Genomic DNA, 288,358 nt, shown 5'->3' with positions numbered 1-288,358 from the left:
CGGTTCTGGTGGCGAGGAGCTGGCACAGCAGTTTGTGACCGGGGTGGTTGTTAAGTTCAACCAGCAGGACGGATATGGATTCATCCGAGAAGTCGAGACCGGGGATGATTACTTTTATAATAGAGTTCATCTCGACGTGGAAGGACTGCCCAAGCGACTCCATACTTTGTGGCCGGGCGAGAAAGTCCAGTTCCTGCCGGACGCAGGTAGCCGCGGCCTGTTTGCTGTTTGTGTCTCTCGCATGCCAACCACCCGGGAAGCGGAGCAGTGGCAGGAGGAGATTGAGTGGGAGGAGCAGCAAGAGCGGCGCCGGAGCCATGCCAGACCGCTCCCGCCCGCGCCCTCTCAACCCCGGCGTGTCATGGCTGCTGTCCCGGAAACAGCGACTGCATCGGCCCCTGACCCGGAGAAGGTTCCAACCGTGGTAGCGGTAACGCAAAATGTTACAAACAAGCCGGTCATCATGCTGGACGCACCACCGCCATCTCGGGCAGAGACACCATCACCCCCAAGAGGAGCTGCAGCAGCTGCACCGGCGGAGCCGCCTTTCGCCCCTGTGTCTTTCAGGCGAATCCGCCGCCAGCCGGGACAATCTCTGGGGGCCTATATCCAGGCTCAAGCGGAGGAATGGAAGAGAGCCTGGCCCCCAGAGTAAGTTGTTGACTTCAGCACCTTCAAAGACCGGTGTTGTTCCAGACCGGCAGAAAGTTCCCTTGTTGTTGAAAAGTTTTACGGGCCTGTTGCCCTCCAGCAAAGACCGGGAGCGCTCTTGAAGCCTCCGGGCACCTTCAGCAAAGACCGGGAGCGCTATTGAAGCCTCCGGGCGCCCATCTAAGACCGGGAGCGCTGTTGAGCCTCCGGGCGCTATCCAGAGACCGGGAGCGCTGCTGCGCCATTAAGCGCCCCTAAAGACCGGGAGCGCCGCTGAACTGGTGCCGCTGTTGAGGACTGACCCAAAAGGTTTTTATGTGTTAAAATGTTTAAAGTTTAGAGCCTTGCCGGGAGGCTCGGATTTTAAGAGGGGAGGCATGTAGTGGGTGGCCATAACCCCTACTGATAGTCCCGGAAAAGTTATTATTAAAAGTGTTTTATATTTTTATGTGATGTGTTAGGGCACCCCCTAGTGGCCGGGTGGGACGGCTGTTGCCACCGGGGAGGAGGAGTCGGCCGGATATCTAGGCTAAGTCTGTTTGTGTGTGGGAGAGAGGATCCGGGACAGCAGACAGTGAACATCTGCAGCGGCAAGTGTGTGTGTGAGCGGACCATCAAGGGACACCGGAGAACAGGAGGTGGACGCAACCTCAGGGTCTATTCCGCTGGTGTGGGTCCAGTGCGTGCTTGACCGGAGAGTGGGAGCCCGGAGAAGAAGAGTATCTAGGGCATATCCCCACCAGAGGGTGCGTTTGGGCAGGTTGTCCCCAGCTCCACTAATATTGCCGGAATCTGCTGACCGGAGTGTTTTATCCTTGTGAATAAATGTCATTTTTATTGCATCTGGACTTTTGTCTGCCGACTCTTTGTACATCGGCCGATGAAGAAACTGACACACACTTCCTCAACATTAAAGAAGTACCAAAGCCAGGGATGTGCCTTGAATACAGTGCTGCCACGACTACACAGCCAGAGGCCTCCCTGGCTGGTCACTTCACCAGCACTGTGCAACAGAGAATGAAGCAGAGCCAATATACCAGCACTGTGCAGCAGAGCAAAAATCAGAGCCAATATACCAGCACTGTGCAACAGAGAATAAAGCAAAGCCAATATCCCAGCACTGTGCGACAGAGCATGAAGCAAAGCCAATATACCAGGGCTGTGCAACAGAGAATGAAGCAGAGCCAATATACTAGCATTGTGCAACAGAGCATGAAGCAGAACCAATATACCAGCACTGTGCAACAGAGCATGAAGCAGAGCCAATATTCCAGCGCTGTGCAACAGAGAATGAAGCAGAGCCAATATACCAGCACTGTGCAACAGAGCATGAAGCAGAGCTAATATACCAGCACTGTGCAACAGAGCATGAAGCAGAGCTAATATACCAGATGTGGCACTGCAGAGGGGTGTCAGAGTAGGAGGGAAGGAAGCCGCACACAGCTATGGCAGCTATATATGGGGCTTCCCTCCTACTCTGATACCCCTCTGCAGTGCCACATCTGGTATATTGGCTCTGCTTCATGCTCTGTTACACAGCGCTGCACCTTGCATTTACTTATGGCTTACTGATGGTTTACCTTTTAGTACAGAGATATTACACAGAGGGATGACACAGCACAGGGCAGTCTCTGTAGTGTTACAGGCAGACATCTGCACATTATACTCACCTGCTCCTGTGCAGTGAGAGATGTTAGTGGCTTCTGCCTCCACTTCCTGTGGCTCCTCCTGGCTGTGTTCCTTTTCTTTCCTCTGCTTTTTCTGCCTGGTGCTTCTGCTCTGCTTCTTCTTGTTTGCTTAACTCTCTTCTTGCTCTGCTGCTTCTGCACTGTTTAGCTTTCCATATCTTCAATCTCCCGCACTATACTGAACAAGTTCCGCCCTCTCTCCTGATTGAATATCTATATATGAATACATACCTCCCAACTTTTAAAGAAGGAAAAGAGGGACAAAGTTTGCGGCGCGCGTAGCGCGCCGCGGCAAATTTTTAGTCCACGCCCCCTAACCACACCCATTTCACAGTCACGCCCATATCCACTCCCCATCCACACTCATTCAGCACAAACACGCAGGCAGCCGGCGGGCCTCCAGCACGGACACGCAGGCAGCCAGCGGGCCTCCAGCACGGACACGCAGGCAGCCGGCGGGCCTCCAGCACGGACACGCAGGCAGTCGGCGGGCCTCCAGCACGGACACGCAGGCAGCCGGCGGGCCTCCAGCACGGACACGCAGGCAGCCGGCGGGCCTCCAGCACGGACACGCAGGCAGCCGGCGGGCCTCCAGCACGGACACGCAGGCAGCCGGCGGGCCTCCAGCACGGACACGCAGGCAGCCGGCGGGCCTCCAGCACGGACACGCAGGCAGCCGGCGGGCCTCCAGCACGGACACGCAGGCAGCCGGCGGGCCTCCAGCACGGACACGCAGGCAGCCGGCGGGCCTCCAGCACGGACACGCAGGCAGCCGGCGGGCCTCCAGCACGGACATGCAGGCAGCCGGCGGGCCTCCAGCACGGACACGCAGGCAGCCGGCGGGCCTCCAGCACGGACACGCAGGCAGCCACAGTGAGGCGGCCGGTCGCCTTCACAGACAGGCGGCCGGCCGCCTTCACAGACAGGCGGCGGGCCGCCCGCACAGAGAGGCGGCCAGCCGCCCGCAGAGAGAGGCGGCCGGCCGCCCGCACAATGAGGCGGCGGGCCGCCCGCACAGACAGGCGGCGGGGGGGCGCCCGCACAGACAGGCGGCAGGGGGGCGCCCGCACAGACAGGCGGCAGGGGGGCGCCCGCACAGACAGGCGGCAGGGGGGCGCCCGCACAGACAGGCGGCAGGGGGGCGCCCGCACAGACAGGCGGCGGGGGGCGCCCGCACAGACAGGCGGCGGGGGGCGCCCGCACAGACAGGTGGCGGGCCGACCGCACAGACAGGCTCCAGCCGGGGGTGAGGGGGGAGGGAGGGAAATCAGCGCTGGGGAGATTAGTTTACTGTACCAGCAGCAGCACAGGCAGCGCTCCTCTCTATGCCACGTCTACTAGGATGGTAGGAGGGAAAAGCAGGGAGGCGGAGAGTGGGTGGGCGGAGCCCGGGAGCCGGCCGTCCCGCCCGTGGCAACGGGACAAACAACGTAAAGCGTGAAAGTCCCGCTGTATCCGGGACGGTTGGGAGGTATGCAGCATGTTAGAATGTGTACATAAGATCCCGCTGGTGGTGGCCGCAGCTTATAGGCCCCAAATCTGGTGACAGGTTCCCTTTAAAGTGAACCTGTCAGGTGCAATATGCACTCAGAGCCAGGAGCAGTTCTGGGTGTATATTGCTAATCCCTGCCTAACCGTCCCTGTATACACTAGCATAGATAAAGAGATCAGGAACAAATATTTTTAAAGATCTTATATCTTATGCTAATGAGCGCGGGGACTAGTCACAAGGGCGTTACTTCACTTGGCTAGTCGGCTCGCATAGCATGTTAGCATGTTATTACGCCCCTGTGTGAGTACTAACACGCTATATGAGCCGACTAGCCAAGTGAAGTAACGCCCTTGGGACTAGTCCCCGCGCTAATTAGCATAAGATATAAGCTCTTTAAAAATACTTTTTCTATAGATGCCTTTATCTATGCTAGTGTATACAGGGACAGTTAGGGAGGGATTAGCAATATACACCCAGAACTGCTCCTGGCTCTGAGTGCAGATTGCACCTGACAGGTTCCCTTTAAAGGGAACCTGTCACCAGAAATTTAGCAAAAAAAATAAAAGATTCCCCTCTGCAGCTCCTGGGATGAATTCTGGAAAGGTTCCTGTTGCTATTGTGCCCCCTTTGAGACCTAAAATAATACTTTATGAAGTCTTACCTTTTTGTATGCAAATCTGTTTTTATGGTCACGGGGGCGGGCTGCCTGGCGTCCGTTATTCCCCCTCCTGCCGTTGTACGCCGTCCCCCATTGCTCATTTCCATACATGAGGACGCCTTCCTCATGTAACTGTCCTCCTGAAGTTTTGTGAATGCCCAGTGCCACTCTCGCGGGAGTAAGCACTGTGCAAAGTGTGAACGCTTTTGAGGTGATTGCGCAGACGCGAGATTATGGGCGGCGCTGTGATTGTCATCAGCAGCGTCATCCAAGTACCTTCCCATAATCTCGTGCCCGCGCTTCTCACTCTGCCTCCACCGTTATGCGCAAGCACTGGCCATATGAACCACGTTACCTATTACCATGGGCGCAAGACTATGGGCGGCGCTGTGATTGTCATCAGCAGCGTCATCCAAGTACCTGCCCATAATCTCGTGCCCGCGCTTCTCACTCTGCCTCCACCGTTATGCGCAAGCACTGTCCATATGAACCACGTTACCTATTACCGCAGGCGCAAGATTATGGGCGGCGCTGTGATTATCATCAGCAAAGTCATCCAAGTACCCACCCATAATCTCGTGCCCGCGCTTCTCACTCTGCCTCCACTGTTATGCGCAAGCACTGTCCATATGAACCACGTTACCTATTACCATGGGCGCGAGATTATGGGCGGCGCTGTGATTGTCATCAGCAAAGTCATCCAAGTACCCGCCCATAATCTCGTGCAAGCAGTAATAGGTAACATGGTTCATATGGCCAGCACTTGCGCATAACGGTGGAGTCAGAGGGAAAAGTGCGGGCACGAGATTATGGGCGGGTACTTGGTTAACGCTGCTGATGACAATCACAGCGCCGCCCATAATCTCGTGCCTGCGCAATCACCTGAAAAAGCGTTCACATGCGCAAAACTTCGGGAGGACAGTTACATGAGGAAGGCGTCCTTGTGTATGTAAATGAGCAATGGGGGACTGCGTAAAGCGGCAGGAGGGGGAATAACGGACGCCAGACAGCCCGCCCCCGTGACCATAAAAACACATTTGCATACAAAAAGGTAAGACTTCATAAAGTATTTTTGTAGGTCTCAAAGGGGGCACAATAGCAACAGGAACCTTTCTAGAAGCAGCCCAGGAGCTGCAGAGGGGAATCTTTTATTTTTATTGTGAAATTTCTGCTGACATGTTCCCTTTAACTGGTAGAGGAGCCAGGATAAAGCAGAGCTGAAGCTGTTGGGAAGCTAGGACCCAGCAGCTCTGCTCCACAGGCAGGAGACCACTGATCGGTAATAGAAGCCTGCAGATGTCACTCTGCATAGGTTATTGTCACTGCTATCTGCAGGAGAGAGAAGTGCTGATTGCACGGTCTCCTCAGCTTCCTGACTCCCCGCGTGTCTGCAGCAGTGAGAAGCCACACACGGGGAGTCAGAGAACAGCTGCAGAGAAACGCAGGCTCCGGGACTGGGGGGGGGTCGGCTCTGGTGCAGGGAGGGGGGGGCTCTGCTGCAGGGGGGGGGTCGCTCTGGTGCAGGGGGGGGGGCTCTGCTGCAGGGGGGGGGTCGCTCTGCTGCAGGGGGGTCGCTCTGCTGCAGGGGGTGATTCATACCTCAGCAGCAGTCACAGGAGTAGGTGCACGCTCGGCTCTGTAATGAATAGTAGAAGGGAGAAACAGCGAGGCGGGGCTACAGTGGGTGGGTGGAGCCGGGACAAACAGCCTCACGGGCGGGACCCGGGATCAAAGGCTCAGAAGAGGGACTGTCCCGCTGTATCCGGGACGGTTGGGAGGTATGTGAATATATAGAACAGTCAAACAGTGCGGGCTCCCAGCTGCTTGGTGACCATCCTGGGGAAGCCCGTCCGTGCTGCGATGAGGAAAGTGAAAGTTTACACACACAGCGTAGCAGCCGCGTGGCCTGCCTCTATGGATGGTACGCCACTTGTTGGAGCCCTCACACCTTGGCTAGGTGGCAGACGGTAGCCAGAGTCTGCAGGAGACGGGAAGACTTTGCGTCGAGGTAGTTGCAGTTCAAAAAGCATCCTCTCGCAGAAAAGACAATGCTTTTGGCTTTAAAAATGCATGTAAAATGCAAAGAAAGTAACCTATGCGCACCTTGCGGTTTTCATGAGTTTTTAGTGCTTTTTCGGTGCTTTTAGCAAACGCTACAGTTTTGTATTAAATTGAATGGATGGGAAGCGCAGCCAAAATGGCAAAAACAATTGACATGTTGCTTCTTTAAACGCTGTGTTTATGCCCAAATTTATGCAAATTAAACAGAGGGTTTTGAACAACAAAGTGGGCAGAAGAAAGCTCAATGTCCCATTGACTTTGCTTGAAAAGCATAACGCAAGCATTTTGATATGAAAATGCTACAGTTGAAAAAGCAGTGGAAAAGCATGTAAAAAAGCAAAGTGCGCACATAGCCTTAAGGTTCCTGGCGTTCCCGCTGTTGGGACATCTGGATGTTGTGAACTCTTACCTTAAATGCTCCCTTAAAGGCTCCCTTATGGTTTCTGAGCTTCACAGCTGCCGAAGACCTTTCGGTTACCATAGTTGACAGCCACTGGGTCTCGGCAGTTGTCAACTCAGTAACTTTTAAAAAGCTCATGAGATATTCCATACCTACCACTTTCCAGGAGTGACATATGCAGCCTCGTCCTGATAAATTTCTCAGAACGAGGCTCCATAAGATTCAATGGGCATCGGGGGGCATTACTCCATTAGATTACGATGGAACATCTAGTATTTCTTTTTAATTAATAATTTGGTGAATAAGGAAGTGTGGGGAAGAGTTATTTCACCAATTGGTTTACGTCGGACCGTTGAGTATTTTTTTATTTAATAAATTGGTGAACAAGGACGTGTGGGGGAGTGTTTATTCAAAGAAACCTTTTTCCTGTGTATGTGTTTTTTAACTCTATACTTACTGAGTTAGTAATTGGAGTGTATGATAGACGCCTATACATTATTAATCCCTGGCCTTCATCCCAGCTGTCAATTCACAGCTGACATCAACCTCAAAAGTATTTCGGCGATTGACACTACACCAGGGAAATTGGGAATAGTCGGGCAAAGCACCAGAATTAGGGCACCTAATTCATGTGCACCTTTTGGGGCAGTTGTGGACTGCTATATTTAAGCTCTGAGGGGCCAAAAAACCATGGGCCCTGCCAGCCTGATAATATCAACCTCCTGCTGTCTGTTTATCTTGTCTGGTTATAACATATAGGGCAGAACTCACGCCATTTAATTTATTTATTTAAATAATAAAAAAAAGGGGATTTAACACTCTATTTTTGATAACCAGCCAATGTAAAGCTGACAGCTGAGGGTTGCAGCCCACAGGTGTCTACTTTACCTGCGCTAGTTATTAAAAATTGGTGGGACCCAACATAGGTTTTTATTTTATTTATTTCCTATACACATTTGTTTTCAAGGCAATTGCCATATTTTGCTTCCTTTTGCAGCCTACTAGCCCTTACTATGACCATTTTACAGCGAATTTACAGGACAGAAATTTGAGTTTCCATTAACTTATGTGGGGTTTGGGGTCTGGGGTCCAGTTTGAGCCAAATCTGGGTCCTGAACCAAACTTTTAACTAAAATCCGTCCAAACTCTGCAAATCCAAACTTCCTCGGGTCCGCTGATGCCTTGTTATAATACTTTGCTCATTGCCTAGGGAGCTATGGTCCAATTGACTTCATGCAAATGTATAATACTACCCCCTTAGTTGCCATGTGGACTAAATACCAAATGGTGTCATACCAGCCTTTGATATAATACCACTGCTTATTGACAAGGAAATATAAGCTAATTGGCTTTATGCCAGATTATACTATAATGCTCACTACTCGTTGCCAAGTTAAGCCATAGTCTAAGTGGCCTTATGCCACTTGATTATATTAAATCCACTGTTTGTTGTCAAGGAGACTATGAACCCACCAGCCTATAATACCAGATATTTCCTTGAGGGCTATGAGCCATGTGGCAATATGACAGTGATGGTGATATATGGGGGGTTGTGTATAATTTTGTGTAGGTTCATGTTTTAAGCGTGGTGCTCTGTCCATTCTGTGTATTACTTTTGTGTAGATTTTCTGTTTGAAGGTTAATCACCCCCTGCTGGGCTTTTGTCCCTAAAGCTGGTGTCACACATAACGACGACGACAACGACGTCGCTGCTACGTCACCATTTTCTGTGACGTTGCAGCGACGTCCCGTCGCTGTCGCTGTGTGTGACATCCAGCAACGACCTGGCCCCTGCTGTGAGGTCGCCGGTCGTTGCTGAATGTCCAGCTTCATTTTTTGGTCGTCACTCTCCCGCTGTGACACACACATCGCTGTGTGTGACAGCGAGAGAGCGACGAAATGAAGCGATCAGGAGCCGGCACTGGCAGCTGCGGTAAGCTGTAACCAGCGTAAACATCGGGTAACCAAGGGAAGACCTTTCCCTAGTTACCCGATGTTTACGCTGGTTACCAGCCTCCGCTCTTGCTGCCAGTGCCGGCTCCTGCACTGTGACATGTGGCTGCAGTATGCATCGGGTAATTAACCCGATGTATACTGTAGCAAGGAGAGCAAGGAGCCAGCGCTAAGCGCGGCTCCCTGCTCTCTGAACTGTGACATGTAGCTGCAGCACACATCGGGTTAATTAACCCGATGTGTGCTGCTGGAGAGCAAGGAGCCAGCGCTAAGCGCGGCTCCCTGCTCTCTGCACATGTAGCACAGCGACGTTATGATCGCTGCTTCTGCTGTGTTTGACAGCTAAGCAGCGATCATAACAGCGACTTACAAGGTCGCTGTTACGTCACCGAAAATGGTGACGTAACAGCGACGTCGTTGTCGCTGTCGTTTAGTGTGACACCAGCTTAAGTCTGGGGGAGGGTGGCCTGGGAAACACCTAAACTCTCTGTTTACCTGGGGGATTATTCATTCTGGCTGAGAAAGACAAGAGAGAAGGAGTAAGATTGATCCTCTGGGGGAGAATCTGACACCCCAGAGAGACTGTGAGAAACCCCAATTTCCCTGGAAAAGGACTGCTGGAGGATTATGACTAACCTCCTAGGACATTTATCTCATTACTGAGCTATATCCGTGTTCCTATTTTACCCTCTGTGTGGTGGATTGTTTGATGGGCCTTCTGACTTGCTTGGAATAAATGTTCTTTGGATTGTTCAATCATCTCCGCTCTGTTGATTGTGTGATATGGGAAAAGGACCCCGTGACAACTGGTGGCAGTAGTGGGATCAACAGAGCAAAGCCCAATAGAGATCCACCCACAGAGTGAGTACATAAACTGGACCATATCAAGGCTAAAGGAGAGAGCCAGAGATCTGGGCCAGAGCTACCAGGGACTGAGTAAAGAGGCCTTAATTGATCTACTGGTGGGTGCGAGCAAGACTCCCTCCTCCCAGATGTCTGACGGACAAGCACTGGAGATGGGGATCCCTCCCTTAAAAAGCCAGTGGTTGGTGTGGTTCAAAGAAGAGATGGCGGCTCTGGGCCTAGGTGTATCTCAGGAGTATAAGGAGGAGGCTGCTCGCCGAGCACAGAGGAGCTAAAAAGCAATGGAGTCTGGCAGAGGGAGTAATATGAGTTAGATTGTAAACTCAGTGATCCGGGAGCCTGTACAGATTACCCAGGCGGACTTCAAGCCATTTGATGAGGCTTCCGGAGATTTGGAGGGGTTCTTCAAGGATTTTGAGCAGCAGTGTGCCGTGATGGAGGTGCCTTTCTCTGGCTGGATACGTTTGTTAGATGGACACCTGAACGGAAGCCTAGCAGAGGCTTATCGCACCACTGACTCACAGCACAACTGGGACTACAACATTGTAAAGCGGACTATCCTGGATTATCATGCTATCACCCCAGACTCACAAAGAGCACAGTTCTGAGATCTCCCATGCACCACAGGGGGATCATTTAGGATGTATACCCATAAGATGTCCCAGACATGTTGGAGATAGCTGTAAGCAGAAAATGCCTTCACTGTGGAAGACGTTATACAGGTATTTCTTATAGAACAATTTCTTTACAAGTGTCCCTCAGAAATACGGGAATGGGTCTGAGAACACACGCCACACACCTTGGATAGAGCTGCAGCCCTGGCTGATAAGGCCCTTACTGTCCGACCGCAATGAAGGAAGTCTTCTGGACAATAAGCCACAGCCTGCTCCTGCACCCCGGCCCTTTCCAGTTATATCTGCCCCTCCATGCAGCTGCAGGCCGATAACAACCATGTCTCAATCCGGGGCCCAACAGTTCCGACCACGCCCTCCGGGAATCACAGAGAGGAGATGTTACAACCTGGACACCAGCAATCCAGTTGTCCCGCAAGGACTCAGAGGGACCCCCACGAACCTCCACCTCGATCAGTGCATTTTGTGCATTCCATCCCGCCTGAGGAAGAGGTACAGCCACCTTCACTGCAGTATATCGTTGACCCCTGCACCACAGATGCCACCATTGGAGTGTATGAACTCCAGCCTTTGTCACCATGTTCTAGAAGGAGTATGATGCAGAGGAGATGTTATCGATGTGGGCAGCCTGAGCATTTGCAAGACACTTGCCCTGCAGGTCGATTGAGGAATGACCTTGCACTAAATGAACTTGTTCATTCTCTACAGCCAAATACAATGGGGGAAGAGTTCTCACCCCTTCAAGTTGACTTGCCTAATGACTTAGACACTCATGGTTGAGCACTAGGGGTTTATGGGGTGTGAGCCACAGCCCCGAGTTCCTCTTACCATCAAAGTAAGCACCTACAGGAGGTTGTGCTGGATGGACAGAGAGTCATTGTATTTTGTGACTCCGGGGCATTTCTCCCAATAGCTAATCCCCAAGTGGTTTGGCCAGAGGCGATACATCACGGACCAGAGATGGTTATTGAATTGGCTGGAGGACAAAGGAAGAATATCCCAAAGGTGACTGTAGATCTAGACTTTGCCTTTGGGGGTCAAGCAATGCATGGTTGGCATGATGAGTGGCCTTCCTGCACATATTCTCCTAGGAAATGATGTAGGAAATCTACAATACTGATTGGGCGCAGGAAACAGTTTGAGTGAAGGAGGACACAAAGGGAAGCTTGTCCTTACAACGTTACCACTGTACAAGGCACTATCCACAGCTGAGCAACATGGACTTAAGTGAGGTGGCCAGAGGTCTGTGTAGACCTCATGACACACTGACTTATTAAGAAGGAGGGAGAGGTTGTGATTGTGGTATATGGGGGGTTGTGTATAGTATAATTTTGTGTAGGTTCATATTTTAGGCGTGGTGCTCTGTCCATTCTGTGTATTCCTTATGTGTACATTATACTGTTTGCAGGTTAATCACCCCCTGCCAAACTTTTGTCCCTAAGTCTGGGGGAGAGGGACCTGGGATCCCCCTAAACTCTTTTATTACCTGGGAGATTATTAATTCTGGCTGAGAAAAACAAGAGAGAAGTAAAATTGATCCTCTGGGGGAGAACCTGACACCGAAGAGATACTGTGAGGAACCCTGATTTCCCTGGAAAAGGACTGCTGAAGGATTATGACTAACCTCCTGGAACATTTATTCCATTACTGAGCTATATCCATTTTCCTTTTTTACCCTCTGTGTGGTGGATTATTTGATGGACCTTCTGACTTGCTTGGAATAAATGTTCTTTGGATTGTTCAATCATCTCTCACTCTGTTGATTTTGTGACATGGGAGAAGGACCGCATGACCATGACAGTCTATAATAATAAACCATCTGCTTGTTTCCTAAGAGGCTATGGGGCAACTGGTTTTATGCTAGCCTATAACATAATACCAACTGCTCAGAGCCAAGAGTGTATGAGTATACTGACAAAAGCTCCAATATTAAGCTGTAACTCCAAATTTTAACAGGCACTGGAATGCATTTTTGAATCTGTTTTTATCTTAGGGCGGCGTCACACGGGACAATATATTGGGCGATCGCATGAGTGATCGCACCCGCCCCCGTCGTTTGTGCGTCACGGGCAATTTGCTCGTGTCGCACAAAGTCGTTTAGCCCCGTCACACGTACTTACCTCCCAAACGACCTCGCTGTGAGCGGCGAACATCCTCTCCTTGAAGGGGGAGGGACGTTCGGCGTCACAGCGACGTCACACAGCGGCCAGCCAATAGAAGCGGAGGGGCGGAGATGAGCAGGACGCAACATCCCGCCCACCTCCTTCCTACCGGATTGCCAGCGGGATGCAAGTAAGCTGTGTTCATCGTTCCTGGGGTGTCACACAGAGCAATGTGTGCTGCCTCGGGAACGACGAACAACCGGCGCACAGAAGGAGGAACGACTTTATGAAAATGAACGACGTGTCAACGAGCAACGATAAGGTGAGTATTTTTGCTCGTTCACAGTCGTTCGTAGCCGTCACACGCTATGATATCTCTAACGATGCCGGATGTGCGTCACGGAATCTGTGACCCCGACGACATATCGCCCGATATATCGTAGCGTGTGACACCGCCCTTAAGGTCCAGTCACACATAACGAGATCGTGAATGAGATCGCTACTACATCACAGTTCCCGGATCGTTGCTGAGTCGTTAGTGAAATTGTATGTGAGGTGTCACACACACCGACTTTAGGAACGAGCATGCGACCCATATAACGATCTTGTAAATCGTCGGGACCCTGTCACACAACGGGGACGCAACTACACGCCTTCGTTTCACTCATCTAGGTCGTTAACAAAATCATTAGCTAGGTGTCAAACATACAGATCCATCCTGCCCAGCAGGACTCCAACGAGCCAAAAATGGCCCAGGCTGTTCAGCATCGACCAACGATTTCACAGCAGGGGGCAGATCGTTGGTACATGTCAAACACGACGAGATCGCTAGTAAAGTCGTTGTTGCGTCACAGAAACTCTGACGTAGCAACGATCTCGTTCACGATCTCATTATGTGTGAAGTGGCCTTAAGAGTGGGACGCTCCCGTTATCTGATAACTGCTCTGAGACATTTGTCTGTGCTTAATAGATACTCTTTTAATTTGCCACTCCAATGTGACATGTCTGCATGGTATGAAGCAGAGTGTGTCCTTGGGAGAGATCTGTTCTCACGCTGCACCAGGCTGCCCTGATGCTACCTTGTGAATATTGGGTGGCATCGTAAAGGAGCACAAGACACCAACCATGGAGAAGAGTTATGGTTACCACACCCTTACCTAACAACACTTGAATAGCATAAAGGGTTCAAAATTGAACAAAAAAGATAGTCAAAAATAACTACAGACTCAGGAAACAGGCATTATTTAGCCAAGGCATTCTGGTGACAGTCCTCTTTAAGATACTCTATCTGTTAAACAATTTAAAAAATCTAATTAAATCCACAAGAATTCAATGTTGCTCCTGAGGTCATTATTTTTACAAGCACTGTGCATGTGTGTGTAACTATACGGATAATTAGATCAATCACTAAGATTCTATTTAAATCCGTTTTACTTTATTTTTTTTAATCATTCTACACTTTAACCTTTATATTTCTCAATAAAAAAGAAAATGCACAGGCTTTATGAAAAGAAATTTTTCGCTGATACAAGAAAAAAGGTATTTGCAGAAAACTCATGCTACCTGTCCTGACCAGGGGGATCAATTAATTGAATTTCTGTGAACATTAAAGAATGTGTTCCACTATATGAATGAACAACACCAAGGTCGAGTTTAAATATGGTACAGCAATCAGTAATTGCTGGCTGTCACAAAGTACTGACCTTCAAATTACTGACGCTTGGAAGTTATAAAAGTAAGCATCAGCAAAGTTGATGTATATTTACAGTGCAACATCTTTTGATTGATATTGTGCCTTGTTTCTTTGCAGGGAAAAGTAAAATATTCTTTTCCTTGGTTGGGATGTTTGTATCAATAAAATATATCCTTTTACTACGCTGCCCAAAAAAAATTAAGGGAACACTTGCACATTACAGAATAACTCCAATAATACCTACGCTCCAAGCAGGTTGTACTGGTAGTCCAGGTCCTTCAGGATGGTACAAGTCTCTGTAGGGTGGCGCAGGGCAGTAGAGGAGAGGCCTGACTCTGGATGCCCCGGCATGCTACAGGAAAACTGAGTGCATGGACTTGTCTGGTGCAGGTCATACTTCTCAGCAGGCTGCATATCGCTGTTTATTTTAGCAGGCCAGGGACAAACCACAATGTAAAACAGTCAGGAACAGCTGACCCAGAGTCATCATTTCGCATATTTGTGCCTTACATAATTGTCATTCCCAACACAGACACTGATGAATCCTCACAGAGCACAAAGTGTACAATAGAGTGACTGCAGTCTTGTCGTTTTAGATCCGAAAAACCCTTTAAGGAAATTGGGTAAGGAGGCAGCCAGTGTTTTATATACAGCCCTCTCACCTGTCTCCCCTGTCTGTCTCCTGTCTCTTGTGTCTGACTGTCTCTTTTCTCTCTCTTCTTTCCTGCCTGTATCCTGGCTGTGTTTCTCTTCTGTTTCCTGCCTGTATATTGTGTCCTACCTCACTGTGTTTTGTAACTTCTTCCATTTTGTCTCTCTCGTGCTCTTTTCTATCTCATACCTCTCTCTGTCTGGTTTGCTCTGGGCCACCTCCAGTTAACCCCACCCCCTCCATGTTGCTTCACAGTCTTCCTGCTGTGATGGTGCTGGAGGGGAGGGCTCCGCTGCTTATTTCCTTGCTCCGCCCCTTCGGTTATCCTTGTCCCGTCCATGTCACTCCACAGTCTTCCTGCTGTGATGCTATTGGAGGGGAGGGCACCACTGCTCAGCTGCTTGCTCCACCCCTTTGGTTAGTCCAATCCCCTCCATGTTGCTTCACACTCTTCCTGCTGTGACACTGCTGGAGGGGAGTGCTTGCCTCCCATCACCACTGACTGCAGGCTGATTAAATATTTCTCCACTATGTCAGGAAGGATGGCACCTGATAGCCTGCAGTCAACACTCAGTGCCATCTCTCACAGGGTTGGCACAGTCAGTGCTTTTGTTGCAGGAGGACTGTGCCGCCCCTGGAAAGATAGCAATGGATAGAGGTATTTTCTCTTGCCAGTTCTCCAAAGTAGCTATGACTTTAACAACCGGTACAGGAGAAACTGTAATAATGGCTGAATCCCACCCCTGATTACACTGAAGCTGTGGAGATTGCTTGGGGTGCAAATAAAGTGGTGAATGAGGTACTGTCTTTTTTTTTTATTTCTTTAATGCTCTCATTTTGCCTTTCAGGTTTCCATTTTTGGACTTTGTCGGATTAAGTGGTCTACTTCAGAATCATAATGGCTTTTTTATTTTTGATTTTTAAATAAATTAGTGAATATAAAAGTTGGGGACTGGTTTTTTTTGTTTTTTTTTAAAATTGTTTGTGTATATGTTTTTTTTTACTTTATACTTATCTGCTTAGTAATAGGGTTGTCTGATAGACGCCTCCCAATTACTAACCTCTGGTCTTGATTCCAGCTGTCAATTCACAGCTGTCATCAACCCCAAAAAAGATTACCCCAATTGCCACTACACCAGGGCATTTGGGAAGACCAGGCAAAGCTCCAGAATTGGCACATTTAATGTGATTCACTAATTTTGGGGTAACTGCGGACTGGTATTTTTAGGCTGGGAAGGGCCAAATATCCCATGGTTCTTCCCAGCCTGAAAATACCAGCTCCCAGCTGTCTGCCTTTACTTGGCTTGTTAACAAATATAGGGAGGATCACATGCTATTATTTTTTTTAAATGATTTATTTTTTAGCTTAAAGCAGGCTATATACCCTTTGTGCCACATGAAAGACAAGTTTATAATATGTAGGCGGTGAAAAATTAAACAAAATGCAGGATCTCTAACTTTTCTATCTATTCTCTTTATTTTCCTTTATTTGGGGACTTTAAAGTACTGTGTAAGTCAAAAATGAATCAAAAACTTTTTTTTTTGCTCTGTGGGGGACCTCTGAAAATTTTGACTTTGTGGGGAATCTCTAAAAATGTTTGCTCTGTGGGGAAACTTTAAAAACATGCATATATTGACTAAATTCCTTATGAACATTTGTTTGCCAAAGTTCAGCTCCGCATTGACTTGTACGGGGTCCAGGGTCAACTTTGGGTACCGAACCAAACTTTTAACTACAATACACTGGAGTAAAAACTGAAACACATAATGTAAAGCAATAATTTTTATTATTGTAGAAAAAGGTTTTTAAAAGAAGAACATGAAAATAGAGAGAGTTGAGAGAATGCATAGTGAATAAATAACCCTGAATTGGTCACCTGTCAGTATAGAGGCAAGTAAACCAGAGATATACCAGTAGTCAATACATAAGACACAATCGAAGATGTAAATAATGGAGAGATCACATGGAGTAGGTTAGGTTCATATAATATAGACTATCCATTCCTAACATATCAGTCTTAAAGACATGCATAAAGTGCCAAGTGCTTAAAAGGAATAAATAAATAATAATTATGTACAAAATAGAACCTGGACTAGTCCACATAATCCTCTCCATGCACAAAAGGGTACACTATATGGTAAACCAGCATTAAAACGGACATAATAGTCAATGAATGAATGTAATAACGCGCTCAGTATAGCAAATTCATCAAAAGAGGCATATATGGCATAAATTAATATGAATTTTTCAGATGAGATAAAGTTTTAAATAGTAATAGATAAATATAAAGTGCACAGTGCACTGTATACTAGATAGAACTAAGTTTGATTATAGGCCATTTTGCATTATACAGCATATTATATAGCATATATGCTGAGCGCATTACTTCTAAAAGAACCATATAAAGGAGGCACCACTAAGAGGTATTAAGCAACACCTCTAGTATTATATTAGGCATTAGTACATCACCAATTGGTATCATATTATGCATTGGTATATCACAAAAACATTCAATGTAAACATTACATACCAGGGACCACAGGGAAGCTCAGGAGGAGAGAGAGAGAGAGAGAGAGAGAGGAGAGAAAGAAAGGAGAGAGAGAGAAAGGAGAGAGAGAAAGGAGAGAAAGAGAGAGAGAGAAAGGAGAGAAAAAGAGAGAGAAAGAGAGAGAGACAAAGAAAGGAAAGAGAGAGAGAGAAAGGAGAGAGAGAAAAGGGGAGAGAGAGAGAGAAAGGAGAGAAAGAAAGGAGAGAGAGAAAGGAGAGAAAGAAAGGAGAGAGAGAAAGGAGAGAGCGAAAGGAGAGAGAGAGAAAGGAGAGAGAGAAAGGAGAGAGAGAAAGGAGAGAGAGAAAGGAGAGAGAAAGGAGAGAATAAGAGAGAGAGAAAGAGAGAGAGACAAAGAAAGGAAAGAGAGAGAGAGAAAGAGAGAGAAAGAAAGGAGAGAGAGAAAGAGAGAGAAAAAGGAGAGAAAGAAAGGAGAGAGAGAAAGGAGAGAAAGAAAAGGAGAGAGAAAGGAGAGGGAGAGATAAAGAGAGAGAGAAAGAAGGGAGAGAGAGAGAAAGCTAAATGCTTCAAAGGGGAGCTCTTTCTCCACTGAGCTATTGCCTCTATTGATAAAGAAGGGCAGATTTTGTAATCTTGAAGCCTGCAGTGCTGACTGAAGTCTCTGCTGACAGCGCGATTCACTTCATTGCTACGTGGACCTAATACAGCGCGATGGTGTTCTACGGTGCTGCTACATCTTCAGGGAGCAGACCTTACAGTTTTGTGTGGATTACGTCGGACCTGGAGGGGTATTTGGTGATTAATAAAGGGGTGAAACAGGGTGTTTTTTTGTCTTTTATTCCAAATAAAAGATTTTTCGCAGTGTCTTTATTTACTTTCACTTTCAGGTTGATCATAGAAGGTGTCTTGGAGAGACGCCTGGCATGATCAACCCTGTTATTACCCCGATTGCCACCGCACCAGGGCAATTCGGGATGAGCTGGGTAGAGTCTGGGACTGTTGCATCTAATGGATGTGGCTATTCCAGCTGGCTGCTGGGTGATATTGTTAGGCTGGAGGGCTCCCCATACCGTGGCGCTCCCCATCCTGACAATACCAGCCTCCAGCCGTACGGCTTTATCCTGGCTGGTATCAAATATGGGGGAACTGTATTTTTTTTTTTTAATTATTTATTTATTTATTTTACTGCACGATATAGACCCGCCCGCCGGCGGCTGTGATTGGTTGCAGTGAGTTACCTGTCACTCAGCTTGGGGACGTGTCTGACTGCAACCAATCATAGGCGCCGGTGGTCGGGGAAAGCACAGAATAACTAATTGACTAATGAAGCGGCAGCCATTTTCTAAAGAGGAAAAGACACTGCAGATTTGTGACAGACGTGGAGCGAGGCACCCATGATCGGTGAGTAGGAAAGGGAGAGGGATTGTGCTGGGGACGCAGGACACATGCAGATAGCAACATGTGCACATAGCCTTACTGTGAAAAGCCACGTTTATGTTGATCGAACCGTTCTCGAACCTAGCTCAAACTGTTGAGCTTTTAGCAAAAAGCTCGAGTTCGAGTTCGATCTCAAGCACCCCCCAAAATCACTCGAACATGTAATTGGCGAACCTCGAACATCTCTCAACTCTAAAGGTTATGAACAAATACTGCAGCTTTTCTGCAGCAAAATCGGCAGCAAAAAACGCAGTGTGCGCACAGGACCTAATATGGGATTTCCCAGATAGATGGCAGCATCAGTGGATTAATTTTAGTCAATTTTTCCATGTGAAGATGCTGGATAACATTTTGCTTCACTTTGAAAATTATTTGGCTGATGGACTCGGTGGTTTATACTGAGGACAAGGAATGTCCGTGTGTAAGAAAAACTGCGACTAATTGTAAATAATAGATTCCATTATTAACTACAATAAATAAGAGGCTATAAGAAATCCTGTGATATATGCAGGGCACAATACAGGTCTCTTTTGCGCACTGTATAGTTTGCTAAAAGGCGCATGTTATACTGAGAGAAGCCGAAAATGATCAAGTAATAAAAACTTTTACGGTAGTTATAGTGTGGGCCCCTAGTGTCAATGATCCTGGTAGGCCCCTGGTACCCCAGTCCGACCCTGGCGTTCTATATACCGTGGTGCCTGATTATCCTTAGATGGGTAATACAATAAAATGATATAACTGTTGGACAAAAGATATATATTATATTATTATCATATTCACCCACGTCAGTTAGTTTTAATATTCTAAAATGAGTAAATGGAAGGAATAAAGGGGGATTAAAAAAGGGGGAAATACTTCTATATGCATACCGATACATACCCTAGTTTGTTAATAATTAGGGATGATCGAATACCCTGATATTCGCTTCGCCAAATATCCGGCGAATACGTCACCGCTATGCGAATATTTGAGAATATTCGACGCCCAACGTAAGTCTATGGGAATCCAGAAACATTTCACGTTGGACCCAACGGTGACCTGTGGTGACTGAGGAAAAGGCTGAAATTGATGGAAAAAGGCTGAAACAGTATGGGCACAGCCTGTAGAAGGTTCCTGACTGCATTTCCGGTGTTTTGGAATAACGTGCTCAGAGCAGCACATGGCGTTTACGTAGTCGCCAGAACAGCTCTCAAACCAAAGTAAAAGAGGGAAAATTGCTAAGCAACAGTTTGTAGTGCCTAATCACTGTAATAAAATGTCAAATCAAGCCCTGACCTCCAAAAATCAACTTTAGCATATGTTCACACGTTTCATTTTTTACATTTTTCCTTCTTTTTCGATTAGAAAGGGTTGTAACTTATACATTACATTAGTGTCTGTCTTACACCTCCTTTTTGGGACATATTTGACAGCACTTTAAAAGGTCAGCTACAATTGGGATGTTGGCCTTGCCCTCCTCCTCCTCCACCAGCACCACCGGTCCAGTGGCCCTCTATTCAAATGTAGAAAGGTCCACTGGCTGTCCTCAAATCTCGGACTTCTTAGGGCCCTCAGGTGGGCTCTGTAACATACATTGAGGATGGACGGCAGTCATTTGTAATTTTCTGCATCCCTTATATCATTAGTGTGAAAGTTGGAATACGTACTCCATAACACTTTACAGTGCTTTTGCCAATGTGGCCATTTGGGTGTTGGCCTTGCCCTCCTCCTCCTCCTCCTGCACCAACACCACCAGCTTCAGTGGCCCTCTATTCAAATTCGATTTGCGACCATTTCTACTGGGTTGGCATAAGAAAGGCGATCGAGAGGTGGTGCCGAGAGTGTGGTTCATGCAACCTGAGGCAAAAAGACTGTGAAAGCCAGAAGGCTCCCTTGCAGCCAATTATCATGAAGCAGCCGCTTGAACTGGTAGCCTTAGACCACGTGAAGCTTCCTCCAAGTCGGTCGGGCTATGACTACGCTCTCACCATTGTAGACCATTACTCCTGTTTCTTGGTAGGGGTCCCAGTGAAGGATCAAACGGCCTAGACTGCAGCCAAGGCCTTCCAAGAATACTTTTGTCGGCCCCATGGTTACCCGGAAAGGGTTCTCACCGACGAAGGCCCAGCCTTTGAAGCAGAAGTGTTCCAGGAATTTTGTCACTTGTACGGCTGCAAAAAAATAAGGCCAACGCCGTACCATCCCCAAACCAATGGGTTATGAGAGAAGATGAACCAGGTGGTCATAGACCTGTTAAAGACTTTGCACATTGAAGAGAGAAATCTTTGGTCGGAGAAATTGGTAGATCTGATAGACCTGTACAACCATATCCAGGTAAACTCCACCTACTGTACCCCGACCTTCTTCATGCGGCAGACCTGGCAAGTTACCCGTGGACTTCGACATGGGAGTCTTAGAGCCTGAGGCAGACCAACTAGATGCAGATTGGGATACTGAATGTCAGCAACAGTACCGCAAAGTTCAGGAGTGTGTGGAGGAGAGTCTGTCCCAGGCAAGGTCAAGACAGGAGAAAAATTATAACCTAACAGTTCCAGCGACTCCCTTAACACCTGGATAGCAGGTCCTCAAAAGGAAGCGGAGGGTGCACAGACTAGACAACCAGAGGGAGGCTGAGCCATACACAATCATGCCCTCAAACTTCAACTGCCCCAAAGTGAGCCTCATCTGTAAAGATGGAGGAAAAACTTCAACAGCGGTTTCAAGGGATCACCTGAAGGTATGCCCTAATTAACTAAAGTCCAGAGAAGAAGATCAAGAAGTTCCCCAGCCTACAGTAAAAGTGGTAGAGACCATTCAAGCCATCCTTGGAGAGTTCTTGAAGAACTGGACACAGGTGAACCAAGCCATTGTAGTACCAGTCTTAACCTTCCCTAAAGTTGTCCTCCTGAAGTGGCAGAGACTCAAGACCCACCAGAAGACCAGCCAGCTACAAAAACAGAAGCCACACACGCAGTGGAACCAGAGAATCTTCCCCCTGTCAGCAGCGAATCTGTCATGCCCGTTGTGAGTCTAAGGAGTCATAGGATAAATACTTCTTTTGCCACAAAGAGAAATTGGCAGCACTCTGCGGTTGTCAAACAAATCTTGCTTTATTTTTTCTTGCAGACAGGTTAAACAGACATGAGGGAGCAGGGGGAGCGGAGCACAAGTTGCAAGCTTACATATTTTGGGCCAAAATATAAACTAATATCTCACTATTTGAGGTATGGCACATTTTATCCATTTTTGCAGGATGTGTGTGGACCTTGTGCTCCGCTCCCCCTGCTCCCTCATGTCTGTTTCACCTGTCTGCAAAAAAAAATAAAGCAAGATTTGTTTGACAACCGCAGAGTGCTGACAATTTCTCTTTGTGGCAAAAGAAGTATTTATCCTGGCACTTTGGCAACACCACCACGGTCAGTCACTTCATCCTATGCACTAAGCTGTTTTTTCTGCAGCAAGTCCATGTGAGTATTAGCAGCTGAGGCTGCCTCTCAGAACACCCACGTGGCTGGCTCTAAACAGAACAGAGCCGAAAAGGACTTTACTACAACAGCCTTACAGAGCGGTAAGCGGTGCAGTGCACCTTTTTCCTTTCTATTTCACTAAAGGAGTCATAGGAGACTGCCCTCCATACCGGTAAGAGCTAGGCCTACTCACAATGTTAACATAGGAAACCAGAGCAGGTCAGTAAACACACCAGACAGGGAAGGGTTGCCACCAGTTCTACGTAGGTCACAACGTAGTACCCGCATTCGGATCCCTGTCTGGTATCGAGAGTAGGGCAAGTTGAATATATAGAAAAAGTTAAGAAATGTAAAATTAATAATGTAAATGTTCTGGTTTCTTAAAATGTCAAAGATGTATAAATTGTTAATGCTTTGTTATTGTTTGAAAAATGTTTTCCTCAGTCCGAGAGTACTGACTTTCACTAGGGGGGAATGTGGCACCCCAGTAGTCTGGTTGCCACCGTAACATTGTCCTCCTCGCCCCCTGGGTGATGCTATGCCTGGAAGCAAAGCGGGGTGTCTCCCATGCTAGGTACACTAGCACTCAACACTTCCTACTCCGGACCAGAAGAGGGAGCTCAAGAACCCAGTTTGAGGGGAGCTTCCCTATGCATTCTGGCCTGGAGGAGGAGGTAGAAATACATACAGACAGAAAGTGAAACTGATCAGAACAAGTCAGGAGTGGAGAGAAGACGGTCGCTGAGAAGAGAGTTGCGCTATAGCTCTCTCAGGGCCAAGCACATAGAACCAGACATCGGAGTCCAAGGCTACTCAGGTACTGAAGTCCCCACAGCAGAATCCGAAGGGCAGGAGACTGCAGGTCTTCTGGCCCACAAAGTGCCCGGAGCACAGCAGCATACTAGAGCCAGGAGCTGTGATAGAAGAAGCGGCACCAGTAAAAGATTTGCCTGCCATACAAGTGAGAACCAGAACCAACATAAGGAAGAGGGTCTCAGCGTAGCTTCAAGTCACAGGGACCAACACATTACAGCGCAAGCAGGAAGGCCTACAACCCACCTGGCTAGGTGGATCCCTTCAATTGCTTCCAGGCTGATCTATCCTCCGTTACCTGCTGGACCAGTCTCCCGAGGCTGTACCATCAACTACCAAGTAAAAGGTAAAGGAAACTATGGCCCTTGTGTTGTCCAGTTATTACCGGCGTCCTCAGTCCTGCACCCCAACGTTAAGTCCCACCATCAATCACCTACTACTACTCCCATCCACTCTGGGGCCCAGCTCTACTTGTGGAGAGCTATACCAACCACGCTGCGTCACCATCTGCCACAGAGGCACCATCCCGCAGCGGCGGTACCTAACTTGCTGCATATCACAGGTGGTGTCACGAACTACCATTCCCATCATTTCTACTTTAACTGACACCACTGGAGTCACGGAATCGGGCCTTGCTACTGCAGCGTCCCACAAACAGAACGGCCCGGTAACGAGTAACCCCACGGCCCCGGTGCGGGCGTGTCATTCTTACCCGGCGTTGTCTATGCAGCAGCTCACCAGTCTCCTGTTTTTCCAGCCATTTGGATGTGTGAGCTCAATCTGAGGCTTTTCCATGGATTGACATGATGGGAGACTGATACATGTCATAAGTTCTCCTCACTCTGTCTAGAATTCACACACAGCTGACTCTATGTAGATTCTCCTCTCTGGCAGTTATTCCCTTATATAAACTGTTTTACAGTTACAGCTATGTCTTCCATTTTTGTCTAAATACTCCACATTTTGACAGCCTATTATGTTGTTTCTCTTATTTTCTTTATTGACAGTATTGAAAATATAGCAGTATGAGGTACGGTCTGAAAAGGCTGCTCCACAGGGGTCACAAATCACAATCAATACGGTCTCCATGTGCATCGCTGACATGTTTACATGCTTTTATTAAAGTGTTTGCAGACAAAAAAGACAGAAACCTAAACAGAAGTAAGATAAAGTAAGATAAAGCTATAACAAGGTAGTTTATTAGTTAGATAACATTTAGGATTTGCACCATAGGAAATTGATTTGATCAATCAGCTTTGTTGTGCTTATTAAATGCGTCATAGCATTATAATTGAAAAACAAATAAAATGAATCATAATGTACCATGAAATGACCTACACTTTCCTTTACTTCCCACATTAGTAAGGTATGAAGGAGCTGAAGTGGTTTCCTGGGATTTTATTTTTCACTGATTTATTGCTTCCATTGATCTTATAAAGGACCAGGGAACCTGTGGAGGGGGAACTTGTGCACATTTTATCAAAGTGCCAGATTTTCATAAGTGTCTGACAGTTAAATATGGCGTCAATCTAACACTCTTCTCTTCAAACAGGTATATATGTCATTTGTCTGCTGTAATTAACTCTTTTTAGCCTGCATTGTCAAACCCATCACTTGTCAGCCTCTATCAATGATATATATTTCATTCATCTGCTGTGATTAACCCTTTTAGGACCTACATCTTCAAACACTTATTTGCAAACTTTTAACAATTATATATTTAATTCATCTGCTGTGATTAACCCTTTTTAGCCTGCATCTTCAAACCCATTTTGCCAGACTCTGTCAGTTGGTATATATTTCATATATCTTATTGAGTTTGTTCCCTGGTGCTGTAAGGTCATCTCCCTTTTTCGTAGACTGTATGATCCATATTGGCCTTCCACCTTGTTTATTTGTCTTTGCATCTTTTTGCCTTCTGCTGTCTTGTTAATTGATTGATCATTAACGAGTTAAATTAGACTTGGATCTCGAAACAAAATCTGTCAAAAACTTAATGTCTCATGTTTCCTCCCTATACTAATCTTCATAAACCCAATATTGCCATTTCCACGTGTGGTTCTTCCATTACTATTAGTGATGAGCGAGCGCTAAAATGCTTGAGTGCGCAGTACTCGAATCAAGCAAATTGGACTGCTAGTGTGCTTAGCTCAACTAATGCGTATAATGGAAGTTAATGGAAATTTTTTCCATAAAACCCTCCCAGGGGGCATACAAAATTCAGTACTAGGGGGCAGTAAAATCGCTGAATTGGATGGAAACAGCACTCAAATGGAATGGGAACAGCATGAGGAAGATGCCTGGACACATCTCTGACTCTTCTTTACTATGCCTTTCAACAATTTACTTTATACACCAATAGTTGCATGAGTGTTCTGGCAATGGGGCACAACCACACTGTAGCATATAGTTCTAGGAGAGTTTAATTGGAGCTATGCAAATTGATATGTAATTTGTGCCTAACAGTAACCAGAGAATGTTAGCCTTTATCTAACCTGAAGGAAAACAGCTAATCTGTTATGGAACTAAAATGATACATTCCCACAATGAGCTTTTGATGCGTTTTTGATGCTGTGTGTTTTTCATGAATCAAAAATAAAGCATCTTGTAGTTCCAGCAAAGTGGATGGGATTAATAGCAATCTCCTGCCCACTGCACTTCTTTTTTATGCTGCGTAAATTTACCTGGGGTGCGTTTTTAAAATCCACAGCATGTCAATTTCTCTCGCTGAGTTTTCTGTGCAGATTTTTCCCATAGACTTGCATTAGATGTGTAAAATATATAAAAAAGCACATGCATTTTTAGCACATTTCCATGGCAAAAACACATAAAAAATGTAATCCTTTCCTAACAATGTCGGTAAAGTTTTTTCAAAGCCAAATGCCAGGAAGTTTAATAAATAAAGCAGCTTTATTTAAAGCATGACAGGCCAACAAGAGACAAAAACTGTAGCATCAAAAACGCAATAAAAAACGCAAGTAACCTAATCTACATAAATAAGTGCAGAAAAACTTACAAAAGCTGATCGTGTGAACGTAGCTGTAACAGTGTCCCCCCTAGCCTGTACCATAAACTAATCAGGCCTCCAGCAGTATTGTAACAGCGTGTCCCTCCTTGGCCTATGTGTCTGGACTTTAATGTAATCAGGCCTAGGTCAACATCTAGTGGGCGACTGTGTCTTTGTTCTTCTCCGCATGGGACTCATCCAATACAAGCCTGTAGTTTCTGGAAACTTCTCCATATATAGCCACATACTAAAAAGTGGGTGTAAACCCTTATCCTCCAGGGGTGGATCCTAGGCACTAGAGAAGACACTCTTGGTTGATCTGGCAGTATGTGTGTGTGTGTGTGTGTGTGTGTGTGTGTCTGTCTGTGTGTGTGCGTGTGGGGTGGCTATCAAAGCTGAATGGGTCTGCAGCTGCGGCCAGACCCTCATAACCTGTGTGAGTTGATAGAAGCTGCCACATGGGACTGTGTCGTGTCCCTCTTCTGCTGGATCCATTGAACTCTTCCAAGGGCTATTTCTATATTTTCTCTGTCGTCGGATTGGCGCCCTCAGTTCTGTTTCCTTTGTGTGGACTCTAAAGAACCATTTTAATATTGGATGTTCTGTGCTCCCTGACTCAATAAATCTTGTTGGATTGTTCCTCGGCCTGGTGTCCCCTTCTGCTTTGTCGCATACCCCATCACAGTAGCCTAAAGGGGGCTTTACACGCTGCGACATCAGTTACGATATATATCGTCAGGGTCGTGACGCACATCCGGCGCCGTTACCAACATCGCAGCGTGTAACACAAATGAGCGACGATCAACGAGCACAAAAACGTCAAAAATCGTTGCTCGTTGTCACGTTGCTCATTTCCTTAATATCGCTGCAGCGACAGGTATGATGTTGTTTGTCGTTCCTGCGGCAGCACACATCGCTGTGTGTGATGCCGCTGGAACGACAAACATCCCCTTACCTGCGTCCACCGGAAAAGGAGGAAGAAAGGAGGTGGGCGGCATGTTCCGGCCGCTTATCTCCTCCCCTCCTTTTCTATTGGGCGGTGGTTCAGTGATGCTGCTGTGCATCGCTGTGACGCTGAACGAACCGCCCCCTTAGAAAGGAGGCGGATCGCTGGTCACAGCGACATCACAGAGCAGGTATGTGCATGTAATGTTCGCTGTGGCAGTGATCACCACATATCGGCCGTACGATGGCCGTACGGGGCGGGTGCTATCGTGCTCGGCATCGCTAGCATTGGCTAGCGATGTCGCAGCATGTAAAGCACCCTTAACTCCTAGCAGCTTTTTAGGCTAATCCTGATCCTAAACTACAAAAATGGGATTGAAAACCTGGCTGTAAATGTGTCCACATTTAAAGATTCACTGGGCAAGTGGCGCTATATAGCTATATTTTTCTGCATAGCTTGCGTTTACTTTTTCTTCCTGCTTTTAGTAGCAGGAGCACATTTATTTTGTACATAATAGAAATGATTTTTACTTTCTACCTATGAAACAAGAGGAAAACAAACATACATGTTTAATGATTATAAACAAAGATGCTTTTTCTCGGTTTAATTTATAAATCAATCCATCCATCAGATTTTTTTGACAACCTAATGGATGTATTACTCTTTTTACAGTCATTGTTATTGATTTATTACACTTGCAAAAAGTTACTTGTGAGGCAATTTTCGTAAGAGAATAGAATATTTGTAGCACTCAAGGGCTCAATATACTGTATAAAAGCATCCTTCAAAAAATGGTAGATATCGAATCCTCTTATATGAAACTTTTGTTTTCTTAAAAGCGAAGCCCTTGTGCATCGAAGAAGCTATAAACTTATAGCAAAACAACACAATGACATTCCATTACTGAAGTGTGAAGGAATAGAGCAATATTTTGAAATCTTTTGTCTTATATAGCCTCCATAGAGGCTTTGTAAGATTTCTCTTAGGATCTGCTAAATGCTAAATCAACAACTGTGTGAACATGAATCTATGAAAAACATAGTGTTTAAGTATTTTTAACTGTCTACATGGATTTATGGGTTTTTTTTTTCCCTAAAAACCCATTGAAAGTAATACTTAAGGTAACGAAATGTAAACGTATTAAAATGTAACCCCCTAACTGGTTCATTAAAATAGCATAACTGTAGCAAAATTGTAAAAACTACAAAAAAAGAAACTGTTGCGCTCTGAAAAGCTAAAGCATGAAAACCATGAATGTAGGAATATAAATATACATTACTACTAAAGGAAATCTAAGAAAAAATTAGATATCTAGCATACAAAAACGGCCATTTTTATATCTGCCTAGTACCCACGTCACGGCATATCTCGTATACTGTGAACTTTCACTGAACTGAAGCCTCTCTCTGGGTTTAAAAACCTCCTGTCTATGGGCAAGTAGGTACCTTCTACTAGAGAATAAAATCACCTGTGCCTAGTGGGGGATGGGTACACGGTCAGAAAGTATGACCCTCTTGAATATAGACAAAAAGACTGACTGCACTCCCAAAACATAAAAATGGATGTTTTTGTATGCTAAATATCTCATTTTATCTTAGATTTACTTTATCAGTAATGCAAGTCTATATTCATACATTCATGGTTTTCATGCTTTAGCATTTTATAGTGTAAGCTGTCTTTTTTTTTGTCATTTTGTCATGTTCAGTTATGCACCTGTTCATATTGCAGTTTTGGGAGTGCCGTTAGTCTTTATCTATAGCATAATTGTGTTTTTCTTTAAGCTATCAAAATTCCATTGTACATTTTATGTTTTGTAATATCGTTGGTTTGAAAGCTATAATATTGTGATATTGGATGAGTAGTTGTGAACCCCATGTTTATCTTTTTATAATTCTAAAAAAATATACTTTTTATAAACAGAGTCAAATGTAAGGTTAGCTGTACTGCTCCCTACCATAACTGTATGTGCACTGGATCTAGGTGTGATTTCTGTGGAGGCTATGGATGGCACTACTGTGAGGGGGATGGGGAGCTGGATGTGGCTCCTGACCCTCTCTAGGAGCTGAATGTGGCTCTCAAGGTCAGAAAGGTTGGGGACCTCTGCCCTAAGTGATCCACCAATTACACATTGGTGTCTATGCTAAGCAAAGATTTTAAACCTTTTCACCCCCTTGTGATTTCCCATTTTTTTCCTTTTCCTCCCCTTCTTCCAAGAGCCATAACTTTTTTACTTTTCTGTCAGCATAGCCATATGAGGTCTTGTTTTTTGCAGGACAAGTTGTACTTTTGAATGAAGCCATTAGTTTTACCATGTAGTGTACTAAAATTGGGGGGAAAAATGCAAGTGCAGTGAAAAGTGCATTTCCACAATAATTTTGGGTTTTTTTATTTACCATGTCCACTATATGGTAAAACTAACCAGGCAATGTAATTTTCCAGGACAGTATGAGTAGGTGGATACCAAACATGTGTAGTTTTTCTTTTATTTAACTGGAGAAAAAAAAACTCAGAAATTTGCACATGCACCATCTCCGTGGCCATTTTCTTGAAGTCCATCGCGTCAACCACGAGCAATTCAATGGAGCCTGCAGTCAGATCAGGCGCCCACCGCTGCCATGACACCCCATCCTGTGACCCACCTGAGTCAATCCCCTGCAGTGACCCCCCCCACAGCCCACCGGCAGATCAATGACGCCTACCGCCGCGACACCCCCAAGCTCGCAGTGTTGCCGGCCCTCCATCCATTGACTGTCCTGAGTCGCAACACCCCTGCCCCTGACCCCGCAGCATTGCAGACTCTGCCTCCTGTGATCTTCCTGAGCCGCTCCACCACCACCGCTGCTCCCCCCTGTTAAGTATTAGGATTAAGAGACACACTAGGATTATAAGACAGACCCTCATTTTCCTCCTCTAAATTTGGGGTGTGTCATATATATATATATATATATATATATATACATATATATATATATATACACATACATATAAATATATATACATATACAGTATATATATATATATATATATATATATATATATATATATATATATATATATATATATATATAACATCCATTACAAATCCAAGACAAAATCTGTAGAAAATTCTCATGTAACACACTAATATTTCCACAAATATGCTTTGCTTTGTGACAAAATCAGTGGTGGAAGATTGCTGCATTTTTTTACAGGATGTTTTCTGAAAAAGGTTGACTCTTGCTTATTTTATAATTTCATGTTATATGGTCTCTGCTTTTAGAGTAATTCATTACCAAAGCTAATATATATTACGACAAATATTTATTTGCATTGACATTGCCAATATCATCAACCAGTGATGCATAAATGGCACTTCCCCATGTTTTTACCAAAAACTTATTTTTATGTGCACAAAGGAACTTTTATACAACATTTACAGAAGTTCTCAAGTTGGCTCAAAGTCACATTGGTAAGGAAAACACTGTGATACAAAAGACAATTCTCATTTGCATTAAAAAAATTCTAAAATCTTTTAGCTCTACTTTGTATGCCAAATATCTGTCTTTATTAATGGTTAAATATAGAACACATAATAATGTTTTATTCACTCACCAAAGGGAATTAATTAAAGTATACTGCTAATGACTTCTTTAGATTGATAATGAATAGATGGAAATTAAACATTGATGATGTTTACTAATTATCCAAATATTTTTTCCTGGCCTAAAACAGGCACCCACCTACTGGGATATCGAGATACAACGATGAATTGTTTTGAACAGTCATACATTATACAATGTTTTGATTAGAATTTAGCATGCTTTGAATTCTGATGATCTAATCAAGAGAAGTAATATTCCGTCATGACTTTCATTTAGATCCCCTCCCTCAATTTAATTTCAGAAATGGTTCTTGATTTCTAGGAAACGTGACATAAATTTTTGCTGCTTTAATAGTTTCATATACATTTATAGAAAAAATGTAAAAAGTACATCCTCTTTGAATTTTATGGTCATAATACAAAAAAAATCTGGTCCTACAATCTTAAAGGGAACCAATCACCAGGATTTTTGTATATAACCTAAAGCCAGTGCTACACTGGCACTATAAAGCTGATTCTATACATACTTGTAGTGGTCAGCTCGGATGTTTAGGTTCTGAAATACAAAGAAAGTAAAGTTTATAAAATTAGCTGCTTGTTGAGTGGCAGTTGCAATGGAACAGATAATATATTCATACTTATCCCTTCCCCCTGTTAGAATTAGTATAAGTATTATACAAATGATTCCCTTTGTCTGTTGCAGGACCTGTGTGAGGATATACCCATGGGACCAGAAGGGGCTGGGCCTCAGCCAACAAAACTGGATACCAGGTAACATGGGTATGACCTCATAAGGGTCCTTCAACAAAGTAAATCGTTTGTATAATACTTTTGCTAATTCTAACAGAGGGAGGGAATAAGTATGAATATATTAACTGCTCCATTGCAACTGCCACTCAAGCAGCTGCCGATTTTTTTAACTTTACTTTCTTGGATTTGAAAGCCTAAACATCTGGGCTGACCACTAATGGTATGTAGATAATCAGCATGATAGTGCCAGTATAGAACTGGCTTTAGCTTATATACGAAAATCCTGGTGATTGGTTCCCTTTAAATGAATAAAAAGCATGACAAATTACCCATGTAATTTATTTAACAAAAATGAAGCAAAATTTCAGAAACTGTATGTTAAAAATTAAGTACATCCTTAATGATTCCATAGGAATTAAGAAAGTAATTAAATATCCTTTATCAATTAGTCATCAGAAGGTGTAACCACCTCTAAAAATGCAGAAATGTTATCAGTTTGTTGATCTAAAGCATTTAAATGTATGTTAATATAAATCCAAAGAGTAAACACATATACAATAATCTTAAGCGGGCTTTACACACAGTGACATTGCTAGCAATGTCACTGGTGAAAGCACCCGCCCCCGTCGGTTGTGCGTCACGGGCAAATCGCTGCCCGTGGCGCACAACATCGCTAACTACCGTCACACATGCTTACCTGCCTAGCGACGTTGCTGTGGCCAGCGAACCGCCTCCTTTCTAAGTGGGCGGTTCGTGCGGCGTCACAGCGGTGTCCCTAAGCGGCCGCCCAATAGAAGCAGAGGTGCGGAGATGAGTGGGTGGAACATCCCGCCCACCTCCTTCCTTCCTCATTGCGGACGGCCGCAGGTACAGTGATGTTCCTCGTTCCTGCAGTGTCACACATAGCGATGTGTGCTGCCACAGGAATGACGAACAATCTGCGCCCTGTAACAGTAACGATAATCGGGATTAGAACGACCTGTCAACGATCAACGATATGGTGAGTAATTTTGATCGTTAACGGTCGTTTGTGCATTTCACACGCAACAACGTCGCTAACGAGGCCGGATGTGCGTCACAAATTCCGTGAACCCAACGACATCTCATTAGCAATGTTGTTGCGTGTAAAGCCCGCTTAAGAGAGGAAATTGTTGCTGCTCCTCAATTTGAGAAGGTTTATAATTAGTGATAAGCGAAAAGTAACTATTCATGTTCAAATTATTCATAACGAATCTGAAAGTACTATTCTGGTATGCAAGTCAATGGGGAACTGTGAAGATGTAATTTACCCTCTCACTGTATATGCTGTGATACTATGTCATGATATGTATATTTCCCTGGTTGTATTAGTTGCAATTCATGTATTTCCTTGGGGGAGCTACTGGTCTCAATGTGTCTCCCTCATACAATTGTAGTCTTGGCATCTAATGTGATTATGTAAATAGCCTGTCCTCTTCTTTCCAGAGTTGTGTATCTAATCTGTAATTGCATTGGCCAGTGAAGGAATAGTCATTGTTCTGCACAGCAGGGGATCCCTTCATCTACTGTGGCTGGCAGACATATCTGAGCCCTGTGATGGACCAAACCATTGATGATAGGATGTGTGACCCCCACCCCCTGAACAAACATGGTGGGCTGGTCAAGGAGCACAGACAATGCATTTCCCTTTTTGTAACTTCAGAGTGAGCTGAAACTAAAGAGAGGAAGGAGCTCCAGCCTGGGAGGCTGTGGACACGGACGGAGCTAGGCCTGTGTGGCGGCCCGTGGGATTGTGTGGAACTCTTTGGACTACTGTAAGGACGATTGCTTTGTTATCCGGTCCGAGGATTGTCGGGAAGGGCCCCCGAATCTGTTTTACGTGGACTTATCGTGTGCTGTTCCAGTGTTCTTGTGAATAAACCTGTTGGATCGTCCCTCGGCCTCGTCCATCCTTTGCTCTGTTGAACACCCCCGTCACAAACTGGTTGGCAGCGCTGGGATCAGAGCAGAAGGAATGGAGGACAATGGCTCAACATCAGGAACCAGCACTGCAGAGTACAAGACCTGGACTTTGGGGAGCCTGCAATCAAAGGCCCGTGAAGTAGGAGTTCGTTTCAAAGGACTCTCCAAGGAGCAGCTGATTGAGGCGCTAGAAGGAGTCTGTTCGCAAAATGACGTGGAGGAAGGATCCTCACAGCAAACGGAAGAAAGACGGCAGCCGGAGGTGAATACCCAAAAAAGACAATGGGTTGTGTGGTACAAGGAGGAGATGGCACTGCTTGGAGATGAGGCCACCATAGAAGATAAGAGGGAGGCCATGCGTGGAGCTAAAGAGAAGGAGCGCAGGATGGAGGAGATGGCACTGCTGGATAAGGAGCTCGCTGTGGAAGCCGCGAGAGGTTCCAGATAGACTGTAACCCCAGCACCCATCATGAGGGAACTTCCCAGGGTGTCCCGCAAAGACTTTAAGCCGTTTAATGAGGCTGCAGGCGACATTGAGGGCTTCTTCCAGGACTTTGAGCATCAGTGTCGATTAATGGAAGTCCCGGACAGGGAGCGTGTCCGGCATCTGGTTGGGCTCCTAGAGGGGGGAGCTGCTGAAGCCTATAGAGCTATGGACCCTCGGTGGAACTGTGAGTATGCGGATATTAAACAGACTATTCTAGAACATTATGCTGTGACCCCAGACACTTACAGGACTCAGTTCCGTGCTTTAGCCTGTGATGGGGAAGTGTCTTTTAAGATATATGCTCATAGACTCAAACAAATATGTAATCGCTGGCTGGAGGCAGAGGAGGCCTTATCTTGGGAGACCTTCCTGCAGGTCATCCTAAAAGAACAATTCTTTGCCCAGTGCCCCGCTGAGATCCGGGAATGGGTGCGTGAGAGAAAACCAGCGACAGTGGAGGAAGCTGCTGCTCTCGCTGATGAGGCTCTCACCATCAAGCCTCAGTGGAGGGTTCTGTTGGAGGATGGAGAGACGCCTAACAGCTCCACAACACCGGATGCCCCCAGTTATTCTGTCCCCATTGTTCCCCGTTCCTCTAAGCCACCACATGTTGATACCCGTGTTAATGTGCCTCCAGTTGCTTCTACTGCACTTTCTGGAATACGCCGGGGAGAGGAAGTAACAGAGCGCAGGTGTTATGTTTGTAGGCATCCCGGGCATTTGCAGGCCTCATGCCCAGCCAGGCCATGGAGGAATCATCCTCAAACCCCTACAGCACCTTCAGGTGGGAGCCGGCCTCCAAGTTCCCCTACCCCTTACCCAAGAGGACGCCTTGGATGGAGGGAGACCCAGCTCAGATGCTATCAATGTGGACAGCCAGGGCATCGGCAAGTCTCCTGCCCAGCTGTTCAAATGAGGACTGATCCTGCACCCAATCGGATTGTTAATTATTTACAGCCCAGTGCCATGGAGGAAGATGTGGCACCGCTATGTGAGGACTGGCCTAGTGACTCAGCCCCCCATGTTGCACCACCAGGAGTTTACGGGGTGCGACCCGCAGTTATGACGACTTCTGCTCATCGAGGTAAGCACTTGCAGGAGGTTGTGCTGGATGGACAGAGACTTGTTGGATTTTGTGACTCGGGTGCTTTCCTCACACTGGCTGATCCCCGAGTGGTTCGGCCTGAGGCAATCCATAGAGGACCTAGGATTGTCATTGAACTGGCTGGTGGACAATGGAGGACTATTCCCACAGCCACTGTGGATCTGAACTTTGGTTTTGGGGTCAGGCGATGTGTGGTTGGGGTGATGTGTGGTCTGCCTGCAGCTGTTCTCCTGGGCAATGATGTGGGAGAGCTACGATGCCAATTCGTGGCTGCATGAAGCCACATGTAAGTAACGCTCTGCCTGTGTGTACTTAACTAGTGACCTGTAGAGGTCCCTAGTACGTACACAAGTTGGGAGGGGGAGGGATTGTGAAGATGTAATTTACCCTCTCACTGTATATGCTGTGATACTATGTCATGATATGTATATTTCCCTGGTTGTATTAGTTGTAATTCATGTATTTCCTTGGGGGAGCTACTGGTCTCAATGTGTCTCCCTCATACAATTGTAGTCTTGGCATCTAATGTGATTATGTAAATAGCCTGTCCTCTTCTTTCCAGAGTTGTGTATCTAATCTGTAATTGCATTGGCCAGTGAAGGAATAGTCATTGTTCTGCACAGCAGGGTATCCCTTCATCTACTGTGGCTGGCAGACATATCTGAGCCCTGTGATGGACCAAACCATTGATGATAGGATGTGTGACCCCCACCCCCTGAACAAACATGGTGGGCTGGTCAAGGAGCACAGACAATGCATTTCCCTTTTTGTAACTTCAGAGTGAGCTGAAACTAAAGAGAGGAAGGAGCTCCAGCCTGGGTGGCTGTGGACACGGACGGAGCTAGGCCTGTGTGGCGGCCCGTGGGATTGTGTGGAACTCTTTGGACTACTGTAAGGACGATTGCTTTGTTATCCGGTCCGAGGATTGTCGGGAAGGGCCCCCGAATCTGTTTTACGTGGACTTATCGTGTGCTGTTCCAGTGTTCTTGTGAATAAACCTGTTGGATCGTCCCTCGGCCTCGTGCATCCTTTGCTCTGTTGAACACCCCTGTCACAGGAACCCGTTCATTTTTCATGCAGATTTCCCAGAAAAATGCTCAAGTTCCCCATTGACTTGCATTAGGTTCGATATTCATGATGAATACCAGAATAGTACTTTGGAAATTGTTAGGAATAATCTGAACACAAATAGTTACTATTTACCCAGCACTATTTATTATGCCATTTTCAAATAACTTGTAGTCGATCATTCTACAGTGAGAGAGATATAGTGAAAAATAGTTATGAAAGTTAACAATCTTGCCAGGAGTGGACATCTCAGCAAATTCACATAAGGTCAAACCAACTGAGAGAAATTGCCTAAAAAAAACAAGAGCTACTAAAGCAATCAGTTAGCATGTTAAATATTCAAGTCCATGATAGTACAATTAAAATATACTGGTTGGGTTGTTTAAAAGTGTTGCCAGGAGAATGTCTCTTCTTACTTAAAATAACATGTCCGCATGGCTAACGTGTGTAAAGTTGCATCTGAACAGACCAGAAGACATTTGGAACAATATCGATTAGAAAGATGAGACCAAAGTAGATGGGGACACAGTTCCCTGCATCATGTTTGGAGAACACCAAACACATATCAACAAAACACCTCATACCTTTCAGCCACTGAGTTGACCATGAATATGAGGTCATCAATCCAAAAACAAAAGCTTGGAAAAAACTCACTTATGCAACAATGGTCCCAAATATTCCCAGCATACCAGCAAATCTACTGTATATTAGAATGGCTGAAAAATAAATGGTGTTAAAATGGTCCGGTCAAAGGCAAGACCTCAACCCAATTGAAATGCTGCGGCAGAACCTTAAGGAAAGTGTGCATAAAATATTGCCGAAAACTTTAATAAACTTAAGCGACTTTAAAAAGAAGAGTGGGACAAAATGCTTTCAGACCGATGTGAAAGTAATAACGTTATACAGAAAATGATTACTTCAATATGCCGCTGAAGGTGGTTCTACAGGTTATTGATTCATGTCATAAAACTTTCATACATTGCTCTGCATTTTTGCCTAGTTCTTGGTAAATAAATAATGACAAGGCGCAACTGGTCATGTGTTGTAGTTCATCTGAGGTATTTACCTATTTTTAAAACCTTATATTTTTTTAATTACATCTTGATTTGTAAAACTATAAAATTCAAAGAGCATATATGAGTGAAAGGCAGCACATCCAGTGAAATGAAGCATGAGAAAAGCTTACTGGACCTGACACATCACATGAGTTAATGAGTGGTTCATTTCACTGGATGTGGTGCCTCAATCTTCATATTTGTTGATTGTTAATGACTAGAGATGGGTGAATAGTAACTATTCGTGATCATATTATGCTTACCGAATGCTGAGTACTATTCCAGTATTCCTCACAGCAAGAAAAATTTCTCCAGTTCCCAATTTATTTGTATTAGGTTCATTATTTGTGACAAATACCGGAATAGTACTTTGGGATTTGCTCCAAACATGAATAGTTACTATTCTTTGCCCATCACTATTATTGCATAGGAAGTACTAAAGTTTTTGGCTAGTTTTTAGTAGTAAAAGCTTATTAGAGCAAACCATTTCTGTATAACCTTTGTTACAACAGTTACCATAATACTTTCAGGTCTTGATCAATCTTTCTACACCTTTTTGTTTTTAGGAAAAGTTTGTTTTTTATGCTTTTTTTACTTTGCGTCAAATTCATTATGGCGTTTGCACAATTTTTGTGCTATATTTTCAGTCTTTATAATTATCTAAGTTTTCTCTACATTATGGTTTTCGTTATCTACCTTGTCTAGCCTACATGTTGCATCAGCCCCAACTCTGCCAGTGCTGTCTAAGTATCTCCAGAAACACACATCTATAATACTAGATGCTATTAGTTCTCTTGACCCACGGGCTGCATCACCTTCCTCCATCTCTCAGAGCATAGCTCCAGTCTGTACCACTTTAGGGATCTCCTGGCCTCTAGCCATCTCAAGTACATTGTTCATCAACTAAGCTTCCTGGCCCTCCTCAGCTTATACATTTGACATTCTTAGTAACTCGCCTCCTGAGCTGACACATTTGACCTCTCTTGTAACTCGGCCTCCTGGCCTTGCCCATTTGACTTCTACTAAGGACTGCATCATGTTCCTCTTGTGCTTCTATATACAGCTATAAGCCAGTTCAGTTTGCTCAGTATGTTCGACTTGGTACAAGTCTGGCTGATATTTCCCACTCTGCCATGGCCTCAGGGAATTTTATATTTTTCTCCCTGTATCTAAGTTTTCACTGGTGCCTTTGCTATTGCCTTTCTTTCTCTTTTCCCTCCAGTAACCAATTCTCTTTATCTCAGTTCCTGCACAAAATTATGAGATTCTACTCTTTTAACTCACGCAAGCAGATTGCAAATGTTCATTTACACAAGTGTCACTTGGGAATTTTCTGATTGTCATCTAGCATACGTTATCTATTTACAGGGTACCTATTTGCATGGTGTGTTACCTTGTGTTTTCTTCCTTTAAACCTATCTTGATTCCCTACAATTTATCTTGTATTTTTTGACTATATCGTATGCTAGTGCCATGATTCATCTGTATATACAGTACATCACATGGGCAGCTAAAACCAGAATTATCTCTGCGGGGGGAGCAGACTGATTCCTTCCCTCTATATTCTCCTAAACATCTAATGTATATAAGCATACAGTCAGCTGAACTGTGATCTCCTTTATTATAATTGTGTGCATTATTTGTGATAGCAGCTTCTGACCCCCAACCTGTGAAGGACTTTACTGAAACCTTCCAATTTCATCATAGAGAAACCTAGCTGATATAATGACCTTCTTCAGAGAATATAAAAACCATGTAATTCCCAGGAGGAAGGTGGTCACCTTGTGATCACATGACCCAACTAAAAAGAAGGACATCTTGAATTTACAGGAGACAACTAAATAATACTTAAACTAGCTGAATAATATACACCGTAGTAGAAGAAAAATAAATAACCCTAAAGGCCCCGTCACACACATGATAAATCTTTGGCAGATCTGTGGTTGCAGTGAAATCATGGATATATTGTTCCATTTGTACACAGCCACAAACCTGGCACTGATTGTCCACAATTTCACTACAACCACAGATCTGCTGCAGATTTATCTCTGTGTGTGACAGGGCCTTAAGTGTTACTTTAAGCTGCTTCATAAACTTGGCATAAACACCAAAGAACAAGAGTAGAGATGAGCGATGTTCGAGGCTCGAGGTTCACCAATTTCATGTTGGAGTGATTTTGGGGGGTGTTCGAGAGGCTCGACGAACTCAAGCCTTTTGCTAAAAGCTCAACAGTTCGAGTAGCATTCGAGAACGATTCGATCAACAAAAAGCCTAGCTAGTTAGTAGCTGGCTTTTCACTGTAATAGTGTGAATCACTGTGAATTACGCTATTATCAAAATTCAGCATATAGTGTGCGGGGGGACGGGGTTTAGATCAGTGCTGCTGCTGAGTGCTGAGATAATGCCGATCGCCATTTTTTTTTTTTCCCTAACCGCTCGTACAGTGGGGTGTGCCAGGCTGAGACACACACTACAAAGTGCATTTTTGCCAGACAAGCAAGGGCATGTGTCATAGGCTGTGCATGTCACATGTCCTTGCCTTATAAGACACGGCCCTTTTCCACGTCACCGCCATTATCTGTCTGCTGCATGTGGGTGACAGTCACTGCTCCCGCTGCTGCTGTGTGCGCTATAGAGATACAGTGCAATCTAAACAGCGTTTTGGGGAATAGAAACTACTGGTTATTTCAGCCCTATTCAGGGCTGATTTACAGGAGTTCATAGCCATAGCTGCTAGGCAGGTCCGTGCAAACGCCGTGTAGGGCTTTCAATAATAGCGTCTGGCTACCTCAGCTTAGGCAATTCCTTGCTGCATTTTTCTTTAGCAGGGATAGAAAGTGAGGCTTCCTTTGCTGTTTACGGACCCATAACACCCGTGCATTCTACCCACGTGCCCAGTTTTGCCACGCTATTTTATTTCCTCAAAGAGCTGACACTTTTTCTGCCATCCTAAAAGTGTCTGGAATACTAACTTAGTGTTCCTTTGCTGTCCACTGACTCACAGCACCCGTGTATTCTACCCACTTGCCCAGTTTTGCCACACTATTTTATTTCCCCAAAGAGCTGACCCTTTTTCTGCCATCCTAAAAGTGTCTGGAATACTAACTTAGTGTTCCTTTGCTGTCCACTGACCCACAGCACCCGTGAATTCTACCCACCTGCCCAGTTTTGCCATGCTATTTTATTTCCCCAAAGAGCTGACACTTTTTCTGCCATCCTAAAATGTCTGGAATACTAACTTAGGGTTCCTTTGCACGGGTGCTGTGGGTCAGTGGACAGCAAAGGAACACTAACTTAGTATTCCAGACACTTTCAAGATGGCAGAAAAAGTGTCAGCTCTTTGGGGAAATAAAATAGCGTGGCAAAACTGGGCAGGTGGGTAGAATGCATGGGTGCTGTGGGTCAGTGGACAGAAAAGGAACACTAACTTAGTATTCCAGACACTTTTAGGATGGCAGAAAAAGGGTCAGCTCTTTGGGGAAATAAAATAGCGTGGCAAAACTGGGCAGGTGGGTAGAATGCACGGGTGCTGTAGGTCAGTGGACAGCATTCTACCCACCTGCCTAGTTTTGCCACGCTATTTTATTTTCCCATAGAGCTGACACTTTTTCTGCCATCCTACAAGTGTCTGGAATGCTAAGTTAGTGTTCCTTTGCTGTCCACTGACCCAAGTGGTGTTTAGTGGAAAAGCCGAGCTAAGATTTCGTACCTACTTCTGCTGATACTCCTGCATACGTGCGTCCCTTTGTATGTCAGGATTTATTTTGCCAAATTTTGTCTTGTACCGGGGATCTAACAGTGTGGCAACCCACTAATCAGCATTTCTTCGAATTCCGAGGGTCATGTTGTAGGTAGTGCAGCAAGAAGTCGCTCATGTGTGTTGCGCATCAAGGAGGACCAAGTCCTTGCTGTGTTGGTGGCGGAGAGGTGAGAATCATGCCTCCTTCCTCTGCCCTTTCCCCCCAACCTCACACAACCAAAATGTGAGCAAGCTCTCCCTCATCTGCTCAGTCTTCCATGCCCATCGACAGTTCGTCATCCATTTCTTACTGGGCTCTTTCACCTTCCTCAACAGTTAGGCTGATAGTATGCGCCCTTGTTAATCCATCTCCCCCACCGTCCCATGCCTGCCGCCTTGGTGCTGCTGACCATCTGGACCTTGTAGATGTTGTTATCCCTTGTGCATATGACTCCTCCTGTACTTCCTCCCATTCCTCTTGTCCCACCACCTGACTATGAATGCTGTTTAGAGTCTTCTTTAGCATGTAGATGACCGGAATTGTCATGCCGATGATGGCAACGTCAGCGCTAAACATCTTCGTCGCCATTTTTAACCTTCGTAGAAGGGTGCATAGGTCCTTGACCTGAGACCACTCCAGCAGCGTGATCTGCCCCACCTCTGGATCTCTTTAGCCCAGGCTATATGTCATAACGTATTGCAGCAGACATTGCAACATGTGGAGATTCAAATTCCAGCGTGTTGGCACATCGCATTTCAGGCAGTGAACCGCCAGACCGAAAGACTTCTGGAGCGATGCAAGTTGTTGAGCTGCTGGGTGTGAACAGTGGAAGTGAGCACATAGCGAGCGTGGCCGCTGCAGAGGGCCATGTAGGCCGGGGTGGTGGTTTAAAAATTGCTGGGCAAACAGGTTCAACACGTGAGCCATACAAGGCACGTGTGTCACATTGCCCTGACGAAGGGCCGCACCCAGGTTTGCATCATTGTCGCACACGGTTGTTAAGTGACCACCGGAGTCCGCTCCATCAATTTGTACTCCGATCGCCAGGTGACACTGTGCTCCTTTCGTAGATAGTGCTGATGATGGGAGAGGAGTCGATGCCAGCGGCGCCAGTGGCCGCAGGTTCCACTCACCCACTGGACTGCGTTACCTTGAGATATGCAGAACCACTGGCTGACTGTAGGAGGTGGGTGTCTCACAGCTGAAGTACCATCATTCAGCTACAACCAATGGGAAGACACCACACCATTTTTAGGCCCATTCTGTCTGCTGACCACTGCCAGACATAGCTCTGAACCTCTGGTTCCTGTTCCGCTCAGTTCTGTTTTTTGATTTTCTGTGCTGACTATGGCTTGTTTCATGACTACATCTACTGCCTGCTGTTTATGTAACTCATTGCCCAATCCGCATTTGACCTCTGCTTGTTTTATGATTAAGTCCTGGCCTTCCGATTCTGTTCATATTCCTCAATTCATGGTTTGACCCTGCCTGACTACTACTCTCTCGGACTGCAGCCTTCCACAGGTATTGATCACCTTGGGCCCTGTGTAATTCCAAATCCCTGTATAGGGGTTAAAGGGTTTCAGGTTTCTGGGGGTCCTGCTTGGTGTGTGGCTTCACTCTAGCCTATCATTTACAGCCCATCTGAGTGTGTGGACACAGGCAGGTGTTACACCGTGCCCTCTGCAGAAGGCCATGTAGGCCGGGATAGTGGTTTAAAAATTGCTGGATAACCAGGTTCAACACGTGAGCCATACAAGGCACGTTTGTCACATTATCACGGCGAAGGGCGACACCCAGGTTTGCATCATTGTCGCACCCGGCCTTCCTTGGCTGCTGGTTGAGTGGAGACAACCATTGCTGAAACTCTGTCTCACTCTCCAGAGCTTACCGTTAGAGATGAGCGAACCGGTCCCGGTTCGGCTCGAGGTCGGTTCGCCGAACGGAGGTCCCGTTCGAGTTCGGCTCGTCGAACGTTCGACGAACCGAACTCGAACTGCATAGGAAACAATGGCAGGCAATCACAAACACATAAAAACACCTAGAAAACACCCTCAAAGGTGTCCAAAAGGTGACAAACAACTCACAACACAACACAAACACATGGGAAAGTGACAAGGACATATACTCATGCGAAAACAAAACAGCTGGACAAGGAAAAAGAGGAGGACACACAGATATAGGCATGGCACGCCCTTCTAAAATCATGTAAAACACCGCAAGGTGACTCCAAGCGTAGTCTCCCTTTTTTTCCAAAAATTGGGCCCCACACACACCCACCCATTCAGTGGCAGCAGTTGTGCCCCAGTTGTACAATTCACAGCTAGATTTGCATCAAGCACATTCAAAAATACGCCATTCTTATCCGTCCCCAAGATGACACCGGGGTAGATAGCAAAGTCTTTCCTGACCCCAGCTCTGTTCATCTTGGCTTTTTTAAAAACACAGCAAGCAAGGGTTACTCCAAGCGGAGTCTCCCTTTTTATCCAAAAATTGTGCCCCACACACACCCACCCATTCAGTGGCAGCACTTGTGCCCTAGTTGTACACTTCACAGCTAGATTTGCATCAAGCACATTCAAAAATACGCCATAATTAACCGTCCCCAGGATGACACCAGGGTAGGTAGCAAAGTCTTTCCTGATCCCAGCTCTGTTCATCTTGGCTTCTTTTAAAAACAATGTAAGCAAGGGTTACTCCAAGCGGAGTCTCCCTTTTTTCCAAAAATTGGGCCACACAGACACCCACCCATTCAGTGGCAGCACTTGTGCCCTAGTTGTACACTTCACAGCTAGATTTGCATCAAGCACATTCAAAAATACGCCATAATTAACCGTCCCCAGGATGACACAAGGTAAGGTAGCAAAGTCTTTCCTGATTCCAGCTCTGTTCATCTTGGCTTCTTTTAAAAACAATGTAAGCAAGGGTTACTCCAAGCGGAGTCTCCCTTTTTTCCAAAAATTGGGCCACACAGACACCCACCCCATCAGTGGCAGCACTTGGGCCCTAGTTGCAAACAGGATGTTTTGATTTGCATCAAGCACATTCAAAAATACGCCATAATTAACCGTCCCCAGCATGACACCGGGGTAGGTAGATAAAGTCTTTGCTGAACCATGACTTGTTCATCTTGGCTTCTTTTAAAAACAATGTAAGCAAGGGTTACTCCAAGCGGAGTCTCCCTTTTTTTCCAAAAATTGTGCCCCACACACACCCACCCATTCAGTGGCAGCACTTGTGCCCTAGTCGTACACTTCACAGCTAGATTTGCATCAAGCACATTCAAAAATACGCCATAATTAACCGTCCCCAGGATGACACAACGGTAGGTAGCAAAGTCTTTCCTGATCCCAGCTCTGTTCATCTTGGCTTCTTTTAAAAACAATGTAAGCAAGGGTTACTCCAAGCGGAGTCTCCCTTTTTTCCAAAAATTGGGCCACACAGACACCCACCCCATCAGTGGCAGCACTTGGGCCCTAGTTGCAAACAGGATGTTTTGATTTGCATCAAGCAAATTCAAAAATACGCCATAATTAACCGTCCCCAGCATGACACCGGGGTAGGTAGCAAAGTCTTTCCTGATCCCAGCTCTGTTCATCTTGGCTTCTTTTAAAAACAATGTAAGCAAGGGTTACTCCAAGCGGAGTCTCCCTTTTTTTCCAAAAATTGTGCCCCACACACACCCACCCATTCAGTGGCAGCACTTGTGCCCTAGTTGTACACTTCACAGCTAGATTTGCATCAAGCACATTCAAAAATACGCCATAATTAACCGTCCCCAGGATGACACCAGGGTAGGTAGCAAAGTCTTTCCTGATCCCAGCTCTGTTCATCTTGGCTTCTTTTAAAAACAATGTAAGCAAGGGTTACTCCAAGCGGAGTCTCCCTTTTTTTCCAAAAATTGGGCCCCACACACACCCACCCATTCAGTGGCAGCACTTGTGCCCTAGTTGTACACTTCACAGCTAGATTTGCATCAAGCACATTCAAAAATACGCCATAATTAACCGTCCCCAGGATGACACAAGGGTAGGTAGCAAAGTCTTTCCTGATCCCAGCTCTGTTCATCTTGGCTTCTTTTAAAAACAATGCAAGCAAGGGTTACTCCAAGCGGAGTCTCCCTTTTTTCCAAAAATTGGGCCACACAGACACCCACCCCATCAGTGGCAGCACTTGGGCCCTAGTTGCAAACAGGATGTTTTGATTTGCATCAAGCACATTCAAAAATACGCCATAATTAACCGTCCCCAGCATGACACCGGGGTAGGTAGGTAAAGTCTTTGCTGAACCATGACTTGTTCATCTTGGCTTCTTTTAAAAACAATGTAAGCAAGGGTTACTCCAAGCGGAGTCTCCCTTTTTTCCAAAAATTGTGCCCCACACACACCCACCCATTCAGTGGCAGCAGTTGTGCCCCAGTTGTACAATTCACAGCTAGATTTGCATCAAGCACATTCAAAAATACGCCATAATTAACCGTCCCCAGGATGACACCAGAGTAGGAAGCAAAGACTTTCCTGATCCCAGCTCTGTTCATCTTGGCTTCTTTTAAAAACAATGTAAGCAAGGGTTACTCCAAGCGGAGTCTCCCTTTTTATCCAAAAATTGTGCCCCACACACACCCACCCATTCAGTGGCAGCACTTGTGCCCTAGTTGTACACTTCACAGCTAGATTTGCATCAAGCACATTCAAAAATACGCCATAATTAACCGTCCCCAGGATGACACCAGGGTAGGTAGCAAAGTCTTTCCTGATCCCAGCTCTGTTCATCTTGGCTTCTTTTAAAAACAATGTAAGCAAGGGTTACTCCAAGCGGAGTCTCCCTTTTTTTCCAAAAATTGTGCCCCACACACACCCACCCATTCAGTGGCAGCACTTGTGCCCTAGTCGTACACTTCACAGCTAGATTTGCATCAAGCACATTCAAAAATACGCCATAATTAACCGTCCCCAGGATGACACAACGGTAGGTAGCAAAGTCTTTCCTGATCCCAGCTCTGTTCATCTTGGCTTCTTTTAAAAACAATGTAAGCAAGGGTTACTCCAAGCGGAGTCTCCCTTTTTTCCAAAAATTGGGCCACACAGACACCCACCCCATCAGTGGCAGCACTTGGGCCCTAGTTGCAAACAGGATGTTTTGATTTGCATCAAGCAAATTCAAAAATACGCCATAATTAACCGTCCCCAGCATGACACCGGGGTAGGTAGCAAAGTCTTTCCTGATCCCAGCTCTGTTCATCTTGGCTTCTTTTAAAAACAATGTAAGCAAGGGTTACTCCAAGCGGAGTCTCCCTTTTTTTCCAAAAATTGTGCCCCACACACACCCACCCATTCAGTGGCAGCACTTGTGCCCTAGTTGTACACTTCACAGCTAGATTTGCATCAAGCACATTCAAAAATACGCCATAATTAACCGTCCCCAGGATGACACCAGGGTAGGTAGCAAAGTCTTTCCTGATCCCAGCTCTGTTCATCTTGGCTTCTTTTAAAAACAATGTAAGCAAGGGTTACTCCAAGCGGAGTCTCCCTTTTTTTCCAAAAATTGGGCCCCACACACACCCACCCATTCAGTGGCAGCACTTGTGCCCTAGTTGTACACTTCACAGCTAGATTTGCATCAAGCACATTCAAAAATACGCCATAATTAACCGTCCCCAGGATGACACAAGGGTAGGTAGCAAAGTCTTTCCTGATCCCAGCTCTGTTCATCTTGGCTTCTTTTAAAAACAATGCAAGCAAGGGTTACTCCAAGCGGAGTCTCCCTTTTTTCCAAAAATTGGGCCACACAGACACCCACCCCATCAGTGGCAGCACTTGGGCCCTAGTTGCAAACAGGATGTTTTGATTTGCATCAAGCACATTCAAAAATACGCCATAATTAACCGTCCCCAGCATGACACCGGGGTAGGTAGGTAAAGTCTTTGCTGAACCATGACTTGTTCATCTTGGCTTCTTTTAAAAACAATGTAAGCAAGGGTTACTCCAAGCGGAGTCTCCCTTTTTTCCAAAAATTGTGCCCCACACACACCCACCCATTCAGTGGCAGCAGTTGTGCCCCAGTTGTACAATTCACAGCTAGATTTGCATCAAGCACATTCAAAAATACGCCATAATTAACCGTCCCCACGATGACACCAGAGTAGGAAGCAAAGACTTTCCTGATCCCAGCTCTGTTCATCTTGGCTTCTTTTAAAAACAATGTAAGCAAGGGTTACTCCAAGCGGAGTCTCCCTTTTTATCCAAAAATTGTGCCCCACACACACCCACCCATTCAGTGGCAGCACTTGTGCCCTAGTTGTACACTTCACAGCTAGATTTGCATCAAGCACATTCAAAAATACGCCATAATTAACCGTCCCCAGGATGACACCAGGGTAGGTAGCAAAGTCTTTCCTGATCCCAGCTCTGTTCATCTTGGCTTCTTTTAAAAACAATGTAAGCAAGGGTTACTCCAAGCGGAGTCTCCCTTTTTTCCAAAACATTGGGCCACACAGACACCCACCCATTCAGTGGCAGCACTTGTGCCCTAGTTGTACACTTCACAGCTAGATTTGCATCAAGCACATTCAAAAATACGCCATAATTAACCGTCCCCAGGATGACACCAGGGTAGGTAGCAAAGTCTTTCCTGATCCCAGCTCTGTTCATCTTGGCTTCTTTTAAAAACAATGTAAGCAAGGGTTACTCCAAGCGGAGTCTCCCTTTTTTCCAAAAATTGGGCCACACAGACACCCACCCCATCAGTGGCAGCACTTGGGCCCTAGTTGCAAACAGGATGTTTTGATTTGCATCAAGCACATTCAAAAATACGCCATAATTAACCGTCCCCAGCATGACACCGGGGTAGGTAGATAAAGTCTTTGCTGAACCATGACTTGTTCATCTTGGCTTCTTTTAAAAACAATGTAAGCAAGGGTTACTCCAAGTGGAGTCTCCCTTTTTTTCCAAAAATTGTGCCCCACACACACCCACCCATTCAGTGGCAGCACTTGTGCCCTAGTTGTACACTTCACAGCTAGATTTGCATCAAGCACATTCAAAAATACGCCATAATTAACCGTCCCCAGGATGACACAAGGGTAGGTAGCAAAGTCTTTCCTGATCCCAGCTCTGTTCATCTTGGCTTCTTTTAAAAACAATGCAAGCAAGGGTTACTCCAAGCGGAGTCTCCCTTTTTTCCAAAAATTGGGCCACACAGACACCCACCCCATCAGTGGCAGCACTTGGGCCCTAGTTGCAAACAGGATGTTTTGATTTGCATCAAGCACATTCAAAAATACGCCATAATTAACCGTCCCCAGCATGACACCGGGGTAGGTAGGTAAAGTCTTTACTGAACCATGACTTGTTCATCTTGGCTTCTTTTAAAAACAATGTAAGCAAGGGTTACTCCAAGCGGAGTCTCCCTTTTTTTCCAAAAATTGTGCCCCACACACACCCACCCATTCAGTGGCAGCACTTGTGCCCTAGTTGTACACTTCACAGCTAGATTTGCATCAAGCACATTCAAAAATACGCCATAATTAACCGTCCCCAGGATGACACAAGGGTAGGTAGCAAAGTCTTTCCTGATCCCAGCTCTGTTCATCTTGGCTTCTTTTAAAAACAATGCAAGCAAGGGTTACTCCAAGCGGAGTCTCCCTTTTTTCCAAAAATTGGGCCACACAGACACCCACCCCATCAGTGGCAGCACTTGGGCCCTAGTTGCAAACAGGATGTTTTGATTTGCATCAAGCACATTCAAAAATACGCCATAATTAACCGTCCCCAGCATGACACCGGGGTAGGTAGATAAAGTCTTTGCTGAACCATGACTTGTTCATCTTGGCTTCTTTTAAAAACAATGTAAGCAAGGGTTACTCCAAGCGGAGTCTCCCTTTTTTTCCAAAAATTGTGCCCCACACACACCCACCCATTCAGTGGCAGCACTTGTGCCCTAGTTGTACACTTCACAGCTAGATTTGCATCAAGCACATTCAAAAATACGCCATAATTAACCGTCCCCAGGATGACACCGGAGTAGGTAGCAAAGTCTTTCCTGATCCCAGCTCTGTTCATCTTGGCTTCTTTTAAAAACAATGTAAGCAAGGGTTACTCCAAGCGGAGTCTCCCTTTTTTTCCAAAAATTGTGCCCCACACACACCCACCCATTCAGTGGCAGCACTTGTGCCCTAGTTGTACACTTCACAGCTAGATTTGCATCAAGCACATTCAAAAATACGCCATAATTAACCGTCCCCAGGATGACACCAGGGTAGGTAGCAAAGTCTTTCCTGATCCCAGCTCTGTTCATCTTGGCTTCTTTTAAAAACAATGCAAGCAAGGGTTACTCCAAGCGGAGTCTCCCTTTTTTCCAAAAATTGGGCCACACAGACACCCACCCCATCAGTGGCAGCACTTGGGCCCTAGTTGCAAACAGGATGTTTTGATTTGCATCAAGCACATTCAAAAATACGCCATAATTAACCGTCCCCAGCATGACACCGGGGTAGGTAGGTAAAGTCTTTGCTGAACCATGACTTGTTCATCTTGGCTTCTTTTAAAAACAATGTAAGCAAGGGTTACTCCAAGCGGAGTCTCCCTTTTTTCAAAAAATTGTGCCCCACACACACCCACCCATTCAGTGGCAGCAGTTGTGCCCCAGTTGTACAATTCACAGCTAGATTTGCATCAAGCACATTCAAAAATACGCCATAATTAACCGTCCCCAGGATGACACCAGAGTAGGTAGCAAAGACTTTCCTGATCCCAGCTCTGTTCATCTTGGCTTCTTTTAAAAACAATGTAAGCAAGGGTTACTCCAAGCGGAGTCTCCCTTTTTATCCAAAAATTGTGCCCCACACACACCCACCCATTCAGTGGCAGCACTTGTGCCCTAGTTGTACACTTCACAGCTAGATTTGCATCAAGCACATTCAAAAATACGCCATAATTAACCGTCCCCAGGATGACACCAGGGTAGGTAGCAAAGTCTTTCCTGATCCCAGCTCTGTTCATCTTGGCTTCTTTTAAAAACAATGTAAGCAAGGGTTACTCCAAGCGGAGTCTCCCTTTTTTCCAAAACATTGGGCCACACAGACACCCACCCATTCAGTGGCAGCACTTGTGCCCTAGTTGTACACTTCACAGCTAGATTTGCATCAAGCACATTCAAAAATACGCCATAATTAACCGTCCCCAGGATGACACCAGGGTAGGTAGCAAAGTCTTTCCTGATCCCAGCTCTGTTCATCTTGGCTTCTTTTAAAAACAATGTAAGCAAGGGTTACTCCAAGCGGAGTCTCCCTTTTTTCCAAAAATTGGGCCACACAGACACCCACCCCATCAGTGGCAGCACTTGGGCCCTAGTTGCAAACAGGATGTTTTGATTTGCATCAAGCACATTCAAAAATACGCCATAATTAACCGTCCCCAGCATGACACCGGGGTAGGTAGATAAAGTCTTTGCTGAACCATAACTTGTTCATCTTGGCTTCTTTTAAAAACAATGTAAGCAAGGGTTACTCCAAGTGGAGTCTCCCTTTTTTTCCAAAAATTGTGCCCCACACACACCCACCCATTCAGTGGCAGCACTTGTGCCCTAGTTGTACACTTCACAGCTAGATTTGCATCAAGCACATTCAAAAATACGCCATAATTAACCGTCCCCAGGATGACACAAGGGTAGGTAGCAAAGTCTTTCCTGATCCCAGCTCTGTTCATCTTGGCTTCTTTTAAAAACAATGCAAGCAAGGGTTACTCCAAGCGGAGTCTCCCTTTTTTCCAAAAATTGGGCCACACAGACACCCACCCCATCAGTGGCAGCACTTGGGCCCTAGTTGCAAACAGGATGTTTTGATTTGCATCAAGCACATTCAAAAATACGCCATAATTAACCGTCCCCAGCATGACACCGGGGTAGGTAGGTAAAGTCTTTACTGAACCATGACTTGTTCATCTTGGCTTCTTTTAAAAACAATGTAAGCAAGGGTTACTCCAAGCGGAGTCTCCCTTTTTTCAAAAAATTGTGCCCCACACACACCCACCCATTCAGTGGCAGCAGTTGTGCCCCAGTTGTACAATTCACAGCTAGATTTGCATCAAGCACATTCAAAAATACGCCATAATTAACCGTCCCCAGGATGACACCAGAGTAGGTAGCAAAGACTTTCCTGATCCCAGCTCTGTTCATCTTGGCTTCTTTTAAAAACAATGTAAGCAAGGGTTACTCCAAGCGGAGTCTCCCTTTTTATCCAAAAATTGTGCCCCACACACACCCACCCATTCAGTGGCAGCACTTGTGCCCTAGTTGTACACTTCACAGCTAGATTTGCATCAAGCACATTCAAAAATACGCCATAATTAACCGTCCCCAGGATGACACCAGGGTAGGTAGCAAAGTCTTTCCTGATCCCAGCTCTGTTCATCTTGGCTTCTTTTAAAAACAATGTAAGCAAGGGTTACTCCAAGCGGAGTCTCCCTTTTTTCCAAAAATTGGGCCACACAGACACCCACCCATTCAGTGGCAGCACTTGTGCCCTAGTTGTACACTTCACAGCTAGATTTGCATCAAGCACATTCAAAAATACGCCATAATTAACCGTCCCCAGGATGACACCAGGGTAGGTAGCAAAGTCTTTCCTGATCCCAGCTCTGTTCATCTTGGCTTCTTTTAAAAACAATGTAAGCAAGGGTTACTCCAAGCGGAGTCTCCCTTTTTTCCAAAAATTGGGCCACACAGACACCCACCCCATCAGTGGCAGCACTTGGGCCCTAGTTGCAAACAGGATGTTTTGATTTGCATCCAGCACATTCAAAAATACGCCATAATTAACCGTCCCCAGCATGACACCGCGGTAGGTAGATAAAGTCTTTGCTGAACCATGACTTGTTCATCTTGGCTTCTTTTAAAAACAATGTAAGCAAGGGTTACTCCAAGCGGAGGCTCCCTTTTTTTCCAAAAATTGTGCCCCACACACACCCACCCATTCAGTGGCAGCACTTGTGCCCTAGTTGTACACTTCACAGCTAGATTTGCATCAAGCACATTCAAAAATACGCCATAATTAACCGTCCCCAGGATGACACCAGGGTAGGTAGCAAAGTCTTTCCTGATCCCAGCTCTGTTCATCTTGGCTTCTTTTAAAAACAATGTAAGCAAGGGTTACTCCAAGCGGAGTCTCCCTTTTTTCCAAAAATTGGGCCACACAGACACCCACCCCATCAGTGGCAGCACTTGGGCCCTAGTTGCAAACAGGATGTTTTGATTTGCATCAAGCACATTCAAAAATACGCCATAATTAACCGTCCCCAGCATGACACCGGGGTAGGTAGAAAAAGTCTTTGCTGAACCATGACTTGTTCATCTTGGCTTCTTTTAAAAACAATGTAAGCAAGGGTTACTCCAAGCGGAGTCTTCCTTTTTTTCCAAAAATTGTGCCCCACACACACCCACCCATTCAGTGGCAGCACTTGTGCCCTAGTTGTACACTTCACAGCTAGATTTGCATCAAGCACATTCCAAATCCACAAGCATTTACTCTCCCCAGGATGACACAGGGGTTGTAAATTCCTTCTGGATCCATGACTTGTTCATTTTGATGAACGTCAGTCTGTCCACATTGTCACTGGAGAGACGCGTGCGCTTATCTGTCAGCACACACCCAGCAGCACTGAAGACACGTTCAGAGACAACGCTGGCAGCTGGACACGACAAAATCTCCAAGGCGTAAGTTGAGAGCTCTGGCCATTTTTCTAGGTTTGAAGCCCAAAAGGAGCAAGGCTCCATTTGCAAAGTCATGGCATCGATGTTCATTTGGAGATACTCCTGTATCATCCTCTCCAGCCGTTGACTATGTGTCAGACTTGTTGTCTCTGGTGGCCTTGCAAAGGAGGGTCTAAAAAAATTATGAAAAGATTCCATAAAATTGCTGTTACCAGCACCAGATACGGTCCTACTGGTACGTGTAGACTGTTGAAGATGACGAGACCGTCCCATGTTTGTCAAGTTACAACTGGGAGATTCACTCCCTGCACCTGCACGGTTGTTTGGTGGAAAAGCGGATCTAAGATCGAGTAACAGCTTCTGCTGATACTCCTGCATACGTGCGTCCCTTTCTATGGCTGGAATTATGTCACAAAATTTGGACTTGTACCGGGGATCTAATAGTGTGGCAAGCCAGTAGTCATCATCACTTCTAATTTTGACAATACGAGGGTCATGTTGGAGGTAGTGCAACAAAAAGGCACTCATGTGTCTTGCGCAGCCATGCGGACCAAGTCCACGCTGTGTTTGTGGCATAGAGGTGCTAACCGTTCTTTCTTCCTCTGACATCTCCCCCCAATCTCTTTCAACTGAAATTTGACCAAGGTCTCCCTCATCTGCTGAGTCTTCCATGTCCATGGACAGTTCGTCCTCCATTTCTTCATGTCCTCCTGCACCTTCCTCAACATCTCGCCTGCTACCATGCGCCCTTGTTGATCCCTGTCCCCCATGCTCCCATGCCTGGCGCCTTGGTGATGAGGAACGTCTGGACCTTGGTGATGTTGTTGTGTCTTGCGCATATGAATCCTCCTGTAGTTCATCCCCTTCCTGTTGTCCCACTGACTCCGAGTAGTGTTTAGCGTGTGTTCCAGCATGTAAATGACTGGAATCGTCATGCTGATAATGGCATTGTCAGCGCTAAACATATTCGTCGCCATGTCGAAACTGTGCAGAAGGGTGCATAGGTCCTTGATCTGAGACCACTCCATCAGGGTGATCTGCCCCACCTCTGCATCTCGTTGGCCCAGGCTATACGTCATGACGTATTGCACCAGGGCACGGCGGTGCTGCCACAGTCGCTGTAACATGTGGAGAGTTGAATTCCAGCGTGTCGCCACATCGCATTTCAGGCGATGAACCGGCAGGCCGAAAGATTTCTGGAGCCATGCAAGTCGCTCAACTGCGGCGCTTGAACGGCGGAAGTGAGCAGACAGTTTTCGTGCCCTGTTCAGAAGGCCATCTAGGCCGGGATACTGTGTTAAAAATTGCTGCACGACAAGGTTCAACACGTGAGCCATACAAGGTACGTGTGTCACCTTGCCCAGGCGAAGGGCCGCACCCAGGTTTGCAGCATTGTCGCACACGGCCTTACCAGGCTGCAGGTTGAGTGGAGACAACCATTTATTAAACTCGGACCGCAGAGCTGACCACAACTCCTCAGCTGTGTGACTCTTATTCCCAAGACATGTCAAGCTAAAGACCGCCTGATGCCGTTGCGCTCTGCTGCCAGCATAGTAATGAGGGGTGCGTGATTCCTTCTGCGCAGTGAGAACGCTGGTGGCCTGACCAGGCAGGCTTGGGGCGGAGGTGGAGGACCCAGATGAGGTGGAGGATGCAGAAGCAGTGGCGGAACTTGGACAGACAGAGGATTGACACACAAGTCGTGGGGACGGCAAGACTTGTGCAGCAGACCCTTCACTATCTATCACCATAGTTACCCAGTGCCCAGTCAGCGACATGTAACGTCCCTGTCCATGCTTACTGGTCCAAGTATCGGTGGTGAAATGCACCCGTTCACACACAGAGTTTCTCAAGGAAGCGGTGATGTTGTGTGCGACATGCTGGTGTAGCGCGGGCACACCTTTCTTAGAGAAGTAGTGGCGACTAGGCATCTGGTACTGGGGCACAGCGACAGACATAAGGTCTCTAAAATCCTGTGTGTCCACTAGGCGGAAAGGCAGCATTTCTGTAGCCAACAGCTTACAGAGGGATGGAGTCAACCTCTTAGCTTTTTCATGGGTCGCAGGAAATGGCCTTTTATTTGTCCACATCTGAGGGACAGAGATCTGGCTGCTGTGTGTAGACGGTGTTTAGTAGGGTGTCCCTGGAAAAATGCAGGTTTGTGAGGAAAGTGCAGGCGGAGACATGATGTTGCCTTCATCCAAAGTTGGTGCTATCGATGTCTGAGACAGCTGTACACACTCACTTGTTTCCCCTTCCAAAACAACTGACGACCTACCAAGCAAACTGCCTGTTGCGGTTACAGTGGTGGAAGTTGTGGGTGGAAAAACAGGTGTGACAGCTGTCCCCACAGTCCTAGAAGATGACGAGCGCGCGGATGCACTGGAAGGGGCAGGCGGTGGATGGTTCGCTCCGCTAGGCCGCATTGCAGCACGGTGAGCTTCCCACCGGGCCATATGATATTTATTCATGTGACGATTCATGGAAGAAGTTGTCAAACTGCTGAGGTTTTGACCTCTACTAAGAGAACCATGACAAATTTTACAGATCACATAATTTGGGCGATCTTTTTCTATGTCAAAAAAGGACCAGGCTAGGCAAGGCTTAGAGGCCATGCGACCTGTTGATCCACCCCGAATAATGCTCAGAGGCAGAGTGGTGGCTGAGGATGCAGTTGTAGACGTGCTACCAGTACTCCGACTCTGTCCAGGAAGGCGCAAGGTAACTTCGTCATCAGTTGCATCCTCCTCCACCACCTCTGTTGACCTCCTCGAGTGCCTGACTGTGGGTTGACAGTAGGTGGGATCTAGAACTTCATCATCAATTGTTGTGTTTGCACTCCCCTCCCCCTCTGACCGAGCCTCTTCTTACCCTGACCGAATATTTAAGTTGTCATCCCAATCGGGTATCTGAGTCTCATCTTCATCAGTATGTTCCTCATTGTCTATAACCACAGGTGTTACAGTTTGTGACAAAGGGTCAACATTATGCTCCGAAACTTGGTCCTCACGGCCTGAATCAGAGTCACAAAGGTTCTGGGCATCACTGCAGACCATTTCCTGTTCTGTACTCACTGTAGCTTGGGAGCAGACCTCTGATTCCCAGGCTATAGTGTGACTGAACAGCTCTGCAGACTCAGCCATCTCAGTTCCACCATGCTGTGCAGGGCTGATGGAGACTTCAGAGCTGGGAGAAATCAAGTTTGATTGGGATGACAACTCAGAGGACTGGTGTTTTTTGGATGCGGTACTTGAAGTGGCTGAGAGGGCACTTGTTGGACCACTTGAGATCCATTCAAGCATTTTCCTTTTTTGGCCATCATCTACCTTTGTTCCTGTTGTTCATGTCCGTAAAAAAGGGAGCACATCGGATTGTCCACGGTAAGTAGTAGACATCTTACTTTTGCTGGTAGATGGTCTATCTTCAGCAGATGATAATGGAGCTTTGCCACCTTCCCCACGGCCAAAACCTTTTTTGCCTTTTCCACCACGCCTCTTCCCCTTTCCACCAGCATCTGTAATTTTGCCACTCATGTTGATTGCGACAAGATTGTGGACTGAAAATGTGGTAGTAAAAATTGAGAGGTGGTGTAGATTGCAGTGGTGGTCTAGCTTTATTAACAGCAGAATAATAAAGAATAAATATCCCTTACAATTGAACTACGGCTCTTTAACTGGCAGCAAAAATTGCTAGTATAATGGCTTAGTTATAATGAGTTGGAGTGTGCAATGCAGGCAGACGTGCTGCAAATGTCTTTGCACTACTGTGACTAGACAAATGTCCAATAGCCACGTTTAGGATGCCACTAGGTACACTGAGTGTTTGCTAGTATAATGGCTTAGTTATAATGAGTTGGAGTGTGCAATGCAGGCAGAGGTGCTCTGCAAATGTCTTTGCACTAGTGTGACTATAGCAAAGTCCAATAGCCACGTTTAGGATGCCACTAGGTATACTGAGTGTTTGCTAGTATAATGGCTTAGTTATAATGAGTTGGAGTGTGCAATGCAGGCAGACGTGCTGCAAATGTCTTTGCACTACTGTGACTAGACAAATGTCCAATAGCCACGTTTAGGATGCCACTAGGTACACTGAGTGTTTGCTAGTATAATGGCTTAGTTATAATGAGTTGGAGTGTGCAATGCAGGCAGACGTGCTCTGCAAATGTCTTTGCACTAGTGGGACTATAGCAAAGTCCAATAGCCACGTTTAGGATGCCACTAGGTACACTGAGTGTTTGCTAGTATAATGGCTTAGTTATAATGAGTTGGAGTGTGCAATGCAGGCAGAGGTGCTCTGCAAATGTCTTTGCACTAGTGTGACTATAGCAAAGTCCAATAGCCACGTTTAGGATGCCACTAGGTACACTGAGTGTTTGCTAGTATAATGGCTTAGTTATAATGAGTTGGATTGTGCAATGCAGGCAGAGGTGCTCTGCAAATGTCTTTGCACTAGTGTGACTATAGCAAAGTCCAATAGCCACGTTTAGGATGCCACTAGGTACACTGAGTGTTTGCTAGTATAATGGCTTAGTTATAATGAGTTGGAGTGTGCAATGCAAGCAGACGTGCTGCAAATGTCTTTGCACTACTGTGACTAGACAAATGTCCAATAGCCACGTTTAGGATGCCACTAGGTACACTGAGTGTTTGCTAGTATAATGGCTTAGTTATAATGAGTTGGAGTGTGCAATGCAGGCAGAGGTGCTCTGCAAATGTCTTTGCACTAGTGTGACTATAGCAAAGTCCAATAGCCACGTTTAGGATGCCACTAGGTACACTGAGTGTTTGCTAGTATAATGGCTTAGTTATAATGAGTTGGAGTGTGCAATGCAGGCAGAGGTGCTCTGCAAATGTCTTTGCACTAGTGTGACTATAGCAAAGTCCAATAGCCACGTTTAGGATGCCACTAGGTACACTGAGTGTTTGCTAGTATAATGGCTTAGTTATAATGAGTTGGAGTGTGCAATGCAGGCAGACGTGCTGCAAATGTCTTTGCACTACTGTGACTAGACAAATGTCCAATAGCCACGTTTAGGATGCCACTAGGTACATTGAGTGTTTGCTAGTATAATGGCTTAGTTATAATGAGTTGGAGTGTGCAATGCAGGCAGACGTGCTCTGGAAATGTCTTTGTACTAGTGGGACTATAGCAAAGTCCAATAGCCACGTTTAGGATGCCACTAGGTACATTGAGCGTTTGCTAGTATAATGGCTTAGTTATAATGAGTTGGAGTGTGCAATGCAGGCAGAGGTGCTCTGCAAATGTCTTTGCACTAGTGTGACTATAGCAAAGTCCAATAGCCACGTTTAGGATGCCACTAGGTACACTGAGTGTTTGCTAGTATAATGGCTTAGTTATAATGAGTTGGAGTGTGCAATGCAGGCAGACGTGCTGCAAATGTCTTTGCACTACTGTGACTAGACAAATGTCCAATAGCCACGTTTAGGATGCCACTAGGTACACTGAGTGTTTGCTAGTATAATGGCTTAGTTATAATGAGTTGGAGTGTGCAATGCAGGCAGACGTGCTCTGCAAATGTCTTTGCACTAGTGGGACTATAGCAAAGTCCAATAGCCACGTTTAGGATGCCACTAGGTACACTGAGTGTTTGCTAGTATAATGGCTTAGTTATAATGAGTTGGAGTGTGCAATGCAGGCAGACGTGCTCTGCAAATGTCTTTGCACTAGTGGGACTATAGCAAAGTCCAATAGCCACGTTTAGGATGCCACTAGGTACACTGAGTGTTTGCTAGTATAATGGCTTAGTTATAATGAGTTGGAGTGTGCAGAGGACAGGAGGGTACAGTGCCAGGATTGTGGGTCTGGGTAGAGGAATGGAAGCCTGCCTTTCTATTCCCTCCTAATAGGGAAATGCAGGGAGGAAATCCCTGACCTTGGCTACACAGACGCTGTCGCTGTTTTCAGGACCTGTCACCTATGGCTCTGACCCTAACGGTTTGAGCCCTTAAAAGGACTGCTAGAAAGTGCTATCCCTAAGCTGTCCAGCGCTGTGTATGGAGCGCATACAGCTGTATCGGCGATAGGACTCAGGAGGACGGAGCTGCGACAGTGATGTCTGACACCAAAGACGCAGAAGAGATAATGGTGTCCTGGAGGAAAATGTCCGGTTTTATAATGCAGGGACATGTGACATGGACATCCTATCACACATGCCGTTGCTTCTCTGGCTAAAAGTCCACTTAGCTGTGTGTGTGTCTGGGATTGGCTGACATGCTGGCCCGCCCCACTACACGCGCGTGCTTAGGGAAGGAAGACAAGGAAAAAAAAAAAAAATGGCGATCGCCATTATAGAAACAGCAGTGATCTGAAGGCGCTGTTCACGCACACTATACACTGAAATGTCATAATAGTGTGATTCACAGAGTGACTTACACTATTACAGCGGAAACCAAGCTAGGAATTAGCTGTTTTTTTGCTGCTAGAACCGTTCTCGAACGTTTCTAGAACTATCGAGCTTTTGCAAAAAGCTCGAGTTCTAGTTCGATCTAGAACAGGCCCCAAAATCACTCGAGCCTAGAACTGGAGAACCTCGAACCACGAACCGCGCTCAACTCTACTTACCATCCGCAACTCCTCAGCGGTGTGAGTCACATTTCCCAGACATTTCAAAGTAAAAAGTCGACCACCTGATGCCATTGAGCTCTGCTGACAGCATAGTAAGGAGGTGTGCGTGATTCCTTGTGCACAGTTACAACGCCGGTGGCCTTACAATACAGGTTTTAGGCGGAGGTTGAGGACCTAGACGAGGTTGAAGAGGCAGAAGCAGTGTAGGAACCTCTACATACAGAGGAAGGATTGACACACAACTCGTGGTGACGGAAAGACTTGTACAGCAGACCCTTCTCAATCTCTCACCATAGTTACCCAGTGCCCAGCCAGCGACATGTACCGCCCCTGTCGATGCTTACTGGTCCAAGTATCTGTGGTGAAATGCACCCTGTCACACACAGACTTTCTCAAGGAAGCGGTGATGTTGTGTGCGACATGCTGGCGTAGCGCGGGCACGCCTTTCTTGGAAAAGGAGTGGTGACTGAGCATCGGCTCTTGGGGCACTACGATGGGCATAAGGTCTCGAAAATCCTCGGTTCAAAAGGTTGGAAAGGCAGCATTTCTGTAGCCAACAGTTTGCAGATGCTGAAAGTCAACCTCAAAGCCATGTCATGCTCTTCTAAAAGCATGTAAAACACAGGAAGGGGACTCCAACCACAGTCTCCCTCATTTCCAAAATTTGGGCCACACACACACACCAGTTCACTGGCATCAGTTGTCCCCCAGTTTCAATCTTAAAAAGATGCTTTGCATGAAGCACTGTAAAAAATACACCAGCCTTTCGCCTCCCCTGGATGACACAGGGGTAGAAAAGTCCTCTGTGATCCATGACTTGTTCATCTTGGTTCTGTTTGAAAAAAGCAAGGGGACTCCAACCACAGTCTCCCTCGTTTTCAAAAATTGGACCATGCACACACACACCACTTCACTGGCATCAGTTTTCCCCCAGTTTCAATCTTAAAAAGATGCTTTGCATGAAGCACTCTCAAAAATACACCAGCTTTTCTCCTCCCCTGGATGACACAGGGGTAGAAAAGTCCTCTGTGATTCATGACTTGCTCATCTTGATGAACGTTAGTCTGTCCACATTGGCAGTGGACAGACGCGTGCGCTTATCGGTCAGCACACCCCCAGCAGCACTGAAGACACGTTCTGAGAGAACACTTACTGCGGGACACGACAAGATCACCAAGGCGTACGTGGCGAGCTCAGGCAATTTATCCTGATTGGAAGCCTAAAATGAGCAAGGCTCAAGTTGCACAGTAATGGCATCGATGTTCACTTGCATATACTCTGTTACCTAAAGACTATTTAGGTTCACCTTTCCCGGCAGCAGGCGCCCGAGCAACGCTTCTACTAGAGCCCTGCTAGTGTTCAGGCCCCTTTGTACTACTGTTATCTGTGTGTTACCTGCCCGTTACTAATACTCTATCTCACCGTAGTACCATCTGTACCTTCCGACTGTGGACTGGCCATCACCGGCCATACCCGCAGTGGACGACACCGGCCATACCCACAGTGGACGTCACCGGCCATACCCGCAGTGGACGTCCCCCGCCATACCTGCAGTGAAAGTCTCCGTGCCACCTACTGTGACCATCTCCGGTGCCACACCCCTGTTTTACCTGCTGCGGACATCGTACCCAAGCTACGCCTGGCCGTACAGAGACTCCTACCACCGGTTCCTGGCTGCCGTGCTTCTAGGCCTTCTGGGGAGGCACCGCACAGTCCCTGTATAGGGGTTCGCTGCTGGTCGCCTTCTCAGGGGAGTCCGGGGCACGGTCCAGTGAGTCCACCTGCGGACGCTCGCCGCTCCTCGGTGAGCGAAACATACTCATATCTGTGTCTCCTCTTCTTTTTCCACGTCCAGCTGTTTTGTTTTCGCATGATTATATGTCCTTGTCACTTTCCCATGTGTTTGTGTTGTCTTGGGAGTTGTTTGTCACCTTTTGGACACCTTTGAAGGTTTCTATGTGTTTTTATGTGTTTGTGTTTGCCTCCCATTGTTTTCAATGGGGTTTGAGAGGTTCGTTGAACGGTTCATCGAGCCGAACTCAAACGCGGCCTCTGTTCGACGAACCGAACCAAACTCGAGCCTTTAGAGGCTCGCTCATCTTTAGACAAGAGTTATATGTGTTAGCAAAATATTTTATTAAGTACAAAAAATAGTTGCACACATAAAAACAGACAAATAGTGACATAAAAAACCACAGGACACATAAGTCTGGTGAAATGAGTGGCACAGAAAAAAATCATCTTTAAATAAATATATGTAACAGGCATCAGATAAATATAGCAGGTAACATGCCAATACAGCATAGGCAGGGAAAGTTAAGAATATGAAACATATACCCTATATTATCTCTGTGGTTCCCCAATAAAATGGTGCAAACGAGCCAAAAGCGGTTGCTTTGTAATAGAAAGCTGAAGTTTCAATCCCCATCACACGTCCCTAAATAGCCTGCAAGGTAAACATGTGCCCGTATGATCTATAACAATTGTATGCAGTATTGCACATACCTAATAAAGTGCCAAATGCTCCTAAAGTTACCAGTGCCAATGTCCCATAGCAGAAGAAAGGAGGGTACCCAACACCCACCAACTTACGTTTCGCCGGGGAAGTGAGTGTTCCCACGTATGGTTTCTCCCTCCCTGAAGAAGCCATTTGTGGGAACACTCACTTCCCCGGCAAAATATACATTGATGTGTGTTTGGGGAGCCTCCTCCTTTCTTCTGGTATGGGACATTGGCAGGTTTGTATATTTATTCATATACTTGGCAGTAGACTGTACCTTGGTTGCACAGTTAAGTACATATGCAGGTCATTTGTAAATCATTTTGGGATATAATATGCTAGAACACTCCAAATTGATACCACAGTTTACCTTATTCCAAATTAAGCAACTTGAAGAATTATCTTTCAATGTTATGGCTTATCAAAGACCTAAACTTTTAAACATACAAGTGCATCTCAATAAATTAGAATATCATCAAAAATGTAATTTATTTCAGTAATTCAATACAAAAAGGGAAACACAGATATTATATAGCGTCATTACAAACAGAGTGATCTATTTCAAGTGTGTATTTCTGTTAATGTTGATGATTATGGCTTACAGCCAATGAAAACCCAAAAGTCATTATCTCAGAAAATTAAAATAATTACCACAAAGCACCTGCAAAGGCTTCCTAAGCACTTAAAATGGTTCCTAAAGGCCGCTTTACACGCTGCGATATCGCTAGCGTGGGTACCCGCCCCCATCTGTTGTGCGACACAGGCAAATCGCTGCCCGTGCCGCACAACATCGCCGAGACCCGTCACACTACTTACCTGCCCGGTGACGTCGCTGTGACCGGTGAACCGCCTCCTTTCTAAGGGGGCGGTTCGTTTAGCATCACAGCGACGTCACAGTAGCGTCACTGAACCGCCGCCCAGTAGAAGTGGAGGGGCAGAGATAAGCGGGATGTAACATCCCGCCCACCTCCTTCCTTCCGCATTGTGGCCGGGAGGCAGGTAAGGAGAGGTTCCTCGTTCCTGCGGCGTCACACGGAGCGATGTGTGCTGCCGCACGAACGAGGAACAACTTTGTTACTGCTGCAGTAACGATAATTGAGAATGGACCCCCATGTCACCGATGAGCGATTTTGCACGTTTTTTTTTTGTGACGATGCACAATCGCTCATAGGTGTCACGCGCAACGGCATCGCTAATGCGGCCGGATGTGCATCACAAATTCCGTGACCCCAACGACTTTGCATTGGCGATATCGTAGCGTGTAAAGCCCCCTTTAGTCTGTTTAAGTAGGATACACAATCATGGGGAAAAGTGCTGACATAGGTAGTCATTGACACACTCCATAAGGAGGGTAAGCCACAAAAGGGCATTGCTAAAGAAGCTGGCTGATTACAGAGTGCTGTATCCAAGAAAAGGCCATTCAAAAGTTTGGGGGAGATTCACAAGCAGTCGACTGCTGCTGGAGTGCTTCAAGAGCCACCACACACAGACATATCCAGGACATGGGCTACAACTGTTGTATTCCTTGCGTCAAGCTGCTCATGACCAATAGACAACACCAGAAGCGTCGTACTCAGATGAAAGTAAATTTTGCATTTCATTTGAAAATCAAGGTCCCAGAGTCTGTTGGAAGAGTGGAGAGGCACACAATCCAAGCTGCTTGCGGTCTAGTGTGAAGTTTCCACAATCAGTGATGGTTTGGGGAGCCATGTCATCTACTGGTGTAGGTCCACTGTGTTTTATCAAGACCAAATTCAGCGCAGCCGTCTACCAGGAAATTTTAGAGCACTTTATGATTCCCGCTGCCAACAAGCTTTTTGTAGATGGAAATTTCATTTTCCAGCAGGACATGGCACCTCTCCACATTGCCAAAAGTACCAATACCTGGTTTAATAACCACAGAATCACTGTAGTTGATTGACCAGCAAACGCGCATAACCTAAACACCATAGAAAAGCTATGGGGTATTGTCATGAGGAAGATGATAGACACCATACCAAACAATGCAGACGAGCTGAAGGCCGCTATCAAAGCAACCTGGGCTTCCATAATACCTCAGCAGTGCCACAGGATGATCACCTCCATGCCGCACCGCATTGATGCAGTAATTCATGCAAAAGAAGCCCCCCGACCAAGTATTGAGTGCATTTACCGTACATACTTTTCAGTAGGCCAATATTTCTGAGTTTAAAATAATTTTTTTAGTTGGTCTTATAATATTCTAATTTTCTGAGATGATTCTTGAGTTTTCAGTGGCTGTAATGCGGGCGTCACACGAGACGATCTATCGTGCGATGCATCGTTGGGGTCATGGTTTTCGTGACGCACATCCGGCATCGTTCACGACGTCGTCTCGTGTGACACCTCCGAGCGACGCAGAATCGGTCACAAATCGTGAGTCGTGTACACGCCGCTTATTTTTAAAAAAATTGTTTATTTTTCATGGCGCCGGTTGTTCATTGTACCTGGGCTAGCACACATCGCTCCGTATGCCACCCCAGGAACGATGAACACAGCTTACCTGCGTCCCGCGGCACCAGCCGGCTATGCGGAAGTAAGGAGGTGGGCGGGATGTTTACGTCCCGCTCATCTTTGCCCCTCCGCTTCTATTGGCCAGTGGCTGTGTGACGTCGCTGTGACGCCAAACGTCCACACCCTTCAGGAAGAGGATGTTTGCAGCCCACAGCGAAGTCGCTCTGCAGGTAAGTACATGTGACGGCGGTTTAACGACTTTGTTCGACAGGGACAGCGATTTGCCCATGACGCACAAACGACCGGGGCGGGTACGCCATAATCATCAACATTATCAGAAATAAACACTTGAAATAGAGTACTCTGTGTGTAATGACTCTATATAATATGTGTTTCCCTTTTTGTATTGAATTATGGAAATAAATTGACTTTTTAATGATATTCTAATTTATTGAGATTCACTTGTATATTACCTCAAATGATAATAAAATCCTATATTTTCACACAATGCCTTTTATTCTCTTTTTATTATTGGAGAATTGTTTCACAAAAGAAACACTAGATAAGCTACTATTTAGAGGCAATCAACTGGAGTCATCAGATTGGGTGCAATTGCTCAAAGCTCTAACTAAATGATAATTATTGTGTGATGCTAAATCGATATAATGACGGCTAACATAATTACAGCGCAAAGTGAGACATCAAATCACACAAAGTTTATATTGACTTGTTTGCAAAGATTACCACATTAATAATATTGGTGATAAGATTTTATAGTTGTAAAGTAATATTTTACATTGAATGGTACTCGCTGTTTCATAAGTTGACAACTCTTGTAGTTTTAAGAAGCATAATTATTAGTGGTGGAGCATTATTTTTTATAAGAAAAAAAATAAAAGAGAAGAAAAAAAACACCTTCTCCACACAAAACGTTTTTGATGAGTTTTTGTACTTTCTCATTGCTTTCAATGTTGAAAAAAAAACTGCAAACACATTGAAAGAATTAACATGCTGCTTCTTTCAAAAATGTAACATTTTACCATTTGAGTAATGAAAAAAAACAATTCTGTGCACTAGATTTATGAAATCTCATAGTTTTTACGGAAATCAGCTTTTAAATTTACATAAAACTCTTTAAAAACACTGCAAAAAAAAACTGCTATAAAAATGCAAAGTGTGAACATAGCCTTAATAGCCAGTCCATTTCTTATCGTATTTTCCCATCGCCTATGATTACATTAGATGATATAGTATAGGTGTAAATAAAACTACACCAAAGGGTAGTCGCCAGTAAATGTAATTTTTAGATTTTACTACCTTAACTGGGCATGTGGTGTGGTGTGACATGGTCAGACAAATCCTGTTTCATTTATGCAGAGACTCTGAAACTCACAATGTCTATGCAGATAATGCAAAAACTGCCAAAAATTGGAAGGAAGAGGGACTCCGATACACCTTGTACAGTCATGGCCAAAAGTTTTGAGAATGACACCAAAATTATAGTTTCACATGATCTGTTGCCCTCTGGTTTTTAATTGTGTTTGTCTGATGTTTACATCACATACAGAAATATAATTGCAATCATATTATGAGTACCAAAAGGTTATATTGACAGTTAGAATGAGTTAATGCAGCAAGTCAATATTTGCAGTGTTGACCCTTCTTCTTCAGGACCTCTGCAATTCTCCCTGGCATGCTCTCAATCAACTTCTGGACCAAATCCTGACTGATAGCTGTCCATTCTTGCATAAGCAATGCTTTCATTTTGCCAGAATTTGTTGGTTTTTGTTTGTCCACCCGTCTCTTAATGATTACCCACAAGTTCTCAATGGGATTAAGATCTGGGGAGTTTCCAGGCCATGGACCTAAAATCTCTATGTTTTGTTCCATGAGCCATTTAGTGATCACCTTTGCTTTATGGCAAGGTGCTGCATCATGCTGGAAAAGGCATTGTTGGGCGCCAAACTGCTCTTGGACAGTTTAGAGAAGTTGCTCTTGGAGGACATTCTGGTACCATTCTTTATTCATGGCTGTGTTTTTAGGCAAGACTGTGAGTGAGCCGATTCCCTTGGCTGAGAAGCAACCCCACACATGAATTGTTTCAGGATGCTTAACAGTTGGCATGAGACAAGACTGGTGGTAGCGCTCACCTCTTCTTCTCCTAATAAGCTGTTTTCCAGATGTCCCAAACGAAAAGGGGATTCATCTGAGAAAATGACTTTACCCCAGTCCTCAGCAGTCCACTCCCTGTACCTTTTGCAGAATATCAGTCGGTCCCTGATATTTTTTTCTGGAGAGAAGTGGCTTCTTTGCTGCCCTCCTTGAAACCAGGCCTTGCTCAAGCAGTCTCCGCCTCACAATGCGTGCAGAAGCACTCACACCAGCCTGCTGCCATTGTTGAGCTAGCTCGGCACTGCTGGTAGTCTGATCCCGCAGCTGAAACAGTTTTAAGATACGGTCCTGGCGTTTGCTGGTCCTTCTTGGGCGCCCTGGAGCTTTTTTGGCAACAATGGAAGCTCTCTCCTTGAAGTTCTTGATGATGCGATAGATTGTTGACTGAGGTGCAATCTTTATAGCTGCGATACTCTTCCCTGTTAGGCCATTTTTGTGCAGAGCAATGATGGCTGCACGTGTTTCTTTAGAGATAACCATGGTTAACTGAAGAGAAACAATGATACCAAGCACCAGCCTCCTTTTAAAGTGTCCAGTGGTGTCATTCTTACTTAATCATGACTGATTGATCGCCAGCCCTGTCCTCATCAACACCCACACCTGTGTTAATGGAACAATCACTAAAACAATGTTAGCTGCTCCTTTTAAAGGCAGGAATGCAATGATGTTGAAATGTGTTTTGGGGGTTGAAGTTCATTTTCTTAGCCAATATTGACTTTGCAAGTAATTGCTGTTAAGCTGATCACTCTTTATGACATTCTGGAGTATATGCAAATTGCCATTAGAAAAACTTAAGCATTCTCAAAACTTTTGGCCATGACTGTATTACACATAAAGGAGGGCCTCATACACATTTTGTTAAAATTGTTAGGTAGTGGGACTCCTTCACTCATAAAGCTTGTGCATTAAGTCCAAGAGCTGCGAAAATTAGAAGGTGGTACTGCAATACCTCCTGTAAGACACAAAGAGGCAGGCGTCAGACATTTTTTGACCATTTTTAAGGAGTGGGACTCATAGACTGATAAAACCTATCTACTAAGTACAAGGGCTGATAAATATTATAAGGATGGACTGCAATATCGACAGCAAGAGACATAAGGGAGAGACTCTGATTCAATTGGTACACTATGACAAAGAATCTAACTCCGAAATTGGAGAAGGCTACGCACTCAGTGCGAGATCTGACTTAAATTACAAGGTGTCATTGCAATACAGAAAGCAAGAGACGTAGAGTCAGTACTTTGATTCAATTTTGTACTCAGTGAGAGGCCTTTACAAGGCAAGGAGCACCCAAAAGTGGCGCACGTACACCTATATGAAGTGTGTGTTGAGTCACTGTCCGTGGCCATTTTCTCAGAGCCTCATGTTCAGAGAGAGAGCTTTAAAACCAGAAAGACTTCCCCACTGCTAACGCCTTTGCACTTAGTGCAAAAGGTAGGACAAATTTAAAGGAGGGATTGCAGTACACCCTTGAAGAGACCTAAAGGAAGGCCTTTCAACACCTTTTTCTCCCATTTAGAAGGATTAGCACTCCTAGACTTGTCAAGCGTATGGACTATGTGCAAGGTTGCCAAAAATTAGAAGGAGGCACTCTGATTCACCCTGGAAGAGATGTAGAAGGCCTCTGAAAACAATCCTTTCCCATTCGTAAGGAGTGTGACTCCTAGACTGGTAAACTTTACTCACAATATGCAATGTCTGTCAAAAATTAGAAGGATATACTCCAATACACCCTGAAAAAGATGTAAAGGAGGGCCACAAAATATTTTTTTACCTTTGGTAAGGAATGTAACTCCTAGACTGGCAATATGTACTCCTCTGTTCTGCCTCAGCAACTTGCTTCATGAAGCAGGAAGCTCAGTATGAGCAGTGCCAGTGAGGTTTCCTTCTCTGCTCAGCCTGGGACTCCCATGCATGAATCGTGCACTGGGAGACCCAGGATGACCCACGCCGGAGATGTTTCCTCCTCTGCTCGTTTGACCCGCAGACAGCGTCTGTGTGTGGAAGCAGGCAGACGCTGTCATAAAGGCTAGGGGCACATCTGACTGCAACCAATAACAGATGCCATGCTGGCCGGTGGATGGGGAAAGCCATGCAAATGCAATGAGTGGCCCAGGGAGGCCGCAGGTGCAGCGAACGTACTGTAAGACTTGTGGAACTACAAGAGTGAACATTCCAGATTTTTCATTGCAAAAGACCTCCGCCACTGTGATACGGAGCAGCTATTTGCAATGTAGGCGGTTGCTACCGCACAACAGGAAAAAAAATTCAACCACCAGAAGCAAAACAGTAACAATACAGTAACATTATTAGAATCTGCATAACTAATTATATGCTAAATGATTGCAAGGCAATGTTATGTATGAGATAGCCAAGATGATTGTCTATAAAATTAAGGTAGTCTCATTCTCAAAGATGTAGTGGATGGTGAGATATGGAGCCTGAAAGTCAAAAGCTCAAAACATTGTTACCCTTTTGTTCGTCATTGCATATATAAGATTATTAGAGGTAAGTCTGTAAAACGTGTGTAGTATAAAATTACATCCTAAAAAAAATGAAGAGCAAGGGTCGTATTATGACCCTCTTGATATGAAGGAGGAGTAGGAGGACACAAAAGAGGAAGAAAACAGGAATTGTATACCCTTATTTGGGTCTTAAGGGGTGCATTGGAATGCAATACAAAAAACAGACAAACATTTTTTCTATAAAATTAAGGCAGTCTCATGCTCAAAGATGTAGTGCATGGTGAGATATGAAAGTCAAATGTTCAAAACATTGTTACCCTTTTGTTCGCCACTGTATATATGAGATTATTAATGGTAGAGCTCTAAAAATTGTGTAGTAGAACATCACATACTGAAAAAATTAAGAGCAAGGGTCTTATCACAACTCTCTTGATATGGAGGAGGAGGACAAAGGAAGAAAACAGGAAGTGTATACCCTTATTTGGGTGGAAAGGGGTGCATTAGAATGCAATATAATAAACAAACATTTTAGTTGACTTTATGTTTGGCTTCTGTCATCCATTGGGATTGAGACGTCTGGGTCTATCAAAGCCTTGTTCATTTTAAGAAAAGTCAGCCTGTCAGCATTGTCAGGTGACCTCACTGAACTGAGTGACCTCAGGTGAGGTTACCTGAGATCACAGGTGGAGGATCATGGAAACCTCCAGCTGTGACCACAAATAACTTGAGTCATGTCACCACTCATCGCACGGCTCATTCTCTGCCTGTAGCTCAAAGAAGGTGTTCATGTTCTATGGCCACACGCTGTCACTTCGATGTAGCAGAGGTGGATTCATTGTGGGACCTCATGTGGATTATGTTAGACCTGAGTGTTTTGGGAGTTAATAAAGGGTGAAAGAGGTTTTTTTGTATTTTATTTCAAATAAAGGATTTTTGAGTGTTTGTGTTTATTTCTTTTCCCTTACAGATTAGTAATGGGGGGTCTCATAGATGCCTGTCATTACTAATCTAGGGCTTAATGGCAGCTGTGAGCTGTTATTAGTCCCTTATAACTCCAATCGTCACCACACCAGGGCATCCAGGATGAGCCGGGTACAGTTCTGGGATTGTCACATATAATGGATGCAACAATCTTGGGTGGCTGCAGGCTTCTATTTTTAGGCTAGTGGAACATGGCCCTCCTCAGCATGAGAATACCAGCTCCTAGCTGTCAGCTTTATCGTGGCCGGGTATCAAAATTTGGGGGGACCGCACGTCTTTGTTTGAATTATTTATTTAAATAATTTAAAAAAAAGGCAATGTGGGTCCTCTTATTTTGATACACAGCCAAGAAAAGCACACAGCTGGGTACTGCAGCCTGTAGCTGCATGCTTTATCTGTGCTGAATATCTATGACAATTTTTTTATTTATTTATTTTTGCAGCAATAGAGCTGTACACACAGAGCCTCTGATTTGTTGCAATCAGACATGCTGTCACACAGGGTGGGGGCGTGTCTTACTGCAACCAATCAGAGACACAGGGACTGCCGGTGGGCGGAGGAAGCCTTGAATGTGTGTGAAGGATAATGAGCGGCCCTGAAAGTACCGTCAGAGCCGCACCGAGACTCGGTGAGTATAATGCTCCTGCTCCAATCCCCCTATCCCTTCTACCACCATTTTAAAGCATCGGATTATGGTCCCCATAGACTTATATGGGGACCGGTATTTGGCCAGATATCTGGGATCAATTCCGGGTCTGAACCAGGATTTTTCGCTAACCCAGTTGGACCTGCTGATCCCGGGTATCTGCGAGTATGACCATCTCTAATCACTAATAATTATAAACACCACAACATAATATTAGATTTAATATTAAAGGGGTTGTTCAGGCTAAAAAACGTTTTAGTTACAGTTGCAGGAAATGGAAAGAGAAAAGAAACAAATAACACGAAGAAGTGGACATTTGTCCCGCGAAACAGCTATCGGAGGTCACACCATCAGGTTCTGCTGTTACCTTGTACTAACAGATTGCAGGGGTAAGTGCCCATATGCTTCTCTTGGATGAACCTTGTCTTTCTATTCCAAATATTTTGATTTGACAATTGTCATCTCATTTCTTTAGATTTGATTATGACATATGCACGTGGCACTTTATTCCCTGTTCGAATAGTTGTTTACCCACTCTTAGCACCCCTTCGCTATAAGATGACTGTTGTGGGGTGAGCTTCTTGGGAACAGTGTGTTAAGCCCGCTACACACGCTTCAATATATCTCACAATCCGTCGTTGGGGTCAAGTTGTAAGTGACGCACATCCGGCATCGTTTGTGAGGTATCTGCGTGTGACAGCTACATGCGATCAGGATTGAACGCAAAACCGTTGATCGCAAACACATCGTATCATTCTCTAGAATTGAGCGTTTTGTTGCACGAACCTAGTCAATTGTAACGTGTGACATCCCTTATACGATTTTGATGTCTGATGCTATGTGCGCAGGTGTGCGCTCTGCACCGCAGCTTAAAAAAGGTCTGCTTCAGAGCGCAGCTGAAAAGCTGCGTTCTGAAGCGCCTCACAATGTCTGTCATGCACTAATTTCTGTCAGTCCGTCACTATCTCTGTCCCTCTCTCTCTGTCCATGTCAGTCTATCCCCCTCTCTCATATACTCACCGATCCCCGATCCCCGGCGCTGCACAGCAATCACACTGCTCCGGCGGCTTTTACTGTTTTGAAAAAGCCGGCCGCCCATTAAACAATTTCGTATTCCCTGCTTTCCCCGCCCACCAGCGCCTATGATTGGTTACAGTGAGACACGCCCCCACTCTGAGTGACAGGTGTCACACTGCACCCAATCACAGCAGCCGGTGGGCGTGTCTATACTGTGTAGTGAAATAAATAATTAAATAATTAAAAAAACGGCGTGCGGTTCCCCCCATTTTTAAAACCAGCCAGATAAAGCCATACGGCTGAAGGCTGGTATTCTCAGGATGGGGAGCTCCACGTTATGGGGAGCCCCCCACCCTAACAATATCAGGCAACAGCGGCCCAGAATTGCCGCATACATTATATGCGACAGTTCTGGGACTGTACCCGGCTCTTCCCGATTTGCCCTGGCGATCAGCTGCTGTCACTGAGGTTACCCGCGGCCACCGGTGGATGCAGCGGTGGCCGCGGGTAACCTCAGTGACAGCAGCTGATCGTGCGGCTGTGTTCATTTGCTGTGTGGAGGTGACCGGAGCGGCTGTGTCTGCTGCGGCTCCGGTCACCTCCATGCAGCAGCGCTGGATGCGACGCTGGATCATCCTGGATTACGCCGGACAAGGAGGGCTTTTTGGGGCTGATTAAAGTGGTGAACCAGGGTATATGTGTGTGTTTTTATCTCTAATAAAGGATTTTTTCTGGTGTGTGTGTTTATTTACTGTAACTTACAGATTAATCATGGAGGGTGTCTCATAGACGCCTGACATGATTAATCTAGGACTTATTGGCAGCTATGGGCTGCCAATAACTCCTTATTACCCCGATTTGCCAACGCACCAGGGCAAATCGGGAAGAGCCGGGTACAGTCCCAGAACTGTCGCATATAATGTATGCGGCAATTCTGGGCGGCTGTTGGCTGATATTGTTAGGGTGGGGGGCTCCCCATAACGTGGAGCTCCCCATCCTGAGAATACCAGCCTTCAGCCGTATGGCTTTATCTGGCTGGTTTTAAAAATGGGGGGAACCGCACGCCGTTTTTTTTAATTATTTAATTATTTATTTCACTACACAGTATAGACACGCCCACCGGCTGCTGTGATTGGGTGCAGTGTGACACCTGTCACTCAGAGTGGGGGCGTGTCTCACTGTAACCAATCATAGGCGCTGGTGGGCGGGGAAAGCAGGGAATACGAAATTGTTTAATGGGCGGCCGGCTTTTTCAAAACAGTAAAAGCCGCCGGAGCAGTGAGAAAGCCGTGCAGCGCCGGGGATCGGGGATTGGTGAGTATGAGAGAGGGCTGCTAACTTCAGTTACTCAGGAGATTAGCGGTCACCGGTGAGTCTTCACTGGTGACCGCTAATCAGGACGCGGCACAGACAGAGCCGCAGCATGACCATGAAGTCGGGTGAAGTTCACCCGAGTTCATTCTGACAGTGCGGCTCTGTCTGTGTCTGCTGTCATCTGCCATTCAGCTCTGCTACATGGCTGTCTGTGTCTGCTGTTAGCGGCCATGTAGCAGAGCTGAATGGCAGATGACATAGTAAAAACGCATCCCTACACATTACACATGCTTGTCAAGTCAATAAATAAAAAAAAAAAAAAGGTGCCCAATGCATACGTCACAGAGCACATGATCTAAAGGATCGCACATAACATTGATCAATTTAACATAGACTACTAACGCTCGTGTGACAGCAAATGAACGACCAACGTGAAATCTCATAGATCCCGTATGCAACCTGGGCGTGTCACATCGCAAATGCGATTGTACAACTAATTGCAACGTGTAAAGTGGGCTTTAGTCTTTCAGCCCAAGCTTGTTTTTCATCCTTATCAAATATATTTATATTGCTGTATTAAATTAAAATAAAAAAAAAGTTTTATATGCACTTTAAACTCCTGTTTCCCCCTCTTTTCTTGTGTATATTAATATTAAAAGGGGTTATTTAGGATAAAAAGTTTTTAGTTACAGTTTTGCAGTTGCAGGAAATGTAAAGAGACAAAGTCCAGCTTACCAGTGATGCCTGATTCCAGTCCTGTCCAGAGCAAAGTTACCAAAACATTTGAAAATTAAAGCAAGGAGAAGAAATCCAGTTCCATGGACATACAAGTCTCCTTTATTGATGCGTATTAAAAATTCCACATAAAATCCATATTGTCTTGAAGTAATGCAAAACTTCCCAATGTGTTTTGTACATATGTATATTTTTTTTTACATGTATATGTGCAATGTGTACATGTGCAGGGGTGGACATATCATTGGTGCAACCTGTGCAGCCGCACAGGCGCCCAAGAGGTTAGAGGGCCATTTCTACTTCCAAAGCAGGTGGAATTGTGAATTTTGATGAGTTATTAGTGTGACGCCCTGGCCTATCAGGTTGTCACAGGGTATTGTGCAATCTGCCCTTCCTCACGGTATCTGTGTAGCCCCGCATTACCTTCAGGTCGCCTCAGCGTCTTCAGGGACTTCACGTGCTGGGATTCTTCTGACAACAGGCAGGTCAGGTTAACTTCAATGGGAATTGTGACGCCACTCTCGGTAATTACGGTCAGGGGGTGACCGCCACTGCAGTTTAGGGAACGCCTGGGGCTGATGGTAGATGCAGTCAGTTGTTGTGGCCTCCCGAGAGTGAGGCTGGCCCCAGGGCCCAGTGTAAGTGTGGAGTACCACAGGTCACAGAAGAACTCACACACAAGCAGCAATGTCTTTCAGGGTTTTTACTCACCTTCAGATGGTAGCTGTGTGTCAACCCAGGCGATGCTATGATGAACCAGGCAGAACCAGGTATCCCTCCGGCTGATGTAGGGGTGACTGCTGACTCGCCTTCCTAGCCCTTCTTGTTTGGAGTGACTCCTACTTGTAGTATTACTGGAATCACCCAGGGAAGTCGCAACTGCCGTTCTCCCCTTTCTGGCCCATTTGCTGACAGCGTGGACCAAGGATAAGATGGCTCCAGGTTCGATCCTCCTTATGGGCCCCCTCATTGCTGTTGATACTGCGGACTCTGTGTAGGTTGATGAGGCACATACAGTGCCCTCACCATCAGGTTTGGCAGGCCAAGTAAATGGGTTCCTGCTCTGGGGACCTGTTTTCCCGTGCGGGCTTGGTCTACCGGTAGTCCCCTTACTGCGCCACCTTTTGCTACTGCCCTAGGTGGTGTTCAGGCGGCACCACTGGGTAGCCTCTCTCCCACGCCAGCAGCCACTACAGGTGTAGGGTCTGGCAGGGTCCTGCTCCTCTGCTCTACCCTCCAGACGCGGCTCCTCACTCCTTCTCTTACACCTTTTCAACCAGTTCCGGTGCAATGTACGACGGGGCCCGACACATCCTTCAGGAATCACAGTGTACACACTTCCCCCTGTAAATGGTCTGTCCACCACAATGTAATGTGTAGCCTCCCACTGTTTCCACCTGGGCGAGTAACTTCTACCAGCACCCTATTGCCCACTAGGAACTCATCTCCATGCACCAGTCCACGATCTCGATGGGGATGGTCCCGCACTCGTTCCCTTGTGTCAACCACCTGCATGTTACTCCATTTCGGGGCAGGCTTCACCTCCTGGGTCCGCACCACTGCCTCTTCTTGTATTTCAGCGTAGGTAACACCAGGGGTACTCCTTGCCTTCAGTAGTAGTTCACTTCTTAACATCTCATTTTGGAGCCCCTCAATGAACTGATCCCGTAAATTGCGATCAACCTCGGCCTCAGTGCCCACCGTTACATTCGACTTCTTCTTAATTTCCTGACGCAATTCTTCCAATGCGATGCCATACTGAATCAGACGTTCTCCGCTCCTCTGGGTACGAATGAAAAACTGTACTCGCAGTTGTCCGGCCGCTGCCACATGGTCGAAAGTCTTTTCCAAGACCTGAATTATTTCATCCACTGTCTTCCGCTGGCCTTCTGGTTTCAGCAGAACAACCTTGCGGGCATCCCCTTCCAGAGCATTCAGAGCGACCTCGGGTTGCAGTTTGGGGTGTACGCTGTGTAATGACTGAATGCCGGTCGTTATGACTATTAAGATACGATGGCACTATGGAAAACCCAGGGACACAAAGATGGGGGATAACAATTTTCTTTATAAAAAAAACAGTTCTCTTACAATGTATGGGCCACAACAGCCCGGAATAAACAATAACAGTTTATGCAACTTGGAGGACTTCAAGTGTCGGTCTGTAGGGATGAACTGGACTATATTTCCCCCCACTATACCGCTCCCTCCCTTATCTATTAATGGGGCTTACCCGGGTGCACTATTACAGATAATGGGACGTGATCCCTACAAGGATATAATCTTACAACAACCTCCCCTTTTGTTTACAATTCAATCAGGGTACCCGGCCACATTCCCATATACAATCAGCAACATGTAAATGTATGTACATGTACCTCTATGCAATATTCTGTACCTCACTGCCCCCAGACAGTGTGATGAAGCAAAGGTAGAATAGTCTGTTATTATCAGCACAACACAGCTTAACCTCTAATAACTTCAGAGCAAACGCCTCAGGATAAACAAGAAACACAGCTCCTCCTTCTCAGTGAATAATCTGTCGAAGAATAACCTTCCTTCTCCTTTATCTTATCTATCTATCTATCTGTCCCTGACTGACTATTATACACCGATCGGTCTCTAGTCAATTGCTACTCACTAAAGTCTTCACCCAAGATGGTGTCCGTCCCCTCAGACTGCTTCTGATTCACTCTTAGATGATTTTATCCAAACAGTTTCTGGAGAAAAATTCACTCGGATGAATTCCGCTCATCAGGGGCAGTAGGAGCTCCAAAGAAAAAAACGAGTACGCAGTCCACAAAAGGAAAAAAAAAAGGCAATCCTATAAATCCAAACACGAGAAACCGACAGCCGTCTTTCTCTTGCACAGTCCCTCAGATCCTGACTGAAATTTTCAACCGTCTCTCTGTGTCTACATTACCAGGGAAACTTAATGTAACCCCTTACTGTCTAGCAGTGTGCCTGCCCTCTAGTGATACCTAGTGGCCATTTAAGTTATAGCATAAATATATATATAATACATTAACAAACATGCAAATTTATCTTACGTACATTTTCACCCTGTTACATGTGCACTCAAAAAAATTTGGAAAAACTGTCCACCCACTCCCCGGAGTGTTCTGTTTATGGCTGGCTGAATGTGGGCAGAGAGCGAAACTGCCCAATCACTGACTTCTAATGAGGTTCAGGTCAAGTTTGGGTCTCAATCCGAACTTTACCTAAAGTCCCGCCAAACCTTCAGAGCCCGAACTTATACGAGACCCCTAATATCTCTACCTAGTATTAAAAATAAAAAGAAGCAAAAAAAAGCATTGTGGATATGATTGTCTGTAAGATAATCACTGTATTAAGTAAAACTTAACTGTGTCATTTGATCACTTGGGTTTTCATAATTTCATATTTTGTTTAAAAATTGCTACATAATTTAATATTACTAATGTGGAATGAAAGGGGGAAACTTTTCACTGCAATCTGTTATAATCCTTCTCGGATTTGAAGCTGCTTACTCAATCTTACATGCAGCTTATGATGAAAAAACAAAAAGCCAGCACCAAATGTGCACTTCAGCACTAAACATTCCAAACTGTACTTATTATAAAAAATTTTTGAGATTTTTGGCAAAAAATTGCAATTTCTTGAGCTGCCTCGCCACGTCACGGCAAATCTCATTAGAGGCAGTCCTACACTAAAATATTTTTATAAAATGTGCCATACGGCCTCACATATGAATAGTAGAACTGCTCTCAGCAGCACTCACCTGGTCTATTTCAATCCCGTACCCATGACTGAGTCATGGCTGTGGGCGGGACAGGTCAAAGCAAATGCTGCATGAAGTAAATAGCCTGTGGACAAAGCCTGATGACTCAATGTGAACAGTCACCAACCGCCAAAATCTAGACAGATGGAATACATCCCAAATTGGGGTGCATAGCAAGGTGGAGGTCAACCACCGACCAATTCAATGAAGAAAAAACAAAAAAAAAAAAAAAAGCCAGCACCAAATGTGCACTTCAGCACTAAACATTCCAAACTGTACTTATTATAAAAATTTTTTGAGATTTTTGGCAAAAAATTGCAATTTCTTGAGCTGCCTCGCCACGTCACGGCAAATCTCATTAGAGGCAGTCCTACACTAAAATATTTTTATAAAATGTGCCATACGGCCTCACATATGAATAGTAGAACTGCTCTCAGCAGCACTCACCTGGTCTATTTCAATCCCGTACCCATGACTGAGTCATGGCTGTGGGCGGGACAGGTCAAAGCAAATGCTGCATGAAGTAAATAGCCTGTGGACAAAGCCTGATGACTCAATGTGAACAGTCACCAACCGCCAAAATCTAGACAGATGGAATACATCCCAAATTGGGGTGCATAGCAAGGTGGAGGTCAACCACCGACCAATTCAATGAAGAAAAAACAAAAAGCCAGCACCAAATGTGCACTTCAGCACTAAACATTCCAAACTGTACTTATTATAAAAAAATTTTGAGATTTTTGGCAAAAAATTGCAATTTCTTGAGCTGCCTCGCCACGTCACGGCAAATCTCATTAGAGGCAGTCCTACACTAAAATATTTTTATAAAATGTGCCATAAGGCCTCACATATGAATAGTAGAACTGCTCTCAGCAGCACTCACCTGGTCTATTTCAATCCCGTACCCATGACTGAGTCATGGCTGTGGGCGGGACAGGTCAAAGCAAATGCTGCATGAAGTAAATAGCCTGTGGACAAAGCCTGATGACTCAATGTGAACAGTCACCAACCGCCAAAATCTAGACAGATGGAATACATCCCAAATTGGGGTGCATAGCAAGGTGGAGGTCAACCACCGACCAATTCAATGAAGAAAAAACAAAAAGCCAGCACCAAATGTGCACTTCAGCACTAAACATTCCAAACTGTACTTATTATAAAAAATTTTTGAGATTTTTGGCAAAAAATTGCAATTTCTTGAGCTGCCTCGCCACGTCACGGCAAATCTCATTAGAGGCAGTCCTACACTAAAATATTTTTATAAAATGTGCCATACGGCCTCACATATGAATAGTAGAACTGCTCTCAGCAGCACTCACCTGGTCTATTTCAATCCCGTACCCATGACTGAGTCATGGCTGTGGGCGGGACAGGTCAAAGCAAATGCTGCATGAAGTAAATAGCCTGTGGACAAAGCCTGATGACTCAATGTGAACAGTCACCAACCGCCAAAATCTAGACAGATGGAATACATCCCAAATTGGGGTGCATAGCAAGGTGGAGGTCAACCACCGACCAATTCAATGAAGAAAAAACAAAAAGCAGCACCAAATGTGCACTTCAGCACTAAACATTCCAAACTGTACTTATTATAAAAAAATTTTGAGATTTTTGGCAAAAAATTGCAATTTCTTGAGCTGCCTCGCCACGTCACGGCAAATCTCATTAGAGGCAGTCCTACACTAAAATATTTTTATAAAATGTGCCATACGGCCTCACATATGAATAGTAGAACTGCTCTCAGCAGCACTCACCTGGTCTATTTCAATCCCGTACCCATGACTTCATGCAGCATTTGCTTGGACCTGTCCCGCCCACAGCCATGACTCAGTCATGGGTACGGGATTGAAATAGACCAGGTGAGTGCTGCTAAGAGCAGTTCTACTATTCATATGTGAGGCCGTATGGCACATTTTATAAAAATATTTTAGTGTAGGACTGCTTCAAATGAGATTTGCCGTGACGTGGCGAAGCAGCTCAAGAAATTGCAATTTTTTGCCAAAAATCTCAAAATTTTTAAAATAAGTACAGTTTGGAATGTTTAGTGCTGTAGTGCACATTTGGTGCTGCTTTTTGTTTTTTCTTCATTGAATTGGTCGGTGGTTGACCTCCACCTTGCTTTGCACCCCAATTTGGGATGTATTCCATCTGTCTAGATTTTGGCGGTTGGTGACTGTTCACATTGAGTCATCAGGCTTTGTCCACAGGCTATTTACTTCATGCAGCATTTGCTTGGACCTGTCCCGCCCACAGCCATGACTCAGTCATGGGTACGGGATTGAAATAGACCAGGTGAGTGCTGCTAAGAGCAGTTCTACTATTCATATGTGAGGCCGTATGGCACATTTTATAAAAATATTTTAGTGTAGGACTGCTTCAAATGAGATTTGCCGTGACGTGGCGAAGCAGCTCAAGAAATTGCAATTTTTTGCCAAAAATCTCAAAATTTTTAAAATAAGTACAGTTTGGAATGTTTAGTGCTGTAGTGCACATTTGGTGCTGCTTTTTGTTTTTTCTTCATTGAATTGGTCGGTGGTTGACCTCCACCTTGCTTTGCACCCCAATTTGGGATGTATTCCATCTGTCTAGATTTTGGCGGTTGGTGACTGTTCACATTGAGTCATCAGGCTTTGTCCACAGGCTATTTACTTCATGCAGCATTTGCTTGGACCTGTCCCGCCCACAGCCATGACTCAGTCATGGGTACGGGATTGAAATAGACCAGGTGAGTGCTGCTAAGAGCAGTTCTACTATTCATATGTGAGGCCGTATGGCACATTTTATAAAAATATTTTAGTGTAGGACTGCTTCAAATGAGATTTGCCGTGACGTGGCGAAGCAGCTCAAGAAATTGCAATTTTTTGCCAAAAATCTCAAAATTTTTAAAATAAGTACAGTTTGGAATGTTTAGCGCTGTAGTGCACATTTGGTGCTGCTTTTTGTTTTTTCTTCATTGAATTGGTCGGTGGTTGACCTCCACCTTGCTTTGCACCCCAATTTGGGATGTATTCCATCTGTCTAGATTTTGGCGGTTGGTGACTGTTCACATTGAGTCATCAGGCTTTGTCCACAGGCTATTTACTTCATGCAGCATTTGCTTGGACCTGTCCCGCCCACAGCCATGACTCAGTCATGGGTACGGGATTGAAATAGACCAGGTGAGTGCTGCTAAGAGCAGTTCTACTATTCATATGTGAGGCCGTATGGCACATTTTATAAAAATATTTTAGTGTAGGACTGCTTCAAATGAGATTTGCCGTGACGTGGCGAAGCAGCTCAAGAAAATGCAATTTTTTGCCAAAAATCTCAAAATTTTTAAAATAAGTACAGTTTGGAATGTTTAGTGCTGTAGTGCACATTTGGTGCTGCTTTTTGTTTTTTCTTCATTGAATTGGTCGGTGGTTGACCTCCACCTTGCTTTGCACCCCAATTTGGGATGTATTCCATCTGTCTAGATTTTGGCGGTTGGTGACTGTTCACATTGAGTCATCAGGCTTTGTCCACAGGCTATTTACTTCATGCAGCATTTGCTTGGACCTGTCCCGCCCACAGCCATGACTCAGTCATGGGTACGGGATTGAAATAGACCAGGTGAGTGCTGCTAAGAGCAGTTCTACTATTCATATGTGAGGCCGTATGGCACATTTTATAAAAATATTTTAGTGTAGGACTGCTTCAAATGAGATTTGCCGTGACGTGGCGAAGCAGCTCAAGAAATTGCAATTTTTTGCCAAAAATCTCAAAATTTTTAAAATAAGTACAGTTTGGAATGTTTAGTGCTGTAGTGCACATTTGGTGCTGCTTTTTGTTTTTTCTTCATTGAATTGGTCGGTGGTTGACCTCCACCTTGCTTTGCACCCCAATTTGGGATGTATTCCATCTGTCTAGATTTTGGCGGTTGGTGACTGTTCACATTGAGTCATCAGGCTTTGTCCACAGGCTATTTACTTCATGCAGCATTTGCTTGGACCTGTCCCGCCCACAGCCATGACTCAGTCATGGGTACGGGATTGAAATAGACCAGGTGAGTGCTGCTAAGAGCAGTTCTACTATTCATATTTGAGGCCGTATGGCACATTTTATAAAAATATTTTAGTGTAGGACTGCTTCAAATGAGATTTGCCGTGACGTGGCGAAGCAGCTCAAGAAATTGCAATTTTTTGCCAAAAATCTCAAAATTTTTAAAATAAGTACAGTTTGGAATGTTTAGTGCTGTAGTGCACATTTGGTGCTGCTTTTTGTTTTTTCTTCATTGAATTGGTCGGTGGTTGACCTCCACCTTGCTTTGCACCCCAATTTGGGATGTATTCCATCTGTCTAGATTTTGGCGGTTGGTGACTGTTCACATTGAGTCATCAGGCTTTGTCCACAGGCTATTTACTTCATGCAGCATTTGCTTGGACCTGTCCCGCCCACAGCCATGACTCAGTCATGGGTACGGGATTGAAATAGACCAGGTGAGTGCTGCTAAGAGCAGTTCTACTATTCATATGTGAGGCCGTATGGCACATTTTATAAAAATATTTTAGTGTAGGACTGCTTCAAATGAGATTTGCCGTGACGTGGCGAAGCAGCTCAAGAAATTGCAATTTTTTGCCAAAAATCTCAAAATTTTTAAAATAAGTACAGTTTGGAATGTTTAGTGCTGTAGTGCACATTTGGTGCTGCTTTTTGTTTTTTCTTCATTGAATTGGTCGGTGGTTGACCTCCATCTTGCTTTGCACCCCAATTTGGGATGTATTCCATCTGTCTAGATTTTGGCGGTTGGTGACTGTTCACATTGAGTCATCAGGCTTTGTCCACAGGCTATTTACTTCATGCAGCATTTGCTTGGACCTGTCCCGCCCACAGCCATGACTCAGTCATGGGTACGGGATTGAAATAGACCAGGTGAGTGCTGCTAAGAGCAGTTCTACTATTCATATGTGAGGCCGTATGGCACATTTTATAAAAATATTTTAGTGTAGGACTGCTTCAAATGAGATTTGCCGTGACGTGGCGAAGCAGCTCAAGAAATTGCAATTTTTTGCCAAAAATCTCAAAATTTTTAAAATAAGTACAGTTTGGAATGTTTAGTGCTGTAGTGCACATTTGGTGCTGCTTTTTGTTTTTTCTTCATTGAATTGGTCGGTGGTTGACCTCCACCTTGCTTTGCACCCCAATTTGGGATGTATTTCAGCTGTCTAGATTTTGGCGGTTGGTGACTGTTCACATTGAGTCATCAGGCTTTGTCCACAGGCTATTTACTTCATGCAGCATTTGCTTGGACCTGTCCCGCCCACAGCCATGACTCAGTCATGGGTACGGGATTGAAATAGACCAGGTGAGTGCTGCTAAGAGCAGTTCTACTATTCATATGTGAGGCCGTATGGCACATTTTATAAAAATATTTTAGTGTAGGACTGCTTCAAATGAGATTTGCCGTGACGTGGCGAAGCAGCTCAAGAAATTGCAATTTTTTGCCAAAAATCTCAAAATTTTTAAAATAAGTACAGTTTGGAATGTTTAGTGCTGTAGTGCACATTTGGTGCTGCTTTTTGTTTTTTCTTCATTGAATTGGTCGGTGGTTGACCTCCATCTTGCTTTGCACCCCAATTTGGGATGTATTCCATCTGTCTAGATTTTGGCGGTTGGTGACTGTTCACATTGAGTCATCAGGCTTTGTCCACAGGCTATTTACTTCATGCAGCATTTGCTTGGACCTGTCCCGCCCACAGCCATGACTCAGTCATGGGTACGGGATTGAAATAGACCAGGTGAGTGCTGCTAACAGCAGTTCTACTATTCATATGTGAGGCCGTATGGCACATTTTATAAAAATATTTTAGTGTAGGACTGCTTCAAATGAGATTTGCCGTGACGTGGCGAAGCAGCTCAAGAAATTGCAATTTTTTGCCAAAAATCTCAAAATTTTTAAAATAAGTACAGTTTGGAATGTTTAGTGCTGTAGTGCACATTTGGTGCTGCTTTTTGTTTTTTCTTCATTGAATTGGTCGGTGGTTGACCTCCACCTTGCTTTGCACCCCAATTTGGGATGTATTCCAGCTGTCTAGATTTTGGCGGTTGGTGACTGTTCACATTGAGTCATCAGGCTTTGTCCACAGGCTATTTACTTCATGCAGCATTTGCTTGGACCTGTCCCGCCCACAGCCATGACTCAGTCATGGGTACGGGATTGAAATAGACCAGGTGAGTGCTGCTAAGAGCAGTTCTACTATTCATATGTGAGGCCGTATGGCACATTTTATAAAAATATTTTAGTGTAGGACTGCTTCAAATGAGATTTGCCGTGACGTGGCGAAGCAGCTCAAGAAATTGCAATTTTTTGCCAAAAATCTCAAAATTTTTAAAATAAGTACAGTTTGGAATGTTTAGTGCTGTAGTGCACATTTGGTGCTGCTTTTTGTTTTTTCTTCATTGAATTGGTCGGTGGTTGACCTCCACCTTGCTTTGCACCCCAATTTGGGATGTATTCCATCTGTCTAGATTTTGGCGGTTGGTGACTGTTCACATTGAGTCATCAGGCTTTGTCCACAGGCTATTTACTTCATGCAGCATTTGCTTGGACCTGTCCCGCCCACAGCCATGACTCAGTCATGGGTACGGGATTGAAATAGACCAGGTGAGTGCTGCTAAGAGCAGTTCTACTATTCATATGTGAGGCCGTATGGCACATTTTATAAAAATATTTTAGTGTAGGACTGCTTCAAATGAGATTTGCCGTGACGTGGCGAAGCAGCTCAAGAAATTGCAATTTTTTGCCAAAAATCTCAAAATTTTTAAAATAAGTACAGTTTGGAATGTTTAGTGCTGTAGTGCACATTTGGTGCTGCTTTTTGTTTTTTCTTCATTGAATTGGTCGGTGGTTGACCTCCACCTTGCTTTGCACCCCAATTTGGGATGTATTCCATCTGTCTAGATTTTGGCGGTTGGTGACTGTTCACATTGAGTCATCAGGCTTTGTCCACAGGCTATTTACTTCATGCAGCATTTGCTTGGACCTGTCCCGCCCACAGCCATGACTCAGTCATGGGTACGGGATTGAAATAGACCAGGTGAGTGCTGCTAAGAGCAGTTCTACTATTCATATGTGAGGCCGTATGGCACATTTTATAAAAATATTTTAGTGTAGGACTGCTTCAAATGAGATTTGCCGTGACGTGGCGAAGCAGCTCAAGAAATTGCAATTTTTTGCCAAAAATCTCAAAATTTTTAAAATAAGTACAGTTTGGAATGTTTAGTGCTGTAGTGCACATTTGGTGCTGCTTTTTGTTTTTTCTTCATTGAATTGGTCGGTGGTTGACCTCCACCTTGCTTTGCACCCCAATTTGGGATGTATTCCAGCTGTCTAGATTTTGGCGGTTGGTGACTGTTCACATTGAGTCATCAGGCTTTGTCCACAGGCTATTTACTTCATGCAGCATTTGCTTGGACCTGTCCCGCCCACAGCCATGACTCAGTCATGGGTACGGGATTGAAATAGACCAGGTGAGTGCTGCTAAGAGCAGTTCTACTATTCATATGTGAGGCCGTATGGCACATTTTATAAAAATATTTTAGTGTAGGACTGCTTCAAATGAGATTTGCCGTGACGTGGCGAAGCAGCTCAAGAAATTGCAATTTTTTGCCAAAAATCTCAAAATTTTTAAAATAAGTACAGTTTGGAATGTTTAGTGCTGTAGTGCACATTTGGTGCTGCTTTTCGTTTTTTCTTCATTGAATTGGTCGGTGGTTGACCTCCACCTTGCTTTGCACCCCAATTTGGGATGTATTCCATCTGTCTAGATTTTGGCGGTTGGTGACTGTTCACATTGAGTCATCAGGCTTTGTCCACAGGCTATTTACTTCATGCAGAATTTGCTTGGACCTGTCCCGCCCACAGCCATGACTCAGTCATGGGTACGGGATTGAAATAGACCAGGTGAGTGCTGCTAAGAGCAGTTCTACTATTCATATGTGAGGCCGTATGGCACATTTTATAAAAATATTTTAGTGTAGGACTGCTTCAAATGAGATTTGCCGTGACGTGGCGAAGCAGCTCAAGAAATTGCAATTTTTTGCCAAAAATCTCAAAATTTTTAAAATAAGTACAGTTTGGAATGTTTAGTGCTGTAGTGCACATTTGGTGCTGCTTTTTGTTTTTTCTTCATTGAATTGGTCGGTGGTTGACCTCCATCTTGCTTTGCACCCCAATTTGGGATGTATTCCATCTGTCTAGATTTTGGCGGTTGGTGACTGTTCACATTGAGTCATCAGGCTTTGTCCACAGGCTATTTACTTCATGCAGCATTTGCTTGGACCTGTCCCGCCCACAGCCATGACTCAGTCATGGGTACGGGATTGAAATAGACCAGGTGAGTGCTGCTAAGAGCAGTTCTACTATTCATATGTGAGGCCGTATGGCACATTTTATAAAAATATTTTAGTGTAGGACTGCTTCAAATGAGATTTGCCGTGACGTGGCGAAGCAGCTCAAGAAATTGCAATTTTTTGCCAAAAATCTCAAAATTTTTAAAATAAGTACAGTTTGGAATGTTTAGTGCTGTAGTGCACATTTGGTGCTGCTTTTTGTTTTTTCTTCATTGAATTGGTCGGTGGTTGACCTCCACCTTGCTTTGCACCCCAATTTGGGATGTATTCCAGCTGTCTAGATTTTGGCGGTTGGTGACTGTTCACATTGAGTCATCAGGCTTTGTCCACAGGCTATTTACTTCATGCAGCATTTGCTTGGACCTGTCCCGCCCACAGCCATGACTCAGTCATGGGTACGGGATTGAAATAGACCAGGTGAGTGCTGCTAAGAGCAGTTCTACTATTCATATGTGAGGCCGTATGGCACATTTTATAAAAATATTTTAGTGTAGGACTGCTTCAAATGAGATTTGCCGTGACGTGGCGAAGCAGCTCAAGAAATTGCAATTTTTTGCCAAAAATCTCAAAATTTTTAAAATAAGTACAGTTTGGAATGTTTAGTGCTGTAGTGCACATTTGGTGCTGCTTTTTGTTTTTTCTTCATTGAATTGGTCGGTGGTTGACCTCCACCTTGCTTTGCACCCCAATTTGGGATGTATTCCATCTGTCTAGATTTTGGCGGTTGGTGACTGTTCACATTGAGTCATCAGGCTTTGTCCACAGGCTATTTACTTCATGCAGCATTTGCTTGGACCTGTCCCGCCCACAGCCATGACTCAGTCATGGGTACGGGATTGAAATAGACCAGGTGAGTGCTGCTAAGAGCAGTTCTACTATTCATATGTGAGGCCGTATGGCACATTTTATAAAAATATTTTAGTGTAGGACTGCTTCAAATGAGATTTGCCGTGACGTGGCGAAGCAGCTCAAGAAATTGCAATTTTTTGCCAAAAATCTCAAAATTTTTAAAATAAGTACAGTTTGGAATGTTTAGTGCTGTAGTGCACATTTGGTGCTGCTTTTTGTTTTTTCTTCATTGAATTGGTCGGTGGTTGACCTCCACCTTGCTTTGCACCCCAATTTGGGATGTATTCCATCTGTCTAGATTTTGGCGGTTGGTGACTGTTCACATTGAGTCATCAGGCTTTGTCCACAGGCTATTTACTTCATGCAGCATTTGCTTGGACCTGTCCCGCCCACAGCCATGACTCAGTCATGGGTACGGGATTGAAATAGACCAGGTGAGTGCTGCTAAGAGCAGTTCTACTATTCATATGTGAGGCCGTATGGCACATTTTATAAAAATATTTTAGTGTAGGACTGCTTCAAATGAGATTTGCCGTGACGTGGCGAAGCAGCTCAAGAAATTGCAATTTTTTGCCAAAAATCTCAAAATTTTTAAAATAAGTACAGTTTGGAATGTTTAGTGCTGTAGTGCACATTTGGTGCTGCTTTTTGTTTTTTCTTCATTGAATTGGTCGGTGGTTGACCTCCACCTTGCTTTGCACCCCAATTTGGGATGTATTCCATCTGTCTAGATTTTGGCGGTTGGTGACTGTTCACATTGAGTCATCAGGCTTTGTCCACAGGCTATTTACTTCATGCAGCATTTGCTTGGACCTGTCCCGCCCACAGCCATGACTCAGTCATGGGTACGGGATTGAAATAGACCAGGTGAGTGCTGCTAAGAGCAGTTCTACTATTCATATGTGAGGCCGTATGGCACATTTTATAAAAATATTTTAGTGTAGGACTACTTCAAATGAGATTTGCCGTGACGTGGCGAAGCAGCTCAAGAAATTGCAATTTTTTGCCAAAAATCTCAAAATTTTTAAAATAAGTACAGTTTGGAATGTTTAGTGCTGTAGTGCACATTTGGTGCTGCTTTTTGTTTTTTCTTCATTGAATTGGTCGGTGGTTGACCTCCACCTTGCTTTGCACCCCAATTTGGGATGTATTCCATCTGTCTAGATTTTGGCGGTTGGTGACTGTTCACATTGAGTCATCAGGCTTTGTCCACAGGCTATTTACTTCATGCAGCATTTGCTTGGACCTGTCCCGCCCACAGCCATGACTCAGTCATGGGTACGGGATTGAAATAGACCAGGTGAGTGCTGCTAAGAGCAGTTCTACTATTCATATGTGAGGCCGTATGGCACATTTTATAAAAATATTTTAGTGTAGGACTGCTTCAAATGAGATTTGCCGTGACGTGGCGAAGCAGCTCAAGAAATTGCAATTTTTTGCCAAAAATCTCAAAATTTTTAAAATAAGTACAGTTTGGAATGTTTAGTGCTGTAGTGCACATTTGGTGCTGCTTTTTGTTTTTTCTTCATTGAATTGGTCGGTGGTTGACCTCCACCTTGCTTTGCACCCCAATTTGGGATGTATTCCATCTGTCTAGATTTTGGCGGTTGGTGACTGTTCACATTGAGTCATCAGGCTTTGTCCACAGGCTATTTACTTCATGCAGCATTTGCTTGGACCTGTCCCGCCCACAGCCATGACTCAGTCATGGGTACGGGATTGAAATAGACCAGGTGAGTGCTGCTAAGAGCAGTTCTACTATTCATATGTGAGGCCGTATGGCACATTTTATAAAAATATTTTAGTGTAGGACTGCTTCAAATGAGATTTGCCGTGACGTGGCGAAGCAGCTCAAGAAATTGCAATTTTTTGCCAAAAATCTCAAAATTTTTAAAATAAGTACAGTTTGGAATGTTTAGTGCTGTAGTGCACATTTGGTGCTGCTTTTTGTTTTTTCTTCATTGAATTGGTCGGTGGTTGACCTCCACCTTGCTTTGCACCCCAATTTGGGATGTATTCCATCTGTCTAGATTTTGGCGGTTGGTGACTGTTCACATTGAGTCATCAGGCTTTGTCCACAGGCTATTTACTTCATGCAGCATTTGCTTGGACCTGTCCCGCCCACAGCCATGACTCAGTCATGGGTACGGGATTGAAATAGACCAGGTGAGTGCTGCTGAGAGCAGTTCTACTATTCATATGTGAGGCCGTATGGCACATTTTATAAAAATATTTTAGTGTAGGACTGCTTCAAATGAGATTTGCCGTGACGTGGCGAGGCAGCTCAAGAAATTGCAATTTTTTGCCAAAAATCTCAAAAAATTTTTATAATAAGTACAGTTTGGAATGTTTAGTGCTGAAGTGCACATTTGGTGCTGGCTTTTTGTTTTTTCTTCATTGAATTGGTCGGTGGTTGACCTCCACCTTGCTATGCACCCCAATTTGGGATGTATTCCATCTGTCTAGATTTTGGCGGTTGGTGACTGTTCACATTGAGTCATCAGGCTTTGTCCACAGGCTATTTACTTCATGCAGCATTTGCTTTGACCTGTCCCGCCCACAGCCATGACTCAGTCATGGGTACGGGATTGAAATAGACCAGGTGAGTGCTGCTGAGAGCAGTTCTACTATTCATATGTGAGGCCGTATGGCACGTTTTATAAAAATATTTTAGTGTAGGACTGCCTCTAATGAGATTTGCCGTGACGTGGCGAGGCAGCTCAAGAAATTGCAATTGTTTGCCAAAAATCTCAAAAAAATTTTTTATAATAAGTACAGTTTGGAATGTTTAGTGCTGAAGTGCACATTTGGTGCTGGCTTTTTGTTTTTTCTTCATTGAATTGGTCGGTGGTTGACCTCCACCTTGCTATGCACCCCAATTTGGGATGTATTCCATCTGTCTAGATTTTGGCGGTTGGTGACTGTTCACATTGAGTCATCAGGCTTTGTCCACAGGCTATTTACTTCATGCAGCATTTGCTTGGACCTGTCCCGCCCACAGCCATGACTCAGTCATGGGTACGGGATTGAAATAGACCAGGTGAGTGCTGCTAAGAGCAGTTCTACTATTCATATGTGAGGCCGTATGGCACATTTTATAAAAATATTTTAGTGTAGGACTGCCTCTAATGAGATTTGCCGTGACGTGGCGAGGCAGCTCAAGAAATTGCAATTTTTTGCCAAAAATCTCAAAATTTTTAAAATAAGTACAGTTTGGAATGTTTAGTGCTGTAGTGCACATTTGGTGCTGCTTTTTGTTTTTTCTTCATTGAATTGGTCGGTGGTTGACCTCCACCTTGCTATGCACCCCAATTTGGGATGTATTCCATCTGTCTAGATTTTGGCGGTTGGTGACTGTTCACATTGAGTCATCAGGCTTTGTCCACAGGCTATTTACTTCATGCAGCATTTGCTTGGACCTGTCCCGCCCACAGCCATGACTCAGTCATGGGTACGGGATTGAAATAGACCAGGTGAGTGCTGCTAAGAGCAGTTCTACTATTCATATGTGAGGCCGTATGGCACATTTTATAAAAATATTTTAGTGTAGGACTGCTTCAAATGAGATTTGCCGTGACGTGGCGAAGCAGCTCAAGAAATTGCAATTTTTTGCCAAAAATCTCAAAATTTTTAAAATAAGTACAGTTTGGAATGTTTAGTGCTGTAGTGCACATTTGGTGCTGCTTTTTGTTTTTTCTTCATTGAATTGGTCGGTGGTTGACCTCCACCTTGCTTTGCACCCCAATTTGGGATGTATTCCATCTGTCTAGATTTTGGCGGTTGGTGACTGTTCACATTGAGTCATCAGGCTTTGTCCACAGGCTATTTACTTCATGCAGCATTTGCTTGGACCTGTCCCGCCCACAGCCATGACTCAGTCATGGGTACGGGATTGAAATAGACCAGGTGAGTGCTGCTAAGAGCAGTTCTACTATTCATATGTGAGGCCGTATGGCACATTTTATAAAAATATTTTAGTGTAGGACTGCTTCAAATGAGATTTGCCGTGACGTGGCGAAGCAGCTCAAGAAATTGCAATTTTTTGCCAAAAATCTCAAAATTTTTAAAATAAGTACAGTTTGGAATGTTTAGTGCTGTAGTGCACATTTGGTGCTGCTTTTTGTTTTTTATGCAGCTTATGATATAGCTTTCAAGTCATGAACTCAGTTTTTTTTTCTGTTTTCAGAAAATGACATGCATACAAAATGATGCAAATTTCTACTATCAATGGCACTTCCAAATGCTCTATTAAATTTATAATATTGCTGTCATGCACATGATAAATGTAAACATAAAACCAGTAAATCATACACATATAAACTAGATTAGTCTGTTTAGTTTGCACTGTTGGCTATTTTTATTTCATTTACATCTGCCAATGGACATCATAGCTATTAATGGGCGAGTATGCTTGATCGAGCATCAGGGTGCTTGAGATACTCAATACTTGATCAAGTGTCCTGGTACTCGGGTAGCATGCTCGAGTCCCTGCCCCACATGTTTTGCTGCTTTTTTTCAGCCACTAAACATGCGGGGATTGTCTGCCAATCATGGTAATGCCATAGCCATGTTGGCTACAGGCATTACTGCGATTTGACTGGCCACATCTTTCCATGGGGTATATATATATATATATATATATATATATATATATAGGACCCAGTGACGCCATGCTCGGTGTACTGTACACAAAAATACTGTAGGCAGAGCTTCTGCTTGAAAAGGGGCAGAATGCTTTAGCATCACAGTAGCTGCTGGTGCAATATTAAACCAACAGACCTTTTCAGGGTTAATTCTATAATAATACCACTTTCAGCTGCTTTTAGTGTCGGTCAAGCTGCTGGAGAATGGGTAGTGTGTAAGAGACATGTAGAAAGGGATTCTAGCCTTACAAACCTTGCTGTTGCTAAGTAAAAAATGTATTCTATTCTCTAATAATACCGCTCTTAGCTGCAATTAGTGTAGGGAAAGCTGCTGGATAAGGAATAGTGTATTAGAAGCATGTAGGCAGAGACTCTAGTCTTACAGACCTTGCTGTTGCAACCTAAAACCTAAACTTCTATTCAAGCCTATCTCTATTCTTTTCCCTATTAATACTGCTACTAGCTGCATTCATTGTAGGGATAGCTTCTGGAGGAGGGATAATTTTTAATTAAAGGCATATGTATATTGCTTTACAGTTGTTCTATAGGTATACTGTGTCTGCAACCTCACTACTTTAGTCAGATCATAGGTGATGTTACGGACACAAGCAGGTACAAGGCAGGGACGATGGTATACCAAGAAATACAGTGGCATGTAAAAGTTTTGGCACACTTGGTCAAAATTATTATTATTTTATTAACAATATTATTAACAATTAAGTAAGTTGAAGATGAAATGATCTAAATAAAAAGGCATAAAGTTAAAATGACACATTTCCTTTGTATTTTAGGCAAAATATTTTTTTTTTTTCATTTTCACATTTTGAAACATTACCAAAAGAAAAATAGCAACAATGTATATTCAGCTTACTAGCTCTGTCGTGTAATTAGAAGGGATCCTCAGTTTACCAACGCCCGGAGAAGCAGGAGCTGCCAACATCAATATAGTAGAACAAAAATTTCAGCAAGGGAACACATCCAAGTGTGGGATAAAAATTAACTTTTATTTAAAGTCTCATATAAAAAAAATATTTTAAAAATCCTGGCAATATGTTAAATGCAGTCCCAAAAGATAATGAAAGATCTGAGAGTTCTGAGAGATCATGATGAAGGCGTGTTAACCGAAAACGCAATCAGTGGATATACTTCCCCCTCATCCAGTTTGCTGGACATAACAGTTTGAACAGGCCATGGATCCTGCTTGCTCCAATGCATCCCAACTTGCTTGAATACAACAAGAGCTGGTCCGCCGATGTGAGGCACACACCCGAATGTTGACCTTTATGACATCTGTGAACAACCACCTAAACAGCCTACAAGCTGCCATTTCTTCTGTCCCCATTCAGGTTGCAGCTCCAGATTCGGTTGTCCATCACTCTTCTGCCCCCAGGTCCTCCTCAGTTTAATGATGATCCAAAATTATGCAGAGGATTTCTGAACCAGTGCTTGCTGCATTTCAAGCTTCTTCCTCACCATTTATGATCATGCCAAAGTGGCCTTCTTTATGTCCCACCTGGAAGGAGAGGCTTTAGCCTGGATTAATTCGTTATGGGAGAGAGACAATCCTGTTACCTCCAACTTACAGGTTTTTCTGGAGACAAGGTGTTTGATGAGCCGGGATGAGTCAGCTCTGCAGCATCTCCACTCATTATATTGCATTAAGATTCTCTCACTTTTGGCCAGTATGCTGCACACTTCCGCATGTTTTCCTCTGAATTGGGCTGGAATCATGAGAACCTGGTAGTCACTTTCTAGGAGGGACTGTCGGGCAAGAAAAAGGATCAACTGGCTGATCGTGATGTTCCCACCCAGTTGGACGGTTTGGTTTCTGTTGCCACCCGAATTGATCTTCGGTTCCGGAAGCGGTCTAGAGAGGTGTACTGTGAAGGAGACCCTTGCGCATAACACCTGCTTTCCAGAGACTGTTCTCGCATCAGCCTTCCATATTCATCCTTTCTTCTGAACCAATAAAAGTTAATCATGTAAAGATGGCTTCACAACGCCACGAGGATCATCTGGCCAAGAGGTTGTGCTTTTACTGCAGAAGCGCTGTTCACCATATCTGCTTCTGTCCAGAGAAGCCAGGAAACTCCAATGCTTAGGACTGGTAGGAGAGGCAACTGTAGATGAGCATAACACCTCTTAATCCCTGACTTTAACTGTGCAAGTGTCAGGTGGAAAGGTTCGCTTCACAGAGGTGGCATATTTGGATTCTGGCTCGGTTGGGAACTTCATGTAGCAGGCTGTAGTGAATCAACATCACATTCTGATTTCTCCTCTTCTATATCCCTTGTTGATTTCTTCAGTGCATGAGAGAGCATAATCCAAGTCCATGCACTTTATTACTGAGCCTATGGAATACTGAATTGGCTCTTTGCATATGTAGAAGATTGCCTTCTATGTACTTCCAGATCTGGCTCATCCGCTTCTCGTGAGTCTACTGTGGCTATGGATTCATGAGCCAGTTCTTGACTTGCCCTCTGGAGAAGTTATCTGTTGGGGTCACTGAATCACTGAAAAAGACAAACCACATGAAGTCATATAAGTTGAACCATAAAAACAAATTTATGAGATAAAACAAAACCAGGGGAGGAATAAATGCACTAACACAATGTAAGGCCCCCTTCACACGTACATGAAAAACCATGCATGTTTTCACGCACGTGTCAGAGGTCTGTTTTGCCCTCCGTGACCAGTGTTTATGGGCTACGTGTGTTCTCCGTGTGTTATCCATGATAACACACGTAGAACGGGTACTTTCTACTCACCTGTCCCTGACGTCGCTGTCCATGGTGCTGATCTTCTGTCCTGCAGACTCCCCGCTGCTGTCGCTTCCGGCCGCAATGAAGTGAATATTCAATGAGCATAATGAGCGGCGGTCGGAAGCAAGTGACAGCAGCGGCAGAGACTGCAGGGCTTTTTTTTTCACGAAGACACATCTTTTCTCCAGTGCGTGTCACACGGAACACATCTGTGTGGTCCGTTTGTGTTACGTGTGACACGTTTGCGTTCCGTGTGACACCCGTGATGCCGGAGAGAAAATGGACATGTCGGAGTGGGGAACACACGGACAAACGTAAGTACGGGACGGACACACGTTCTGTGCCAAAATACTTACATGTGTCCGAAACCATAGGAATACCTTGGTCTACGTGTGTACGTGTCTCCGGTATGTGAGAAAACTGTCAAACACGTACCGAAGGCATGTGCGTGTGAAGGGGGCCTAATACAAAAAAAAAGAGGTGATGCATTATAATTAATGGTGGTTGGTGGTCTCACACCAGGAAGAATAATGGACAAGGTTGCACAAAAAACATACAGTCATATGAAAAAGTTTGGGCACCCCTATTAATGTTAACCTTTTTTCTTTATAACAATTTGGGTTTTTGCAACAGCCATTTCAGTTTCATATATCTAATAACTGATAGACACAGTAATATTTCTGGATTGAAATGAGGTTTATTGTACTAACAGAAAATGTGCAATCCGCATTTAAACAAAATTTGACTGGTGCAAAAGTATGGGCACCTCAACATAAAAGTGACATTAATATTTTGTAGGTCCTCCTTTTGCAAAAATACAGCCTCTAGTCTCTTCCTGTAGCTTTTAAATGAGTTCCTGGATGAAGGTATATTTGGCCATTCCTGTTTACAAAACAATTCCAGTGCAGTTAAGTTTGATGGTCGCCGAGCATGGACAGCACGCTTCAAATCATTCCACAGTTGTTCAATGATATTCAGGTGTGGGGACTGGGATGGCCATTCCAGAACAATGTAATTGTTCCTCTGCATGAATGCCTGAGTAGATTTGGAGCGGTGTTTTGGATCATTGTCTTGCTGAAATATCCATCCCCTGTGTAACTTCAACTTCGTCACTGATTCTTGCACATTATTGTCAAGAATCTGCTGATACTAAGTTGAATCCATGCGACTCAACTTTAACAAGATTCCCGGTGTCGGCATTGGCCACACTGCCCCAAAGCATGATGGAACCTCCACGAAATTTTACTGTGGGTAGCAAGTGCTTTTCTTGAAATGCCGTGTTTTTTGCCTCCATGCATAACACCTTTTTGTATGACCAAACAACTCAATCTTTGTTTCATCAGTCCACAGGACCTTCTTCCAAAATGTAACTGGCTTGTCCAAATGTGCTTTTGCATACCTCAGGTGAGACTATTTGTGGCATGCTTGCAGAAACGGCTTCTTTCGCATCACTCTCCCATACAGCTTCTCCTTGTGCAAAGTGTGCTGTATTGTTGACCGATGCACATTGACACCATCTGCAGCAAGATGATGCTGCAGGTCTTTGGAGGTGGTCTGTGGATTGTCCTTGACTGTTCTCACCATTATTCTTCTCTGCCTTTCTGATATTTTTCTTGGCCTGCCACTTCTGGGCTTAACAAGAACTGTACCTGTGTTCTTCCATTTCCTTACTATGTTCCTCACAGTGGAAACTGACCGTTTCAATCTCTGAGACAACTTTTTGTATCCTCCCCTGAACAACTATGTTGAATAATCTTTGTATTCAGATCATTTGAGAGTTGTTTTGAGGAGCCCATGATGCCACTCTTCATAGGAGATTCAAATAGGAGAACAACTTGCAAGTGGCCACCTTAAATACCTTTTCTCATGATTGGATACACCTGCCTATGAAGTTCAAAGCTCAATGAGGTTACAAAACCAATTTAGTGCTTTAGTAAGACAGTAAAAAGTAGTTAGGAGTATTCAAATCAAGAAATTGATAAGGGTGCCCATACTTTTGCACCGGTCAAATTTTGTTTAAATGCGGATTGCACATTTTCTGTTAGTACAATAAACCTCATTTCAATCCAGAAATATTACTGAGTCCATCAGTTATTAGATATATGAAACAGAAATAGCTGTTGCAAAAACCAAAATTGTTATAAAGAAAAAAGGTTAACATTAATAGGGGTGCCCAAACATTTTCATATGACTGTAATAGTCTGGTATATGTATACAATAATATGTACTAGAAATGATGGCCACTGAGGAAAGAAATAAATGTAATAATCAAGGGTAGTAAGTTTACACACAAAAATATATAATTGAGATAAATAGCAAATTCATACATATAAATCAGAGCATGCTACTGAAAAATTCACATTGGTTAAACCATATAAAAACAGCCTACAGGAGTGAAAACGATGCACAAATAATAATGGTACCACATCAAAGTGACAAGTGCATAGAAGCAGATTAAGAAAAAGTAAATTACATCTAAAGTGACAATTGCTGAAGTGCCTGTGATGAAAAATGCAAGATATAGCAGCAGTGTAATGATGGCAGCAATCAAGGAGGGCAATTGATGCACAAATAATGTGACAATGGTACCACAATAAAGTGACCAGTGCCTAGCAGCAGTTAAGAGAGTAAATTTTATATAAAGTGACTATTGCAGCAGTGCCTGTGGTGCAAAATACAAGTGAGGTAATTATCACATTGAAAAGTAATAGCTAATGTAATAAATAATTGAAAGTGACAACTGCAAAACTATAGCAGGCCCTTAGTATGTAGCAGAAGTGGTAATGATAGCAGCAGCAATCATAATAAGAATAGAGGAAAAAAGAAATATGAAATGAATATTACGAGAGACATGGCGGCACAAGAGCAAACGTGGCAAAATAATAAATAACAGAAAGCCACCATTGTAAACTAGATAAATAAGGAGATGGAACTACCTGTTGAGCGGCCACCAAATGCGTGCCCCACGCGCATATCGTTGTACCTTCATAAGGGAGTGTGTGAGCAGGTCTATCCTCTGCCTTTTGGTCCTTTGTGGATGTCTTAGACAAGAAGGAGGCAGAGCTCTTGCCCTGCACAGATCATATGACTGTCCTATTGATCTTCTGCCTGGAGCCTCTCTGCCTAGGGGCCGTATCTACCCTTTGTCATCTACTGAGATGTATTTCAGTATTTTAAACAAAAAAAGAAAACAAAATATTGTGTCATGCTATTCGGGCTCAGCAATGCCCCAGCTGTCTTCTAGGAACTGGTGAATGATATCTTCCGTGTTCTCCTGTATACTAGGAGGTAGTATATCTGGACGATGATATAGTGGTTTACTTTTCTGACCTCCCTACTCATAGAAGAAATGTCCTTCTGGTCTTACAGAGACTGAGGAAGAACCGCCTGTATGCTAAGTTCGAGAAGTATATCCTCGAACGGACCTCCCTTCCCTTCCTTGCCTACATTATCTCATCATCTCCATTACTGTATTTAAGGTGGATCCCAGGAAAGTGTCTGCTCAAATGGCCTCTTCCTATGGGTGTTAAAGCTGTCCAGCAGTTTCTTGGTTATGTATATTGCTACTTTTCCACTCTGACTGCCCCCATCTTTGCTATGACCAAAAAGGGTGCGAATATTAAGGTCTTGTCACCCAAGGCCAAAGAGGCATTTCTTTCCCTGAAGCAATCATCCTCTGCTTCGGATCTGCATAGACCGGAAGTGAATAAGCAGTTCTTTCTGGAAATGGATGCTTCTTTCTCTGGGGCTGGAGCGGTGCTCATACAGAAATCTTCCTTAGGAAGTATAGTTATCTGCGTCTTCTTGTCGAAGGATTTCTCGGCTCCTGAGTGCAATTACTCCATTTGGGATTGTGAACTGATGGACTATCAAGTCCGGCCTTGGAGGGGTGGTTCATCCACTGGTTATCTACACCAACCACAAGAATCTGGCATATCTGCACTAGGCACGAAGATCACATTTTTGGCAAGCTAGATGGTCCCTGGACCCTGGGACAGCACATGTGCTACTGACACAGACGATTGCGGGCCCTGGTTCCATCAGGGTTTCTTACACCTCCTACACCAGTTTCCGAATCTTCTCCTTTTCCATCTCTGAGTTAACGTCTTGGAGCATATCATCCATATCAGTAGCCAGCTGGAAGCACTACAGTTACTGCCTCGGTGAAGCAGTAACTGGCTCTGCTGAAACTAATTTTTAAGGTGACAAAAAGCACACTGCCGCAGAGTTGTTGAAAGGTATAACATACCAGACAGATCTGTGGCTCTCTGTCTGAATTTACAGCCAGGCATGGTCATGTGTGATAATTGTCGTTAACTGGTGGTGTCCCTGAAACTTGCCAAGCTTGCACATGTACTATGCATGGCCCATGTGCTGATGTTAGTGGTTCAGCAGTCTCTGAAAACCTACCCAAACGTGCCTGAGCTACTTATGAAGTTATTCCATATGTGTGCCCATTTCAGCTACAGCTAATGCCAGTCTGGAAGTGTTGCAGCAAATGTTGCAAGTGCCATCTCACCGAATGGTGTGCAACATGCTTAAACTCAACATTACATATGTTGGCATGGCTTTGTGAGCAGCAGAGGGTAGTAGTTGAATACCAACTACAACATGCCCATCAATATTACAGTCAGTCTCCTCACCTTAGAACTGATGAGTGGGCATGAATGTCTGACATCTGTGAGGTTCTACAAAACTTTGAGGAATTAACTAAGATGTTGAGAACCGATGACGCCATATTCAGCATAACAGCCCACTTCTGTTTCTACTGCTCACTGCTGACAATTAAAGAGGAAGCTTGCATGTGACATGGTGGAAATAGAGAAATAAAGCACACATATATGCTTGCATATCCTGACTGCTTGCCCTAAAATGTTGATGTTTTGGTGTGTGGACACTGATGCTTTCTACAACCTCATGGTGGTGGCGATCCCATGGTACTTGGTCTCCAGCCAAGATGTGCTAATTCTGGCACTTGGCCAGACTCTTCCCGACTGCCCTGGCGCGGTGACAAACAGGATGGTTGGGAGACCAGTCTTTATACTATTTAACACTAGAACTACTGAGGTGGTCATTTTGACTACTTTGCACCATGTATTTCTATATAGGTGTCACGAGTCCAGTAGTTCTAGTGTTAAAGATCTCTGCATGGTGTCCTGATTGCACCATGCTGGAGCACGGCCCTGCTTGTATTTCTTGTATCACATAAGGTATGATTTATAGGTCCTTAGATCTTATGTTTCTATTTGTGACACGTGGTGCTAACTCACTTATTCTTTGTATAGGTGTTTTGCCTCTATTTATATGCCGATTCCCAGTTTTACCAGGTATTTGTTCATATGGTTTTACCTGTTAGATTACACCAGTGTTTTATCTGGCTCCTGCACACCTGCTTTTTCCTGTGTCTTTATGTCTCTCTCTCTTGTTCTCAATGATTTACTTTTGTGTCAATTCTATTCAATCTTAGCCCTTTTTTAACATTTATTGTTGTCTTTTTGTTTCTTTTTTTATCATTTTATCTTCTTATTTTTCTCTCCCCCTTTTTTTTTTTCCCCTTTTTTTCTCTTTCCTGGTTTTTACTTTTTTTTTTTTTTTCCTTCTTTACATTCCTAATTGGCCTGTCACATGGTGTTTTCTTTTGTTTTACAGCCTTGCCGGTTATACAGACCTCTATGGGTGCCCACACTCTGTGACCCAGTAAACTTAGGTACATGGGCGCTTACAGTCCTTTTTCATGATACACCTATACTTGTTTGTTCTATTATATTATTATGATCCAGTGGCGATTGTTATTGTAATTAAAATGATGTTATATATGGATCTTAAAAAATACATATATACTGATTGTTAATTCTGTTATTTTGTTTATGCAGATCTAATTTTTTGATAAAGGCTATTTAATGCCGAATGGATGTGCCAGAGTTACGCTTTTCAGTATCGTTTCTTTTTCTCTGAGCACCCCTCTACTTGACAGTGAGCAAGATTATCCATTTATAATAATGCAGCAATGTCGTCACTTCTAGTAATGGGAGAACCCAAACCTTTTCTTGAAGTCCATGTTACTGTTAGGTTTCGGCAACCCAGATAAAAATTAAAAAAAGGAAAAGGAAGCAAAATGGGGATTAAAGCAGGACCATTAATCTTACTAAGTTTCCACGTGGCTGTCACACTGCTTCCAGGTCCACTCATTAAATCTCATGAATATTCACTGCTTCTCTCGCCCACCCTCTGTGACAGTGTCTACATTTGGTTGCCGGGCAGAGACCCAAACTGCCAAATTAGTGACTTACATTGAGGTTCAGGTCAAGTCCAGGTTACAAACCAAACTTTATTTAAAGTACGGATGAACCCGCCGATCCAAACTTCCACAGGTTCGCTCATCTCTAGTTACAACTGGGGTACCGTGGGAACTCATTGAAATCAATGCTGATTGTATTAGGCTATTTGTCCATGTTGAGTACTTGGTTGAAGATATTTCTGCACCAAATCTACATCTCCTGACAGAAAAACGCATCAAACACGCAATGCATTTTTTTACGCATTTTTAGTTCTTTTTTTCTGCCAGCAGGGGCAAAAATGTCTGCAACCAAATACTCAACATATGCACATACTGTAGCCTAATCAGTTAATACAGCATTTAATTGAATCAGTTCACCTGAAATCCCAACTGGGGTACCATGGGAACGCCAGGTGTGATCTTAGGTGAACTTGTTGAACTCAATCGCGCACTAATCGAATGCGTGCGCATTACAGTAATCTGGCATTGAATTGAACGCTGCTGGATTACTGGATTATTGATTTCAATGGTGCCAGTTAATCAGGGGATCTGGGATTGTCGTAGGATGTTGTGTCTGTGGATTACGAAGGACCTGCAAGGGTGTTTTGGGGGTTTATAAATTGTAGAAAGAGGGTGTTTTTTGTTTTATTTTAAATAAAGGATTTTTTTTCTGTGTTTTGTATTTATTTCTTTTATTTACAAAATTAGTAATGGTCGGGGTATCATAGACCATTCCACATTACTAACCTCGGGCTAGATGACAGCTGTCAAATCACAGCTGTCATTAACCCCTTATATTATCCCGATTGATACCACTCCACTGCAATCGGACTGAGCCGGATAAGCACCAGGACTGGTTCATCTAATGGATCTGCCAATTCTGGGATGGCTGCAGGCTGCTATTTTTAGGCTGTGGAGGGCCAAATAATGATGAGCCTCCTCAGCCTGAGAATACCAGTCCCCAGCTGTTTGCTTTATCTTGGTTGGGTATCAAAATTAGTGGGGGCCACATGCCGATTTTTTAAATTATTTATTTAAATAATTTTTACAAAGCCACATGGGGTCCCTCGTATTTTGATACACAGCCAAGACAACGAACCCAGCTGAGGGCTGCAGCCTCCAGCTGTCTGCTTTATCAGTGCTAGGTATCAAAATACAGGGGACCCTACTCCATTTTTTCCAATTATTTATTTATTTTTACACTCCACTTAGGGACCCAGACAGCTAGTGATAGAGCAACCAATCACAGACGTTGGCATGCCGGCAGTCTGACTGCAACCAATCACAGATGCTGTCACAGATGGTGGGCAGGACACATTGGAATATTCATGAGATTTAATGAGCAGACCTGGAAACAGTGTGACAGCTGTGTGGAAACTCTGTAAGTATAATTGTCCTGCTTTAATCCTCATTTTGCATTTAGAACACTTAAGTATGAGTTCCTTGGACTTATATGGGGTTCAGCGTTTGGGTCACGTCGAGTCCCAAGCAAACTTTTTCTTAAGTCCAGCTGGACTCGCCGAACTCAAATATCTGCAAGTTTGCCCATATCTAGTCACTACCCAGAGTCTGTAAATAGCTGAACTTTACTGCTATTCACAGATGCTGGAGCTTAATTCAGGAATCACGGACCATGATGGAGTATCTTTGTGGGAACATTTTTAATAATAAATTGGTGAACAAGGGATAATTGGTAGGGAAGTCTTTATTAAAATAGACTATTTTTTCCACTGTGTTTTTTTTATTTTTTTTATAACTGGGTCAGAATTAGGGGTGTCTGACTTCTCTCCATTATTAGCACCAGAACTTGATGCCAGCTGACATTACACAGCTAACATAAACCTCAAAAAATGTTACTCCATTGCATCAGGGCAGTAGGGAAGAGCAGGGCCAAGCACCAGAATTGGCACGTTTAATGGGATGGCATCTGGCTGTTATTTTTAGGCTGGGAAGGGCCAAATAACCATGGGCCTTCTCAGCCTGATGATACCAACCAGCAGCTGTCTACTTTACCTTGGCTGATTAACAAATATGAGGGGGACCCCATTCCATTTTTTTTAAATTATTTATTTATTAGATTAAATAAGGATAAAAACACCCTTTAGTGCCACATGAAAGGCACTAAATGGTGCAAATGTACAAACAAAGCTCTAATCTAAGCTTTCCTTCCTAGATCAACTCTCCCTGAACTGCTTCCAAAAGAGAGTGCGACGAGCATAGTGCTCCCTGATCTCATATATGACACGATGACGCTATGTGGCCTGCCAATCACAGTAATGCCAGTAGCCAACATGGTTATTGCATTACCATGTATGGCAGGCAATCGTCACATGTTTACTGGCTGTCTAACAGCTGCAAAACATGGGCATAAGGGACTCAAGCATTGCGTTTGAGCACCCACGATACTCAGCCAAGTATCGAGTGTAACCGAGCACCCCGATACGCCATCATTTATTGAGCAGTGGCGAACATGCTCCTCTCTCATCATCACTAATAACTGGAGGTTGGGTTTTTTAATCTCATGATCTTCAGTGCTTTTTGTTATTTTTCTCTACTTAAATGTGGGATAATTCCTAAACTAAAACTTATTTTTATTTATGGTTCTTTTGGTTTCATTCATGGTCTTATGTCTATAATTTGCCTACAAAGCATATGGAACTATCCACTAAGAATGCCATTATGTTTTCCCCTTTGTATCTGTTACATGTGTGAATTATACAATCTATAGATGTGGTAGCTGCATTAAAAGGGATAGTTTTAATGATATTTTCACTTTACTACTATTTAGTTGTTTTTGTCACTTAATTTTCATTCAGCTTAAGTAAGAGTAATTAGTAGCCTAATGTGTCTGTTAATTGCTCCATTGTATCAGGTTTCCATTTGTTACTGTGACTGATCCACTTAATTATTTTGATGTACTTTTATGCATGTTACCATCATTACTAAGAGGCACACAATACCATCAATCTTGCTACATTATTGTTTTACTGACTCTTCATTGAGTATCTCATTTATATGGATAGTTCCTTTTTTTTTTTTTTTTTTTTTTTTGTACATTACACTTCACATTATCTGCAGTTTAAAAGTAATAAGATTTATGACTTCCTTCGCCGCAATTATTTAGTTAATGTAGGCTAAGTTCCCACGATGAGTATTTAATCCACTTTAATGCACTTTTGATAGATTTACGACACATTCTTCAAATTCTTCATGGCAACAATTTATTTGCCAAACTGGAGAAATGCCAATTTGAGGTTCAACAGGTACATTTTTTTATTCCTTCACCATGGTTTCAGATGGACCCTGCTAAGGTATAAGCCATCCTGGGCTGGGTACAACCTACTACTAACCTTAAAGCATTGCCAAGATTCTTAGGTTTTGATAATTACAATTGAATGGTTATTAACAATTTGCTCTCAAGGCAGCCTTCTCTAAGGCTCTGGTCCTCAGTCATAAGGGTGCTTTACACGCTGCGACATCACCAGCGATAGCTAGCAATGTCGTGCGCGATAGCGCCCGCCCCCGTCGCTTGTGCGACATTTGGTGATCGCTGCCGTAGCGAACATTATCGCTACGGCAGGGTCACACACATATACCTTTTCAGCGACGTCGCTGTGATCGCCGAACAATCCCTCCTTCAAGGGGGAGGTGATCGCCGAACAATCCCTCCTTCAAGGGGGAGGTGCGTTCGGCGTCATAGCGATGTCACTGCGGCGTCACTAAGCGGCCGCCCAATAGCAGAGGAGGGGCGGAGATGAGCGGGCGGAACACCTTCTTTCTTCCTCATTGCCAGTGGACGCAGGTAAGGAGATGTTCGTCGTTCCTGCGGTGTCACACTTAGCGATGTGTGCTGCCACAGGAACGACGAACAACCAGCAGCATGCACCACCAACCATATTATGAAAAGGAGCGACGTGTCAACGATCAACGATTTTTGACGTTTTTGCGATCGTTGATTGTCGCTCCTTGGTGTCACACGTTGCGATGTCGCTAACGACGCCGAATGTGCGTAACTAACAATGTGACCCCAATGATATATCGTTAGCGATGTCGCAGCGTGTAAAGCACCCTTAAGGCAGATTTGTTTTTTTTGTAGACAAGGTGGACACCTTTTCTGTGGGAATGCTTGAGGTTCTCTCACAAAGAGACTGTTACCTTCATTCTCGTGCTTTTTTTATCAGAAGTTCTCACAAGCTGAGTTTAACTATGATATTTAGGACCAAGAGCTTCTGGCAGTTAAGAGAGCATTTGAGGAGTAGTGACACTGGTTATAGGCAGCTAAACCTAAGGTAACAGTCTATACTGACCATAAAAACCTGCTGTATGGTGATGCCACCAAATGTCTAAACACAATATAGGCCCAGTGGGCTCTTCTTTTGCTTGGTTTGACTTTTCTGTGACTAATCTCCCTGGATCTAAAAATGTTAAAGCTGATGCTTTGTTACGTAGCTTTATTCCATAGTTGAGGAATGAAAATTCTTAGTGAAGGGGTGGTGGTGGATACTCTGGGGATTGATCTCAGACAAGCGCATTCAGGAAGCTCAGGACAGTGCACCAGAGGGATTGCTTTGGAACAAACTTTTTGTACAATCCTCTTTATGCACCCACTTTCTTAATGAAGTGTATGATTCTATGTTGGTCAGTCACCCGGGTTCTTTAGCCACTTGGAGAGCTATTTTAACGTCCTTCTGGTGACAGAAAACCCGTAAGGATGTTGCTGAATATAGGCTGCTTTACACGCAGCGACATCGTTTGTGCGTCACGGGCAACTCGCTGCCCGTGGCGAACAATATCGCCACTACGCGTCACACCAACTTACCTTCCTAACGACGTCGCTGTGGCCGCCGAACAAACTCTTTTTTTTTTAACGGGGCGGTTCGTTCGGCGTCACAGCGTCGTCACACAGCGGGCCACCAATAGAGGCAGAGGGGCGGAGAGCAGCCGCATGAACGTCACTCCCACCTCGTTGCCGGAGGATGCAGGAACGCTGTTGTTCGTCGTTCCCGGGGTGTCATACGTAGCGATGCGTGCTGCCTCAGGAACGACGAACAACCTACGTCCTAAACGAGCAACGATATTTTGAAAACGAACAACGTGTCAACAACCAACGATTTGGGAAGTATTTCGGATCATTAGCGGTCGCTGGTAAGTGTCACACGCAACAACGTCGCTAGCGAGGCCCGTTGTGCGTCATGAATTCCGTGACCCCAGCAATATCTCGTTAGTGATGTTGCTGCGTGTAACGGGGCCTTAAGTCTGCAAATGCATGGTTTGTGCTGGGCTAAAGCTTCACGCAATTCACCGGCGGGTTTTCTCTTTTCTAATGAGATCCTATCTCAGGCCTACACACACATGTCCATTGACTTCATCACTGATATACCTATTTCTGGTGGTAATACTGTAGTGTGGTTGAAGGTAGACTACTTCAGCAAGATGGTTCATGTGGTTCCTTTTCAAAGTTTGCTAAGAGTTCAGCTGCATTATTCATCTTGCATATTGAGAAATTATATGGAGTGCCTAAGAACAAAATTTCTGATAGAGGGGTCCAGTTTTTAATTATCTTTTGGCATAGCATAACTCCAGATTGGGTAATAAACTTTCATTTTTCTCAGGTTATCATCCAGAGGCCAATGAACAGACAAAGGATGAACCAAAAGGTAAAACAGTATTTAAGATGTTTTGTTTCATCTAATCAGGAGGACTGGGTGGATTTTCTGCCTTTTCCTGTGGAAGTTATCAATAATTGCATCTCTACAACTACCATTACCTCCTGTTTTTTCTGCTTTGACGATGTTTCACCCTGTTTTTGGAACTTTTTCCCGTTTGCAGTCCTTTTGTACCGAAGGAAGGGAGCTTTTCTTCACTTTTGATTAAGGTATGGAGAGAGGTTAAAAGAAGTCTTATGTAGAGATGAGCGAACCGGTCCCACCGAACGGAGGTCTCGTTCGAGTTCGGTTCGTCGAACGTTCGACGAACCGAACTCGAACTGCATAGGAAACAATGGCAGGCAATCACAAACACATAAAAACACCTAGAAAACACCCTCAAAGGTGTCCAAAAGGTGACAAACAACTCACAACACAACACAAACACATGGGAAAGTGACAAGGACATATACTCATGCGAAAACAAAAGAGCTGGACAAGGAAAAAGAGGAGGACACACAGATATATAAGTATATGCAAGGAAACGTCGATGCCATTACTGTGCAAGTTGAGCCCTGCTCATTTTAGGCTTCCAATCTGGATACATTGCCTGAGCTTGCCACGTACGTCTTGGGGATCTTGTCGTGTCCTGCAGCCAGCGTTCTCTTGGAACCTGTCTTCAGTGCTGCTGGGGGTCTGCTGGCAGATAAGCACACGTGTCTGTCCACTGACAATGTGGACATGGCTCTCAGAGGACTTTTCTTCCCCTGGGTCAGCCAGGTGAGGCGAAAGGCACGCGTATTTTTGAGAGTGCTTCATGCAAAGCATCTTTTTCTTTTTCAAAAGGGGGGTCAACTGATGCCAGTCAAGTGGGGTGTGTGTGGCCCAATTAGTGGAAACGAGGGAGACTGTGGTTGGAGTCCCCTCGCTGTGTTTGTAAAAGAACCAAGATGAACAAGTCATGGCTCTCAGAGGACTTTTCTTCCCCTGGGTCATCCAGGGGAGGTGAAAGGCACGCGTATTTTTGAGAGTGCTTCATGCACAGCATCTTTTTCTTTTTCAAAAGGGGGGTCAACTGATGCCAGTCAAGTGGGGTGTGTGTGGCCCAATTAGTGGCAACGAGGGAGACTGTGGTTGGAGTCCCCTCACTGTGTTTCTAAAAGAACCAAGATGAACAAGTCATGGCTCTCAGAGGACTTTTCTTCCCCTGGGTCAGCCAGGGGAGGCGAAAGGCACGCGTATTTTTGAGAGTGCTTCATGCAAAGCATCTTTTTCTTTTTCAAAAGGGGGGTCAACTGATGCCAGTCAAGTGGGGTGTGTGTGGCCCAATTAGTGGCAACAAGGGAGACTGTGGTTGGAGTCCCCTCGCTGTGTTTGTAAAAGAACCAAGATGAACAAGTCATGGCTCTCAGAGGACTTTTCTTCCCCTGGGTCATCCAGGGGAGGTGAAAGGCACGCGTATTTTTGAGAGTGCTTCATGCAAAGCATCTTTTTCTTTTTCAAAAGGGGGGTCAACTGATGCCAGTCAAGTGGGGTGTGTGTGGCCCAATTAGTGGAAACGAGGGAGACTGTGGTTGGAGTCCCCTCGCTGTGTTTGTAAAAGAACCAAGATGAACAAGTCATGGCTCTCAGAGGACTTTTCTTCCCCTGGGTCATCCAGGGGAGGTAAAAGGCACGCATATTTTTGAGAGTGCTTCATGCAAAGCATCTTTTTCTTTTTCAAAAGGGGGGTCAACTGATGCCAGTCAAGTGGGGTGTGTGTGGCCCAATTAGTGGCAACAAGGGAGACTGTGGTTGGAGTCCCCTCGCTGTGTTTGTAAAAGAACCAAGATGAACAAGTCATGGCTCTCAGAGGACTTTTCTTCCCCTGGGTCAGCCAGGGGAGGTGAAAGGCACGCGTATTTTTGAGAGTGCTTCATGCAAAGCATCTTTTTCTTTTTCAAAAGGGGGTCAACTGATGCCAGTCAAGTGGGGTGTGTGTGGCCCAATTAGTGGAAACGAGGGAGACTGTGGTTGGAGTCCCCTCGCTGTGTTTGTAAAAGAACCAAGATGAACAAGTCATGGCTCTCAGAGGACTTTTCTTCCCCTGGGTCAGCCAGGGGAGGTGAAAGGCACGCGTATTTTTGAGAGTGCTTCATGCAAAGCATCTTTTTCTTTTTCAAAAGGGGGGTCAACTGATGCCAGTCAAGTGGGGTGTGTGTGGCCCAATTAGTGGAAACGAGGGAGACTGTGGTTGGAGTCCCCTCGCTGTGTTTTACATGATTTTCGAAGGGCATGACATGCCTAAGAGGTTGAGTTTCATCATCTGCAACTTGTTGGCAACAGAAAGGCTGCCTTTACACCCTTTTGAGACCGAGGATTTTCGAGACCTTATGCCCATTGCAGTGCCCCAAGAGCCGATGGCCAGTCGTCACTCCTTCTCCAAGAAAGGCGTGCCCGCGCTACCACAGCAGGTCGCACACAACATCACCGATTCCTTGAGAAACTGTGTGTGACAGGGTGCATTTCACCACAGATACTTGGACCAGTAATCATGGACAGGGGAGTTACATGTTGCTGACTGGGCACTGGGTAACTATGGTGAGAGATGGAGAAGGGTTTGCTGTACAAGTCTTGCCGTCCCCACGACTTGTGTGTCAATCCTTCCTCTCTATGTACAAGTTCCTCCACTGCTTCTGCCTCCTCAACCTCGTGTGGGTCCTCCACCTCGGCCCAAACCCTGTGTGGTCAGGCCACCCTTCCTTGTAACTGCGCCCAAGGAATCCCACACACCTCCTTACTATGCTGGCAGCACAGCTCAGCAGCATGATGCGGTCGACTCTTTACTTAGAAATGTCTGGGAAATGTGAGTCACACCGCTGAGGAGTTGTGGACAGTAAGCTCTGGAGAGTGAGACCGGGTTACATCAATGGTTGTCTCCACTCAACCAGCAGCCAGGGAAGGTCGGGTGCGACAATGATGCAAACCAGTCTGCGACCCTTCTTCAGGGCAATGTGACACACGTGCCTTGTATGGCTCACGTGTTGAACCTGGTTGTCCAGCAATTTTTAAAACACTATCCCGGCCTACATGGCCTTCTGCAGAGGGCACGGTGTAACGCCTGCCTGGATCGACACACTCAGATGGGCTGCAAAGGATAGGCTAGAGGCAAGCCACTCACCAAGCTGGACACCCAGAACCCTGAAACCCTTTAACCCCTATACAGTGATTTGGAATTACACAGGGCCCAAGTTGATCAATATCTGTGGAAGGCTGCAGTTCCAGAGAATAGTAGTCATGCAGGGTCAAAAACATTAATTGAGGAAGAAGAACAGAATGGGATGGCCAGGACTTAATCAGAAAACAAGCAGAGGTGAAATGTGGATCGGCCAACGAGGTACATAAACAGCAAGCAGGAAAAGTAGTCAGGTAACAAGCACACAAAATCATAAAACTGAACTGGGGGTAACAGTAACAAGAGGTTCATAGCTTTGTCTGGCAGTGGTCTGCAGACAGGAGGGGCCTAAAAAAGGGTGTGGTGTCTTCCCATTGGTTGTAGCTGAATGATGGTACTTCATCTGTGAGATACCCACCACCTACATTCAGCCTGTGGTTCTGTATCTGTCAAGGTAACGCAACCCAGTGGGTGACCATAACCTGCGTCTACCTGCGCCGCTGGCATCGACTCCTTTCCCATCATCAGCACTATGCACGAAAGGAACACGTTGTCACCTGGCGACCGGAGTACAAATTGATTGAGTGGACTATGTTGGTGACTTAACAGCCGTGTGCGGCAAAGATGCAAACCTGTCTGCGGCCCTTCGGCAGGGCAAAATGACACACATGCCTTGTATGGCTCACGTGTTGAATCTGATTCTCCAGCAATTTTTAAAATACCATCCCGGCCTACATGGCCTTGTGCAGCGGGCACGCTGCTATGTGCTCACTTTCATCCTTCGCACCCAGCAGCTCAACAACTTTTATCGCTCCTGAAGTCTTAGGGTCTGGCGGTTAAACGCCGGAAATGCGATGTTCCGACACGCAGGAATTGGAATCTGCACATGTTGCAGCGTCTGTGGCAGCACCACAGAGCCCTGCTGAAATACGGTCTGACGTATACCCTGGGCTAACTTGATCCAGAGGTGGTGCAGATCACGCTGCTGGAGTGGTTTCAGATCAAGGACCTATGCACCATTCTACACAGTTTACAAATGTCGACGAAGATGTTTAGCACTGGCGATGCCATTCTCAGTGTGACGCCCTGGGCAAGCCAGGGGTCACAGGCAATGACACCACCACACCCTACACCCCGGATAGGTACACCAAAGCTAAACCAGAAACCCTTGTTGCCTTCCTCCAGGGGCTGATGTCCACACCAGGGGGTGGGCCAGGCGGTTGGCTCCGCCCACCGAAGAGGTCACAGTCCTGGAGGCGGGAAAACCGGGCAGATTAGAGTTGAAGTTAGAGTGAAGTGGTAGAGGAGCAGATGAGAGGAGTTGAAGTGAAGGAGAAAGTGACAGTTTGAAAGCCTGAAGTTGGTCCGGGTGTGTGCCCCAGACTGAGACAGCAAGGTTAGCAGACGGCGGTGACCGTCTGCAGTGGAGGCTGATCGGAGGTTGCCGAAAGGACCGTGGACGGGTGGTGGCCCGGCGGTACCGGACTGGTATACGAAAAGAAGCCAGCCCCATTGGCAGGGGCCTTTCGGATCCCGGCAAGGCTGGGAGTCGCCGTGAATTTGTCAAATCCGTCAGTAAAGGGGACCTCCGGGTCTCCCAACAGCTAAGTCCCGATTGAAGGCAACAGTCCAACCGTAGGAGAGAGACACCGCCACCGCCAAGGCACCAGTTTCTCAGGGCCAGCGCCTGCGGGCAAAGAGGGGCTCCTCCGGCCCATATCCAAGTCGGGGAGCGGGTTACCGGTGGGGACCCATCGCTACCAACATTACACAAGGTGCAGGGAAAGAGACAGTCACTGTTAACTACCGGGGAAAAGCAACAGCAGCCATCCGTGGGAACCGTCTTTCCAGCAGTGTGTTTTACCGAGAACTGTGTCAACGTCTCAGGCTGAGTGAGTACCACCGTGCCATACGGCACAGCGCTGCCCCCGCGACCCTGCACCTCACCAGGCCCTGCACCTGGCCTGCCATCCACCCCTACCCCATCACTGGGCCCTGGGACAACCAACCCCCTACCCACGGAGGGGAGAAATAACAACAAAACTGCTACCTGTCACCGCTTCCGGGATCCCCATACAGAGCAGCGGTGGTGTCCACACAATCACCACAACCGTGGGTGGCGTCACGGACAATAAATCCCCAAAACCAATCCCCTTTTCACTCACGGGCGAGGAGCGCCGCTCGAGTCCCCGGGATCCGGCCCATCGCTCGAGCCACCGAGCAGCAGAGGCCGCAACAGCAGCGGCAGCCGGACCCGAGCAGTGGGAGAGCGCAGCGTCCCCTCCTCCACCCCCAACACTTGGCGTGACGAACAGGATCTTACCGCTCTGCCGTTGGGTAGAGGTGCGCCTTGTTACCGCCGGAGGTGTCCGGCCGGAAATTTTCAGAAGCCGCCATCTTTGGCGCGAAAAGTTCCAGCTCGAGCGTCTTCTCGAGTAGCGGAGGCGCGAAGGCCAAAACCCCGCCCCGATAGAGGAGGGGCCGGAAAGAGGCTAAGGGGGACGAAATGGCGGCTGGCCGCATGTGAGGTGGCTGTAAAAGCAGGGATGCCAGGACCCTGTGGCCGTCTTGTTGCCAGTTCCTGGAAAGCACGACCACTGAGATGTCCGCTCCAGCTAACAACAGCGAGACCCCTGTGCCCGGCATAGCGGCGTGGATAGAGAACCGGACTACCCCGCTGAGTCATCGTCTGCAGGCCCGGATGCAGCTCCTCCTGGAGGAGTGGGAGGCCGACATGGCGGACGTGGTGGCTGCTATGCGGAGATGCGAGGTGGAGGAAGATTTGGAGGAACGAGTAAGAGACCCACGTCCCTGTATTCCCGAGGGATCGGCCATCGCGGCTGAGGGGCCCGGCCTACACCCGCTCACCCTGCTGCCTCCCCCGCTACCCGCGTTAGTTGCTGCCGCCCCGCCACTAGGCCCGCTACCTGCCCAACCGGTAGTGGTACCCTTCTCGTCCACCCAAGCGGACCGACTGGCTGCAGATACCCGGGGTGGCCCTGAACTGTTTCCCCAGGAGCCACCGGAGCCAAGGCCCCTTGATGAAAATGTGTTGGAGGCCCCGGCAGTGATTGCACCGGGTTCCATGCCCGAGCCAGGGACTGTGGTGTGGATGAGGGCCCGAGTAGTTGAGTTTAACCAACGTCAACAGAGCCAGATCTTCCAGATGATGGAGCAGTGGACCAGCGAGGTGGAAGCGCTGGTTGCGGCTGTCCTGATGTGTGCGATGGGAGCCGGCGTGATGGAGACCGAGGTGCCAAGGGCCAAGGAACCAGAGGCTGCGGCAGCTGGCGGCAACCCGCCTGACGCAGGACCAATTGATGATAACTCCGGCTCCGGTACCGAGCCCACTGCTGAGTTTGAGGGGTTTTGAGGGGCTCCTCCCACCGAGGGGTTCACAGTCCTGGAGGCGGGAAAACCGGGCAGATTAGAGTTGAAGTTAGAGTGAAGTGGTAGAGGAGCAGAAGAGAGGAGTTGAAGTGAAGGAGAAAGTGACAGTTTGAAAGCCTGAAGTTGGTCCGGGTGTGTGCCCCGGACTGAGACAGCAAGGTTAGCAGACGGCGGTGATCGTCTGCAGTGGAGGCTGATCGGAGGTTGCCGAAAGGACCGTGGACGGGTGGTGGCCCGGCGGTACCGGACCGGTTTACGAAGAGAAGCCAGCCCCATTGGCAGGGGCCTTTCGGATCCCGGCAAGGCTAGGAGTCGCCGTGAATTTGCCAAATCCGTCAGTAAAGGGGACCTCCGGGTCTCCCAACAGCTAAGTCCCGATTGAAGGCAACAGTCCAACCGTAGGAGAGAGACACCACTACCGCCAAGGCACCAGTTTCTCAGGGCCAGCGCCTGCGGGCAAAGAGGGGCTCCTCCAGCCCATATCCAAGTCGGGGAGCGGGTTACCGGTGGGAACCCATCGCTACCAACATTACACAAGGTGCAGGGAAAGAGACAGTCACCGTTAACTACCAAGGAAAAGCAACAGCAGCCATCTGTGGGAACCGTCTTTCCAGCCGTGTGTTTTACCGAGAACTAAGTCAACGTCTGCGACCCTGCACCTCATCAGGCCCCGCACCTGGCCTGCCATCCACCCCTACCCTATCACTGGGCCCGGGACAACCAACCCCCTACCCACGGGGGGGAGGAATAACAACAAAGCTGCTCCCTGTGACCGCTCCCGGGATCCCCATACAGAGCAGCGGTGGTGTCCACACAATCACCACAACCGTGGGTGGCGTCACGGACAATAAATCCCCAAAACCAATCCCCTTTTCACTCACGGGCGAGGAGCGCCGCTCGAGTCCCCGGGATCCGGCCCATCGCTTGAGCCACCGAGCAGCAGAGGCCGCAGCTGCAGCGGCAGCCGGACCCGAGCAGTGGGAGAGCGCAGCGTCCCCTCCTCCACCCGCGACATTAGCGTGACAATTCTGGTCATCTACAAGATGGAGCACACTGTAAGCATTATTCGGAGTCAGGTGTTGGTCCAAGAGGAAGGGGAGGAAGTACAGGAGGAGTCATATGCAGAAGGGATAATAAGATCTGCAAGGTCCAGATGGTGAGCGGCATCTAGGCGGGAGTCATGGTGGGGGAGAGGGAACGAACTGGCGATGGGCATGGAAGACTCAGCAGATGAGTGAGAGCTTGCTCACATTTCGGTTGTGCGAGGTTGGGGGGAGAGGGCAGAGGAAGGAGGCACGATTCTCACCTCTCTGCCACCAACACACCAAGGACTTGGTCCTCCTGGATGCACAAGACACATGAGCGCCTTCTTGCTGCACTACCTACAACATGACCCTCGGATTGTACGAATTCAAAGTAATGCTAACTACTGGGTTGCCACACTGTTAGATCCCTGGTACAGTACAAGACAAAATTTGGCGAAATAATTCCTGCCATAGAAAGGGACGCACGTATACAGGAGTATCTGCAGCAGGTGGTACGGATTCTTAGATCTGCTTTTCCAGTAAACACCAGTGCTGCACAGAGTGAATCTCAACGCTTTGTCATGGATAGGAGGAAATGGTCTTTTACTTGTCCACATCTGAGGGACCGAGGGCTGGCTGCTGTGCTGAGATGGAATTGAGTACGGTGTCCCTGCAGAGTTGCACTTTTGGTCATATACCAAATGAGTTGAAAAAGGACAGATGCTGGTGGAAAGGGGAACAGTTGTGTTGGAAAGGGGAAAAAAGTTTTTGTCCGTGGGTTTGGTGGTTAAGCAAAAGTAACATTTGATGAAGAAACACCATCTGTTACGGTGGGACTGGCAGATTTGGATAAGGTGGTATATACTATGTTACCGCTATATAACGAAAATTAATAAGAAAAGAAAGAGAAAGGTATATATCCCCATCAGCAGTCAATGTCCACCGTGCTCCCAGATAGAAAAGGAGTGGTTGGCAACTGGAAGGTTAGGTGGAGGATACAGATCTGTGTGGCTATGAAACTAATAGTTGCCTGAACCGAGTTAGACGCCACTCGTATCTGGAGACTGGGAGCCCTGTTAGCGTCACAGGGTCCACACGCCCACCCAGCCCAGGAACTCCCTGTTAACATCACAGGGGCCATTCAGTACGCTGACCGTGTGCATTGGGGCCACACCTGTGGACAGCAGGCGCATCAGCAGCAGCAGGCCTGTTAATGCCACTGGGCTGCACAAGCAGGACTTGTAGTACAGGAGCTGGTCTTAACCGTTCTGCGTTACCAACTGTTGTGGCGGCCTGCATCGACGCCCTATCCCTGCCTACCTCTGGCCTAAAGCCGCAATGGGTTCAACACATGGAGGTGTGATCTTTCGGAGCATAATAGAAGACTGGGCACCTCCTTGTTGGCTCCAGCCCGTTTTATAACCTGGGTCTGCCCCAAACCAGGGTGGACCACAATGCACCTCCTGGAGACAAAAGCAGAGTGACACGTCATGGGTGGTATAACTAGCGTCCTATTTGGAACCGCAACTTCAATAATGACCTCATGGCTGCCACGACACAAACACCTCACCAATTATCGTCTGACCATCAATAATGAGGTGACAAGTCATAGGGGCGGGCCTCTGCAAGCCATTTGGGAGTGGCCTGGCCACATCGTCAGGACACCTGATGCCCTGTGGTCTATATGGGCCCCCCACATCAGGGGCAGGGCCAAAGAGTTCATTACCGGACCTAGTCTCTGATGCAGTAAGTGCCTGAGCATGCTCAGTAGCATGAAATACAGTCTCTGAAAAAAGACTATCAGCTTTAGCATGGTGTCTAGGCACAAAACAGGACTTAGACCCAGCACGGAATGCAAGTACCTGTGCAAAGAGGCTTTTCGCACTAAGTGTGGGAGTATGCGCTGTATCCCAAAATGAAGACTTAGCCTCAGGAATGGCACAGTCAGGCTGAGCATACTCACTAGGCGAAACACTGTAGTTAGGCTGCGGCTGGGGTAAATCGGCACACGCATGCGCACTAGCTGCCTCTCCACACTTAGACGTGGAAGAGAAATTGCTCTTCGGGTGTGGACTTGGAGATGCTGTCTATGAACAGAAGGAAAAGCTAAAGGAAGCCTCACTTTCTATCCCTCCGAATTATCAAATGCAGCAAGGAATTCCCTGAGTTTGCTATAAAATTAGCGTAGCAAAATGTGCATGAGGGTGTCATGCAGAGGTGCTGCAAATAGATTTGCACCAGTGGGACACTAATGGAAGTCCAACAGTCACTTCTTGTATGCCACTAAATGGCAGCATTTTTTGCTATCATTATAGCTTATTAAAAACAGAGCAGGAGGGTTTCCTGCACAGGTGCTAGAAATAGCTTGGCACCAGTGGGACACTAATGGAAGTCCAACAGCCACGTTTAGGATGCCACTAAGTTCACTCAGTGTTTGCTAGTATAATGGCTTAGTAACAATGAGTTTGAGTGTGCAATGCAGGCAGACGTGCTGCAAATATCTTTGCACTAGTGGGACAATACAGAAGTCCAACAGCCACGTTTAGGATGCCACTAAGTTTACTCAGTGTTTGCTAGTATAATGGCTTAGTAACAATGAGTTTGAGTGTGCAATGCAGGCAGACATGCTGCAAATATCTTTGCACTAGTGGGACAATACAGAAGTCCAACAGCCACGTTTAGGATGCCACTAAGTTCACTCAGTGTTTGCTAGTATAATGGCTTAGTAACAATGAGTTTGAGTGTGCAATGCAGGCAGACGTGCTGCAAATATCTTTGCACTAGTGGGACAATACAGAAGTCCAACAGCCTATAGTTTAGGATGCCACTAAGTTCACTCAGTGTTTGCTAGTATAATGGCTTAGTAACAATGAGTTTGAGTGTGCAATGCAGGCAGACGTGCTGCAAATATCTTTGCACTAGTGGGACAATACAGAAGTCCAACAGCCACGTTTAGGATGCCACTAAGTTCACTCAGTGTTTGCTAGTATAATGGCTTAGTAACAATGAGTTTGAGTGTGCAATGCAGGCAGACGTGCTGCAAATATCTTTGCACTAGTGGGACAATACAGAAGTCCAACAGCCACATTTAGGATGCCACTAAATTCACTCAGTGTTTGCTAGTATAATGGCTTAGTAACAATGAGTTTGAGTGTGCAATGCAGGCAGACGTGCTGCAAATATCTTTGCACTAGTGGGACAATACAGAAGTCCAACAGCCACGTTTAGGATGCCACTAAGTTCACTCAGTGTTTGCTAGTATAATGGCTTAGTAACAATGAGTTTGAGTGTGCAATGCAGGCAGACATGCTGCAAATATCTTTTCACTAGTGGGACAATACAGAAGTCCAACAGCCACGTTTAGGATGCCACTAAGTTCACTCAGTGTTTGCTAGTATAATGGCTTAGTAACAATGAGTTTGAGTGTGCAATGCAGGCAGACGTGCTGCAAATATCTTTGCACTAGTGGGACAATACAGAAGTCCAACAGCCACGTTTAGGATGCCACTAAGTTCACTCAGTGTTTGCTAGTATAATGGCTTAGTAACAATGAGTTTGAGTGTGCAATGCAGGCAGACGTGCTGCAAATATCTTTGCACTAGTGGGACAATACAGAAGTCCAACAGCCACATTTAGGATGCCACTAAGTTCACTCAGTGTTTGCTAGTATAATGGCTTAGTAACAATGAGTTTGAGTGTGCAAAGGGCAGGAGGGTACAGTGGCAGGGTTGTGGGTCTCTGGGTAGAGGAAAGGAAGCCTGCCTTTCTATCCCTCCTAATGGGGAAATGCAGCGAGGAAATCCCTGACCTTAGCTACACAGACACTGTCATCTTGTGTAGCTGTTAAACTCTGTTTTCACGGACCTGTCACCTATGGCTCTGACCCTGCCGGTATTAGCCCTTAAAAGGACTGATAGAAAGTTCTATCCCTATTCTGTACAGCGCTGTGTATAGCGCGTACACAGCAGTATCGGAGATAGGCGCTGTGCCAGCGGTGACTGACACCAAGGACGCAGAAGGCAGATAATGGCATGCTGGAGGAAAATGTCCGTTTTTATAATGCAGGGACATGTGACATGGACATCCTATCACACATGCCGTTGCTTCTCTGGCTAAAAGTCCACTTAGCTGTGTGTGTCTGGGATTGGCTGACATGCTGACCCGCCCCACTACACGCGCGCGCTTAGGGAAGGAAGACAAGGAAAAAAAAAAAAAAAATGGCGATCGCCATTATCCATACAGCAGTGATATGAATGCGCTGTTCCCGCACACTATACACTGAAATTTCATAATAGTGTGAGTCACAGAGTGACTTACACTATTACAGCGGAAAGCCAGCTAGTAATTAGCTGGTCTTTTTGCTGCTAGAACCATTCTCGAACGTATCTAGAACTATCGAGCTTTAGCAAAAAGCTCGAGTTCTAGTTCGATCTAGAACAGCCCCCAAAATCACTCGAGCCACGAACTGGAGAACCTCGAACCGCGAACCACGCTCAACTCTAGTCTTATGGTAACTTGTGAGTAATCCAAGAGAACAGCAGACGTAGGAGGGCTCCTGTTTTTAGAGTGCAATAATTTGTTTCATTATCCTCAAAAAATCTACGCCATAAAGTACCATCTAGGAAATTTGCTCCCAAATGTATTGGTTTATGTAAGGTAATTAAAATCCTTATTCCAATGACAGCCAAACTCCTGGTGGCATGGAGGATCAATAATTCCTTCCATTCCTCTCTGCTGAAAAGGTTTGAGGGGACGCTGGGACCTCAAGACCTAATTGAGGTGGATTTGGAGGAGCATTGGGAGTATGAGGCGAAGTGAGTACTGGGTACCAGACGTGTGCTGCCCCCGTGCCAGCAGCCGGTGCTGCTTGGATTCGGATCCACTGCGTGGCTCGAGGGATCCTCCGGACCCGGGGATCACGCGGACACGCCGAATGAAAAGGGGGACATAGTTGTACGGCCTTGACCGTATTTGGTTCGTGACGCCACCCACGGTGTGCTGAAGTAGGACACCACCGCTGCTGTAGTGGGATACCCGGGGAAGATGTAATGGCAGCCGGATGTTAACCCCTTCGTGGGTAAGGATGGTTGCCCCTGGGCCCAGTGTCTCTGTGCAGGATATGGCAATGGCAGGGGCCCGCGTCCGGACATAGCAGGGGATGTTTGGTTACTCACAAGCAAATTAATCACACAAGACTTTTGGTAAACCAAGGTGCTGGTGGCTGGCCGCTGTGGCCGGTTGTACTCCGGTCCCCCACCTGGGCTGGTGGTCGCTGTCTCTTCCTCTGCACTGATTGTGGTTGTGTGTTTGGACATCCCGGTGTGGAACACCGCTCCCGGCTTTCTATGTGCCTGAGGAGCCATGCCCGCTGACCCGTGGGATCTATGGGCCCTGGCGGTTGCCCTATCCCTATCTGTGGGTGGTTGTCTGCTTTTGGGACTTTGGTGGGAAAAGGCCCTGGAATCCTGCCCTCAATCAGTTGATTAACTATGCCGTTGGTGCCGGTCCTGGCTTCAGGGTCCGAGTACCCCCTCTGTGCATGGTTTCCGGTCGGGTTTCCGGTGTTGGTACCGGCGGGTTCCAACCCTGCTCCGGTCCTCCTCGGATCTGCTGAGCCATCTTCCCATCTCCTGCTGATGGAGACCACCATCTGCCACCTAGCCAAGGCACCAGGGCTTCAACCCTGGCACCGTTGAACTTGGACTTCTCCTCGGCTGGAGCTACACCTAGCTCCAGCCCAAACTCCTCTCCACTTGAACTACAGACTAGACTGTTTGTTTTAGACTCACTGTTTTCTCGCCCCGGGCTGTCTAGACCCCTAGGTGGGCATTTCCTAACCGCCTGGTCCTGCCCACTGGTGTGCCTCTCTTGCCCTGAGGGGGGGTGACTAGGGTTTCAGGTCGGCTGTGTGAGACCTAGGTGAGGGAAGGTGTTATGCGGGGGCCTATGTGTGACTACCTGGCTTTGCCAGGGCGTCACAGACGTAGCAGACACCGGTTGCAATATCTTGTTAAATGGAAGGGATGCAGTCCCGAGGATAACTCCTGGGCTAATGCGGCAGATCTGTTTTCTGATCATCCTGTAAAACTGTTTTATCAGTGTTGTCGGAGGATAGGTATTTCAGATGGTCCAGTGACCCTTCGTGGAAGGGGAGGTACTGCCATGCCTCAGATGTGATCCGTCACCCTTCTGTGCTGTGGTCCATTTCCCTCTCCACTGAGCCACAGGCAGGTTTGGTTGCTGTCCTGGTATTGACCACTGCGTCTCTGTTTGGACACTTTGTGTGCTCATTGCTTGTCTGCCAACCAGTGTTTACAATGCTATAATTTAGTCTGCCCTACAATCCGTTGGGTGAAACTATTTAAAGTTTCCCCAGGCTTCCATTTCCCACTGGTGATTTTTCTGAAGTGGACCCTGCTTGGAACTACAGCCTAGTTTGCCTAGTGTTTCTCCTAGCAGAATATTACTTTTGGTTTATCTTATTTTTACTCTGCTCCTTCTCTCGAATATGTTAGAAGGGACAGTACATGGAACACCTGGATGGCCGCTTAGGAAGCAAAAGTCTGAGTGGTCATCTGAGTCATGCATTTAGAGTTATTTCAGTCTGGATACGGGCCTCTAGGGACTGCACACCTGGTACCTCTAGTTTGTATAAGAACCAGGCAGGTCAGGTGTATTAGTTTTAAGTTAGACCTTATTTTTCGTTATTTACCATGTGTGCATTTTAGTGTACATAACAGATGGCAGCAGATTTTTATCAAGCACTTTTATCAAGGCGTTTTTTTGCCAGGAGGTATGCGCCTTTGGACCTCATAACATGCTTGGCTCCAATGAATGGAATATGAAATTAAATTAAATGAGTAGTTACCTAACATCATATCTATTATTGATCGACGATGGTTAATACAAATGACTAGGTATATCCACCAAACTGAGTGTGAGGTATTTGGCATCTGTATTTATGGTATGACAACTGATCTACTTGTATATACAGACCCTTAAGCTTGTTTGCATGGGTCGCTACTACTCACTTTACCAGGACTCGTCTTTTCCTCTTTGTGAGATGACTGACCTTTGAGGGGTTTTGAGGGGGTCCTCCCCCCTCTTCCCCAGTAAATAACAGGTCATGCATATTTCTACAAATGGCCTGTTACTGTGGACTTCCCTTGGTGCTCCTTCCTTCTATAATTCCTAATGTTTAGGAATGTGCTCGAATCAAAAAATCCCCTTGTCTATCTCTAATCTTTGAGAACAGTTTATAACCTGGAAAGGGGTAATATGCCGCGCTATCGGCCCTCCTTCTAACCGCTAGTAGCACTATGTCTGTTAACGCATGCGCACTGCACTATACGGGCAGCTGAATGTAAGCGTGCCTGCATTGTATAAGCCTATATGGCTAAATAAGCTTATCTAATACTGATTTGGAACGCCGCTTCAGTATGTGTCAGCACGCCGTTTAAACAGTACTATGGGCCGTGTCTTAATACACTTTGATAAGTGCTTATTGTATTTACATCTAGCGCATGCGTATTAATGGATGGAGGGTGGTGCTCTATATGTCATGTGACCAAATCAAGATGGCGGCCGCCATCGGAGCTGTGCAAAAGTGGACGGCTCTCCAGCTGCAGCACTGGTGAGTGATAATTTATTTCCTTTATATAGGACACACAGGGCACTTGTGCACTGCCTTTTTCTTCCCCTGAGGAAGCCACTATCACAGGTGGCGATACGCGTGGGGTCGCCACGCCAGGAACCTCTTACTCTCCTTTTCACTTTTACCCACATGGTTGTTACCCATCTTTGTTGTTAGTAAGTATAGGTCTGGAACCATCCGTTTCTGAGCCAGGATATTGCCTCAGTCTGCCCCATATGGTCTAAGCAGACCCATTATTTAGTGACAGGGCTGATAGGCATTTTTGCAGGTGCTCAGGACCCTACTTATGGGCTTTATATCCAAAATAGGTTCATTTGTCTGCCATTCCATCAACTATGGGCTTGTATTATACAGCCCTGTGGGTTATGTTTGTCTAAACTTGTCATACATGCATTAATATACCATTTTGTACTTCAACAGTGCTTTTCTAATATAAAGTGCCAGTTTGACTCCCTTCATTGGTCCACAAACTGGGTGGTTTACAGCATTATTCTAAGCACTGTACACTGGCATATCAGCGGTATGGCTGGATGTTCATTCTGTCTGTAGGAGAGTTTTCTTGTACTGCATATTTTGTGTATTAATTATATTGGCTCCTGGCGGGCCTGGTTCACTATGCCCTTGGCTTTTTAAGTGTTTTTAATCATTTTTTCCTGTGTGCCTCACTTCTAGTGTAGAGATATGTGGTTTTTCTATTTTTTGCAATAAAGTCTCTTTTGTACATATTGTTGGTGTTGTGATCCCTTGTTGGTATACCTTTTTCTTATTATTACATTGTGTTTGTATACCAGGAGATCCCACCGGGTGGTGCCCTTCCCCTGTTTACGTTGTCATGTGTGCATTTTAGTGTACATAACAGATGGCAGCAGATTTTTATCAAGAACTCTTATCAAGGCATTTTTTTACCAGGAGGTATAGATTGGGTGCAGGAATATGGTGTAAATTGTCAGCACCAAATCTACATCTCTTGGGAAAAAAAAAATGCCGTTTTCTGCCAGGAGATGCATGTCTTATCTGAGGTGAGATAACTGACTTTACTAAGATTACCTGAGGTCAGGTTACCTGCTGTTACAGGTGGAGGACCATGGGAACCTCCAGCTGTGACCGCAAATCACCTTAGTGACATCACGGCTGATCGTGCAGCTCAGTCTCTGCACTCACAGCGAAACAGGAAAAAACTGTGGAAAGAAAAGCTCAGATAGAGTATTACCCCAATATATACGGGGTGGGGAGAGGGGAGTAATCTTACTCACCAGATGTAGTTGTGAAAGTCACAACTACTTTGCTCGCGTATACAATTTGATCACGGCTGCAGCCACCCAAACGGCAGATAACAGAAAAGTAGAGAGGGGTGATTCAATACCGCGCCAATGATCACTGTTCAGATGTCAGATTAACGTATCTTTATTATTGGCATAGGTCTACGCGTTTCAGGAGCTCAGCTCCCTTCCTCAGGACCATCAAGCATAAAGAGAAACATCAAAGTGGTGGGCAGGGAAAGCAGTGCATATTCAATTATTGGCTCCGGAAGTGAACGGGTGACTTGGAAGTATACACCTTCGGTGAGTATAGCGCGCGCTTCCACCCCCCATCCCTTCCACCACCATTTTTAATCGCTGGACCAGATTCCGGACTAGAACCGGATTTTAAAAAAAAGGTAATAGGGACCCACTGGTCCTGGTTATCTGCAAGTCCGCTCATCTCTAAAAAAGACTTATTACAGATACAACCATATTATCCTGCGATCTATAGTACAATTTCCTCTATTGACAAAATCATGTAGATCATTCTGTAAATTCAAGTGAACAAAAAAAGAATTGGCCAGAACCAAATTGATAAACAGAGGGTATAGATTAAGTAGCAGGATGACAAAATGAATGTGCAAATTCAAAGCTATAAGTCCAAAGTCAAACAGAATCTCTAGTAATCCACAGGCAAAAACCCAGATAGGACGGAACAGCACAGAAGGAAAATTCATCACCATAAACAAAATGCCAAAGCATTAATGAAGCAACCCCAATAGGCCCATCTATTTAGCCATAGGAAAATCTTAACAGAGGAACACTCCTAATCAAATGTCAGACAAGTGTCAAAAAAGATATATATCCTCTGGCTAGGAGTGCTTGGGTCTTTCACCATTATATTCACTTCCCTCTCTGCTCTCCCTTCCCCCCTTCCCCATCTCTTCTAGGGGGGGTTCTTTTTATTCTTTTTTGTTCTCTGTGTCCCTTTTCTGGTTTGTTAATCCCCCTTCCATTCTTGGCATCTCGTCTGCTTTATAATACAGTTATTGGGGCACTCTATGCAAGTTATGTATGTTTTTGTTATGCTCTTGAGAATCAGACCAGTTGCGGTCTTGCCGAAGCATCACTTTTCTGGTATTGCCACATTTGAATATATTCCCCTTTTAATGTCTTTATCTATCTGTTCTTGTCTTAAATTTTTGTTTGTTGAGAAAATTTCAATAAAAACAGTTTAAACATAAAAAGATATACATACCACTGCTGCTGCCACAGACCCCGACGCGCGTTTTGCGTTTAGCATCTTGAGACAAGAGGGTGTGGTTTTTCTTTTTATTGGTTTTAACCATATTGTTCATTAATAAAGATCATATATTTTTATTTTTTTTATTGTGGCATGTACTCCTTGAATGGTGTAGGTTATATTTGTATTTGGAGTGCTCCATTGCCAAATTGTAGCTTTTCAGCAGTATTTCTGGACATCATATGACTTGTATGCTGCATATTTCACAAGTTTTCCTATTGTAGGATCTATTTTTAGTTTTCAATTCTCTATGAACTTTATGGGTGGAGATGAGCTGCAACAATATATCCCATACACTACAATAAGTTAGAGGGATTCCTGCTTTTCTTTTTATTTTGAACATGAAATAACAGCAGCATCAAAAAGAACATCATGTAGCAGTACTGAGTATTGTGGCTATGAATCCAGTGTTGGGATTCAATAAATTGCTCACAACTGTAGCATGAGCTGCTCCTCACACTTAGGGCTCACACGCACGTTGCGTACTTACATGCATTTACGCTGCGTATTGCACTGCAGCGTAAATGCATGTGTGCTGTGTCCCCTGCACAATCTATGTAGATTGTGCGCATGTTGCTTTTTTGAACGCAGCGATTTGGGTGCTAAAATTTTGACTTAAATCCGTGCATTCAGAAAAGCAGCATGTCAATTATTCTGTGTGCTTTGAATACAGCTCCCACTCTGTCTATCGTGGGGGCAGCAGCCATAGCGCATGAAATCGGATTTTTTGTACAAAAACACTCCATCCATTATGCAGTGTTTCTGCAGCGTTTTGAAGCGCACATGTGCTGTCAAATCGCTGCAGAATATTCAGCAGTTACGTGCGCATGAGCCCTTACTCTCCTAACCCCTCTCTGTAGAGTATAATTAAAAGTGTACAATCACACCTCACTGTGCTGGCATCCCATTTCTTTTTGACCGAGACATATTTATTTGACTGTTTTTCAGAGTGGATCACAAACTCAGGAGGCAGTGAAGAAGTGGCTCATATGAGGAGAAAGCAAAATATTTATCGTATACAAAATCTGCTGAAAGAACAGTGACTAATTAAAGATGCAGTCCCAGTAAGTTTGTTTTTATTCATTTTGTATATGTGCAAGTAATGTAGTGTGAGTGTGTTAATATGTCCGACGTGGCACACCCTCATCCTCCCTCACTACCTGTACCCTTGATGTTGTCAGGGCCAGGCGGTCGGGCAGACCCAGGAGGTGGATCCACTGGGCCGAACTCTAAGATGGTGGTAAGGAGTCCGGTAGCTGAAGCACTATGGGCAGTAGAACAGTCCGTGCCAGTGAGTGTAACGAAGGAGTCCCTGGGACCGCGGAGTCACAGATGGTAGTCCGGGTGACGTAGCTCAGGTTCGGAAGCCGAGGTGATGTCAGGCGGGGTCCGGAACCTTTGGAGCGAGATGACGGGTCACCGCAGGGATCCGAGATGGTACGGACTGTCAGATGGCAGACGGACAGCGTGCGGGGTTCGGGATTCAGCAGGACCGGATGGCGAGGCAGGATCAGCTCTAGAAGAGAGATACGTGAGTATGGCACGAAGACACAAGGAGACCTGACTCCTAGCTTGGAAAACACGAAGATCAGGCCCCGCCCTCTTGGACAATACACCCCTTTATACCCTGTACCTGTTTAGCCTCATTTCCTGTTAATGGACGCTGGCCCTTTAAGAAAGGGTCAGTGACCGCGCGCGCGCCCTAATGCGCATGCGCGCAGCCCGGGTGCCAGAAGCCAGGGAAGGAGGCTGAGAAGAGGACGCAGGGGAGCCGGCCAGGGCCTGGGAAGCCGTCGGGCGCCGCGATCGGAGACCAGGGGGCCTGGGAAGGACGGGCACCGGAGCCAAGGACCCGGGGAGCGTGGCAGGTGAGCCGGGGAGCGGGGCTGAGGACCCGGGGAGCGGAGCGGAGGACCCGGGGAGGGGAGCCAAGGACCCGGGGAGCGTGACAGTACCCCCCCCCACGCCCCCCTCCCCGCAACCGGGACATGAAGGCACGGATCAGAGGAGTGCCCACGTTCTCCCTGGGCTCCCAGGACCTATCCTCAGGACCATACCCCTCCCAGTCCACCAGGAAGAACTGTCGGCCTCGAACAGTCTTCATGGCCACGATATCCCTTACCGCATAGATGTCGTCACCGGCAATAGGTGGAGGAGCCGGACTGGCAGCAGCGGAGAAGGGACCAAGGACAACCGGCTTGAGCAGGGAGACGTGGAATGAGTTGGGTATCCTCATCGTGGCCGGGAGCTGTAGCTTGTAGGAGACCTCATTGATCTTGCAGAGGACCTTAAACGGCCCAATGTAGCGAGGGCCCAGCTTGTAGGAAGGTATCTTCAATCGGATGTACTGGGAAGCAAGCCAGACCAGGTCACCAGGAGAGAAACACGGAGGGTCCAGACGCCTCTTGTCAGCGTGTTTCTTCATCCGCTGGGAAGCGCGTCCAAGGGACGCCTTGACAGAGTCCCAAATGGTAGCGAAGTCATGGGCTACAGTATCAGCCGCAGGGACATCCGAAGAAGGGGATATAGGCAATGGAACGGAGGGCTGAAGTCCGTAAACGACATGGAAGGGAGATTTGGAGGACGACTCACTGATGTGGTGGTTATGTGAGAATTCAGCCCAAGGCAGAAGCGTGGACCAGTCGTCGTGATGGGTGTTGACATAGTGACGTAAGAAGGATGTCAAGATTTGATTGACCCTCTCCACTTGGCCATTAGACTGTGGATGGTATGCGGAAGAAAAGTCCAGAGTTACTCCCAGATGTTTGCAGAGCGCCCTCCAGAAGCAGGAGGTGAACTGAGTTCCTCTGTCGGACACGATGTGGGATGGAAAGCCATGCAAGCGGAAGATGTGATGGATATAGGCTTCCGCGAGTTCCTGAGCAGAGGGCAGTCCAGCCATGGGGATGAAGTGAGCCATTTTGGAGAACCGGTCCACCACGACCCATATGACTGTGTGTCCAGAGGATAATGGCAAGTCCGTAATAAAATCCATCGCTATGTGTTGCCACGGAACTGAGGGTATAGGCAGAGGCAGAAGACGGCCATAGGGCAGGTGTTTGGGCGTCTTGTTTCTGGCACAAGAGGAGCAGGCAGAGACAAAAGCAGCGACGTCCGTGCGAAGGGATGGCCACCAGTAATGGCGTACAATCGCACCCCATGTTCGCTTCTGGCCTGCATGACCGGCTGTTTTTGAGGCATGACCCCAGTGTAACACTTTTTGCCTGTCAGTCTCAGAGACATAGGTCTTTCCGGGCGGTATCTGGGCCAGGGTGACAGGGGCCACCGAAATGATCTTGCTAGGAGAGATGATGGGTTGGGTAGTCTCTTCCTCCTGCTCCATGGGCATGAAAGACCTAGACAAAGCATCAGCGCGTACGTTCTTGTCCGCGGGTCGGAAATGGAGCTGGAAGTCAAACCTGGCAAAGAATAGGGACCACCTGGCTTGCCGTGGGTTCAGTCGCTGAGCGGACCGCAGGTATTCCAGGTTCTTGTGGTCCGTGTAGATAATCACGGGGTACACTGCTCCTTCCAGGAGGTAGCGCCACTCCTCCAGAGCCAGTTTGACCGCCAATAGTTCTCGGTCACCGATGGTGTAATTACGTTCAGGCGCTGAGAAGCTCTTGGAGAAGAAACCGCACGTCACCATCTTGCCGGAGGAGGACTTCTGCATGAGCACTGCTCCGGCTCCCGAGGAGGAGGCATCCACCTCCAAGGTGAACTGGCGGTTTAACTCCGGACGGTGGAGTACAGGAGCGGAGGCAAATGCTCGCTTCAGTGAGCAAAACGCGGCGTCGGCCGCAGGTGACCAGTCCTTTGGATTAGCCTCCTTTTTGGTCAAAGCGGAGAGAGGAGCAGTCAGGGCAGAGAAGTGAGGGATAAACTGGCGGTAGTAGTTGGCGAATCCCAGGAACCGTTGGATTGCCTTCAGTCCAGAAGGGGGAGGCCAGTTGAGTATGGAGGAGACCTTCTTTGGATCCATCTGCAGTCCAGTGCCCGAGATGATGTATCCCAGGAAAGGGAGAGAAGACTGCTCAAAGACACACTTCTCATATTTGGCGTAGAGACGATTCTCTCTCAGTCTTTGTAAAACCAGCTGTACGTTCTCTCTGTGGGTCTGGAGGTCCGGAGAGAAGATAAGGATGTCATCCAGATAAACTACTACACAGATGTAGAGGAGGTCCCGGAATATGTCGTTCACCAATTCTTGGAAGACTGCTGGTGCGTTACACAGGCCGAAGGGCATCACGCAGTATTCATAATGCCCATCGCGAGTATTAAACGCGGTCTTCCATTCGTCCCCAGAGCGGATACGAACTAGGTTGTAGGCACCCCGAAGATCCAGCTTGGTGAACACACGGGCTCCTCTGAGCCGGTCGAACAATTCGGGGATGAGCGGCAGAGGGTACTTGTTTTTTACGGTGATCTGATTCAGACCCCGGTAGTCGATGCATGGGCGTAGGTCACCCTCTTTCTTCTTAACGAAGAAGAAGCCTGCTCCCGCAGGAGAGGAGGATCTCCGGATGAATCCCTTTGCCAGGCTTTCTGTGATGTAGGTGGACATGGCCCTGGTTTCGGCTGGAGACAACGGATATATCCGTCCTCGAGGCGGTGTTGTTCCTGGGAGCAGGTCGATGGCACAATCGTAGGGACGGTGTGGCGGAAGTACCTCAGACTCCTTCTTGTCAAAAACGTCTGCGAAGGACCAATAGGCCGAAGGCAGTTCCGGCAGGTTCTCTGGAACCGGAGGTCGTCGGATGGGTTGTATGGACTTCAGACACTTCTCATGACAAGCAGGACCCCATCGGGTGATTTCGCCAGTACCCCAGCTGACTGATGGTTCGTGTGTCCGCAACCAGGGAAGTCCCAGCAGGATTTGATGGGACATGTGTGGGAGGACGTAGAGAGCGATGTTCTCGGTGTGCAGGGCACCGATACGCAGTTCGACCGGGCTGGTGACCCAGGAGATGGTATCAGAGAGGGGTCTCCCATCCACAGAGGCAATCACTAGGGGTTTCTCGAGTGGAGTAACAGGCAGCTGGTACTTGTCCACCGTGGCCTGCTGGATGAAATTGCCTGCTGCTCCAGAGTCGAGGTATGCCTCAGCCGTGAAGCGCGTCTCTCCCGTTGACACTTGCACAGTCCACATAACCGGGTCTGAGAGAGTCCCAGCACCTAGGGTGGCCTCTCCTACCAACCATAGGCTTTGGAGTTTCCCGGCCTTTCCGGACAGGAGCGTAGGAGGTGTGTGTCCTCTCCGCAGTAAAAGCAGAGACCCTTGGCGAGCCGCTCTGCTCGACGTTGTTCAGACTGTCGTACTCGGTCGATCTGCATGGGCTCGTGGACGGGAATCCCAGCTGTTGATGACTGAGATACGGAGGGCTTCTGTGGAGGAGAGGAATGCCGTACCGGACGTCTCTCACGAGACAGCTCTTTGGAGCGCTCCTGAAAACGTATGTCCACTCGAGTTGCTAGGGCAATCAGGGCATCTAGGGTGGAGGGCACGTCACGACCCGCCAACTCATCTTTGATGCGACTCGAGAGTCCTTCCCAGAAGGCGGCTGTTAGGGCCTCATTATTCCACCCGAGTTCTGAAGCCAAAGTGCGGAAACGGATGGCGTATTGGCCCACCGTCAGTGTTCCTTGACGTAAGCGGAGGAGGGATGAAGCAGACGCAGAGGCGCGTCCCGGCTCGTCAAAGGTGCTGCGAAAGGCCTGCAGGAACTCTTGAAGATCCTTGGTCATAGGGTCCTCCTTCTCCCACAACGGGTTCATCCACGCCAGTGCCTCGCCCTCCAGGTGAGACATGATGAAGGCGACCTTGGCTTGGTCGGAGGCAAACAGATGTGGCAGCTGCGTGAAATGGAGGGAGCATTGGTTTATAAACCCCCTGCAGGACTTGGGATCTCCGGCGTACCGGGGTGGTGAGGCCAAACGCAGTCTGGAAGCATCCGAAGAAGCAGCCACGGGAGCGGGGGACGTGGCTTGACTAGTGGCGGCTTGGGATGTCGAAGACGTGACTGCCGCTTGTAGCGTGGTCAGGCGGGTGTCCACGGAAGTCATAAAGTTCAGCATGCGGGTCTGGACTTCACGCTGGCGTTGGAGTTCCTCTTGCAAGGCTGCTAGTGCTGCAGCGGGATCCATGGCCTGATCTTACTGTCAGGGCCAGGCGGTCGGGCAGACCCAGGAGGTGGATCCACTGGGCCGAACTCTAAGATGGTGGTAAGGAGTCCGGTAGCTGAAGCACTATGGGCAGTAGAACAGTCCGTGCCAGTGAGTGTAACGAAGGAGTCCCTGGGACCGCGGAGTCACAGATGGTAGTCCGGGTGACGTAGCTCAGGTTCGGAAGCCGAGGTGATGTCAGGCGGGGTCCGGAACCTTTGGAGCGAGATGACGGGTCACCGCAGGGATCCGAGATGGTACGGACTGTCAGATGGCAGACGGACAGCGTGCGGGGTTCGGGATTCAGCAGGACCGGATGGCGAGGCAGGATCAGCTCTAGAAGAGAGATACGTGAGTATGGCACGAAGACACAAGGAGACCTGACTCCTAGCTTGGAAAACACGAAGATCAGGCCCCGCCCTCTTGGACAATACACCCCTTTATACCCTGTACCTGTTTAGCCTCATTTCCTGTTAATGGACGCTGGCCCTTTAAGAAAGGGTCAGTGACCGCGCGCGCGCCCTAATGCGCATGCGCGCAGCCCGGGTGCCAGAAGCCAGGGAAGGAGGCTGAGAAGAGGACGCAGGGGAGCCGGCCAGGGCCTGGGAAGCCGTCGGGCGCCGCGATCGGAGACCAGGGGGCCTGGGAAGGACGGGCACCGGAGCCAAGGACCCGGGGAGCGTGGCAGGTGAGCCGGGGAGCGGGGCTGAGGACCCGGGGAGCGGAGCGGAGGACCCGGGGAGGGGAGCCAAGGACCCGGGGAGCGTGACAGATGTGATCGTGGAATAAACAGTTTCCTTTATTTGACCTTTGGAGTGCGACCTGTTCATCTCTATATTGTGGATTTGATATCGTCTTCGCTTTGGGACACGCACCCAGGTCTCCACCAGCATGAAAGCACAGCTCTACTAGCCATACAGGGATCAGCAGTGCCCGGTATCCTCCACTCAGCTTTATGAGTGTGTTAATATACTCACCAATCGCCGCTCTCTATGGTATCCTGTACCATTCTTCTCATCTTGTGAGTGATGGCCACTGCTTTGCAGAGACTCTCTGGGTTATGCTGCGCTCTGCGTGACCTGGAAGTGACTTTTACAGTGTAAGCCTATGGAGTCATAGTGTAAGCCTATGGTGTCAGAATGAGGCTCTATAGTTTTATTTTGTAAAACAAACTTCCGGCCCAAGGTTGGGAAACCTTTCTCCTTATGGGCCGTTTACAGCCTATAATGTCTTATATCTGTCCTACGTTGAATTCCCGCTACTGCAGTGCATGGGCCTGTGCCCGATGATGCCTCCCCTTTAATTGCTCCTTCTCCTGCAACCATGCTCATGTAGTATTCATCACTAAATGTTGCGGCACATGCAATGAAGGATTACGTACTGACACTGGGCAGAGTCAGCGCCCTCCGAAGGCAGTTCCACTGACGACAACAGCAGTGGAAGCCCCCTTGTTTCCTGTGATGTATATATGCCCCAGCATCTCGTGTGATGTATAGATGCCTAGTCTTCTACTGTATGGGGGATGATCAAAAGAAATCGGGTTAAATGCTGCGCTAAAAACCACAATCCAAAGATATATCGTAAATTCCTTTACTTATTTTCACAGGTCAACGTGTTTCAAAGGCATCTCCACCTTCTTCATCAGGACAAAAGTCAGAAAGGAATAGCAACAGTTGCTATTCCTTTCTGACTTTTGTCCTGATGAAGAAGGTGGAGATGCCTTTGAAACGCGTTGACCTGGGAAAAAAAAGAAAAGGAATTCACGATATATCTTTGGATTGTGGTTTTTAGCGCAGCATTTAACCCGATTTCTTTTGATCATCCCCCATCTTGTTGCAACATCGGGGCTGCAGCTGACCAATTTTGTATTCATTTATTCCATGCTGACAAGGAGTTGTGCCTGTCACAACTGAAGCAGGTGAGTACCTGTCCTATTCCCTGCACCTATATCTATCGGTTAAAACCCTATGTGCGCTTTCTTTCCACAGTTTTTGCTAGTCTTCTACTGTGACATATATATGCCCCAGCATCTACTTTGATGTATTTGCTCCAGCCTCTCCTGTGATATACAAGTGCATCTCAATAAATAAGAATATCATCAAAAAGTTAAGTTATTTCAGTAATTCAATACAAAAAGGGAAACACATATGTTATACAGAGTCATAAGCACAGTGATCTATTTAAAGTGTTTATTTCTGTTAATGTTGATGATTATGGCTTACAGCCAATGAAAACCCAAAAGTCATATCAGAAAATTAGAATATTATATAACACCAACTGAAAAAAGGATTTTAAACTCACAAATGTTCGCCTACTGAAAAGTACATACAGTAAATGCAGTCAATACTTGGTCGGGGCTCCTTTTGCATGAATTACTGCATCAATGAGGCATGTGACCAGTCACGTGGCTATTATCTCATTGGCTACAGACTGGTCACATGACTATGACGCGTCATGTAGGACCTGTCATTGCACTCTCCGGTACATGGTGCACATTTGTGTATCGCCGTGTACCGGCGACATGCTCTAGCACACGGTCGACTCCCCGTTCCGTTAACGGAGATCACCTTTGCCATAGCAACGCAGTTAGCGGTGACGTCACCGCTAACCGCGGCTCCGGGAGCACCGTTGCTATGGTAACGCGTCTGTCAGCGTTACCGCTGTTACCGCTAGCAGCACTGATCTCTCACGGAGTGAAGGCTGCACGCTGCTTCCCGTGCAGCCTTCACAGAGTGAAGGCTGCACGGGAAGCAGCGTCTTCCCCCATGCAGCAGTGATGTAGCAGAGCTGCATTTGTTGAACAAGAAAGACAGAAGACCATGGATCGTGGAGGGCTGACAGGGGGTAATAAAGATGGAGTCTCTAATGTGTCTGTGTATTTATTTCTATTAAAGTATTTTTTCTCTGTGTGGTGTCTTTTTTTAACCCTTTATTGGAGATTCTTAATGGCCGGGTCAAACGTGCCTGACATTAAGAATCTCTGGCTTAATACTGGCTAGTAAAACAAAGCCAGTATTAACTCATGATTACCCAACAAGCCACCCGGCTCCAGGGCTGTTGGAAGAGTTGGATACAGCGCCAGATGATGGCGCTTCTATGAGAGCGCCATTTTCTGGGGCGGCTGCGGACTGAAATTCGCAGCAGAGGCGCCCAGAAACCTCGGGCTAACCTGTGCTGCGGATTCCAATCCCCAGCTGCCTAGTTGTACCTGGCTGGACACAAAAATGGGGCGAAGCCCACATCATTTGTTTTTTAATAATTTCATGACATAAGTGAAATAATTAAAAAAAACGGGCTTCCCTATATTTTTGGTTCCCAGCCGGGTACAAATAGGCAACTGGGGGTTGGAGGCAGCCCGTGGCTGCCTACTGTACCTGGCTAGCATACAAAAATATGGCGAAGCCCACGTCATTTTTTTGGTGGGCAAAAAACTTCTGCATACAGTCCTGGATGGAGTATGCTGAGCCTTGTAATTCTGCAGCTGCTGTCTGCTCTTCTCCATACAGACAGACAGCAGCTGCAGAACTACAAGGTTCAGCATACTCCATCCAGGACTGTATGCAGAAGTTTTTTGCCCCCTGAAAAAATTATGTGAGCTTCGCCATATTTTTGTATGCTAGCCAGGTACAGAAGGCAGGTACGGCTGCCCCCAACCCCCAGTTACCTATTTGTACCTGGCTGGGAACCAAAAATAAAGGGAAGCCCTTTTTTTATTATTTCATGAATTTCATGAAATAATTAGAAAACAAATGACGTAGGCTTCTCCCCATTTTTGTGTCCAGCCAGGTACAACTAGGCAGCTGGGGATTGGAATCCGCAGCACAGGTTGGCCTGAGCTTTCTGGGCCCCACTGCTGCGAATTGCAGTCTGCAGCCGCCTCAGAAAATGGCACTTTCATAGAAGCGCCATCTTCTGGCGCTGTATCCAACTCTTCCAGCACCTGCCTGCTATACCTGGCTAGCATACAAAAATATGGCGAAGCTCACGTCCTTTTTTTGTAGTTTTTTGGCAAAAAAAATAAAAAATGCTTCCCTGGATTTTCCATTGCCAGTGAAGGTAACACCAAGCAGTGGGGGTTAGCAGCCAGTAGCTGCTTGGATTACCCTTAGCTAGCAATACAAAAAATGCAGCGGGAGCCCATATATATTTTTTTTAATTATTTATTTAAATAACTAAAAACAAAATGGGCTTCCCTGTATTTTGATTGCTGGACATCACAGTGCTGTAAAAATAAATCTTTAAAAAAAATGAGGTAGCGCTCCGCGGTATTTTTGATTCTCAGCGCAGATAAAGCAGACAGCTATGGGTTGCCACCCCCATCTGCCTGCCGTTACCTTGGTTGGCAATCAAAATATAGGGAAGCCCATTAATTTTTTCTATTTAAAAAATAGTTAAAAAAAAAATGACGTTGGGTCCCCCCATTTTTGATAGCCAGCTAGGGTAAAGCAGACGGCTGTAGCCTGAAAACCACAGCTGGCAGCTTTACCGTGGTTGGGGATCCAATGTGGAGGTCCCCCCAGGCTCTTTTTTTATAATTATTTTATAAATATTAATAATTACACAAAAAGAGTAGGGTCCCCCCCAAATTGGATCACCAGCCAAGGTAAAGCGGACAGCTGTGGTCTGGTATTCTCAGGGTGGGAAGGTCCATAGTTATTGGGCCTTCACAGTCTAAAAATAGCAGGCCGCAGGCACGCCAGACGTGGCACATCCACTAGATGTGCCAATCCTGGCGCTTCACCCCAGCTCATCCCATGCCCTGGTGCAGTGGCAAACGGGGTAATAAATCGGGTTGATACTAGCTGTAAAGTCACCTGAGATCAAGCCCGGCAGTTTGTGATGTCATGGCGTCTATTAGATACCCAACATCATAAACTGTCAGTACTAACAAAAAAAATCGACAAAAGAAATTTATTTGAAAAAACAGTCCCCAAAACATTTCCTCTTTCACCAATTTATTGTAAGAAAAAAAATAAAGGGGTCCCACGACGACTCTGGAACGTCTAGAATATGGGGGGGAGACACTCAGGGAACGTATCCCCCATTTTCTAGGAGTGCGGACCCTTCATGTGAGGAGTGTGGGTGCAATGAATCTGCACTCACTCTCCCCGGGTCCACAGCAGCAGAGTCCATGTCGTAATGGTTGCTACCATAGCTGCAATGCCCTGCTCATGAGGTAAGGGCATGCCTAATCAGGAGAACTATTCTACATTTCCAAATATTGGTATTTGCTGATATTATTGCTATTCCACCTACTATATATTGGGGATAGGATCTTGGAGATGGAATACCCCTTTAAGTCCAGTTATCCAGCTGAATGAATACTTAAAAACAGAGCTCGCTATTTAGATGTGTTTCCTTGTGGCGTATAATGGACTCTCATGTTTGGTAGTCGTTCAGCAGGGAAACTATAAAAGCAAATCCCTCCATTTGGAAATGTAGTATATAGCTCTCCTGATCAATTATGTTCCTTACCTCATGAGCAGGGCATTGCAGTAATAATAATAATTTATTCATTTATATAGCGTTATTAATTCCATAGCGCTGTATGTCTTTGGAGTGTGGGAGGAAACTAGAGTACCCGGAGGAAACCCACACAAACACGGGGAGAACATACAAACTCCTTGCAGATTCTGCCTCCGATTGTATCTTGTATAGGGGTGGCTACCCTGGTGTATATTTATACTACCCTTGTTAAATTCTAGATAGTTGAATCACTTGGGAATTTTTAAGACATATTTAATAAAATTAAATTTTAAAGGGATTGTTTTTTCACTATATATGTACCTTTTGACTATCCTGAAATTATTTTGATTGTTAGCCTTTGGTTTCATGGCGGGCTTCCTCTCAGGGACTTTGGACGCTGCTAATTGGCTGGAGGATGCGGAGGAGGTCTTTTCAGTTGATGGTGTTTCAACAATAGACCAAGGGGCGGTATCCCTTAAAACCATTTTTAGGGAATTACAGGAGGAATATTTTGAGAATCTACGATCTTGGTGGGAGGTAAAGACAATTGAGAGTTATATTAAGAACAACATAGTGCCTAGAGGTCTGCGCATTAATATTTCTCCTGCCCCTAGACTGAGGGACCCTGATTTCTTGGCTTTGTGGGAGCAAGAATCTATCGCGTCGTCAATTAGATTCATGACTATAGTATTGGATAAAGAAAGAAAAAATTTGACGGATTCAAGTTTGAGATTGGATAATCTTAGGAAAAAAGCTCTGGAACATAAATCTGAAACAGAGTTTAGTAGGAAAGAAGCCACCCTTCAGAACAACGTTGAAAAACACCAGATTACTCTTAAAAAACGTAAACAAAAACAGTTCGTAAGAGATCTGGGTGATTTCAAAGAGAAAAGGGCGTACAACTTTAATTTGAGTCATACAGCACCGATATACACAGACATATCTTCCTCAGACCAGGAAGCCTCAGACTCTGAAAGACCTGAGTCAAGGGGTGGAAATAGAGGAGGAGGGAGGGGCAATAGAGGTAGACGGAATAACAGGGGAAGATGGACGAATTGGTGGGGAAACCGCCAATATCCTCAAAATATGGGAGGACAGATGGCATCTGGAACCTCAGTTTCCAATACCTCAGTTCCTGGAAGCTCTGGTTCATCTGCTCTTGCTTCTCCCTCTTCATCTTTGGCTCCTCCATCTGCCTCTTTTTTAGAAAGGGAGGCCTCCAACCGTTATGGTCTGAGAAATCGCAATACATAAGCGGTGATCAAACGGCAGGTCAGATTATTAATCTTTCCTCGGTATCCCTTACCCCGGATATGAGGTCCTTACTGCACAAAGGTCTTTCCTTTGTTCCTCGGACTGGTTTTGATAAGTTTGAGTGGACAAAGGACATCCATCTTTTTGGCCGAAAACTTAAATGGCATAAATTTTTTAAAAATAATGATCGGGAAAAATGTGCAGAATTGGGCATTGATCCGGAAGATTTGGGGGCTTTCAATACATTGACAGACCTATTGGAGGAGGGAGAGTCAACTAGAGGCCTTGGACCATTTACCACATTAAAGAAAAAAAGTCATAGGCAGCCATCGGTGAGTGAACTAAATAGCATTGACATTTTTGTGAAAGTTGTTGAGGAAGAATTGAGTAAGATCCATTATATTGAGGGGGCGGATAATTTGTCCGAAGGTGAGAGGGTGGCGTTACGAACTCTAAGGGAGGAACAAAATATTATCGTGAAGTCCTCAGACAAAGGTGGGAATCTGGTACTCATGGACCATGGACCGTACAGAGAGATGTGTCTAAATATATTGAAAGATAAGGACACATATAATATACTTAATAATGATCCAACAAAGATATTTTGTGCTAGATTAGAAGAAAAGCTAGACGAGGCGTTGGATAGACGGTTAATTTCCAAGAACGAGTATGAATTCATGGTTCCTGTGAGTCCCATGATTCCCACCTTCTATACGATACCAAAAATTCACAAGGGTATAGACCCCCTCAGAGGTAGACCAATTGTGTCAGGAATAGGGTCTGTGACGCAGAATGTCAGTATCTATCTTGACAATATCCTGAGACCTTTCGTTTCGACCCTCCCCTCATATATAAGGGATACACCGGACTTACTTATGAAGATTCAAGACATCTCTGTGGAAGGGGATTTTTATCTAGCCTCCATCGATGTGGAATCTTTATATAGCTCTATCCCACATGAAAGGGGTTTGGAGGCAGCTAACCATTTCCTCCGATCCAGAGCAAATTTCCTGTGGGATCATAATAATCTGGTAATGGACTTACTCAATTTTGTACTCACGCACAACTACTTCATGTTCGACAGTAAGTACTTCCATCAGCTCAGGGGCACCGCGATGGGGAGCTCATGTGCTCCCTCTTACGCAAATTTGTTCCTGGGCTGGTGGGAGGAAACTGTCGTTTTTGGAGATGATACTTCATGGTGGGTCCCGCTCATCCTATATTGGGGTAGATATATTGATGACGTTTTAGTCATATGGGTGGGTACCCAACAAGAATTCCATGAATTTATGCGACATATAAATGTCAACGATATTAATCTAAGATTCACTCACCATATTCATAGATCACATTTGGCGTTCTTGGATGTGGAAATTGGTATTGAAGACAATGGCACTCTATCAACCAGGACCTATAGGAAGCCAACCTCCACAAATAGCCTCCTACGCTGGGACAGTTTTCATCCTACTTCTCTTAAAAAAGGCATACCTAAAGGCCAATACCTGAGAGTGAGGAGAAACTGTTCCAGCGATCGAGATTTCTATGAACAAGCTAGGGATCTTAGGACACGCTTTAGGGAAAGGGGTTACCCACATGATGTTCTCAGTAAGGCCTTTCGACATGCTCAGACAAAGGAACGTGGTCCACTTTTGCAGACAAATCAAAGGCAGAACACAGAGGGGGACCTAATAAGAATTATCGGTACATATGATGATCAATCCGATAGAGTGTTCCAGATTTTGCGGAGGCATTGGGGGATTCTTAGAGCTGATCCTGATCTGGTAGATGTCCTTTCCCCACGACCTATGGTCACCTTCAGAAAAGGAGGCTCTATAAGAGATCAACTGGTGCACAGCCACTACAGTCGACCAGTGCCAGTGGGCACGTGGCTTGATCGGCGGCCTATAGGTACTTTTCGTTGTGGTGGCTGTAAGTACTGTGACTGGATTAAACAGTGCAAATCGGTCATCAGTGCTAGCACTGGTCGTGAGTATTACCTGAGGGATTTCGCTAACTGTAAAAGTGAAGGTCTAGTCTATCTTGCAACATGTGATTGCCCACTTGATTATGTGGGCAAGACTAGGAGGGAGTTGAGGAGACGCATAGGGGAACATGTCGGTGACATCAGACATAAAAGAGAGACCCCGATAGCGAGACATGTGTGGGACTTTCACCAGGGCAATATTAAATCAATCTGTTTCAGAGTCCTGGAAGTGATTAGACGGAATCCCAGAGGAGGTGACTGGGACAATAGGATCTTGAGAAAGGAATGTCAGTGGATATTTCGATTAAAAACTCAATCCCCAAACGGTTTAAATGAACAATTAAACTATACACCATTTATCTGAGGTGGACCCCTCTTTAGCGTTTTTTCAGAGTAGGTAGAGTCCAATTTCTGGTTAGGATAGCCATTCAATAAACCACGGAAATGGTGGTTTTTGTACCCCCTGCAAATGAATGGGGAGTTGATTATCTTAGTGGACATGGGTGATTCATTATAGGATGTAGTCCATATCACCAGGTGAGAAAGATTATTATTATTTTTCGGTATCTTCTTGTCCTCTTTATCATTAGAGGCATTAACATGTCCAAGTGGTGTATTTTGGTAGTATATGGTATTGGGCATAGTAGGGTTATAGTGTGATGGAAACAGAAGGTTTCTACTTAGATGTTCAGGAGCCTCATATGACTTTTTTGATGCTGGGGACATTTATTCCCTAAACCACAACCCCCCCCCCTCCCCCTTTCCCTACCTCCCCCCCCTTCTTCTTTCTTTTTTCCTCCCCAAGCCATTTCCTCTGGGTTTGAGAATTTTGTGGTGCAGGGTATTCTGCCATAATATTAACTATGACGTATCTACCTGATTGCTAGTACAACGCAACCCGTGTTGATCTCTGAGGTGGGGGCGTATCTATTTAGATTAAGAGTAAGGACCTATGAATTAATGAGGTATGACATCGGGGCATGCGCAATGCCTGCGATGTGATAATATGAAGTTTGTCATTTCTATATCCCGGTATTCATGCGTCTTTAGTGCACAACATAGGGCAGTATTGTCCTGGTAGCTTTTGGGCGCGTGTGCAGTGTGGAATAGCACGTCAGATTATGACGTACCTGCTGGGTTGTTATGACAGCGCGCCCGTGTTCGGGGCGTGTGGGCGTGACTGTCCGCATCAATAGCAAGAAGTCATGAATTAATGAGGTATGGCCTCGGAGCATGCGCAATGCTTACCTCGCATGCTCTAGTGGTAGAATGGAAATAGACATGCGCACTATACCCATCAGAGACAGAAGCCCACTATCGTACACCTGGGACATTGTTGCTCTCATTGGTTTGATATGGTCTATTTAAGCTGCCGGCATAATGGCGGCAGCTGCTGCCATATGAAGACATGTATCATTACTGAATAGTTCCCTGTCTCCCTGGGCCTCCTGATGAACCGGATTAGAGGGCGGAGAAACGCGTCGAGGCAGTGCGGATGCACTTGATAAAGGGAAGTTAATTTATCAGCTTTAAAATGATATTTATTCATTTATAATGAGTGTATATACTGGCATTGTTCCAGAGGTTAGGATTTGCTGAAAGCAAGTTAATTGTGTTTTCTTAATTATTAGGATAACTTGGTATTTGGACCTTTTTTCCCCTGCATTTGAATTTATTCTGGTCGAACTGGGGCATATCAACCTGATCTAGATAGTGGGGTGCTATGGTACCTGTTGTCCCTGTATATTAACAGATGACCGGTTGAATTGGAACATTTCAACTGGATATATGGTATTATGTCTGTTACTGAATTGATGATCGGTTGATTTTGAGCATAATGACTGATCAGAAATAACAGGGTACTATGGCGTTTGTCATCTCAATATATAAATTAATGATCAGTTGAATTTGAGTATATGAACTGGACAGGTTGTTATGGTATCGATTTTCCCTATATATGAATTATTGACCAGCTGAATTTGAGCATATTATTTGGACAGGTCGATATGGTATCTATTATCCCTGTATATGATTTAATGACCAGCTGAATTTGAGCATATTAACTGGACAGGGTATAATGGTATCTATTTTCCCTGTATATGAATAATTGATCAGCTGAATTTGAGCATATTAAACAGGTGGAGCTATAATTGCCTGTATATGAATTAATGACCAGCTGAATTTGAGCATATTAACTGGACAAGGGTGTAATGGTATCTATTTTCCCTGTATATGAATAATTGATCAGCTGATTTTGAGCATATTAAACAGGTGGAGCTATAATTGCCCTCTCTTTAAAGTGCATAGTGGGGTAAAAAAAGTCCAACCAATAATTAGAGGTAACTTGCTCAGGCATTTCTCCTCATATGGTAGGGAATATATTAGGGTAAGTGAGGGATAGCCACCGAGGAACGGGGGCGCCCGGCTAAGTTAAGGTGATTTACCTCCGTCGGTAGGAAGGTGTGAGGTGCTAGGTCCTGATAGGGCCAGTTTAATCCCATTTGGGATCCCATAACCCCCTTTTTTCTGCCTCTGATTGTATCTTGTATAGGGGTGGCTACCCTGGTGTATATTTATACTACCCTTGTTAAATTCTAGATAGTTGAATCACTTGGGAATTTTTAAGACATATTTAATAAAATTAAATTTTAAAGGGATTGTTTTTTCACTATATATGTACCCGGAGGAAACCCACACAAACACGGGGAGAACATACAAACTCCTTGCAGATGGTGCCCATGGTGAGAATTGAACCCAGGACCTCAGCGCTGCAAGACTGCAGTGCTAACCACTGAGCCACCGTGCCGCCCATTTAGATTACACATGCATAACCACCACTCACTGTGTCTGAACACAGGAAGCTGAGCTGACAGCCGCTCTGTGCATGCGGCAGCGTCTATTGTGAAGGAGAGGGCCGTGGGGGGATCAACGCTGCACAAATACCGTTGGACACCGGGGAACACCGGTGGGGTTATAGGGGGTGACCTGGCAGGGCCTGGGGAGGAGTTTGGTACATGGCACATGCGACAGAAATCAGAGGAGTAGGGTGAATGCGGCCGGCGCGCTGCTGTGCACGTGGCCATCTTGGATTTCTGGGAGGGCATCAGGGGGGGCACTTTGGCGATACCGGGGGACCGGAAGGGACCGGGGAGGAGATTTACCATGTTTGTTCATGCCAGATGGGAGATAAATAATTTTTTACCGGCGCTGTGATTTACTGTAACGTGATCATCGGTGTACAGTGTATACCTGTGATCACGTGAGCGGGGACCGGAAAAAACGTCCTGAATCATGATCTCCAGGGTCTCAGCTACCCCCTGAAACCCCGGAGATTTTCTGACGCTGGGGGGCGTTATTCACTTATTTCTGCCTGCTGTTTATAAACGGCAGATCAGAATAAGGCTACATTAACACGACCGATCCATTTTTGCGGTCTGCAAAAAACAGTCCGTTTTTTTTCACGGGTGCATCCGTGTGGCATCCGTTTCCATTCCGTAGACGGTCCGTATGTCATCTGTTTGTTATCCGTGTGCCTTCCGTTTTTTTTGTGTACTGCAAAAAAACTGAAGGAGGGTAAATGCATAAATTTACCCAGGATCCATAGCTTCATCCTACATGAAGCGGTCACATGTTCACTCCAGTGCCATTTTCTACTGCTTTTCACAGCGTAGAGCACGCTGGTGATTTTCCTGTGCTTGTGCACTTCATATCAGTCTTTTCTGTCATTATAATGGCAGAAAGACACATAATGTCCCACTCTCCTGCATTTTGTAATTTTGCACCCTTTGGTGCCTTTCATGTGGCACTAAGGGGTGCTTAGCTTTGTATTTAGCCAAAAAAATGAAAAAAAAAATGACGTAGGGTTCCCCCTATTTTTGTAGCCAGCTAGGGTAAAGCAGACGGCTGCAGCCTGCAGACCACAGCTGGCAACCTCACCTTGGCTGGTAATCCAAAACTGAGGGCACCCCACGCTGTTATTTTAAATTAAATAAATAATTAAAAAAAAAAAAAAAACACGTAGGGGTCCCCCCAAAATTGGATCACCAGCCAAGGTAAAGCAGACAGCTGGGGTCTGATATTCTCAGACTAGGGAGGTCCATGATTATTGGACTCTCCCCAGCCTAAAAATAGCAGGCCGCAGCTGCCCCAGAAGTGGCGCATCCATTAGATGTGCCAATCCTGGTGCTTCGCCCCAGCTCATCCCGCGCCCTGGTGCGGTAGCAAACGGGGTAATATATGGGGTTAATACCAGATGTGTAATGTCACCTGGCATCAAGCCCTGGGGTTGGTGAGGTCAGGCGTCTATCAGATACCCGACATCACCAACCCAGTCAGTAATAAAAAAAAATAGACGACAAACACATTTTTATTTGAAAAAACACTCCCCAATACATTTCCTCTTTAACCAATTTATTAGAAAGAAAAACAAATCCAGGTCTGGTGTAATCCAAGGGGTTGCCATGACGATCCACACTGTCCCAGTCAATGAAGAGCAGGATGTTCCCCATTGACTGGGAGAGCAATGCAGTGACCTGAGCTAACATCAATGGGTCAGCCCAGGTCACTGCAGGGCATGACAAGTGCTTCTGTCAGCGAGGTACATTACCTGCGCTGATCTCCTGCACTGCTGGCAGCACCTGTCACTGAGTTCAATGACCGCCGCCTTCACAGCCAAGTATCGCGAGCGGCCCGTGACGTCACCGCTAGTCAGTCTCGGGTCGGAAGCGAGAGAAGGTGATGTGACAAGTGGCGGCCATGGAGGACAGTGACAGCGCTGAGGTCGGGACTTCATCACCGCAGGTAAGCCAAGCGGGACCATGTGTGCAGAGTGCCAGGTGGGCGGAGCCTAGCGGGGCAATGTGTGCAGAGTGCCAGGTGGGCGGAGCCTAGCGGGACCATGTGTGCACAGTGTCAGGTGGGTGGAGCCTAGCGGGGCCATGTGTGCAGAGTGCCAGGTGGGCGGAGCCTAGTGGGACCATCTGTGCAGAGTGCCAGGTGAAGGAGCATACCAGGACCATGTGTGCAGAGTGACAGGTGGGCGGAGCCTAGTGGGGTAATGTGTGCAGAGTGTCAGGTGGGTGGAGCCTAGCGGGACCATGTGTGCAGAGTGACAGGTGGGCGGAGCCTAGCGGGACCATGTGTGCAGAGTGCCAGGTGGGCGGAGCCTAGCAGGACCATGTGTGCAGAGTGCCAGGTCGGCGGAGCCTAGCGGGACCATGTGTGCAGAGTGCCAGGTGGGCGGAGCATACCGGGACCATGTGTGCAAAGTGACAGGTGGGCGGAGCCTAGTGGGGTAATGTGTGCAGAGTGTCAGGTGGGTGGAGCCTAGCGGGACCATGTGTGCAGAGTGCCAGGTGGGCGGAGCCTAGCGGGACAATGTGTGCAGAGTGCCAGGTGGGCGGAGCCTAGCGGGGTAATGTGTGCAGAGTGACAGGTGGGCGGAGCCTAGCGGGACCATGTGTGCAGAGTGCCAGGTGGGCGGAGCCTAGCGGGGTAATGTGTGCAGAGTGACAGGTGGGCGGAGCCTAGCGGGACCATGTGTGCAGAGTGCCAGGTGGGCGGAGCCTAGCAGGACCATGTGTGCAGAGTGACAGGTGGGTGGAGCCTAGCGGGACCATGTGTGCAGAGTGCCAGGTGGGCGGAGCCATGTGTGCTGGCGGCGGAGTGCGAAGTGGGTGGAGCCTAGCGGGGTCATGTGGTGCTGAGGACGTCAGTGTCGTGGACTGCTTGGCTGGGGACAGGTGAGTGCGTGTGTGTGTGTGTGTGTGTGAGTGTGTGTGTACATGCCGCGTGCATGAGGGGGCGGAGTGAGCTGAGCGGGGAAGTGTGGGTTTCCTGCATGTAACTAGGATAAACATCGGTTTACTAACCAAAGCGCTTTGCTTGGATACCCGATGTTTATCTTGCTTACCAGCTTCTGGCAGGCTGCCAGCGATGGCTCCTGCACACTGTAGCTGTAAAAAGCCCTGCTTTTTGCTGCTAGAACTGTTCTCGAACGTAACTAGAACTATCGAGCTTTAGCAAAAAGCTCGAGTTCTAGTTCGATCTAGAACACCCCCCAAAATCACTCGAACCGCGAACTGGAGAACTGCGAACCGCGCTCAACTCTAGTCAATGACTGCCTTCTGGACATCTATTAATTCAGCAGTCTTCTTGGGTAGCCTACTGAACCAGACTAAGGGACCATTTTAAATGCTCAGGGAGCCTTTGCAGGTGTTTTGTGATAATTGTTCTAATTTCTGATATGAATTTTGGGTTTTCATTGGCTGTAAGCCCTAATCATCAACATTAACAGAAATAAACATTTAAAATAGATCATTCTGTTTGTAATGACTCTATTTAATATGTGTTTCCCATTTTTGTATTAAATTACTGAATAAATTAACTTTTTGTTAGTATTCTAATTTACTGAGATCTAATTATATATGCCCCAGTTTTTCTTGTGATGTATATACATCAGCCTGTCCTGTGATGTATATGTTCCAGCATCTTCTGTGTGATGTATATATACACCACAGCATCTCGTGTGATATATGGATGTGCCAGTGTCTCTTGTGATGTATAGAATCCTTAGTGTCTCCTCTGATGTATAGATATCCCCAGCGTCTCCATTCATGCCCCAGCATCTCCTGTGTTTTACATGACCCATCCTCTCCTATCGTGTATATACGCCCTAGAGTCTCCTGTGATGTCTATGTTCCAGCGAAGAATATGCCCCAACCTCTCATATGATGTATATATGCAACAGCCTCTCCTGTGATGTATATGCTCTAGCATTTCCTGTGTTATGTGTATATTCCCCAGGGTCTCATGTGATTATAGATTCTCCAGAGTTTTCTGAGATGTATTAGATTGTCCAGCCTCTCCTGTCATATAAAGATGCCCCAGCCTCTCTTGTGATGTATAGATGCCCCAATTTCTCCTATGATGTATAGATTCCCCAGTCTCCTGTGATGTATAGATTCCCCAGCATCTCCTGTGATGTATAGATGCACCAGCCTGTCCTGTGATGTACATGTCCCTTCTTCTCCTATGATTTATATGCCCTGGCATCTCCTATGATGTATATGCCTCAGCCTCACCTGTGATGTATATATGCGCCTTCATATCCTGTAATGTATATTCCCCTGCATCTCCTGTGATGTACAGTATATACCCAGCCGCTTCTGTGATGTATATATGCCCCAGCATCTCCTTTAATGTATAGCTGCCCCAGCATCTCCTGTGATATATATACCCCAGCATCTTCTGTGATGTATATAACCAGCCTCTCGTGTAATTTATATGCCACAACTTGAGTGTCTCTTGTGATGTATAAGCACCAGCTTCTTCTGTGTGACATATATGCTGTAGCCCCAGCATTTCCTATGTGATGTATAAATTGTAGCTTATGTGTCTCCTATATGATGTATGTGCAGCAACCTCAGTTTCTCCTATGAAATTTATTTAGAGCAATCTCAGTGTCTCCTATGTGATGTACATAATAGTTTCAATGTTTCCTTTGTGATATATAAACAGCAGTCTCTGTGTCCCCTAGAGAACGTTTATACAGCATTCTTGGTATCTCCTATGTGATTTATACCGCAGTCTCACTTTCTCCTATGTGCTGTATATACAACAGTCTCGGTGTCTTCTTTGTTATGTATACAACAGTCTCAGTGTCTCCTTTGTGATGTATTTGCAGAATTATCTGGGTATGCTATGCAATGTAAATACAAACACTTCTGTATGTCCTATGTGATGTATATATAAAGCATTTGTGGTGTCTTCTATGTTATGTATATACAGCAGTGTCGATGTATCCTATCTGATCTACACTTCAGACCTCCCACTGCTTAAGTTTTATAAATGTTATGTGGGCAGTGATGATTTTCTCACTCTGAGGAGACATGTAGGGTAATATACATCTGTGTTCAGAACTTACTGCTGTGATTTCTTTTTAAAATTAATTGCAAAGTGTCAAACTGATGTAAATCTGAAAAAGCAGTTACAAGTAGCAACATCATCAATACCACCTAACATCACACATCGTACCAATTAGAAGCAAAGCCAGGCATCACATTAGGGGTGAATTAAATCATTCTTGGACCAAATATCACAGAATAAACTTCAGGGTCCCCGAAAGATGGTATAAATTTCAAAATGGCTCCTCTAAGAAAAAAGGTTCCACACCCTTGACTTCTCACAACACAGTATATTCCCTAATATTCTCACAACTTAATGTTATTTGTGATATTGCAACACTTTAATCTGCTCACTTTCATGGAAGCTATTATCAAATCTTGTGATTCCTTAGAATTACTTGCATGAGGTCCTCCTGGAATCTGATATGGTAGGTTGCCCAAATCAGAAAGATTTTTTTTCTTAATGCTTTGTGCTCAACTGTTTGTTTAGCAATCCTTTTAGTGGCCCAAATTCCACCAATACAGTTTCAGACTGCCAATTTAGGTAATTTGTTTCCCATTAGTATTTTGTTTTACAACCCCAATTCCAAAAAAATTGGGACACAAAGTAAAATATAGAGGAAAATCTCTTATAGCCATATTTTATTCAGAATATAGAGCAGATATAAAAAAAATGAACGTTAGATATTTTTCCCTTTCATTTAAAAAAATCAAGTCCTTTAGCAGAAACTGTTCAGTCTTAACTGATCAGCATAGTGCGATATTAGGATACACTTTTTTATACTCTATTGAGAGGGATTATTGCAGAAGGAGTGAGGAACAGAGTGAGAAAGCAAGCAAAGGTAGAAACACTGAGGTCATGCTACAGTTGTAAATAATTTATCTTATCCCAGAGCTGGATTAACAGCCACAGTGCTCAGTACTGCTGTATGCTGTAGGAATTGGGATGGTAATAGAAGTTTCCACCCACAATTGTTAGTGGCAGGTACTTACTGTAACACACAGCCATTACCTGCTGAGCACAGCACCCTGTGAGCCCACTCCAAGCCCACTCCAAACACCCACTTCCATCTTGCACAAGACATGGACAACGGATGTCATGAAGGGGCTAAGATTAACCCAACTGGCTGCGTGACACAACATACTACGTCTCGCTCTACTTGACTTTCAGCCAGGTGTGTGTGGATCCACTCCATGGCTTCATAATCTTGTTTTTCTCCATTTTAGTATTGGCCTACTGCAGACCGCTACAGTTCTGCTATCATTATTATCCCTCTCCTGCTGGGACTCTCTGACCTCCATTCTATCCTGAGGCTGGCACCCTCCATGCTATGAGGATCTGAATATCTTTGTCCTCGTCCTCTGTTTTTCTGCTCCTTTCCTAATATCAGGACTTTTACCATCTGCCCTGTTAGTGCGCCAAATGAATTTGAAATGCTCTCTGAAAATCTTCACTGCTTTGTTTAATCTAATACACCATTAATTGAATAAGATCCATAATATCATAAATTTCAATATCTTTAAACCATGATCCCAAAGTTTACATTGAAGCCTACAAATGATCACTGGTTATCAATCAACCCAAAAATGACAATCCACATGGACACGTCTTTTTTTTTAAAAAAGTTGTAAACAAATCTTTATTAATAATATTAATATTTTATGAGGGCACACAACATAGACAGACAGTGTTATTAAAAACATGTGCAAACCACCATATTAAAAACTAACAGGGCAGTGTGGTCAGTCAAATAATATCATCCACATGAAATATAATACAGCGGTCACGATTGTATATCACAGGCTCAATTATCTCAGAAAGGATAATAATCATAAAGTTACAACACCAGTATATCAGCTTGAAGTAGTCATACCCACAACAGGTACAATAGATATGAAGACCTCATTCCAATAAATTAGTCCTGACAGCCAGCAAAATAGTGCAATTTATTGGCATGAAGTTTTGTAGATACACATAAAGGGGGTCAATATTTAGCCTCCCTGTAATAATTAATTTGGACAAAATAATCAGCCAAAATTGCAAGCAGAGTTGCAGGTAGTCATGAACTAAACATGATTGTAGGTGTTACATCTAAACACATCTTTACAGCCAGCAAAGGTACAGCAGAACAGATATAAATAATTCAGCCAAATACATGCATCTATATAAGTAACCAAGGCTGTAATAAATTTAACAGACAGTCAGGTATAAACGATTGCATGTCAGAGTTGTGGATAAAAGCATAAACCATGAAATTTGCATAGACATTGAGCCAGAGAATAATATAGGGACATGCCCTGAATTAGATAAGGGTTAAGGTGACTGTCTGGTAATACAGACCCACTGTAGCCATAATACTGATCCCGACCACACTGCCCTGCACCTCGACGCGTTTCGCAAGAAAGCTTCGTCCAGGAGGTGCAGAGGCAGTGGGGAAGGCACTCTTTAAAGGACACCAAATGTAACGCACCTGTGTGCATCGGCGCGCGCCATCCGGTCACGCCACCATCATCGCGGCTCCCGGCGTCCCGGAAACCAAACTGCGCATGCGCGCGCAGAGAGGATCCGATAGGACGCCAGGAGTCACGGGGAGGGAAGGAGAGACCCGTACAGCGCGCGCACCACAGTGCTGCTGGTACGGCCATATCATGTAAGGGCAACATAAGGGCAAAACCTGCTCCAATAGGTAAACATTATCAGTATAATGCACTAGTCCACATAGGAAAGCCAGGGGCGCACGACTCTGCAACAATAGTCACCATATAATTCATATAAATGTATATGGTGTTAGACATGATCATTATGTCAATTTCCTAGAAAGCTACATTTAGCAATTTTTATATATCATATGTAGAGTTTTCACACCCCGACTACCCCTGCGCAGACCAATGCAAATGCATATACAGCATAATAGCAAGTAACATATTTATAAATCATCTTTGCTTGATCTCAGATGTCCTTCATATATTATTTTGTAAATTGATATTTGTGCCAATCCACACAGCCCTGTAAGATAACAAACATGAAACACATATTAAAAACAGTAATGGAGACAAATCAATGCAGTCATTGTTGTATACAGTGGAGAGCTACAGGAAAGGTCTAAAACTGATTGCATCATTTAGCCCTTTAGGTTTAATTGTATCCAAAAGGGTGATCCACTTGGCCTCTTTTTGAGCAAGTAAGTTTTTAAGGTTGCCTCCTCTCACTCCTGGATATACCCTATCAATTCCCCTAAATTTCAGGAGTCTCCAATTATTTGCATGGAATTCCCTGAAGTGCTTGGGGATATTTTTAAGGGCTTCCACATCTTCCCTATTAATGGCTTTGCTGGCATTTTTGATGTCCCTAATGTGTTCCATAATCCTTACCCTGAGTTCTCTCGATGTCAGCCCCACGTATACGAGCCCACATGGGCATATGGCCCAGTAGATGACCCCTGTCGTGCGACAGTTTATATGATGTAGGATCCTATACGTGGTACCGCCATCGTTATTAGAGAAATCACTAACCCTCATAAGCTGTGAACAAGCGCCACAGTCACCACACGGGTAAGATCCCCATCTTGGGACCTTTGTACTGCACAGAAAGTTATTGGGAGGGGGGACATAATGACTGCGGACAACTAGATCCTTGATAGTTTTGGATTTTTTAGGGGTTATAGCTGGTCTAGGTGTTAGAACACATGCTAAGTCATTATCTGACAACAAAATAGGCCAGTATTTGTTGATAATAGTCGTCATTTCACGCCATTGGGCGTGATAGGGGGTAATATATCTTACCTTATGATCTTGTTCTCTTGTAGCCGTTTTTAGGAGCTGGGATCGTGGAGTTTCTTTCGCCCGTATATAGCTCTTATATATGGAGTCATCCCTGTAATGACGGGAACGAAAACGCCTTTTTAGGTCATTTGCTTGATTTTCAAACAACGTATTAGTTGAACAAATACGTTTAGCACGTAGAAACTGACCTATTGGAACAGCTTTAATAGTTTGTGCTGGATGTGAAGACCTCGCACTTAACAGGGAATTGACAGCAGTTCCCTTTCGATAGACATCTGTTGTTAGCATGCCATCACTTCCTTTTGATACTTTAACGTCCAGATATTCAATACTTTCTCTGCTGAAATTGAAAGTAAGTCCAATGTTTAACTTGTTATTATTAAGTCCATCCATGAACTGTTTTAGCTGTTGGATCTCCCCCTCCCAAATCATAAATACATCGTCTATAAAGCGCAGCCACATATGGACTGCGCCAGTTGGACCAGACGGAAATTCAATAGACCGCTCCCACCATCCAAGAAAGAGGTTAGCATACGAGGGCGCACAAGACGCCCCCATTGCGGTCCCCCTCTCCTGGAGGTAGTAGCGGTCCCTGAATAAAAAATTAATTATGAGTTAACACAAATTTTAAAAGTATGAGGAGGAGATCCACCAGCTGTTGGTCCATGTCTGTCATTCTCAAATAGAATTCAACTGCACGAAGCCCATCTTGATGCGCTATAGATGTATATAGCGATTGTACATCCGCGGTGACCATGACCATGTCAGCTTCCATGGTCAGATCTTCCAGCCTATTTAAGAATTCCGTAGAATCCCTTATGTAGGAAGGCAGGGTGAACACACTATTCTTGAGGTAATGATCTAAAAATCTACATATTGGCTCACATAAGCTATTATTTCCCGATACTATGGGTCTTCCGGGGGGTTATTCTATGTTTTTGTGTATTTTAGGCAAGAAGTATATTGTAGGAGTTACCGGGTGTTCCTGTATAAGACCCTCGAAGACCGATTTGGGGATAATCCCCTCATCATAAGCCTTCTGGAGTATGGCCATAAGCTCAATACTGAATTTAGTTGTTGGATTCCCCTCAAGTTTAGTATAGCAGGCTTTATCATGCAGTTGTTTATATGCCTCCTGCTCATAAGCTTTAGTGGACCAAATAACCACGTTGCCACCCTTATCGGCCTGCTTGATCACTATATCCTTCATCGATTGCAGTTCTTTTAATGCTCGTCTCTGATGACTGCTTAAATTGTCATGAGTTCTTTTTGATGGTAAAGATCTAAATTCTTGAACTACCATTTTTACAAATAATTCTATAGTGGGGCAGGCCGATAAGGGTGGGAAGGTGGTTGATTTCTTTTTTGTATAAGAGGGAAATTTTGTAAGATCAGTTGAGCTTTGTTCTGCCAGTAGGGATTCTAGTATCTTAATTGCCTCCTGTTCTTCCCTGGAGAATCCAGTATAATTTCCCATATCCTTTCTAGCAAAATATTTTTTAAGCAAAAGCTTACGACCAAACAGCTGGATGTCCTTTATTCCCGTGAACAAATCAAAATTGGCCACAGGAGAAAAGGATAAACCCAGCTGTAGTACCTCAAGTTGAGCCCCGGTCAGAATTTTATCTGTCAAATTTATTACCTTTAAGGTATCCTTGGCATGGGGACCATCTTTTCTCCAGTTATCCTGATTATGTCTAGTTTTATAGGAGTTTCTAGTTTCCACACCTCCTCGATAGAGTGTCTGTCCATGGGTCTCACGATTTGAAGTTTTTGAACTGCCAGCACTCTCTGCTGATGAGAATGATTCTGCCAAGGACTGGTTAGAAGACTTATGATTAAACGGACGTCGACCATTCCTTTCATGGTACCATTTGAAGACCATGTTATTTCTATAGTCAGTTAGGTCTCGTTGAAATTTACGTGTTCACCCTGCCTTCCTACATAAGGGATTCTACGGAATTCTTAAATAGGCTGGAAGATCTGACCATGGAAGCTGACATGGTCATGGTCACCGCGGATGTACAATCGCTATATACATCTATAGCGCATCAAGATGGGCTTCGTGCAGTTGAATTCTATTTGAGAATGACAGACATGGACCAACAGCTGGTGGATCTCCTCCTCATACTTTTAAAATTTGTTAACTCATAATTATTTTTTATTCAGGGACCGCTACTACCTCCAGGAGAGGGGGACCGCAATGGGGGCGTCTTGTGCGCCCTCGTATGCTAACCTCTTTCTTGGATGGTGGGAGCGGTCTATTGAATTTCCGTCTGGTCCAACTGGCGCAGTCCATATGTGGCTGCGCTTTATAGACGATGTATTTATGATTTGGGAGGGGGAGATCCAACAGCTAAAACAGTTCATGGATGGACTTAATAATAACAAGTTAAACATTGGACTTACTTTCAATTTCAGCAGAGAAAGTATTGAATATCTGGACGTTAAAGTATCAAAAGGAAGTGATGGCATGCTAACAACAGATGTCTATCGAAAGGGAACTGCTGTCAATTCCCTGTTAAGTGCGAGGTCTTCACATCCAGCACAAACTATTAAAGCTGTTCCAATAGGTCAGTTTCTACGTGCTAAACGTATTTGTTCAACTAATACGTTGTTTGAAAATCAAGCAAATGACCTAAAAAGGCGTTTTCGTTCCCGTCATTACAGGGATGACTCCATATATAAGGGCTATATACGGGCGAAAGAAACTCCACGATCCCAGCTCCTAAAAACGGCTACAAGAGAACAAGATCATAAGGTAAGATATATTACCCCCTATCACGCCCAATGGCGTGAAATGACGACTATTATCAACAAATACTGGCCTATTTTGTTGTCAGATAATGACTTAGCATGTGTTCTAACACCTAGACCAGCTATAACCCCTAAAAAATCCAAAACTATCAAGGATCTAGTTGTCCGGAGTCATTATGTCCCCCCTCCCAATAACTTTCTGGGCAGTACAAAGGGCCCAAGATGGGGATCTTACCCGTGTGGTGACTGTGGCGCTTGTTCACAGCTTATGAGGGTTAGTGATTTCTCTAATAACGATGGCGGTACCACGTATAGGATCCTACATCATATAAACTGTCGCACGACAGGGGTCATCTACTGGGCCATATGTCCATGTGGGCTCGTATACGTGGGGCTGACATCGAGAGAACTCAGGGTAAGGATTATGGAACACATTAGGGACATCAAAAATGCCAGCAAAGCCATTAATAGGGAAGATGTGGAAGCCCTTAAAAATATCCCCAAGCACTTCAGGGAATTCCATGCAAATAATTGGAGACTCCTGAAATTTAGGGGAATTGATAGGGTATATCCAGGAGTGAGAGGAGGCAACCTTAAAAACTTACTTGCTCAAAAAGAGGCCAAGTGGATCACCCTTTTGGATACAATTAAACCTAAAGGGCTAAATGATGCAATCAGTTTTAGACCTTTCCTGTAGCTCTCCACTGTATACAACAATGACTGCATTGATTTGTCTCCATTACTGTTTTTAATATGTGTTTCATGTTTGTTATCTTACAGGGCTGTGTGGACTGGCACAAATATCAATTTACAAAATAATATATGAAGGACATCTGAGATCAAGCAAAGATGATTTATAAATATGTTACTTGCTATTATGCTGTATATGCATTTGCATTGGTCTGCACAGGGGTAGTCGGGGTGTGAAAACTCTACATATGATATATAAAAATTGCTAAATGTAGCTTTCTAGGAAATTGACATAATGATCATGTCTAACACCATATACATTTATATGAATTATATGGTGACTATTGTTGCAGAGTCGTGCGCCCCTGGCTTTCCTATGTGGACTAGTGCATTATACTGATAATGTTTACCTATTGGAGCAGGTTTTGCCCTTATGTTGCCCTTACATGATATGGCCGTACCAGCAGCACTGTGGTGCGCGCGCTGTACGGGTCTCTCCTTCCCTCCCCGTGACTCCTGGCGTCCTATCGGATCCTCTCTGCGCGCGCATGCGCAGTTTGGTTTCCGGGACGCCGTGAGCCGCGATGATGGTGGCGTGACCGGATGGCGCGCGCCGATGCACACAGGTGCGTTACATTTGGTGTCCTTTAAAGAGTGCCTTCCCCACTGCCTCTGCACCTCCTGGACGAAGCTTTCTTGCGAAACGCGTCGAGGTGCAGGGCAGTGTGGTCGGGATCAGTATTATGGCTACAGCGGGTCTGTATTACCAGACAGTCACCTTAACCCTTATCTAATTCAGGGCATGTCCCTATACTATTCTCTGGCTCAATGTCTATGCAAATTTCATGGTTTATGCTTTTATCCACAACTCTGACATGCAATCGTTTATACCTGACTGTCTGTTAAATTTATTACAGCCTTGGTTACTTATATAGATGCATGTATTTGGCTGAATTATTTATATCTGTTCTGCTGTACCTTTGCTGGCTGTAAAGATGTGTTTAGATGTAACACCTACAATCATGTTTAGTTCATGACTACCTGCAACTCTGCTTGCAATTTTGGCTGATTATTTTGTCTAAATTAATTATAACAGGGAGGCTAAATATTGACCCCCTTTATGTGTATCTACAAAACTTCATGCCAATAAATTGCACTATTTTGCTGGCTGTCAGGACTAATTTATTGGAATGAGGTCTTCATATCTATTGTACCTGTTGTGGGTATGACTACTTCAAGCTGATATACTGGTGTTGTAACTTTATGATTATTATCCTTTCTGAGATAATTGAGCCTGTGATATACAATCGTGACCGCTGTATTATATTTCATGTGGATGATATTATTTGACTGACCACACTGCCCTGTTAGTTTTTAATATGGTGGTTTGCACATGTTTTTAATAACACTGTCTGTCTATGTTGTGTGCCCTCATAAAATATTAATATTATTAATAAAGATTTGTTTACAACTTTTTAAAAAAAAAGACGTGTCCATGTGGATTGTCATTTTTGGGTTGATTCTTTGTTTAATCTAAGTATCCTCTTTTTTTCCCCATTGTTACTCTTTTTGCATGAGATGCATTTTTTTTATCATCATTTCTCTACTCTGTAAAAAAATATGCAAAACATAAACACAAAAAGACAGGAGAAAAGGATGTTGATTTCAAACAAACAGAGATGCTCAGACAATAATTCATCCATATCTGTTATCAACACACCAAAATTAGAAATGGATAAAGAGGATAAAGGCAAGTTGGGGAAATGAAAGTAAAAAACAGTATGAATACTGGTAAGGTTGGTTGATGAGGCAAGGTCCCAGTGGCTCCTCTCCTGCTCTGCACCAATCAAGAACTGCAAGATGAGGTACTGTATAGTGTGTAGGTAAATGTGTCTGTTGTAGAGCTGTGTGTGTATATGTGCATGAACTCTGCATGTAGCAAAGCCATATATTTCTATGGGCCTGAAGCAGAGCCATGTATGTCTATGGGCATGTAGTTGAGCCGTGTATGTCTAGCAGAGCTGTGCATGTCTATGGGCATGTAGCAGAGCCGTGTATGTCTATGGGCATGTAGCAGAGCTGTATATGTCTATGGGCATGTAGCAGAGCCATGTATGTCTATGGGCATGTAGCAGAGCCGTATATGTCTATGGGCATGTAGCAGAGCCGTATATATGTCTATGGGCATGTAGCAGAGCCGTATATGTCTATGGGCATGTAGCAGAGCCATGTATGTCTATGGGCATGTAGCAGACCCTTGCATGTCTGTGGGCATGTAGCTGAGCCATGTATGTCTATGGAAATTTAGCAGAGCCGTATATGTCTATAGGCATATAGCAATTTCGCCCGGGAGGTTTTAATAGAAAAAATGTTTTATCTATTTTTGATGTGTAAGCCTGGGGTTTCTTATGGTAAAGAGCGTCTTATAGTCCAAAAAAGTATGGTACTTGGCTTTCTTTCTTAGCTCTATGTTGCCGGACGCCATCTGTTCCTCTGTTCATTATTGTGAAGTTTCTACTGTGCATGCACTAAAGAGGCTGCTATGGACAGTACAAACAGGACTGTCCCGGAAGACAAAGAATGTCACAACGAGCAGAGAGAATCCTTCAGTCACTACCAAGCGCCAGGACTCCATTTGAACCTAGTGTCTTCAGAGTCGGAGCCACTCGTGGCTTGTGAGTATAATCTGTGTATGTCTGTCTTTAAACTCCTGTTTCTGGCTCATACAGAGCACCATACTGTATATATAGGTGCACACTATAGTCTGCATTATGTCTGTGTATACTACAGGGTGGGACATAAGTATGGATAAACCCTGATAAAATGGAAGTTGTTGCTGATATCACCTGACCATTTGTGGCATATTAGTACATGGGAAGGGCCAAACATTTGAGGCCGGGTGACATCCATGCCGGCTATCTGCAAAGCTGCCATTTTTGAATACAACTTTACTTTTGTCAATGGGAAGGGGGTCATGTGACACATCAAACACATGGAGAATTGCTCAAGAAAAACAATGGTGTGTTCACTTTTACATGTATACAGTGTTTATATGCAGCTACCAGCCTCTAATATATATAATACACATATGGCCGATGGTTCAGTCTGGTGCTCATCATTTTGATAATCCAAAAAATGGTGCATGCAGCTTTTTTTGGGCTGTCAAGATGACGATTAGCGGTTAATGGTTGATTTGTGAGGACAGCTTAAAGAGTTGGAGATTTTCTAAGAGTGATGGGACTGTGGAAGGTTCGAGCGGTAAAGGCAGAACTGGGATGGAGGCGGTGTCTCAAGGGGGCCCAAAAATTTTGGCAGTATGGGGACCTTAAATTCCTGGTGGAAGCCCTGGATGTTGTAAGTGCTCTAGAACATGGTGTCTACAGATTCAACTGCTGTATTTTCATAATGACAGGTTCCTTTTAAACCCTTAGCCATTGATCAAGATGTTGCAAAAAGTATGGGATAATATAAAACAAATATCTGAGAGGGAATGGACTGGATTTTCAACAGTTGCCCCTACTAGGAATAACAGGTATTTTTTGGAAGTGGTACATTTTTCATATATTAATTTTTGGAGCTGCTACAGGGTTAGATTGGCATCTCATATGTTTCAAGATGGAGTTTTAAAACTCCTTGATGTTTCGTAAGAGCAATTCCATATCCAGCCTCAGGGCTTAATTAAATTTTACTATGCTCAGATTTCTCATCTTGTTAATTCCCTTAAGAATAATTATCTCTTTACTCTTTATGACTCCCATTTCGTTAGTATGTTTTTTTCACAGCCTATTGGCAGTAAAGGAGTAATATAAAAAATTTATAAATCATTACATAATTTAATCAATTACATAATTTATAAATCAATAATAATGCATTGCATGGTAAGCTGAGGTGACAATCTGATTTTGTTGTATGGGAATCAGATCAATGGGAGGAGAGCCTAAGTGTCTCCTTGGCTGATATTTTAAAGCATTCTTTTGTCACAATGGTTTATTATAAATAGGCTTTATTATTATCCCACCCAACTCTACAAGATGAGACTAAACACCTCACCCGCTTGTCTAAAATGTCATCTTGAGTATGCAGATTTATTTAACCAATTATGAAGATGTCCATAGCTGTTCAGATAATGACAGCAAGTTGCTGAAGAGTATAAATATTTTTTTTTTTTTTAGATCGTTGTTCCCCTTAATTACTTTGTCTGTGCCATTCATAGTACATCGAGAATTCACGGTAATATTTTTGTACAAATGGATATTTTCCGATATTTCCTCAACTATCAATTGGTTGGGCAATTTCTCACAATATTTCTCATGAAAACACTCTTCCTCAAAGTGATTCCATGTTTATATAATTGTCCAAAATTTGGCAAAAATGTAAGGTTTAGTGAGGTTTCATTTAAGCTTCTCTTAGAGAATGTAAGGTATGTTTTTGTTTTTTTTTTTTATTTTTTATTTATTTTTTCTCCCACTGTCTCTTCCCATTTATCTGTTGTTAGGGTGGGTTTGGATTGGATGTGGGATTTTAGATGTTTTGAAATTATATTGTTGTATTTCTGTTTTCATAATAAAAGAAAACACTTCCGCTCCAGCACTAGCTCCCACCGTAACCCCTGGTGTTTGCTGACAGGCAAGTGACTGCTACAATTATTAGCACCGCCAAGGTAATTGGCACAAGATCGCCGAGTCCAGTGATTGGCTGTAGTACTTACATCAGTACAGAAACCTGTAAACAAAGACCTAAGGCAGTGGTAGGAACCTAAAGGGAATGTGTCGTCCAAAAAAATAAATTTCAATAACTGAAAAAATGTAAAGTGTTAATGTTTTAATGTTTTGTTTAAATATTATATTTTGCTCAATTAAAAACATATAATAACAAAAACTAAAAAGTTTGATATTTTCCACTCTTAAACACTAAGGGGAGCAGCTGCTGAAATCCTACTGTAGAACTAGCTCACATTACAACTACAGTAAAAGTGGGTGGAATCTGCTCTCCTGTGTGTGATGTCCCTGCTCCACCTCCCAATCTGGGTGTTTCCAACAGGATATGAGAGAATGAAGTTTAGGGACACAGTGTTGATCCATTTTGTTGGTGACTGCAAAGTGATCATAATATGTCTAAAGTGTCACCAAGGACAGCAGCTTAGTGCTCTCCACATAGCGCTCTGCACGCCCCATACCAGCAATGCTCTGCTGCACGCACACCCACCTGCCTGCCTGCAATGCTCTGCCGCATGCCCGCATGCAATGCTCTGCCGCACTCACCCCTGCTCGCAATGCTATGCTGCATGCATGCCTCCAATGCTCTTCCACACGCATGCCCGCAATGCCCTGCTGCATGCTCGCCCACAATGCTCTGCCACACACCTGTCCGCAATGCTCTGCTGCATGCCCACCTGCCTACAATGCTCTGCTGCATGCAGGCCCACCCACAATGCTCTACTGCACACCCGCATGAAATGCTCTGCCGCACACCTGCATGCAATGCTCTGCTGCATGCTTGCCTGCAGTGTTCTGCCACACACACAACTGCAATGCTCTGCTGCACACACACCTGCAATGCTCTTCCGCCCGCAATGCTCTGTGGCACACACGCCCGTGTATACCCCCCACTGTATACTGCGCTCCTTAGCTGTATACTGCGCTCCTCAGTATATTGTGCTCTGCTGAGCTGAGGAGCGGAGGCCCAATGTGAGCACACAAGATCAGGGGGAGTGGCAGGAGTGACGGCGGTGGCGAGAGCAGAGGGGAGAGTGGTGGGGAAGTGACGTCGGCAGAGACAGCGGTGGGGGGAGAAGGGTAGCAGCGGGGAGAATAGGGGGAGGGTAGTAGTGGCAGCCTGGCGCTGGTACTCACCCATCCTGAGCGCGTGACAGGGGGAAAGTGCAGCACACAGTATACGCTGTGAGCTACACAAAGATGGTGGTGATCTCCTCCCTCTGCTGTGATCTGGACATCCCAGGGGGCAGGGCCGGACTGGGACTAAAATTTAGCCCTGGCATTTGGGGGTACACAGGTCCACTTTTCGCGTGGTGAATGTGTAATATATTTCTGCACTTGTATATGTGAGTACTGTATGGCACTATGTGAGTACTGTATGGCACTATGTGAGTACTGTATGGCACTATGTGAGTACTGTATGGCACTGTGAGTACTGTATGGCACTATGTGAGTACTGTATGGCACTATGTGACACTGTATCACTCTGTCACACTGTATGGCGCTATGCAGGGCCGCCGTCAGCACCCGGCAAACCCGGGCAAATGCCGGGGCCCTGGAGAGCTGGGGGGCCAACTCTGCCTCGTCACTTCAGCTGCCCCCAGGCCGGGCCCATTCTCCTTCAGTTCTGCTGCCCCCAGGCCGAGTTCCGGGGACCGCAGTCTTCGGCAGTAAACTGTGGCTGCCGTCCCTTAGCTAGTTTCACACTTATGTTGCAAAAAGTGTGATAATAAAGGCCACGGATTCCAGTGAAAAAAGTTTTCTTTAGCCGAGAGAGAGAGCCCTCATCATCACCGCACACACCCCGACATTACCGCACACACCCCGACATTACCGCACACACCCCGACATTACCGCACACACCCCGACATTACCGCACACACCCCGACATTACCGCACACACCCCGACATTACCGCACACACCCCGACATTACCGCACACACCCCGACATTACCGCACACACCCCGACATTACCGCACACACCCCGACATTACCGCACACACCCCGACATTCTCGCCCACATCTTCACCGCACACACCCCGACATCATCGCACACATCCCGACACTACAGCCCTCATCATCACCGCACACACACCGGCACTACCGCACCCATCATCACCGCACACACACACACACCGGCATTACCTCAGTGACGTCCCCGCTGACACCGCGATTCACTTCAGTTGCTGCGTGGAGCTCACAGGAGCGGCGGTGTTCTACTGCCGCTCCTGTCAGCTTCATGTAGCAGAGCTGGATGCGGGACCTCGTGTGGAGTACGCCGGACCTGGAGGGGTATTTGAGGATTTTAATAAAGTGGTGAAAGAGGGTGGGGTTTTTTGTCTTTTATTCCAAATAAAGGATTTTTTTGGGTGTATGTGTTTATTTACTTTCACTTACAGGTTAATCATGGAAGGTATCTCGGGGAGACGCCTGCCATGGTTAACCTAGGACTTAGTGGCAGCTATGGGCTGCTGCCATTAACTCCTTATTACCTCGATTGCCACCACACCAGGGCAATTCTGGATGAGCCGGGTTGAGTCCCGGGACTGTCGCATCTAATAGACGCGGCAATTCTGGGCGGCTGCTGGCTGATATTTTTAGGCTGGGGGACTCCCCATAACATGGGGCTCCCCATCCTGAGAATACCAGCCTTCAGCCGTGTAGCTTTACCTTGGCTGGTATCAAAATTGGGGGGACCGCACGCCGTTTTTTTTTAATTATTTATTTATTGTACTGCACGATATAGACCCGCCCACCGGCGGCTGTGATTGGTTGCAGTGAGACAGCTGTAACTCAGCGTGGGGGTGGTTTTGACTGCAACCAATCATAGGCGCTAGTGGGCGGGGGAAGCAGTGAATACGAGAGTGAATAATGGTCGGCCGGCTTTTTCAAAAGAGGAAAAGCCGCCGGAGCAGTGTGAGTGTGTCTGCATGTATGCAGCAGAGCAGTGTGTGTCTGTATGTATGCAGCAGAGCTGTGTGTGTGTCTATGTATGCAGAAGAGCTGTGTGTGTGTCTATGTATGCAGCAGAGCTGTGTATGTATGTATGCAGAAGCAGTGTGTTTGTCTGTATGTATGCAGCAGAGCAGTGTGTGTGTCTCTGTATGTATGCAGCAGAGCAGTGTGTGTGTCTGTATGCAGCAGAGTTGTGTGTGTCTGTCTGTAGGCATGTATGATGTGTATCTATGTATGTCAGTGTATATGAGTGTATAGATTTGTCTGTTTATATGTATTTTGTGAGTTTGTCTTTAAATATGTATATGTACGTATCTGTGTATGTGGGTGTGTCTGCGTGTTTATGGGGCCACTGGGACTCTTCCGCCCGGGGCCCACAAAAACCTGGAGCCGGCCCTGGCGCTATGTGGGCACTGTATGACTCTATGTGAGCACTGTATGGCATTATGTGACACTATATGGCATTATGTGAGTTCTGTATGGCATTATGCGAGTACTGTATGGCACTATGAGTACTGTATGGCATTATGTGAGTACTGTATGGCACTATGTTAGTACTATATGGCACTATGTGACACATTTTTGCAGTGTGTAGCAGACCTTGATGTATTTTCTGCTCTCTGCTTCCCTGATTTGTGGATTGTTCTGCCACATACCTGTGTCCTAATCACTCTACAAGCGCTGCACTCACTACAGGGGATTGTACCTGTGCGGACAAGTCCAGGACTAATATCACTGATATCACACTAATTAGTCCTCGATTATTGACTCCGCGACCCTACCCACACACACACAATACAATGCACCCCCATTACCCCTCCCACAAACACACACACACACACACATACAATACAATGCACCCCCATTACCCACACACACACACACACACACACACACACAATACAATGCACCCCCATTACCCCTCCCCTCACACAATACAATGCACTCCCATTACCCTCACACACACACAAAATACAATGCACCCCCATTATCCCTCCCCACACACAAACACACAATACAATCCACCCCCAGTACCCTCACACACACAATACAATGCACGCTCCATTACCCCTCCCCCACAAACAATACAATACACCCCCCATCAAGCTCTACACACACACACATAATACAATGCACCCCCCATTACCCCTCCCCACACACACAATACAATGCACCCTCCATTACCCCCCTCCCCAGACATCATACAATTCACCCCCCATCACACCCTACACACACAAATTACTACCCCATCACTACACACTCCTGCCCCCCCCCCTCGGAATACAGTACTCCCTCTCTGCCTGTCACAAAGCTGTGTTCCTTCACAAATGTTCCCCGTTATGTGTCCTCAGCGCCTCCCCACTCATCCCCATTAATTAAACCTGTCTCTTTGGCTCCTCCATGGAGCGCTTACAGCTGCCTTATGTCTCCTGTATGGTGCCCGCAGCACTGTGATGACGTCAGCAAGGTGCTGATCTCATCACGTTGCTGCACGTCGGGGGCAGAGCCCAGTCCCGGCGCACTGTTCAAATGTATTTACGTCTGAAAGACGCAAATACATTTGCATAGGAAGGAGGAATCTGCGGTGCCCGTCACCGCCACCGCCGCGCTCCTCAGCAGTGTGTGCATACTGGGCACAAAGCACACAGCAGGGCCGGCACAGTGCAGCACTGCCTCCTGGTCCTGCTGCAGCTAGTGTGCCCAGCATGCACACACTGCTGATGAGCGCGGAGGTGACTGCAGATACAGTGGCCCACTACAGGCACCGGCCCACTACATGGACCAGCTCATCTGGTATTTGCCAGAATTACCCTATGGTCTGCCAGGGGGGCATGTCCAGCTCACAGCAGGGAGATCTCCGTGTTAAGTCTAGGGGTCGGAGCACGACTATCAGACCCAATGTCCTGGGCGCTGCCATAAAGTGGGTGAGTAACTATCGTTACACACAGTAAATCCAAGATGGCAGCCCCCTGTTTTTCAGTAAAAATAGAATTTAATAAAAACTAAATAAACAGTGAATTTTATTTTGAATCAAAAGATTTGATTTCATAATCACTATTATTAATACAAAAATACGAAAACACAACACCTTCCCTTTAATATAGCAGCACTAGATGAGTAAGAAGAACACTTTTATTTTATGACAAATTGATTATTTTATTATATTTATTTGAATTTGTGCAATTATATATATATATATATATATATATATATATATATATATATAGGATTAATGGCTTGAGAATTGGTAATTTTTGTATAATGGATATATTAATTTGACATGTATTTTTTCTGTCAATTTTTATTGTACTTGCTTTTAATCACGTGTTGTTCTGAGGCGCTAGTTATACCATGCTGCATATCTCCTGATTATTAAAATAATTTGAATAAAAGAGTGAGATTTTACCATTATACCTCGAGGACCGTGCTGGAATATTTTTTTGGATTCTAGTTAGAAGAACACTTTTATTATGAGAATCAGTCAGAATCAGTCTGCTAAAGCATGACTTACTTTTTATTTTTTCTGTGTACCCAAAAACGTCCAGGGTGGGCCCATATTGGCTTTGGGAAATGCATTATCCCCCTTCTCCACACATTCATAGAAGAAACACTGTACTGCTATAATTCTGTTCTAAAGTACTCTAAGGCCTCTTTATTATAATAATAATTAATTATTATTATTTACTTATATAGCGCCATTAATTCCCCAGTGCTTTACATACATTGTCAACATTGTCCCCATTGGGCTCACAATCTAAAGTCCCTACCGGTATGTCTTTGGAGTGTGGGAGGAAACCAGAGAACCTGAAGGAAACCCACAGAGAACATACAAACTCCTTGTAGATGCAGACCCCAGCGCTGCAAGACTGGAATGCTAACCACTGAGCCACCATGCTGCCTCCTTCACATGTCTGCGGCCCTGGTACATGTGTGACGCCCTGGCAAAACCAGGTAGTCATAGATGACTGTACCCCCCACCAAGGGTACAGGAATCGCCTCCTCCTTGGGAATTAACACCACACATCCCACACATAGGAACACCAGCCACAAATTCTAGTTGCCCCCCCCATGACAGCCAAGACACACCAGTAGGTGGGACCAGGCTGATGGGAACGCCCACCTAGGGGTCTTGAGGTGACAAGGGGTGGGAACCAGTCAGTTCAGTTTTGGAGTTCAGTTTGGGAGTGGAGAGTGAGCAGTCGGTGACAGGAGCTGAAGTGCAGTTTGGTCAGGGTTGGAGCCCTTGGACCACGGACAGACCGACTAGGTGGCAGACAGCAATGTAGGGCCACAGGCGACGGAGATCCGGTCGTGGGAGACCTGAAGTGGACCGGGGCAGGGTTGTAGCCCGTCGGTACCGACAACGGGAATCTTCAGGCCCCTTGTTAATTAACCAGTGGGACAAGGTACCAGGCCTTGTTTCTGAAGAGAGAAGCCCAGATAGAGCAAACCGGCAGCCCAACGCGGGGGATAGGGTGTCCGCCAAGAACCCACTAAATCCCACGGGTCAGAGTTTGTTGGCAACGGCTTCCTCTGCGTACAAAGCTTCAGGGGAGCGGATTTCTCCCATTCCAAGCTGGTTTAATCAACACACAGCAAGACACAAGTGCAGGAGGAAGTGTCCCTACCTTGCTAACCCGTGTGCGGGACCAGCACACCCCTCCAGAGGCAACCGGCATCCTGCCTTGGTTTACAATACAGACTCTGTGCGAATTCTTCCTAATTGTGAGTACACCGGTGTCATCTGGTCCGAACTACTGACGGCGCCCCAGAACTGCTCCCTACCTGCACCAGGGCCCCAGGACTACACCTCGTCCTACCCCTTGAGGGGATACCATCTTACTGCCCCCACACCATCGGTCCCGGACGCCGGCCCCGAGAGGCAGCGGCAGTGCCACCATCCCATCACCGCAACCCACGGGTGGCGTCACAGACAATCTCCCCTGTAAATACCCCCCTTTTTCACTGTTGCGAGGACGGGCGGTTGCACGAGCCCCGGGTCCGGTCACCACTTGAGCCCCAGACACGATCCCGGATCCGAGCGTCACTCAAGCAGCCCCGGTTGCCGCAGCGGAGGCGGCACCCGTCCGTGACAACACACATGCAGCATCCATTTTTTTCACCGATACCACATGTACACATTATAACCTATGGAGCTGCTCCCATGTCCGTGTTTTTACATCTACCATGGTGTACCACACGGAGACACAGGGACGGACATATCATTGGTGCAACATGTGCAGCCGCATAGAGGCCCAAGAGGTATGGGGGCCCATTTCTACCTCCAAAGCAGGTAAAATTATTCATCTTCATGAGCTATTAAGCTGCAAAGGGGCCACGTATACTGTTCTTGAAGAGGATCCCTTTTCTGTCTATGTCCGCCAGTGCGGAAACATGTCCATTTTTTTTTCCAGCAGCAAGGATGACAATGGCTAATACAAGTCATAGATCTAAGAAAATCATGTACAGCACATGAATTGATATCCATGTGCCATTTGTGTGCTGGACGAAAGGATTGAAAGCATACGAAAAGCTTTGTAATGTGTTTTTCTTTACCTATACTGTACAAACACAGATGACACATTGATGGCGCACTGATGGAAAACACCGATGACACCGATACTGGTTTAATGTGTACGTTTTTTATACGCACATGTAAAGAGGTCTAAGGATCCTTTACAGGACCTTCTGTTACATTTCTTTTGGGTGATTAAAAATTAGCATGCAATCAGAACAGGAATGCAAGATCTAAAGAAAGAAACTCAAGGTACAATTAGATAACCTGACATTTGGTGAACAATAGCTTAAATGAATGTTCATTCCCAATTGTATGCACTTTTATATAAGCAAGCAGTCCCCCGATGGACTAGGAAAATGCTTATTCATCAGTTAATCAAATTATTCCGGCATGAAAATTAGGGTTAAATAGGGAGTGAACTGCTGACAACATAATGCAGTCATTATCAGGTTAATGTAATCAATTTAGTATGAAATGCTTGCTTGTATTGTATTGTACTGTTTAAGAAACGTGCAACATCTACATAAATATGCTCAATGTCATGCAGCTTTCATACATGACCTTCATTGAATAATTGACTGGTAATTGGTGAAGCAAGTCCTGGTAAAAAGTCAATTGTCAATCAGAGTATTACAAAAACAAATAAAACACTCACTGTTTTCCTGGTGAAGGGGTAACAAGAATAAAAAAAAGAATGGGAAGGGAACGTTTCTGCTTGTTTCTATACCAGGAATTATGGAATCAAAAGACCAACTAAAGGCTTGGGTTATTGCTTCTTAAATGGTTACTGTCACTTTACTAATCCTTGCATAAATCTTAATCTATAGTAAAAGGCGAATGTAAGAAAATTGTAAATATGTCTTATTAAAGTTAATGTGCTTCACTTATGAGCCACCTCACTATACAGTATATAAATTATGTAATCTGATACCTTAGTTTGCTGATATTCCATCTTGCTGGATTTATTTTTTCAGAGTGGAATATGTCCTGCACACTGATCTCACTGTCGGCTCTGAACAAAATAGCTCTGGCCAGACAGACTGTCAGCACAGTGAGATGTCAGATTAAAACTCCCATTAGCCTCAATGGTGATGGAATTGTGTCGCCCCAGGGCTATGGGGTACTCAGTCCCGGGCGATGTATTGCTGGGGAGATGTCACTGGGTGGCCGTTGCACGGTTCCATGACCCTGGGGTCGCTTTTAAAAGGGGAATATTTACAGAGGATTTGAAATAAAAGTTTTTGTTGTGACGCCACTTGTGGGTTGCGGCTATTTAGTGGAGCCGCCGCTGTACAGTTCTCACTACTGGGGCTGGTGTTAGTGGCAGCCTGGATGTTGGGCCCTCCGCAAGAAGGACCAGGCCCCAGGAGATAGATGATGTTGTTGGGCACGGAAAGAAAGTAGGCCACACAAGGGTAGCAGTGTAACTGGTTCCTTTACTCACAGTATGGTGGTAGCTGGTAACCCGAGGAAGGCTGGTCTTGACCGCTGGTCCCCTTAGTCCCGGTGACGGTTTGGTGACCTACTGACTTCTTTCCCCTGCATCTGTCTCTGGTTGGTGGGTCCCCGTGGCTTGGAGCCTCTGGGGGTCCCCTCCTGGTAGTCTCTCAGTCTCAGTCCTTATAACAGGTAGCTTGAACCATGTGGGGTCGGTTTCTCTGATCCTGTTCTCCGGTTCTCCTGTTGCTACTGTGTCCCGAACTTTATGGTCAGTGAGGTCCTGGATGGTCCCCTCACTGTGCAGATTTTATCCACGGCACTGCAGGCACACTGACACTGGCACCTGGCAGGCAGCAGCAGGATGAGCAACGTCAGCGCTGCTGTGACCTCTGCAGCGTCAGTGCATTGCTGCACACCAGGTCAGGGAGCAGACTGGTTCCACTGAACCCGGAAGTGCGGCGCGTATGGAGGTACGGAGATTCATTTGTGTTAAGTGTCTTAAAGACACTAACACAAGTGAATATAGAGAACCAGATCGCCAGAGCCATTTCTTGCCGGTTTAGGGAACCGGCTGCTATTTTAACAACCGGTTCGCCTGAACCGGACAGAACCGGCGGAATCCCACCCCTGGGCACAACTCAAGTACCTGAGTATAATGGAAGTCAGTACGGAACTCAAGCATTTTTCCCTGAAAAATGCTCAAGTTCACCATTAACTTCCATTATACTTGAGTATTCAAGTAGTGCCCATCCGAGCATCCGAATGTTTTTGTTCCAAGTATGAAGCACCTCAGCATGGTAGTGCTCGCTCAACAATAATGTTTATATAAATGCTTTTATAGGTTTATCACGGATCCAGTAAAAAGCCATATTTTGTTAGAAAATATAAAACTGAAATTCACAGCAACCATATCGAAGATGTGATAGATGTCTCCACGTACTGTACTTATATTATAGAGTATGTTTAATTTTAGGCTCTCTTGATCGTTTTGTAAACCTTAGCTTCATGCACTTTTGGAGTTCTAAAAGGTAATATTGCTTACTATTAAAGCAGAATAGCTAGTGCATTGCAGGATTTCATAAATAGCACACTCTCTGAATTACAAAGGATATATGTATACAGAGCGTGAAATGACTTGTGGTTGACATATGGCCGAAACAATGGGATCACAATCCCAAGAGCTCAGAAATTCATAAATTATCATATAGAGCAATACCACCAGTCAGAAAATATAGTCAGTTCAAGAATGAATTACATATCCCAAGTAACCAGCAGAACTGTAATCAGTCTATACCTGTCATCTCCATTATGTAGCATCATGAATGATGACAGGAATCTGGTAAATCCCAAAAATTCAGGTAAACAGCACCACCTGCTGACTAATTAATATATAGCTATAATATAGTCTAGGTACATAGGTATAGAAGTGCACCATTTATGCAGATTGAATATTTTATATGGATAACAGGAAGTATTTGAACTAATTTAGGAAGCATCAAAATCAATAGATTGGCAAAAGGTGCTTACATTTGTCATTTTAAAATTCTCTTTATATTTTCGAATTGTTATTATTTTGTATGTTATTATAGATGCTTTTATATTGAATCAAGTATAGAAAAATCTTATAGTTTAAAGGGATTTTGTACCAATATTAATATACTAGATGGTGGTCCGATTCTAGCTCATCGGGTATTCTAGAATATGTACAGTGCCTACAAGTAGTATTCAACCCCCTGCAGATTTAGCAGGTTTACACATTCGGAATTAACTTGGCATTATGACATTTGGACTGTAGATCAGCCTGGAAGTGTGAAATGCATTGCAGCAAAAAAGAATGTTATTTCTTTTTTTATTTTTTTTTTTAAATTGTGAAAAGTTTATTCAGAGGGTCATTTATTATTCAACCCCTCAAACCACAAGAATTCTGTTTGGTTCCCCTAAAGTATTAAGAAGTATTTCAGGCACAAAGAACAATGAGCTTCACATGTTTGGATTAATTAGCTCTTTTCCCAGCCTTTTCTGACTAATTAAGACCCTCCCCAAACTTGTGAACAGCACTCATACTTGGTCAACATGGGAAAGACAAAGGAGCATTCCAAGGCCATCAGAGACAAGATCGTGGAAGGTCACAAGGCTGGCAAGGGGTACAAAACCCTTTCCAAGGAGTTGGGCCTACCTGTCTCCACTGTTGGGAGCATTATTCGGAAGTGGAAGGCTTATGGAACTACTGTTAGCCTTCCACGGTCTGGACAGCCTTTGAAAGTTTCCACCCGTGCCGAGGCCTGGCTTGTCCGAAGAGTCAAGGCTAACCCAAGGACAACAAGGAAGGAGCTCCGGGAAGATCTCATGGCAGTGGGGACATTGGTTTCAGTCAATACCATAAGTAACGTACTCCACCGCAATGGTCTCCATTCCAGACGAGCCCGTAAGGTACCTTTACTTTCAAAGCATCATGTCAAGGCTCGTCTACAGTTTGCTCATGATCACTTGGAGGACTCTGAGACAGACTGGTTCAAGGTTCTCTGGTCTGATGAAACCAAGATCGAGATCTTTGGTGCCAACCACACACGTGACGTTTGGAGACTGGATGGCACTGCATACGACCCCAAGAATACCATCCCTACAGTCAAGCATGGTGGTGGCAGCATCATGCTGTGGGGCTGTTTCTCAGCCAAGGGGCCTGGCCATCTGGTCCGCATCCATGGGAAGATGGATAGCACGTCCTACCGGGAGATTTTGGCCAAGAACCTCCGCTCCTCCATCAAGGATCTTAAGATGGGTCGTCATTTCATCTTCCAACAAGACAACGACCCAAAGCACACAGCCAAGAAAACCAAGGTCTGGTTCAAGAGGGAAAAAATCAAGGTGTTGCAGTGGCCTAGTCAGTCTCCTGACCTTAACCCAATTGAAAACTTGTGGAAGGAGGTCAAGATTAAAGTCCACATGAGACACCCAAAGAACCTAGATAACTTGGAGAAGATCTGCATGGAGGAGTGGGCCAAGCTAACTCCAGAGACCTGTGCCGGCCTGATCAGGTCTTATAAAAGACGATTATTAGCTATAATTGCAAACAAGGGTTATTCCACAAAATATTAAACCTAGGGGTTGAATAATAATTGACCCACACTTTTATGTTGAAAATTTATTAAAATTTAACTGAGCAACATAACTTGTTGGTTTGTAAGATTTATGCATCTGTTAATAAATCCTGCTCTTGTTTGAAGTTTGCAGGCTCTAACTTATTTGCATCTTATCAAACCTGCTAAATCTGCAGGGGGTTGAATACTACTTGTAGGCACTGTATGTAGTTTATTTATGAATCATATGTTGTCTGTGGGATTCCGTATCATGTTCCTGCCTAGCGGCAGTTTGTTGTGGTGTCTCCTGTTCCCGACGTTGTCTGTGAAATTCCGCATCCCGGGCTTGTCTGGCGGCAGTTTGTTAAAGTGTCTCTTGTTCTCGACGTTGTCGTTGCCTTGCTGCTGCTGCTTTTCTGTCATCCTCAGTGGTGTATTTTTGCTTACGACCCATTGGAAAACAGGAAGCGTTAATCGTGGTAGCGTACAGTAAAGAGGTATCTGTTCAGCACAGTGAACGTGACTGAACTATGTTGCACTGTGACTGACAGAACGTATTCAATAAACGTGAAAGAAGTACGTCGCACTGTGACTGACAAAACGTGTTGAGTAAACGTGACTGAATTACATCACACTTGTTTAGTAAACTTGAGTGAACTACGCAGGGCCGGCGTCAGCACCCACACACATCGTGCCATCACGCTGCACTCATTATTTTTCCCTGCATTTGCTAAATTTCCCCTCTCCCCTCTATTTGCCCTCTAACACAGGTTCTGTGACAGTCTGTGTCACGTTGCTAAGGCCGCAGTCGGGTATCTGAGGGGCCTGCCTGCACCACTCCCTCAGCAACACCCACATCCAATCCAGAGGCAGCTGAGCAGAGAGGTGGGTGGGACATGCCGAGGAGGAAATAGGAAGCAGCCACATCTCCCAGCCTGCAGGGCCAGTGAGGGGAGGGAGAAGTACTACAGAGTATGAAAAGAGAAGAAAGTGCAAGGTGAGTATAATCGTCTTTTTTTTACTGTGTGCTGGAGGCTGCTGCTGGGGTGTATATAGAGGCTTTGGTTTGTGGGGTGTATATAAAGGCTGCTGGAGTGTATATGCTGGGTTGTATATAAAGAATGCTGGGGTTTATATAGAGGCTACAGGGGTGTATATAGAGGCTTCTGTGTGCGGCGGTGTCTGTGTGCGGCGGTGTCTGTGTGCGGCGGTGTCTGTGTGCGGCGGTGTCTGTGTGCGGCGGTGTCTGTGTGCGGAGGTGTCTGTGTGCGGAGGTGTCTGTGTGCGGAGGTGTCTGTGAGCGGCGGTGTCTGTGTGTGACGAATCAGCGAAGCGTGGTTCAAATCCTGCCCCAATTTGCGACCGGACTGCGCTTGTCGCTGATTGGTCGCACCAGCCACCAGCAACCAATCAGCGACACGGGATTTCCGTTACAGACAGACAGAATCAGACAATTATATAGATAGATGCCAGTCCAGGAACTAGAAGAGAGCCCTATTCACCACCCTGCATGTTTAGGGTCTGTTTTTCAGGCACTAATCATATGGGAATTGCCTTCCAACTACAGTAATGCCTTAGCCACGATAGCTGCTAACATTGCTGTGATTGCCCAGCTGCATTGCATCATCGGGTCTTATATGAGATGCTGTGGTTTGATGCGTGTTCAGTGGGAGTTGAAATAGGAGGGACAGCTTAGATTAGAGCAGGCATATATGCAGGGTTTTACACTTGCACCCTTTAGTGCCTTTTATGTGGCACTAAAGAGTGTTTTTAGGCTGGTTTAAATTAGTAAATAAATAATTAAAAAACTTCATGGGGGTCCCCCCTATTTTTTGATAACCAGCAAAAGTAAAGCAGACAGCTGTGGGCTGGTATTATCAGGCTGGGAATGTCCATGGTTATGCATGGTTGTCCCTTCCTAGCTTAAAAATGGCAGCGCGCAGCCACCCCAGAATTGGCACATACATCATTTACACCAATTCTGACATTTTACCCCAACTCTTCCTGATTTCCCTGGTGCGGTGGCAATCTATGTAATTTTAAAAACAAAAAACAAAAAAAACCACACACATGTAAAAATAGTTTATTTGAATAAAGACTCCCCCACACTATCCCTAATTCATCGATTTATTAAAAACAAACGTGAAGATCTGACATAATCCATTGTGTAGTGGTCACACGACATCCCCCTAATATGTACTCTAAACTCTAAACTATGGAGCCTCGTTCCGGAACTTCTCATGCATGGTAACATCAGGATCACCGTGCATGAGAAATTCTGGTCTGGTGTTGACCGGAAGTGACCTCTGGAGTCACTCCCAGTCAATGACAAACCCATAATTTCTCATGCACGGTGATGCTACTGAGTTACTGACATCATCGTGCGTGAGAAACTCCAGGTCTGGCACTGACCGGGAGTGACCATTGGCGTTTTTTTTTCTCTTTTTTTAAAATCCATTTTAGCTTTGGTTTTGTACAGTATATGTTATTGTCAGTCTGTAAAAGTGGAGCAATACTCTGACAACATTTATCTCAGCAGCGACCTGGGAGTCAAAGATGCATCCAAACATCTTCTCCATGCTGTTCCCATTCCTTTTGAGCATCGTTTCCATCCATTTCAGCTATTTTCAGGCCCCTCCAGGCCTACTAAGGGGATCTGCTGGAAAAATTCCTGAGTTCCCCATAGACTTCAATTATACTTGTTATTCAATTTGATCAAGTACGAGCATCTGGCCCATTTGATTCATGTAACAAGCACTTGAGCACTTTAATGCTCGCTTATCACATGTGAAATGCAAAAGACTCTTTGACCCTTGGTTCTCAGGATTGACCTACATCCTTTGGTTAGATCTACACCAATGTTAAGGCATTTCCTAGTAATATGATATAATAATATTCATTGAGAATGCCCGTTATAGCGTCCTGCTGCTTATACCCATAGCAAAAAGCTATAATCTGTAAGAAAATATGCAACAAGATTCCTCATGATGGGTCCTCTAGAGTGAAAAGTATTCAAACTTGACTACAATTGAATTACTATGGTTAATAGTCTCTCTATGTACCTTTTATCAAAAAATATTCACTATGTTCACTGAGTCTGTTTTCATTTGAGTTATTGGTTGCTTTCAAACCTAGCTCGGTTATTACTCCTACCTGGAGCTAAGTCAAAGAAAGAGGTTCTCATTCCTTTAAAATGGTTGTTCAGTACTATAAAAGTTATAGTAAAACTTGTTTTAATTTTTATTTAATAAATTATTAACAACAATTAATACCATTAATAATACCTTAAATGGTGCCTGTTGTCTCCAACAAATGATTTAAGATAAGTATACAGTCACCTAGGGGTCTGAGCCCCTATATAAATCATAGTTTTCTGTATAAATCTGACCTTACTTTAAGCAAAAACACTCTTTATTTCCATACGTTAATTAGGCTACTTGGTGCACACGCGACTTCAGCACACTGTACTGCCCATAAATTTGATTCCACTGACACACTCTCTGGTGATTGAGAGTACTGGCTTGCCGGAGCAAGTGTGGTTTGTGTCACACAACCCTGATTTACACCTGTCCAGTCTGAATCTGAAATTCACCATCCAATACCATTGTTTGTTACAGTCATTTGTTTTTAATTTATTTAGCATTTTTTTGCATTCATCTAGCATTTATCTTTGTGTCACGATTACTATGGGATAACGGAGAACCAGTCCTTAAAGCTGTCCCTCAACTAGGGGGCCTTATACTATCCCTAATCTGAGGTATACTCCTGGTGGTGGAGATGCCTGAGTCTCCTTCCTGGCCTTGCACCTGACTAGTTCTGATCTGATTCCTCTCCCCTTTGCTGACATTTCATTGAATCCAATCCTCCCGCTACCCTTGAAGAGTTCCCAGTGCCATTGGCTACAACACAACCCCAAAGCATGATTGATTCACCCTCATACTTAACACTTTTATGACCAAGGACATACTAGTACGTCCTTGGTTGCTACCCTCTGGTTACCGCGGGCTTCGGTGGCAAGCCAGCGGTAAGCCCCGCACATCTCTGCTGATCTGATCAGCGGACATATGTGGCTAACAGGTGCAGGTGGATCGAAGATCCACCCATGCCTTTTAACTCCTTAGATCACGCTGTCAAACACTGACAACATGATCTAAATAGACACGGCTGGGATCGTGGTGTTCCCCGGCACCATCTGCGACCCCGGGATCATGATCAAAATGCTGCCATGACTCACTACCTGTGAGAGCCGACAGAGCACCGCCACTCACAGGAGATGTAACAGTGAGGACTGTGGAAGAAAAGCACAGTAGGGTCTTCTCCACAAAACTAGAAATTTAGTACATTGCATTTTATGCAGGGGGCATTTGTGCAGATTTTATTTAGTGCTGATTTTAATAAGTGCACTGCAATTATTCATGGCAGTTATACAGGGTAGGAGACAGGTAAGGCATGTAAGACAAACAAGCAAACTTGCTCCAAATTTTTGTGTATTGCAACATGTTTCCACCCTATGTATTTGTACCATTTATATGCTAGCTGCTTCAATCCCTCATTTCTACTACTCTTTCACACACCCAGTACACTCCATCTATATCAGCCCTTCTCTCCTCTCCTATGTACTGCTCTCATGCTCTTTTCAAAATTATAAACCATCCAGATCCATTCACACCCACCATGCAACGTAATAGACACTCTCATAAATCTCTTAACCACATGCTCACTCTTTCAATTCTCCTTCTCCTTTTAGCAGGAGATATTGCACCTAATCCAGGACCTTCTTATAATAGTAAGCTCAATTCCTTCCCTGGCATACTCAGAAAACCCCTAAATCTCATTATTATTCCTTGCATACCTTCTGTCTCTTTTAACTGTGCCCTTTGGAACTTGCGCTCAGCATGTAACAAACTCTCCTTCATCCATGACTTCTTCCTTTCCAATTCCCTCAACCTCCTGGCTCTTACTGAGACCTGGATTCAGCAGTCAGACACCACCGCAGCTGCTGCTCTCTCATATGGTGGCCTACAATTTTCTCACACCCCTAGACTTGACAACAGATCAGGTGGGGGTGTTGGTCTGTTGCTTTCCCCAAACTGCACTTTTCAGGTCATCCCTACTGTTCCCTCACTTATCTTCCCTTCTTTTGAGGTCCACACTGTCAGGCTTTACAGACCCTTCTCCCTGCAAGTAGCAGTTGTGTATCGCCCTCCATGCCCAACCAGTCAGTTCTTGGATCATTTCGCCACCTGGCTTCCACATTTTCTAGCCTGTGACCTCCCCACTCTTGTCATGGGGGACTTTTAACATCCCTATTGATGATCCCCTCTCCCAAGCTGCAACACATATTTTATCTCTAACCTCCTCTCTTGGCCTTTCACAACTAAGTAACTCTCCTACACATGAAGGTGGGAATATGCTGGACCTGGTCTTCTCCCGTCTCTGCTCAGTGCATGATTTCACTAACTCCCCTCTCCCACTCTCTGACCACAACCTTCTTTCATTCTTGGTCAAGAGCTGTCAACCCACTCAGGACACCCCCACTTACCTCCCATATAGGAATATACATGCTATTAACAACCAGAAATTTCTGAAGAAGTTGCAGTCATCACTGGACCCAATATCCTCCCTCTCATGTCCTGACTCTGCTGTAAAACATTATAATGACACCCTACAGAGCGCCCTAGATGAAGCTGCACCTGCTACACACAGAGCAACTTGGCGCAGATGGCAGCAGCCCTGGCACACGTTGCAAACACGCTTTCTCCAGCGGTGTTCAAGGTGCGCTGAACGTTTGTGGAGAAAATCCAATCTAGCCGAAGATTTCATCAATTATAAGTTTATGCTCAAAACATACAATTCTGCCATTCACCTCTCCAAACAAGCATATTTTAACACCGTTATCACCTCTCTAGCCAAGATTCCTAAACGACTCTTGATACTTTCCATTCCCTCCTAGGACCAAGAGTTCTGGCCCCAACCACCAACCTCAGCGCAGATGACCTGACCAATTATTTTAAAGAAAAAATTGACCATATACGCCAGGAAATTTCCTCCCAGGCTCATAACACCACACATTGTCTGCCCTCCTACACTTCTTCTAGCTCACTTTCACTCTTTGATCCAGTCACAGAAGAAGAAGTCACCAGGCTCCTCGCATTTTCTAGCCCTACTACCTGCACCAGTGACCCTATTCCCTCACATCTCCTTAAATCTGTCATCCCAGCTGTCACCAATCACCTAACTAAAATATTCAATCTCTCTCTCTCCTCTGGTGTCTTTCCCTCCTCCTTCAAACATGCCAGCATACACCCATTACTTAAAAAACATCCCTGGACCAAAATCGTGCCGCTAACTACAGACCTGTCTCTAATCTCCCATTCATCTCCAAACTCCTGGAACGTCTGGTCCACTCCTGTTTAATCCGCTATCTGTCAGATAACTCTCTCCTCGACCCTCTACAATCCGGTTTCCGCTCCTTACATTCTACTGAAACTGCTCTTACTAAAGTCTCTAATGATTTACTAACAGCTAAATCTAATGGTCACTACTCCCTGCTGATCCTCCTAGATCTCTCTGCTGCATTCGATACTGTGGATCACCAGCTCCTCCTCACTATGCTCAAGGACACCGTTCTTTCCTGATTCTCCTCTTACCTCTCTAACCGCTCATTCACTGTATCCTTTGCTGGTTCCTCTTCCTCTCCTCTTCCCCTTACGGTCAGGGTTCCCTAGGCCCCTTCCTGTTCTCTCTATACACAGCCCCTATTGGACAAACAATCAGCAGATTGGGTTTCCAGTACCATCTCTATGCTGATGACACCCAACTGTACACATCTTGTCCTGACATCACCCCTGCACTATTACAAAATACTACCGATTGTCTGTCCGCTGTCTCCAACATCATGTCCTCCCACTATCTAAAACTGAACCTGTCAAAAACTGAACTTCTCCTGTCTCCTCCCTCTCCTAACCTTCCGAAACCCAATATTACCATTACGCCCCAGCAGCACGCCCGCTGTCTTGGGGTTATATTTGACTTCGATCTCTCCATCACTCCCCACATTCGTTCACTTGCTCGTTCTTGTCAATTCCACCTCAAAAACATCTCAAGAATTCGACCTTTTCTTACCGTTGACTCTGCAAAAACTTTTACTGTCGCTCTCATTCATTCTCGTCAGGATTATTGTAATTCTTTACTAATTGGTCTCCCTGCTACTAAACTCTCCCCTCTCCAATCCATTCTGAATGCCGCAGCCAGGATCATTTTTCTCTGCAACCGCTTCACTGATGCCTCTGCTCTTTGCCAGTCATTGCACTGGTTGCCTATCCGTTACAGAATCCAATATAAACTTATCACTCTCACTTACAAAGCTCTCCACGGTTCCGCACCACCCTACATCTCCTCCCTCATATCTGTCGGTCACCCCACCCATACCCTCTGCTCTGCTAATGACTTAAGACTGACATCCTCAACAATTCGAACCTCCCACTCCCGTCTTCAAGATTTCTCACGAGCTGCTCCTATGCTCTGGTACACCCTACCAAGAGCAATCCGATTAATTCCCAACATCCACACCTTTAAGCGGGCCCTAAAAACACATTTCTTTAGACTAGCCTATCACCTCACCACCCTGATCTAATCTAGTCCCTTTCTGCCCTTCAAAAAATTAACTTCCAGTTCTTGTCCCCTGTACCTGTATAAATTCTCACCAACGGGTTCATGCAGCTGCTTTTGAATACCCTATTAAATCGATGGCTGCACCATATATGACAAGCTTTTCTCCCCCCCATTCACCTTTTGTGTCTCCCCTATTCCTTCATAGACTGTAAGCTTACGAGCAGTGCCCTCACTCCTCCTGGTATCTTTATTTTGTTATTTGTATTGTCTCCTATTGTTTGTACATGTCCCCTCTTAATTGTAAAGCGCTGCGGAATATGTTGGCGCTATAGAAATAAAACTTATTATTAGTATTATAAGATAAACAACTCACTTATAGGAGTTGTGCCAGTCACAACCCCTATAAAGTATGTATCCAACGGTGAAACAGCTGCAGCCCCGGGTGTAGTAGTTCAAAGTTTGGAAGGAGACGGGTTGTAATGTCGCGCTATTCACCACTCCAGAAATATAAATGATTAATGTCTTTTTATTTCATGCACAGGTCTATGTGTTTCAGGAGTACTCAGCTGCCTTCATCAGGACAACAGGCAAAAGAACATGAAATCCCAGAGATTTATTAATACCACCTGAGGAAGGCTACTTGTCTGATATTGTTGCCGAAACGCGTTCTGATTTGATGTGGACCAACAGACGAATATTGTTTTATACCTTTGAATTCAATAAAAATTCTGAAAGAATAACGATTTTGAAATAATTCCAGGACCGCCAGGCCAACAGATTTTTCTATGGAACTGAGCAACTCTCATAGAAATTTTGCTTGGTCTTCCAGATGTTATCTTGACCTCCACTGTTCCTGTTAACTGCCATTTCTTAATTACATTTCAAACTGAAGAAGGGGAAACTTGAAAACACTTTGCTATCTTCTTATAGCCTTCTCCTGCTATGTGGGACTCCACCATAGTCATTTTCAAAGTGCTAGGCAGCTGCTTAGAAGAACCCATGACTGCTTGTTTTTGGGCACAAGGTTAGAGGAGACTGGATTTTTATAAAGCTGTGAAATTTGCACCATCTGTCCTTTCCTAACAATAAAAGTAAACAAGCAATAAGCCTAACAGGCTAATTAAGGTCAAAACCCTTATTCAAAGTTTTGGGTTTTATTTTTTTATAAAGAAAAGTCTGTTACTTAAACCTGTGCAATAGTGTTAATTTTTTGTTCTGGCTAAGATCCTGAGGAAGAAGTCAGAGACTTTGAAATGCATAAATATAATAAACCACTATTTAATTTCGAGTTGCATTATTTCATCCTACTGATAGCCACACAGAGAAACCACTATTATTCCTTCTCCTGAATCACTAGCAATGAGCATATGCATTGTTTTTATTGCATTTATGCCTTTTATTTATTACTGTGCCACAGAAACATGTATGTATCATTTTCCTTGCTGTAACTGTTATCTCAGCACTTTTTACCGATTTAACACTAGAACTACTGAGGTAGTCATTTTGACTACTTTGCACTATGTATTTCTATATAGGTGTCACGAGTCCAGTAGTTCTAGTGTTAAGGGAAACATGTCAGATAATTTATGCTGCCCAAACCACGGACAGCATGAATCACATCCTGGCTGCATGACTGTAGTCGGTATGATGAACAAAGGAGGTAAGGCCATACCAGAGTAATATGAACTAGGGACACATAAGGTTATGCTCACTAGATCAGGTACAAACTTCAAGTAAATTTTCAAAACAGTAGAATAAGAAGTTATGGTACCAGAAAGGATAAATAATGTAAAGCAAATTAGAAAAATATAAAAAAAATTTATTGACAAAAATATCACAAAAAATTCCACAAGATAGAAAATAAACCAAACAGCAAAATGAGTTAAAAGAGGCATGGGTACAGTGCTGTAAGGGTACAAATAAACGCTAAACAAGGATTAAGCAGATAGAGTACGTCCACCCCTGCCTCCAACAAAAATAACATGATGTAAAATGATGAACCTATACATTTACAATAGATAACACCCACCAACAGTTAACAAGGGACATAACTAGGGCAATAACTATTGCTACTAAAGAGAAGTGTCCGAAGTTAATTACTAGAGCCTACCCCTTCACGACTGGCCGATTTTGCGCTTTCCATTTTGTTTTGTTTTTTACCATTCGTCTTCCGAGAGTTGAAACTTTTTTATTTTTCAGTAAATATGGTCATGTGAGCGCTCATTTTTTGCAAAACAAGCTGTACTTTTAAATTAAATCATGATTTGTACCATATAGTTTACTGGGAAATGGCAAAAAAATTCCAAATACGAAGAAATTGCAAAAAAAAGAGTGATTGCACTATTGTTTTTGAGATATTTTATTCATTGTGTTCCTTATATGGTAAAACTGATGTGTCGGTGTGATGTTTCAGGTCGGTGTGAGTTCGTAGACACCAAATATGAATAGGTTTAGTTTTATCTAAGGGGTTAAAAAAAATCAGAAGTTTGTCTGAAAAAAGTGGCTTACATTTTGCGCCATTTTCCATGACCCATAGCATTCTAATTTTTTGGGATCTATGGCTCAGAGACTGTTTATTTTTTGTTTCTCAAGCTGACGTTTTTAACGGTACCATTTTTGCGCCAATGCTACGTTTTGATCACCTGTTATTGCATTTTGTGCAAAATATGCGGCAACAAAAAAAGCATAATTTTGGCATTTGGAATTTTTTTGCCGCTACACTGTGTACTAATCAGAATAATTGATTTTATATTTTGATAAATTGGGCGTTTCTAAATGCAGTGATACCAAATGTGTGTATATTTTTTTATTTTTTTACCCTTTAATTTTCAAAGGGTGCAAAAGTGGGTAATTTGAACTTTTAGGTTTTTTATTTTTTTTAATTTTTCAAAACATTTTTTCAAACTTTTTTATTTTTCTTGTCCCCCTAGGGAGCTATAAGGATCAGCTTTGATCGCTCATTTATTTCTCCCGATTAGAGCAGCATCACTCAGATTGGGAGAAATAATCATGTCTTGTAACCTGCAGTACTCGTCTGCTGGTTAAAGGACCTGAGTCATGTGAGCTACAGGAGTCATCAGGAGTCATCACATGACCCTGTGCTACCATGACAACCATCGGATCCATGTGATCACGTAACGTGACTACCGGAGGCGGCCTATGAGCATTCAAAAACTGTGATCACCGGTAATATGGCACTGTCACGTCTTGACAGCGCAATTTAAGTGGTTAACAGGTATGGGTGGAAAGCAATTCCACACGTACCTGAGAGGCACATATTTCAGCTGCACAAATCAGCTGACATGTGCGCGGATCCCCGCCTGCAGCCCGCAGCAATAGGTGGGGATTAAGGCGGGCTTTGCACACTACGACATCGCAGGTGCGATGTCGGTGGGGTCAAATCGAAAGTGACGCACATCCGGCGTCACTTGCGATGTCGTAGTGTGTAAATCCTAGATGATACGATGAACGAGCGCAAAATCGTCGTCATCGTATCATCGCTGCAGCCTCCGACATTTCCATAATGCCGGGGGAGCGACAGGTACGATGTAGTTCCTCGTTCCTGCGGCCGCACACATCGCTGTGTGTGAAGCCGCAGGAGCGAGGAACTTCACCTTACCTGCCTCCCGGCTGCAATGAGAAGGACGGAGGTGGGCGGGATGTTTACATCCTGCTCATCTCCGCCCCTCCACTTCAATTGGCCGCATGCCGTGTGACGTCACTGTGACGCCGCACGACCCGCCCCCTAAGGAAGGAGGCGGGTCGCCGGCCAGAGGGACGTCGCACGGCAGGTATGTGCGTGTAAAGCTGCCGTAGCGATAATAATCGCTACGGCAGCTTTCACTATATATCGAACGTGCGACGGGGGCGGGACTATCGCTGCAGCATCGGTAACACATTGTTACCGATGTCGCAGCGTGCAAAGCCCGCCTAACACTATGACCATAGGGACGTAATATTACTGCCCGTGATCACTAAAGGGGTTACAGCAGAGGTAAAGAAGCTCTCAAATGCAGAAAAATCCACAAGTGACGGCAAAAAGTATACAATACAGTGCATCAAAAATTTTATATTACCGCTGAGCAGTATGAAGAAAGTGGAGATCAGGGGGGGATGCCTCAATATACGTTTCACTATAGTAGGAGATTTTTCTAAGGGTAAGTATGAATAGACAAGTGTCTGTGAACCGTTTTTTACTACATATCCTGTACATGTGTGCCTGCTTGCAAATGATTGCGATCTGCACGGCGCATGCGCAAGCCGCCACCAAGGCCGAATGGTGGAAGAGCAACCAAGCACCGCTGTAGACAGTGCATGCGCGGGAGCCCAGATGCGTCACCATGGCTCCCACAAACGCGCACACTGCAATGACGCAAGGCCTCCCCACCGCTTAGCTGTCAGCATGCCAGCGCACGCGCACAGCCACAGAAAGTACAGTCTCTAAAATGAAACAGTTGTAAGAGTATCACATATTAAGAAACCTACAAATAAATATAACTTCGGACACTGAAAAATTCATATCAAATAAGAGACATTGTGAGAATCCATTAGAAAGAAAAATATATATAAACATATATGTTGCATTGAATATAAGAGCAAAATATCATATGATTTCAATACAGGGAATTGCACAATAGGTCACTGTCTTAATATGTGGAACCAAAAGAAGGCATCCAAATGATGCAGGAAATGATGGTAAATTATCACAAATTCAAGGATGAACATAGAGAGAAAGGAAACCTAAGGAATAAAAACTGAGAGAAAAAACAAAAATTAATAAAAGACACCACAAGGTATATAAAACATAAAAAAGTGAGTTAAAAAATTGTATATCTGAGACCATGAGAAAAATAACTCATAATGATGCAGTCTAAAACCTTAATCACATATGGGGGAAAGAGATAGAAAAGGGGGAAGAGAACTCCAAGGTGGACATTAGGGAAATGGGGCGTAATTCACCACTTCACTTAAACCCATTGGAACAATAGTGTTCAAGGCTACAATCCACCTGGATTCTTGCTGAGCGAGAATTTTCGGCAAGTTTCCCCCTCTAATCCCACCTTGTATGGAGTCAATACCCTCGACATGATGGAGTTTAAGGTTACACTTGTGATGGGCCATAAAATGTCGAGGGAGAGTTTTCAGCAGTGTAACATCCTCAAATGAGCCTGCTGCAGCAATATCCCTGACGTGCTTCCTGACTCATATGTGGAGCTCTCGAGACATGAGGCCCACATAGATCAGGGAGCACGGACAGGCAGCGTAATATACTACATCTGCAGTGCCGCAGGAGGTTGATGGAAAAAGTGTTATATTAGTACAGGCCAAACAATGGCCACATGAGACACAACCTCGACTGCAATCGGGTATAATATTCTCGGAAATGCTGCAGCGTTTAACAGAAAATATACTCTGATGAACCATGGCCAGCTCTTTCCAGCACTACTGAAGGTGAATGCCAGATCTTTTCTTATGTCAATTATCTGCAGCAGTGCTCAGAATAGCAGGCCAAAGGGGCAGCACAAGACTAGTGTGATCTCCATGGCCAAAGTATATTTTCTCTGAAACGTAGGAACATTTCAGATGGTGATAAAACTGACCACAATTGTGTAGCCAAGCTGCGTTTCATGCTGCTTATAGTTTAGACCTTATGAATCGCCTGACAGGTTCTCTTTACACTGTACCTTTGTGGTGCTGCACATTGAAGTCTGAAACACTTGCCATTTTAACTAGGGCTGAACAATTGCGCTCTCCACTGTTCATAACTTGATTGAGCATGGAAGTTTAAAAATACTAATTTCCTATTGATTTCCATAATACTCGATTTGGGAATCCCAATGCTCCATTGAGTAATGAGCAGTCGTGAGCATGCTCACTCATTACTAATTGTAGCCTGATTTTGCTGATCCAACAAAAGTGGTGAATACACTGAACTAAGTTTCTAATTTTACTGTGTTTTGGCTTTTTTTTACCTTTTTCTTTTTTTAACTATAAATCTTAAGGTTGCTCTTATGTATTCCTCTTATGTATTCCTCTTATGTATTCCAAAAAACAAAGGCATAAAACTAAGTTTTATATTGAAGTTCTGCAGAAATTCTAAATCTAATTGCATTTCTGTACACACCCATAAGAACAAAGTAGGTAAAACTGCTGGTCCCTCGGTGTTCATCTGAAAAGCATGAAATGAAGGTAAGGAAGATTGCTTCTCGCTAACCTTTTCTGAAAGCCAAACAAATCTGACAGGATTTTAACCTTTCCAGTGACATTCTCTTTGTTGGTTCATGCAAACTTTTATGCTGATATGTCTATTAAATACTATTCACAGACTATCAGATCCCATCAACCTCCAAACCAATGCCTTGAAGTAAACAACATGCAAGCGGTGGATAAAACAAATTTTTTTCCGCACAGACAAATCATTTTTCCTTACTATTCCATCAGAATATTTGCATTTTATAATCCCCGTCCTTATTGATTACTTACAAAATGTCAGACAGTCATTTCTATGTTTTTTTTTCAGTATATTTGCAGTAAATCCACAGAAGACACTAAATGGAATTACAAGTGAGGTTGCAGGTGGAATCTTAATATGGAAGCAGTGTCTTGTCTATGAATTTAGGTTTATAACTTACTATTTGTGCTTTGAAAATGGAGTACACAGTAACTGATGAAAAGCTTTTCCTTCGACTATAATCTGTACAATCCGACTACTGTTCATATTTTAAAATTTTAATATTGTGCGAAATTAGTAGAATAACAAAGGAAATACCTTAAGTTGATTATCTTCCCTATTTATTTTTCTTATTTTTCTACAAAGGACCACTAAAATACATTTAAAAATTCTGCGTTGGACTGGAGTACCCTTGGCCCACCAGAGAAAATCATTCATGGGGCTCGCCATGTAGCTACATGAACAAATATAAATACAAGGCTGCCAACTGTCTGGTTAAACATGCTAATATCAGGGTATAAAACAAGGTAGTATACTTCTTAAAGCACCACTCCAGGGCTTTTTTTATTTTACCACTGAAGTGGTGCTGCTAGTCTAAGGTCCCTGACCTTACCATATACTCACCTTCTGGTATATTCACCCTCTATTGCTGATGCTCTCATTGGTCTCTAACAGTTTGTTACCTGCCAGCTCCTCCAGTGCTTCATGTCTCTCAAGACTGGAGTGGTGCCGAAGAAAGGTGAAAACGCCAGAAGGTGAGTATAAGATTGGGGACCGTGATACCCCATTAAAAGTTCCACTCCAGCGTAAACAAAACAGAACAACGTTGGAGTGATGTTTTAATTTTATAGAATGAGCTGGTACCCATATTTTGATGCAAACTCAATGATAAATGTCCCCTCATGTGTAGGGGTGATACAGAGGGAGAAAAGGGTCAGTCAGTTAGGGGTTATACTGGGAGAGGGGTATCAATCAGGGGTGATAAAAGGGAGGGGTGCAACCAGTTGGGGTGATAAACCGGGATCAGTCACTCAGGGGTGATACACGGGCAGGGGGCTCCATCAGGGTAATACAAGGAAAGGGGTCTCTGTAAATCAGGGGTGATATGGGGAGTGGGGAAGCAGTCAGTCAGAGGTGATACAGGGATAGGAGCTCAGTCAGTCAGAGTTGAAACAGGGAGAGGGGGCTCTGTCAGTTAGGGGTGATACAGGGAGAGAGGGCTTTATCAGTCAGGGGTGATACAGGGAGAGGAGACACAGTCAGTAAAGGTTGATACAGGGAGAGGGGCTCAGTCAGTCAGAGGTGATACAGGGGGAGAAGGCTCCGTCAGTCAGGGGGGATACAGGGACATGGGATGCAGTCAAAGGTGATACTGAGAGAGGGGCAAGATAAATTAGAAATAAGGGAATGGGGGACCCCATTAAACTCTAAGTGGCTTTGCCTCCTCCCTTTCTATCAACTCTGACTAAAGGCCCCCTTTTACACTTGCTCACTGTTAGGCTGAAATGGGAGGCCTCCGTTAGTATTTGGGCCATTACCAGGAAGCCATTTATCTCTCTGGTCCTTAAACTGTGCTTGTGATGGTGCAGGGGAGGGCAGAGTGCACTTTATGAACCACAGCACAGCTCACTGCCAGAGCTGTGCTGTGCAGTGGTGTAGAAGAGGACACAAACAAAACTAACACTGACTGGCTGTGCTACTGACAATCAGTGTTAATCTTATTGTGGTGCCCCTGACCTGGTCAGGCACCACTGAGTACTGGACCCATGCTGGGGGCAGTACAATACAGATAATCCAGAAGGCTGACCGAGGTGTGACTACACAGGCGCATAGTAATCAGGTATCACACATCTACCTTTGAGTGGACCCCTGGGGAATCCAGGAGGGGGCGTAGCCTCCATCTCCACTCAAGGGGTGTGACAGAGAGCCTGGTTGCTGGGTTGCGTAGGCAAGCACAGTGGGAAGGGAGTAGTGAGCCAGTCTGAAGTGGAGTTCAAGGAGAGCAGACGCAAAGAGGAGACCTGAGGCTGCCACTATTCAGACAACGTATGCGCAGTGACTACCGATGGGGGAGATTGGTCACCTGGTAGTGCCACCCAAAATCCAACCTAGGCTAGAGAGAGCAAAGGGGTGGCAGAATAAGGGGACTGCCAGGGAGGTACCAGGCCCGCAAGGGTACCAGGTCCCAGTGCAGAGATTTATTCAATTTCCTCCTGCCAAACCTGCCGGTGGGGGCACTTCAGACCCACGCCATACCACCACAGAGTCTGCAGCCACGTAGCGAAGAGAGGGCCCATAGTTCACAGGAGGCAAGCAGCCGGAGTGACTTGATCCAGGCTACAAGCCAACGGGCCAAAAGAAGGGGAGAGATGCATCAGCAATTTCCCTGGGCAACCCCAGCAGGGCTTCAAGTAGGGGTCACCCCAAAACACACAGGGCTAGGAAAGCGAGTTGGTAGTCACCCTCATCAGCCAGCCGGAAAGATACCTGGTTCCAGCCTGGTTCATCCCAGCTACGCCCGGGTTACTCATCCTACCATCAACTGTGAGTAAAAACCCTGAAAGACTGCCTGGACTGTTTTTGAGTCATTCTGCGCCTTGTGGTTCCACCCACTCAAAACGGGCCCTGGGGCCAGCCCTACTCTCGGGGGGCCACACCCACTAACTACACCTACCAACAACCCCAGGCGTCCCTTAACCTGCAGTGGCGGTCCCCTGACCGCAATACAGAGAGTGGCATCACAAAATTCCTAAAGAGAAGGTTCCCTACCTGTGACCAGACCATCCCACGTGGAGTCCCTGAAGGTAATGCACCGACACAACACCTGTGAGGCTTCACATTATCAACAGCAGCAGTGCTCTCCTGGCTTGTTCAATGAAGGGTAAAGCGGTTATAAGAAGAAATCAGGGTTGAACGATGTTCTTTAAGTTACCTCTAGTGAGCGGCATCTACAACTGACAATCCTGTCAGCAGTGACGCGCACTGCTCTCTGATGTTGTCTAACACTGGGAGGAGCATTGCGCAGTTAGTCAGTATTACCTTCCCAGCATTAGACAACATCAGAGAGCACTGCTCCTCACTGCTTAGAGGATCGACTGCTGCAGATGCTGCTCACTAGTGATTCCGCTGTTCCACCCTGATTTCTTCTTATTACCTCTCTTCCCAGTGGTAAGGAACAGAACCCTGTTCCGCCCTGATTTCTTCTTATCACCGCTTTTCTCAGAGTTAGACAACCTGGGAGAGCGGTGACTGCGTCGCTGACACACAAATGTCATATCTATGTGATGCCAGCAGGTGCCAGTGTCTGGGCCTACCGGGAAATCCTCCGGTGCGCCAGTCCGACCCTGTAAAAATGTATTCCCCATTCTGTAATATTAATTATTATTATTATATATTGAACATGATGATTTGTTTTTGTTTGTTTTATGGAGCCGGCACTAGTAACAGCAATTCAGATTGACACTGGTATTTCTATTTTATTTTTATTTATTATTTACTTGATGTTTGTTATTTATTTTTCATTAATTTTACAAACTAAACCCCTCCATCCCCTCAATAAGGTTATAAAAGATGTTTGGCGTGCATTTAAATATTGAAATATTTTTATTTTGATCTTATTTCACCTGTAACTAGGGCTGGTATATTAGCCTCAGTTACAAGGCAAATGCAGCCTCCTGGCTGCATTGAAGAGCTATCTGGGTCTCATGACCACAGTGTATGAATAAAGAAGCTCTGTCGTTGTACCTTTATTGCATACACACCACTTGTTTATCACTGTAATAAACCTTCTGTGCCTTCTGTATCGGAACTCGGGCTTTGTGTGAAATCTGGATCACCGATTCGGCAGCTACACCATTGCATGAAGATGTGTCCTTCTTCAATGATATTTTAGAAAATTAGTGCACCCGAACAAGTCTATGAGTGGTGAACAAGTCTATGAGTCGTAAGGAAGTAGTTAAACTTGTAGCCAATCCAGACATTGAGGTACATACTCAGGTTGTGAATGTTGGATGTGTGAAATCAGCCTAAAGCAGCTGACAGGTGAAGTGAGTAATATTTCTTATCCTTTGACAATGGAACCTGTCAAGTGGTGGAATATTTTAGGCAACAAGTAAACATGGCCCTTATTATCGAGACATGCAATGTTCACATGGTGTTGATGAGAGGGCGTGCTGGATTTAGATGCTCCTTGTTCATTAGAGGCACACAATTCCTAATGGATAAGGCTCATCTGAAAAGTGGCTTTAATGTGCCTTGCCACAAATCTTAGGCTAGTTAGAGATATGTGCCATAAGGATCACCGCCGCTTGTCATAAATTGGGCAAGATGTGACGTCAAGCCCCGTCGCTACCCCGTCCTGCCCTAGGCGTGGCTATAATGGCAGAGCTGGGTGAAACTGGCATGAAAAGACCAAAAGTCACTACATTTTTTCAGCTATACAAAAAAAATTGCAACTTCTCAAAGTGATTTACTCTAGAATTCTGCAAAAATTATTCTGATAAATTAAGGCCTACGTTCTTAGGTTGAGTGGATAGGAAGGAGTCCAATACCAGTGCAGTTACTGGCCAAGCAGTTTTGCAGTGAAATCAGCTATCTCTCTGCAGAATTAAACGATAGTTTAACCCCTTGGTCCCTTTTGTCAAAGCAATTTCTTTTCACTTTCCTATTATTGTATCCCAGGAGCCATAACTTTTTTATTTTTTTGGCGACATAGTCATATAATGTTTGCATGGAACTGTTTTAAAGGTTAAGGGGTACTTTGCACGTTGCGCCATCGCTACTGCGATATCGTCGGGGTCAAATCGAAAGTGATGCACATCCGGCGCCGGTAACGACGTCGCAATGTGTAAAGCCTAGATGCGCCGATTAACGATCGCAAAAGCGTCGAAAATCGGTGATCTGTGTAGCGTCGGTCATTTTCATAATGTCGCACCAATAGGAGATACGATGTTGCTCCTCGTTCCTGCGGCAGCACACATCGCTGTGTGTGAAGCCGCAGGAGCGAGGAACATCCCCTTACCTGCCTCCACCAGCTATGCGGAAGGAAGGAGGTAGGCGGGATGTTTACGTCCCGCTCATCTTTGCCCCTCTGTTTCTACTGGCCGCCTGCCGTTTGACATCGCTGTGATGCTGCACGACCCGCCCCCTTAGGAAGGAGGCAGGTCGCCGGCCAGAGCGACGTCGCAGGGCAGGTAAGTGCGTGTGAAGCTGCCGTAGCGATAATGTTCGCTACGGCAGCTATCACAAAATATTGCATGTGCGACGGGGGCGGGTACTATCGCGCTTGGCATCACTAGTCGATGCTAGCGATGTCGCAGAATGCAAAGTACCCCTTAGTCTTCCCAGCAACAGACTGCAGGGTCAGAGACAATTAACTGTTTGGATTAGCCTATAGTCTAAGGGACTAGTGTGCAGCGAAAGAGACTGTTTCTCCATTTAGTGTGTAGTGGAGCCCTTTAGAGAGCAGACAAGTCTATGGGTATATGCGTTCTATACCAGGCAGCAAGTCCAGCAAATAACCTAAGGTGACAGAGATCTTGCTCACAGGCAAGTGGGTGAAGCCTAGAGAGAGACTTGGAAAAAAAGTGAGTCTGGTGTCTGCCAGACATGGAAGGACCTTAGAAAGGAAAAGGATCTGACCAGCTGTGGACTCAAGAGCAGCTGTCTGAGCGTCCCACATCAGGGATCTCAGCCAGCAATCTGGGTGCAGGGTTCACAGCGTAACATATTGACCAGCGTGGCCATGTGTCAGAAAGATGAAGTTCACTGTACATGTTCTGCCTGTGTAATGTTCGCAAGTAAATTGCTGTTGCCTAAAACTCCAAAACCACTATGTATATGTCTATGTATCACGCAGAAGAGAGCTTCAAGTGTACCCTTTGTACCTAAGATTATTCTTAAGTAAAGACAACTTTGCTTTTATAAACTTGTCTGGCTTCCTCATCCTGAGCATAAAGGAGTCTGATGTCGTACAGATCACAACCAGCCTAAATATGAAGGTGTCCACCATAGCCACAGTACAGTACAGTACCACCACACACACACCAATAATTTTCTGTAGCGTGCCAAGGTGTTAATGCAGCAGAACTCACCCATGGTTACCACTTACAAACATATTGCAACACAGATTGCAGAAAACTTTAATCTTGGTTATGATAGAAAATATATCTGATCAATCTGGATTCATACAGGCCCCAGATATCAGACTACTACCAAACAGTCAGTGGGTTTCTAAGACAGGATCTACAGTATGTTCCAGGGAGATTGGAGCTTAGCCTCACTGGGTAAAGCCAAATCATTTGATTCCATAGAATTGATGTATCTCCACCAGGTCCTTTCTCACTTTATCTCAGAAGAATTGTTTATTAAATGTTTTTTATATTTTTTATAAAATAACTCAATAAAATCTTATTTCCCTTTCCCCTGTTGTTTTGAGCAATGCACTCTGGCCTTGAAGCCACTTTCAAATTATCATATCAAACAATGACATAATTAAGAAACTGTTGAGATTCATTACAGTGTAGATGAATACCAGGTCCTCATAATGCCGTAAAGACCTTGTGAGTATGTCGCGGGCGGAGGAGGGGACGCTGCGCTCTCCCACTGCTCGGGTCCGTCTGCTGCTGCCGCTGCTCTGTGGTGGCTCGAGCGGCATTCCTCGCCGGTGAGTGAAAAGGGGGGTTTGATTGGATGGTGGGGATTGGGTTATTGTCCGTGACGCCACCCACGGTTGTGGTGAAGTTGGTGACACCACCGCTGCTCTGGACGGGGATCCCGGAAGCGGTGACAGAGAGCAGCTTTGTTGTTAGTTCTCCCCTTCGTGGGTAGGGGGTTGGTTGTCCCGGGGCCCGGTGATGGGGTAGGGATGGATGGCAGGCGGGTTACGGGGCCTGGTGAGGTGCAGGGTCGAGGGGGCAGCGCTGTGCTGCACGGCACGGTGGTACTCACTCAGCCAATGATGAGGACACAGTTCTCGGTAAAACACACTGCTGGATGGACGGGTCCCACAGACGGCTGCGGTGTTGTTTCTCCCGGCAGGTTGATGGTGACTGCCTTTCCCTGCACCTATGTACGGTAGATGGTTCCAATGGGTTCCCACCGGTAACCCGCTCCCCAGCTTGGATATGGGCTGGAGGAGCCCCTTTTGCCCGCAGGCTCTGGCCCTGAGAAACGGTTGCCTTGGCGGCGGCGGTGTCTCCCTCTCTTGGTTGAACTGTTGCCTTCTGTCGGGACTTGGCTGCTGGGAAACCCAGGAGGTTTCCTTCACTAACGAATTCGGCAAAATCACGGCGACTCCTAGCCATGCCGGGGTCCGTAAGCCCCTGCCAGATGGTGCTAGCTTCTCTTTGTGTACCGGTCCGGTACCACCGGGCCACCGCCCGTCCACGGTCCTTACGGTAGACTCCGATAGGCCACTCCTGCAGACGGTCACCACCGTCTGCCAACCTTGCTGTACCGCCCGGGCCACACACCCGGACGCTGTCAGTTAGTTGCTCCACTCCACTTTCCTTCCTTCCACTTTCCACTCTCAAACTCAACTGCTTACTTTTCCCGCCTCCAGGACTGTGAACTCCTCGGTGGGTGGGAGCAACCGCCTGGCCCACCCCTGGTGTGGACATCAGCCCCTGGAGGAAGGCAACAAGGGTTTTGTGTCTGAGTTCGGTGTGCCTGACCGGGAGTGTGGGGTGTGGTGGTGTTGTTCTCTGTGGCCCCTGGCTTGTCCAGGGCGCCACAAGCATGCATTAGCTGCATATATAACTCTAACATCAAGTCTGGGCAACTGCAAACCTAGCTTTTCTTCCAGCATACCTATACTGGAATTATAAGTGGCAGACTGTCTTGATACTGGACTTTCAGAGAAACCACACACCATGGTATTATGTTTCCAGTGATTCATAAAACTTGCCAATATTTCTTGACAGAGAAAAACAAGAAATTTCTCTTGTGGACACCAGAGCCAACACAACATTCCAGACTACTTTGGGGTTTTATAATCTATAATAACTACCAGATTACCAAACATGGCATGACAGTGGACTGAACATACTGACTGAGATCTTTGAAAATTTAATCTTCATGTTGTTAGATCAAGTTCAGACCAAGTTTCAAATACTATGTATTCACTTTTATAAATATTTCCAACATCGTCATGCCTTGAAAGTGTTCATCGCTAGGGATGATCAAATATCACAAATATTCGGCAATATTCGGCTTTGCAAATATTCGACGAATAGGTCGCCACTATGCGAATATTCGATGCGCAATGTAAAGGGGGCTTTACACGCTACGACATCGCTAATGCGAACTCGTTGGGGTCACGGAATTTGTGACGCACATCCGGCCGCATTAGCGATGCCGTTGCGTGTGACACCGATGAGCGATTTTGCATCGTTGCAAAAACGTGCAAAATCGCTCATCGGTGACATGGGGGTCCATTCTCAAAAATCGTTACTGCAGCAGTAACGAGGTTGTTCCTCGTTCCTGCGGCAGCACACATCGCTCCGTGTGACACCGCAGGAACGAAGAAGCTCTCCTTACCTGCCTCCCGGCCGCTATGCGGAAGGAAGGAGGTGGGCAGGATGTTACGTCGCGCTCAGCTCCGCCCCTCCGCTGCTATTGGGCGGCCGCTCAGTGACGTCACTGTGACACCACACGGACCGCCCCCTTAGAAAGGAGGCGGTTCGCCGGTCACAGCGGCGTCGCCGGGCAGGTAAGTATGTGTGACGGGTCTGGGCGATGTTGTGCGGCACGGGCAGCGATTTGCCCGTGTCGCGCAACAGATGGGGGCGGGTACCCACACTAGCGATATCGGGACCGATATCGCAGTGTGTAAAGCCCGCTTTAGTCTATGGGAAGCCCGAAAACTTGCTATTCGGCAACTAATCAGGTTTCCCATAGACTTATATTGCACATTGAATATTCACAAATAGTCGAATAGCGGCGACCTATTCGGTGAATATGAGCGTTGCCGAATATTTGAGGTAATCGATCAATCCTATTCGTCACCAATTCAAGTTGCCCATCTTATGATTTCCTTTTATTGGCATTATTAAATGACAGAACCCTTGCAGCCTAATATCCTCATTCAACCCCTATATTATAAGGAACTCAAGTATTAGTTTCTCTAAACACAGTCTTGAAAAATAGGAGGCACAAATAATCTCCTTAAAAGCTGTCACTTTTGATCAACGTTTGGAATCACATTTATATCACTATCTGTAAGTAATAATTTGATAATTTTACATAAATGACCAATATTACAGTATTTTGACTATTTAAATTGACCAAATGGGCAGAATCCCTACTTAAGAATACCCTGAAAGCTCATCCATTTTAGCAGATTTCTGGTTTGGGACTGTGTTATATTCATAAACTTTCTGGGGGAAGTAGTCAAATTATTATCGGCAATAAGACTTAAAAAAACTTCTATTAAATAACAATATGCCACCATTGTAAAACCATGTATACTGTATTGTATATACACCCAATAACACAATGAAAATAAAAAAACATATGACAAAAAATTGATGCATGTGCCAATAAATGTCAGAGGAAAATCACTATGGAAAAACCATATCTGTTCTAATTAGGAAGAAGTCATAAATATGATCATGATAGGTAGTGACCCGTGTTAATGGTGAAACACCGCCACACACGTTTCACACATACTTCCTCAGGGAGTGATTATTATCTGATGTAGCATCTGCACCTGAGGCATAAGCCTATATAAAATTCTAAATGAAGAACAACAAACCCATCACTGTTTATGGCGAGAAAAACTGTTCATTACCCAGTAAAAAATATCCCCGAATTATATGAAAAAATGTGTTCAATTATTCTTTTCTATAAAAAAAAAGCATGGTCTACTTTGTCCTCAGGAAATTCCCTAATAAATTCTAAAAAGTTTGAGTTTGCTGCTGCTAAACTGTAGATAAACTGCAGTTTGTATGCTAGCAGATGTGTCTTATAGCAATTTCTTGTTTATTATATCTCTATAGATAATGGGAATATTGTATGCCCTTCTTAAGTATTAATATACAGTAAGGTAAAGAGTTGCATACTAGTCACAATGTATGGGGAAATAATGAAAATCAGAACTGCTATGGGAATACTGGAATAAAAAATACAATGAACTATCTGAAAAATTGAAAAACTTGAAAATAGAATATGCATAACTGCTATGAGTAATAGGAATACAAGATGTTTAGCCATTGTATTGATCAATGCAAGAGCCCCAAAACCAAGCCAAGGTAATCTTTATTTTTGGGGCCCCTAACTTACAGTATATGTAACCTGACCAGCAGTTAAAAAACTTTCTCTGTATGGGAAGCAAAGGACCAAGCAATATATGTCAAATTAAACACATGGCTATAGGTGGGGCAGGGTTCTCAGACAGAAAGTGCATACTAATTAAAGAATGTACGTCTGGAACTCCATTGGTGTGTACAAGGTGCAAAACTCAAAAAGATATAACTATACAATAAGGTAAAGAGTTGCATACTAGTCACAATGTATGGGGAAATTATGAAAAGCAGAACTACTATGGGAATACTGGAATGAAAATTATAATGAACTATCTGAAAAGAAAAATTTAACAACTTGAAAATGGAATATGCATAACTGCTATGAATAATAGGAATACAAGATGTTTAGCCATTGTATTGATCAATGCAAGAGCCCCAAAACCAAGCCAAGGTAATCTCTCTTTTTGGGGTCTCTAACTTATGTGTAACCTCACCTGCAGTTAAAACACTTGCTCTGTATGGGAAGCAAACTCTTTACCTTATTTTATAGTTATATGTTTTTGTGTTTTGCACCTTGTTCACACAGGTGCAAGGATACAACATAGCAGCCCACAGGGATATGAAAACTAGCAACGCACCACAGGCAACATTGCTCAGGTGCCTCCTGTCTGGGGAGGCGGACTTAAATACCTCTAGGGTAATTGGCGACCTCTGGAGCACCTTACAGATAATGAGACGCTGTACCTTTAAGTAATGGCAAGTGGGCAGCTGGTAATAGGGCACTGCGATGGCTATCAGCTTTTAGAAACCCTCTGTATCCACCAGGCAGAAAGTAAGTATTTCCGTGGCCAACCAATTGGATATGGTGAAGTTCAAGCTCTTAGTTTTGGCATGTGTAGGAGGAAGTAATCTTTCCGTGAACAGAAAAGCGAGACCAAGGGCTGGCTGGTGTGCTGAGAGAGGGTGGAGTAGGTTATATATGAGAAACTGGTGGACTGCGAGGGAGGTGCAAGCAGAGATGTTATATTGGAATGCAAAGCATGTCCACTTCCATAACAACTGATGGGCTCTCACTTACGCCAACTGTAGTCGGTAAACAAGTGGACATTCTGCGGGTGGAGACCTGGGTGAGAACAGTTTTGACGATGACAGAGGAAGGAGAATTATCAGATGCGGTTGATGGGATGTTGGGGATGCCCACTGGCCTGCATTTTAGCACAGTAAGATTCCCAGACTAACGCATGTTGGTTGGTCATGTGACAGTTTATGCATGTAGTAGACAAATTAATTGTATTTCTGCTGCTACTGAGTCATTTTATACAAAGTTTGCAGAGAACATGAGTTGGGTCATCCATTGTGGTCGCAAAAAAGGCCCAGGCTAGGTAACCCTTGTCGCCCAATGTGAAATGTAGACATGCCACAACTGCTGCACACATCCATAGTTGGTTGAGGATGCAGTGGTTGTCCTGGTTGAATCACTCCATGTCTGGGCACCTCGTTTTCCTCATCCTCCACCTTCTCTGCTGAGCTACTCAGTTACATGCCTCTGGGTTCACATCAAGTGGGATCTATGACTTCATCGACTTCATCGTCATCCCCTCTGTTGTCCCACTCCTCACTCTTTCAGTCACCCTCCTCCTCTTCCTGACCTTACATCATAGTACAGTACATGTATGCCTCAGGTACCTGAGTGTCATCACTTCACGTCCATCACTAGGGTCAACGTTAGTTGACCATGGTCTGGATACTGCTCGGACCCGACTTCATCCAAGCAGTGATCCCACTGAGAGATTTTGGGCATCAGTGCAGATGCTTTCCTGCTCTTCAGTCTGTGAATCTTTGGAGAAGACCTCTAATGGCCATAGGATAGAATATGTGAATAGCTTTGCCGACTCACCCATGTGTGGTTCCTCATAGTCAGTTGTGGCATGGGGAAAACAAGTCTAATTGGGGTGGTACATTTGATGAATGAACTGTGTTTGATGTTGAAGTGCTGGAAGAGGAGAAGAGGGCACTTGATACAGCACTTGCCATCCGCTCTAGCACATGCTGTTTCTGGCACTCATTGACAAGTCGAAGAGATGTGCGGCTTCAAAAGAAATGGAGTGGAGTAGCCCATCCAGTAGTGGAAGTTGCACTCAGTTTTCTTGGGATAGGAATTTAAACATCCCCCATGTACACCTCGAACACCCCACCTATTCCCCCTGAGACCATGACTTTGTGATTTACCACTTATGTTTGATGTACTCTTCCTCTTTGAATAACATGTTTCGCAACCCTAGGCCCACATCTCTCAGACACCTGACACAAAAGTAAAATTCTGTATTTCTTGGCTGAGAAAGCAATATTGGGATGGCCCACAGAAGTTCCAATACCTAGTTAGATGGTTCACTGTCAAATTTTTAGCAGGCACTAAAAAGTAGCAATAGCTACCGTATTTTTCGCTTTATAAGACGCACTTTTCCTCCCAAAAATTTGGGAGGAAAATGGGGGGTGCGTCTTATAATCCGAATATAGCGGTACCTAGGGGTCCTGTCTGTGCGGCGATCGGGTGCCTGTGGCTGCGTGCAAGCGGCCGGGTACCTGTGCTTGCGTGCGGTGGCAGTCGGGTACCCGTCGCTGTGTGCTGGCAGCAGCCGGGTGCTGTGTGCAGGCGGCAGCCGGGTGCTGTGTGCCGGCAGCAGCCGGGTGCTGTGTGCCGGCGGCAGCCGGGTGCTGTGTGCCAGCGGCAGCCGAGTACTGTGTGCGGGCAGCAGTCGGGTGCCTGTGCAGGCGGCAGGCGGCTGCCGCCCTCACACAGACACTCGGCTGCCACCCGCAAGCAAGCACAGGTACCCTGCCGCTTACACGCAGTGTGGGCGGGCAGCCTGCTGGCTGCCACTCTGTGCGTGCGGGGCGGGCGGCTGTGCAGCAAGTTACCCAGTTTGTCCGCGGTCCCACTTTCAAATGATGGCGCCGCGAGAGCGCGCGCGTGCGCAGATCGAGCTCTTGGATGAGAGCTCCATCTGCGCACGCTCTGGTCCGGGAGTCAGCGCGTGCGCAGATGGAGCCTTGGGATGAGAGCTCCATCTGCGCATGCGCCGCTCCGGGCGCCATTACTTTAATCGGGACCACGGACACACTGGGAAAACACCGCATCGGTTTGCTCCACCACTGAGCCGTCGCCACCACTGCCACCACTGAGCCGTCACCGCCGCTGCCACCACCGAGCCGTCACCACCGCTGCCACCACTGAGCCATCACCGCCACTGCCACCACTGAGCCGTCACCGCCGCTGCCACTGTCAAGGGAGGAATTTTGGGTCAAGACTGCTAATGGAGTCTTCATTTAGGATCCAGAAACGGTGCCCCATTAATGCTGTATACCAGTGCCAATATATATATATCAATGTATATAAGACAAAGAACACAGACATGCTCTCTTGTCAGCCAGCATCACCAACTGACTTGGTTTAATGAGATAGATCCAATTATACAGTAAGTAAGCATAAATAACCTTGAAACTAACGAAGGAGTGTGTTCACTCCCCAATTTCTCTCATCACTCCTGCCCTCCCGTACATTCCTTTTGTGTGAACATTACTGATAAGAGTTTATAGCTTCACATTCTGGTTTCATCATCTTTAGTTAACTCCTTCATGATTATACAACTTTGAATTATACTATAGGTCTGTGCAATTGCTAAACAGACAGACAGATAATTTTGCATCTACATCTACATTTTGATTTAGTTATATACACAGATATTCTTATTACGTTTGAACAAACAAGCTATAGCTCAGTGCCACCTCCACAGTCCCCCCTTTAATAAAATATCTGTGAATATTATTAACCTTAAATTTAAAAATTTTCCCCATTTAGATATATTTTATTATTTGGGACTTATTTGTGACCTACTGCCCTTGGGACTTTAATTATATCTATATCTATATATGCGGGATTTTCATGAAATCGGTTGTTTAATTTAACACTACAGGCTTTAGCTCCCCCCTTAAGTACTTATTTTTATTTATTAAATATAACTATGATTTATAGGGGCTATTAGAAATGGCGTTATTACTCTCATTAGGGCACATTATCTTGATTAAGAAAAATTGAATCTAAACCTTATTTAAAAATTAGCACATAATTAAAAAACAAAAAAACAAAAGGACATTTGGAAATTGTCCATGGTTCTTCTTTCCGGATATAAAACAAAAAGAAGGATGCTTAGTCAGTGCTAGTCCACTTAGGGCCACTTTGTGAACCTGGATAATCTGCTCTTGATAAAAAAAACAACAAAACATGATGAGGCTTCATGTATACAGTTTGTGGCACAGACTTGGAAAAACCTTCTGGGATAATGGGTAGAATAGCGTCCGCTTTCTGCTTCGGTTGTGTCGGGTCCATTGGTTTTTGAAATATAACGTTAACTCGCGTGTCACTGCCAGTGCTCAGCAGACTAGGCCGGAGAGACATCAGCCTGATGGGATAGGCTCTTCCAAAACTTTTCCCGAAATGAGAGAATCCATAGCTAGCATTTTATATTAAGGAAAATCACTGAATATATTCATATGAGTTAGTAGGAGACAAAAACATTTGTAAATGGTTAGATTACATTAACCAAACCACATTTTTGGGTCTATGAAATGGCTGAATTAAGTAGTATAGATTACTCAATTCCTACCCTTAACAGTCCCCCCCTTGACTTACTTCTGCCATTTCCAAATACTAAGGGTACTGTGTTCCCTTAGGAAAAGAGGAAGAAAGATCTGTTGGGAAATCCTGCCTGACTGAACGTTGAGGCATGGGTGGAGAGGGGAATGGGATTTCTTCACCGGTTTGAGACCAAGGACCCCTAGGCGAGTCCTCACCCTTTGTAGTTGGACTTTCCCATGTCTCAAGGTTCTCTAAGTCCTCTCTTCTAACTGTTTCGGCAATGATGGTTTGGGACTGTACAGGTTTTTTGTAAAGGATAAATATAAACAGGACGCTCAGTGCAGCTTCGGTGGATCGACCCTTCTGCAATGCGGGGCGTGAATCTATGTTGTCCTGCCGTTAAACTTTATCGAATTTTCTGTATCCTTTTAGGATTAATCAGTCTCCTGACCGAAAACCATATACTACTAACTCTGATTTAGGATCTGGAATTAGAAAATACACTTATTTATTTCTCTAATTAGTCAATCATATAAAAATTATACGTGGTTTGCGCTAGACCAAAGAACAACATTTTACATTGGAACCTATTTATTACTAAAGAGAAACACAAAACACACTAAAGAGAAATATAACACGCATTGATTTGCAACTTATCAGTTTGTTTGTTTGTTTACATACCACTTGCATTATGTGGATTTTCAGCAATGACGTCGTTTTCTGCACTGGAAAGCCTCTGACCAGACCTGGAAAGAAATCTACACAACACGCACAGACTTGCATACAACGTGCTCATGATAAACATCTATAATTAGTTTGCAGTCTCTAAGAATGGGTAGAGCAGGTGCAGGGTGTTTCTACGGACTCTTTACAGTTTTTCCTCATTGTTTTAAGAACGTGTTTCACAAGACCGGGTGACTTTGTCCACCTGGGTACTGAACCCTGGTGTCACCAAAGCGCACACTGATATCCAACTTTCACAGATGTTAGTCCATGTTACTTGGGCCATCATTAAGAAGAGATCTCATGGCAGAGAAAGCTTACCGCCCTTCATCCACAGACCTTCCTCAGTCAGCCGGCTCCCTGCGTCTCGCACTCCACTTCTTATTGGTTCACTTTTTCCTGTAGGGATTTAAGAACACAAGGAGTGACAGAAGTCACTGACATGACCGGTGTCACCGAGGCATGGTCTTTATGCATGGTAAAGGACTCCTCAACTCTAGGCCCGTTCACTGCTTCTTGGTCAGCTTCACCTGTGCGGGGATCTCCATCCGATTCCATCAGCTCAGATCTAGACTTTCTTTTCGGCGTACCTAGCTTATTTGACAACAGGAAAGATCTACATCCTACATACATTTTGACTATCTTACCTACCTCTGCTCCACCCATCTAAAGAGGCACTTACATCACTTCCTTCCGTACCGATAGGAGGGGAGGGAGTGGCCTAAATTTAGACTACCTCATGTTGTATAAACTGTAGCATATCCAGTGCAGAATCGACCACCATCTGGTTTCATCTATAAAAACAAAAACTAAAAGAAATATAGATTAGATCATTCCTATAACAGACATATATTCCTATATTCATAATAATCCAATAAACATGACATAACTGTTGCAAAAGAAAGGCCAACTTTAAAGCCTGCTTTAAAGCCTATCCAATATATCTGCTGCTGGAAAAATGCAATAGATATCTACTTCCTCCCTTTTTATAAACTACTGTGGCAAAATATATAGGTCTATAACAGTAAACAATATGATTAACTAATAAATAAATATAACTTATACTCTACTGGGAAATTTTGAAACCTTACAACAGGGTTCATAGATATTCTGTATCTACAAAAGAAAAGGACAGTAATCAATATTGGCATTTTGTATGCAAAAATAATAGAAAACAAAAACATAACCATAAAAACAAAAAAACCTAATTTGTATATTTTAAAAAATATACTTTTCCCTGCAAAAATAATTCAATTATTTAAATAGCAGCAGAATACTATTGATAATCTCCTATGAAATTTTGAACTTTAAGGATTAAACAAAATCCACTCCACCAGCCGGAAAAAACACTTGTTAGTACATAAGACAGAAACTGCTTTGTAAATCTGCTGAAACTACTTTTTTTTTTTTTTTTTTTTTACAACTTTTCCTACTTCCTTCTTTTTTCTTTTTTTTCCCTCTGCTCTCTACAACTTGTGATTAGCAGCAGCTTACTGATAATACTCCCACACATCCCTGCACTAACTTATGCCCCCCTGTCTCCTTCAGGTTGCGCGATGTTAGAACAGCTGGTGGACAAAACAGATACAAGAAAAAAAAAAAAAAAAAAAAAAACATGGGCAGAACTTTCACTATAGAAATATATAAAATATATTTCTGTACCGTGTCAGCCAGCAGAAACAAAAGTACTACAGAAACATATATTATAGAAACCTTAAGATTGATGGAGTGGAATGGAAAACATCATTAAAGCGGGTAGCTTGGGATTGGAAATCACTGCAACAAAAACAAGCAGTCCGGGGCTCCCCCCTGTGTCACTAGGGAAGGTTGGGGCAGACTCCTGGGTGCAGCCGGACTGTGGGCAGTATCTTGGAAAATCTCCTAAAACTGATTTAAAGGGATACTGTGATACTCTGGGAAAAGGCACACCTGGCTTCAGGTAGATCATTACTGAATCTACAGGGAACACCTTTATTATAAATTTATATATTGCAAGTTTTGGTTACGGTTTTGAGGGTACCTGGCCAAACACTGAGATTTGGAGGTGTGACATTTTCTTTGATAGTGACCAAACTGACCACAACGCCAACAATTCTGTTGCTGGCTCTGCTGGTTTTGTTGATTGGGAGCTACGTATATAGGGTTTGGGCCCTGTCGGGGCATGGGCTGTGGTGGGGGCTGCACCGGCGCAGTTGTATACACAAATTGATCTTGAGCCCATCTTTTTAAAGCGGCACAATACTGTTGTCCACTTTAAAAAAATAGTGTCATCAGTGCCTGGGTGCATTGGGAGATGGGGCTCCATTAAGGGCCAAAAACTGTCTCCTGCTTTTACTTTGGTGAGATTATCTAGGTCTTTCCGCGCAGCTGAGTATAACTGATGGACCTGTAGCATCTTCCTATAAAATCGCATAGGGTTAATGCTGGGATCTGGCAGGCAGGGGATTAATGCCGCTGACTGGGTGGGGTTGAAAGGGACATATTTAAATGAGGGCTGTTCCTCGTCAGATTCGGGGTAAGGCTCACTATGTGTCCTAAGGGAAAAAGGGGGATCCAAGGGGAGGGGATTGGTAATTGGGGAGTGTGACGGCAGACTGGCCGGTGAGGGGAGAGACGGCATTGCAGGTATGGGAGGGAAAAGGGGTATGGGTGTGGAAAGGGTTAAGGGATGCTGTCTAATAACTACAGCATCTGTGAATATCTCCGGGACGGGGAATAGAATGGGGATCAGGTTGTGGGGCAGCAACAAAACAACCTATCGGAGGACCCTCAGATCTGTCCTCAGACTCGGGTAACATATAGTAAAACACAACATCTCCTCGCTCATCTTCATCTTCAACCTCAATATATCTTTCTGATAGCAATGCCTGCGATATTCTGCCAAACAATTCTGCATCATTCAACAATCTCCTGTCTTTTAACTTGCCCTTTTTCGCTTTCAATGCTGTTGCCCATAGTGACGGTTGTAACCGACCTCCTTTTGGTAATTCTAACATTTTAAACATCTCCAAGGCATGGCGTACAGCTTTCTTCCCTTCTCTCTCTGCAACTAGCTCTAACACATTCTGTGAACCTTCAGGCCTCTCAACTTTCTGCCTCCTCTATCTGAACATTTTTGCTATGTTGGTGGTGTCTGGATTACACTAATATAACCATGCGGTGAGCGTTAGAGTCCGGCCGGCACCTAAGGCTACACCTCTATACTAGCTGGCAACTCCTCAGCTATATAGTAATAAGGGTATCCCGTGATATGGAGGAGGGGTACAAAATGTATTCCCTCCGGACTTGATCAGCTGCACCAAAATTAATGTCCTAATCCCTATCTTCAGCCACGGGAACCCCCTAATAAGGGTATCTCGTGATATGGAGGAGGGGTACAAAAGGTATTCCCTCCGGACTTGGTCAACTGTATCAAAATTAATGTCCTAATCCCTATCTTCAGCCACGGGAACCCCCCCGCGTCTTTAATTACAGACCGGGTCAGTCTAACTAGCTATATCCAGCCACCACCGTCTTTCCTGCCCTAACAACCGTCCTCTGGATCCCATGTGACACTCGATCCACACCTCAGGGCTGGGATCGTGCTCTGAGCTCCAGCGGGCACTACCCCTGAGTCACAATCAGGTACCTTTTAACACCGATATGGACACACAGCCCGTCACTCCCTCCTCTCCAAAACCAACCACAACGGTAGTGAATACACAGCATGTAACACTTACCCGTGGGGTCGGAGGTGATCAGCCTGTTTGGAGGAGAGGGAGATCTCAGTCCGCGACGTCCAAACCATCGGTATCTCCAGGTCGGTAATGCGTCCTTGAAGGAGCTCCACGTTGGTGCGCCAAACTGTCAAGGGAGGAATTTTGGGTCAAGACTGCTAATGGAGTCTTCATTTAGGATCCAGAAACGGTGCCCCATTAATGCTGTATACCAGTGCCAATATATATATATCAATGTATATAAGACAAAGAACACAGACATGCTCTCTTGTCAGCCAGCATCACCAACTGACTTGGTTTAATGAGATAGATCCAATTATACAGTAAGTAAGCATAAATAACCTTGAAACTAACGAAGGAGTGTGTTCACTCCCCAATTTCTCTCATCACTCCTGCCCTCCCGTACATTCCTTTTGTGTGAACATTACTGATAAGAGTTTATAGCTTCACATTCTGGTTTCATCATCTTTAGTTAACTCCTTCATGATTATACAACTTTGAATTATACTATAGGTCTGTGCAATTGCTAAACAGACAGACAGATAATTTTGCATCTACATCTACATTTTGATTTAGTTATATACACAGATATTCTTATTACGTTTGAACAAACAAGCTATAGCTCAGTGCCACCTCCACACCACCACTGAGCCGTCACCGCCGCTGCTACCACTGAGCCACCATTTGAACCGGGACCGCGGACACTCTCACTGCACCGGCCTGCTGCAGGACTCACCCGCCGCCGCTGCTGCCGCCACCACGGACCCCGCAGCTCCTGCCACCACGGACGCCACAGCACCTGCCACCACTGACCCGCCGCGCCTGCCAGCACAACCTGTGCCTCCTGTGACCCGCTTCACCACCACTGCTGCCCCCCTCCGGTAAGAGAACACCGGAGTATAAGACGGATCCCATTTTTCTTTTTTTTACCTTTTTTTATGTCTAAATTTGGGGTGCGTCTTATAATCCGGTGCGTCTTATAAAGCGAAAAATACGGTATTTAGATGGTTCACTGGCAAATTTTTAACAGACACTAAAAAGTACCAATACTTATTGAACTGGTCCACTGGCAAATTTTTAGCAGGCTCTAAAAATACCAATACCTATTGAAGTTGTTCACCGGAAAACTTTTAGCAGGCACTAAAAAATAGCAAAAACTATTGAGATGTTTGACTGGCAAATATTTAGCAGGTACTACAAAGTAGCAATACCTATTGAGATGCTTCACTGGCAAATTTTTAGCAGGCTCTAAAAAGTAGCAATTCTTATTCAGATAGTTCACTGTCAAATTTTATCAGGCACTAAAAAGTAGCAATACCTATTGAGATGGTTCAAATGTTGCTCACACCAGATATTGACTGGATTTCTACCCCCCCAGCCCCCGAGCCTCCCCAATACTATAAAACTGCACATTTTAGAGTGGCCTTTTATTGTACCCAACCTAAGACACACCTGTCTAATCAGCATCATGATATGCCACAACTGTGAGGTGGATGGATTGTCTCGGCAAAGTAGCAGTGCTCACTAACACAGATTTAGACAAATTTGTGCACAATATTTGAGAGAAAAAACCTTTCTGTGTACATAGAAAAAATAGAAAAAGTCTTAGATCTTAGAGTTCAGCTCATGAAAAAAGGAGCAAAAATAAGTGTTGCGTTTATATTTTTGTTCAGTGTAAGAACAAAAGTAACCATTCAAACACAAAAGATGTACTATAATAGAAATTTTTACCAGAGAAGTGAAAAAAATCAAGACATTGCTTTATCTAATATCTAAAGCTGAATGTGTGTATGTGTGTATGTGTGTATGTATGTCCGGGATTGGCATCTGCGCCATCGCAGCTACAGCCACAAAATTTTGCACACTCACACTTCTGGACCCCGAGAGCATCATAGGCTATGTTTTGAGGGGAAATTTTAACCCCGCACTTTACAGTTATTCGCCAAAAAATCTGCCTCCATTAAAGTGAATGGAGCTGGGAGCCACAGTGCAGTCAGAACTTCAGAAGAATGCGCAGCCACGCCCTTATATGGAATGTTGGCATGTCACAATGCAGCCAGGGAAAGAGACAGACACAGACAGGGAAAGAGGCAGATACAGACAGGGTAAGAAACAGACACAAAGAGACAGACACAGACAAAGAGACAGACTGACAGGGAAAGAGAGGGAAAGAGAGGGAACGAAACAGACAGGGAAAGAGACAGACAGGGAAAGTGACAGAGATAGATAGACAGACAGGGAAAGAGATTGAGACAGACGGAGAAAGAGACAGAGACAGTCAGAGACAGACAGGGAAAGAGAGGGAAAGAGACAGACAGGGAAAGTGACAGAGATAGACTATTTTGTTAATAGCATTTATTAACCCGGGCGAAAACAGGTAGTACAGCTAGTTACATATATTTTCCATTGTTTTCAGTCCCAGCCAACAAACTAGTAGACCATGTATTGAGGATTGTGATCAAACAACATTGTTATAAAGTAGTTGATGTAGGTGACTCTAGTCACAGAACCTACAGCCAAATAGCTCAATCATTGAACTGTATTACCAATGAATCTGAGACATAAATAATTGATGCTTTTTAGTCATACATTATTTACATAGATCCCTGAGTAAGCTGTTTTTGTTGCCTATCATCCATGCGGTCACTCATCCTATATTGAAATAGGCTATGATTAGCTGTGATCTGTCAAGTATTATGTTGTTTTCCACTTCTTTCACTTTTTGACAATAACTGCAGTGGACGATTTCTTTTAGTTACCTTGAGGTGACTGAAAGTGACAACTACTGACAATATTTTATCTAGTATGACAAAGATCCTAAGATTCTAATGCATAGTTATATAGAAATATACAGTACAGATAATAGTGTTTGGAAAGTATTGTTTAGAACCAATCTTTGACCCAATGTGAAACAAATCTATTTCAAAATGCCTTAGGGGCAATATGTCACTAGGGTTACATTACAAAATTGTCAACATTTAAACACCAAAAGAAATGATATAGTGACAGAATGATAACAAATATCAAATTCTTCTGAGTACGATGTCATTGAGTGTAGAAAAGAACAACTTTTGTAGAAGCTTTAAAGAAAGAGCAGTCACACGGAAAAGTTCTTCTAGATCAGTCTGCATCCGCGCACTTCACAGTTTATAGCAATATTCTATGTCATAAAATCGAAGAGTGTACAGTAGCGAACAAAGTTTTTTTGATTTTTTTTTAAAGCATGTGACTTCTGTCTGGTTGTTGTGAGGCCATTTCCTGATGATGAAGTGAAAGTGCATGAAGTTGTCATCATACAAGACCTTAATTTTAACCAAAAATACTTTTGAAATAGGTATGGTCATTTAATTATAGAAAACTGACGGCTCAAAGTTTTGTGTATACTATTTATTAATTATTATACATAGAGAGTAATTGTTTAAAGGTTATATTTTACAAAGGATTTTTTCTATGGTGTTTTTTCAGTTTTTTTGGTCAGAATTGTGGCAGTATATTTTTCCCAGGTAATGACACTGCCTTGTTATTATTGGGCAGCATCATAATTAGTTGATACTACATGCTCACATAGATGACCAAAATAATTTGTCCTGCTGAATGATTAAAAAAAAAAATCCATTAGGCGCCTATAATTTTGGTACCCTGTATCTCCACAACGGAGTGGAAAAAAAATTATTTCTTTTCAGCTACATTCCTGGAGATATTAACAGGAATCTTCAGTTCATAATGTAAAAGTTTGTGAACTCATTAACCTCTTACCTCCGAAACACGGTGGTGAAAATGTTGCAATTTTCAAACTTTTAATTTTTGTGCATTTAAAAAAAGATTTATGTCACACACTAATAGTTAATAATACCATTTCCCACATGTCTTCTTTACATCAGCACAATTTTTTAAACATTTTTTGTTAGGAAATTAGGGTTCAAGGTTTATCAGCAATTTTTCATTTTTCCAACAAGATTTACATAACCATTTTGGTAGGGACCACATCACACTTGAAGTGACTTTGAGAGGCCTAGATGACAGAAAATACCCCAAAGTGCTGCCATTATAAAAACTGCACCCCTCAAACTGCTGAAAACCAAATTCAAGAAGTTTTTTAACCCTTTAGGTGCTTCACAGAAATAAAAGCAATGTGGAATGAAAAAATTAAAATTTAACTTTTTCACACAAACATGTTGCTTTTGGCCCAAATTTAAAATTTTTCACAAGGGTAACAGGAGAAAATGGACCATACAATTTTTTGTGCAATTTCTCCTAAGTACGGCGATACCCCATATGTTGTGGAAAACTACTGTTTGGATGCACAGCAGCGCTCGGGAGGGATGGAGCATCATTCGACTTTTGTAGCGCATAATTGGCTGAAATAGATAGTAGACACCAGGGCCAGACTGGGAGTAAAAAGAAGCCCTGACAGACAAACCACAACAGCCCACATGCAAGATTCCCTCCATCATCACAAATAAACAGTCATATGCTATGCTGATTTTTGTTTTAGTTGTTACACCACTTACTAAAAGGTGTACAACCACTTTAGATAAGTAATTCACATCATAGTGATTATACATGGGACAGACAACAGTTCTACACAGACAGACTGCAGACCAGAAGAGGGAATTTATCATTGGTCAGACTCACAGGAAGAATAAAGTAAGCAACAAACTCTCCTGACATGTTCATTTTAGTAAAGGCTAGTACTTCCCATTATACAATTATGAAACATTTTTGAGAACTATGCATTTCCTCTGTTATTCCTCCTGGAAGTGTTTGAATGCATTTACAAAAATATTAATACACTATTACTATTCTCCTTGTTAAAAAAAAGTGTGATCCAACAGTTTTCAAGTGTTTTACATTCCTAAAAGAATCAGACTATATAGGAACATATCCTAGTAAATAAGCCCTTCCTTTAACTTACTTTATCCCATAAACCTATGTATATATGCATGTACTTAGCACCCCACGGGGCAGGTGTTCTAACCTACTCATCGCCGGGCCGGGGGGGCAGATCCTCTGCGTCATCACTGGGTGTCCTGGCCCAGTTCCGTTACCCTGAGGCATACAGAAAAGAGGATTGGAGGGTGGCAGGGAGGATGGAGGTAGTAGTCGGAGGTTAGGAAAGTCTATTAAGGTGATCGTGACTCCACCTGTGGTACGCGGCCAGGGATGGGGCCATTGCTGCAGGGTCTCTCACCGGGGCAGATGTCGGATGCTGCCTTGATGGTGTTGCTCCCCACAGGCGGAGCGGGATTATCCCAGGACGAGGGTGGTGGTAGTCCCCGTTGGCACCGCAGCCCTGGGCGCCAGCATCGGTAAAGGAGAGACAGAGGCAGAGACTGTGGTTCCAAGTTTTTTTACTAACAGGTTGTTCAGACGCTGGCCGAGGTACTGCTCTCTACCACGATGGGTTCCAGCCAATCCCAGATAGTCGGCGGTCACCGCCGGTGCCCGTGAAAGTCTTTTAGTCAAGTGTCCCTCGGTTGCTGTCCGGAACCCAGGCTGAACCTCCTGCTCCAAGCCAAGAGCCCACGAAGAGAGAGAAACACTAACTCCAGTTGTCAGTGATAGATGTTATCCCAAGCTGTGCCCAGGAAGGTTCTCTCTAAAGTGTGATTGTTGCACCTACTTCTACCCCATATTGTGCCCGCTACCAGTGGTTGTCCTAGTGACTGGGGAAGTCCCATGCTTCGTGATGGCTGGATACCCTCTCTGCCCTAGTCCAACCCCTGTGAGTAAGCACCTGCTGTTTATGTGTGCTTTGTGAAGGCACCGGCAGGTTAAGATATTAAATCTGAAAAGTGGTGTAATACCCTGTGGCGTCTAAAGCCCAGGGACACCACATTCCCCGGGGGCAAATGGCAGCACTCCCGGGTTGAAACATTTTACAAAGATTACCGCATTTTTGTTATGCATTTAAACCAAAATATTATGTCTTCCCTTTATGGGAGGCACAGAAAATAAACATCTCAAACATTTTCAACTGTTTCAAACAGGTCAGCAAGTCATCAAGACATTTTCAAAGTGCAGCATAGTAAATCAACATTAGCTTTAACTTTTCCTTATGAAAGAAAACATTTACTATTACTCTTTCTTTTCTGCTGCTGGTGAAGATGGCTGTACCATGGAACCAATCCCAGCTCCCTGGTTTTGGACACTCAAGGGACAGCCTCATGTAAAATGTCCCACTTTTCCACAACAGCAACAGATGGGCTGCCCATTGACAGTATGTCAATCAGGAACTTGTGACAACGGGTCCTTACCGCGTCATCGCCATGGAAGGTCATCAGCACTGGAAGTTAGTTCATTGGATACAGGTTGCTGAATCCCTTGCGTGGATTGCACCGCTTTGGTTAAAGTAGCCATGCCTTGAATCAGTTCCAGAATCTGAAGCCGCAGTTGAAACAAGCTGTACAGTCTATCCTTCGAGTCACTTAGATATGCAATTCTCCTCAGTGGACATGTTACTTGTGGTCTTTGCTTTCTGACTGGCTCTGCAGCGGAACTCCTGTTTGCACCTTTTGCTGTGGGCTCCACCCACAAAGACACGCCATCTCTGTTCCTGCGCTTTGCAGTAATGGCGTCTGCTGATTTTGTTAATACGCCACACATAGTCCATAAACAGAAAGTTCAATAGGCGCACAGTACCCAATGGTTATGGGCATGAATATCCTGTTTGTAACACCAAATGTAGCGCCCCACGGGGCAGGTGTTTTAATCTACTTGTCGCCAGGCCGGGGGTGCAGACCCTCTGTGTCATCACTGGGTGGCCTGGCCCAGTTCTGTTACCCCAAGGCGTACAGAAAAGAGGATTGGAAGGTTGCAGGGAGGATGGAGGTAGTAGTTGGAGGTTAGGAAAGTTTATTAAGGTGATCGTGACTCCACCTGTGGTACGCGGCCAGGGATGGGGCTGCTGCTGCAGGGTCTCTCACCGGGGCAAATGTCGTGTGCTGCCTTGATGGTGTCGCTCCCCTTAGGGAGAGCGGGATTACCCCAGGAAGGATGACAAGGGTGGTGGTAGTCCCCGTTGGCGTCGGAGAGAGGCAGAGGCAGGGACTGCGGTTCCAAGTTTTTTTACTAACAGGTTGTTCAGACGCTGCCCGAGGTACTGCTCTCTACCACGATGGGCTCCAGCCGATCCCGGATAGTTGGCGGTCACCGTCGGTGCCCGTGAAAGTCTTTTAGTCAAGTGTCCCTCGGTTGCTGTCCGGAACCCGGGCTGAGCCTCCTGCTCCAAGCCACGGGCCCACGAAGAGAGAGAAACACTAACTCCAGTTGTCAGTGATAGATGTTATCCCAAGCTGTGCCCAGGAAGGTTCTCTCTAAAATGTGATGGTTGCGCCTACTTTTACCCCATGTGGTGTCCGCCCCCCAGTGGTTGTCCTAGCGACTGGGGAAGTCCCATGCTTTGTGATGGCTGGCTACCCTGTCTGCCCTAGTCCAACCCCCAGTGAGTAAGCACCTGCTGTTGCTTGTGTGTGGTTTGTGAAGACACCGGCAGGTTAAGATATTACCCCTGAAAAGTGGTGTAATACCCTGTGGCATCTAAAACCCAGGGGCGCTACATTCTATGCTTGTCAGTGTATTAACATACTCACCTACCGCCATCTTCTCCGAGATACAGCGCCGCTCCAGCCTTTTCAGTGACATATCCACTTTTCTGATCCTCTTGATCACTATATGCACGAGCCAGAAGTCTCTTTTACAAGTTTTAGAAATCTATGGAGCCTCATTCTGGGCCTTAGTTTAACATTCCATAGACTTATATTGTAAAAGTCACTTCCGATTCACATAGAGCATAGTGTGATCTGGAGAGTCTGAATTGCGGGGACGTCAATGAGAAGCGAAGTAGAACGGCACTGGATCTCGTAGAAAGCGTGGTTTTTTATGCATTTTTGAGTGCAGATTTGTCACAAAATCTGATTCCCGCAAAGTCAGTAAGATTCTTGAAGTCTCACGTACACGTTGAGTGTATTCTCCTTGAAGATTAGGTACAGATTTCACCCATTCTAGTGATTTGGAAAAATGTGCACCAAAAATGGTAGGCAAAAGCGCACCAAAACATAGTAAAAATGTGCTTTTTCACAGCTGAGTTTTTCCTGCCAGAGATCAAAAATGAGGCAGAAGTTACTGCTCAAAATAATAAACGTGTGCACATGCCCTAAGTGAAAACAATTTCATGACAGTGTAAGTAGAGCTTTTTATTATTTAAAAAAAAAGGAACATTACATAGACCTCGATAATAATCAATAGGGCCTCGCTGTTTCCGTATGGATATCTGATGCAACAGAAAATTTAATTAACTTTGTTTATAAAATAAAGGTACATGTAAACAGAGCTTTGAGTAGCTGTCCAGTGCCACCAAAATCAGAAAGTTCAGCCATTATTGTAATATCTATGGGGAGTCTCCAGATTCTTAATCCAACAGATTATGTTAGGGAAAAGCAGGATTAGCATGATGTATTACAGTGCCAGATCCATTAATTTTCCTGGGTGTTATACTGCCCTCAGAGATGTCTATCAGCCTATAAGAATAGGGTCATATGGCCGCAGGTAGCTTAAAGGGAACCTGTCATGTGCAAAGCCTAAAGCTGGGGTCACATGAACGTATAAAAAATCATTTAGTAGGAGAGCTTGTGCTCCTATGTCAGAGACCGGTATGCAATGAAAATTCTTCAAGGATATCAATAAAGATCATTATATAAATAAATTTAATCTACAAATATCATGCCAAACAAATTTATTTCTTGGAAATTAAGCTTGAGAAACAGGTAGATAGCGCATTCTTTTCTCCATCCAACATGTGCACATACGTCTACTATCCGGGCTATACCTGTGGATCAATTTTTAAGAATAAAGTGTAGCTGCTCAAAAGAAAGGAATTTTGAGAATCAAGCCAGAGACTTACGTTAAAGATTTAGGGCACCCAGGTATAGCACCCGAAATATAAATAAGGGACATTATCGTGCCAAAATCATATCTCGCAATCAACTATTGTCCTATTGCCATAAAGCTGGTTGATAGCCATTCACCAGTAAAGGCTACTTTACACACTGCGATATCGGTCCCGATATCGCTAGTGTGGGTACCCGCCCCCATCTGTTGCGCGACACGGGCAAATCGCTGCCCGTGTCGCACAACAGCCGTCACACATACATACCTGTCCGGCGACGTCGCTGTGACGGGCGAACCTCCTCCTTTCTAAGGGGGCGGTCCGTGCGGCGTCACAGCGACGTCACTGAACCGCCGCCCAATAGCAGCGGAGGGGCGGAGCTGAGCGGGACGTAACATCCCGCCCACCTCCTTCCTTCCTCATAGCGGCCGGGAGGCAGGTAAGGGGAGCTTCCTCGTTCCTGCGGCGTCACACGCAGTGATGTGTGCTGCCGCAGGAACGAGGAACAACCTCGTTACTGCTGCAGTAACGAGATTTGAGAATGGACCCCCATGTCGCCGATTAGCGATTTTGCACGTTTTTGCAACGATGCAAAATCGCTTATCGGTGTCACACGCAACGGCATCGCTAATGCGGCCGGATGTGCGTCACGAATTCCGTGACCCCAACGACTCCGCATTAGCGATGTCGCAGCGTGTAAAGCCCGCTTTAGACTTATTTCAACCTTCAGCAATCAGTGGGAATCCATGCAAAAAATCATGGCTAAACATTGGCTAGTTCTTTTAACTGAACCAACTTTACGCAAAATATTACCTGACTGTCCTCTACTCACAGCAAGAAGATCCAAAAATTTGAAGGACCATCTGGTGAGTAGTCACTATGTGGCTAAGATTCCCAAACCTTTTGGGGTTGAGAAACAAACACAGGGATGTTTTCCATGCGGATCCTGTCTTTGCTGCCAACATAACATTATATGTGCAACTTCCTTGACATCTAGTGATGCCAAGAAAGAATATGAAATTACCAACTTCATCACCTGTAGCACTAGCTTTGTGACATATCTATCCTCCTGCCCATGTAAATTATTATATGTGCTCTTAACTTCCCATGAGTTACACAAGAGAGTATGTGAGGGACATTTTAGATGCACGTGACTGTGATGACATTTCCTCCCTGAAAACCATCTCTAATCATTTCAAGCTGCACCACAACTGTAACCCTCATGGACTCAAGGTCTTTGCCTTTAACAAGGTCCAGTGTGGAATCAGGGGTGGTGATCTCAAATGGGTTATGGCAGAGCTTGAATGTCGGAGCATTGTCACTTTGGGAACCATTACTCAATCGGGTCTTAATGATTAACTGCATTTTACTTTTTTATGTAAAACTTCCTCAAATACTCCAGTCTTTCTTAATCTGTGTGTTTTCATTTTTTATTTTAAAATAATTTTCTTTCTCCTTTCAGTAGTGATATTTTTCATGATATGTATTCCATGGAAACAGCTACAGTCAGTTTATTTTCTTCAGTCAACAGATGTTTGATCCACCTGCACTCAGCACGTTCCCCAGGATGTCATATTTCCTTTCCCCAATACCTTCTTCACTTGCCCTCCCCTTCCCCTATTTTATATTCTCTATATAATTAGTGATGGGCGAAGCCGCAGATATCCGGAATTGGAGGGTCCAACTAGATTTAAAAAAAAAAAAAATTATTTGGGCCCGGAATTAAATCTGGACATCTGGCTGGACTCCGATCCCCATGTAATCTATTGGGACCCAAATCAGTGCTTTACAATAGTTGTAGAAGGGGTAGGGGGTTTAGAGCAGGTGTGTTATACTTATCAGTCTCCGGTGCGGCAACACTGCTTCCAGGGTCACTCATTAACCTCTTGTATATGCACTGCTTTCCCTGCCCACCGGCAGTCCCGATGTCTGTGGTGTGTTGCAGTCAGACCGCACCCTCACCCTGTTTGACAGCGAGTCTGACTGCTTGCAATCGAACACACTGTGTGTGTATGTATAGTGGTGTAAAAATAAATTTAAAAAAAGTGGTGTAGGGTCCCCCATATTGTGATACCCAGCATGGGCAAAGCATATGGCTATGGCTACAGGTTTCAGACCTCATGCAGCTTTTTTTTTTAAAAAAATAATACTTTTAAAAAATGGCGTGTTGTACCCCCCCATTTTGATACCCAGCCAAGATAAAGATGACAGCTGGCGGCCGGAAGTCTCAAGTAGGGGAGGCCCATGTTTATTGGACCCCAGTCTAAAAATAGCAGCCTGCAGCTACCCAGAAACCGTGCATCCATTAGATGCCACAATTCCGGCCATTTACCAAGCTCATCTCGATTGCCCTGGTGCGTTTGCAATCAGGGTAATATAAAGGGTTAATGACAACTCACAGCTGCCACTAAGCCCTAGATTAGTAATGGGAGGAGTCTATGAGATCCCCCATTACTAATCTGAAAGTGAAAAGAAATAAAAACAAACAACAAAAAAATTCTTTATTTGAAATAAAATACAAAAAAACACCCTCTTTAACCCCCTTATTAACCCTAAACTCCAAGTGTTGACGTAATCCACACAAACTCCCTTTTTAGTCTTAATACCCTGATGATGCCATGTATTTGGTGAAATATGTCGGGGACACTATAGGCTAAATTTTATTTTCATTTTTAGTGTGGGGGAATTGAAATTGGGATTAAGAAAAGTGGTCCGCGGCCACAAATACATATAATCTCCAGTATGTTACTGGCTTATTAGTGTAGTACTCCCTGCACAGTAGGTGGTTTGTAAATATTTGTTATATTCAATAGTTAATTAAAAGTTATGTTTTAAAAAGTATAGTCTTTAGTTAGGGTATTTGTTGTTTCGGCAAATTGTAATTAACTTCACCTGTGGACACCCGTGTATATATATATATCTAGGAACACACACTACCACACCACCTCTCTCTAAAGAAGCACCTGCGAAAAGTGTGAGGTGCACGGACACACAAAGCAATACACCATAGGGATAATTATAATTATTGATTTTGTTTCATTGTTATAAGCTTTGAAGGTTTTTTTCCATGCTTGGTCTCTTTACATAGCTGTGCATAACTTATAGCTTTGAGATTCGATGCACTTTAAGGCCATCTAGTGGTCATTACCTCTTATTACATGAGCAGTCTTTTACTATACTTGACCATATAACTTTGTGCTTACACATTTCTTACCCAGACACTGTTCCTTATATATATATTTATATGTATAGATGTATTTCTGCTGCTGTCCCTTTATCCTATGTGTCCTTACTTCATATCCACTATTAATATGAAACGATATATCATTAATTTTGTATATATACAAAACTTTTTTGTTGATATGGTAATAAAGATTTGGGATATTTTGCAACTGTTGGTTAACTTTCTTTGGTGAATTTTTTTGCATACCATTTTTTCTACAATACTGCTGGATTAGTAAATCACTGTAAGGTACATACAAGGCTCTAGTACTTTATGTATATTTATTAGTGAATTACAAGCCTAATGTGCATTTTTCACATGTAAGGGAAGCACTATCACTGTTCATGGTTTAATAGTTCTGTATATAATTATATCTAAAAGGCATTGGTACATTTGCTGATGTTCCCAGCTCAGCCTGGATGACAATGAATAAAAAAACCTATTCCTCAGCACAGTGTGGAAGATGGGTGCAGGAATGTATTCAGTTTCTGTTTATTTTCCACCCTGACTGCAGCAGTTATCGTCTGTGAGTTTGAGGCACAGCAGGAAGCAATAATCTGACCAGCGAGCATTTGGGTAACACCTAGTGAAGCATACTTCTGCCTACTATCTGCCTAGTATTAGCCTCTGCAGTCCCTGCTGCTGCCTACCTAATATCAGCCTCTGCAGTCCCTGCTGTTGCCTACCTAGTATCAGCCGCTACAGTCCCTGCTGCTGCCTACCTAGTATCAGCCTCTGCAGTCCCTGCTGCTGCCTACCTATTATCAGCCTCTGCAGTCCCTGCTGCTGCCTACCTAGTATCAGCCTTCGCAGTCCCTGCTGCTGCCTACCTAGTATCAGCATCTGCAGTCCCTGCTGCTGCCTACCTAGTATCAGCCTCTGCAGTCCCTGCTGCTACCCACCTAGTATCAGCCTCTGCAGTCCCTGCTGCTGCCTACCTAGTATCAGCCTCTGCAGTCCATTATGTTGATGGCTCACTGCCCTGATGAGAAATTCTTCATTATCAGCTGTTGGCAAGAGAAGACAGGGGGGTAGAGCACGCACTGTTGAAAGCTCTGTGGTATACACAAAACCTTAGAAGATCAGAAATGGTGAAAATTGTAAGTGCACAGTCATTGTTCAGAGGGGTAATTCAAGCAGCCCACTATGTCAGCAGACATCAGGAAATTGTGTGGCAGATTGCTTGTTCAGTGGAAACCCACCAAAATTGACCCCATTTTAGAAATTACTCCCCTCAAGGAATGTATTTAGAGGTGTGGTGAGCACTTTGAACCCACAAGTGTTTCACAGAATTTTCTAACGTTGAACTAAAAAAATACATTTTTCCAACAAACATGATGCTTTTGCCCCAGATTTTTAATTTTCAAATGGGTAACAGTGTTATGGACAAGATTATGAACTATTATGAGTATTAAGAGTTATATGAAGATATCCAAAAAAAAACAGGATTTAAGATAAGTGCTTGAACTGTGTACCACACCTATATCTGCATTCAGACATCATAAGACTCACAGACAGTCTGGACTTTCATGTGACAAGTGAATCATGCTGACATAGCCTAATATAAATGAGGAAATGCATTGTACATTACAGTATATTGTATATCACAGAATAAGCTCTATGATAGTTTACCCAATAGGAGACGTGCTACGTATTATTGGCTCCTAGACAACTAGTTCCTTTAAGTTTGTGTCAACTTCCGTAATTAAACCAGTCATATTTTCTATGCAGATCCATGTCATTTCTCTGGTCTGTATGGAAGAATAGTATGCATGCTACTAACAAATGACTCATGATTTGGATGCAGACGGGGTTAAGGTAGATGCACAATTAGATTGCATCAGTGTAAAGCGGGCTTTACATGCTACGATGAATGTTACGATATGTCGTCGGGGTCACGTCGTAAGTGACGCACATCCGGCATCGTTCGATACATCGTAAGCTTGTGACAGCTACGAGCGAGTGTGATCGAGCAATAATACTCACCTTATCATTGCTCATTGACACGTCGCTCATATTCTAAATATCGAACGTCAGGTTGTTCATTGTTCTCGAGGCAGCACACATCGCTCCGTGTGACACCCCGGGAATGATGAACACAGCTTACCTGTGTGCCGCCGGCAATTTCGGAAGGAAGTAGGTGGGCGGGATGTTTACGTCCCACTCATGTCCGCCCCTCCGCTACGATTGGCAGGCCACTGTGTGACGTCGCTGTGACGCCGAACGTCCCTCCCCCTTTAGGAAGTGGATGTTCGCCGCCCACAGCGAGGTCGTTGGAAGGTAAGTACGTGTGACAGGGGGTTACAATATTGTGCGACACGGGCAAGAAAATTCCCGTGCCGCACAAACGATGGGGGCGGGTGTGATCGCAAATGCGATCGCACGATTAATTGAAACGTGTAAACAAGGCTTAATTTATGGCCTAGAAGGGAGAACAAGAGTTTTTCAGGTGCAAAAATACAAATTTTTATTAGACATAGTAGGGGTGAACATCCATTGGGTCATTAAAAACACATTAAAAAGTTAATGACGGGTTACCCCCATGCATGATAGTAACATAGGCTGAGGTGTATAAATACAGAACATATAAATATAGCACTGTCAATTTACAATGAAGACATATGGGCATTACATATCAACACGCTGTCTCTCTTAAAATCATACAGCCCATAAACAATGTGGCACAGTACTGAACGCAGCCCATGTTAGACTAATGGCCCCACTGAAATCCCTGCGCAGGCAGGTATTAACATTACCTATGGTGGAAGTAAACACCAAGTATCAGCCAAAGGAAGTGAAAAGGAGGGGGACTCCGTCAGAAAAGAGGCTCTTTTCTGACGTAGTCCCCCTCCTCTTCACCTCCTTTGGCTGATACTTGGTGTTTACTTCCCCCATAGGTAATTTTAATACCTGCCTGCGCAGAGATTTCAGTGGGGCCATTAGTCTATACGGGCTGTGTTCAGTACTGTGCCACATTGTTTATGGGCTGTATGATTTTAAGAGAGACAGCGTGTTGATATGTAATGCCCATATGTCTTCCCTGTAAATTGACAGTGCTATATTTATATGTTCTGTATTTATACACCTCAGCCTATGTTACTATCATGCATGGGGGTAACCCGTCATTAACTTTTTAATGTGTTTTTAATGACCCAATGGATGTTCACCCCTACTATGTCTAATAAAAATTTGTATTTTTGCACCTGAAAAACTCTTGTTCTCCCTTCTATGCTATGCTATTGAGTTTGTGCTAATGGGGGGGTTCCAGCAGAATCTGGACCCACCCCTTATCTTCTATGGTACCTTGGAGTACCCTCTCCTTAATTAAATTTATGGCCGCCTTAACAAATGGCGCCCAACGCACCTTAGGACGGAGCTTCTGGATGACGGACGGCCATGCTGACACTTTGATTCGAAAAGGCAATTACACGAGAGGGGAGAATGCACATCTCTAGCAGGTGAGAAAATTTCTATTATCTCACCTCGCAGACCTCATGCGTGTACTTGCATTTCGAAAGGGGGGGTTGGGCTGTCCCAGTCTAGACACCTAATGATGACCGCCATCTCGCATGAGATAAACGTCTTAAGTGAACCCACCAAGGTCATTTTTACCTTAAGCTGTCTGCATAAATGTTAAATGTAATGTGTTTTGGGGGTTTTTTGTCTGTCCTGTGGAAAAAGCAGAAGTTCCAAGTTTCTTTTTCCTTGAGTTAGCGTTAGAGGAAAATGAGGAAGTTGTGATATACGGTGACTTCTGGTATGATCCAGGTTATATGGTTATATGTGTAATGCAGGTGAGTTCAGACACCTGGATGGTATCTATAGTGTCTTTATTGCTATGTCATTGTGTTTACCTGTTGAAACATCTGTTTGTTTGAAGCAAGCAGAGTTGTTAGTAGAAAACCAGAAAGTTCTGTGCTCCGCTGGCGTTTGAGAAAAAATGAGGAAGTGTCACGGTATAATAGCAGCTGTGTGAAAAAAGAGGAACTTATACTTTGTAAAATATAACTCTTCAGGTGACAGAAGGTATACTGCGATATACAACAATGTGTGACGTGTCCAGTCGATAATTGATGTTTGATAAGACCTTGGACCTGGTCTTCGGGGATAGAAGATTTGAAAGGGGGGTTTTCTATGTACAGGTGCAGTGTTATGTAAGGAGGGTGAGGGAGCCCTGACTGTCACCTGGTATGGTTTTCCTGCTAAGCAGTGAGTTGAACATTGTATGCGTACTCATTGGTCTTGTTTTAGTGGATGTCAATGTATTCTATTACCTAGGATTGCGAATACATTGGGGAGAATCCTTAACTTTGGCCTTAATCAGAGTTATTGAGTCTTGGATGGACCGTCCTCATGAGATGTATGTAGTGTGAACAGATTTTACTAGTACTTGAGATATCAACAATAGCTGGCGTATAGTGAGGGTGAGTGTAATTTCTTATCACCCACGTGACACTGGTGCTTTAGTTCTTCCTGGAAGACGTTTGTATGTATAATGTACGCAGTGTCTGGTGTGGAACACCGTAGGAAAGTTGAAATTGAAAAAAGAGAAGTTTTAGTTTTCTATTTGAAAATCTGTGAATGAGGTCAAATTAGACCAGCAAGTGACACACGTATGTTGAAAAAGAGAATGGAGAATTCTCCCAAGGGGGGAGATTAGATGAGAATTGATTGAAGGTACAGGATGTGATATTGAATGTCAAGGGAAGTGAAAGTAATGAGATGATTTGAAGAAATGTAGTTCTGAATCTAGTAACTACACTATGTGTATTTTACCTGTCTGTGAAAATGGCTTCTCCAGGCCCATTATTAGAAGCAACGCCCTCCACCCTATAAGTTGTCCCCATAGGTTGGACTTGTGTACTGTCTGTGGAGCACTGTGTCCACGTAAGCCCACCCCATTATTTCCTGTCCTGAATGTAGATTTCTTTCTGTCACTCTGTGTTTTGCCCAGCATGGGGATATTATGTCAGGGTCTGACAGGAGATAGGGATACACTGGCGGCTCGGACCTGACCACCATCAGGTCTACCGTCGAGATGAGGGAGAGCACAGGGTCCCTAGTCACAGGGTCAGCACAGGGGTCCCTATATAATCCATATTCCCAGTGACAGATTGAATACCTCCTGAATGTAGATGGCACAACCCATGTCCCTCCCTCCCAGGCCTCTTCAGATGCCATTTTTGGCCAACACCTACTTCCTCTTTTAGTGGCCATTTTAACTCAGACAATACATAGTTCCTCTTTTGATGCCATTTTAGTCTGGCCGACACCCAGTTCCCTTTTCTAGCCGCCATCTTAGGACCCAAAGCCACTGCTCTGTTTATTGCTGATGTAGCAGAGGTTGCAAAGGAGGGACATAGGCACCTGAAATCCACACTACATTTTTTGTCATATATGCAGTTGTGCCCCATTGTGTTCCCACTAATGAACCTTTACAAAGGACATTGCTGATAGTCCTGTGCAAACCTTTACCCTTCACTTTTGCATATTTGTTTTTGCATTACCTAGTATACAATTTATTAGACCATATAGACTGCTCACTATTAGTCCTGGTGGACAGTGAATATTTTTCTGCCTATGGCAGTTGCTGCTTAGCCTAAATTTGAGATATTCTCGCTTGTATGTTATCCTGCCTGGTATCTTGCACAAGAGTGCCCTGATATAGAGGGTGGAGGATCGTGTGGTCCTAAGGGGATTTTGATCATCAGGAGTTGGCATATATTAGGGTTTTTGTTGGCAGCACCCAGTAATCCTTTGTGTCTTAGTTTGCAGGGTCTGACAGGAGATAGGGATACGCTGGAGGCTCGGCCCTGACCCCCATTAGGTCTACCGCCGAAATGAGGGGAGAGTTCCGGGTCCCCAGTTACAGGGTCAGCACAGGAGAGGTAGAGTTGGCACTCTCCACTGTTATTTCTAGTTGTGTATATGTAGTCAAGGAAGGTGCTGCTTGCTAGTTACCAAACACTCTTGTGCTATTTTTCCCCGGGGTTTTAGGGGATCTTAGTTTTTAGAATTTCAGTGTTCTCCTGACTGCAATTTACACCCATTGCTCTTTCTTACAAACCTGGGTATAGTCCTTTTTTATCAGGTCTACGAGAGCCCATATGCAAACAACTACAGCTGGTAACTCCTGATTACAGAGTGAAGGACCAAGACACCCTCCTTCAAGTGGCAAGACGTCTGGAGATGAATCTAGCAGCTTGCAAGATCACCCCACATACAGATTTGCTGCATTCACAGCCACCTGAAGAGTATCATCACGTCATCTCCAGCCCAGAAGTCGTTATACCTGTTTGCCATGGAGGAAGACAGCAGCCCTTTGAATACTACTCAGCCAGATTGAACAACTACCTAAAGCACCAGTTGAAGATCAATGCCCGTATGACATCACTGCTCCCTGACAAAGTCACCATCTCCCGGTGTGCAGTCCTTAATCCTGCTAAACGTCTCCCTCTTCCAAGGGGGGAGTGTTCCACCTCTGACACCTTGGTGGAAGAGGTAGTCGACTCTGGCATAACTGAGGCAGGAAACTCTGGATTCGATACAGTGACGGATACACCTTTGGACCCTGACTTAACTCCTTTGTGGATGGATCAAGATGTGCATCAAGAAGACGGTTCCACACGGGTATGGTGGTGGTAGCAGAAGATGCAGTGCTGATAGAGCAGTCGCTACTCGCATCCCTGTCTGCAAAAGAAGCAGAGGAATGTGCTCTCACTGAAGCCTGCAAGATGGCAGCCAACATCTACTCTGTATAGAAGACAGGAGACGTGATCACCACCAATTGAACTGTACGCCACCATGAGGCCATAGAAGAACTGATGGAAGCTTTGCTATTGCCAGACAGAGTCGCGGTGAGCAGGGTTGAGGCCTACATTGGAGGAGTCAAGGGAAGCAATAAGAACTGCCCTCACTGACAGAACATCCAAAGGATCCCCAAGACCACTTATCACAGAAACAGTCAGTCAATCTGTGCTTTTGAAATTACCCCGACGTGAAGAAGAAAGGAAAGATGGTAAGTCTTGAGAAAACATTGTCCTGACCCTACAAGAGCAAGTCTCAGAAGAAGAAGAGGACTGAGATAGGGTGCAGCTGTGGGCTCCCGGAGACCATAGGAAGTGACTAGTGACCTGCTTTTACTGCCAGCCAAAGAGATATGGCAGGCCTTAGACACAGAACTGACCCCACACACCCCATACCAGCCACAGAATAGAGAGAGGGTTAGGAGGATGGGGCAGTGTAGAAAACAAGGGCATGAGAGTCTTCCCCTTGCATTGTTCAGTGTCAGACACACCCCAGCAGGGACCACTAAGTTGAGACCCTATGAAATTCTGTTTAGAAGTACCCCCAGATACTTTAACTAAACTTGTTGTTTGTTTAACTAAACATTTGCCTAATATACGTTCTTGAGTTTTCTCCTTCAGATCCAACCAGATCTAGATCTCTCTCTCTTTCTCTTTCTTTCTTTCTTCCTCTTTTCTCACTCTCTCTGCTCAATCTTTCTCTCTCTCTCTTCTCAATCTTTCTCTCTCTCTCTTTCTCTCTCTCTTTCTTTCTTACAAAGATCCATGCATTCCACTACAAAAGATGTCGGACCTGAGACCAGGAGATGGCTGATTTCCCTCTTCTACCTGATACTTTGTGCAACAACGATGATATCCAAGCCTGTTGACCAGAAGATGACTGTGCATCCCACCTTTGATAATGTCCCACCATTGCCGCCTGAGGACTGAGGAATATGAGACTCTGAGTGAAACCAACCCTGATAAATATGAGCTGATTAGAGGACTACAGCCACGTTCTCCTTTCCGAATAATGTGTGCCAGCGTGGAACATAGCCATGAGGACAGTCAAGAGGATGTGGTCAGGATTTGACTTCCTATGCATAGTCTGTTGGGTGGGGAGATCCATCCACAAGGGATGGGTTATCTCGTATGTGAGTGAGGTAACCATCGGCATTAGGACAGATCAATAGACTCGGGAAAAAGTAAGGAAAGACATTTGGCTATCTCCAAAGGGGGGAAATGTTATGGACAAGATTATGAACTATTATGAGCATTAAGAGTTATTTGAAGATATAAAAAAACCAGGATTTAAGATAAGTGCTTGAACTGTGTACCACACCTATATCTGCATTCAGACATCATAAGACTCACAGACAGTCTGGACAAACATGTGAATCATGCTGACATAGCCTAATATAAATGAGGAAATGCATTGTACATTACAGTATATTGTATATCACAGAATAAGCTCTATGATAGTTTACCCAATAGGAGACGTGTTACGTATTATTGGATCCTAGCCAACTAGTTCCTTTAAGTTTGTGTCAACTTCTGTAATTAAACCAGTCATATTTTCTATGCAGATCCGTGTCATTTCTCTGGTCTGTATGGAAGAATAGTATGCATGCTAGTAACAAATGACTCATGATTTGGATGCAGACGGAGTTAAGGTAGATGCACAATTAGATTGCATCACTGTAAATTAATGGCCGCCTTAACAACAGGAGAAAATGGGCCATACAATTTATTTTGCAAATTTTCCTGAGTACGCTGATACCCTATTTGTGGTTGAAAATGACTCTTTGGGCACATGGCAGGACACAGTATGGAAGGAACACTAATTGAATTTTGGAACGTCATTTTGGCTGGAATAGAATGCAGATGCCATGTCACATCTGAAGATCCCCTGACACTGCAAAACAGCAGAAACCTCCACAAGTGACCCCCTTTTTGGAAATTTTTAGAAATATAGTGAGCAGTTTGACCCTCAGGTGATACACAGAATTCTATAACATTGGACTGAGTAAGTGAACATGTCATGGCTACACTTTGGGGGTTATAACCAGAGCTCTCTGATTTTTGGTAAGTTTCTTTCTTGCTTGGACCACAACCTGTTTTCTGTTGGTGTAACTGCTGAAGTATCTTGTCTTTTTTTCTTATGCTGTTCGTCCCTGTTTCACTTCTATTTAGGTATGTGCACTTTCTTGTTTGTTTTTTCCAATCACATTTTGGAAGGGGCTATTTATACTTACTACTCTCATGCCTCACAGTGTTGGCTATATTTCTGGTTGAATGGTTGTCTGGAGTCCCAGATCCTTAGTTAAGATTTTCTTACTGAAACATTGCTATTGCTATTCCCTGCAGTTAGTTTGTGTTAATCCCTCGTCAGTTATCTCTTATTTTGTTTCATTTAGGTTTGGGATAGTTTCCACGTATTCTGTTATTCTTTCAAAGGTAATGGAATAAATGTATGTTTTGCATAATATTCAGGAACATAAGATATGATGTACAGGTTGTTTTTAGGTGAAATAGAATATATTATTTAAAAGTAGGAAGATCAAATTGAGTTACAGTTTAGGTATTATTTGGCTCATGCGATGAGTTACTTAGCTTACTTAATTATATAATGATTGAAATAGCCTAAAAATGTACATTAATATTACTACAAATGTTATTACTTACAATTAGAGCAAATATATTCGAGTGGAATTCAATTGTATTCAAATACTACAAAACTCTGAATTTGCTCAAATTCTTTTCTATGCGTAGTCAGAAAAATAGCATGACACCATTTGTTTTTATATAAAGGGCTATGAAAAGGTTAAAAAACGTATTCTTACATTACAGCTTATCTCTCTGACTCCTCTGCATCTCACCATCACCCATCCAGTCCACCTTGTATCCTCTTATCCCTGCTGCGAGTGCTGAAATCTCTGAGATGGTTCTGTGTGCCGCCCCCCGTGCCAGCAGCCGGGCTGCTCGGATCCGGATCCGCATTGTGGCTTGAGGGATTCTACCGGACCTGGGGGTCGCGCAGACACTTCAAATAAAAGGGGACGTATTTGTACAGGATTTGCCGTAAACTGTCTGTGACGCCACCCACGGTGTGTGGTGAAATGTGGCACCACCGCTACTGTTGTGGGGCACCCGGAGGACGATGGGATGGCAGCTGGATGTTAACCCCTCCGTGGGTAGAGATGGATGCCCCGGGGCCCAGTGTCTCTTATGCTGAGGATGGTGACTGCAGGGGTCGGCGCGCCCGGTCAGACCGGGGGGATGATAGTTTACTCACTATTAAATGAATCACACAAGTCCAATGGTAAACCAAGGTGCTGGTGGCCGGCCGCCGTGGTCGGGTGTATCTGGTCCCACATCCGGGCTGGTGGTCTGTTTCACTTTCCTCTGCACTCTGTGTTTGGTGTGGTGGACTTCCAGTGTGAAACATGGGAGTCCGCTCCCGGTCCTTTTGTTGGGAGCCATGCTTGCTGACGCTGGCCCTTGGGATCTACCAGGCCCTGGCGGATGCCCTATCCCCCGAGGTGGGCTGTTGTCTGCTTTTGGGACTTTGGTTGTGACAGAACCTATAATCCTGCCCTCAATTGGTTAATTAACTAGGCCGCTGGTTCCGGTCCTGGCTTCAGGGTCCAAGTACCCCTTCTGTGCACGGTTTCCAGGTCGGTTCTCCGGTGTCAGTACCGGCGGGCTCCAACCCTGCCCCGGTCCACTTTGGATCTACGGCAGCCATCTTCCCGTCTCCTGACAGACACGGACCACCGTCTGCCACCGAGCCAGCACGCCGGGGCTCCAACCCTGATGCCTTTTCTTTCTGTCTCAGCGTTCACTTTCTCCTCCTCAACTACTCTATTCCTCTCCACTTGAACTTCAACTTAGACTACTGCTTTTCCCGCCCCGGGTTCTCCAGACTCTTAAGTGGGCGTTCTCCATTCGCCTGGTCCCGCCCACTGATGTGCCTTTCCTGCCCTGGGGGAGGTGACTAGGGTTTAAGGTCGGCTGTGTGTAACCCTGTGTGGGATGGTGTTATGCGGGGGCCTAAACTGTGTGACTACCTGGTTTTGCCAGGGCCTCACATCTGCGCATGTAATTTCTTGGCGCATATCATAACATCGTGCCCTTACACTGGTTTGCACAGAACCCTCACGGGCCGCATCAGAGCCTGGTCTAGCGTGAAGAGGTTTGGGGATTCACCACACACGTCGGTGATGAGCGGATGCAGCGATGACCAGACTGGTGATGATGAGGAGCAGAGGGGCCAGAAAGGTGAGTGGTATGATGAGTATCAATATGGGGTTTTTTTTGCATTTTACACTTATGTTTATTATGCTTTAGCGTCTAGAGAAACACAAGAACATAATAGCATAGATTTAAATTGAGAATAATTTCTCTGCAAATTTAATTTCCCAGAAAAATCTACACGAACAGGTGAATGTGAAATGTGCCTGATCCATTCATCTCTACACACAATACAGAGAGAAAAAAAAAGTATTTTGTCAGCCACCAAGTGTGCAAATTCTTCCACTTAAAAAGATGAGAGAGGCCTGTAATTGATATCATAGGTAGACCACAACTATGAGAGACAAAATGAGAAAACAAATCCAGAAAATCACCTTCTCTGATTTGGTGAGATTTTTTTGAAAATTATGGTGGAAAATAAGATTTTATTCACCTAAAAACATGCAAGATTTCTGGCTCTCACAGAATTGTAACTTCTTCTTTAAGAGGCTTTTCTGTCATCCACTCATTACCTGTAGTAATGGCACCTGCTTGAAGTTATCAGTATAAAAGACACCTGTCCACAACGTCAAACAGTCACACTCCAAACGCCACTATAGTGAAGACCAAAGAGCTGTCGATGGACACCAGAAACAAAATTGTAGCCCTGCACCAGGCTGGGAAGACTGAGTCTGCAATAGGCAAGCAACTGTGGGAGCAATAATATGAAAATGAAAGACATACAGGACCATTGATAATCTCCCTTGATCTGGGGCTCCATGCAAGATCTCATCCCGTGGGGTCAAAATAATCACAAGAAGGGTGAGCAAATATCCCAGAACCACAGAGGTGGACCTAGTGAATGACCTGCATAGAGCTGGGGCCACCATAACAAAGGCTACCACCAGTAACATACTACGCCACCAGGGACTCAGATCCTGCAGTGCCAGACATGTTCCCTGCTTAAGCCTGTACATGTCAAGGCCCGTCTGAAGTTTGTTAGAGAGCATTTGGATTATCCGGAAGAGTATCTGGAGAATGTCAGATGGTCTGATGAAACCAAAGTAGAACTGTTTGATAGAAACACAACTCGTCGTGTTTGGAGGAGACAGAATGCTGAGTTGCATCCAAAGAAAATGTGACCCATAGAAGCTGTACTGTGATATAAAATCAGCTAGCAACTAATGGGATTAATAATGTGAAAAGGAGACAGGAAGTAGTTGTGGAGCTCCAGAGAATGCTGGAAAAAGGGAGTGGTGTCCATGACAACCAGGTGAAAAACATCTGTGAGAGATCTTTTGAGGGAACAGACCAGTGGGTTAGATCAGTGTTTTTCTTGAGAAACAGTCGATATAAATAAGGAGACTCAGGACAGACAAGATTCTGTATTATCTCAAGAAAGGAGTAGAGGGACAGCACAAACTATTTTCTTCCTACCACACCTCCATTGTATGAGGCGAGTACAGACTGCACAGTTCTAGACATGGTTTGAACAGGACGGATCTGTGAGGAGAAACGCTTTGTATAGAGTTGTTGATGTGTTATCGTATGAAGAGAAGTAATTTTATGTATTGTAAAGAAGTTGAATAAAATCCCAAACATTACCTTCACTTTTGAATTGCGTGATAACTGTGCCTGAAGATCCAGCACTCCCTTTACTGTACAGAAGAATAATGGTCGCCCTCTGTAAGATTTCCCTGGGATTCCAGAAGAACTCATGTTAAGTATAAGCCTTCACATACTGAGGGTCGTACTTGCAACAAAAACCATACCTACTGTGAAGCATGGGGGTGGCAACATCATGCTTTGGGGCTTTTTCTCTACAAAGGGACCAGGACAACTGAATGAATGGGGCCATGTATCGAGAGATTTTGAGTGCAAACCTCCTTCCATCTGCAAGGGCATTGAAGATGAAACATGGCTGGGTCTTTCAGCAACGAAGGAGTGGCTTCATAAGAAGCATATGAAGGTCCTGGAGTGGCCTAGCCAGTCTCCAGATCTCAACCCCATTCAAAACCTTTGAAGGTAGTTGAAAGTCCGTGTTGCCCATCGACAGGCCCAAAACATCAATGCTCTAGAGATCTGCATGGAGGAATGGGCCAACATACCACCAATAATATGTGCCAACCTTATGAAGACTTACATAAAACGTTTGACCTGTCATTGCCAACAAAACATTGCTAACAAAATATTGAGATGAACTTTTGTTATTGAACAAATACTTATTTTCCACCATAATTTGTATAAAAAAATCTGACAAGGTGATTTTCTGGATTTGTTGTCTCATTTTGTCTCTCATAGTTGTGGTCTAACTATGATGTGAATTATAGGCCTCTCTCATCTTTTTAAGTGGGAGAACTTGCACAACTGTTGGTTGACGAAATACTTTTTTTCCCCACTGTATATGAGAGTAAGAGACCTTTGGTAAGATTTTTTTAGTAGAGGGCACCTTTGCAGGTGGTAACTGTACACTCTGCCCTGTTATGACTTTTGAAATACAGAAAATTTAGGTTCATTAATGGAGGTATTATGAGGTCATTTTGTGATGAGATGATATTTTTAACCAGTAACTCCTTGTCTTAAGAACAATGACAGAAGTTTGTGTAACTATCTTTCAATGTCATTAGTACAAAATTGCTTTGGTTTATTGTTCTCTCTAAAAAAGAACACTTCTGCAGTACTTTCCAAAGGGATCGTGAGAGAATTATGACAAGAGTACAAAGCAAAGCAAGTAATTAAAGTTACTGAGTGGATGTCCTGATAGTCATCAGCTGAAGCTCACATAACACAGCTATAATTATTTTTAATAATTATGCGCCTTGCCACTTTTAAGCCTAAAATAATTTAGTTAATAAAAAGCATAAAATAAGAGTACTAAAGGGGATAAAGAATTATGGTGCAGTGGTCCGTAAATCTTTTTGACCTGTATATCTAATATAATGTCACTGGAGACTCTGGCACAGTAATTAATTAATAAACATTCTGGGAAACCTGTAGTAATTGTTAAATTACTTTCTAAAGAATATATTTTCTAATGAACAGAACAAAGTTCTGTATGTACGGTTTCCCTTGCGTTTTGCATGGACAAGTGCAGTCCGATAAAACATCAGATTGCACTCGCATCAGTGCAAAACTATGGGGCAGTGTCCATCTGCAATTGATTTCTCATGCCATAGCGGCATGTGGAATGGATCGCTGCATACTGCGTTTGGCAGCGAGTCTCAGCTCACGCATCCCCATACAAGTGTATGGGAGCCTGTGAAACATGGCACTGCACTCGCATGTAATCCAAGTGCAGTGTGATATACGAAGAGACAGGCCGCGGAGGAGATGGGGAGAAAGTGCTCCCTTCCTCTTCTCCGCAGCTGTGATCTAATCGTAAGATCGCATCACAGTTGCATGATCCTCGGCTGAGACTTGCAGCAAAGGCTCATTAGCATATCGCTTCCAATGCTCTCGCATTGGCAGCTATGCGCAAGTGGAACCATACCCCTAAAGATACAGTGCAGACCAGTAGCGTAGCAACCGGGGGAGCAGAGGGTACGGTCGCATCGGGCTCCGTGCTCATCAGGGGCCCACCCGGAGCTGTGCTACTGTTAACTAGATTGTCATGCACAGTGCGCCGATATAGTTAATCTCTATGGTAGTGCTGGGAGATTCGATACCAGCTGGAGGCCCATACATACCAGTATGGGGCCCAGGCTGGAGGCCCATATACAGTTAGGTCCAGAAATATTTGGACAGTGACACAAGTTTTGTTATTTTAGCTGTTTACAAAAACATGTTTAGAAATACAATTCTATATATAATATGGGCTGAAAGTGCACACTCCCAGCTGCAATATGAGAGTTTTCACATCCAAATCGGAGAAAGGGTTTAGGAATCATAGCTCTGTAATGCATAGCCTCCTCTTTTTCAAGGGACCAAAAGTAATTGGACAAGGGACTCTAAGGGCTGCAATTAACTCTGAAGGCGTCTCCCTCGTTAACCTGTAATCAATGAAGTAGTTAAAAGGTCTGGGGTTGATTACAGGTGTGTGGTTTTGCATTTGGAAGCTGTTGCTGTGACCAGACAACATGCGGTCTAAGGAACTCTCAATTGAGGTGAAGCAGAACATCCTGAGGCTGAAAAAAAAGAAAAAATCCATCAGAGAGATAGCAGACATGCTTGGAGTAGCAAAATCAACAGTCGGGTACATTCTGAGAAAAAAGGAATTGACTGGTGAGCTTGGGAACTCAAAAAGGCCTGGGCGTCCACGGATGACAACAGTGGTGGATGATCGCCGCATACTTTCTTTGGTGAAGAAGAACCCGTTCACAACATCAACTGAAGTCCAGAACACTCTCAGTGAAGTAGGTGTATCTGTCTCTAAGTCAACAGTAAAGAGAAGACTCCATGAAAGTAAATACAAAGGGTTCAGATCTAGATGCAAACCATTCATCAATTCCAAAAATAGACAGGCCAGAGTTACATTTGCTGAAAAACACCTCATGAAGCCAGCTCAGTTCTGGAAAAGTATTCTATGGACAGATGAGACAAAGATCAACCTGTACCAGAATGATGGGAAGAAAAAAGTTTGGAGAAGAAAGGGAACGGCACATGATCCAAGGCACACCACATCCTCTGTAAAACATGGTGGAGGCAACGTGATGGCATGGGCATGCATGGCTTTCAATGGCACTGGGTCACTTGTGTTTATTGATGACATAACAGCAGACAAGAGTAGCCGGATGAATTCTGAAGTGTACCGGGATATACTTTCAGCCCAGATTCAGCCAAAGGCCGCAAAGTTGATCGGACGGCGCTTCATAGTACAGATGGACAATGACCCCAAGCATACAGCCAAAGCTACCCAGGAGTTCATGAGTGCAAAAAAGTGGAACATTCTGCAATGGCCAAGTCAATCACCAGATCTTAACCCAATTGAGCATGCATTTCACTTGCTCAAATCCAGACTTAAGACGGAAAGACCCACAAACAAGCAAGACCTGAAGGCTGCGGCTGTAAAGGCCTGGCAAAGCATTAAGAAGGAGGAAACCCAGCGTTTGGTGATGTCCATGGGTTCCAGACTTAAGGCAGTGATTGCCTCCAAAGGATTCGCAACAAAATATTGAAAATAAAAATATTTTGTTTGGGTTTGGTTTATTTGTCCAATTACTTTTGACCTCCTAAAATGTGGAGTGTTTGTAAAGAAATGTGTACAATTCTTACAATTTCTATCAGATATTTTTGTTCAAACCTTCACATTAAACGTTACAATCTGCACTTGAATTCTGTTGTAGAGGTTTCATTTCAAATCCAATGTGGTGGCATGCAGAGCCCAACTCGCGAAAATTGTGTCACTGTCCAAATATTTCTGGACCTAACTGTACATCAGGCTGGGGGTCCATATATGTGCCGCCCCCGCGACAGCCGATGGGCTGCTCGGACCCAAATCCGCAGTGGCTCAAGGGTTCTCTGGATCCGAGTCGGCGTCGTGCGGCACCCTCGGAAATAAAGGGGGGAATTGTTGGTGGTTTTGGGATAATGTTTGTGACGCCACACATGGTGTGTGGTAACGTGAGGGATCACCGCTGCCAGTTTTGAGGAGCCCGGGGACGCTGGTGTGTGGCAGCTTAAGTTGTTAACCCCTCCGTGGGCAGGGGAGTGGTGTCCAGGGGTCCAGTGATGGATGGCGTGGGGAACCCGTCGGGTGCAAGGGGGGGTAACGTCTTCTCACACAGTCCAAAGTCACTGACGCTGACACCAGGTAAACCAAACTCTTGAGCACTCTGTGGACGAGCACGCTGGGTCCGTGTCGTCTTGCTGTTGCCTGTTGACCTGAAGCCTTGTCCCTTGGCACTGTGTGTCCTACGTGTGGATCCCTTACACTTGAAGCGTTTCGGGTCTCGCTCACCTGCGTGGCTAGCAGGGTGAGCTTGCTCTCAGGGTTCACGCTTGGGATTTTCTGGACGGTTGTGGGAAGTCCTATCCCCCTCGTTGGCTAGTACCCTGATTCTGGAGCAGGTGAGGAACGGTTCTTGAAGACTCCGTTCCCGTCGGGTGAATTACTGGGCTGCGTGATGCTACTTCCCAGCCTAGGGTCCGCCTACCCCGTCGTGCCCTGGTCCCTGCCCGGTTGTAGCACAAGGCAGCCGGCCTGCTCTCTGTAGCAGCACCGTGCTCCCTGCCACTACCCCTTGCAACCGGATTCCAGCTCCTTCTGACCAGGCCAATGTCTGGCACCTGGGACGGGTACAGAAGACCAGCTCCACAGCATGACCTTGACTGTCACCGCTGTCTCTCCTTCCACTTCCACTCTACAACTCTACAACTCTACAACTCTACAACTGCACTGACCCTTCTGCCCTCCTTCTACCAGCCCTCCATCTGGGTGGCCCTATTCCCCTCAGGTTGCCCAATGGGTGTTTGGTGGGTGTAGTGCAGAGTGTTCCTCAGGATTTGTGTACACCTGTTGGTAGCAATACCAAAGTGAAAGGACCCGTAAGCAAGGGGGAGCGGGTACCAGGCTGGGGCTCCACATACACCAGGCTAGTGGCCCATATACACCAGGCTGAGGGCCCATATACACCAGGTTGGGCCACATATACACCAGGAATGGACCAAGATGGGGACATACTATATATACCAGGATGAGGGACATTACTACATAATGAATGGGGGGCAACAAGTCTTTATAGCATTTAGAAAGCTACAAAGGCCCGTGCATGTGACATAAATATGAAGGGGAGTGGGAATGAGGGGAGCAGATGCAAATCTTGCATCGGGGTCCATCGGACACTAATTAAGCCACTGGTGTGGGGGGCGCTTATACAGTGTGAGGAACCCTTATACAGTGTGGGAGCTAATATAGGATTTATTATACAGTGTGGGAGCTAATGGGTGGCCTTTCTAGAGTGTGGGAGCTAATGTGGGAGGCTGTCGTACTGTGGGGACTACATTGGGGGCCCTCATACAGTGTGGGGGGCTGCTATTGAAGCAATTATACAATGTGGGGACTACTATGGGGACAATTAATCAGTGTGTCGGCTACTGTAGTGGTCATTATACAGTGTGTGGACCATTGTTTTGGGGGAGCTGTGAGCACATAATACTGTGTATAGGGGAGGTGTAGAGGTATCATACTGTGTATAGGGGAGCTATGGGAACATCGTACTTTTTTTTATAGGGGAGGTATAGGGGCTTCATACTGTGTATAGATGAGCTGTACATGGGGGGTCATTATTAAATGTTAAGTGGATACTTAAGAACCATTATTGTTATAGGGGCACTCAGGGTATTGTGACCATCACAGGCACACTGGGGGGCATTATAACTTTATAGTAGCAATATGTGGGCACTTTTCTAGGGCACCTACACAGGGCATTAATATTTTCTAGGGGGCAATTTTACCATCTAGAGGGCACAAAGGAGGCATTTTACCATGTAAAGGGCACAGTGGTGGCATTACTATGTGGGGCGGTAAGTAGAGTCGGTTTTTGTGCCACACAGCAGGTGCAGTTATAGGGGCACAAACAGCAGTAGCAGCAGCAGCTCAGTATTGGAGTGACGGCAGGATGAGGAGTTTGAGCCCCTGTGTCACCCAATATAAGAGCTTAATGACAGCTGTGAGTTTTCTAAAAATCACAGCTGTCATCAAGCCAGAGGTTAATACTCGGAGAGGTATTAATATTCAAAACACCCCTGCAGGTCCGACATAACCCATATGAGATCCCACGATGATCCCGGCTTTGCTACATCCGAGATTGCAGTGCGCGGTCACATTAGAAAACATGACCGCTCACTGCCGCTTCATAGACACTCTGACAGAGCCGCAGCTGTGAGACCGGTGATGTCATTGAGATCACTTGATTTCACCGCTGGAGGTTCCCACGGTACCGAAGGTGTGACCTCAGGTGAACTGACTTGAGGTGAACTTATTGAACTCAGTGACCTCACCTCAGGTGAAGTCATTGAACTCAATTCCGGATTACCAGAATAGGTTGAAAAAATAAAGGAAAAAAGTGACTCTTATGGGAGAAAAGAGGACAAATTGGTGTAATGAATATATAAATATGTGGTAATATGTGAAAAATAAAAAAGTGAAATATAATGGACCTATTTTATTTTTATAAATAATGTGCGTAATAAAAGATATTATTGAAAGTATATATGTGAAACAATGTAACTAAGGGCCCAAGGGAAAACTAAAAATTCAATAGTATAAATATCAATAATTTATTTTATTTAATTATATTATAATAAGGGGAAGTTGCATATAATATAATTCAGTGAACGTGTAATATCTATTTCATAATATATTCAGCTTCACCAATTTGTCCTCTTTTCTCCCATAAGAGTCACTTTTTTCTGTATTGTTTCGAAAACCAGTTTGGATCATGGGCTTAAACACTCATTTAGGCTTTCCTTCCTAAGTATGTATATAACAATTACTCTGACATTTTCTGAGTTTGAGGCACCATTGATTCACTTTTATTTTTATTTTTTGTAATTTTTATTGTTTTTGGTAGCAAAGGAAATTTTATTCAGGATAAATTAGTAGAGATGAGCGAACCGGTCCCGGTTCGGCTCGAGGTCGGTTCGCCGAACGGAGGTCCCGTTCGAGTTCGGTTCGTCGAACGTTCGACGAACCGAACTCGAACCGCATAGGAAACAATGGCAGGCATTCACAAACACATAAAAACACATAGAAAACACCCTCAAAGGTGTCCAAAAGGTGACAAACAACTCACAACACAACACAAACACATGAGAAAGTGACAAGGACATATACTCATGTGAAAACAAAAGAGCAGGACAAGGAAAAAGAGGAGGAGACACAGATATAGGCATGGCACGCCCTTCTAAAATCACGTAAAACACCGCAAGGTGACTCCAAGCGGAGTCTTCCTTTTTTCCAAAAATTGGGCCACACACACACCCACCCCTTCAGTGGCAGCAGTTGTGCCCCAGTTGTACACTTCACAGCTAGATTTGCATCAAGCACATTCAAAAATACGCCATAATTAACCGTCCCCAGGATGACACCAGGGTAGGTAGCAAAGTCTTTCCTGATCCCAGCTCTGTTCATCTTGGCTTCTTTTAAAAACAATGTAAGTAAGGGTTACTCCAAGCGGAGTCTTCCTTTTTTCAAAAAATTGGGCCCCACACACACCCACCCATTCAGTGGCAGCAGTTGTGCCCCAGTTGTACACTTCACAGCTAGATTTGCATCAAGCACATTCAAAAATACGCCATAATTAACCGTCCCCAGGATGACACCAGGGTAGGTAGCAAAGTCTTTCCTGATCCCAGCTCTGTTCATCTTGGCTTCTTTTAAAAACAATGTAAGCAAGGGTTACTCCAAGCGGAGTTTTCCTTTTTTCCAAAAATTGGGCCCCACACACACCCACCACTTCAGTGGCAGCAGTTGTGCCCCAGTTGTACACTTCACAGCTAGATTTGCATCAAGCACATTCAAAAATACGCCATAATTAACCGTCCCCAGGATGACACCAGGGTAGGTAGCAAAGTCTTTCCTGATCCCAGCTCTGTTCATCTTGGCTTCTTTTAAAAACAATGTAAGCAAGGGTTACTCCAAGCGGAGTCTTCCTTTTTTCCAAAAATTGGGCCCCACACACACCCACCCCTTCAGTGGCAGCAGTTGTGCCCCAGTTGTACACTTCACAGCTAGATTTGCATCAAGCACATTCAAAAATACGCCATAATTAACCGTCCCCAGGATGACACCAGGGTAGGTAGCAAAGTCTTTCCTGATCCCAGCTCTGTTCATCTTGGCTTCTTTTAAAAACAATGTAAGCAAGGGTTACTCCAAGCGGAGTCTTCCTTTTTTCCAAAAATTGGGCCCCACACACACCCACCCCTTCAGTGGCAGCAGTTGTGCCCCAGTTGTACACTTCACAGCTAGATTTGCATCAAGCACATTCAAAAATACGCCATAATTAACCGTCCCCAGGATGACACCAGGGTAGGTAGCAAAGTCTTTCCTGATCCCAGCTCTGTTCATCTTGGCTTCTTTTAAAAACAATGTAAGCAAGGGTTACTCCAAGCGGAGTCTCCCTTTTTTCAAAAAATTGGGCCCCACACACACCCACCCCTTCAGTGGCAGCAGTTGTGCCCTAGTTGCAAACAGGATGTTTTGATTTGCATCAAGCACATTCCATATCCACAAGCATTTACTCTCCCCAGGATGACACGGGTAGTAAATTCCTTCTGGATCCATGACTTGTTCATTTTGATGAACGTCAGTCTGTCCACATTGTCACTGGACAGACGCGTGCGCTTATCTGTCAGCACACACCCAGCAGCACTGAAGACATGTTCAGAGACAATGCTGGCTGCTGAACACGACAAAATCTCCAAGGCGTAACTGGAGAGCTCTGGCCATTTTTCTAGATTTGAAGCCCAAAAGGAGCAAGGCTCCATTTGCAAAGTCATGGCATCGATGTTCATTTGGAGATACTCCTGTATCATCCTCTCCAGCCGTTGACTATGTGTCAGACTTGTTGTCTCTGGTGGCCTTGCAAAAGAGGGTCTAAAAAAATTATGAAAAGATTCCATAAAATTGCTGTTACCAGCCCCAGATACGGTCCTACTGGTACGGGTAGACTGTTGAAGATAACGAGACCGTCCCATGTTTGTCAAGTTACAACTGGGAGATTCACTCCCTGCACCTGCACGGTTGTTTGGTGGAAAAGCCGAGCTAAGATCGAGTAACAGCTTCTGCTGATACTCCTGCATACGTGCGTCCCTTTCTATGGCTGGAATTATGTCACAAAATTTGGAATTGTACCGGGGATCTAATAGTGTGGCAAGCCAGTAGTCATCATCACTTCTAATTTTGACAATACGAGGGTCATGTTGGAGGTAGTGCAACAAGAAGGCACTCATGTGTCTTGCGCAGCCATGCGAACCAAGTCCACGCTGTGTTTGTGGCATAGAGGTGCTAACCGTTCTTTCTTCCTCTGACATCTCCCCCCAACCTCTTTCAACTGAAATTTGACCAAGGTCTCCCTCATCTGCTGAGTCTTCCATGTCCATGGACAGTTCGTCCTCCATTTCTTCATGTTCTCCTGCACCTTCCTCAACATCTCGCCTGCTACCATGCGCCCTTGTTGATCCCTGTCCCCCATGGTCCCATGCCTGGCGCCTTGGTGATGATGAACGTCTGGACCTTGGTGATGTTGTTGTGTCTTGCGCATATGAATCCTCCTGTAGTTCATCCCCTTCCTGTTGTCCCACCCCCTGACTCCGAATAGTGTTTAGCGTGTGCTCCAGCATGTAAATGACTGGAATCGTCATGCTGATAATGGCATTGTCAGCGCTAAACATATTCGTCGCCATGTCGAAACTGTGCAGAAGGGTGCATAGGTCCTTGATCTGAGACCACTCCATCAGGGTGATCTGACCCACCTCTGCATCTCGTTGGCCCAGGCTATACGTCATGACGTATTGCACCAGGGCTCGGTGGTGCTGTTACAGTCGCTGTAACATGTGGAGAGTTGAATTCCAGCGTGTCGCCACATCGCATTTCAGGCGATGAACCGGCAGGCCGAAAGACTTCTGGAGCGATGCAAGTCGCTCAGCTGCGGCGCTTGAACGGTGGAAGTGAGCAGACAGTTTTCGTGCCCTGTTCAGAAGGCCATCTAGGCCGGGATAGTGTGTTAAAAATTGCTGGACGACAAGGTTCAACACGTGAGCCATACAAGGTACGTGTGTCACCTTGCCCTAGCGAAGGGCCACACCCAGGTTTGCAGCATTGTCGCACACGGCCTTACCAGGCTGCAGGTTGAGTGGAGACAACCATTTATTAAACTCGGAAAAGGAAAATTTCCAGTGCAGTCCAACTTTTCTTATAAAAATTCATCTTTATTAGTCAATCCATAAAAAAGGGGGGATTTACAAGCGGTCAGCAAAATATAGCATAGAAGTTATGCAGACCCCACCAAGCTACGCGTTTCGACGTGAGTCTTAATCATGCTCTGGGGAGGAAGAGATGTCGGCTTCCTATATCGTATAACACACACCCTCTCAAATTAAAAACACATGTTTGCATCGAGAGAACTTTCACAATGGAATACATCACATTATCTATATATATAATTGCCTTATTCTGTCTGTCTGTCTGTCTGTCTGTCTGTCTGTCTGTCTGTCATGCTCCAAAATTGTGTCCTTACGGTGACACTAAGTGTCCTTACGGTGACACAAAGCTGATTGGCCGCTGGGCTCGCCATGGCCCCGCCCCCCCGCACGGATTGGCCGCTCGCCTTGCCTCGGCTCCTCCCCCGCATGGATTGGCCGCTCGCCTCGCCTCGGATCCGACCCCCCGCACGGATTGGCCGCCACTCACACTCAGACTCACACTCAGACGCAGACTCAGACGCACACTCAGATGCACACTCAGACGCTCACTCAGACGCACACTCAGACGCAGACTCAGACGCACACTCAGACGCACACTCAGACGCAGACACAGACTCAGACGCACACTCAGACACAGACTCAGACGCACACTCAGACTCACACTCAGACTCACACACTCACACTCAGACTCACACTCAGACTCACACTCAGATGCACACTCAGACGCAGACTCAGACGCAGACTCAGACGCACACTCAGACGCAGACGCACACTCAGACGCACACTCAGACACACACTCAGACGCAGACTCAGACACAGACTCAGACGCACACTCAGACACAGACTCAGACTCACATGCACACAGACTCACACTCAGACACAGACTCAGACACAGACACAGACTCAGACACAGACTCAGACACAGACACAGACTCAGACACAGACACAGACTCAGACACAGACTCAGACTCACACTCACACTCACACTCACTCAGACTCACACTCAGACTCACACTCAGACTCACACTCAGACTCACACTCAGACTCACACTCAGACTCACACTCACACTCAGACTCACACTCACACTCACACTCAGACTCAGACTTACACGCACACTCACACTCACACTCAGACTCAAACGCACACTCACACTCAGACTTACACGCACACTCACACTCACACACACTCACACTCACACTCAGACTCACACTCACACTCACACTCAGACTCAGACTCACACTCAGACTCACACTCAGACTCACACTCAGACTCAGACTTACACGCACACTCACACTCACACTCAGACTCAAACGCACACTCACACTCAGACTTACACGCACACTCACACTCACACACACTCACACTCAGACTCACACTCACACTCAGACTCAGACTCACACTCAGACTCACACTCACACTCAGACTCACACTCACACTCACACTCACACTCACTCAGACTCACTCACACTCACACTCACACTCAGACTCACACTCAGACTCACACTCACACTCAGACGCAGACTCAGACGCAGACTCACACTCACACTCACACTCACACTCACACTCACACTCACTCAGACTCACACTCAGACTCACACTCAGACTCACTCACACTCACACTCACACTCACACGCACACTCAGACGCACACTCAGACGCAGACTCAGACTCAGACGCACACTCAGACGCAGACTCAGACACAGACGCACACGCACACAGACTCACACTCAGACACAGACTCACTCACACTCAGACTCAGACTCAGACTCAGACTCACACTCAGACTCACACTCACACTCACACTCACTCACTCAGACTCACACTCAGACTCAGACTCAGACTCACACTAAGACTCACACTCAGACTCACACTCACACTCACTCAGACTCACTCACACTCACACTCAGACTCACACTCAGACTCACACTCACACTCACACTCACTCACTCAGACTCACACTCAGACTCAGACTCAGACTCACACTAAGACTCACACTCAGACTCACACTCACACTCACTCAGACTCACTCACACTCACACTCACACTCAGACTCACACTCAGACTCACACTCACACTCAGACGCAGACTCAGACGCAGACTCAGACGCAGACTCAGACGCAGACTCACACTCAGACGCACACTCAGACGCAGACTCAGACTCACACTCAGACTCACACTCAGACTCACACTCAGACGCAGACTCAGACGCAGACTCACACTCACACTCACACTCACACTCAGACTCAGACTCACTCAGACTCACACTCAGACTCACACTCACACTCAGACTCACTCACACTCACACTCACACTCAGACTCACACTCAGACTCACACTCACACTCAGACTCACACTCAGACGCACACTCAGACGCAGACTCAGACGCAGACTCAGACTCAGACGCACACTCAGACGCACACGCACACAGACTCACACTCAGACACAGACTCACTCACACTCAGACTCACACTCAGACTCACACTCAGACTCACACTCAGACTCACACTCAGACGCAGACTCAGACGCAGACTCACACTCAGACTCACACTCAGACTCACACTCACACTCACTCACACTCACACTCAGCTCAGACTCACACTCAGACTCACACTCACACTCAGACTCACACTCAGACGCACACTCAGACGCACACTCAGACGCAGACTCAGACGCAGACTCAGACTCAGACGCACACTCAGACGCACACGCACACAGACTCACACTCAGACTCAGACTCACACTCAGACTCACACTCAGACGCACACTCAGACGCAGACTCAGACTCACACTCAGACTCACACTCAGACTCACACTCAGACTCACACTCAGACGCACACTCAGACGCAGACTCAGATGCAGACTCAGACGCACACTCAGACGCACACGCACACAGACTCACACTCAGACACAGACTCACTCACACTCAGACTCAGACTCACACTCAGACTCACACTCAGACTCACACTCAGACTCACACTCAGACTCACACTCAGACTCACACTCAGACGCAGACTCAGACTCACACTCAGACTCAGACTCACACTCAGACTAACACTCAGACTCACACTCAGACTCACACTCAGACTCACACTCAGACTCACAAGCACACTCAGACTCAGACTCACACTCACACTTACACTCACACTCACACGCACACTCACACGCACACTCACACTCGCACGCACACTCAGACTCACACGCACACGCACACTCAGACTCACATGCACACTCAGACTCACACGCACACTCAGACTCACACGCACACGCACACTCACACTCAGACGCACACTCACACTCAGACGCACACTCACACTCAGACTCAGACTTACACTCAGACTCACACAAACACTCACACTCAGACTCAAACGCACACTCACACTCAGACTCAAACGCACACTCACACTCAGACTTACACGCACACACACTCACTCACACTCAGACTCACACGCACACTCAGACTCACACGCACACTCACACTCAGACGCACACTCACACTCAGACTCAGACTTACACTCAGACTCACACAAACACTCACACTCAGACTCAAACGCACACTCACACTCAAACTCACACTCACTCACACGCACACTCACACTCAGACTCACACGCACACTCACACTCAGACTCACACGCACACTCACACGCACACTCAGACTCAGACTCAGACTCACTCGCACACTCAGACTCACACGCACACTCAACGCAGCAGACACACAACACCCAACACACAAACACCGCGGCACACACAAATATACGCACATACCGCACAACACACACATTGCACAAAACATACCTCCCCCCAAAACACACACACACACCCACACAAACCGCGCAACACACATACACAACGATACAGACACACAGCGCTCCACAAATAACGACACACAACGCAACACACAAACAACACCGCTCTCACCCCCCGCTACACCCAGACAACACCCAGAACATGTACAGCCCCTACACAAACACTTGGTAACTACACACAACAACATCTATATATATATATATATATATATATAACAAAAATCATACATTAACTACACAATACGTAAATTCTAGAATACCCGATGCGTAGAATCGGGCCACCTTCTAGTAAGTATATATACACTGTGGTTTTTCCATGGTAGAAAGAAAGGATGAAAAGAAGAAGAAAGAAAAAAAGAAGAAGAATTTTGAGAAAAGAAAAAGAAAATTAAAAAAGAAAAAATAGAAGAGGATAGAGACATGAAAGGAAGAAATAGGGGAAAAGAGAGATAAGAAGGAAGAAAAAAGAGAAAGAAAGGATGGAAATATGCTAGTAAGAAATTAAGAGAGTGATAAAAATATAGTGATTAAAAACATAATCATATAATATAATCATATGATATAATACACTGATGCATGATTATAGGGAACAGTCATTACACGATAATAGTAGAAAATATCAAATCCACATGGATATCTTTCATAGCTCATTAGTATTCCACAAAAAAGCATCGGTGGATTAGACCCCTGTCAATATGCATCGTATAGGAAAGAGGAGAAATATAGGAGAAGGTATTTCATCTTATACAATTATAATTAGAGTCCCAGAGGATTTGTAACGGGTAGCAGTACCAATGCACAATCTATACCTATGGAGCAAATATGTAAAACCTTGTATAGATAAATATTAGGGGATGTGAATATAGATTAATTTTTTATTTATTATGTAATCCACATTGCAGAGGAGAATTTTTTTGATTTAAGACTTTTTTTTACTTTTTTTTTACCCTCTCTCTAATCCCTATAGTTTTGCTGTTATTTGCTTATTAGTTATTATTATAGGCAACTGATATCAAGAGCAAAATATTGTTTTCATAAAGCTATGAATTAGAAAATTCATCATGTATAAATTATTCTATAAATAAAAATTTTTTGAAATTGAGAATATTTTATTAGTTTTATTTTTGTGTTTAATTATGTTTGTGTATTTATTTATATAATTGTAAAAAAAAAAAAAAAAAAAAAAGGGCAATTATATATATATGTGGTTATTCGACCAATTAAATATTCTTAGAGCTCAGGGCACTAGTATTTGTACCAAAATTATTATGTTGGATTGATCATGAGTTATTATAATGAATATTGTAAATGTTTTATAATCTAATTACTGATTATAGTTTCAAAAAATCAGATCGTTTATCAAACATCATGATATGTCATCCAGAAATTGAAGGGAAGGAATAAAAACAAAAAAGAGAGAGGAGAAAAAAGAGGGAAATAGTGAGTTTGAAAATTAATAGTGTAAAATAAGGTCTTGTCGGTAATTCATGCCGTGTGGTGTCCTACTCTCAAGGGTGAGGATCCAATATGTTTCTCTATTGAGGAGTTTCCTCCTATGATCCCCACCCCGGATCGGTCTGAAGACCTTTTCAATGCCTGTGAATTTGAAGTCATGCAAATCTCCTCCATGTATCGTTTGGAAATGCCGTGAAGCTGCTGATACTGAAACAGCTTGTGGATTAGTCGCATCGAGTAGATGGCGTCTTATTCTAGTCTTCAATGGACCCACTTTTTTTTTTTTTTTTTTTTTTTTTTTTTTACAATTATATAAATAAATACACAAACATAATTAAACACAAAAATAAAACTAATAAAATATTCTCAATTTCAAAAAATTTTTATTTATAGAATAATTTATACATGATGAATTTTCTAATTCATAGCTTTATGAAAACAATATTTTGCTCTTGATATCAGTTGCCTATAATAATAACTAATAAGCAAATAACAGCAAAACTATAGGGATTAGAGAGAGGGTAAAAAAAAAAGTCTTAAATCAAAAAAATTCTCCTCTGCAATGTGGATTACATAATAAATAAAAAATTAATCTATATTCACATCCCCTAATATTTATCTATACAAGGTTTTACATATTTGCTCCATAGGTATAGATTGTGCATTGGTACTGCTACCCGTTACAAATCCTCTGGGACTCTAATTATAATTGTATAAGATGAAATACCTTCTCCTATATTTCTCCTCTTTCCTATACGATGCATATTGACAGGGGTCTAATCCACCGATGCTTTTTTGTGGAATACTAATGAGCTATGAAAGATATCCATGTGGATTTGATATTTTCTACTATTATCGTGTAATGACTGTTCCCTATAATCATGCATCAGTGTATTATATCATATGATTATATTATATGATTATGTTTTTAATCACTATATTTTTATCACTCTCTTAATTTCTTACTAGCATATTTCCATCCTTTCTTTCTCTTTTTTCTTCCTTCTTATCTCTCTTTTCCCCTATTTCTTCCTTTCATGTCTCTATCCTCTTCTATTTTTTCTTTTTTAATTTTCTTTTTCTTTTCTCAAAATTCTTCTTCTTTTTTTCTTTCTTCTTCTTTTCATCCTTTCTTTCTACCATGGAAAAACCGCAGTGTATATATACTTATAATGTGATGTATTCCATTGTGAAAGTTCTCTCGATGCAAACATGTGTTTTTAATTTGAGAGGGTGTGTGTTATACGATATAGGAAGCCGACATCTCTTCCTCCCCAGAGCATGATTAAGACTCACGTCGAAACGCGTAGCTTGGTGGGGTCTGCATAACTTCTATGCTATATTTTGCTGACCGCTTGTAAATCCCCCCTTTTTTATGGATTGACTAATAAAGATGAATTTTTATAAGAAAAGTTGAACTGCGCTGGAAATTTTCCTTTTCTGATTTCTTCATGGCAGCCTAGCCTTCCGTGCGCCTCCCTGGAAATACAGCGGATCACAGCAATTCGGTGAGCTGAATTTTCTCTTTTGCTTTTTAGTTATTAAACTCGGACCGCAGAGCTGACCACAACTCCTCAGCTGTGTGACTCTTATTCCCAAGACATGTCAAGCTAAAGACCGCCTGATGCCGTTGCGCTCTGCTGCCAGCATAGTAATGAGGGGTGCGTGATTCCTTCTGCGCAGTGAGAACGCTGGTGGCCTGACCAGGCAGGCTTGGGGCGGAGGTGGAGGACCCAGATGAGGTGGAGGATGCAGAAGCAGTGGCGGAACTTGGACAGACAGAGGATTGACACACAAGTCGTGGGGACGGCAAGACTTGTGCAGCAGACCCTTCACCATCTATCACCATAGTTACCCAGTGCCCAGTCAGCGACATGTAACGTCCCTGTCCATGCTTACTGGTCCAAGTATCGGTGGTTAAATGCACCCGTTGACACACAGAGTTTCTCAAGGAATCGGTGATGTTGTGTGCGACATGCTGGTGTAGCGCGGGCACACCTTTCTTAGAGAAGTAGTGGCGACTAGGCATCTGGTACTGGGGCACAGCGACAGACATAAGGTCTCTAAAATCCTGTGTGTCCACTAGGCGGAAAGGCAGCATTTTGGTAGCCAACAGCTTACAGAGGGATAGAGTCAACCTCTTAGCTTTGTCATGGGTCGCAGGAAGTGGCCTTTTATTTGACCACATCTGAGGGACAGAGATCTGGCTGCTGTGTGTAGACGGTGTTGAGTAGGGTGTCCCTGGAAAAATGCAGGTTTGTGAGGAAAGTGCAGGCGGAGACATGATGTTGCCTTCATCCAACGTTGGTGCTATCGATGTCTGAGAGAGCTGTACACACTCACTTGTTTCCCCTTCCAAACCAACTGACGACCTGCCAAGCAAACTGCCTGTTGCGGTTACAGTGGTGGAAGTTGTGGGTGGAAAAACAGGTGTGACAGCTGTCCCCACAGTCCTAGAAGATGAAGAGCGCGCGGATGCACTGGAAGGGGCAGGCGGTGGATGGTTCGCTCCGCTAGGCCGCATTGCAGCACGGTGAGCTTCCCACCGAGACATATGATATTTATTCATGTGACGATTCAAGGAAACAGTTGTCAAACTGCTGAGGTTTTGACCTCTACTAAGAGAACCATGACAAATTTTACAGATCACATAATTTGGGCGATCTTTTTCTATGTTAAAAAAGGACCAGGCTAGGCAAGGCTTAGAGGCCATGCGACCGGTTGATCCACCCCGAATAATGCTCAGAGGCAGAGTGGTGGCTGAGGATGCAGTTGTAGATGTGCTAGCAGTACTCCGACTGTGTCCAGGAAGGCGCAAGGTAACTTCGTCATCAGTTGCATCCTCCTCCACCACCTCTGTTGACCTCCTCGAGTGCCTGACTGTGGGTTGACAGTAGGTGGGATTTAGAACTTCATCATCAATTGTTGTGTTTGCACTCCCCTCCCCCTCAGACCGAGCCTCTTCTTGCCCTGACCGAATATTTAAGTTGTCATCCCAATCGGGTATCTGCGTCTCATCTTCATCAGTATGTTCCTCATTGTCTATAACCACAGGTGTTACAGTTTGTGACAAAGGGTCAACATTATGCTCAGAAACTTGGTCCTCACGGCCTGAATCAGAGTCACGAAGGTTCTGGGCATCACTGCAGACCATTTCCTGTTCTGTACTCACTGTAGCTTGGGAGCAGACCTCTGATTCCCAGGCTATAGTGTGACTGAACAGCTCTGCAGACTCAGCCATCTCAGTTCCACCATACTGTGCAGGGCTGATGGAGACTTCAGAGCTGGGAGAAAGCAAGTTTGATTGGGATGACAACTCAGAGGACTGGTGTTTTTTGGATGCGGTACTTGAAGTGGCTGAGAGGGCACTTGTTGGACCACTTGAGATCCATTCAAGCATTTTCCTTTTTTGGCCATCATCTACCTTTGTTCCTGTTGTTCGTGTCCGTAAAAAAGGGAGCACATCGGATTGTCCACGGTAAGTAGTAGACATCTTACTTTTGCTGGTAGATGGTCTCTCTTCAGCAAATGATAATGGAGCTTTGCCACCTTCCCCACGGACAAACCCTTTTTTTCCTTTTCCACCACGCCTCTTCCCCTTTCCACCAGCATCTGTCATTTTGCCACTCATGTTGATTGCGACAAGATTGTGCACTGAAAATGTGGTAGTAAAAATTGAGAGGTGGTGTAGATTGCAGCGGTGGTCTAGCTTTATTAACAGCAGAATAATAAAGAATAAATATCCCTGACAATGCAACTACGGCCCTTAAACTGGCAGCATCAATTGCTAGTATAATGGCTTAGTTATAATGAGTTGGAGTGTGCAATGCAGGAAGAGGTGCTGCAAATATCTTTGCACTAGTGGGACTAGACAAAAGTCCAATAGCCACGTTTAGGATGCCACTAGGTACACTGAGTGTTTGCTAGTATAATGGCTTAGTTATAATGAGTTGGAGTGTGCAATGCAGGCAGAGGTGCTGCAAATATCTTTGCACTAGTGGGACTATAGCAAAGTCCAATAGCCATGTTTAGGATGCCACTAGGTACACTGAGTGTTTGCTAGTATAATGGCTTAGTTATAATGAGTTGGAGTGTGCAATGTAGGCAGAGGTGCTGCAAATATCTTTGCACTAGTGGGACTAGACAAAAGTCCAATAGCCACGTTTAGGATGCCACTAGGTACACTGAGTGTTTGCTAGTATAATGGCTTAGTTATAATGAGTTGGAGTGTGCAATGCAGGCAGAGGTGCTGCAAATATCTTTGCACTAGTGGGACTATAGCAAAGTCCAATAGCCACGTTTAGGATGCCACTAGGTACACTGAGTGTTTGCTAGTATAATGGCTTAGTTATAATGAGTTGGAGTGTGCAATGCAGGCAGAGGTGCTGCAAATATCTTTGCACTAGTGGGACTAGACAAAAGTCCAATAGCCACGTTTAGGATGCCACTAGGTACACTGAGTGTTTGCTAGTATAATGGCTTAGTTATAATGAGTTGGAGTGTGCAATGCAGGAAGAGGTGCTGCAAATATCTTTGCACTAGTGGGACTATAGCAAAGTCCAATAGCCACGTTTAGGATGCCACTAGGTACACTGAGTGTTTGCTAGTATAATGGCTTAGTTATAATGAGTTGGAGTGTGCAATGCAGGCAGAGGTGCTGCAAATATCTTTGCACTAGTGGGACTAGACAAAAGTCCAATAGCCACGTTTAGGATGCCACTAGGTACACTGAGTGTTTGCTAGTATAATGGCTTAGTTATAATGAGTTGGAGTGTGCAATGCAGGAAGAGGTGCTGCAAATATCTTTGCACTAGTGGGACTAGACAAAAGTCCAATAGCCACGTTTAGGATGCCACTAGGTACACTGAGTGTTTGCTAGTATAATGGCTTAGTTATAATGAGTTGGAGTGTGCAATGCAGGCAGAGGTGCTGCAAATATCTTTGCACTAGTGGGACTATAGCAAAGTCCAATAGCCACGTTTAGGATGCCACTAGGTACACTGAGTGTTTGCTAGTATAATGGCTTAGTTGTAATGAGTTGGAGTGTGCAATGCAGGAAGAGGTGCTGCAAATATCTTTGCACTAGTGGGACTAGACAAAAGTCCAATAGCCACGTTTAGGATGCCACTAGGTACACTGAGTGTTTGCTAGTATAATGGCTTAGTTATAATGAGTTGGAGTGTGCAATGCAGGCAGAGGTGCTGCAAATATCTTTGCACTAGTGGGACTAGACAAAAGTCCAATAGCCACGTTTAGGATGCCACTAGGTACACTGAGTGTTTGCTAGTATAATGGCTTAGTTATAATGAGTTGGAGTGTGCAATGCAGGAAGAGGTGCTGCAAATATCTTTGCACTAGTGGGACTAGACAAAAGTCCAATAGCCACGTTTAGGATGCCACTAGGTACACTGAGTGTTTGCTAGTATAATGGCTTAGTTATAATGAGTTGGAGTGTGCAATGCAGGCAGAGGTGCTGCAAATATCTTTGCACTAGTGGGACTATAGCAAAGTCCAATAGCCACGTTTACGATGCCACTAGGTACACTGAGTGTTTGCTAGTATAATGGCTTAGTTATAATGAGTTGGAGTGTGCAATGCAGGCAGAGGTGCTGCAAATATCTTTGCACTAGTGGGACTATAGCAAAGTCCAATAGCCAAGTTTAGGATGCCACTAGGTACACTGAGTGTTTGCTAGTATAATGGCTTAGTTATAATGAGTTGGAGTGTGCAATGCAGGCAGAGGTGCTGCAAATATCTTTGCACTAGTGGGACTATAGCAAAGTCCAATAGCCACGTTTAGGATGCCACTAGGTACACTGAGTGTTTGCTAGTATAATGGCTTAGTTATAATGAGTTGGAGTGTGCAGAGGACAGGAGGGTACAGTGCCAGGATTGTGGGGCTCTGGGTAGAGGAATGGAAGCCTGCCTTTCTATTCCCTCCTAATGGGGAAATGCAGCGACGAAATCCCTGACCTTAGCTACACAGACGCTGTCTCTGTTTTCAGGACCTGTCACCTATGGCTCTGACCCTGCCGGTACGAGCCCTTAAAAGGACTGATGGAAAGTGCTATCCCTATGCTGTCCAGCGCTGTGTATGGAGCGCATACAGCAGTATCGGTGATAGGACAAAGGACGGAGCTGCGCCAGTGATGTCTGACACCAAGGACGCAGAAGAGATAATGGCGTCCGGACGGCCAGATACTCGTTTTTATAATGCAGGGACATGTGACATGGACATCCTATCACACATGCCGTTGCTTCTCTGGCTAAAAGTCCACTTAGCTGTGTGTGTGTCTGGGATTGGCTGACATAATGGCCCTCCCCACTACACGCGCGCGCTTAGGGAAGGAAGACAAGGAAAAAAAAAAAAAATGGCGATCGCCATTATACAAACAGGAGTGATCTGAAGGCGCTGTTCACGCACACTATACACTGAAATTTCATAATAGTGTGAGTCACAGAGTGACTTACACTATTACAGCGGAAAGCCAGCTAGGAATTAGCTGTTTTTTTGCTGCTAGCACCGTTCTCGAACGTTTCTAGAACTATCGAGCTTTTGCAAAAAGCTCGAGTTCTAGTTCGATCTAGAACAGGCCCCAAAATCACTCGAGCCTAGAACTGGAGAACCTCGAACCGCGCTCAACTCTATAAATTAGCAATAATTCATATAACGTTCTTTTGATCATAAGCCTGATGTGTTTTGAATAACTCTTTTATAATCCTTGCACCGTTATGTTAACGATGAAGGATCCCACCAAGATTTGAAAGTTGGGATGTCCCGTAACGTCACTGGAGGATGTATTTATATTGTCTCATTCCTATCAAAACAATCTTGTTGATGTTCTTTGCTTGTTGTCCTGATGAAAGGGGGCTGCGACCCCTGAAACACGTTGACCTGAGCATACAGAATAAAAGACATAAATTAATAATACATTCTGATGTGGTGAATACCGTTTCTTCTCTGCAATCTTCACGTTCATCTTGGGGCTGCAGCTGATTCACCCATATTCTCGGCTGTTATAGGTGATGTGACTGGCGCAACCTCCATAGGTGAGTTTTCTCACTTCCTACAGATTTTATTGTTACCTGGTAAGACCCTATTGCGCTTCTCCTCCACAGCTTTTTTTGTCTAGAGAGAGAGACCTTGAAAGAGTATATTCAAAAGAGTCTGGCCAAGGGGCATATACAGCAATCTACCTCTCCAGCCATTGTGGGATTTTTTTGTTAGAAAATAGATGGAGGGTTGCGTTAATGCTTGGACTTTAGGGAGATTAATAAAATCACCATCTGCAATTCCTATCCTTTACCCCTTATACTGGACCTACCTGTTTAATCAATTAATTGGTTTGAGTTTGAGTCCGCTCATCTCTCTTTATAGAACTATTTTCAAAATTATTCCATTTAATGACTGTTTTAATTGCTCATCTTACCCATTGTTCTTTTTTATTTATATAATATATGTAAAATTAAACAGCATTTAAAGTTGCTCGGTATAGTAACTGTCTCTCTGTCTCTCTCCCTCTCTTTCTGTCTGTCTCTCTATATCTCTGTCTGTCTATCTTTCTCTATCTCCCTGTCTGTCTCTCTCTATCTCCCTGTCTGTCTCTCTCTCCCTCTCTAGCTCCATCTGTCTATCTCTGTCTCTCTATCTGTCTCTTTCCCTGTCTGTCTCTGTGTGTCTGTCTCTTTGTCTGCCTGGTTGTCTGTCTCCTTCCCTGTCCATCTCTTTCCCTGTCTGTCTCTTTCCCTGTCCATCTCTTTCCTTGTATGTTTGTCTTTTTCTGTCTGTCTCTCTGTCTGTGTTTGTCTCTTTCCCTTTCTCTCTCTTTTCCTGTTTGTCTCTGTCTGTCCGTGTCTGTTTTTCTCTATCTGTCTCTTTCCCTGTCTGTCTCTTTCCCTGTCTGTCTGTGTCTGTTTGTCTGTCTGTCTCTTTCCTTGTTTGTCTGTCTCTGTCTCTCTGTCTGTCTCTGTCTCTGTCTGTCTGTCTCTGCCCTATCTGTCTCTTTCCCTGTCTGTCTCTTTCCCTGTCTGTCTCTGTCTCTTTCTCTCTCTGTCACGCTCACTGTCTGTCTCTCTCCATGTCTCTTTCCCTGTATGTTTCTGTCTGTCTCTGTCTGTCTGTCTCTTTCCCTGTCTGTCTCTTTTCCTCAAAAAAATGTGGATCCCCAGCACAAAGAACGTCCATAGAAACTTGAAATAAAGTTAAACATTTTTTTTATTGACTACAGCCTTCTTGACCCACAAGCACCATCTGGATTGTCCTTGCTGGAATGACTACATGATGGTGAGCTGATTCACTTTTTTTACGTCTCTTTTCCTATTTGTCTCTTTTCCGTTTGTCTCTTTCCCTGTTTGTCTGTCTCTGTTTGTCTTTCTCTGTCTGTATCTTTCCTTGTCTGTCTCTTTCTCTGTCTGACTCTTTCCCTGTTTGTCTGTCTGTCTCTGTATCTCTGTCTGTCTCTCTCTGTGTCTGTCTGTCTCTGTCTGTCTCTTTCCCTCTCTGTCTATATGTTCCCTGTCTCTCTTTCCCTGTCTGTCTCTTTCCCTGTCTGCCTTACCATCCACATACTTGTTTTTACTCCTTCCCTTTACTTGAGTGCAACTGCTATTTTGAATATTGTCTCTTTCCCTGTCTGCCTCTTTTGCTGTCTGCCTCTGTCTGTCTGCCTTTCCCTATCTGTCTCTGTCTGTCTGTCTCTTTCCCTGTCTGCCTCTTTCCCTGTCTGTCTGTCTCTGTCTGTCTCTTTCTCTCTTTCCGTCTGTTCACCAACATAATATTACCTCACACATAAGCTTCTTATACTAAGAATGTCCTTTGTTCCTATATCAACCAGTCATAGCTCCTATTAATGACCTGTAGCTCCCAGCTCCATTGACTTTAATGTAACCAGTTTTTTTTCGTGAATAACTGTAAAGCGCGGGGTTACATTTTCCCCTCAAAACATAGTCTATGACGTTCCCTGAGTCACATGAGGTGTCTGTGCAAAATTTTGTGATTGTAAATGTGACGGAGCGGATTCCTTTAGCGCACATACATACACACACACACACACACACACACATACTGTACATACACACATACACTCAGCTTTATAAATTAGATTATGACTCTGGGAATATGCAATTCTGTTACGCATCAGTTATAACATTAAAATCTATATTTCTAGACAAATCTCATGAGAAAAGGCATATGGTTAGATATCAATGGTACTCTAAGAAACACCAAGGCCTTCAGTCTTGGTGAGTATACGAGTGTCCAGCTATTATGCTCCTGGCTTTTTATAATAATTGAAATGGAATGATCTACCGTAAGTTTCATGTCTATTCACAATGAGGATATAAGAACACCGTTTGCGTCAGCACTTTCCATTTTAATGTAAACATTTTGTTACATCTACTATACTCAGTGTTAAATGTCAGTACGAAGTCATTACTTGATACCCAACTAATCTACACCTAAATTGACATCTGGCCTAAAACAACAGAAAATATGAGCAGATATGCAATATTACTAAAGAAATTAAAGAAATTAAATATTAATATAGTATTACTAAAGAAATATTAAAGAGATTCGTCTCTAGGCTAAACTGGATAAGTCTTGAAAATGTATTTAAAAAAATAAAATAAAACAATAACACATCTCACTGCAGTATGGACTCAGCAGAGAATCAACCAATTTAGTCCTCAGATTATCTTGAAGACTACACCAGTCTCTATTAGGGATGGGATAAATGAATCGGAACTGTAAAGATCGGGCTTTGTACCGGACACCTTGCGTCTGGGGTTCGAACATGGACTTTTCACAGAAGTCTATGTCCAAGTTCAGAGTTCAGCTGCTGTTCATTTGCTAATAAAGTTTGTTAAAAGGCTGCAGCCTTCAACGGTCTGCTTTACCTTGGTTGGTTATCAAAAATAGACGGGACCCCAAGCCAATTTTGTTTAATTGTTTATTTAAATACAGTTAAAAAACACATACAGGAAAAAAGTTTATTTGAATAAATGCTCTCCCATACTCACTCAATCACCAATTTATTAATTAAAAAGAAACCCTTGAAGTTCCGACGTAATCCAATGGTGTAATGTCTCACGTTGCTCATCATATACTATGGAGCTTCTTTCTGAAAACTTTCTCCAAATGAGGCTCCATAGGTCCCTCGCAGTCAGAGGCAGGTACATAATTTCTCAAAAGAGTGAAAAATTCCTGGTCTGCCGCTGACCGGGAGAGACCTATGGAGCCTCGTTCTGAGAATGTTCTGGAAATTCCACACAGAAAGTTCAATGTACACGCAAGAGAGAGTTTTTATAATGTTTTAGGTTTGTGAGTTTTATTCTTTTTAACTCTTTTTTTTCAGATTCCTGCATTAGCGTCTTTTCATTTCTTCATTTTTTACCTGCATTCTGACTTTGGCGGAAAATTTAAGGACTTTGATCCTCAAGTATTTAAGTGAATTCATCCTGGCTTCATCTCTATTTATATGGCTTAAGTTATTAATAATTAATATGTGATATATATTCTAGATTTTTTGCTATATAATATGGAGATATATTGGTTATGTTTGTTCATGTGAATGCTTTGTGGAATCATATGTAATCATATGTATTTTGTATTCTTATATATGTATATGCATATTCTCCAACTGCAAGCATGTGTTTTAGTCAGGATGTAATTTATTATTTCTGCCATTTTCTTAAATGCAGTCCTTTGGGGTAATCACATATTAGTCTTGATTTTTTTCTTTATGGTTAAATGTGAGTGTTCTCTTATCAAAACTTAGCAATTGTAGTGTATCAGAGGTGAATCCGGAGTGCCTCGCTGTACGCTCGCGCCGCTGTGATTGTGGGCTGCGGACCGGCTTGTCACGTCTCCAGGGGTCATGTGATCTATGAGTCATTACTCATTCACGTGACTCTAACGTGGCCACCGACCTGCGTTCCATACTGTTACGGTGACGCGAACATCATTAAGCGATCCCCTTCTGATTTGTTGCTAGTTAGTTATAAACCCCATCCTCTCTCACCCTAATACCGCCCCCTGGCGAAGGTCTCCAAAATGGCCGTCGGGCTGTTTATTATCCCTGACAATATCTCGTGTCACTCAGCTGTTTTAGGTAATTACCTTTGCTTCTTTTACCTTTATCTTTAGGCTAGTGTCTCCTCAGTTAGTAATCACCTGACTGCGGCTTATGCGCTAATAATGGGAACAATAGCTTCTTTATAATATAGCTCAGGATTTAAGGTGCAATTGCCCGGGCTAATCCCATAACAGCTGGACATTGATTGTTATGTTAAAAATCTTTCACTAGTGGAGATAGAAGGCCTCTTATCTGATTATTGTCTGTGACGTCATGGAGTGTATAAAACTCAATAGCCGTATCCCAGTTTGAAATATATATACGACTGTAGGAATTTGGCATATTCATGTTGATTAATTATCCTTAATTCAGTGTAAATTACATTTCTGGAATGGAATTTATAAATTGGGATTTGGCCAGTTACATTTTTTTATTGGCAGGTTTTGGTAGATATTGTTCACCACTAATTATCTATGTACCACATTTTTTCTTTTTCTAATTTAATGATTTATAATAAAAATTAATTATATTTGATATTGTGGACTGTGTTCGCCTTTTTTCTCCCTTTTTTTGTCTAAATTCCACCTTGAGAAGAGTGGATCCATGGACGTTCAGCAAGGACTTTAGATAAAGTTCAGTTCGGGACCAAGACTTGACCTAAACCTCATTGGAAGTCACTGATTGGCAGTTCGGCTCTTCGTCCACATCAGTCAACAATAAACAGAGCATTAACAGGGTAAGGCGGGGTTTTTCATTTTTTTTTCGTACACACTACAGCCAATAACACTCATTTATCCCCAGTGCGAGCCATTTAAACATTGCAAGTGGCTAAAATCTAATTTTAATTTTTATTATTTTGTTAGCATTTTGTAAATTCATCTTTGGTTTTCAATACTGACTGAATCCTTCTGGGCATGCTCTAGATCAGATTTAAGTATATCTCAACCAAAATCTGATCCCAGGTCTCTTCTACACGTTCCCAATGTTGGTGCATACTGGTAGATTTACTTTGGTATGTATACTGTATACCTTTTCTTCAAATCTATCCACAAGTGTTTGGGTTGAAGTCTGGGGAATGTATCAATATATAGGATAGTATCTATGAAATGAAAGTGGACTAACTTTTTAAAGGGAACCTGTCATGTGAAAAAATGCGATTAAACTACAGATATGTAGTTAATATGCAGGTTAATAGCATTCGGAACCTGCCTGGCACCTGCACCAAGAGCCTTGAGGAAATTAACTTTATTTCCCTTGGTAGCGTTCCACTTTTAGTCATAGGGGTGATGCCGGTGTGGTTTCAGTCGCAACTCAGTGTGTAGTGAAAAGTGGCTGTAAACAAACCCCAACAGCCATGCTGAACTCATTGTGCCTGTCCTCATTGGATTGCAGATGTGTAAGCAAACCCCCGACACTGACTGACAGCTGTCTCTAATGATGAGAAGACCCTGGTATGGAGATCAGGCTGTAGACTAGTCAGATAGGCAGCGCCTTCCTGCCCACTCTGCACTCGAGAGACAGGTCTCTTCATTTATACGCATGTAGGGAGAGACTAGTTAGTTACTGTCCGCAGACGGGGAGAAGCTACCGGGGATTGAGACTGGGTTTTAAACTTGTCAGACAGGTGAGTCACTAGTGGCTTCCCACCACCCCCTACCCTGGATTGATAGGTCTCTTTCTATATGCACACATAGGAAGAAACCTGTCAGTAACAGCGGGCAGGGAATAGCTGCAGAGATCTGAGATAGGGTTGTAGACTAGTCTGACAGGCAAGTTCTCCCTGCCCTCAGCCCTGGAGTGATAGGTCTCCTCTAGTGATGAGCGGACTCACAGATAACCATGACCGGCAGGTCCGTGTAATCTGGATTTTTAAAATCCGGTTCTGGGCGAGATAATGGTCCCCATATAAGGCTATGGGGACCAAAATCCGGCGATTAAAAATGGTGGTAGAAGGGATGGGGAATAGGAGTAGGCCCGCATGTACTTACCAAGGCTGTACTTTGCTTCCAGGCCAAGCATTCACTTCCGGAGCCGATAATTTACCTTCATTGCATATGTACTGCTTAACTTGCCCACCGTCGTCTGTGATTAGTTGCAGTCAGACGCTCTCCCTGCCTTTGTGAAAGCCTATCTGAGACTTCCAATCACAGGTGCAGTCTGCGAGTCAGTATCGTATAGTAAAATTAAATAAAATATTTAGCGTAGGTTTCCCCCATATGTTGATACCCACCACAGATAAAGCATACGAGCATCCCCGCACTCCCTGACCCCTAGCTGGCACTGTCAGTGCTAAAGGGCTGGCGGGTGCGGAGCTAAGGCCCTGCACTTTAAGCTAGAATGCTTTAGGTCCCCAGAGGTCATACCGTGGGAACCCGGGTGTGACCTCCGGTGAACTGAATGAAGTCACTGCTGCTGTCAGCTGGGTCCCCCTTGTCAGTGTTTCCCGGAGCCTGGAAAGATCGGACATATTTTTGGTCTCTCCAGGCTTCGATGTAGCAGAGCCAGGACCATCATGGTAAATCATATTGATTATGGCGGAACTTCAAGGGTCCTTTTGGGGTTAATAAAGAGGGGAAAGAGGGTGCTGTATTTTATTTCAAATAAAGAATTTTTCTCTGTGTTTATTTATTTTTACTTATAGGATTAGTGATGGAGGGTGTCATAGACCCCTACCCATCACTAAATCTGGGCTTGATGACAGTTGTGCACTGTCATTAAATCCTATTACCCGATCTATGGAAGCGACAATTCCAGGGTGGCTGTACGCTGCTATTCTTAGCCTGGGCAGGTCCCAAAATCCATGGGACTCCCCAGGCTAAGAATACCAGCCCCCAGCTGTTAGGCTTTATCATGGCTGGGTATCACAATTGGGGAGACCGAATGCCGTGTTTTAAAATTATTTATTTAAATAATTGAAAAAAAGCGCATGTAGTTCCTCTTATTTTGATATATAGCCAAGATAGACGTGCGCCTGGGGGCTGCAGCCTGTAGCCATATGCTTTATCTGTTCTGGGTATCATAATATGGGGGGGCCCTACACCAATTGTTTTATTTAATTATTTTTACTGTACGACATAGACCCGCATAGATTGCCTGCGTTTGGTTGCAGTCAGACGCTGTCACACAGGCTGGGGGCACGTCTGACTGCAACCAATCACAGACGCTAGGATGGCCGATGGGTGGAGAAAGCAGTGTGTATGGATGAACAATGATAAGCGGCCCAGGAATTGAAAGAGAGGCCTTGGGAGCAGTTGCAGCTGTGCCGGAGCCTCCGTAAGTATGAAGCGTTTACTTTATTTTCTTTATTTTTCCTTCTTTTTTTTTTTTTTTTATTTCCCAAGTGCCGAATCTGGATCAATATCTGGAATCCCGGCCCTAGGTCCGGCACTTGGGTAGATTTGATACAGCGTGGATCCGGACTTTTACAGTCCGTGTCCACCCATAACTAGTCTCCTCCTATATATGCACATAGAAAGAAACCTGTCAGTCACTGTTAGAGGGCGGAAAGAAGCAGCTGGCACGGAGACCAGCCTGTACATTTGTCAGACAGGCAGATCCCTGACTATTAAAGTATGTAGACATATACAGGAGCAGTGAAGTTGGAGAGAGGAGTGCAGGGGCGAGGAGCGGACGACAGCCTGTTTTGCGCTGTATAGCGTCTCGACAAAGCGCTATACAGCGTGAAACAGGCTGTCGTCCGCTCCTCGCCCCTGCACTCCTCTCTCCCCCTTCACTGCTCCTGTATATGTCTGCAACCGCAGAATAAAAAGTTTTGTGTAACTGACAGAATGAGCTGCCGCCTTGTTCTTCTATTTGCTGGATCTCTGAATTCTCTTCATGCTGCTCGCTGAGCACCACTCTGCAAGGCACTATCCACACAGGCGCATGTGCATTCCTGGAACAGTTGAACCATAAAACCTGTGAGTACGGCTCCACTGCCCGGCAGATCTGCTCTGCAGTGCCCGATCTTGCTTTGTCTATTAAAGTATGTGTTTCTACAGTGTTTCAGAGGCGAACATACTGTACCTAGCTGAGCTAAAACAGCCAGTGCCTGATTCATGCTGCCCACGAATTGAGCAGCAAGTATCAGCTGACAGGTTCCCTTTAATAGGTAAAAACAATTTATAGGCTAATGAGATTAAAAAAAGGATTTGTAAAGAGATTTTTTTTAACACATTATCATTAAAAGACATCAGAATAAATTATACAGGTTTTTAAAGATATAGTTAACAGGATGTATACTTGAAGAAAATAATCCTTGTAGTAATTCCACCGAATAGCCCAAGCTTTCCTGTATTACGGTAGGGTTCGCTCACACTTGCATATAATTTTCTGTCCAGAGAAGTGGGAGTAGTGAAATCCGCTTGGTATACCATGTGAAATGTGATTGGTATGCAAGTGTGCGATTATTTTCTCGCCTAGTATCTACAGTATAAGCCATGCAAATGCCGTCCATATGCAATACATTTTTTTCTCAGCAACTATTAATTAACCATCATTTACAGGATCTTTTCCAGTGTCCTATGCTGCAGAATGGATTTTGTATCCGTTTGGGGGTTTTTTCCTCCCCCACCCATAGATTTACCTTGAGGAGTCTTGTTCAATATACGCGGCCAGTCACAGCATGCTGAGATTTTTTTGTCATGCCAAATACAGCTGAGGACAAAATTGCAGATCAGCATTGACTCGATGAATAACATTGGTCCGAGTTCAATGCAATTTTTTTCTCTCATTGCACTCGTCTGCTTTATGTGGAAGTGTGAGCAAGCCCTTATCCTAATTCTCCTGCACGAAAAGAGTCTCAATAAAGTCTTTGGCATCAAAGTCTTCATCATGATAATACTCGAGAGTGCTGGAAGCCATTCTTGGTATTCTCTGTGGATATATGTTCCTGCTGTCTCACTAATAAATACTAAAATGAACAGCTTGAATCTTGTGATTAAAAATATTAAAATTGTAACCGGCTGCCATTCCTAATACACATGACACTTGGTTAAATATTTCTGTTGAAAAATATTTAAACTGAATATTATATATATATATTGTGTCCTTTGTATTTACTGTTGAACAGCAGTTCAAATAAATGAGACTTGGCATATATTAATTCATAGATTTGTAATAGTAAAGTAGCCCCAAGCATTCACTTTCAGAGAGAAAGGAGACAGTAGAGTAACAAGGATTAACCATAATAATAAAACCACTGACAGGTAAAGTGTATAACACTGTCTCATTACAGTGGCTCCTGTCAAAGTATGGGATATATGAGGCAGTAAGAGATCAGCTATTTCTTGACGTTGATGTGTTGGAATGTGTTGGAATCAGTAAAAATGGGCATGAGTAAGGATCAGTGACTTTGACAAGTGCTAAATAGTGATAAGACTACGTCTTAAAAAAAGAATGAAGCCTACTCTGTCTAGTCTGTACCCACAGAAAATAACACTAGCAACACTTATTGTGGAATACCGGGGCGGACATATCGTTGGTGCAACACGTGCAGTCGCAAAGGGGCCCAAGAGGTAAGAGGGCCTATTTTTATCTTTAAATTAGCAAGCAGGTCCTGTCACAGGCACTAATATAGGCCCATATATTGTTCTTCCATCTGTATCCGCTACTGGCGGAAGATGTTAACTTTTACTATGATAGAAAGGTATCAGTTATTGGAGGAGGCAGAGTGATGTTCAGAAAAATGTTGTGCTGGAAACCATTGTATCTGTATTCATGTAGATCAGGGGTCTAAGACCTGCGGGCCACATGCAGCCCCTCAGGCTGCTTCTTAAGACCCGCAGGTATGTGGACACAGTAACAATCGCAGCTGGTACAGGGGCTGCAGCCGTCAGTGTGTTGCCAGCGCTACACAGAATCCAACTCTCTGCACTATTCTAATGGAAGCCACTGGCCAATCAGAGGCAAGCAGCTGACAGATATATTTGCCTCTGATTGGCCGTCAGCTACCATTGTAATAGTGCAGAAAGAGTTGGATTCAGTGCAGCGCCAGCAAAACAGTCATCTGAATTTCAGATGAAGCATGAACAACTGCGACCCCTCCACCAGCCGTGATCGTTACGGGTCCACATGTTTACGGGCAGCAAGAAGCAAAGAAGAGGACAACAAGGGAACAGAAGACAGGTGTGAAGAATGTTTGTTGTTTTGTTTGTGTATATCAAGAATGGAAGGCAGAAAATAACAAATGGTCCAGCGGAGCGCCAAAAAGGAGATTTTCTTCTGTCTTTTAAAATCCTTTATTGAGCATAAACCACAATGCAGCATTTCAATAGGCAAGCTATCTTCATCAGGTGAATGTGGTTTATGCTCAATAAAGTCTTTTAAAAGACAGAAGAAAATCTCCTTTTTGGCACTCCGCCGGACGGTTTGTTCTTTTCCGCCTTCCATTCATCTATTCCCCTTTGGGGATCAACGGCAGGAGCAGCCTGGGTTAAATCAACTACTTCACTGGCCACTACGTGATCCTTTGTGAGCTGCTAGGACCTGTGGTGATGCGATCCTGTGACCGGTCACATGACCTTCTGAAGGACACACCTACAGAAACACAGACAGAGGAATTGTCAGTGTTTGGCTGGATTATTGTCCTACTTTGTTTCACAATCCATCGCTGTTGTACAAGGGTGTGCAACCCCCCCAGGTGAGCGCCCTTGGCATTTTTGCTAGGGTCCAATTTAGTAAGGTCCTTCACAGCGCTTCCTTCTTTCCTCTTTCATATATGAATATCAAGAATAGCACAATAGGAGACCAGGATGGGGCATTGCTACAAGAAGAGGACTAGTAAAAGGGACATTACTACAAGAAGAGTACTTGCATGGACACATTAGTAAAAGGGGACAAGGATGGGGCATAATATTACAGGATGGGCACATTACTACATTATAAGCACAAAGATGGTCACATTACTACATGATGGGCACATTCCTACAGAATGGGGACAAGGATGGGTGTAGCACCCAGGGATATGGGGTACTCGGTTACGGGCAGAGTTTCTACTGGGAATGTCACGGTGGTGGCCGTTACCCGGCACCGTGCCCTGGGCCCTTTTTGTAATGGGGATATTTACTGGGGAGAATAAAATAATGTTCACTTGTGACGCGACTTGCGGTGTTGCGGCTAAGTATAGGGAGCCGCCGCTGCAGAATGTCTCTACTGGGGCTGATGATATTGGCAGCTAGAATGGTAGACCCTCCGCAAGTAGGGTTTTGCCCCAGAGGGTGTATGGTGCAGTGGGCATCGGAAGAAGGAAGTTCACACAGATGTTCAATGCAACTGGTTTACTCACTGCTGGTAGATGTCTGGTTGCTCGAGGGCGGCTGGTTTCGCCTCCAGGTCCCCTTCGTCCCAGTGCCAGTCTGGTTCTCTGGTACCTTCTTCCCCTGCACCTGTCTCTAGTAAGTGGGTCCCCGCGGTATAGAACAACTGGGGGTCCTCGTTCTGTGGTTTGCCCACTTCTGTCCGCCTGACGGTAGCGTGAACCCTGTGGGGTTGGAGTCTTTGGTCCTGTCCCCGGTTCTCCCTTTGCTACTGAGTCTTCGGATTCTTTACGGTCAGCAAGGTCCTTGATGGTCCTCTTGCTGTGCAGGTGTTAACAGGTCGGCTTGAAGCTCTTTCCTGTCCTAGGGTCCTGTACCCCGTCGGTGTGTAGTTCCGGGAGTACTCCACCGGCAACCACTTCTCCTGGGTAACAGGTCACCGTTAACCCAGTCAGGAGTAAGGATGTCACTTTGCTTCCACCTTCACACTCCTACAGTTGCTGTAGTTCTCTTTACTGACTTCCTGTGTTCTCTCTGTCCACAGTCTGCCCCTCCCACCTGGTCAACTAGTGGACTGGATTGGCTCCACCTCTAGGTGGCTATTCATTGGTCCCACCCTAGCTGGGTACCATTGTATGGGGTAATGTCGTTGAAAACTGGGATTACCTGGGTTTTTGGTGTTACCAGCACAGGAGTTCTGGATCCCTAAGGGGGTAGACCCTGCATCCTTGTGGGGATGCAGAACCTTGTAGCACCCTGATGGTCTCAGGGGTGCTACATGGGCACATTACTACAGGATGGAGGATGGGCACATTACTACAAGTGGACAAGGATTGGGACATTACTACAGGATTGGGACAATAATGGGGCACGTTACTACAGGATGGGAACAAAGGAGGGGACATTGCTACAATTACTATGGTGGCAACTGTAAAACTATATTACTGATGTAGCACCCCCCGAACCTCTCAGGGCACTACTAGGTACTGCATCCTGACCAAGATGCAGGGCCTATCCCCAGGAACCTGGAAGACCAGTGCCAGTACCACCAAAACACATAACATCTCCAGTTCCCACTCACCATTAGGGATGACTGACTAGTCCGGGACCCAATGGATGGCCACCCAGAGGCAGAGCCAGTCCAGTCCACTAGAAGGCAATCTGGTGGGAGGGGACAGACACTCAGTAAGACAGTGAAGTCAGATAGTGACAATTGAAGGGGACGGACGTGTCTCCAGATGGGGTCGTGTAACAATGACCTAGGTGGCATAGGAGAGTGGTTGCCAGAGAGGGTACAGCCAGGTACTCCTGGAACCAGAGCACCGACGGATCACAGGGCCCTAGGTCAGGCGACAGCTTCAGGCAACTTGACAAATACTTGCACAGTGAGGCAACCTTCACGAACCTCACTGACCCAAGAATCCGGGGGCACCAGTAGTAAAAATTGAGGCAGGAGCCGGAACAGAACACCGACCCTACAGGGTTCGCACTGCCCACCGTACGAATGAGAGACTGCTGACAGACAGTAAGGGACCCACAAATGCTCCAAGCTACGGGGTCCCACCAACCAGTGAGAGGTGTCGGGGAATGAGACTACCAGGTCACCACACCGGCACTGGGACAAAAGAGACCAGGGGTCTAAACCAGCCGTCCTCAGTGCTTGAACTCAACATCACCGTAAGTAAAACAGAAATTGCACTGCATCCCCATTGTGTGGTCTCCCTTCTTTCTGCGCCAGATCCCACCATCACTCCCTGGGGCCCGGCTCTACTTGTGGAGGGCCTACCATCCAGGCTGTCACCACCATCAGCCCCAGTGGTAACAGACTGTGCAGCAGTGGTTCCATCCCCATAACCGCAACCCGCAAGTGGCGTCACAATATAAACTCTTTCATCTCCCTTGTAGATATTCTCCATTAAAAAGCGTCCCCAGGGTCACAGAACCGTACATCAGCCGTTACACAACTGTGACAAAGCATCCCCGTAAATATACGGCACGGGACTGAGTACCCCATAGCCCTGGATGACACACTTACAAAAAGAGGATGAAATGTAAAACAAAAAAATCAAAATAAAGCATGAATTTTTTTTACATTTTTTATATTTAACCCCTTAACGACCGCGGGCCGTAAAATTACGTCCTAAATGACATAATCTTACTGCCCGCGGTCCTCCGGCGGCAGCATGCCGCGATCGGCACACATCTCAGCTGATTTTCACAGCTGAGATGTGTGCCTGCTAGGCACGAGCAGAATCGTTATCTGCTCGTGCCGATTAACCCCTTATATGGCGCTGTCAATACATGACAGCGCCATTATAAGCGCAATCGCGGTAAAGTTTTTACTTACCGCCGAAACCGGAAGTCACGTGACGCGATCACGTGACTCCCGATAGTTGTCATGGTAGTACAGGGTCATGTGATGACTCCTGTACTACACATGAATTGGTTTCACTTTCGCTGTGCCCGGGGCACAGCAAAAGAGAAAGACAGCGTATCTGCTGTTTACAGCCTTCCAGCTGTGATCAGCAGATACTGCAGAGCGATCGGAATGCTGATCGCAATAGCCCCCTAGGGGGACTAGTAAAATAAAAAAAAAAAGTAAAAAAATAAGTTTTAAAAAATTAAAAAAAAACAAAAAAACCTAAAAGTTCAAATCACCCCCCATTCGCCCCATTGAAAATTAAAGGGTTAAAAAAATAAAAAATATACACACATTTGGTATCGCCGCGTTCAGAAACGCCCGATCTATCAAAATATAAAATCAATTAATCTGATCAGTAAACGGCGTAGCGGCAAAAAAATTCCAAACGCCAAAACGACGTTTTTTTGTCGCCACAACTTTTGCGCAAAATGCAATAAGAGGCGATCAAAACGTAGCATCTGCGCAAAAATGGTACCGTTAAAAACGTCAGCTCGAGACGCAAAAAATAAGCCGTCATTGAGCCTAAGATCCCGAAAAATGAGAACGCTACGGGTCACGGAATATGGCGTAAAACGTGCGCCACTTTTTTCGGACAAACTTCCGATTTTTTTTTAACCCCTTATATAAAAGTAAACCTATACATGTTTGGTGTCTACGAACTCGCACTGACCTGAGGCATCACACCCACACATCAGTTTTACCATATAGTGAACACAGTGAATAAAATATCTCAAAAACCATAGTGCTATCGCACTTTTTTTGCAATTTTTCAGCATTTGGAATTTTTTTGCCATTTTCTAGTACACAATATGGTAAAACTGATGGTTTCATTTAAAAGTACAGCTCGTTCCGCAAAAAATGAGCCCTCACATGACCATATTGACTGAAAAATAAAAAAGTTACGTCTCTCAGAAAAAGAATGGCGAAAAAAAAAAACGGAAAGCGAAAAATCGGCCGGTCGTGAAAGGGTTAAACAAAAAAAGTGTGCACGTTTGTTATAATAAACAAGCCAAAAATGTTGAAAAACAGTGATCCAAAGATGTAAGAAAAAAAACATACTATGAATAAAAATATCACTTTGTCCTGAAAAGAATGAGGCCCCTCAAGTTATTTTTTTTCTATGTGTAGCCATATACTCAGCCAAGTTTGAGTACCCTGATGTAGATGTTACTACGGCATGTATCATCTATATAAACATTATTGCAGATCAGTTGTTGGAAAGCATTCACAGTGAAGGAGGTTGCTGGCCCCAGACCTCGCAGACCCAGCATCCCTTACCAAGAAGACTCTGTGCGGGACTGACTTTGGACGGAGTGCATGACACTTACTTGCTTCTTCACGCTGGTATCAGTCACCCCTGCTGCCGGTCCTCAACATAGTAAGACACGCGACACTAGATATCACTTAGCCAACCATTTTTATTTACTTTTATTCTTCACACTGTTATTAAAGACATGGCCTTCCTCCATCTCAATGTGGGATACTTAGCCAACCAGTTTTGTTTACTTTTATTCTTCACATCGTTATTACATTACAGCCTTCCTCCATCTCAATGTGGGATAATGTGGGATACTGTATCCCACCATCATGGACCGAGTCCTCAATACTCCAAATTCTGCTCCTCCTTCAACCTAATACCGCTCAACTTTGTCCACTTCTGAGCCCCAACAGCTCTCTAACCTGGCGAGTCTCTAAGCCCACCAGGGTGAGCAATAGCCTCCAGACCTTCAGAGGATACCTTAGGTTCCCTAACTGACCCTAGCACCAAGACCAAGTCCTCCCACTTTGAACCCACTTCTTCACTGACTCCCCCTGGAGCTCCCCTTCCAACCATTCACCCTGCCATCTCTCACTCCTCCTTCAACTACTTTAACCAAATCTTATCTAACACCTCATCTAGACTTGCTCTACCGCCAGATATCTCGACTGCTAAAACAACCTATGGTTACTTGTTAAACAACACAATCACTGCTACATCCTAAAGGTATTGCTTTCTAAAACACTTACATATACACACATGCATTTATAATATACAACAGTAAATACATAAAACATAGCATGTTCACATCATGGGGCCCTGCCCACCTCTTATACACAGCACCAGTATTCCCATAGCCATATTGTGCTGTCTGGCATAATGCAAAAATTGTACATGAACGGTTTAAAGAAAACCTGACAGCTGACACAGGCTGTCCGATCCACGGACAGTACGTTTTAGACACTGGCTATATGTCCTCAACCAGGTATGTTTGACTCTGAAACACTTTGTCATTTCAGAGAAAGGGACAGGTTAAGAGCCACTGGGGACCATATAGTCTTACAAGTAGTGTGGATCATTAAAAGTACACAAAACAATTTTGCAACACCTTCAGGTAGTACATTCCCAGACTGGTGTGCTCATGTTGACATGACAGCTTAGAAGGCACACATTCAGCTATAGCCACTAATTCTGGACTGTTTTTCTTGTATCCAATCTACAGTAAATAATGTGTTTGTCCCCCCTGGGCTGATATCATTAATAAAGATGATGAGAACCAATATGAGTGCTTGAGAGCTATCCTCTTCTTCACTGCTCTTTTTCTTAGACAGGCATGCAGAGCATTGTTCAACTCCACCACAGGATACGCTGAATTGTTACTTTCTTCAATAACTGCAAAATACCAACTTCAGATCAATTGGAGAATAGCTGACACTGCAATTCAATAGGTCTCACTATATTACAAATAACTTCAGATGGACAGCAAAAATCAATAAGGAAGACAGATCATAATGGTGTAAATCAACTGCTCACCTCAACAAGTCAATATTATGGGAGTTTAACGAAGCGGAAACCCTGGTAATAGAAATGCACACTATTACACTGAACAAAAATATAAACGCAACACTTTTGTTTTTGCTCCCATTTCTCATGAGCTGAACTTTAAAATTCTAAGACTTTTTCTTTGCACATAAAAGGCCTTTTTCTCTCAAATAATGATTAGAAATGTGTCTAAATCTGTGTTTGGGATCACTCCTCCTTTGCGGTGATGATCCATCCACCTTACAGGTGTAGCACATCAAGATGCTGATTAAACAGCATCATTATTACACAGGTGTGCGTTAGGCTGGCCACAATAAAAGGCCACAATAAAATGTGCAGTTTTGTCACACAGCACAATGCTACACATCACAAGTTTTGAGGGTGCGTGCAGTTGGCATGCTGACTGCAGGTATGTCCTCCAGAGCTGTGGACAGCAAATTTAATTTTCATTTCACTAACATAAGCCATCTCCAAAAGCGTTGCAGAGAATTTGGCAGTACATCCAACTGGCCTCACAACCGCAGACCATGTGTAGCCACACCAGCCCAGGAACTTTACATCCAGCAACTTAACCTCCAAGATTCTCTGAGACCAGCCCTCCAGAACAGTGCTGCAACAAATGGTTTGCATAGTCAAATAACTTCTCCACAAACTGTCAGAAACTGTCTCAGGGAAACTCATCTGCTGCTCGTCATCATCATCGGGGTCTCCACCTGACTGCAGTTTGTCCTTGTAACTGACTTGATTGGGCAAATGTTTACATCCGATGACGTCTGGCACATTGGAGAGGTGTTCTCTTCAAGAATGAATCCTGGTTTTAAATGTGCAAGGCAGATGGAAGACTGCGCGTATAGCATTGTGTGGGTGAGCAGATTGCTGATATGAACTTTGTGAATCGAGTGGCCCATGGTGGCAATGGAGTTATGGTAGGGGCAAATGTATGTTATGGACAATGAACACAGGTGCATTTTATTGAGGTGTACCGCCCCCGTGCCTGCAGCCGGGCCGCTGCTCGGATCCAGATCCGCTCTGGCTCAAGGGGTCTCCAGACCTGGGGGTCGAGCGGCCACTCGATTAAAAAGGGGGAATATGTACAAGGAGGGTTTTTGGAAAGTTCGTGATGCCACCCACGGTGCGTGGTAATGTAAGGGACCACCGCTGCCGTTGGGGAGCCCGGTGACGATGGTGTGGCAGCCTGATGTTTAACCCCTCCGTGGGAAGGGGGTTTGTGTCCCGGGGCCCGTTGATGATAGGATGGTATGTGGGTGCCGGTGGGGATAAGAACTGGGGTTTTCAATGTACTCACTCAGTCCCGGAATAACTACACCGACAGCTTGTAAACCAGAATTCTGAGCACCACTGTAGCCTGTAGGGAGCACACCTGGATCTGTGCCCTTGGTGTTGCTGTTAGCCTGTGGCCCTGTCCTTGGCACCTTCGTCTCTGTTGGACCCGTGGGTATAAAACTCTCCGGGTCCCGCTCACCCGTATGGCTAACAGAGTGAGCTTGCTCTCAGGGTTCATGCGTAGGATTTCTTTGGATTGTAGTGGGAAAGTCCTATCCCATCGGTGCGCTAGTACCCCGATTTTGGAGCGGGTTGGGGATGACACTTTAAGTCTTCACCCCCGTCGGGTAAATTATCGGAACGCATGAAGCTACTTTCTGGCCTAGGGTCTACGTATCCCATCGTGCCCTGGCCCCTGCCCGGTGATAGCTCAAGGCCGCCGGCCGCCCTCCTCAGCAGTCCGTGCCCCTTGATACTGTCCCCTGCGAGCAGGGTTCCAGCTCCTACCAGGCCCAGACCAACGTCTGCCACCTAGTACACAGGGGCTCTCCTCCGTGACCTCTCCCTCTCGGAGAGTCACTTCTCCTCCTCTGCTCAGCTCCACTGTCTCAGCTCAACTCTGCTCAACTGTCACTTTCCTCACTTTTCCCTCACCAACCCCCCTGTGGCGGCCCTATTCCCTTCAGGCCCCCAATGGTGTGTCTGGTAGGTTAAAGTGGGCAGTGTTCCTAGGATTTTGATTGGCTAAGCTGTTAGCAACACCAAAGGACCAGGATCCGTAACCAAGGAGGGTGGATACTGTGCAGAAGGGAAGATTGCACAATACCCTGTGACAACCTGATAGGCCAGGGCGTCACAGATGCCTTTCTGAATGCACAGGGATAATGTGAGGCGATCCTGAGGCCCAATGTTGTGCCATTCATCCACGACCATCATCTGATGTTGCAGCATGATAATGCACGGCTCCAAGTTGGAAGGGTCTGTACACAATTCCTGGAAGCTGAAAACATTCCAATTCTTACATGGCCAGCATAGTCACCGGAGAAGTGACCCATTGAGCATGTTTGGGATGCTGCGGATCGTTGTTTATGACAGTGTTTTCAAGTTCATGCCAATATCCAACAACCATTGAAGAGGAGGGCACCAACATTCTGTAGGCCAAAATCAACAACCTGGTCAACTCTAATGGAAGGTGATGTGTTGCACAGTGTGAGGCAAATGGCGGTCACACCAGACACTGACTGATTTTCTGACCACATCCAGAACCCCCAAAACTATAAAACTGCACATTTTAGAGCAGCCTTTTATTGTGGCCAGCCTAAAGGCCGCTTTACAAGCTACGATTTATCTGACGATCTCATTAGTAGTTACGATTTGCCGAGATCGCACATAGGTTGTTTATTAGTGGCCACACGTAACGATCTCACAAATGACGCAAAATCGTTAAGCGATATATTTTTTGACCAAGGCGGTCGTTTTGATGTTGTTCGTCGTTGGCAGGGTGTAAAACGTACCAATATGTCTGCTGCGATCCAAACGATGAACAATATTTTGAAACTGAACGAAGTGTCAACGATCAACGATTTGCAACCTATTTGCGATCGTTTGGAGTCGCACGTATGTGTCACACGCAACGACGTCGCTAACGATGCCAGATGTGCGTCATGGAATCCGTGACCCCGACGACATATCGTCAGATAAAATCGTAGCGTATAACCCTGCCTTTAGACACACCTGTGCAATATTCATGCTATCACATCAGCATCTTGATATGCCACACCTGAGAGGTGAATGGATTATCTCAGCAAAGGATTGCTCACTAGCAAAGATCACATTTGTGAATAATATTTGAAAGAAAAAGCCCATTTGTGTAAATAGATAAAGTCTCAGATGTTTGAGTTCAGCTCATGAAAATGATAGCAAAAACAAAAGTGTTGCATTTATATTTTTGTTCAGTGTATCAAAGTATATCTTCCCACTAATGGCCAAGGTAAGCTAAAAGTTAATATTCTTGTGGTTTTTGCAAATACAATGGATTTGGCTTTCGGCAAGGTAAAATGAGAAAACAAAATGTAAAATGTGTTTTGGAAACAATTTCAAATATTAGTATCAACAGCACATTTTATTTCTTTATTGTTATATATTCTATTTCTTTGATGCAGTAGGATATTCTAAGATGGCTACTCTTCACTTACCATGCCAGTTCTTGACATTTATTTAACATGTGAAAATGAGATCTACATTAGCATCTATACAAGATATGAACATAAAATAGAATGGATTTAGCCTAAAGAAAACCTTTGTCCTTTTGCTTATCATTTGCTTGAATAGGTTAATGCAGTTCCTTAAAGGTATATATTTAAATTTTTAGTTCAAGTACACACATCTTTAGCCCTAAATAAAGATCCAGTGCCATAAAATCATTATTGTGGCTATCCACAAATACTAGATCATTATTATGGGTGCATATGTTGGCCGACACTGGGACATAGAAGGTTGGCGAGGAAGGGAGACATTGAGGGAGTGTTGTTCAGTTTGTTTTATTTTTGTTGAATGCTTTGCCTGGATATACCAGATGGCACTGTAAGTGAGGACATTGAAGTTGGCTGCTGTTTGCTGCTACAATATCAGGCACTGATGTATTGAACTGGCTATTAGGTGGTTAACAGCACCTGAAACAATACATTTTTAACATTTATTAGACTTCCCATTTCTCTAATACGCTTTTCTCAATTTTATCAATATTTGATTTATATTTAACAGCTGTCATGAGGCTGCCATAAGTGGCAAAGTAATTGGGCTACCTTGAAGAAGAATGAGTGTTCTGGTATTTGATTGTAAGCAGTTTTTGTTAGACAGAAGATACTTCACTGCGTTTTAAATATTGATGATGTAATTACTAGTTCTATGTGGCTTACTGACAAAAAAGCAATTAGGGATTTTAGGTCTGTTTATAGGATGCCCCAAGAGAAATCTTAGATCTCCTCCCCTCAACTGGGTCAATTGAATAGCCATGTGCATGTATATATATACATATATAATTGAAGTATTGATGAAGTCAGTGACATAGTCCGTGTCTAGGATTAAAAAATGCCTTTTTCCTGATGAGCTGGTTAAATTGTCGCTACCAATCAATTTTTGTTTTCAAAACTGTGAGTGTCAAGAAAGGTAGCAAACAAACAATACTTACTTCCAATGATCGCTTGTCCAACATTTTCAGATGCTTCCCCAATGATCTCTACTTCCAGATTTCTTTCTAGAGACAGAAAATGAAAAAAAAGTGTCAGCTCAGCCAATCACTAGCTGCAGCGGTGACTAATCTCACCCACAGATTGGCTAGATGATATTTCTAGTGGATCAAGAGGGGCCAGGAAGTATAAACCAGCGGTTACCCTGGAATTGTCTAAAAGGGAGTGGTAGATGATCTGTGGAAGAGACTTTCATCTTTATTTATACCACTTAAATAGTGATGGGCGAATCCGAGCTGTAAGGTTCAGGGTCCTTACAGGATACCTAGTTCTCAGCTAATGCCGTGTAACTGTTGAGATTCGGCCACCCAGATAATTTTAAAAAAAAAGGAAAAAGAAAGAAAGTAGAGAATAAAGCAGGAGCATTATGCTTACCAAGTCTGACACATGACTGTAACACTGCTTCCGAGTCCAATAATTAACTCTCATACATATTCACTGCTTTACCCACCCACCAACAGTCCCGGCGTGTGATTGGCTGCAGTCAGACCGCTTCCCCACCGTGTGTGAGAGCGCCTGTGATTGCTTGGAATCACACACGCTTGTCTGACTCTCTATAGTGATGTAAAAATAAATAAAACAATTGCTAAAGCGTCCCCGTATATTGTGATACTCAGCACAGATAAAACATATGGCTACAGGCTGCACATGTGCTTATCTTGGCTGTGTATCAATATAAGAGGGACCCTTTGTGGCTTTTTTTTATATTATTTAAACTAATGATATTAAAAAACAGCGTGCAGTGCCCCTTAATTTTGATACCAAGCCATGATAAAACTAACTTTTGGGGCTGGTATTCTTAGGCTGGGCAGAACCATGGTTATTGGGCCCCCCCACCCTAAAAATGACAGCCTGCAGCCGCCCAGAATTTTCGCATCCATTAGATGCGACATTCCTGGCACTGTACCTGGCTCATGCTGATTGCCCTGGTGTGGTAGCAATCAGGTTAATGTATAAAGGGTTAATGACAGCTTGGAGCTGCCAGTAAGCCCTAGATTAGTAATGGAAGGCGTGTTTGAGACTACCCTCATTACTAACACTATAAGTGAAAATAAATAAACACAAACAATGAAAAAATCTTTTATTTAAAATAAAATACAAATAAAAACACCCTATTTCTCCAATTTATAAACCCCAAACTCCCAGTTCTAACGTGATCTACACGAGGTCCCATTATGATTCTAGTTCTGCTAAATACTGAAGTCACAGTGTATGTGCAAAGAACAGGACTGCACACAATGGCTTCAGGTAGAGACTAAATGAGCCACAGCTTTGAGTGGTGATTGTTCATAAAAGAGGCACTCACCATGGCAATGCAGCTTTTTTATTCAGTCGAAATACATGACAGCTGGGGGGAGTGTTGAAGTGGACACAGAGGACGACAGCACTGTTTAGCACCACACCGGGTACTTCGACAGATCCACAAAAAAGGCTGTCATACCAACCTTTATGTAGGGCCTGTACTAGTCTGACAGCGTGCTAATTAATAACAACTCTGTACAAACAATACAGAGTGTTCTACACCTTCACTAGAACCGGTATTAACCCTTAAGGGAACATGACAATGCAGGACAGCAAAAAAGGAAAAGAATTTATCCGGATCAACAAATTAACATATCTCCAAAAGGTTTTTAAACATTTTTCATATGGGTTTAGTTTAAATAAGATACCCTCATAAAGGCCACAGACTATAGAAAAATAGCATCAAAGCTAACATATGCAAAGAAAACATTAGCATCTGCAAAGATCGTCATTAAATATAATTAACAAAATTATTGGATCATAGAAAGATCACCAGGTCATTCTTATCATTAAAACCTGATGGACCCAATGCCTTTGTATCCATTATCCAACGTGCCTTTCTTCTAAGCAGATTTTAATGGGTATCTTCCCTGGAGAAGGCTGTGAGTGGTGATGTTACTCACTTTATCTGTGATCACAGCTGGAGGTTCCCATAGTACCCCACTTGGGACCACAGGTAAACTGACCTCAGATGACCTCATTGAACTCAGTGACCTCCCCTCAGGTGAACTGAGTTCAATGAGACCTGCATCTCCTGGCAGAAAACCATGTTTTTCTGCCAAGAGATGCAGATATGGTGCTGAAATTTACACACCAAATTCCTGCACCAATACTACATATCCTGGAAAAAAAAATGCATCAAACAGTTCAATACATATAAGTAGAAAATGCAGACGAGCTGGCACTGCCAAGATAAAGATAACCCCTTCACAACCGATAATATATATTTACGTCATCGGCAAAGGCACTGCCTTACGCGGAGCCCGCATCTTTCTGATGGGTAGAAAAACTGCAGTGCCTATGAAAGTGCTATAATGATATCAAAAGTGCACAGTGCAAACACTTAATAAACAAAACTGCAGGGTAAAGATATCAGTATCTTAGGGGTATATTAGTGTGACGCCCTGGCGCCGCCAGGTGGCCACAGAGAAACAGTACACCCCACATAACACCATCCCACACCACGTACCATCTGCCACAAAACCCTAGCCACCCCCCTCAGGGTTGGAAGGACACACCAGTGGGCGGGACCAGGCAGATTGGGAGTGTCCATGTAGGGATCTTGAGGATCCGGGGGAGGGAACCAGTCAGTTGAAAAGAAGGAGTTGAACTGTCAGTGAGAGAGTGAGAGTTCAGTGGAAGTCGAGCAGGAGCCTAGTGAAGGGTAGCCAGGGTAGTGGCCAAGGTCTACTGGATAGGTGGCAAGCAGTGGACCATATCCAAAGGCGACGGGAGTCCGGTAGCGGGAAATCCAAAGTGGAACGGGGCAGGGTTGGAGCCCGCCGATACCGACAGCGGAGATCCGGTCCAGAAACCGTGCACAGGCGGGGTACCTGGACCCTAGTTAGAAGACGGTTGCAAGCCCCTTCTCTAATTAACCAGGCCAGGGACAAGGTTCCAGACGTTATTCCAGTGTGTTAGCCCAGATAGAGCGAAACGGCAGCCCACTGCGGGGGATAGGGTATCCACAACAACCCATCGAGATCCCACGGGTTAGTTTTCGCGGGCACATCTCCCTACCAAAGCAGAATCTGGAGAGGACTTCCCCGTTACACACGAGGTTGTCCAAAGGAGAAGATAAGTAATAGTGCTGGAGGAAGAGACAATGGTACACCAGCCGAGTGTGGGAACTGGATACACCCGGAAGCGGCAGCCGGCCATTGACACCTTGGTTTACCAGTGGACTTGTGTGCAATCATTTAATCGTGAGTACACCAATACCCTCTTGTCTGGCCCGGCCTGGCACCCTGCCACCTGCAGCCATCACCTCCCGTGTTCTGTACACTGAGCCCCAGGGCATCCACCCCTACTCAAGGAGGGGTTAAAACACCTAGCTGCCGCTCCATCGCCCCCAGGTTCTGCCCCACCTTACCACACACCGTGGGTGGCATCACGAACTATCTACAACAATCCCCTGTACATATTACATCCCCTTTTCATTTGAGTGTCCACACGACCCCCGGGTGCGGAGACCCCTCGAGCTACTGCGGATACGGATCCGAGCAGCCCAGCTGCTGATGTGGGGGTGGCATACCTCAAAACTTGGTGTCACGAACAGGATTGTAACTCCTCTACCTACCTGGTGGAAGTGTGCCTTGTCTTGGACTGTAAACGGTGCTCGACAGCCGCCATTTTGCCACCATTTTTGGGTGCAAAAAACAACAAGCCCGGGGTCTTCTCCCCCGAAAATGAACGCGAAGTTGGAGCCCCGCCCCCTAGGAATGCAGGCGGAAGTTGGTGACTCCCCAGACAGGAAGCACAAAGGACAGTGGGTCCCGCAAGACTGCTGTCGAAAAACCAAGGGGGAATAACTGGAGGGATGTCGGCACCCGATAGTGATGGTGGAGCAGCGGCCCCCGCTGGAGTGGCGGCGCCCGCGGCGGGGCTGGATGACGGAGAAGCGGCAGCTCCCGCTCCGGACGCAGGAGCGGTAGGTCCAGTGGTCCTGGCAGTCACACAAGTTATACTGATAACCTTACCTTACGTGCACAGCGCTGCCTGGCTACCTCAGTATGATGGACGACCCGATGCCCTGCAGGTATTCAAAAAGAAGATATGTACCGTTCTCGATATGTATGCCATGAAGGCAAGCAGCGCGCATTAGTGGTGTTAGGACAGCTGACCGGTGTTGCCGAACAAGAAGTAGAAACTTGGGCCGACAAAGACAGGACCTCGGTAGCCGCCATTTTTGACAAGCTGCAAGTAGCTTTTGAAACCCACACGGAAGCGGAATTACGGATGCAGTTTTCCATCCGGGACTATGCCTTGAGGCTCCAGACAGCCTTGCGCACCCTGAGGCAGATAGACTCCATTAGTGAGCCAGAGAGCAATAAGATGCTGGTAGAGCAGTTCCTGCAGGGGCTGGTGTCAGCCGAGGACCGTGAGTTGTTACGGCTGTGGGCCCTGGAGCACCTGGACTTGAACTTTGCGGTCCTAAAGGACCGGGCCATTAAAGCTCTGCAAACATCGGAAGCTGGTGACCTCGCACCATCGCCCTGGCCGGCTGATACTTCTCACGTGTCGGTGAAGCCTCCATAGTTGGCCCTGCCGACACCCGCAACACCCTCCGGAGCTCCTGACGACCTGTGATCCCAAGTTCAGCACCTAAGTAACGACGTCACCAGGATCCTCGCGACCTTACAGCTCCAGCCAAAGACCAAGCCCACAGAAAAGATCCAGCTTGCTGACAGCCCGGAAGACATCCCCTGGATGTTGAGAAGGAACAACAACCGGTATGGACAACCTGTTTGTTACAAATGCAACAAGACTGGCCACTATTCTCGCCGGTGTCCATTAAACGAGCAACCCCTGAGGCCAAGGGCCAGTCCTCAGGAATAGACCCACAAGGCCCAGCTGATTGGCGTGAGCGGTATGTCGGAGGTCGCCCCATCCTTTCCCTCACTGTGGATAGTATCCCGACGTTCGCACTCCTGGACACTGGCTCACAGGTAACAACCATATCCTATGTACTGTATAAGCGCTACTGGTCAGATAGTGACCTCACCCCACCAGATTCTGGCCTTACCATCATTGCGGCCAATGGACTCCCCATGACCCAAGTGGGATTCAAAGAGGTGACTCTGAAGGTGGGGCGAGTGGAGCTAGAGCATCAAGGTCTCATTGTGGTGCAAAACGACCCTAGCGACCGTAACCCAAAAATGGTCCTAGGGACTAATGTTATTCAGAATTGCATGGGAGAAATATTGCATTTACTACAACAGCTGTCTTCAACTGCAGGAGTGGGCCGGCAGAGGGCTCTGCAACGTGAAATCCGGGCCCTCCTGCAGCGGCAACAGGTGAACTTGTCTGGTGGAGAGATTGGTGGTGTACGAGTGATGGATGTAGCGCCTCTAGTAGTGCCTCCGCGAAGTGAGATGATGATTTGGTGCAGGGCAGCATTAGGTACCCGTGGACAGGATTACCCGGCAGTAGTGGAGCCTCTGCCGTCAGAACACTGGCCCATGGTAATGACAGTCAGAGGAATAATTGATGTCCGGAAAGGGAGAGTGCCCGTGAGAGTGATGAATTGCAGAGAGGAAGAGGTTAAGCTACCCCAATATGCCACCATTGCTAAGCTGTTCACAGTAGACACTCATGCCATTCGGGCGGTAGCATCCACCATCACTGCATCCCAGTCAGCCAGTGATGGTTCACCAGAGCAGCTAGAGGAGTGGTGTCAAGAGCTACATGTAGGCACTGACTCCACCCCTGCACACCACAGGAAAGGGATTTACAGGGTAGTACAAGAGTATGAGCAAGTCTTTAGTAAACACCCGTTAGACTTTGGGAGGATCAAGGGGGTCCAACACCACATTCCCACAGGTTCACATCTACCCATCAAAGAAAGGTATAGGCCAATTCCACCCACACATTACCAGTGTGCCAAAGACATGTTGAGGAACATGAAGGAGGCCGGGGTCATCCGTGATAGCTGTAGCCCCTGGGCAGCCCCATTGGTCCTGGTGAAGAAGAAGGATGGCAGAATGAGGATGTGTGTGGATTACCGGAAGATTAACCAGATAACTCATAAGGACACATACCCTCTTCCCCGTATTGAAGAATCATTGGCTGTATTGAGGACGGCAAATTACTTTTCTACTCTTGACCTTACTAGTGGTTACTGGCAGGTGTCCGTTGTGGAGGAGGACCGGGAGAAGAACGTTTTCACTACTCCGATGGGTCTCTGCGAGTTCAACAGCATGCCCTTTGGGTTGTGTAATGCGCCAGGAACCTTCCAGAGGCTGATGGAGTGCTGTTTGGGACATCGCAACTTTGAAACAGTCCTGCTATACTTGGACAATGTCATCATCTACTCCAAGACGTATGAAGCACACCTGGAACATCTTGCCGAAGTGTTCGAGGCCCTCTCCAGATACGGGATGAAGCTGAAACCATCCAAATGCCATTTGCTGAAACCCAAAGTTCAATATCTCGGGCATGTGGTTAGTGCAGAAGGTATAGCACCAGACCCGGAGAAGATCACAGCCATCCAGAGCTGGCCAAGACCTACCACCTTCAGAGAGGTGAGGCAGTTCCTGGGCCTGATGAGCTATTACAGCCACTTCATCAAAGGCTACACCAAGATGGCAGCTCCCATGCAAGATCTCCTGGTGGGACAAACCAAGCATGGCAAGACTTCTGGTCCCCCGTTCACCTGGGATGAGGAACAGGAAGAATCCATCCAGCAGATGAAGTCGGTCCTGACTGAAGAAGAGATCCTGGCCTATCCCAACTACGGTCTCCCGTTCATCTTATACACGGACGCCAGCAACGTGGACTTGGGTGCTGCCCTGTCCCAGATGCAGAATGGCAAGGAGAAGGTAATAACTTATGCAAGCAGGAAGCTCCAGCCAACGGAAAGGAATCCTGAGATTTATAGTTCCTTCAAGTTGGAGTTCCTGGCACTCGTCTGGGCAGTGACAGAGAGATTCAAGCATTACCTGGCTTTGGCAAAATTCACTGCATACACGGACAACAATCCCCTGACCCACCTTGATACTGCAAAACTTGGGGCCCTAGAACAATGCTGGGTTGCTCGGCTGGCGAATTATGATTTCACCATAAAGTACAGGGCTGGCCAAAAGAATACCAATGCAGATGCATTGTCCAGGATGCCACACTTGCCTGATGACGGGATGGATGAAGATGAGTTGGAAGAGATTGAACTGCCTGCATTCCATCAACCTGACAGTCTGGAAAACACCAGACCATGCAGTGGTCAGTAAAAGACAGCCTTCAACCTATTACCCCACCATGGGTGGCAAGAAGCCCAGGATAACGATCCCGCGGTCAGGCTGGTCAAGGAGCTGATTTCTCAAGCTGAGGCCAGGTTGGAGCCCACTGCCCCAGCAGAAGCCCAGAGGCTTTGGAGGGAAAGGAGCCGGCTGCATCTGCAACAAGGCAAATTGTATAGAGGGCTCATTAACCCCAAGACGCATGAGAGGGTCAGCCAGATTGTGGTGCCACAGACATACTTGCCAGTGGTCCTAGAGGCTTATCATGATGGAGCTGGACACTTCGGCTGGAAGAAGCTGGTAATGCTGCTGAGAGAGCGCTTTTACTGGGTTGGAATGAGAGGATCCATTGAAGCATGGTGTAGGGATTGTGGTCCCTGTGTGCTAAGAAGAAAGGATGGTACCAGCCAGAAAGCCCCGTTGCAGCCAATTGTTACCCACTAGCCGCTGGAACTAGTCACTCTGGATCATGTTAAGCTCACGCCAAGCCGGAGTGGATATACCTACACTCTCACGATAGTGGATCACTACTCAAGGTTCATTTTAGTGGTACCCGTCAAGGATCTGACAGCTCGCACAGCGGTAAGGGTCTTTCAGGCATATTTCTGCCGGTCACATTGCTACCCGGAGAATGTGCTTACAAATCAAGGCCCTGTCTTTGAAGCCGAATTCTGCAACTTGAATGGGTGCAAGAAGATCCGTACCACACCATATCATTCCCAAACCAACGGGATGTGTGAGAAGATGAACCATTTGGTCCTCAATCTGCTCAAGACCTTACCCTTGGAAGAGCGGAGCCTGTGGCCTGAAAGACTGCCCGATCTAGTGGACATGTATAACAATATCCCTAGCAGCTATACTAAATGCACACCAGTGTACCTGATGAGGGCGAGGCCTGGAAGATTGCCGCTGGATGTGGAGATGGATATTGAGGTACCTGAGACCATTCCGCCAACCGCGGACTGGGATGCCAAACGTCAGATGCAGTACAGGCAGATCCAAGAGTATGTGGAGAAGAACCTGAGCCAGAGCAGAGGAAAGCAACAGCAGCGCTTTAATAGACAGGCACAAGCTGCTCCCTTTGCACCCGGGGATGTGGTGCTGAAGAGGAACAGAAAATTGCACAAACTGGATGACCAGTGGGAGAGAACCCCCTATGTTGTTCAACCCACTGACTGGGGAAATCAGAAGACCTACCTTGTCAGCCGTGACCAGGGGAAGACCACGGCCACCGTCTCCAGGGACCACCTGAAGAGGTGTCCAGAGCCCCTGAAGATAGTGGAGGAGGGTCCTGCTCCCACTCCGGGCACAGAGAAAGGAAAAGAGGTGATCCACACCATCATGGGTGACTTCCCAGTTGGTTGGCCTATGCAGAATGGAGCGGTGATTGTTCCTGTCATAATGTTCCCACAACCCGTGGAAGATACAGGGCCAGAAGGGTCTATCAGCACCACACCAACACCTGCACCCAGGGATGCACCAACACCAACACCACGGCCCCGTAGGTCCCTACCAGCTGTGCCAGACCTTAGGAGTGAGGGACCCGTAAGTCACCCTATCCCGCTGAACCTAGGTGAACATTTAGGGCTAAAGAGGTCCACACGTCCTAACTTAGGTCAGACCAGCGTTTAGTGAGCGGTGTCCGTATGTTGCGTATATAGCCATGCATGTATATAGGTAAATGCTAATCACCCGTGTACCTTACCTGATTGCGTTAGAGTTACCCTGTTCCGGTTTACAACAAAGGACCAAGACTTCAGGACTGGTGAGGTCACCTGAAAAACTTGTTTGGGTCCTGTAAATAACCCCTAACCACTTTCTTGTTACTCTTTACCCACTGCACAGCCTCTGGAGAGGCCGATTGGAGGAAGGGCCTGCAGTGGAGTAGGCCGAGGCCCAGCCACTAATAAAACCGGTGGCTAGCCTCCAGGCCAAGGGACCCCGGACTATGGGGCCCTTGAGATGGACTGCCGGGTAAGGAACTTGTTACATGTTACCATGTTTGCAACATTAAAGCGATGTGCCTCCCGTAAGGGAAGAAATGTTCTTAAAATGTTTTACCTTCTTTCCCGTTTATTTTAGAAAAATAAAACGGTCAGTGGTCGAACAGCCCGCGGACAGGCTGTATTCAACCAAGGGGGAATGTGACGCCCTGGCGCCGCCAGGTGGTCACAGAGAAACAGTACACCACACACAACACCATCCCACACCAGGTAACATCTGCCACAAAACCCTAGCCACCCCCCTCAGGGTTGGAAGGACACACCAGTGGGTGGGACCAGGTGGATTGGGAGTGCCCACCTAGGGATCTTGAGGATCCGGGGGAGGAAACCAGTCAGTTGAAGAGAAGGAGTTGAAGTGTCAGTGAGAGAGTGAGAGTTCAGTGGAAGTCGAGCAGGAGCCTAGTGAAGGGTAGCCAGGGTAGTGGCCCTGGTCTACTGGATAGGTGGCAAGCAGTGGACCATGTCCAAAGGCGACGGGAGTCCGGTCGCGGGAAATCCAAAGTGGACTGGGGCAGGGTTGGTCCCGCCGGTACTGACAGCGGAGGTCCGGTCCGGAAACCGTGCACAGGCGGCATACCTGGACCCTAGTTAGAAGACTGTTGCAAGCCCCTTCTCTAATTAACCAGGCCGGGGACAAGGTTCCAGATGTTGTTTCAGTGTGTTAGCCTGGCAGGAGCGAAACGGCAGCCCACCGCGGGGGATAGGGTATCTGCAACAACCCATTGAGATCCCACGGGTCAGTTTTCACGGGCACATCTCCCTACTAAAGCAGAACTGGGAGAGGACTTCCCCGTTACACACGAAGTTGTCCAAAGGAGAAGAAAAGTACAGAGTGCCGGAGGAAGGGACACCACCCGGGTGTGGGAACTGGATACACCCGGAAGCGGCAGCCGGCCACTGACACCTTGTTTACCAGCGGACTTGTGTGCAATCATTTAATCGTAAGTACACCAACACCCTTCCGGTCCGGCCCGGCACCCCGCCACCGACAGCCATCACCTCCCGTGTTCTGAACACTGAGCCTCGGGGCATCCACCCCTACCCACGGAGGGGTTACAACACCTAGCTGCCGCTCCATCGCCCCCGGGTGCTTCCCAACAGCAGCGGTGGTACCCCACCTTACCACACACCGTGGGTGGCGTCATGAACTATCTACAACAATCCCCCATATATATATTACATCCCCTTTTTATGTGAGTGTCCGCATGACCCCCGGGTCCAGAGACCCCTCGAGCCACTGCGGATCCGGATCCAAGCAGCCCGGCTGCTGATGTAGGCACGGCACACCTCAATTACTTATCACTCTCCTCAGATGTGGACCATGTCACCGGATATTTATTACAAGCCTCTCTCGAGCCTCAACGCATATCCCCCTTTTCAATGGTTCCTCAGGAGGCCGATAAAGGAGCCAAGGTTTTTGGAAGCTGTTCAAACTAGACCTTAGCAGTTCCAAATCCAAAATAATGAAATAGGATTTTTTAAAAAAAATTCTTAGAAAAAAAGTCCATGCTCAATGATGCACACAGATAGGGCTAATTTCCAACTTAATAGTTGTAGATGCGAATAATTCCCAGCATGATAGCTGTGTAACAGATGGAGTGTGATATGTGTGATATGGAGTGTGATAGCCATCAGAAGGCTGGATAGAGACTTGTAATTCAAAATCCGGTGACATGGTCCACATCTGAGGAGAGTGATAAGTAATTCTAATATACCCCTAAGATACTAATATCTTTAACCTGCAGTTTTATTTATTAACTGTTTGCACTGTGCACTTTTGATATCATCCCACAGCGACTGGGTACACCTTGTCGTTGGTGGGATGGCTTTATGCTTTTTTTTATAAAAAACAGTGTTTACTAAGTACCCTATGTTCATATGTACTTTGCTTTTATTCAGTTACAGCAGGGTATACGTCCATCTTAGTTTTTTCTTTGTCCTATGGCCAGTGTGATCATGAGCTTAAATGCTCCATGTATGCCATATCATACTACGGCTCACTTTTTTGTTTTTATGTAGTTCATTGTATTTAGTACAAATAGGATGTGGATCTCCCTTTCAGTGAGCTGGGCATTTCATTCTATGCTTCCCATGGCTGTGTGTCCTGTTGGGATCATGTCACTCTCAGCCCTTATTCACATTGAGGCCTATTTTGAGCCACTGTAAAGTTTTATTAGAGAGTGTAGGTATTGTCCCAATGGGTACACCTTGTCGCTGTGGCATAGCTTTATGCTTTTTTTTTATCAAAAACAGTGTTTACTAAGTACCCTATGTTTATTTGTATGTACTATGCTTTTACTCACACAGGGTTACAGCAGGGTATACGTTCATATTATTTTGGTCTTTGGTTTTTCTTTGTCCTATGGCAAATGTGAACATGAGCTTACAAGCTGCATGTATACCAACTCATACTCTGGCTCACTTTTTTTTTTTTGTTTGTTTTTATGTTTTCCGTCTAAGAATTCACACACACACTTGACACCATGTGAACCAAATAAGTTTTACTTGGTCTCATCAGACCACAGGACATGGTTTCAGTAATTCATGTCATTAGTCTGCTTATCTTCAGAAAACTGTTTGCGAGCTTTCTTGTGCATTATTTTTAGAAGAGGCTGCCATCTGGGACGACAGCCATACAGACCAATTTGATGCAGTGTGTGGCGTATGGTCTGGGCACGGAGGCTGAACTCGACCCCTGGCAGCAGTCATACATCTATTTTGAAAAGACAAGCAATGTATATAACGCTGATAACATGTACTCAACTCGTTTGGTTAACCATGTCGAGGTATGTTTTGAGTGGAACCTGTCTTGTTAAGCAGTTGTATGGTCTTGGCCACCATGGTGCAGCTCAGTTTCAGAGTATTGGTAATCTTCTTATAGCCTAGGCCATCTTTATGAAAAGCAACAGTTCTTTTTTTTTTTCAGATCCTCAGAGAATTCTTTGCTATGAGGTGCCATGTTGAACTTTGAGTGACCAGTATGAGCGAGTGTGAGCGATAACACCAAAATTAACACACCTGCTCCTTATTTACACCTGAAACCTTGTAATACTAATGAGTCACATTACAACGGGGAGGTAAAAAGGCTAATTGGGCACACTTTGGCCATTTTTACTTAGGGATATACTAACTTTTTTTTTTTTTTTTTCCAAACAGTTTTTATTGATTTTACAAATTCTACACAATATCGTATCATAAGAAGTATTATCAGGTTACATTGACATAAAATAAGTCAAAATTATAGAATCCGAACATAACATACATGAAACAAACCCTTAAGCCCCTGTGCCATTCTTTAATATTTCTAATGTTGATGCCGTGCCTTGATCATGTCATACCATCTTACCTTTGTCCTTCACCTTAGTCCCCGCTAAGTATTCCTCAACTTTCCCAAGCTGCCCTGGATTTCACTCAGAAGGTACCACTCCGTATGCCTAAAAGGTGCCACTAAATGGTTTATTTCTTCCTGTTTGAAATAAACTTCAATAAAAGTTTTCCACCTACTAAAAAACTTGGTAGTCTTATTGTCTTTGTCCCTTTCTGCTTCTAGTTTCTCCATCCTCAAAAGATTATGTAGTTCCCCGATGACTTCCCCTGTGGATGGAGCCTCCTCCTGTATCCAGTGCCTTAGGATGCACCTTTTAGCTATCATGGCTATGTCATGTATGATTGCAAATGTCTTTTTGTCCTGAGGATTCAGTCCCCCTCTAACTCCACCCTCAAATAAGTGAAAAATCCACACCATTAACTCTGATTTGCAGGAAATTCTCTATCTTGTCTGGGCTAGTGCTCCGACTTGATTCCAGAACCTCTTTATCGTCCTGCATTCCCACAGGCCATGTAACATGTATGTTTTTTCTTTGTGGCACTTAGGGCACCGTGCCTCCCTGCCCGGTATGTTGAAACCCAAAACTGCCCTGTGTGATATCCTAAATTGGGTGTCTCTCCAGCTCTCATTGGTGACTTGTTTCTGCATCTGAACCCATCCTTTCAGTATAACCTCCACCACTTCTTGCCCTTTCAGTTGTTTTTTCCATGCTAAAAGTGTACGACTATCTTCCCGGGATATTAGCACACCTCTAAATGTTCGGTATATTCGAGAGACATTCAAATTTGTTACATTGCCTTCCATAAGCTCGTCAATCATACTCTTGTTCAGTTCCCTTCCAATCTCACCCAGTCCTCTAATTATTCCATGTTTCAATTGTTCGTACTGAATAATGTGGAAGCCATTGAGGTTGTATTTATCAAGCACTTCCCGACCTGTCATCCACCTTCTCTCTGCCACATTCATTACATCTATCATTCTCCTAATGCCCTTCTCTTTCCATTTGAGGAATAGTTTATTCTCTCTCCCCTGGGGGAAGTTTGGTGATGCCCAAGGATTTAGGTATTTTGATACCTTCCATGAAAGTCCCAATTTCCGTCTTACCAATCTCCAGGCCAACATGGTGTCTCGGAATATAACGGAGTTTCTTATGTGACCTTCAACCTTGGACAATGGGGAGTGAAGAATAGACGTCAGATCCCATGGCTCTACGTACTTGAGTTCCATACCATAATCCGAGTGTCTACTCGTTCCTCTCAGCCAATCAATCACGTGTCTCATGATGCACACAACGTTATACCCTCTGACGTCCGGAAAATGTATCCCTCCCTCCTCCACAGACTTCATCAGCGTACGCAGCTTTATTCTGGGTTTCCTTCCCCTCCAAATAAAATCTGCATACGCTGAGTTGAGTCTGTTGACATCCCTTAGTGTTAACAATAATGGAATCGTTTGGAAGGGTTACAGCAGCCTAGGGAAGCTCATCATTTTTATGAGGTGACATCTTGCCAATAATGGCAGAGGTAGTCCCTTCCAGCCCTTCAATTGATTTATGATTTTTCTGATCAGTGGACCATAGTTCATTTTATAAATTGATTGCACCGTCCTTCCTACATGCACTCCCAGGTATTTGACTGATGATTGTGCTACCGGAATTCCATTCACATGCCCTTCACTTAAGATACCCCCAGCTGGCCCTTGATCCCCGCTCAGGAATAGCAGCTCACATTTCTTTTTATTTAATTTAAAACCTGAAAAGGCGCCAAATTTTTCTATCATGCTAAGTGTCCAGGGCAGGTCCGCACCAGGGTCCCCCATAAATAGAATCACGTCATCAGCAAAGAGCGCTATCTTCATTTCTGTTCCCCTTATGTTGATCCCTTTGAAACTATTATGACCCTGCAGCACTCTTGATAGGGGTTCAATTGCCAGGTTAAATAATAGTGGGGATAGCGGGCATCCTTGTCTCGTCCCTTTCATCAGAGGGAACACGTCGGACAAAAAACCCGGGGTGTGGATCCTTGCTCCTGAGTTGGCATATAGGCTGTTAATATAGAGTCTCATCTTACCCAAGATCCCCGCGGCCTCCATCACCTTGTCTAACCATCTCCAGTTAACATTGTCGAACGCTTTCTCGGCGTCGAGTGTGACTAATGCAGGACTTGCCCCCCCCTTCGTGCGCCCCAATCTAACTGCGTCAACCACTAGAATTGTCTTCCTAATGTTGGTCACCGCATTTCTCCCTTTTATAAACCCTACCTGATGTTCTGAAATTAACCTAGGTAAGACCGTGGCCAATCTATCCGCCATGATTTTAGACATTATTTTTAAGTCCTGGTTGATGAGCGAGATGGGCCGATAACTCGAAGGGTCGTCCAGGTCCTTGGTTCCCTTAGGTATTAATTTAATGTATGCTATATTGGCATTTTTAGGGATTTCTGTTCCCCCCAGAATTGCATTAAAGACTGAAGCTAGGTCCGGTGAGATCAGATCCTTGAGGGCTTTATAAAATTCGCTGTTGAAACCATCGGGCCCTGGAGCCTTATTAGTACTAAGTTCCCCAATTGTTTTTGAAACCTCCTCCTCTGTGATATCTGCGTTTAAGGCTTCCAGTTCCTTTTCCGTTAAGCTAGGTAGTTGGGCTTGTCTTAGCCACTCCGCCTCATCAGTCATGTCGTTATGTCCTGGCCCGTACAACTTTCTGTAATATTCTCCCAGCACCTTATTAATTTCCTTGGGATCCGATGTCACCCCTCCACCCTTTGTTTTCATTTTAGAGATTACCGTCATCTTTCTGTTGCCCCTTGCTAAATTTGCCAGCATCCTCCCCGCCATATTCCCAAATCTATGAAGATCAGCCTCTTTATGTGACCAAAATAATTGTTCCTTTTTTTTTGCCCACTCGTCAAAGTCTCTCTTGGCCGCCATCCACCTATCTTTTGCCGTGATAGACCTGTCTGTCAGATAATTAGTATACGCTAGTCGCACTGCCTCGCTGTGAAAATTGTATTTCACGTACGTCTTTCGTTTGACCATGGCCGCATACCCCACCAAACGCCCTCTCAAGACCGCTTTCGCCGTTTCCCAGAATAATACTGGCGTCGCCCTATGCTCCTTATTATTTTCTGAGAACTCTTCCCACCATTCCTTTATTATCTTGTGAAAATTGTCCTGTCTTAGGAGAAACGACGGGAATCTCCATATAATGTCTGATCTTCTCTTGAATTTCTCTCTAAGGCCTACTCTCACCGGACTGTGGTCTGAGATCACCATACTCTCAATCATGCAGTTTTGCACACCATTTGCCAGTTCCAAAGACAACCAAATCTGATCTATACAAGACCAACTGTTATGTGGATGAGAGAAGTGCGTATACTCTCTGTCATGTGGGTGAGTTAGTCTCCAAATGTCTTTTAGTCCTACATCCTCCAAAGAAACCTCTCTGTGGGCTGAGCCCTTGTCCCCGTGTCCCAACTCACCCTCTCCCTTGCTTCTGTCCTCCGCTGAGTCTGGCACTGCATTGAAGTCCCCCGCCACTATAATGTTAGGTTCCTTATCTGAGAGAATTATGGTTTTTATGGTGTCATGGAACTGATTCTGTTTCGAGTTTGGACCATACACATTATATATACTGAGTGTTCCCACTGGACTGGTAATTGTTAAATGCTGCCATCTTCCTTGATCATCCTCTTCCTGAGCCACCACTTCATGGCTAAGCTGTTTGTTTATCAAAATCATTGTGCCCGCCTTCCTTCCCTGTGCCGCCGCCCCATATACTGAACCCACCCAGTATTTTTTCATGCGGAAAAAATCTTCCCTCCCTAAGTGGGTTTCTTGTAATAGAGCAATATCAGTTTTTAGTCTTTTCAAGTGTCTTAGTATCATTGCTCGCTTGTTAGGTGATCTTAGGCCCTTAACATTCCACGTTGTTAGTTGCACCATGTTTGTCTAAATGGTTTG

Source organism: Anomaloglossus baeobatrachus, chromosome 3, assembly GCF_048569485.1.
Source record: "Anomaloglossus baeobatrachus isolate aAnoBae1 chromosome 3, aAnoBae1.hap1, whole genome shotgun sequence".
Classification (NCBI taxonomy): domain Eukaryota; kingdom Metazoa; phylum Chordata; class Amphibia; order Anura; family Aromobatidae; genus Anomaloglossus; species Anomaloglossus baeobatrachus.
This window is presented reverse-complemented; position numbering follows the sequence as displayed.